This window comes from Scatophagus argus, chromosome 6 (genome assembly GCF_020382885.2).
Source record: "Scatophagus argus isolate fScaArg1 chromosome 6, fScaArg1.pri, whole genome shotgun sequence".
Classification (NCBI taxonomy): Eukaryota; Metazoa; Chordata; class Actinopteri; family Scatophagidae; genus Scatophagus; species Scatophagus argus.
The window spans coordinates 5,445,737-5,734,094 of NC_058498.1; the positions used below are offsets into that span (position 1 = coordinate 5,445,737).

Here is a 288,358-nt window from a genome sequence, read left to right on the forward strand (position 1 = left end):
ACGGCGTTTTTAGGGTGGAAACTTTGTAGCCTGCCGCCAGACGTTTGAAATGTTAAGCCTCTGTCAGCTGCTGCGTGACGCTGTTTCCAAGAACAAGCGGACAGAAGACCGGGCCACAATGCCGAACTCCTGGCGCGGGACCCACGCAAAGGTTTGGGGGAAACCCGTGCGCAACAAAAGCAACTCCCCCTATAAACTCCTGATACCTGCCCCGTCCTGCCCACCTTCGAAGTAGCTCTCATCTTTCACCAGAGATTGGGATCTTGCCAGACCCACATCTCCAAGTGATTCCGGGCGGGAGATCACCGTTTATGTAAAGAAAAGTTAGCAGATGTGCGTTTCTTCATGTGTAAATAACAGCAAAGGGGAGTAGAACCATAACTATTTTAGTAATAATAATAATAATGACAATAATAATAATGATAAGAGCTAAAGAGTGCGTTAAAACATACAGTTAGTGCCCGTGAGGGTTCATGCATATGTGTGAACTGTGTGTTTTACCAAACTGATGCAATATGAGCCGATTATGCAGGCGCAGAGTAGACTGAGGTGGAGTTGAGTGGTGGTGTGGGGACAAAGACAGCTAGAGGGATAATTACATTTTCATATTACCTAGGAATAATCTTCACGCTCATATTTATTCATACTACTGTTAAATAATTCAACAATTTAATGGCTCTCTTGATATTTCTAGTGTCACCATTTCTGGGCCTAAAACAGAATACTTAAAACCATTGAAATACATAAATATTCCCACTCAGTAAAACTTGTTTAGTAAGTGTTGCTGACATCGGTTTACGAAGAGTGACTTATTCTGATTCTCACTTTTTGGGCATTGTTATAATTTTATGCCCACAGGTAATTCATTATGTGATGCAAAGATGGTAGTCATCATTACTAAAACTAATTATGTTTCTTGGTAATACAAGCTAATGGCCATACTTGCCCTTGGATCGTCATGTGCAGAGTGCATTGTGCATATGCAGCACTCAACTCCTCAGCAGCATACACTTAATGCTAATGCAGTGCATTGCAGTGCTGTGTATAAAAAGTTTCCTTGAACCTTCACCATGAAAAGCTGCAACTTGCTGTACCATGGACTGCACTGAGAAGGTATGAAAAGTGTGCACCCTACTGGTTCAATGCTGTAATTACACTCAGGGTAGTTATTGCAGGATATAACCAGACAGGGTTCAATTATTTGCCTTCATCTCATTCAAATATTTTCCATCACAGGAATTTTTGTTAGTCAGATTTCCATAATATAACAACCAGACTAGTTCAGGTAGTTCTTCCCTACCACACCTAAGAGCTTAGCTTATCATTTGTCTCAGTTTCCACCTCGTGGTTCAGGCTAAAAAAGATTGAACTCTTATTTAAATTGCACACGCTTGCTACACACAAAGAAAGTCTTTCAAAAAGTCTGGAACTTTATGAAATATATGTAAATGAGTTGAATTAAATTTTTAAAATAGTTTTAAAAAAGCCTTCCACAAATTCTTGTTGTCTTTTGTATTTGCAGTATTCTGTTGTTGTGAGACTGTGAGTCTATCTGTAAAATGAATTGATGCCCACATTACCATAAAGGCAAATAACCAGACAGTAGATAGACTAGTCAGTGACTGCCACATGATCAGACCAACTGTTCTTTTCTGACAAAGGGTTTTTAGATATATTCATGCCTATATACATATATTATTTTCACACAGCATCTCGCTCTCAAGGGCTCAGATGGCAAAGGCCCAGTCCCTTTTGGTTTTGATCCTATACTTACTCATGGCCAGAAGTGTCCTGCCTGGAGATTTCAGGATGTCAGCTGGTGAAGAGTTAAGCAATCTGGTATCAGAGATGTAAGTGGGAGCCAAAGCCAGCTGAGTCCCAAGATATAATCACCAAAGAGAGACAAACAATTCTTAAACTGACAAAATGCACTGAGATGCAATGCAGCTGCTGTATGTTGTGATCATCCAACACTTTGTCCATTTTCATAATCTGGCAGCAGAATGCTATGTAACCTGGAAGTCTTCCAGCACTTGGCATTGCTGACATGAGCAAAAGGCACTGGAGTAGTCAAGAGACAGAAAATCACTCATCTCTCAGTGTTTGAGAAAAAATCTAATATTTGCAACATTTCCAAAGTGGTATAAAAACACCTGGACTATCTTCAAATCTCTGAATTGATAGGAATGGAATATATATATATATATATTGTTTCAGGTGGGTACAGATATTGCAGTTTTAGAGCAGATCCCAGCATCAGGTTCAACTGTAGCACCTCACCTCACCTCCAGTTCAAAAGGATTCTGCTAAAGATACTGAGAGCATCTGTACACATTGCACTCCTCCCTGTTAGGTGAAAGGCAGCAGCCATCATGATCTCATATGTTTCAAAGGACACACTCAGAGGAAGCAAGGAAGGTCGTATCAAAGGAAGCTTTCCCCAGGGACTTCAGAGCTCAGGGGAATGGAGTGAAAAGACTTTTTACAACAAGTCCAGAATGGAACGAGAGCAAGAACAAGGAGGGAAAAAAACAAGATATAAACAAGATATAATGGAAAAAATAACAATAACAATAAACAACAATACACGAAAGCCATTAGAGTTCCTCTGGATATCCACCAAATAAAGGATGAAGTTCATTGCACTCTTTTTCTGCAGGAAATTTGCACTGGACTCAACAGGTTTTACAGGTTTACGGGCTTCCTGAATCAAAGCCACAGTTATTTTACATCCAATGATTTGTGCAAACCTTTTTTTCAGGGTTATACTGTCGTGCCACTGCTGCTGTTGCTACTGAGAGAAAACACTCATTATTTGCATGACTTCAAGGTGTCACTTGTCAGAGCAAACATAAACACAACCAGTTTCAGATGTTTTAGAAAGCAACAAATGCTTTAAATTTCCTGCTGCGATCAGTCTGCAGATGGGTGAATGACTACTGTGGCTTGCTACATGATGGCAGCAATACGCATGTTGTACAGTGTGTCTATGAAAAGCAGGTAAGTACCCCCCCCCCATTAATACCATCAGCACAGCTGCCTGCAGTGGAGTGCATCTCTCAAAGCCCCTTGACTCGCAGACAAATTGACCATCATCAGCAGTGACATGGCGCTCTGGCATTCCCGTCACACGTCCACCTCTTCCCCTGCACTCTCTTCCACATCCTGCGGTTGTATAGAGAGTTGTGCCCTTCTACTCCTATTTCTGTAGCAGAGATGGAGTTTGACAGACTCCTTGGCTCCCACCGCTCGACCTGCCAGCACGTCCTCCCCCATCGGCCTCTCCCTCTATGACTGACGCCCTCAATCGACTTGTGAAGGAACTCAAACAAAACACAAAAGGCAAACAACCTGTAAGTTACACCCAAGGACAAGAGTGCCTCTCCAACTCTATGTAATGTGCTCAGGTTTAGAGAGGAAAAACAGGAGGGAGGCATGGTGCGTTTTCCACACAAAATCCTGAGCTGAATGTCAATTCACTTCAAAGAGCGCGATAAAAAGACATTGGGCTACGTTTCAGAGTGCCTTTGCACAAAGGCTTTAGCACCTTTATCCACCTACTTCCAAAGAGCAGGAGACACCTTGGCAGTTATCAGCGTAAGGCAGGGGCCATTAAGCTGACAGCTTTTTCAGGGGAGGTTTAACCTGCACCTTAGAGAGTGTTTGAGTTTGTCAAGCCTGTTAAGACGGAACAAACGCTTGCTTAAATAAATGCACTTCTAACCTCATCACATTAGACACAATCAGGTTCTTTTTGGGAATCTTTTTAATATGCCGTGCACAGCATTAAAAGTGCTGCTCTGCACAACAACAAACAGTCTGAGGAGCACTTATATGAGTGGGCAGTCTCTGCTGAGGTTTAAGATTTTAAGGTTTTCATACAAATGTGAAACTTTTACAACAAATGAAGAGCACGTAATCTATGCTTTGGTCTTCACTCTTCATGAGAGCTGCCAAATATCCAGACTGGTTTATCAAGGAGGAGCATATTGAGGCATTTTGCAGGTAGACCATGATGCATCAGGGAGACCTGATTTCACCATCAGACTCACAGCTGTTATTATAGAAGAGCCTTAGATGGTGGTTATGATCAGTCATCAGAACCAGTTGCTGGAGCAGGACTCTCTCTGTCAGGGTTTCTGGGGGGCAGCCGTGGCCTAGAGGTTTGAGAAGTGGCTTGTGACCAGAGGGTCAGGAGAAATGTGGGTGTGGTGGTGTGGTGGAGTGATTGATCAATGATGATGCTGCTGTATGTAAAGCACAGGGTCTACCTGATTTATCCTTTTACAGTATTTCTGTACAAAGGTTGGTGCTGTGAGAGATGTGACATCTCTCTCATGAATTTCCCTCGGGATCAATAAAGTATCTATTTATCAAACAGGCTGATGTAACCAGAAAAAGCAGATGAGGAAAATGTGTCAGGTTAGAGATATTTTTGCTAAAGATGTGACATTTGAATGGGAAGATGAAGACTTGTGCATGGTTGTCCATTAATGATTCTTTCCGCTGATGTTGTGCAGGCATTAGTCAGCCGTTGCTAAGGTTCGTTTAGGAATTGTGGTATCCAGAAAAACGGAAAATAGAGGAGAAAGAGAGGATGGGAGGGGACCAGACGAAGACTAAACTGTGCGTTTAGAATGACTCACGTATGAGGAAAGAACAGAGAAGGGTTTAGGTTGTGTCTGTATATCTTGGTGGGTCTGTGGCTTTAGCTGTGGCCATAGTTACATTTGTGTCTCCATGATGTGATGCTTGATGACCTGAAGAAAATCCCCCAGGAGCCAGAAGTTGCCCCTTCATGGTCCATTTGAGTTGACACTTTGTGCTGTTGGCTTCAACATCTTCTGTCTTCTTTCCTTTCCTTACATCTCCCATCTTTTCTTTTGATTTTTCCTTCTCTCTTAAGTATCTTGAGTAACCACCTTTTTGTCTTTCTTTCCTTCTTGTTGTATTAAACACATATAATCAAAGCATTCTTGTTGAGTTCGAGTTTTGGTTTGTTTGTTTGATCTGATGAGCGCAAATCAAGACCAGTGAGGCACTGTGGAAAAAAACTGACTTAGAGGAAAATATTTGGTTTAAAACTGCATGTGCAATTTGCCCACAAAGCAGGATTCTTCTTTAAGGTCACTTTCCTAACAAACAAAGCCCCTTCAGGACCATCAATGATCAGGGGATGAGTCACATCGCACAAACCCACAGACCCTGATCAATGTTCTCTTTAACACATCTGGTTTCAGGCCAAATCGATGCCAGACAGGTGATCCCTGACCTACATACAGCAGTTTGTTATCTTTCTTGAATGAATTTAACCCCCACTTTGCAGTTATAACTCACCGTGACCCTGAAGTCTGCACGGGGAGCAGTTAGTATAGCACCCTGAAACGCTTTGTGTCTCTCCATTGATATTGATTTTGTCTGTTTCAGGCTCAGGTTAACGAGAGCTTTTAAATAATGCAGACACAGCAGCGCCATGTACACAGAGCATCTTGTTTCTATCCCCTTTCAAGGGCCCCCTTTCTCCTTCATACAACATCAGTATCCACTGAGGTATAGATTGAGGAAGGGTACCTTCACAACAGTCCGTTTCTCTCCAATCTCACCACCTCTGATCCATTGTCTTCCCCACTGCCATGAGATTCAAAGGCACTCCAGATTCCCAGAGATGAGATATGTTTTGCTGTAACAGAAGAACGAAACCGTCTTACTTTAGTCGCTCCCTCTACCTCCCGTATCAGATTAGATTTGTTTCCACAGGTTTACTGACTCTTTTGTCTTTTAGGTTGTCTTAGCATATCTTACTGAAGTTGCGTTTGCATGAATAGTAAGCAATATTCCTTCAGACACAAAGCAAAGCACTTTATATTGTGTAATTATTGTAGCGTAATGAGCCTCCAGATGAATAAGCTCGCCGCGAAACAGCATTTCATGAAACACAATTCTGCAAAGCACAAGCAAAAAATGCACTTGAATAAGTTTCAACTAATTAAAAACAACAACAAGTGTCCCATTTCTCTTGCTTACCTTGCACTTCTCCTGAAGAGATGCGCCCACTTTTCAGGCAGGGAAGATACATTTTCCCAAATGTTTAAATGTTCAACATAATACGTTTTAAATTTAAATATATATATATATATATATATATATATATATATAATATAAAAAAATATAAAAATATATGTATGACAAAGTCTGAAAAGCGGAAAGAAGTATACACTGCTTAAAATAGTAAAAGGCAGATCTGAATTCCTCAGTACTTGTTGTAAGTCATTTGTTAGTCAGGAACTCGGTGGATTTTGCTTATGGTGGAGGTGACGAGGTTCCTGGCAGATTCAGCAGAGGCCTCTAACAGACGCTTTGCAATGCAAATCACATCATTATGACAAAATATGAAATTATTCTTGGATGTCTGCTGGCTCTGGGGAGCTGTATTAAATGGCTTCTAATGTCATTTTATTGTGGTGGGATGCACAAATAACACAAATAAACAAAATCTAATAAAGATAATCACAACTCTGCAGGCTTTTAAAAAAACACTGAGAAACATCAAAGTTATTCACAGACAGATGGCCTTGATATGTCACTTCTCTGAAAGTGTCTTTAGATGCCAATTAGAGAATATTAACTGACATTTGATTTTTAAATTGCTTTTTAACAAGCAGAAAAGCAGGTAGTGGGAAGAGAGAGGCTGTTCAGATGAGTGGATGCTGATTGTGAGCCTGCTCTTTGGATTCATGCGTTTGATCCTGATGTGTGTGTTGGAGGCAGGCAGAGATGGGGTTCCTCCGCACAGGATGTGGCGTCCGCTCCTGCTGCATCTTTCTTTGGAAGTTTAATACGTACTCGTCTCTGCACTCGGCTCTCTGACTGCCTGTGACAGCTGGGGAGAATGTATGTAACAGTCGCTGGGGGTACATTATAGATGTTCTCACGCTTCACTGTTTCTTCCATTAAATCTACTCATGAATCAAATTAGCTTTCTTTCCTCGTCTGTCATTTTTCTCAAAGCCCACCAGAGGCGCTAGCACCGTATTGCGGTCCTCATAAAATGCTATGGCGGAATGAATCAATGGAAATAAATGGAATATATAACAGTGATGGGGGGGGATGCATCCTAATCAGAATCTTCTGTGACTGCTGGAAAACATATTAGCATACAGAAATATGCGTTTCCACATTATTGAGTCCTAATTGTTGAATTGTCTACCTGGATGACTGCTTCCCTCCAGGATAATGATGCCATACCATCCTCCTTATGGGAAGAGTCAGTGAGAGAGAGAGGAAAAGAGAGAAAGAGGGGGAACACAAAGATGTTCATTTAGACCCCACCCCACCCATTTTCTTTCTCTTTCTCTATCCTGGCTCTTGTGCGCGAGCAGGGGAGAAAGAGGAAACTGAATAAACATGGTGTAAGACTTGGACATCACAGGTCTTTCCTTTGAAGACACAACTACACAGAGGACTCATCCAGAGCAGCTAGAATTCTTCTGACTTCAAAAGAAATAAGGTAATAAAAATATGATAGGTGTCAACTGATGCAAAACAACACTGTATGCACTCCCGCTATAGAGAGAGATGCTGGAACTTTAATGTATCTTTTATATGTTTCACTCTAAAGATGCTGTTTACATCAAACCTCGATTCCCTTTCCTTTTCCAGAGATGCTAGTCTAACTGAAATAAGGAATCTGATCCTCTTTTTCATGACAGCAGCATAGACATTTGATTAATTTCTCCTCTCTGCAAGCTGCTTTAGTTTCTCATACATCGGACAAACAAACAAAAACAATATCTTAATTGCAACTATTGCGCAATCATGATTTACATGCAGAGAGTTTTGTATATACTGCAGTAGTTTTATGTGAGCAGCTCAGGAGGTTCTTCTGCACAGGCAACATGACTCACCAGCAAAAGTGAACAGCAAGACCACTGTCCCAGAACACTGACAAGTCACCAAATCCAAATTAAATGGAAAAGTACATTGTTTGTAACTGCCCTGCGGCTTCCCAAACAGTTACACATAATTGTTAAAAAACAAAAATGTTGTGGTGCGTTCTTCATTCAAAAGATCATTGTTTGCATGAGTACTTTGTTGAGACGGTAAACTGTGGGAATTTAAGTCCTACAGCTGCAGGAAGCGAGCAGCATGTGTGTGAACATCATCAGATGAAAGCACTGAAGGAATGAAGGAACGGCTAACCACTAACTGCTTTTACTCCCCACACCCCTGCCTTCCTCTCCAGGTCAAATCCTGGGCCCCTTCTCGGCAGCTGGGGACATCTGATGGATCCTGATTTATAGACATGAAAATCTCGTTCTGAGTGATGAAATAATGCAGGATGTTCCAGATTCCGGCAACAAAAAAGGGCAAATAACGATTTCATCACAATTTCATAATGTTTGAAGTAGTTGAGCTGAGATTTATTGATCTTTCAGGACTCTAAAACTACCTTGAATACTTCAATCAAAAGTAGAGATCAAACACTCCTCACTTATCGTCAGTTTTTGATGCTAGATTTATATTCAGAACTTGCTCAACAGTTACTTCACCCACACTTAAAAATCATCAGGATGCCCATTTCAAACTTACGTCTCCAACACTTGTTTCAACCAGGAGAGATTCACGTTCATCATTTATGCATAATTTAACTGAGTACTTATTCAAAATACAGAATAATTTGACAGTAATACTGGCTCAGATGTTAGGCTTTTAAGAATTAAATGACAGTGCAACCATGCAAGTGCATTTATGCAGACAACAGACTTGTTAATGCACTAAATTCTTGCAAATTTGTATCTGAACCTGACCTCTGACCTCCTCAGCAGTTAAAGGATGGGTTCAATAAGATGCTTTCACAGGCAGTAATAGATCATCACACAACAAATCTAAAGTCGTTTTATTCAAATGAAGTCCCAGACAGCCGAGCTGCTGTTGTGGAGTGAATCTTTAGTGACTGAAATATCCCCACTGTGAGCCGAGTCAAACTGAAAATGTATTGCACCTGCGTATGTCTGCTAATCTCTCAGACATTAGCATTTAAATAAAGTTTTACAGCTCTGTTGAGGGCGATGTTATAGTTGATAGATGTGGCTTATTTTATCAGGAACACAGCGGGAAGGGTGGGCCACTCCTCATCAGGAGAGACGTGGGTAGCTGTTATTAGTGACAGGGAATGTCAGTTTGTGTGTAGGTGCTGGAGAGTTATGTTGTGTGGTAATGCTGACTGTTTAACACTCCATCATCAAGACGGTGCCCTGGTGGAGCAGCCGAGGAGGGTCCAACTCTGTCTCGATAATGCTTCTCTCTCACACACACACACACACACACACACACACACACACACACACACAGAGCAATAACTGGTGAATTGACACCTAATGACCAATGGCAAATCATCGCTCTAATTTCATATAATCCTGTATTAACAAATTCTTAGTTTGTTAGTTTGTTGTGAATACACACGTCATTCACAAGTTGGTTCATACTTCATGTTCATATAAAAGATGGAGTGTTATGTGTTTACAACTGTGTTGTATAATGTTTAATGCAATATTCAATTTTAATTTATATGGGAGATACAGATGTTTCATAAAAGTTATAGTTGTTGACAAATACACTCAAACTTAAATATGTCCTGTCAGTGTTAAAAACCATTTGTCCACCTGACAATGCACATGTTACATGTGTATGTAATAAAGTATTTACGTGTTAATATTGCCCCAATAATAAGATTGGATTAAAAAAACATGTTTGAGTTTTATATTGCAGCCTTTCTGTTTCATCTTTAAATTGCAAAGAAAAAAAGAAGGCATGAAAACAAAGCTATTAAACGGAGAGAGAGTATCAGGGCAGGACTAATCTGTGGGGGACAGAAAATGATAAGAATCGAGGAGATGAGGGGGTCTGAGGCGGAGGCTGATGGTCGAGCTGTTTGAGGAGGAGGCCCTAATGGTCTGCTAAACCTGAACAAGTTGCTGAAACAGGGATGAGACAAGAACTGAAGCCTACTCATAAATAGAAAGATTTGGGAAGGAGGGAACAACAAGATGATGATGATGATGATATGAGGAACGATGAAGAGTAAGAGTGGAGGGTAATTACGTGTGTGTGTGTGTCTAAATTCTGATAAAACTAACTGCAGTGATAAAATTGTGATTACTCAGGCTTGGGTTTGGAGACAACACATTTCAGAGGGCCTGAAAACCTATTTTCTCAATCATATTCTTACTGTGAGCAGTGGGGCACTGGATGAACACTATCATTTCTGAATAAGAGTGCCTTTTGTTTCACAGGAGAGATTTCTGAGATTTTGTTTGGGTTTTTCTCACTGGTTGGAAGTGGGAGGATCTCAGCTGGAAAAGGTTGGTGTCACATACTCCCATGCAGGAATCAGGATTTAGCAACATTTTTTCAAAGTCTGCTGACGGGTGGTGGGCTGTTTGGTCAGTGTCAATTTAATATTGGCAAACATGCGCAAGCACTGCTTTACACACACACACACACACACACACACACACACACACATCTGAAATCATAGTGTTAAACTAAACTGCTGGAAAACCCGTTTAACTGGCTAGAATATATGTTAATCGAACCGAAGAAATAATAATTGAGAATAAAAGTAATCAGTCATGTTACAAGATTGAATTACTGAGAGGATATTCCATTATCAGTCACAACGATGGGCTGAGGAATCATAGTTTGAGGATAGAGAGATGGCAAACAAGGACAAGAGGGAGTGGAGTGTTTGTTTTTGGGTTTCTGCATTTGTGCAAGTCATAAAAGTTTCTGCATAAAAGACTAAATCATTCAAGTTGCAGGGACATCCATGACTCTGCTTGAACAAGGTGACTCATTTTCCACTTCGGTGGTGGGTCATGTCCAACACAGGACCCCTACAGACATGCTCTAACACACACACAAACATTCAGAGACTTCACTCCTAAAAGTCTCAAACAAGTTCAGACAATTTATGAAAAAAAACAAAACAAAAAGATGCAAAGCTGAATGGTAGGGGAGAGGAAAGAAAAATGAGCCGTTCTCAAAAAAGCTATTATTTCAGTGCTGAGCATGAGATTGCCTCCAACTGTGATCTGAGACAAAGTCCTGACTCTCTTACTTTGAGATGAGATTCCCCCTCCGGCATATTTGTGACCAGCATGCTGTCACTAGCACATTACATCACTTGTCGTCTTAATGGCTGAAGGTCCAAAGAAGCCTTCAGTGTATCCGTCTACATATTTATATACATACTGTTTTTGTGGTGAAGACTTGAGAGTCTGGTGCCTTGTGTAGGAATCTGTAACTGTGGCAAAGCCTTGAAAGTGTTTGTGCCTCACACCTGTTTAACCAACGAGCTGGCATGCACAGCTTTTCCTGCGTGTTGTGTGCCATCGACCGGGGAATGAAGGCGACGCTTGTCGTCACAGCAGACAAAGGAGTCATAGTTGTTACAGCGGCAGAACTGGAGAAAAGCACAAATGAACCAGCAGATATACTAAACATCACGAGGCAAAAAACAGACTACCCGTGTCATCTGAAGCAGCGAGCAACGATGAAGACAGTAAGAGATTCAAAGACATCTTTGAGGCACATTCTTCCTTTCAAATATGTTAGTGTGTCCACTCAGTTCAGTTCAGTTTATTTATATAGCGCCAGTTCACAACGAAAGTTATCTCATGACACTTTCCAATTAGAGCAGGTCTAGACCAAACTCTTTAAACTGGAACACAGAGAACCCAAAAATCCCCCTTGAGCAAGCACTTGGCAACAGTGGCGAGGAAAAACTGCCTGCCACTCCTGCTGCTTATTCAAATAAGTGTGCAATATGCCACTCGCTTATGGTGCCAAATCAGGGCCAAAAGTTTCATTTATTTGTTGAAATTTCGATTTTGAACTTTGAAAAACACAACATTGTAGCTGAACTAAAAATCAGTAATTTTTCCTGAGCAGGACACAGGAGTTGCTGTCTGCTGTTGTCTCAATCAGTTAGTTTGTGTTATTGTGAGACTTTCGGTGGTGGGAGACGTATTCTGATCATTTACTCGGGTTAAATTAGTCCCCCTCTCAGTTGCTCCTACAATAAACAAACACAGCTTGAATTATTGGACCGGCTTAATTTAAGTTGACTTAAATCCAGACTCCATTGATAAAAACAGTAATTTAACTGAGCAGACCAGAGGAGCTGGTGATACACTGCTGTCTCGGTGACAGTGACAGTAACATGTGACAGTTTTCAGGATGATAAAATGTTTCTTAATATCCCAATGGTTTGCTGCAGTACTCGTGGCTGGCTCATCTCTCCCCTCCATGTTGACCGGGACCTGAACATCACCCTGCACGAACTATCAGAATCTCAGTGCGTTAAATTACCTGCCTTCCATTTCGACTATACTTTCTCTCACACAGGCATACATTCTTCTCTTACATGCATATACTTTCCTCGGACAAACATACATTTTCTTCTTTTATACATATAATATTTTACTAAAAAACAAAAGGATAAAAACATAAATAAATAAATAAAATTAGCGCAAAGTTGCTGGCATCACATTCAACATAAAACCCACAAAACGGAAGATCAGTTTAATGCAACCAACTCACAACACGAGGTCTCTCAGATTCACACATTAATATTATGTCAACACCATGTAGCAGTTCTCAAGATCACCAAATGAAAACAAAGTTCAGCAACGTAATTAGACAAAAGCAGCAAGAACAAGAGAGAAAGAGTAAAGGACGAGGAAGAAGAACAAAGAAAGGAGGTGAAAGTTAGGAGAAAGGACATAAAAAAAGAAAAAAATTTAAAAGAAGACAAAGGAAGAAGCAGCAAGAACACGAAAGAATGAATAAAAACAAGTAAGAAGAACAAAGAAAGGAGGTGATAAGACAGATAAAATTCAATCCGACATGGCAAACAGCAGTGTTAAAATAGAGAGCAGCAGTGTTCACAGCAGAGCTTAATATTAGCAACATATTCTGAATTCTAAACATTTCATAACCCTTTGTTGTTGTTGTTGTAGATCAAAACCTCACAGCAGAATACAGAATAACTTACTCACACATCACATTCAACATACAGCGTAAAACCCATAGAACAGCTCAGTTTAATGCAACCAACCCACAACACATTAATATTCTTATTTCAACACCATGGAGCAGTATTAAAGGATCACAAGGCACAAGCCAAACACCAAATGAAGAACATGAACACATGGATACACGTAAACCAAACAATTCACCCAATAAGCAGCAGCACGTTACAGCACATCAAAACCTCAGAGGCCATGAAAACACTCATATTTGCATTTCTAATATCAAATTATAAACAATTGCTACAACTTAATGGAAAATATGTACAAAACCAGTAAGGCCAAACCAGGAAAGACCAAACCAGACAACATCATAAGGCCTTCAAGACTCAGACTTTAATATTCATATTTCCACACCACATAGCAGTATTAAAAGACCACAAGACACAAGCCAAACATCAGATGAAAACAAAGTACCAATGCAGGATCAGCAGCATAAGAACATATCAACCAGCAGACACTGTGTTCAGAGCTTTCTGACACAAGAGCACAAACGGACTGAACACCAGACTGACATCAGCTCAGCATGTTAGGAAAACAAAAAGCAGGTACTTAGCTCGTAGAAGTGACGCGGTGATGTTCTGCCCATCAGTGAAACTTGTCTGACTGGGTCCAGGTGGTCCGGAAGACATGAAACTCTTGAAGCTGCAGGCTTGGAGTGTGTGTTTGAGGCCTATGCCTAATATTACCAACAGTTAACAAACAGATGCTGAATCTGAAAAAAGCTTGAAATTTTCACCCTATTTGTGTTTAGCTCAATTATGCATTTCCAACCATAACATTATGGGCTGTCTGCAACCATATTAGAAACTGACAGTCTAACCATATAACTGAGTTGAATGAAAACACACTGCATGATGCCATGATGCTCTGATATGATACTTGGTCCACACTAAAATAACTCAACAACTATTTGATGGATTGCCATAAACATTTGAGCAGATGTTGTAAGTGCCCAGAAAATAAAACCTGTGTTTAGGGTTGGATGTTGTCTAAGAAAGTTACTCTCGTTACTCTCTAGGGTGCTGGATTAAATTAGTTTTTGTCAACGTAGTCTGGTTTTAGGTGAGGTTAAATCATTTAATCAAGCCAGTACAATAATTCAAGCAAAGTTTGTTTATTCTAGGAGCATCTGAAAGGGGGATTAATTTAACCTGTGTAAATGATCTGAATACTTCTCCCACCACTGAATATCTCACGATCAGAATTTATTATTATTTATTATACCTTTATTCTGATCTTTAGTCTCACAATAACACAAACTGAGCAATCAAGACAGAGATACTCTAGCAACTCCTGTGTTCTGCTCAGTAAAATTACTGTTTTTGTTAATGGAGTCTGGTTGCGATTGCCAAGTACCCCTGTTTTCGATCGAAGGTGTGAACATGTTTTATTCGTCACATAAAAACCTATTAATATGGCATGTTTTCCACCAGACATTTTGGCCGTTTGATGTATTCATCTGCCGGACAACAGTGCATGATACTGGCCAGTAGTCACATATACTGGCTAACGTACACAATTCCCCTTAAGTTAGGCCCCATTGTTACAAAAACTACCCATCATTATAACATTTGGGATAATTTTTCAGAGTAACGATGCAAACTGAAAACAGATAATTTATTCAACAGAATTTCAGAACTGAATAAAAAATATATTTAAACTGAAAAAACTTCTCCTACACTTATTTTTAGTTCGAATACAATGTCGTTTGATGTTGGGTTTTTAAAAGTTCGAAGTTGAAATTTCAAGTTAAAATCTTTCTTTTTCAAATTAATAAAACTTTTGTCCCTGGTTTGGCTGCATACTCAGTCATCCATTTTCACCAAGCCACTGAAACTCCAGTCAAGCACTTAATGGACTACCAGCTATACCACCGCATATAAACTGTAAATGAGACACTGATCATACAAATAATAGCTTGATTCTTCTTAGTATGTGTTTGTGTGAACACTTTGTTTTAATTGCTAATTTTACTGGAGACCTGGAGTGAAAGGGGAAAAAAAAAATACTTTCTTTAGGCCAGCTGTGAATGTGCTGAAGGATCTGCCCCTAACCCTCAATCCCCCACAAGTCCATTTAGCTTTTAAATGGTTTGCTATAAAATACATTGTGAAGGTGGATGTGTCACAGTTAGCCATTGCTGGATGTCTAAATAAACAGTTAGACAGTTTGGAGGTCACAAGGGAAGAATGAGGTTATTTGATAGGCAGTCATGGGACTATGGGGAGCGGACGCTTTTGTCGCGGTTGTCAAATCAGCAGAACAGCATAGGGCACATTTGCATCTGCAGGCATCTGTCACACACTTTGACAACAGCAGAGCCACAATACAGAAAGATATGCAAGTGCACACAATCACCCACAGTAAGACTTGTTTAACCACACACACACCTCATGCCCAGCGTCAGTTTGTTCACGTCCTCCTCTGCTTCCTCCTTTCATATTTTTACGTCCTACAACAACAACAACAACAACAACAACAGCTACAACCTAAAATGGGATGTGTTTGAGTCTGTCCAGTATTTAGCCAGTGTAACAACACTCTAATAATGGAGTCCACTCAGGCCTGTATGACAGCATTGTTATTAGCCCCCTCCTTTCAATTACCAGCCACTAGTCACCGGGGTGTATATATTTTGACACACACTGACACACACACATACACACTTGCATATTCACTCATGCGGGCACAAATGCAAACGAGACACAAGAAGATGAGACTATTTCAGAAAGGGAAATTGGGATTGGAGAATAATAGTTGTCCAACGAAGTCAAATGTGACAGCAAAACTGCCGCTTTGGCCTTTGAGGGTTATCCAGTGCAGGCTGCCGGGGTATATGGGAAATTATGCAAATTAGGTTCAGGCAGCATTTCCACATGACTGACAGGCTGTCTAACTGGCAATTAGCATGTGTTGGTATCTCACTGGCCTGATCTGTGTGATTGTCTGGTGACAAGTGAAATGGATATACCCTCCTGACTCTCAGGCATTTAATCACGTGTGTGTTGTGCTCGCACGTGTGTGTGTGCGCATGCATGTGTGTGTATGTGCCCTACCTCTCCACCCTTTTAGTTTTCTGTTTTAAAGGTGCATTTCTCTGGTTGATTTGGGTCAGTGGTGGAGTGTTGTTTTCCCCATAAGACTGCCAAAGGGTGGGTGTAAAGAAAAGTGTTTATCCTGAAGATCCATGTGTGCGCTACCTCATCATTGATATTATACAGCTGTTTGCACAGGCTGGGTCATGGGCTCCATGACTAGCTGACCTGAATGAGTAAAATCTAATACTCTACTACAGTGGCCAGAGAAGTACCGGAAAACATTACTTGGTTGGACTGAGATTGTGGGAGTTGCTGTTTTTATTGTTAGACAACCAGCATTGCTGATGAATGTCTATCACAGACGACTCAGGAAGAAATGTTCTTTTGCCAAAAGTTGTCTTCTGCAACTTTTAGTAATGCAGTGTAATATAACAGCATTAAATCCACCTTTATGAACATTTTAATGTTCAGTTTGTTTGAGAGCTTTGATTCAGTTTTATGGTCATGTAAGGAGGTGCACTTTGTGGCATGGTTTAAGCTGCATTACATTACAACAGGATATCATCCTTATGTTTTGCTCACTCAGTTACTGTTAATTAACATAAACAAAGAAAAACTTACTTGTATCTTTAAGTTTAATGAAGAAAATGCATCTGAATTATTCCTCCACAACGCCTCTGATTATTCTGATTGGCTTAAATCAGGATATTTAAGCACTTTCCTGAAAAATGTATTTTGACTCAGGTAAAGTTTGTGTTATAAGTAAAAAAAAAGATTGTAATAGCATGTAAATACAGGCTTCTGCAGGCCTAAGACATTCACTCAGAGCTTAGAAGGTTAAGCATCATGCATAAGTGATGTTTCCTTATGGAGTCCCATGGTTTAATATCATACACACAATTAAATTATTCATCACAAGTCAGCGCACAGCTGACTTATGTGCTTGTATAAACGGTCAAGAGAAAAGGAGAGAGAGAAACATGAATGAAGGAGGAAAAAGTGTGTGTGAAGAGCAGAAGGGGAAACCGAGAGAACGTCTTGTTTTTAGACCCTTCAAATGTGCTGCTATCTCGGCAGCTAACATATAATCAAGGATTAGCCCTGCCTACGGAACACTGGATTTTATCAATGCCATCTAACAAGCCCAAATCCTGTTTTTAGTGTGCAAGTCTATTAATTCACTTAGAGTGAGTAATCATCGATTGTTGTAGACTTGCTTACAGTAGTTTGTTGGAATTGTACTGCTGTGAGCCAGCGTCTTAATCAGAAGAACAACACGATGTGTTCTGTGGCCACAGTCGTCCTCATCTGTCTTCATGACAATGGAGCAGATCCCATACAGTCACGGCCTCAGGGTGGATTGCAACACGCTGAATCTGCAGCGGTGACTGTTCTCAAGTAGGCGATCTGAATTATCATAATTAGTAATGATCCGAATGAAAGTCACATGCAGGGGAAGCAAAGCACCTCTTATATGTGAGGACCCAGCTACTGAGAGCTTAGTGCATGATTATTAGGATATGGTGTGTTGGACGTGTAAATTGTCTCGTATTTTACTGAGCATACAGCTTATCTGCATGCTCAAGTGTTCACTTTCCATACCAGCATAATGTAAATATTATTGAATAATTCCATTTCATGGGTAATTTAAAATGTATCTTATTGAAAAGTAGAAGAAGGAGCAGGAAAATTAGATGTTTAAAACTCTCTATCTATTCACTCTTTCATTCTTTTTAATCCTAAAATATCTCTCTTTCTCTCTATATATATTTTTTGATCTGCATCTTCCTTCCGGGGGTTAAGAAGCATGAATTTCTCTCCAAAGTATGTGTGCTTAAACTTTTCACTCTTCTCTCCAATCTGCTGAATCTCCTCTGGCACCAAATCCCCTCCCAGCAAGAGCAAACATTTGGGTTTATATGCAGTTCCAAGCTCGCACCACGCCGGATCATTTCGGTGTCACACTCACTTGGAGGAAAAGCCCGACGTTATCACTCCACGGCATTGATCACGTCTGCTGCTGGTGGGAAGAGCCACTGCACAGCAAGTATTTGGTCTGCAATGTTTAGGTAAGAGGTGTGTGTCACATCCACATGATTGCCAGAACCCGAGGTCTCCCTGCAGAACATTTCACTGTGAACAGATGACTAAAGTTATTCACTTCACCTGTCAGTGGTGTTAATGTTGTGGCTGATCGGTGTAAACCATATACCACCACGTTTGTAATAATTATTCATATCTGTGCAGCCTTGAGTTGTAAATCTGATTGTTGACCTGTTTACAATGGATTCTACTAAACCTAAGTGAGAAAACATCTTTTAGTGATTAGGGTCATTTGACCCGTTTAAGTGTGACTTTTGTACATTTTTCAGCGCCAGCGACATATTGTTCTTCATCCTGAATTGCGCTTGAATTTGAATATGTAAGACAAAAATGGAAATTATAGAGGGAGAGAGTGACCAACAGAGAAAGTATTGTGGGCTGTGGTGCACAGATTGCCCAAAGCGTAAGCCGATTTAGGACTTGTCGAGGTTAGAGACAGACCCGCAGCACTGGTGTGTACATATCCGAGAGGGCAGCACCAGAGCAGATGGAGAAATAAAATGAGATAGAGAAAATCAGTCCTATCAGACAGTGATGGTGGTCATGTCATTTCAAATAAGGATCACATAGGGGGCTCTGCAGCTCTGCCCTGAGCCTCTTTCTCATTTTTTTCTAGTCCTACTCTTTCTCTCCCTCATATTCATTCAGATGTATTAAATATGTGGCAATACCCTTGTTCTCTTGGAGATGGAAGCTCTGCAAAGATCATTACATTTTCACTTATCTTTTATCACATTTTATTGTTTTTTTAGTGTCACCACACTGTCCACATTGATTTTACTGCTGAAAGGAGTCTGTGCACTTGAGCACAGTCTGCTCAAAGGGAAATTTTATATGTCTAAAAAGTTTCAGATAACGTTGGTGTATGAAACATACTGCAGCTGCTCCCCTTCTCTCCTCCTCATGTGTTTTTCCTCTTGTTTTGTCTGGCTACGTGTTGGTACTGTCCTTGAAAAAGCAATGCTTGATCTCAGTGAAGCTAAGCAGGACAAAGATCCATTTAAGCTACAAAAACACACACACACACACATCATGAGACCCATACAGTGTAGTGACTGTGAAAACACTTGATATTTCTGTCCTGATGAACAGGAACCATCTTTCCTTTCCCGAGTTTAATATCTCCCTCAGTTGTAAAACGTTATTGAAACGCTAATTTGTGTTTGACAGATTACACTGTAATTTGACTTGATTGCTTTGATATTTGTCATTAATGTAAACATGTTGTTTCTGTCTTTTTTTGCAGCTGGTGTTGTGTATATGACACTGAATGTCATTTTATCATATAAAAGACAGGGTTCTCCTCTTCTCGCTGTCTGTCCATCTATTCTCCATGACCCTGGTATAACACACTACCCTTAATGTGTGAGAAATAAAGAAATAAAAAAGTTTGAAAGAAAGAAAGGAGTAACAATCACTGTATCAAACCTCAGATTCTTGACATGGGTGATGAAAGTCTGTCAGTTTTTATATGAAATCTTTCAGTAGAGTCCTTCAAAGTAAATCTGATCCTCTCCAACTTCACACACTGCATCTGACAGGGGGTTAGCCTTTCATCTTTCCACTTTAATACAATAAATTTAATGCAATCCTTCAGGCAATCACAGACAAATGCCGTAGTGTTTAATTTACGCTGTTTTTCTTCTACTTCAAATACTGGAGATGGATTTTGGGTTTGAAAAAATATGTCTGTTTGGGAGAAGATGTCATGGATAAGTTAACCTTTATTTAATTTTAGCACCTGAAACCTCAGGGGCTCGACTCAAGATTTATATCGGCAAAGTTTTCCTTGCTAAAGCAAAGGCAGTGAAGTCAGTTTTGAACAAATAGATGAAGAGTTTACATCATCTCAGTGTCATGTGTTTTGATTTAGCTTGAGCTGCAGGTTTTGCTCTGTGTGACAATGAATAATACAAAAAAGAATCGGTTAAGACATACTATCTGTTGGGCTGAGTTAGACAGTAGAAAAAATGTCATTTAAAGTAATTTGTAAGAAGGTTAGTAAGTGAGGGACCCCGGCTGGATTAACTGGAACTATTTTTCAAATCATAAAACATGTGAACATTTAAAAAACTGCATGTAGACAGGATTATACTGCTGTTTTAACTGGTTGAATAAAGTGAAAACATCAATGGATCCCTAAAAGATTACATCTTTAAACTTCAATGAACAGTATTGCAGCAATATCAGTGAACGATTTTCATCTGTCAAAAGAATACTGACAGAAGCCTGATTTCTTTCCTAAACTGTACCCGCAATTTGACTAAAAGGATTCTGTTTCTTTTTTTGTGCCAACATTTCTACACATCAGACAGAGAAAAGGTAATAAGAAAAAGAATAAGAATAATAATAAGAAAAAAGAAATTTTGTGAGCGAAGAGCAAAGGACCCAAGACAATAACTGTGAAGCTGCATGCATATGAGAGCACTTTGTGCAGATATCCAGCTCTCGGAATTTCCATAAACTGAGCTTCAGGGCAGTTCTGATGGTAAAAAGACTACAAAAAGAAAGGGTGATAAGGGGCGGCCTTGAGAAAAACATTATTGGTTTATACTAAGCCACTACTATGAGATGAGCAAATTTTTAATGACGGGAAGAAGATCCCTGCCAACAACAAACCAGCCACTGTGGTGTCGCATCTATCTGAGGTTTGAGGCATGTAATTTTAGTGTTCAGGTATTTTTAGATGAAACATGTTTTTCATGTTGCTACACAGTAGAGCACAAATGAGCTTGGAAGTTGTAGCACACAGGAAAACACTACAAGGACAGATGTGATAGGATGAATAGGAAATAGAGTAAAAGACTCATTGTACAGAATTTCATTGCAGTATAACGACAATAATGCTTATTCTGATTCACAAAAAAGAGGAAATAGGTGAGAGTTTGTCAATGTCATACAAAAAAGAGGCGGAGGACGTTGAGGAAGAGAACAGATTAAGACAGAGGATGTTTGTGTCTGCATGTTTGTGTAATTGGTGGTAAAAAGTGTGTGCATGTGAAGTTAGGGGTCATCCCAATCTGTCTGCTGCAGCTCAGTTAAATGTCACTCGCTGACGAGTGTGGACGCTGCCGACGTGTCCTTTGAGGCTGTCACTCTGATGTGACATGCAAAGATCGCAATCTTGTTTACTCATCGACCTACACCTGCCCAGCTGAGTGTATGTGGATGTGGATGTGTTTGTGTTGCTGAAGCGTCTTTTCCCCGACGAGCCCTTCCAAGCGTCTGTGAAGTCACCGGAAAACAGAAATGGAAAAACAGGGAAAAAATCATACTGCTATTATAATTCGGCCTGCTGTCATAGCTTGTTGGCAACGTCTCTGAACGCTTTGTGCAGCATCCCTGCAGCAAACAGAGCGGAATCGCGTTCCCAGTTGTACAGAAAATGACACTGGGACATTTCATATATGGAAACACACACACACAAACAGCATGCCGCAGGGGATAACAAAGATGTGACGAAAGACAAGGTCGTAATGCTGACCTCAGGGTCTAACTGCATATGTCAGTCACACACTCGCGCTGTCAAGAGCAACGCCGTCATTTACTGGCAAAAATGAGGTCACAGAAACTATGCGAAGATGTCAAGATGGACACACGGTTTCTGAAGTAGTCAGTGTGTTCCCTTCTTCAAGTAGCTAGACAGCATTTCATAAAAACTGTGCTTCCAGGTTCTTTACTCACAGCATGACTTTGACCTGTAAGGCACTGCAGACCCTACCAGGTGTTTTCATTTCTTGGGCTGATTAGACTCTGCTCTGTATAACAACTGTGAATGAGAAGAGAAGAAGAAGAGGTCTACATAGACAAAACAAACAACTGTGTTGATGGCCTCAAATTGTGTTTAGTCCAGCAGGAGCTGTACAACACCAGGTCTAAACAGGAGCCAAAGACTGCACATAAAAACGATCTCAAACAGACATAATGCTGTATCCATTATATTTGTACATTATTCTATGAAATCATTGGTCCTACAAATTCATTTCATTTCAACTGCGTGTACTCAGATTCATTACTGGTCTTACCTACCTACTTGGTGGCATCATCACATGCTGCTCCAGCCTGGACTGGACAGTGTTGTGTATCCTTTCCTGTTGCATCTATAAACCAGCCAGCCACTTGTTTAGGAGCCTGATTTCAAATACACATTTTATTTCAAGGAATAGCTGTTCTGAGCCAGAGCCCAGTGTCCCGCTTTGAAATGATAATAAGGCCATGTGGAATAACAGATGCCTGTGAGGAGGTAGGGAGGGAAGGATGGAGGGAGGGATGAGTCAGTGCAGAATAATGTGGGACTATAGAAGCTAGGCTGGTGGATGAAGAATAGGAGGATAAATGTATGTATTGCTTGAAAAGTGACTGACATATTGAGAGAGAGATCAAAAGAGTAGATGGGCAAAAAGACAGAATGAATGACTGAATGAAGACATACACAAATTAATGCACATAAGAAAGAAAAAGATGTTGTAGTTGACTAAACCCAGAGAATCAAGATGGGTAAGGGAAAGGAATAAGCTATGAAATGGAGGGACGGAGATATTGACATAAGACATATTGGGTTTGGTGGATTTGGATTTATTTGCGTCTGCTCTCTCCTCTCTTGCTTTTGGAGATAGTAACCATCGTTGAACCAAAACCTCAAAGGAGAAAAAAATATTTTAGTGAATTAGCATATGTTATCATTTAATGCATTGCAGTGCACTCAATATTTATGAATACAAACATTTTACTAACAAAGTTAGACATGCAACATCCAGTGCTTTCATCTCATAGCCTGGAGCTTTGCCATTGACTAACAAATATTGCACAGACTTTGTGATTCATGCAAACTTTATTTTGACTGTCTCTTACCCAGTTTGGAAGTCTGTAATGCTATAAAATGAGACATGGAAAGTTTTAATACTGAAGATCATGGTGACTGTGGAATTTTAAATTATCAGCCTTAAAACCAACTTCTGTTGGACATGTACAGCACAGTACAAGAGTTAACGCATGATAGTCCAAAAATGTGAAAATATCCAGCGAGCAGCAGGCAAAAATGCCTCGTTGGCTGTGGTCAGAGGAGAATGACCAGACTGGTTCATGCTGAGCAACAGTAGCTAAGTAAAGAACAAGACACTAAAACTACAGCTACATGCTCAACAAAGCTGGATAATGAAAGACGGGAAAAACATCCCCTGCTCTGATGCATCTCGAATTCGTCTGCCACATTCAGATGCTATGGTCATATTTGATTTAAACAGCACTACGCCACCGGTGTCTGAGGGGTATTTTCCTGGCACTCTTGGTACAAATTCAGCCACAAAAAAAATCAAGGTAATGAATGAATGAATTAAATAAAACAGTCATAGCATGTTTGTTTATTGTTTTTTAAAATATTCATCTATAAAACATTAAATTGTGAGAATATCAAGCAACAAACTGTTGACTAATTGCTCAAATGACTAAGACTTCTAGAACTAATTGGAAAACCAGAAAGAGCTTATTGGATATTCAGAGGTTTCAGTTGCACAAAGAAAAAATGAGATCGTGTTTTTAGCCATGACACTTTATCCATTTGAAGCAGCCGCATTACTTTCCCCTCCGCAGTCATACGTACTTCCACAGCTGATTTGCATTGACAAGATGTTCATCGCTACTCCGCATCCATTTTTACCTCTCTCTGCACTCAGAATAGCAGGACTTTTTGCCCCCTAGTTGTGTGTCAGCCCTTAAAATGTGTCTGTGCGATGCAGTCTTAATTATGTCGCATTAGCCGCCATATCACGCGGAAAGGCGTCTGAGTAAAAGGAGTCACTAAACACATTTGGCCTGTAGCTTTAGTCCTGTGGGTGCTCGGAGTCTGGCTCCTATGCATGAGTGTGTCTGTGAGTCAGTGTGTGACTACATGGAGTTTTATGTGAGCAAGTGACAGCTTGGGTGCACTTGAACGTTGCTATGTATGAGTGCTGTAGGTATACTGTATGTGTAGCTTCCATTTGAACTTCATATCCAAGTGTATGCAGGCAGCCATATAAATGCATATTACTTGGCTAGAGGGTCTATTATATATTCCTGTATGTTTGAGTGTGTTTGTGTGTGTGTAGAATATCTGCGAGCAAGTGTATGCATATCGTCAGTCTGTTAGCCCATGATGCCTACCATTTGATCCACATTTCTCAGTCAGATTGATGCAGGCAGTGTCATACAGATGTGTTTTACCCGGGGGTTTCTATCCATCTCCTCCAATGCCCTGCCACTGTGCAGCTCTGTGATGTGTGCACAGATGTAAACCAAACAGGTCATCTGAAATTAATTTTCCCTCTGTCCTCTGAGACTTAGCCAGCAGTTTACAACGTTAACCGATATGGTTTGTTTCAACATGTAATCCGCTCTCCTGTTAAAATTACCTTTCAAACTGCTGTATAATCTTGCAGGGGATTATTCTTGTAAAAACAGCCACCAACTGCCCTCACTGGGACAGAGAGATTATAAGAGACATATTAAAGTAAGAATGTAGCAGCAAGACCAGTGGCTTCTTTTGACATCATTCTGTGTTGCATACTTATGTTACACTTAACAAGCCTACACATCTATCGTACTGATTCATTTGGTTTATTTCCCAGTGTGACGACACGGTACCTTCAAAGGATCCCTGTTGGAAAACATCCAAAGATGTGGCTACCGTTTCACCCAAGGCCCTGAGCACACCTTTCTCCAGGGGCTATTTTGTCCTGTGTGTTATCTTTATGTGACGGGTCTGTTTTTGAGGGAGTAGCTCCCGTTTCTGACGCATGAAGAATTCTTGTGTAAATGTAAACCACAAAGCATCTGTTACCCAAATGAGCTGCAAAGGTTTCTTTGATCTGCATTTAAACCCCAAAAAATATAAACGAAACCCCTCAAAATTAGATTGGAAATATGTCTGCTGAATGACAAACTGATTTAGACACTTGACATGCTGCTTCCCAGAGACTTTGGAAGTGTGACACAAACATAACACGGCTGCTTCCAGGTGGAAATCCGGGGGGTAACATACTGTAACAGACTGACAGTGGTTATTGTGTGTAGAGATAAAGCTGCTGTATGCATATTCAAACTTCATGGAGTACCTAAGATTTGTAGATATATAGTGTGTGCGTGCAAAGCAGTTCTAATTACTAAAATGACTGTGTAATCTCACTGAACATGAAGTGAAATGATGCTTTAATAAGATAGCCACTAGAGTCACAGGGTCAGGCTTCTCCTCTGCAGGCACTGCTAATGAGTCCAGTCTGGAAATCAAGTATAGTCTAATAATCTCTACTTTAGTTCCTTTATTAAATGTGTATTTTGGACCTATTCTGCTCTGCAACAGTGAATCATCTGATGCAGTAAACGCAAAGTTCAAAAGTGTAACACATCCGCAGTTCTCTGATTGATCTCATTTCATAGCTAATACTCGGTTATTGTGGAGGGAATGACGTGGCAGCTCACGATGCAGTAGCGGAACAACTCCTTCCCCGCCTCATATATAATGGACTTTATTGCTCTGTATAAAAAGTCACCTCACTTCCTGCTTCATTGCTGTCATAATTACTGCAGCAGCTTGTGGGTTTTGTCACTTGAATGTAAACATGTGTTCTTCAGGGGCAATTGCTGAAATGATGAATGCTGTCACTCCCCTTGAGCACAGTACACTCTGTGGTGCACTTTTTGTTTTGCAAATGTTAATTGGAGTTTTGGTGTTAAACTGCATTTATGTCCAAGCTAGCAAAACCAATAAAACCGTAATAAAGAGACAAAAGACACCTGAATGCTCCTTGGCAACTCTTTTAATTTTTTCAATTTTCACAAATTAAGCCAAACAAAAATCTGAAAACTGACAAAAAAAACCCCAGCAACAACAACAACAAAAAAAACCCTAAAAACTATAAGCGACTGCAAACGTCCTGCAGTTTAAGCATGGACTGAAGCCTCACATCCACCAGTCAGCTCTCCTTTAGGGCTCAGGGAGAGATTTGTGAAAAATCAGAATGGATGGCTATTCAAAGGCTTTTCTACTGATCATCATCTATTGTGACTGGGCATGAATCAGTCCTACTGCACTGAAATAAACTCTGTTCCAGCTTTCCACATTCTCACTGTCTGTCTCCGTCTTTCTTCTCCTCTCAGGCTGCTAACACGAGTTTTTCTCTGCTTCATTCCCCTTGCAATATTATTTGACTCAGTTTTATCACTTTCTGTTTGCACACAAAGCCCGCTGACTAATTCAAAGTTGAAATTGTAGGCATTTCCATTCATGAATGTTCCCTCATTAGTAGAAAGCCTTGTACAGTTGTCAATGAACTGCTGTAATATTCTGGCAGCTGTTTACTTGGTTTCCTGCAGTTTATGTTGATTAGTCTCTACTGAGAGACAGACAAAACACTCTGGAGGATGTCAATTTATGTTTTTTTTTTTCTCTCCGACAGACTCCTTAATAAAGCACAGTCAGCCTCTTCAGTCTTGATTTACTATAATAAGAAATAAGATCTTTATTCCATGAATCCGGGATGCCATCGAGTACTTCTCAGAAATGACTGCATTTCCGCTTGTCGAAATAAAGGTGTGATTGTTGGCTGTCAAGTACTCTGCTATCTATCTATCTATCTATCTATCTATCTATCTATCTATCTATCTATCTATCTATCTATCTATCCACCTGCTTTGACCTCTCTTCCTGCTACTCTGTCATTCTACTATCATTCATCTCCAAAAGGCATCAACGTCGCCACATTATCTGAGGGCCGTCTGTACACCAGCTGAGTGATGGATGGAGACAGTGTTTGTGCTGGCAGATGAGTGGAGGGCTAAGGTCTTCCTTAGCCCTCCACCACCTGTCATTAATTTCACATCATGGCTTTCATACATTACATCTTTCTTCAGCGCTCTGCCCCTCTCTATCCTCCTTTTCCCCTCCTGACTTGTGTGCTTTCATGATGTTGTGGCAGGGTTAGAAGGTGAGAGTGCTCATCCCCCTCCACATTGTGAGACTTGTTCTGGCTTTTGAAGTGACTCGCAGTCCACCTGTGGGTCTGTAACATTGACATTGAGGAGTCACATGGGACCCGAGAGATATGGTCAGTGTCTGCTAGCTGATGGACTGTCTGAGCGGCAGCGCCCGTCTGTGGGGAACTAAGCAAGTGTGGCAGAGTCGTTTCAGCTTCACAGACATCCCCCATGACACATGCTACTGGAGGAAACCCGTGAAATTATTGCATCTCAATTTATTGTATTTAATTTTCTTTTTAAAGTATTTTTAGAAAGAGATTGGTATTCATAAAAAAATCCAAACAATTCCATTGAACCAAGCTAGCAGACGTGCACTCTCCCTCAGTGTGTGTATTGATCAAGTCAGTGTTTTCAGCAACAAGCGTGGTGACTCCTAATGCTCAAACTCAACACTTTGAAATCACACACTCAAGTGAAATTTGACAGGGAAAACTTAGCGCACTATAGGGGAAAATGGGAAGTGATTTCACACACGGCGTGTGTCTTGTTTTGGCCTGATTATTCTGCTACCAGCAGTTGGCTTTGGTAGGGTCTTCTGTTGCTAGTGGCAACCACTACTGGCACAGTTTGACATCGTTACATCCTGCTTTTTTCAGACATTTTCAGGCAGTCAAGCAAATATTGACAAGCATCTTTTACCTACTCCCTAGATGTTCTTGATGGAGCATCATCTATATTTTAAAGCTGTTTTGTGATTGTTGATTTGACATTTGTTCATTTAGTTTTTTCACGCAGCGAAGTGAGCCATTATGCTAGCTACCAGAAGCTAATGTGTTGTTAATATGACATCCTGGATAACCTAGTTGTCGCTAGTTAAACCAAATTGGCTTTTAATCTTATGGACTTCTTTGTTAAAGGTTCACTGAGCAGTTAACACAGAATAAGTGATGATTTTTTAAAAAGAAATGTAACCACCCATATGTAATGCTGTAGAATTACATCAGGCCAGCAACACAATCAGGGGGACATAAGCAGTTCTTCACCACAAAAAAAGAAAAACGTGATGCAATTTTTTGCAATTTTACATATATATGTTCGGAGAGTTGCGAGGGGGGATTATTCTAAAACTTCACTACATCCGTTTTCCTGGCTGTGAAACTGGGATTGGATATTGGCAACATCAAAAGAGACATCAAAAGCCTGGTGAGCTTCATAACTAGTGTTTCCATGGCTTTATGATTGAGTCTGAAATCAGTTTGTACTCCTTTCGGGTCCTAGTTGTGTGTGTGTGTGTGTGTGTGTGTTTGTGTGACTGAAAACATGTTTTCATATTCATATGTATTTAATGGTAGTACATACATAGCCAAGGACTCATGCTCTATGTACTGTATATATTTGCCCTGGATTAAATGAATACAAATTTTTGAACTTAAGCTTGCACAACCCTGCATCTGAATTCCCTCAAATGCAGATGTGTATTATGTAAGTGATTTATGCTGGATTGTGGATGATTTATGCAAAATGTCATTCTGACTTTAAAACAGATAAATTAGCCTGTGGAGAAAAAAAATATCTTTGCATCGTTAAGGATAATTATTTTACGAAGAAACTATATTCTTATTCTCTCCAGTGCCAGCTGCCTTTATTACTGCAATTTAAGGTTCATGGGCTGCAAGTCAAAAGCATTTAGAACCACAGCTCTAACCAGACTACACTTTAAAGATGTCTTCACACATTTCTGCTACTTGGTTTGAGTCCTTCGCATGTGTTTTTACATGTGTTTTTCTGTCAAAAGAGCCAATGTCACGTAGGCTTTCAGTAGCCTGTCATAGAAAATGTGTAAAGCTTCACTCCCTCTTCCTCTTTCTCTGCTTTTAGAGATTTGTACACAACATCACTACAAATTATTTTGGCTTCAGATAAAGCTCAAATGAACACGGGCACTTTCTCTTAAGTTTCTGAACAAAGTGGGCAGACACTCTGTAGATTATTAAAGCAACTGGCTTGCACTGTGCCTGTACTGCTAATGAGGACTCCAGTGTGTATGTGTGTGTGTGTGTGTGTGTGTGCATGCGTGTATGATGGTCGTGTAGGTTTCCAAACTATGTGTTCAAGTTTGTCAGGGTTGCTCCCGACAATGATTTTGCCTCTCTGAGTATGTGCATGTGACAGAAAATGATCCCAAAGAAAAACAACACACACAAAAAAGTTGACATGTCACCTACCTCTCACAACAAATTCTAAGATGACATAATGATCAGAAAGGGAGAACATTGAAAGGAAATGTAAAAGCGGAGGGCTGTGTGTTTATATGTCCCAGTCTGCTGGATTTCAAGGTGGTTGAACGAGTGTGTTAAGAACAGAAGTCACAATTATTGTGAAAAACTTATTTGCTGTGTGGCTTCTTGGACATTTTGGTCACAAATGTTGACACTGGACATTTATTTAGTCAAGGCACCAATCACAGTTTTGCAGAAATTGCAAAAAGAATTGTGCAAAAAAAAAGCAAAAATGCAAATGACAGTGTGTCAAGTTGAAAAAAAGGTCTGTGTGAAATTTTAAAAACATATTGATTATATGCAGATGACAGTGTAATTTTAGTGCAAAATGAAGCTGTAACCGGTGCACAGCAGTTTCTGCCAGCTGAAGCTATGACTCAGACTGGCAGGTGGTATTTTGGAGCTTCTGTTTAGGAAAAGCTCTCTTTTTAATAGTCTCCACATGTCAAAGAGCTGCATCCTCTGTATCCTCGACAGCATATCTGTCAGAGCATTGGAGCATCTGTGTGTGTGTGTGTGTGTGTGTGTGTGAGCAAACCTGTGTCTGTCAGTGAATTCCTGCGCCTTGTCATTGTGTCAGGATGGTTTCCTCTGTTCCTCACTCTGACCAGCACCTTGTCCAATTACAGCATCTATCAGCCTTGTCTTCTCTGAGCTCTCGATCCACTTCCCTGTGCTGTGTCATTTTATTTCTGTCCTAGATCCACCTTTGTTCTGCGCTCTCCTTTAATCGGCTCTCGGTCACGCTCAGTGTTCCCTTTTTTTTCTCTGTCGCTCAGCTCCTCTCACATATTGTACGTTTCATTCTCCAGTATTTGTGTTGTTCTTATATATTTAATGAATGACCTAAATAAATTAAGCCTGATTAGATATTTATCATATCTTTATAATTATTCATATTATTATTATTTCATTTGTTACAATTCATTATAACTTATCATTCATTCAAACAGGATTATTTGCTCTGTTGCTAAGAATTCAATTCTCATATCTGTATGCTAAATATGAAGCTAAAGCCACTATAGCTTAGCATAATGACTAAAAGCAAGAGGCATTCTTGACTTTGTTCAAAGGTTAAATAAATAAATTTAAAAAATCCAAAAATGTGTTAATTAGAGAACTTCGTAGATGCTGGTAGTCAGAGTATTTTACAACCTTTGGGCAGAGTCAGGATAGCTGTTTCTCTGTGCTGCAGTCTGATCAGCTGCTGGCTGTGGCTTCATGTTTAGCACACAGACATACAGAAAGTTTTATTGAGCTTCTCGTCTAACCCTTAAAAAGTGCATGTGCAAGTGCAATTATAGCCCAGATTTTAAAAAATTAGGCATATTTGTCAATCTGGAACTGTACTGGCTCATCTGTTGTCTACCAGTTGGTTGCAGATTTGTTTTTCTGGACATGATGATATATCATCATCATCATATCAGATGGTCTCCAGCCTTGGCTCATTAAAGTTTTAATTGTCAATTTGACCACTTAAGATAAACAAGTGAATTCTGTTTAACAGCAGAATTTTACATGCAGGTTTGTCATCTTAATCTTGTGAATTTTATTCTCCTCAGAGATTTTGAGTCATGGATTTTAGCTGCGCCTCAGCCTGAACTGACACACAAGGGAAGGAGGGATAAGACATGAACAGATGGTTGGTGTGGGAAGATGCAGATGTATCTGCATGTGCAAAGATTTGTTTGCAGTGTGGCCATGAGTGATGAAATGTTTGGGAACACTTGCACATATGCACCACTGTTTGCATTTGCTGCACAAGTTATTCTGCAAACTCCTTTTCTACTTTATTTTACATATAAGTCTGGTAAAGATTATTGTATCAGGTAATAAAACAACAGAGCAGCAGATACCGTTCACGCTTCATGTCTGCCTTGTGTTTTGCCTCACTTGCTTTTACCTTAGCCTCAAACCAGGATTATTGCTTATAGAATAAAATGAGCTCTTTATGCCTTCACACAGAAGAGTCAGTCTTCAAACATCAATGTGAATAAATTGAGTTGTTTGATTAAATGATGATTAAATAAAATGTAAAGTTAGGGGGAACTTCCACATAAATATAATGTATATATAATATATATTATTCATGTATTGCACATAAAAGCAATGCATTTCAGATGAGTTATGCTGTCTCCTCTACTAAATCACACTCAGGTTACTGACTGACTCGACATGCATCACAGTCTCTTCATGTGATTAGTTCAGTTTCTTTCTTTCATTTTGTGACATAATTCAGCCTTTCTAAATACTGTTGTATGTCAGTCATAAGTTGGTGTCAGCATTCTGCAAAACCTTTACACTGATGACATATTATATGACAGAATCCTCCAAAATCCTATCAATGAATCAATAAATCATGGACATCACTAATAACAAAAAAAGGCAATCTATTCAAAAGGCTTGAAAAGTTTACATTTGAATGATTCAACTTTTGGCAGGGCCTGAATGATTTGGCAGTAGTTGCTGTTCAATTTCCTCTGAGCCCTTATTTTCCCATGAAGATTGGATATCATCAAAAGTCATCGCCTTTCAGTTTCTCAGTCCATCTCTTTTCATCTTACCATCAAATAGGATGGACAGAGGCGGAGTGAAAAGGGAGGAAAAGCAGCTAATTTGCGCTTCTCTATCTAGAATTTAGTAGGCAGGAAAAAGAAAGAATTCAATCATTATAAGGAGATAACCTTTAGACTGCAGCTGTTTGCTTGCAGAGTAATTGTTTCCTTGAAAACTTGTTTCTCTGCTGAAGCTTCTCCCCTTTGGGTTTTATGGAAAACTTATCTGCTCTATCTCCCTGTCCTCCTATCCATCTGTCTCTCCCTTCAGTTTATTTATCTCTCCAACTTTTCTTTCTCCTCTCTTTTCTCTCCCCAAATTCTCACTTTCCCTGCCTCACACCTGCACCCATTGTCTCTGTCTGCTGTTAGAGGATAACAGGGAGTTTTGCATCAGTTTGGTCACACCACATGCAACACACAGCACACATATTTTTTCTTTAACCTCTTAATTACTCTCTTTTTCTCTGTGTTCTCACTCCATGTTTGAGCCTTCAGCCACCTGTCGTTTCCCATCCTCACCCCCCATCTTGTTTGATGATGCTTTTGGAAGTAGAGGAGTTGGAGGTCTAATAGCTGACGGTTCTCTCTTTCCTGTGAATGCAAATAGTTCCATCTGTGAAGATGAAAGAAAAAGATCCAAAACATCACTGTTTTTACACTGATTTGAATACGATGAGTGTCATCTAAACATAAGCTTAGTAAACTGTTTCCCATACACGGAGGCTTGATGGCAATCGGTTATGCGAAAAGTATGTACAACATAAAATGATGTAACATTGGTGCCTCAGTTGAAGTTTGAAATTTGATCAATTTAGACACTTACATTTCATTCCACATAGGAAAATGTGAGGAAGCAGGTGCTGTTGTTTTTCCTTCTCGGCATTTAGGTGAAGTTGTATCATTATCGTCACTTCTGTCTGGTTTTATGATGCAGGTGTAAAATTAATAAATATAATATAAAATAAAAAAAACATTTGAAGACATGTTTGCATCCTACTAATTACAGTTTTGGTTTTGCCTTTTAGTTGCCTAAACATCACAATAAAATCTCATCCATTCAAAAAAGTGCTTCTGCTACTGTTCTGCTGCTTCATTTGGATGTTGGACCTTCACCCTACAGACTGATGTATGCGTAGCGTCTGACACATTCATCCGCCAAAGGGAAAAAGCTGGTCTGTGCTGATTTAAATCTTAGCAACTCTGGGCAATTTGCACAAGTGTGATGTGGACTTGAAGCTGCCAGTGCACATACTCTGAGAAAGGAGACGTCTTGTGAACAGTACGTACTGTAATTTTATATGTCATATGGGAGCTCTCAAAATGCCTTATCCCATATTGTGGGATAAACAGATTAGATCACATGAGCATCATTTTTCAGAGACAGTAATGGGAGACATGACATTGATGTTTTTTTAACTAAACTGGACACTCATTACACTTTGACACATATTTCATCATCCACTGTGATGTCTGTAATGTGACTAATAGAGATCATTTTAAACTAATATGTCAGAATATGTCAGAATATGGCTCTCAATTTTAGCTGTACTGCAGCACTTCAACAGGAAGCAAATGCAAGATTCAAAAGCAGATTGTCTCAGCAAAGCAAGATTACTTTCCAGTCAATTTGTCATGAAAAGAAAAAAAAATACAGAAAACAATCAGACAGACCAGACGAACTGCACTCCAGGCAATTAATCACTGTTATTTCCTTTCTCTCCACACTTGTGGTTATATGGTTATTATGTCCTTCCACCCTAAATCCCTGCCAGCAATATTACTGTATCGCTGGATCGATTTTTCTTAGCTGTCGACGTTTCAGTCAATAATTCCACCACCTGTAGTCAGTGCTTAAAAGTGACACAACCCCCTTTCATGTATGTGATTAGTTACATTCTTATAAAGGGGGCTTTCATTCATCTCCATCGCACATGTTGCTAACAGTTTGGCAAATTCAGATTACTTTTTCATTTAAAAAAAATGAAAACACACACACATAAATTCATGGTAAACATCATTACATCATTAACCCCAACCATGTTTACATATCCACCACAGCACAGAGGAGATGCTGAAGGGAAATATGGGTAAAAATAGATTGGATCCAATGCCACATCATTAAACTCCAAGCTCCTGATGTTGTCACTGGTGGTGTAGTGGTGGGATTGGGGCTTGGAGAGGGCATGAGGGCGGAGGATGCCTGGATCAGTGCCCTGGTGCAGTGCTAAATCTCATCGTTCATCCCTATCAGTATGGCAGAGATGACGGCCAGCCTTTAGCCCGCCCAGAGAAAGATGCAGAGGCAGAGAGAGAATTAAATGTTTAAATGTGAAATGGGCTATTAGTGAACCACCAAAATACAACTGTTTTAAGATGCAAGCTGATTGAAAATGTCTTTGCCAGAAGGGAATGGTTGCCTAGCAATGGCACGCTCCGTACTATAGGGGTGAATATAAGCACCGGTTTGATCTCTGACACCAATCCACACTTCACAGTTTCCTCTTTCCCACCGTTGGAGGGCTGAGAGGGCTTAGTGAGGAGCAGTGGAGCCAAGCCCCAAAATGCTGCTGAGGTTTTAAATAGATGATCGAGGCTATGGATAGCTGTCTGTTATTCTCTCATCCTCCTCCTGTTCGACTCTTTCATTCTTTAAATGTTTATCAGTTTTTAGTCCTTCTGTCTCAGACTGTCTCTCCCTCTTTGTCTCACCACCTCCTTCTCACTCTTCTTTTACTCTCCTCTTGTCACATCTGCCTCATTAGTGGATGTGCAGTGCTTGCCCATAGCAACTTCATCCCATCCTGTGACCCTGTATCTCAGCAGGCCTCCAATCAGCACACTGCAGGTGGCGCCAGGAGAGCAAAATGGAGGACCATCACTTTTTTTGCCCTACCTCCAATTTATCCATCCCCCCTCCCACCTTTCTTAACTGCCCCTTTGGGCTCCTACAGCAGCACTTCAGATCTCCCACCTCAGACCTTTCTCATCAGGCTGCTCTCTTGCAGGTATTATTGACCTCCCGCTGGTCAGAAGATGCATAGAGCACCTCAGACCTTCCTCCTCAGCTCACTCATTGCAGGTGTTACTGGCAACTCTCAGCAGAAAAAATATATGTCTTCCTAAAAGCCTTAAATGTAACGATAATTGGTGTTAAATACATACTCATCTATGTTTAATATCAACCCCAGACATTTATGTAGTTGAAATTGTGCTCCTCTCTTGAAATTGTGCTCCTCTGAAATCTCCTCTCAAAATGTTCATATAATGTGGAGGAAAAAAAAACTGTAGCCTCAAGTTTTTTGTGACGTCATCCTCAACTGGAAAGTAGCCCATATGGTATATTATTGGCCGAAACCATTTAGTTTACCTAATAAGGTGTTGTTAAGATGTATAACCAATACTAAGAATAAAATATGAAGTATGAAGTTTAATGTCATGCAACCTACACACTAAAGCAGCCAGCGTTCACAACATGCTAAAAAAACGGCAGGACTTTTTCATGTACCATAATGAAAATACCAAAGCCGGACATGCAGTAATATGGAGCCGGAGCTATATCTGGGCCATATATCTGTTAAAGCAGCTTTATTTGGTTCAGTTCAGGCAAGTTGAGGCCAAAACAAAGTATGACAGAGACAGATTAACTGCTGCTTTATCAGCCACGTGCAGCAGAGGACTGTGGAAATCCTGATGGTATTATTTTCAGTGATTTCTGACCTGATACCTGAGTCCTGTTTATTTATTTTTTTCTTTGAGGTCTCATTACAGGGTGCAGATGCGTCAAGGTATAAATAGATAAAGCAGGAAGAAGAGATTTAAAGCCACTGATAGAGGGAGCTATTATAGGTCACACTGAACTACAGGTGCCATGTTGCTCCAGGCGTGAGAGACTCGGCTTGGCTCAGAATAATTAGAAAGACTTCACAGCAGTGTTTTCCAGCCTGCTGTCTATTGTCTGCAGTTTGCAAATTAGTTTTATTTTGTTCATGGCTGTCAGCTTAACACTGCTAGTTATCTGCACCGTATGCTACTGGAGTTAATGTATTGGGTTTGGTGAAGACATTTGACTCTCAAGACTATCGCAGACTGTTGCAGAAATTTTCTCTTTCATAAATGTAAATAAGGCTGACAAAATAATGGAAAGATCTTTTGAATTAAGTGACATCCAGAAGAGACCCACTACAAAGGACAACCTACAAAATGAACCATAGTATTGATTTAACACAAAAACATCATAAGTAGCAGTCTCTGCACATTTTCACTAAGCTAACATTTATTGCAGGGATTGCATTGCATTACATCATAATACAAAACAATACTTCAGTGTATCATTTTTGTTTTGTCTGTTTGCTGTATATGTTCATATAACAAAAATGTATCAAGCACCCAGTCCATTGCTGGCATGCACCCAATGACAATGTTTTTTGCCTCGTTAAATGAATGTGTTTTTAACTGAGCCAGGCTGCCAGTGTCTTCATCTTTGCTCCGTATGTCTCCCACTACATCCCTTTCTTTGCACACATACAGTAAGTACAGTTGTTTGAACCAGTGGAAACATCGCCCCACTTCAATCATCTGCATCGTGCTCAGTGGAGATACGCATGCAGGCATGTCTCACAGTTGTGCTGTACATCAAGCATTGAGATTTTCAGGCTGCTATTTATAGACAGTTTTTCTGTACAGAATCTTCTTTCTCTTAATAAGGCCGCTGGCTGTGTAATTCAAATATCAGAACTGAAAGCTCTTTGTCATGGTCTGTCTGCAGCATCCTGTGGTATTAATGTCTTTACTTCATAAAGTTCTGTGGTTTTGTGCTTGGTGCATACTTTTTTGCAAGAAATTTACTGGTGCAAGAATAAAAAGATAAGCTACTCTTTCTTTAGAATCTTGGAAAGGCTGCACATGACTTGATATGTAGATCTGGAAAATTGATGACAAGGATGTTGATGTGCAGTGTCCACAAGGTGGGAGGAGTCATCAACAATCATTCTTGTGAGGACTCTACATCAGTAGGTCCAAGTACACACACACACACAATGGTTGGTTCTTCAGTGGTTTTTCAGCGGTTCTTCAGCTAGCTATACACCACCTCTAGCTATTATTAGCTAGAGGTGGTGTATAGTACTGCTGCCATAAAAAAGGACCTGTTAAACTTCATGTATCGTTTCTGATAGAACCTGGCTGGCTTGCATGCAGCAGGCTGTTATTAACCTGAAGCTGTTGACACCAGGGTGCTGATATCAGCAGCAAGAGGTGTTTATGAAATCAGCTGAATACTTAAGGCATCTAGCTATATTACACAAAAAGCACCATTTCTAGTGCTGCTAAGCACCATTTTTAGTTTGAAACAACCTCTTTGATATGAATTTAAGTAGTGATTATGTTGGCTGGCTTATTTAATTTCGAGGGGAAAAAAACTGAGGCAAAGTAACTTGTTGGAAATGTTTTCAGAAACTCATCATTGCACAGCCACTAAACAGTCTCCAGCTTCTCTCTCACACTGATGCCTATTTACTTGGGAGCTCCAAGCTAAAGACAAAGCTTCTGTCAAGTGGGATTTAGCAGCGACATGGGCAAAGTTGGCTGGAACTGTGAGTGACATCATTTGGAAGCAGCGCCTCTTCTGCATGAACAGGAGTGTTATAAAAGGAGCTGGAGGAGGACAGGGAGCAGTGTGATGTGTTAGACATTTTCATTGTGCGTGTGTGTGTGTGTGAGAGAGAGAGAGGGAGAGAGAGAGATAAAGCGCCACAGTCTGGGTATGTTTATATGCCCCGCTGTGCATGATTCTTGTCTGTCTGTTTGTGAGACTTTAAACACGAGATAAGCCTGATGGATGTCGTTACAGTTGTCTGGCAGGTTTGTAATCATAGTCATTACTGAGAGTGAGAGATACAGAGAGACAGAAAGAGAAGAGACAAAGACATGCACATTCCAGGTTGAACATAAGCAGCAAAGCAATGTCATCCTTGTCAAAGATCTCACTGCGCTCACTTTACCCATTATACCCTTCATTCATGCTCACACCAGGATCATGTTTGATCTGTCAATCAGTTGCTGTGCTGAGCATTGTGTATAGAGTTCTCTGGAAGGATCAAACAATGCTAATATCCTGAGATACAACCATTTAGACAAGGTAATTAATTACAATATCCTGGCCAACATGCAGGGAATGGGATACAATTACAAAAAACCTCAAATCTGCACCTTAAAATGGGAATAACAGCAGCACATGCACTTGTGTTCCAGTCGAGCGTCAAAGCACTCTGCACTAAAACTGTCTTTGCTTTGCTCTATCTGTCATTTGCAATTCCACGGAGCCCTAAAATTGTCACAGTCTTTCTATTAATCTCAGTAAACACTTCCTGGATGCTCACTGAGCTGCTCCATTATGATGACAAAATCAACACAGAACAGTACTGCAGTCCATCAGTCAATATGCACAGCAGCAAATTTGATGAAAACGCAAACAGCTGCAGACTGATAACAAGTCGCTGTGTTTTCTCCAAAGAAAAATGTGTCTCAAACTGTACAAGAGAGGAGGCTTGTAAACATTCTGGAAAACTTCTTTTCATGTTTGGATAATGAACAATGGTTTGTACAGCCATTTTTAAAGTCAGTCTTCTGAATTTTCTGACTGATTCACCGATTGATTAGATGAATGAATTAATAAATGATGGATGCCTCAGCAGATGAGTTGACAAATCACCCTGAGGGCATGGAAGACAACCGGTGGCAGTTTCTGAACAGCCCCATGTGGCATTCATTGTTTTTGGTCCTCATGTGCGCCGTAAACCCACACACAAATGCAAGGTTGCACAACCAAGTATTGATTTCCCAGAATGGAGCTCACAAATATATAGATTAGCTGGAAATGTGCCACAATATAACTGCATAATCACGACAGAACACGCAGTGAGCTGCTGGATTCGACCTAATATTTTTAGGGTGGAGGGAAAGTTAATAAGCTCTCTCAAGTGGAATTCTGATGAAATAATATTGATTTTTGAAGTTAGGTTTTGAAGTTAAAGTAAGCATTTTTCAAGGCACACTCAAGGCTCAGTGCCCTGCAGACACTCTGGTTGGGATTACCTGTTCCAAAGCACCTGGTGTGAAGTTAAGAGGATAATGGAGGTTAGGAGGGCAAAGCCTCTCACATAGAAGGGAACTACCAATTCCAACAGTGTCAAGATCCTGAGATAAACTGGCTAAACATCACTCTAAAGTGTAGGTTGAGGATCTCCAGGTTAGGTTATATTGTGCTTGCATTTCACTGTTTGAACAAGACTCTGGTAGTTTCTGGTTTCTTTCTGTTCTTTTTAGCACAACTGGTTCCTAGTCACTGTTATATTGCTGTTAAACTGAAATCAAATATTTATGCTTCTCCCTCGCAGTTATGATTGATGTCAAAAATGAAGTACTGCTACAGGGAACATGTCTTGTATTGTCTTTGTAAATGCAATTAATATTACAGGACCTGCTTACAATGGAAAGCACAAGCAGGTAGAGCAGCAGCTCTCCCTACATCTTGCCATACTTTGTGTGTTTTTGGATTCTCTGAGCTGTGCAAACACCATATGGTCAGGAATTCTCACACTGAAATAAATTTATTCAGTCATCCTGGGAACCAGTCTAATGAAACAAGCGGCTCTGCTGTCATGTGGGTGACCCGAGAGGAATACACCTCTGACCCATTTTTCGCTCAAGACCATTAGTGTAAGAAACCAGGAAATGCAGTGTTGGTTGGGTGATGCATTTTGTATTTGGGCAGGGAAAAGGGAGCTTGAGTTTAACAATTTTGTTTATAGGCAGATGTGTGTTGTGGTATTATGTTGCCTGCAGCGACGGCTCCCAGAGTAAAATCAGCCAGCCACGATTCTCTCCTATTTCCTCTACAAATTACTGTTATTGCAAGGACAAGTCAGCGTGTGTGATTGCTGCTATTAGCATCATGAAACAGATACTTCTGCTGCTAAAACAAAATATGTTAAATGGAGCACATATTTTCTTTTAAAACCGTGTAAGATTTTTCAGTTGAGTCCAGCATCAAAAGAAAAAGGTTTTGCTGCAGCAAGCAAGTGGATATTTGCTATGTTCTTTGCCCACCAATCTTCCTTCTTTAAGGTATTCAGACTGGGTTTAAGGGTTGACAAAGGCAATCTTGCCAAAGCTTCACTTGACCTATTTTAATCGCCTCTTGTTGGGCTTAGGCACCATGGTGCCAGCATGTGGTGATCTAAACTGACCCCTATCACAGAACGCAGGAGGGACTCAGCAGAAGAACAGACCAGAGCCCCTTTCTCGCTGTCTAAGTCCTTACACTTAATCCCCCAGAGAGGTTGTTTGTGAGCTATATCACAACAAGCGTATAGCAAAACCTCCTGTGGAGAAAACCAACCGCAGTGTGTTGCCAGTGCTTCACTTCCCTCCTCCTTTTTCTCAGTTTCTCTTTCTCCACGTCAACAGAAACCGAGATCTAATCTTCCTCTTCTCACACAGAAACACACACCTCACTTTTCATACCACAAATACATGCCTCGTACATATGCACACTTTCACGCAACCTCCATCAATCTGCCTCCATGTTCCCTTCACGTCTGGTTCATCGCTCCCCTGGAAGAAAACAACACACGCAGAAAGGACGCACATGCATGAAGACACACCTGCCAAACCCGAGGAAATGGCATCACTCACTTTTATATGGTCTGCTGAGTCAGCAGCTCCCTTCTTCACTGTGGAGTGGGTTCGACCAGAGACTGTCAGTGATTTCCTCTCACAGTCAAGCTCTGTATTAATCACCTCTTCTTGTCTTTCTCATTCTTCTCTGCTCAGCCATCTAGGAATGATTCAAACTATACTAAGGGAAAAGTATCAGGTCTGAAAATGTCAGCTTTACAAATGTATTCCGTTATTGATTAAATGTAGGAAAAAAAAAAGTCTTCAAGCCAGTAGACTGCATATATTCAATTGGAGTTCGGAGGTTAGACTCCTCAGGAGGGCAGAGGAACTTTTCACATACCACGACAAACAATTAAGCACTTTCAAGAGTCTAAGGCTCATATGGGAAACTTTGAGTTCCAGCAAGAGAAAGAAAAATCATCAGATTGCAATTACATGCAACAGAGCGAGGATTCATTTCTAGCACCACTTTTTCTTTGATTAGTTTGCTATGGAGAAAAAAAACTAGTACTTCTTGTTTATTGCTCTCCTCCTGATGTTGTTTACTGCTTGGACAAAAGGATTAGGTCTGATCTCAGTTTTCCGTCTTCATCCCCTTGTTCTTAATTCCATTTAAATGCTTGTCTGAACACAAGCCAGGTCGTCCCTATAGCCTACTTTCCATCTCACTTCATTAACGCCGTTGCTGCTCTTCAGTTAAATCCCCACTGAATAGCAAATAATTGGACATCCACTGGTGTTTTAGTGTGCAAAGACACATTACACACTCATGGTGTCATGGCTTCTGACCTTTGCTGCATGGTCACCTGCTCTCTTTTGCATTGAAAGCACAAAGACACAAGGATGTGCAATGGAAAGAACCAGCATGGTGACACAGTTCTGGTTGTGATATTATGCATTAGCGTAGCAGGTCTTACTTGACATGACCTCTTTTTCAACACCAATGTGTTTGTTCATCTTAAGGTACTGCATTTAATGTGACATTTCCAAAGATTTTCTTGATTGTTTGTGCAGTGTTGAAGTTCTCACAGATGGGTGAAACGGTTCAGATGTTTTCAGTACTGTTTTTTTTTTTAATTTTGGATTTTAAAAGATGTTAAAGATACTATCAAGCATTCCTGACCCACTAACTAAAATATCAATAGAAACAGTTTCCACATAATGGAAAAAAGCCTGGGGTGGAAAAAGTGCAAATCTACAAACACATCAACGTACGTCCTATTTTGATTGAACTCAGCAAAGTTTCATTTGCTTCTACATGAAAATTAGACAAACCGTGTTAGTAAAATAATTGGAAATGCCATTTATGATTTGCATTTAGATGAGCAGATTTTCATTTTGTACTGATATTATTATAATCAGGCCCGTGGGAAATAATAATGCAGGGGAGAGAGAGTCAGCAGTGCTGACCGAGCAAAGGTTCAGCGCAACAGAAATAAAGCCCTGTTCATTAATATACACACAGTCATGTTTATAGAGTCTGCAAGCTAATAACAGCTGTGTTTGCCCAAGTCATTGTTGGTTAAAATGGTTGGAAGAAAATAATTCTTTATGAGTACTGCAAATCTGATGGCTGTTGGTTAAGTAGCAATTGAAATATGGCAGGAAATTTGTAAAAGAAAAATCAAAAACATGCTATAACAAAGAAATGTACTGTTGTATTTCTGATTTAGGCATAACATTGAGTTAGATACTAACAGGATGTTGTTGCAGGATGTTCGCACTAATATGGCAGCAATCCCACACAGCATAAGAAATAAAGAAGGAAAGAATATGACAAATTCTTGCCAGGTCAGTGTCAAAGTAATGCCAATGGGTTCTAAGGAACAACTAACAAAATAAGTCGGTCACAAGTCAAATGTGGGTGATCTGAGAGTTTAGTGAGTCATCCAGGCGGTCAGCTGAATTCTGGATTTCTTCCTCTGAACACATGCCTCCTAATCATGCTGTTGTACTTCTAAGATTAAGAGTTTTAAAAGTCCTGTTAGACATGACATGAGGATGTGCAAATCAATATTTGGTAAGCCAGCTCAAGCTGTGAGGACTTTTGACTCATAACTGACACCACTCTTCTCCTCTCCTCTCCTCCCCCTTCCTCTCCTCTCCCCTCCTCTCCCCTCCTCTCCTCTCCTCTCCTCTCCTCTCCACCCCCTTCCTCTCCTCTCCTCTCCTCTCCTCTCCTCTCCTCTCCTCTCCTCTCCCCTCCCCTCCTCTCCTCTCCTCTCCTGTCCTCTCCTCTCCTCTCCCCTCCCCTCCCCTCCCCTCCTCTCCTCTTCTCTGCTGCCCCTGCTGTATCCTCTAACCTCTGTCTGCCTAATGATCTGATGTCTCCTTTTACCTCCCTCCATACCTTCTTTCCATCCATCTCTCTTGTCTCCCAGGGGATCATGGAACTGAGGACTCAGAGGGAACAGGGCAGACTGGGTCTGCCCTTTCCGGCTGCATTGTCTCCTTTCACCTTCACCCCTTGTCTACCCTGTCCAGTCGCTCCCCTTTTCCTCTCGTTCTCTGCCTTCTCCTATCTATCATCACTCTATCTTCTCCTTACTCTTCTCCTTTTTGCTTCCTTCTATCTCCATCCACCAGAGTCCAAACTGAATAAGCAATGCTGCTCACTCTTTACCCTAATGTGTAGGTCGGGGCCCGATGGAGCAGGTTATGTTGGAGGAATACTGATGGCGGGCAGGGGTGGGGGTGGGTGGGGGGGGCTGAGAACTAAACTACTCACATAGAGGCGTCTGGCAGATGGACAATAGAGAAAAAGGAAGCAGCCTGTATTTAATTCAAACAGCCAATAGCCTGAGTGTGAAATTGGTTCAGATGCTGAAAAGATAGAAGAGAACAGGGCTTATTCTCTGTTCTTCTAACAATATTTTTAACATTCATAAGGCTTATTCAATATGCCTCATAAATAAGCCTCATAAATGTGAATTTTTTTATTAATTCCTTTCTTTTTTGGTGTCTTTTTTGAAGCTGCAAATTAAAAGCGGGAGAATTTTACTGGCTTGTCCTCAAACAACCAACCTATGTTTGCATTGCAGCTTGATTGCTCCTGATTAAATTGTCTGCGTCAAAGTCATAGCTCATCCTGGGGGGGTGGAGTAAACAGCCCTATTAGCTGTTAACAAAGCCTCCCAGATATGAAACCATGCCTACGTTTGGTGCTAAAGCCAATGGGAGATTATCCAGACTGCAAATACATGGGCGACTGAGATGCCCTTTGTCCCACACAACAGAGGGCATTTCATGGGCAGAGCACTGATCCCCTTACTGGTGTGCAGTGGAGGCAGTGTAATCCCAAATTATTTAACCAGATTACCAGAGCATGAGAAAAATTTCCTCCTTTGAATTATGCATGGGGGGGGGTTGCGCGGTAAGATATGAGTTCCAGTGTCACTGTGATTATGTCCCTTTAAACCAGACACTGTTCCGCAATAGGATGTGGTCTGCAAATGTTATCAGCGCACAGGTGAAGGACGTGGAAGCACATTCACAGAAAGTTTTTGTCTACATGGGCTGTTGTTGCCCTTAAATACAGGTCTGGCAACCCGAGAACATTATGTAGCCTGACTTTCAGCATAGAAACAAAATAAGGCGTTATTAATTTTTACAGTTTGGAATATGATTGATATGATCAAACGCTGCCCCCCTTCTCCATTAGCCGGCTGATGTGCCCTTGAGCAAGGCACTTAACTACCCAATTTGCTCACCAGGTGCTTGATAGTGGCAGCCCACTGCTCCTGTGTGTTTCACTGCGTGTAATTTGCTGTGTGTTGCACGTGTGTTCAACTAAGGATGGGTTAAATGCAGAAGACAAATTCAGTGTGTGGATGTAAAAATGTATATACTGCCAACAAAGAGATTTATAATTCGTAATTCTTAATTCTTACTTCATTGGCAGATACAAACAAAGAATATTCACAGCAATTTTACTAAAAATCAGAGCTCACACTGCCAGGAAAATAAAGGCTTTTTGGCAACGAGGTTCATTCAGCGCACTCATGTATGAACCATTACAGTCTGTTTGGCAAGAAATGGCACAATTGGGCTGGTCCCAGACTGAATTAGCCTGCCAAATGAAGGCTTCTGCATCCTGAAAAATGCAAGTGAAAACAGGGCTTTATTTGTTAAAGAAAATATAAAGACAAAAATCAACTAAATATGACACAATTGTTCATTCTCAAGTCCTTCCTGATACTGTTGCAGTCGGTTTGAAATACAGCATCACCCGTACTCATATTATGCTTTGTTTACCATTTAGCATTTTGTTCTTTTCTCTCCTGTGTGACCCGATACTGCTGCAGACCCCTCAGCATTTGATTGTAACACTAGTTCTGACAGCTCCACCTGAGACCTAACCCTGACTGGACGGACTCATCCTGGCAGCCTGACCCGTACTGTCACTGTCCTGCCATGTAAATCCAGTGTGAAGAAGAATTAGATCACATGTTGGGAGATGACAGTGATCTGATTCAAAAGAAATCTAAGCGTAAAAGGCCCATGGAATGGTGTGACATCTTTAAATTGGCACATGCATAGTCACATTGCTTTTTCTAGAGTCATAGCCTAAGGTTGAGTCATAAAGTTTCAGTCTCAACCTTAAATGGAAGAAACATTTAGAAACATTAGAAACATTTGTCTGACTACTCTACTCACTTATTTCTAAAATTAGAGTCAGGCAAAATGCTATCCCTCATGTTTATTAGTGAACCTCAGCCCACAATCAATTGTTGGGATCAAAGACAGCTAACATCTTTTTGAAGACACTAGTGATGGCACAACAGTCACAGTTACACATTATTTAATAACAGTAATCTGACTAGAACATGCTGACTGTGACCCGCACACATATGGCACAGATATCAGATGGCGGTTACTTTCTAACGTAGATACTTAACATTTTATTGTGAGCCCATAATCAGGACCATCTTTTTTAATTACTGAATTAGCGAATGTTATTATACTAATTAAATACATTATAAACTTGAATCAGAATCAGAATCAGAATCGTCTTTATTGCCATGTAAGTGAAGAGGTTTCACATTACCAGGAATTTGTCTTGGTGATTGGTGCATACATAGAACGTAAAAACGAGTAACATATTATAGTAGAAAAAAATAAAATAAAATTGAATAAGGTAAAACAAAATAAAATAAGTAAAAAATGATATGCTTTACATTTTTTGAAAGAATATTTGATAGGATAACAAATAAACAAATCTCACTGAGAGAAGACTTTAATTTCATGAAATCAAAAGCAGTTCAAAACTAAAACCACAGAGTAACTGCAAAGTTTGCATTCAATCTGAAATGACTTTGCAATAAGCTTCCTAACCCTGCCTTGTCCCTGAGGCCACGTTGTCTGATGATGCATTGATGTCCAAATCTCTGCCCCACCCTCCCCGCAGCAGGCACCTGGCCAGCCATCGACCAGACCTCACTCATGGTTTTTGGGTCACAAGCTGTGACAGGAAAGCGGATGACTCTCCTGTCCTGTATCCACTAATGTGCCGTGCACACATACACACATACAGCGATGCTCTGCAGGAACGACAGAGGATTTGCTGACCACCGGCTCTGTTGCATTTTTTCGACAGCACTATCTGTCTCAGGCCAGAGAGAGAGAGAGCGAGTGAGAGTAGATGAGTGAGAGGGGCAGAAAGACATAAAGAGGATGGTAGGGATGAGGAAGAAGGGACGCTGAGGGTAAAAGAGACTGAGAGGAGAAAAGGCAGAGATAGAGATTCAAAAAACAAGGGGAAAGGGGGAAACCAACCAGGTTAGAGAAGGCACAGACAAAGAGAGGCAGAGAGCAAGATAAAGAGACAGAAGAGGAGAGTAATCATCTGACAAGTCTGAAGGTCTCAGTCAGACTCACTCACTGTCCTGCGGCAAAGATGAATGCCAGTGTTAGCTCCAGCTGTGTGCGCAGGGATGAAAGATGAACACAGTTTCAGCATTGATCTCAAGGGGTAAAAATCAGTAACAGTTGAATGTGAGTGTAGAAACACGATGACGGTATTGCAACATGAGAGCCCTGCTGCTCAGCCTCGCCTCAGAGACACAAAGGCAGGCCACATTCATGTCCTCCCTGTTGTGTCTTCTCTGTATTTTGTGAAACAGCTATGCTCATATTTCTTAACTGATGAATTCAGCAAAATCTGTCCTATTCATGATTTTTTCCACCTCTGGGAGCTGAGATAAATTAAATTCGTGTTTCAAAGTTTTCAATAAATGATAGCCTAAATTTTCCTCATCATAGCAACACTGGAGTCCTCAAGCTAACCGAACACCACCATGAGTTTATGGACATGGATTTTCAAAAATGGTATCTGATAAATCATGTCTTTTCTGTCAGTTTCATAGGGTGGATGGCTCTATACTGGTCCATGATACCCATGAGCCATTGAGAAGAAGCTGGTCAGAAATGTGATTCAGAGCTGTAGAAAAATTCAGAATACTTTGTTGTGAGCCTTTTTAAATTTATATTAGCAGATGTTTTTTTTGGGGGGGGGTACAAACTGTACAACAACTCTGCACAACATTATTCACAACGCTGAATAAGTTAGTAAACAGTTATCTCCTGATCTCCGTTTAGGACTTCTCTAAGAATTGTCTGGCTCTTTTGTTGCTTTTCCTTATGAAGAAATGTAAAAAATCACAAGCTCTCTGATGTACCTGAAAACAACGCTGATGAGAGCTTCAGAAGTGATCAAAATGGTAAGGTTAGGAGATAATGCTGAACTGTGGAATAATGCTCCACGTGTTCACCTCCATATTTCACCTTTCACATCACATGTAGTCATTTGACCCACATTTTATATAAAAATAGCACTAGCACATTTTTAAACTTTGTGATTTTCTGCCCTCTGTTTGTAGTTGAATTCTTTTTATATAGTTGGTCAAAGAAGCAGATATTTTCTAATAGTCACTCATCATATGCTGATATGCTTACACGTACCTAAAATTGTCTCTGCAGTATATAATCACGACTCCCCCTGCTTGGCAACTCGATGGTAATAATGTGCTGTATGTTAAATGTACTTAAATTGCATTGTAAATTAAGCGGCACCTTTTGCAACCCGTGTACTTTTCTGCTCTTCTAGCACTGCCAACTGCTACTGCTTGCTTGAACTTATGAAAAACTAATTTAGGTCGAATAATTTATATCCAGGAAACCACTAATTTTATGCCTGACTTATGACTTTTTATCCAGTGATACATATTTGGGATATTTTTCAGCAATTTCTCTGCAAATTGCAGCTGGCAGCTGTCTAGCAAGTCTGGGCAGAAAACTTGCTCTTGTTCTTCTGCTCTAATTCATTCCTACAGCAGGGATGCACTGCACTGCACTGTAGATACAACATGGTGCAGTCCTCCAGGCTTGATAGATGAAAGCTGGCATAACATACACATATAGTAGTTGTGCATTCATGAAACATATTGTGCACAGCAACACAGGTCTACAAAAACCCTCAGAGGATGTAACACCAGCTGTGCACAAATTATTTTCTTTTTTGCTGGTCCATCTTACAGATCATGTGATAGTAGAACAGGAAGAATAGAAGAAAGAATAAAAGCAGAAATGCTAGGAGTTACTGAGCCTATCAATTGTATCAACGTAATATATAACTGAATTCACCAGGTAGAACATTTTAACACCAGTAAGACTCAGCTTGGGATAAAGGCAGTCGCAACATCACAGGACTTTTCTTTTGTGCTGTATTTTACCCCTGAGGGAAAACTTCACAACAAACAAAGGTAGCAGTTAATGTGAAAGTGATGCAAAGCCTTATTTTGGCCATTTTCTGCACCTGTGCCAGCATTTTAATGTTTCATTCACACACTTTTTATTGAATAATGTATAAGAGGAAAGAATGATGTTTTTCAACTCTATTTATACAGCAGTTTTATTCATTATTCATGTGTTGATTCATGTGTTAAAGTCATTTCATGCACATGAGCCATTCTGAACTACAGCAAATCAAAACTGAACTCTACCTGCACAGTACAGCAGTACAGAACTGCCTGTTCCCTTCCACTGCACATACTTTTCATTAAATTCAAACTCTAGTCTTCATAGTTTGCAGGTGTTTGGTCACTTCACCGCCTTCAGGTATCTCTTCAGATAGCTTATAAATGTACATACCCTCAGCTCTGTTTCATTTAATGGTAGACATTGATGAAAAACTGCCAGCTTCATGTAGTGGAGAACGTATGACATGTAGCGCGTATGGATTCTTTCATTTAAGGAAAGGCCATTACAGTTACTCAGCTGTTTAATAAGCCTCCTTTAGAAGACACGAACTGAAAATAACCCTCATTAAATACCTTTGAAATAAAAAGAAAGAGCTTCAGCTTAGGGCAGTTGTAAAGTAGAAGTGGATAAAACATTATATAGGCTAACTAATGGTCTCAGATAATTTATGTTGTTTCCCATAGTAAGTGACTCAAATGATTTGGGAAGAGGAGAGTAGCAGTGCTAGTGTTATCATTTGAAGCAATTCTTAATGTTACTGACATTTGAATTAAAATTTATGGAACATATTAGAAGTCGAAAAACAGACAATAAGAAAAAGACAGAAAGCAGGTAGTGCAGCAAGAAACCTAAACAGTTTGAGCCCAGTCCTGTTGCCACCACTAACTGGGCTCTTTAGTAAGAATAGAATTTCAGTTGGATTCAATTTGTAAATAACTTAAAGATTTCACCTCTTTAGATGAGCCTCTGTAGAATGTCGGCAACAGCTAATTTTGCGTCTCACCAAAAATTATTCAAGGTTGTCTTAAAGTAATAGTCTTTGAAAATACACTCATTTACATTACCTTAGCTTAGCATAAATATGGGATTGGTGGAAATGGCTAACCTTGCCCTGTCCAAATTAAAACATTAAATCTTTATTGTAATTAATATCTCAAAATATGTGAATAGTTAGGGTTCTATTGCAGTTATATGTGGGATTAACCTGGTGGAAGTATTGTTGTCACTGTGAAATGACCAGGTAACCAGTAAATTTAGACAACTGTGAGAAACCCTTCAAAACCTCAAGTTGTCATTTATTACAGTACAGTATCACAGTTCATATTATAAGTTGTTCTGACCAAGCAATCAGATTGATAGATTAGCATGAGACCACAGACTTTCAACGGACAGCTTGTCCACTTCCTGTTAATGCCATTGTACCAACATTGGCTGCAATTCACCTAGAGGGCACTCTAGGCTGCTTGGTTGGTTAAGGATTTTTGAACAGCATCGTTACATTATGGTAGACTAACTTCAATTATAATCACATGAAAGCGAGCACAATACATTATATAATACAGTTTTGTTTTTGTGTATTATAGTCCCTTATGTATTTTGCTAACAGTAGCTACAGCAGACGTTAGAAGCAAGGATAAAACATCACAAACACTTACAGAAATGCTACAGAATACTAAATAAAAAGAGCCTAAAATCTAATGGACCTTTATCTATTGTTGCTACCACTCATACCAAAAACATAACGAAAACTGGGAGGACATTTTTTCCCCCCATAAAAGTTACATTTTCAGGTTACAACCTCATAGGCCCCCCATTCATTTTGGACAACCTCGCGATTGCGCCCTACATAACCAGAAGAGATCTGCTATTAGAAATGCTATGATAAAGGCACACCATGCTCATCATCAAACATATTACTCCACCACTTCCCTGGTGTGATGTAGGAAAATAATAAGAACAATTGTCAGTTACTAGTAATAGCTCACCATAAGAATATATTTGGACTATACTGTACATTTTGTGGGTAATTGTTATATAACAGCAATATTACACTCTAAGATGAGCTTTCCCTTCATTATTGGCACCAGTGACGTCAGCACCCAGCTTCCTCTCTTGTATTATGTCATAATTGGTGTTTGCGGATATTAAACAAGCGAAATATGTGTTGGTGTGTTTCCTTTTTGAACTTCGTATAAAGCCACGTTAACTACCCGTTAACTTTCCTGTGCTGAATCTCGCTAACCACCTTCTGGTAGCTTCATATTTAGCTGTTCCCCCAGAAGCTATCTTAACTGACAAAACATCCCATCCAACTCGGTAAAGAAAGTGAAAAATGTCACAAAGTGTTGACCTATTTCTTCAACAAAGCTTCTTTTCATATTGTTTGTAACAGTGGTTTTGTAGGTCCGTGAACGTCTGTATAAAAATATGCCAAACTGGCACGCGGTCTGCTCAGCATGACTCAGCATATGACGACTTCCCTGGTTAACAGCCGTTTTGATGTAGTTTTTCGTCCTACTACATTTAACCGCCGGCACCATCTCTCGCTATCCCGCCCATCAGCGTCACTGATTCAAATTTGCAGCCTCGGCAGCGGGAGAGAAAGCACAGAGCCACGGCTGATCACAGACGCTCACACACTCAGGAGCAGAGGCAGCGAGAGGATCTCACACACACACACACACTCACACACACACTCACAGCGAGTGAGGGCTCGAGGATTCGTCAGTGCTTTCTTTTTCACTTGCATGAACGCAACTGTAGACCCTCCCAGGATCTAAAGATGTGGACAGAGGTCGGAAAGCTTGTGCTGTTACATTTGTTACTCATGGAGCTCCGCTGCGCTGAAGGTAAGACACTTGACTCGGCGAGGTGGTGGTGAATTTGCATCTCATCGCAACATCGGCAACGCTTTGGGGGGGGGGGGTCGCCCCTGCTCGTCTCTCACCGTAGTGCTGCGTTCACACGTACGATCGCGTGCAATGGCTCACACCTGAATCGCCGCTTTTGGCCAGGGGAGTGAATGCGATCACTGCTGAGATGAGATGACAATACGCGGAAGAGGAGATCCGTACGAGCCAACACGTGTGTTAATGCAGCAGGCTGTTGTTTCGCCTGAAAAGAAGGCTGTGATGATGTGAACTCAAAGTGTTGGCTGCGATGGTCTGCTTTTGTGGTGTTTTGTTTTTTAAGCTACAGGAAACAAAAACGTTTCATCAGAACAGCCCAAACAGATCGTTGTGTTTAAGTGCCGGCAGGAGACCGGTGGTGGTCGGCAGTCACCAAAGCGTATTTAAACACAAACAAGGAAGATAGCTCATCGTAAGCGTGTGACAGCAAAAAAGTGTAAGCCGTGCTGTGGGAATGTTGGATTTAAGAAAAATACACGAACTAACTACACTGACCACAACAGTTATTACTGAAGCCATCCATTTAGATATTTACCGCTTTACAACCTCGTGGCTGAAGCAGTTAACTGCGTTATTACAGTGAAAGCCTGAAAGTGATCTATTTGAGGAAAAGTGGAGGTTGTTTCTCTTCATCACCTTTATCTTGTAAGCCGATAATGACTCCAGCATGTATCTTCAGTGCTAAACTGATTTCTTCTTAACTGACTTGAATACACTTAAAGGTACTCTTGAATCACACATTCTGTTCATCTGACTTCTGCATCAATCAGTGTTCACTTTGTGATCAAACTGAGTGATCCATAAGAAATGACTGACACCTTGTTTTGTTTTCTTTATCCTGACAACACAGGAACTCATACGCAGTCGGAGTGTGAAACTGGGCAGTTTCAGTGCAAGAATGGACGGTGCATCCCGACCCTGTGGAGATGTGATGATGATGATGATTGCTCAGACAGCAGCGACGAGGAGAACTGTCGTAAGTAGCCCACAGTCTCTTACGCTGGCGGATAAACAGAGAGATGCTTTTGCTTGGTGCCCGGTGGATCTTGAACATACTTGCCGTCACGTGGAGTCTTAATCTAGAACAAGGACTCCCAGACATTCTCACGTTAAGCATCTCTGAGCCGACAGACCATTGTGTTTTCAGAGGATGGTTTCCGCTCTTTGAGATGAGTTGGTACATAACTGGACAGAAGTAGATAAATGATTAAATCCATCTTGTAGGAATGAATGAAGTTATAGTGAAAATAAGCTCCTTTTCGTTTTGCTCGGGGCCCCTCTGGAATCTCCCGTTCCGTTGTTACTCTGCAGACATCAGTCCTGATCCTGGATCACTGGTCAAGTCACATGACTGCAGGAATTTCACTAATTTCTCAGTGATTTCAATTCCTTAAGCAAACCTCTGACACAAGGACAGCTGTGGCCCCACTGGGTCCGGCCATTTCTTAATATCATCATTATTACTCTTATCTTGCTGTGACCATGTAGAGATAACATCAGTGAGTGAGATAGTTCACCCCATGCTTTTGGTATATAATAGCCTCACAGACTGTGTCATTTCTAAAACAGTCTGATTAAAATGCAGCTCTCACTGTCTTGACATCTCGCCGCTGAGTAATGCAGCATGCTCTAATGCAAATACCGTGCTTCTTAGATATGGCCGATCACAAATTGGCTGCTTCTCTGTTCTCAACGGGACCTCCGCTTCTGTGGGCAGGAGTTTCAAATGTAGAATTGCAAATATAATATCAGGCAATCAAATATTAGATTATTTCTTTCAGGAAAAAAAAGTAAAAAAGACTCGCAGTATGCTCTACTGGTTTAACTGTTCTGCAAATTGCATGGACAACCAGCCGAGTAATCATCACTTATAAATTTGTCATGGTGCTAATTGCTTGAATGGTTACATTAGCAGGCCAATTGATTCATTGGTTATCTTGGGGATGAGCACACCAAACCCATGATTCTCTCATCTCACATGCTCACCACGATGGTGGCTGCTGAAAATCTTGGGGAGTTTCCTGGATGAATGCCGTGACATTTACAAGCGTCTCATTGACTGCAGAGACCACTTGGGATTATTGGACATTTAGTGGGCTGTACTTGATGGAAGCGGAATTAGATTTTAATGATCTAACAGGTGTGCTTTGCTTTGTTGTTTGGCATAAGCACTGCTCAAAGAGAATGTGACAATGGTACTAAGCCACAAGGTTCTTTTAACAGAGTCACTTTGACCGTGGCAGAAATGAGCTCTGCCTCTTTCTTCTCTCTTCACTCTTTTTGCTAGATATCCTAAGGGCACCTCTGTCACTCTCCCAATCTCTTTCCCTACTCTGTCCCTGTCTTTATCCTTTATCTGCCTCTTCCCCTCTTGCTGTGCCTTGCACTTTCTTTTGCTACGTCCATACCTTGCTTCCTCTCTCCTTTCCTTCCTGTTTCGCAATATCTAGTCCTTGAGCGCTTCAGCCCTCGGCCTTGGTGAATTGGATGCTTCTTTCTAAAAAGCTGTCTCACTTCCTCTGCATTGTAGCATCAACTAAGGGGCTTTCCTTCCCCCATTTTTAAATCTCTTACGGGCACCTTGGCAGTGCGAATGCCAAAGAGGCTGTGCCCACTCGTCTTACGCCCACAAAGAGCATCAGCTGACAGGTTGGTTGGAGATAAATCCAACAGCGTGACTCTGGTTGCCGGAGTGATGCTCAGTGTCTGGCAGCGTGCCAGCCCTTCGAACAGATGCCAGCACTGCCACTGTGCCCCCTCCTCAAAACTCAATATCACCAGCAGAGCTCAGCGGAAAGGAGGAGGATATTGAGGAGGAGAAGAAAAGATAGGACAGATTTGATTGAGAGGAACAGGACAGTGTAACGCAGAGCAAACGAGGAAAATACGAGCAAAATATTTTGGGGGGTGGGGGTTGTGGAGACAGTAGAGGAGATACTGTATAATAATGATGGAAATGAAAGGTTGGCCTAGTAAAGCCAACGACTTTACTCATGGCAGTGTGGCAGAGCTAAATTGGCTTGAAACAGGTTTCATCTAAAGTAGGCGGTACACCAAGTGAGTGACATTAGTCACCCTCACTAAGCACCTTTCCAACACCTGATTGGATGAATGCAACCCTCCCTTGGCTGTCGTTGGTCCTTGCCTTTGATAAAATGAATAAAAATGATATCTGTTGTGGAATAGTGCTCTAATGTATCCAATATCTAAACATACCGGTAGCTAAATGGTAAGACCTCAAATCTATCTTGATGAAAAGTCATATTTACTTTATCAGTGATGAATTTTCGTCCTAGGTAATTATAGTTTCATCCATTAAAAATTGTGGACATCTGCAGAAGACTGTGAGATGATTAATTTGTGGTTAAATGCAACTGGTTGTTGTTGGTATTCTCCATTTAGATGTATGGAATTCAGAGTATTAATTTAAAGTTATGATATTTGGAACATTGAGGTAAAAGTAAGTAAAAATAAAAAGTTTTAGCGCCTGCTGTGAATATTTGAGAGAAATCCTCAACTTTCTAAAAACCTGCAGGAACAGTATCCCGTTGTGCCCTGTGTTGAGGCAACAATGTGTTTGTAAACACCAGGTGTGATCACACGCAGACGGGCCAGGTATAATTATTTCCATGTGGATGCATCAGTCTGGGCTATAGTGTTGGTGCATGTGCTTATCAGTCAGTTGTCACATCTCTCATCTCTTTGTCTGCATAAACACACACACACACACACGTCTTTCGTAGCATCACCCCTACAGCTTCCATCCTCCCTCTAGCCGCTGCATCAGAATAGGTCTTGTTAGACTGGGTTGTCTTTTGTGTCTTGTCTCTCCTCTCTTTCTTCTCCTGCTCCTCTCTTCCCCTCTCCGCTGCTTCATTCTCAACATGCCTCTTGGTAGATTTTGCTGTGGTTGCCCTGGGAGACGGTAAAGTGGTAGTGTTGATGATGGTCGGGTTTTCTTGTGTGTGCTTTTATTTGTCGTGAACACAATACTCCTGCACATACGTGTGCGTACGCATGGCGACTCTCCACCGCTGCACTGCTCTGTATGACCTATATTTTCAGCTGTGGTATATACACAAAAAAGGCCTTATCATTTTTTTTATTTATTTATTTTTTTACAGCGGATTTAAGTGGATTTAAACATGCCTAATCCAAAGTGCTGCTGTAAAATCATCTCATATCTGAACATTTTGCTTGCTTTCAATTGTTCTCAGTTTCTTGCACTGCTGTGGAATCTTTTCCTCTAAAAAGCCCTGGTCTGGCTGCACCGTAAACATAACATTTGTGAGAATTTTATACATAACATAGTGAAAGCAGTTGTGATGATTAGTAGAGCAGTAATTACTCAGATAATCAATGATAACTTTGTTTAAGACATGTTTCAAGCAAAAACGCCAAATATTTGCTGGTTACATCTTCCCAAATGGGAGATTTTGGTGCTTTTCTTTGTACTATATCACTGTTCATTGAATATCTTTGAGTGTTTGAGAATACAGAAGGGTGGGAAGAAAGTTTTGTTGAGCTTAGTGTGAGTTAGTGTGTGTATCTGTGTGTGTGTCTGTGTGTCACAGCAGGACAATGAGTCTGAGCAGGTCTGAGAAGGGGAGCGTCTTCTTTGCAGCCTGAGACCAGCTTCCCATAGAGGAGACATCACAACACATTTCACGCCCCTGCTCTGTTGGGTGTGTGTGTGTGTGTGTGTGTGTGTGTGTGGAGGCTCGGCTCTCTATCACACACACACACACACACACTCACACACACATACACACAAGACACTGTAATAAGAGACTGCTTCGGGCATAAAAGGCATTAATCTGAACGGCTCACAAAACACATTTTGGTCACCTGCTGACACACACACACACACACACACACAATGCTCACTCCAGCACAGCTGGGGTCATACTTTTAATGGGAGTATGAGGTCAAAGGGACCAGCAGCTTAATCAATTACATACGAACACACACACACAATGAGTGTGTAGTATAGCAGGACTGTGTGACAAGACGCACACACAGAATAAAATAAGAGAGCCATGCTGCTTCTGAAAAGACAGAACACTCGCGTGTACAGTTGAACTAAGGGGTTCAGTACTAACACTGATCCTCGTTTCTGAGCAGGTGTGCTTTCTCTTCTGTCTTATCTCACGCCATAAAACACACACGTATGTGCACACATGCTTCATCCATTAACAGCTGCACACACAAGCACATTACGACACCCCACTCCATCATTTGCTTTTCTGTGTGTGTGTGTGCTTCTGGTTGGGGAAGCATTTCACAAACAAATAACAACATGCAAGACACAAATGTCAAATTGAAATTGGCTAGTTGAGAAAATTGCTCTTTTTAGGACATCATTTCCTATGCTATTTTTCCCATAGAATCAATGAATTGCTTACAAGATTTCAAATGTGCTCACTTAAATGATGGGAATGTAGACACAAACACCATACGTTTTATTCAGTGTCCCATTCTAACTTTGCTGTATGTTGTATGTCAGGTGGGGGACTTACATTGAAGGAAATGAGAACTTCTGACAGACCACAAGCTAAATTTCGTAGCTGAACGAGGCTACACCTGTCAGTGATGACATTTCAGTCTAGGAGCTTTGAAAAACACTACATAAAATATGCACAACTGTTTTTAATGCCCTATTTTTTCTGCTTCCTAAGAAATGAAACATGGTGGCTAATGATTTTGTCAAATCATCCCCAAACAGGGTCAGAAATGAAACTGGCTTAATTGCATCAGCTATACTGAGGCTTAATTTATGTTTCATTTTTCAGTCGCATTAGTGAATCAATCCACTCACCAGTGAACAACTTGTGATTAATAAAACATCAGGCTTCTTATTTTAGGCGACGCTGGTCTCTGTCCCTCTGCTGCTCTGTTGACGCCTTAAAGGGTAAGACAACCAACTGGCCTCAATTGCAACGTATAAGACTGAATATTAAACGCAATCAAGTAGGCACATGCGGTGCTCTTAGGCTGACAGATGACAAGCCCAAAATGTGCAGGGGCACCACCTTTGTCAGACACTGTATCATGCTCTACAAGCTAACAATACCTGGTGTGCTGAGGTGTTGGGTGCAGCGGTGCAAAACAGCAGCAAGGTAATTTTATCTGAGGTCAGTGCTGGCCTGAGGCATTTGCTCTCTCTCTCCTCTGTGTTTCTCTCCCCCTCCTCCTCCTCCCATCATATGGTGTCTATCTTGCTAATTTTTTGCCAACTTTCTACCTCTTCCTCCCTTTCTGTCTTCTTCTCTCTGCATCTGTTGGCCCCCTCTGTCTTTCTCTAGACCTTTGGAGTCATGGCTTTGTATCGACAGGAGAGTCAGGGGTATGAAAAGCACCAAGGAAGCAGACTGTGAATTGATGTGTGTGTGTGAGAGAGAAAGTGAGACTCCACTGTCCATCTACATCCTTCTAATCCAATTAGTTAGTGTCTCAGTGGGTGAGAATCTGCACTGTGAGAAGTGTGTTTGTGTGTACGTGTCTGTGTGAGTGTGTGTATATGTGTGTGTGTGTGTATCAGAGAAAGCAAAGATAAGAAGAACTAGTGAGTTTGCCTCTGCCTGAGGACTCATTTCTCTTTCTCTTTGTGTGTGTTGATGTTCAAAATGCAAGAAAATGAATTTTTCTCACATTTTCTCTGTCCGTCTTTGTCCGTCTTCCCTCATTGCTTCTTTTTTTGGATCTGACTTCCACTTCGCAAATACTGGGTTATTTTCCAGGGAAACTTGAAGTATCAAACCAGAAAGGCATAATAAAACTATTACACTTTTTTGTGCCTTATTGCTCGAAGTGACATGTCTTATTATACATTTTGTGTAGGTGTTGGATGGTTACCTCTAAGGATGGTTTAGTAGTTTGAAAACACCATATGAAATTCTGCATGTCTCCAGTCATGAGTTGGCACACCGGAATGGTCGGGAAAGTATATTCTTAAATTTTCTTTTTTTTCTTAGAACAGAAATTAAAGCTTGTATCAGATCATCAATAATACTGCTCAGTTCATGTGAGAGGGGTCATGTGTGGTCACACTATGTGGTCAGCTTTAAGAAGCCTTTCAGCTCGGCTTTAAGGAGCCTTTAAGCTCGTTTTAGCACATTGTTTTGGCTTTATGGATACAACTTTAATGCTTGGGTTTACACTTATGGCTCTCACCCACGTCATGTCCAGCCTCAGACACACACAGACAAGCAGCTGTTCAGTAAAACATGCTGATAAAGCCACTGTGCGCCACCTTCTCATGAACAAAAGGCACACGCATAAAGTTAACAAGTAGGATGTGAACATTTTGGAGCTTTCATCTGCTGAAGAGACAAATATTTATATATCAGGCTTGTATTCCTCAGGTGACTATAGAAGCCCAACTCTGAATTCATGCCAGTTTTGCTCCATGTCTGCTGGATGTGTAAATCCCAGTATAAGCAATTGTTTTCCAATGCAGTCACTATAAAAACGTAATAAGGTGATAATATGTCAGTGAGTTTACAGCTGTTGTGCAGCTCTAAAAACGCCAAGAATATACATTGCGGAACCACAGGAATAAGTTTTCCAGTAAGGTTTCCTTTTTAAAGATGTTGATGTTGAAGTATTTTTATGCTCTTTTTTTTTTAGTTTTTGCTGATGTCATTCAGAAAACTTGCTTGTTTGCCCGTCTGCCCAAATTACTGTTGACCAATCTTCAACACTGAGTATGTGTTAAAGTAAATGTGAAAGCCTCAGTGGCTACGTATTGAGCCATATGAGAATGTTGAGTGAGTATAACTTTTAAAGTGCTGGGGGAAACTGCAAACAGCTGCCACATTCGCATCCCCTTTCTCACGAACACAGCAGCGAGTCTGCAGCAGACAGGCGGCCTGCAGCGTAGTCCAGGTGTCGCAGACAGTCAAGGTGTTTTTATAAAGAAGCCATGTTCGTGGCTTCTGCTTTCACCTGAGGAACAGTGTGTCTGACCCTGCACATAAATGCCTCTGGCCTGATGAATAGTGTGGAAAAGTAACAGATGACTGAAACTTATTCAAGGTGAAACCTACTGTGGACACAGTGGGAAGACGCGAGATAGTTGGAGGTAGTTTGTTAATTCTTCTTCTCTTCTCCTGCTCTCTTCGTTTCTCTTCCTCTTTGTAAATGACACCCCCACTGCCTTGTGTTTTTTTTCTGTCAGAATTAGCTCGTTCGTTTTCGACAGATTACCTTGCGTTTGCCTGCTCTGCTGCAAAGTCACTCGTTGTTCAAAGTCAAACTCCGATAACACGACAATCCTGTTTTCCCCACCGTATGTTTGCATGCATCTTTAGTTATGTCTCATTTCCGTGTGTCTCTTTGTGCTCGTGTTGTTGGCTTATGCTGTTGTTACCCCCCCCCCCCCCTTCCCCAAATCCAGCCGTGTCTGACAGGGTATCATAGCATTAATCCCCAGCTCAGATTAACCGAGTATCTTCATGTGCCTCCATTTTTTTATTTACATTTGCTGTAATCCTGTTTTTCACCTTGTGCTCTCTTGCCTGCTATGTGCAGTAAGCGAGCGGTGTGTGAAACAACAACAACTATGAATGCTGATGAATAAAACATGACTGCTAATACCCGTCGGGGTGACACCGAGATAGAGCCTCTGAGTGCTGCACGTCAAAAGTTTTCATGACAAGTTTTACAGGGAAGGTACAAAGTGGAGGAATGAGAGTCCGGTGCAACTTCCCTTTCAGGTGAAATTGGTTTGATTTGTCTCTCAGTCTTTCTCTGTTCTAATTCATTTATTTCTACAGACCAGGCAGCTCAAGCAATTGCCGATATTCTTTTACTTTCTTCTTTTTCGTCTTACTGTCGTGAACTCTGCCTTCCTTTGCACATCAATCCAATCCCATGCCGACCTTCCTCAGCTGGCATTGAGGGCTAATATATCTGATTGTGGTGTTACAGCAAGCATTGAGAATTTGAAACCTTAAAAATTCATAACAAATCAGCTGTACATGCTAGGACTAGCAACTTTAAAGGAAGCCCCAGTTAAGCATAATTTTTCATAGGCTTTGAGATGGAAGGAATTGTGAAGGTTTTTGCTCCTTTGGCCAAACAGTTTTCTAGGTAGCTCAACGTGCCCTCGATGTGCCGTGGATGGTGAAGGATCTGAGTTCAAGACGCGGGTGCTGCAGAATGGGCATCTTAATGTTGGTTAGGTCCGTTCTGCTGATGAGCCCTCCTGTATTTCCTTCCTGCTCTTCCTTTTTAATCTGTTTCTTCTTCAAAATGTCCTGTCCTCAGTGCTACACTCAGTGCTGTGCAGCAGCTGTAATAAACATTTTCATTTATCTATTCTACTTTTAGTTTTCTTAATCTGGAGAACCAGCTGTTTGTGATTTGTTCAGTTCGATTCATTACCTCGAGTGTATTTCCACTCAGCGTGGCAGCAAAGCAGCAAATCAGTTTGATCAAAGCAGGAGTTGGGGAAATTTCATATACGTGTTTGTGTACGTTAGAATTCGTGTGTCTTGGCATGTTCTGTTTCTGTTCAGAGACAGCAGATGGAAAGAGACTTGGACAAGGTCTCGGAAAGATCAACTCATATCTCACTCTCACATTATTTGCATTATTAGGCAGCAGAAAACACTAACTGATGCTAAAATGACATCCTGATAACACAGACTGAGCCGTTTGTGGTTATACAAATCTGATGAGTCAAAGGTTGAAATGTAGAGCTTTTTATATGAAATGTAATAATTACAGCCAGTTAAGTGGTGAATCAAAGCAATCATAAAAATAACAGAGCACTATTCCCGTTCATGTTGTGTTTTGGATTTTCAAAGTGTCAGAGGCCAGTGCTTTCCTCAACAAAGCTAAACAGCAGTTTGAGTGTGAGTTTTTTTTTTTCTCCATCACCCCTTCATAAGATATTTTCAGATATTTTTCATGCATGCGTTTATCATCACAGAACTAACTTTTAGATCAGTTTTGTCAGTCACTCCTGTTTATTGACAAAAGTCAGACATAATGCATGCGGTTAAGTCTCTGTCACTCCTCATGAGGTTTTATACCAACATTTGCAGAAAAACATCACTAGAATACAAAGCTGTTTGCAGTTTTGCATATTATAGCAAACTATAGAAGCTATTGTGGCTAATCTTGGCTGCATCAAAGTTTGCCCCTTTCAGATTTTACACTTGGCAAAAGAGGTAAACAGAAACTGGATCGATAAGATGTGGGTTTGAGGTGAGCACCAAGGTGTTGTATTACAGTACCATCACATAACATTATTCTTGGCTGTGTGTCTTGCATTGTATTACAGTTTATTATTTTGTCCTGATCTTGGATAACCGGAATCATGAAGCGGCTTATCACACGTCTCTGTTAACCCTGCGCTTTCCAGCTGCGAGCGGAAGAGGCGGGTCGTCGACTGCTACCTCACACGCGACGTGATCAGAACAGTTAATGAAGCGACGAGATCAGATGAAACAGTCAGGTGATAGTGGCCGGGAAAATCGGCTACAGCGACAGTTAAAACTGAGCAGTGATATAGTGCTAATTATGTCTTCAACAGAAATTCCATTGAAAAAAGATGTGACATTTCAGGCACAGAAAAGGACCTGAAGGATCACCACTTTGAGAAAGCCAAATTGAAATCCACAATATATTTTTAGGTATTTTCCTCCTCTGTGTTTCTTCCTGCTATAGCCTGCACCTTTCTCACTTTTGTCCGTAGTTTGTGCACTCTTCCTCTTCCTCTCCCTCACCTTGTCCTCTTCCCTACATCTGGTTTTTGAATGAAGCTGTTTACATAGATTACACACACACACACACAACATATCGCCTTCATACACATGCCGTCTCAGCTCCTAAGCTGAGGAACGGGTATTTTACCTTGAGGGGATTTTGCTTGTCATTCGTAGCAGGACGGTGGGGTGAGATGATGGAGGGGGGGAGTCACTCTTTGATGATACAGCTTGTGTTCAGTAATACCAGTTATCAGAAAAAAGGCTGGTGTGAGACGAAATCTCTCTCCCTCACACTCGCACACACAGCCTGTGTTTGGGGGATACACACAAGTCTAATGTAATGCTTTTACCTGCAGCATACTTTATTATCACAACACACTGACACTGTGTCAACATGAAGGGGCTGCAGGGGGGATAAAAGAGTGAGGAAATAGTGAGGGAACCTACGGTCAGGAGCACATTTTCCACTGCTGATTGAGGTGGGAAAAAATAGAATTCCTCCTGGTCTGATTATTCTCTCATACTTCTGATAAAACGTGCTTCCTCTTGGATGTGGGGATACAAGGTGGGGATTATTGTTAGTGTACTTGGAGTGAAAAATAAAAAGCTGATGCGGTCTTGTTGCTAGAGCAGCGTCAGGGGTCTTAGGACTTAATGACGGATATGTGGGACGTTGGCTGCCTTGCAAAGCTCGCAACTTGCAGTTTAAAGATGCTACTTGGTGACGATGAGCCAAATGTAGTGGAGATTCTGGCAGGAGAAATGATTTTTTGTCTGTTGTGATTGTTACGTAGCGAAGGAAACATGTTTTTCATCAGATCTCCTCTCAGGCTGAGTCCTCTCTCTCTCTCCATTGTCACCTTCTTCAAGGTTTCTGTCTGTGTTCCTCTTCTTTCCTGGCATGTGCATTTAACCAGTGATGACTCCCTCTCCCCGTGCCCTCCACCCTCCACCCCCACCCTCTATTATGTGTCATTGGGAGCGGCGCTTGAATGTTTGGAAGCAGAGTGACACCCTCTCAATGGGTCTTGAGAGGCCCCCTCTCTCACACACATACACATACAAAAAAACACACTTAAAAAGATGCATTGATTGATTGGTTTTGTGTGTGTGTGTGAGCATAATGAATAATGCTGTGACACTGCATGCAGCATCTGCATTATCTTGTAGGGTTCAAGAATTTTCATCCACTTTTCCCTTCCTTCTTTCCACAGAGCTTCTCATGTTGTCTTCATCTTCATCTTCATGTTGTTAAGGACGTTTATGGCACGTTTATGCTGATTAAATGAAGCAGCAAGATGATCGGTTCAAACATTTAACACTGGGCTTTAGGAGGACGAAGACAGTGCTGCACACACAGACACACACACGCTCACAAATGACCACCAATAACTGGCATCTGTAGGCTTGTAGATGTGTGTATCTCTTTCGTTCTCTCCCACACACACACACACACACACACACACATACACACACATGCATGCATGCAGTTTGGCGTCATCTTCTTGGCTGCTGTATGAGGTTGAAGAATGACAAGCGTGACCTTTGCGTTGACATACTCATAACAGAATAAGCGTCTTTGTCCAAAAGTGATTTTCCTTGTGTTTGCTTTCAGTTTCTTGATGTCGATTGCATGACCGTAGCTCACTAAAACTGTGCTCTTGTGAGAAATATTGATTTGTATCTGACCTGTGCTTTTCTTCTTGTTTGATGTGCGAAGCTTTTTATGTGTTGGATCACTTTTCAGAAGGTTTTCTTTGGGGAATTTTAGTGCTGTTGTATATGGTGTGACTTTATGTTCTTCATATTAACAGTTACTTTTGCTATGCTATGTAGCATCACGAGTTCTTTTTATTTCTTCTTCCAGTAACTTGCAGATTCTATAGTCGTCAGAAATTTCATGGCCAAGTTTGAGTGGGCAAAATAATGTACACTCGGCAAAGACACGGGGACGACCCTCGGAAGTCTGTTTCGCCAGGCTTAAGAGGGGAGCGTTGACTGTTGCACCATAAAGGCAACCAGAATAGCGAAATAAGTCTGTTTAGCCAGAAAAGCTAGTGAGGGGCTGGATCCCTGGCTGCCATGGCCCATCTGCAAGTTTTCATGCCTTGTTGCCCATGGATTTCCACTTTGCCAGGCCTGTTGTGCTCAGGTGCAGCCACCACTAAATCCCACAACTAAATTTAAAAAAACAACATTTAATGCCCACAAGTCGACATCAACAGTTAATCTTTCTTATTAAATAAAGACATGTGTGAACCAGACGTTCCGCAACGCTCATGTACGCTCGCTGCGCTCTGCATGGAGGAGACCTGTTGACCCAGCTGTGACAGAAGGCCTACTGCCTTAAGGATAATTAGCCTGTGGTGTTGTTGCTGTGATGCTCTTCCTGCCTTTATTGGCTATATTCCACTTCTTCTGGCCCAGATAAGGTGCCTTTGGTCCAGTTTTCTGTGTGTGATGATGCTTTGATAAATGATTGGATAGCTTCATTAAACCCCGACACTATCCTGATTGAGTTCTTTTTGACACATACCTGTACCTCACTCGGCTTGCCCACTTCCTCCGGTAACATTTGAAGGGGAACATCACAGTGCTTGCTCAGTTGTGCTTTGAATGTTAGGTCCTGCTGATTAAGCCAACAACAGGAGCCATGCATTTAAAGTGTGTAAAAAAACTATGTGGCATACATCTAAGACTTAAATTCACGGTTTTACCTTGAGAGTTGATTCTGACTGTGAGCACAGATAATGTGTTTTGTCAGAGTGGACCACCCCTACTCCCCCAAAAAAGCTAAAGTAAAAGGCCATTCTGTGGGTAAAGACAATGTCATTTCTCTGAGAGAAAACGTATCGATCCCTTTGACTGTAAGAGAAAGAGGTGAGTGAAAGTGAGCCGAAATCAAAGCAGGCAGTCCATTGTTTCCTGAGATGCTCACCAGCCTTACTTACTGTTTACTATCACATCTCTTTTCCACAGGCTTGAAGGCGTCCTTTGTTATCACTTGAGAGACTACTTGAGGTGCTAGCTGTGTAATTTATTTAATGCTGAATAGTATAGACAGAACATGATGGTGACATGATTCTGGCATTTGTCTCTTTCAGCAAGAAAATCCTGAAAACATACAGCAAGTCCAGTCCAGTAAAAGTCCAGTAAAATTGTTGTCCATTTGAAATCCTCCTTCCAAAATTTTGACCTGATTTCTTTCTGTCAAGTGCCAACAGTTCAGATCTCACTGTACTGTAAGTGCTGAATAATTGTCCTTTCATTGCTATTTATTTTCTGCCAGCTGGGCTGAGGGAGGAACAGACAGTCTCAGGTCGCCTTCTGTAATTAAGACCCCTCACGGTTTGCCTCATTAATTCTGTTCACCTCGAGCTTCTTCTGAAAGTCATGAATATTGAAATGGAACAATGTCTTCCTGTCAAAAGGCCCAGACCTCACTTAGCCTTAATCCAATTTGTTAGATGCCATAAAATGATGATTCTACCCTGAAGGATGTTTTTTTTGTAGTATAAATAAACACTGTGTTCATGAGAACACTAGTGTGTTTTCCCAAACCTCAAAGAGCCTTAAAATGTTTCCATCTGAGCGCACTTGAGACAAACTGATCTTTTTCTTATCAACAGACTCTTGCACTTGTTCGAGAATCCAGAGGGAAGACAAACACTGTCTTTTTTCTTTTTCATGCTCCAAAGTTGAAAGGTTGAATAGAAATAAAGTTGGACGAGCTATGGTGAATTGGAGCAAGCAAGGGGAAATAAGCAGGAGTTTTGCAGGTGACTGAAGGATAAAATAGAATCTGTCTCTTTTTACACTTGCTTGGGGGATTGATAGATGGATGAAAGAATGAGTGTTTAAGGAGGAGGCACCTCGAGGGATGCAAACTTTAAGAAAGTCCATCAAATGCATACTGTTAGTTCGGGGTAACTGTGTTTCTTACTCAGGAAAACTGACTGGACCTTTTCTCAAATTATTATTTGAAGATCAGAATGTTCAAGTTTTCTCTTGCATGGCTGATTGATAAATCGTCCAGTGGTTTTAGCACTGGTTCTGTGTCTGATATAGCATTAAAACACATGCATGGGCTTTCTTTTCTACGTGAGTTGATTTCATCATTTGGCAGATGTAACTCTGCAATTGGCAGCATTTTGGAAAGGTAATTGGCTGAGGTTGTTGTTGGCCAGTGACAGTCAGAGCTGATCTCAGGACGCTTGGCATAAGCACAACGTGCTGCTATTCTAACAGCCACTTTTATTTGTCATCGGTCTGTTTCGAGCTTTCTTTTTTTCTGTCACAGTCCCTGTGTAATGCTATGCTTACTTGAGGTAAATAATGTAAAAGTGATATCTAGAAGTTGCTAATGCCAAAACCAATTGCAACGAACCCCACGGTTGTGTGTGTGTGTGTGTATGTGCATGCTTTGGGAGTGTGTGCTGTTGAACTTAATTCATCACATTAACACCAAATCTCCAGAGGGTCTATGGAGATGTGTTGCAAGTTAGCAACCCCCGGCTAATTGATTTCAATGAATGGCACGTTTCTACTTCACTTAGTAAATTACACCAACATGCATTTGGAGGCGTTTGGTGTGTGTGTGTGTGTGCGTGTGTGTGTGTGTATGTGTGGGTGTGTGGGTGGGGATGTAATGGCAATCTGTACGGTCAGAGTTTTCTAATGAGATCAATTCTTTCCTTCCTGCATCCCCAGATGGTCACGGTAGTAGAAGGTGTTTGTGTGCTTGTGTGTGTGTGTGTGTATGAGTGTATTTTAACGTGGGTGGAGAGGGAGGGGGCTGCAGGGATCTTGGGCAGATAAATCTTTAATCATACGCTTGCTCTCATGTTTCATTTAATTACCCTCCTAAGTCCATATAAGGATGACGCCATTGTGGTTTAGAAGTGTGTGGGTCAGCGTGCATGTGTGTTTATGTGTGTGTGTGTAGCAGAGGAGATGTGATCATATTCGTTTTATAGTTCATTCAGATCATTTTAAGTGTTCTCTTGTTCATATGGTTTCAAGCATTACATACATTAATCATGTTCTATATTTTTTCATGTGTGTTATGGTTCGGCTTCCTTTTGCAATGTACATTTGTGTTTTTCATTTATTATACATATTTTTTGATGGCAGAAATCTCTTTATATGGCAGAGACATCCTTTATGCTTTCACTACCGATTTATTTTTCCATATTGTGTGTGTGTGTGTGTGTGTATGTATATGCATATTCCTGTTCTGTATGTATGTCAGTATTTCACAGAGGAATCCTGATTTCATGACCTGTTCCATTTTTACTTCCTTTATTTGTCTGTGTTTGCATGTGTGTTGCATCATTTTAGCTTATGCACGTAGAAATACACGTTATATGTATATATTTCCTTCAATTTAAATCCGTCTCTCTGTGGTGTATGCTTTTTAATCAACAGCAAGAACCGCGCAGAGAAGGTAAAGCGGCTCATGTGCCGAAGTGCCGTGAATGTGTTGTTTCCTTGGAGTAAAAGGGGAGAGAGAGCCAGAGACACGGATGTTTAAATTTGTTTGCATAGGCTTGACTTGAAATGTGTATCTGTGTGTGTGTTTGCGCGTGTGTGCTCTCTCGTGTAGTTATACATGACTACCTGAAATCAATGTAACATTTTGTGCAGCCATAGAAGTGGAGCCATTGATTGATTAAACTGATAATGGAGCTGTTTGCCTGGCTCAGTAATGACACAAACTCTAGGTTTGAGAGAGACAATCTCTGTTTTCTCTCTGTTCATCTCATTATCTGCTTTGTTATAGCAGATATAAGAAGAATGAGCAGAGCTTCCATGACGAGTTTTAATTTTGTGATGCAGATGTTCACTTACCACAGGGGAGTCTCTTGAATGAGCTGTGCAGGAAGTGCGAGGTTTTTCAGGGACGCATGAAATGGCCCTCAGAGAGTTTTACGCTTCTGTTAACTGATGTATATCTGTTATAGACAAAATTACCTGAGCAGATGTATTTTCCTTGAACGGGACCGTTGACCTCCTGTGAAAAACATGACTGGAGCAGGTAGCAGGTGACATCTTTAGTCTGTAGTAAGAAGAGGAAGATACGCCTTCTTTGTACAGCTCCTAAATGTTTAGTAAGGCAGACGGAGGAAGGGATCATTGGGAAATTCACTTGGTAGTTTTGCCTGCTGGTAGGCAGGGAATCACACGCATGTGAACACAGGTTCTTGTTCTGTAATATGTACTCAGGGTCTTTGTATGCCTGCCATTTCCTGACTTTCATCTGCATTGTTAACAGGTAACAGCTTTGACCAGGTTATAAACCACATTATTCAAAGTCATGTTAGTTCCTCTCTGGGATTTGAACCAGTGCCATTGAGATATATTTACAGAAGTTGTAATGCTGACTATTAAAAGGACTACAGTTATATGCACAAAGCCAGAGGATAAGTCTGTGTGTTTGCATTTCTTGTGAGTCTCATTCTGAAAATCCTGCCTCCTTTGTATTTGTGTGTTTCTGTGTGTGTGACTCTGGTATGAATGTGTATGTGCGAGTGCCTCCTACTGTTAGTGTCACCGTGATGAAGAGACTATTCAATGGTGTGTCGGTTAATGAGATGTGTGTGCGCCTGCATATGCTTCGGAGGTGTCCCAATGATGAAGAGTGTCCTGCCTTCTGCGTGTGTGTGAGAGAGTGTGCACATTAGAGAGTGTGTTCCCGGAGATGGTCATTAGCTGTGAAGGACTGTAAAGCCAGTGACCCCACACTCGGAAATGGAAGAGCCCGACCGTTCCCTTTCACCCTGCAGACCCCAGACCTCTGTTCTAATGGACTAAAGCAGCCATTGATGAGGGAGGGAGAGACACATGGGGCACACGTACACACACACACACACACACACAACCTAATGTTCACCACCCTGATTCTTGTCTTTGTGTGTGTGGGGGTGTTTTTGAGGGCTAAATAGTAACAAACAGGTGTACATTATTACATACATAAACACGTAATTTGCGTCACCACATGCCCAGAAACCACGTCTTATGTGCAACTGTGCTGAAATATTCACACAGACAAGCTGTCTGATTGTTAATAAAAGAAAGGTCCTGATGGTTGCATTTTGATGATTGTTAGAACTCAGGGTCTTTGCCATCATGGAGTCCCTCAGCGGAGCCTTTGTGCTTAGGTAGCACCAGGGGTAATCTAAAACATTCCAATGGATGGATCACGCTTCGGTAAAAGTTGACCCAGACTCCTCGGGAGTCTTCTCCTAACCAGCCCAACTAACCAAGAAACATAATAATGAGAAAATGATTAGATTTTCTTTTCTGCTGCATAGGTTCTGAAACTCTTTCCATCTCCCTGCCTCCTCCTCCTCCTCCTCATCTTCTCTCTTCCTCTCTCTCTCATGCTCATGGTCGCTGTGGATTTGTTAAACAGTTTGTTTACCTCTTGCTTGGCTTTTCAGTATTCTGCATCTTCACATCTGTTTCTTTTTGCTGTTTCTTTCCCCTCCGACTTTTTTCTGAGAAGTGCAAAGATGTATTTGAGGATGATATTACCATCTATTTCATATAAATCATGTAGCGGCTTCAGCTTCTCTTCTCTTCTTCTGGTTCTAGATTCTCAATGTGAGGATGTTCAAGTTTTCTCTGGTTTATGCCATTTGGGTTCTTACAGTCACCCCAACTCTTTACTTACTTCTGTTTTACTGGGTTGTATGTGGACACTTGCAGATCACAGAAGCAGAGAAGCATGGATGGGAAGGTGAGAGACAGAGATGGCGGAGGGGCAAACAGAATTTTAAAGGATGTTTACCATCTACAATGTCGATTGTAGTTGAAGGTCTCTAGTAAATTGCTTTCATACCACTGCAGGGTGGTATGAAAGCACACACTGTGGCTGTGGAAGAGACCAAGTGTGTGTGTGTATGATGCTGCATGTGTGTGCTCTCAGTGTGGCTGCACCTGCTGCTTTGGAAAAAGGATGGTGCATCCAAGAGACGGATGAACGCCACAGACTGACTCAGCTGTGTGTGTGTGTGTGTGTGTGTGTGTTTGGGCTTGAGGCTAAAGGGACTAGGAGAGCCACAGATCAATTTCCTTTTTATTGTGGCGGAGTGGAGACTTGAGATGCATGGCCTCCTGTGACCCAGATTCATTCCTCCTTTCTCCTTCTGCTCCTACTCATTGGCACAGTGGCATAACATCAGAAGGAGGGAGAGATGAAAGAGGGACAGACAGAGAGAGAGAGAGAGAGAGATGGGAGCTGACAGAGAATGTGAGGGAGAGTGTGTGTTGAATCAGATATGATAATGACTAAAGAGAGGAAGTGGAGAACAATGGAAGTACAGGGTCAGCGTAAGGACATTTTGAGAATTACACCTGAGAACAGAGTTATACATGAAAGCATCACTTGAGATGTCTAACAAATATGGAATGTGTCAGTGAAGGGCACAAGTACACACATGCAGAAAGATGAAATAATTCCAAAATGAATGACAGGAAAGGGCTAAAAAAAGGAGGGGGGTGAGAGATGATAGGAAAGTGATGGAGACTGGGCTACAACACCCAGGAGAGAAGGTCTTTAGCAAGCATACATCTGTTCTGTAATGCTAATTATCATTATAAACAGCCTCTATCTGCTTTGCTTCCTCTCCCGCCGATTCAAAGAGAAGGTTCCTGGCTCACACGTTCCAGGTGGTGATCCAGCATGAGGATCTGTGTGCCCTGAGTGGCTTCTCTCTCTTGTCGTCGTTTAATAGCATTCTGTGCTTCTCTTTGATATTTTTAAAGTGTCCTCACTTCTGAGCCGCAGCTAATTTGGTTTAGCACATTTACTGTGATGGATGTCAGTATGACGCACTGTAAACAGACAATTCGACAGGGAATAAGAAATGGCAGTGTGATGTTTAAAATTAATAAAATATATATTTAATACCAAAGCCAGAAGTACATTTGCATGTAAAAAATAGAGGACAAAACGAAAAGAAACGGGAAGTAACACCGATTGTCAATAATATTAATTGTATCCTCTAATGAAACTAAAGCTCTCCATGTAATCACTTCTCTCAGAGTGATAGATTCAGGGTCATGTTACCCGGTTAGTCAGAGGACATTTTCATTGAATACCAGCAACAATGAGGAGAAACAACATGGCTGAAGTGTAGAAGCTGTGATGTGTAATAGTCTGTGCATGCAGAACGTTTGGAACTTGGATGACTTTAAACTAACAGCGATTAACAGCCAAACTATCATGTTCACAAGCCGTTGAACAGACCTCATCTGCCTCTCTGAAAAACTGAAGCAGTACTCAGCTTCTGGTCATGATGATCACTAATATGTCAGTAATAACTAATGTTTCATTATCAGTAAGCACTGCTGTATTTTTTGTTTCCTTTCTGGGGATAGATATGGGTTAGGGACAAGTTGTAATGTGGTACCCCTCCCTGTTGCTGGCAGCACTGTGGTGCACTGTGCATTAGACAGGGCTTGAGGAAGCCACAGTGCAGCACATTTTGACTGGCGTTTCCAAAATCTGACAAAGACGACTGCCTGGTGGAAGAAGTGAAAGCAGAAACGGCACAGACGAGGGTGTCCATTTGCCCCGTCCCTTACCTTCTGTGGCAGCCATCTGTTTCTCCTTCCTTCGTTTCAGAATTTACAATTCAATTTAGAATTTACATTCATTGTTAATTCTGTGCTTTATAGGTCTGGCAGTTGTGTTTGAAGCCCTATTTACCAAAGCAATTTACATAATATTAAAAAGTAACTGTCTGCACAGGCTTTCGTTCTGATGCTTGGATTCCTTGACCCGCTTTGGCACTGTTTGGTGTTCTCACACCCAGGCTCTTCTCCTGCCAATGCACTTGCACAGATCTTGAGTCTGGCCAGTTCAACAGGAACCCAACACCCCCATCCAAAAAATTGTTGGGAGGTGTGAAGGTTGTCGCATCCAAAAGTGACTTTCAGCCACCCCCATGTGAACTGCCACTATGGGAGCCCATCTGTCGCGTGGAGAGGAAGCGCCGTTTACACACGCAGAGGCTCACGCATGTACACACAACGTCATGCTGAGGTAGGGGAAATGGCTGATTATCACCCGTCCGAGTGCGAGTGTGTACGCAGTGAAGCAATGCAAGGCCAAGGCATGCAGCTGAGACTCCAGCTTTATCTGAATTGAGAAAAAAGAGCGCAGAGCAACTGTCATCAGACACACACAAATGCATGCACACACACACACCACACATGTATATGGAAACCCACACCAATTTGCACACCTAAGCAGTATCCTTCTCACAGAAATGGACAGTAAACAGTAGCACACAAGCAGATTCTATCCACACACTGACACACACACACACACACTTCCTCCGGTTCTTTTTCCTTTCTTTATCTGTGTAAATCTGAGGGTTTTGCTGCTGCTTGGTCTGGTGGTTTGGCTGTAATTGTGTGCTCTTCTTTCAAATTGGACAGGATTTCACTGAGCCTTCTAAGATTTGCCTTCCTAATCAGTCTTACTTTTAATGTGTGTGTGTGTGTGTGTGTGAGAGAGAGAGAGAGAGAGAGAGAGATATGAGATGACCAAATGCACTATGTCAGTAAGGATCCTCACAAATACAGTAAAATCTGAGTGTGAGAAGGTGTGAGTTGGTTTAATAACACTAAATACATTAATCAGTAAAGATATCAAGATTAACTATCCCAAGCATCCACCCGCCTCCGATGTCTCTCTCTCACACACACACACATACACACACACATTAAAACCAGCAGACCGTGGAGCCCATTATTAAAAGTCCAGTGACCTCCATCTAAACAGGCCTAAATCTGAATTGTGCTGCTGATGAGAAAACACTCATCCGTCACTATGTGGTTGTCACCTCATTAAACAAGAAGAGATCCCAATCAGCTCCTCTCATCCTCTCTGAAGCTTTATGCGCCTCTCCGAGTTGGATATTGTGTGGTCAGATGTCATATTACTAAGGAAAAGGGTACGGCTGGAGTCATTTATTTATTTTTTTTTAATTTTTGTGCCTATCCCTAACTGGGCTGATAATTCTTCTACCTTTAAGGTGGCACACACACACACACACACACACACACACACACACACACTTGTCTCTGTATGTTAACTAGGATGTCTGGCTTGCCACTGAGTCACCTCCTTCCTTCACATTCTCACTGTTCACACTCACCCACCAACCATCACCGCCTGTCTTCCTCTCCCACACCTCTCAGCTTGTCAGGTTCCACCTTGGCAGCAAGTATGCACATACCCTGGTGCTGTTGGCGCTACTGTGGGCGCTACAACTCAGCCCTCCAGGTCATTAGATACTGACAGTGTCCGTCAGCAGACAGTGTACACGTTTGTATGCTAAAGCTGAGGTTTTCAAACTTTTTCATTTTCATTATGTGCTCAGTGAAACTGCACGATTTTCACTATTGATTAACCTGCTGATTATTTTCACGATCCACCGATTAATCATTTAGTCAAAAAACGTCCAAAAATTGGGAAAAAAAGCTTGTCCCAATTGCTCAAAACACCTTCAAACTGATTCTTTTGTCCAAACCCTGGTGGATCTTCATTTACATGACAAATAAAAGCAGCAAAGCTAATCACTGCAGCTCTGACCCACAGCCAGGAGATGATTAGCATAGCTGAAAATAAAGATAACGAGCAAGGTGAAACAGCTAGCGTGCTCACTCCAAGGTTCATAAATTTTCTCACCAACACTTCCTAAGGTTCCTAATTCACAGGGAGCTGTGGCTTCATACTAGTGAAGTTCCCATTTAACTCTTGCCAAGTAAGCAAATAAGCATGTATCCCAAAATGCAGACCTGTTTCTGTAGCGTACCAACTTGAGATTGATATGAATTTAGTCAGCTCACTCACGTAAAGAAAGCAAAGTTGATCTGTCAAAATGTTGAACTATTCCTTTAACGGTTCAGCATTTTGAGCTTTAAAGTTTTGAGCTTTGAAGGTTGCTTGTCTTTTGCTAAATTTTCCCAGCTCATTTCTTTGACTTCTCCTCGACCGTCAGTTCCCTCTTGTTGTTCTCCTTCGTCGTTAACCCTTAGCCCCTTTTTTGTTTCACACATGTACACACAAAAACCCTATCTTATGCCCCCCCTCCCCCCGTCCAAGGTTATGGCTAACTTTCTGTCTTCAGATGAGCCTGCCTGTATGACTGCCCTCCCCATCCTTGCCTTGTTATCTCTCCCCCTCTCTCCCTGTCTCTGTCTCTCCTTTTCCCTCTCTCCCTCGTCTGATTTGGTTTTCATTAAGTCTTAATCTACGTCGGGGCTCCAGCGTGTCACACGTTGCTCATTGTGTAGGATTGATGTGTCGCTCGTCTCCTCTCCGGCCGGACCCTTATCAGCGCAGACAAACCACAGGGCCCCTAATGAAGGCCACCCTTCTTTGCTTGCTAATTCAACACCGTCTACGGCCTATTGGAACTCGACTCATTGTCAACCGTCCAACTCAATGAGGTAGTTTCACCCAAAGGGGAAAACACTTTCCTTCAGATAACTCAGGGAAAACAAAAATTCTCCCAAAAGCAGTGGAATCTGACTGGCGCAAATTCAACAGGCTAACACTGACAAAAGATGTACCCTGAAGACATTTTCCTGTATCTTTGACTCAGGACGGTATTTAATAGCTCATAATTGTCTTGCATTAAAGAGCAGATTATGACTGAGGGTAGTTGCCCAAACATGTTTTGAAACATTTTTCAGTTTACATTCTCATTCAGCTGACATTCTCAGTCATCCAACCCCTGTGTTAATCAGTGACTGATGACTGTTTGTCCTGTAGAAACTGGATGTCTTCTAGCAGCTTTCAGCTCCTGGTGCTGACTCATCTTCAGGTTGCCATGTTCTCTGTGATATGTTGTTAGTCTGTTGGGGAAAATGAGGTCGTGTATAGGAAGAATGTTACCTTAAAGTTAAAGAGTTTGGTCTAGACCTGCTCTAATTGGTCATCAGTCATTGGTGCCATATAAATAAATGTGATATGAACTCATTTTCATATGCTGGTCCAATATAGAGAAAGACAGAAAATTATTATTACCCCCACTTTCCTGTGATTTGGTGTTAAGGATTATAAGCATATATGCTATCTTTACATGGAGACATCATGTGTGTACTAGAACTGAAAAATGCTGTGGCTGCACTTTCTTCTGTTCTCTCTGATGTATGGCAGGCGTTACTCATTTGGAAAAAGTAACACATCCAAGTGCACTAATCAGGATTTAGCAACATGTGAATCAAAGCCCCAAAGCCATCATTGTGGGGTTGTCTCGTTGTGATGTCCAATCTGATCAAACCACACTTGCACAGTCCTGATGCTGCAGATTTCGACTGGTGAACCCCTAATGAATAACTGAGAATGTTTTTCATTTTTATTCTAAGGATGTCTAACTTTGATTCTTGCTCATTCAGTAGTGAATGTTCAGTGTAATAGAGATTTTAAATTTTCAGTGAGTGCAAGAAATTGAAAATCAGAGCTTCTGTGCAGCACTTGAAGGCAGCGTACAGTTATGTCTCAAACAAAGGTATTTTCTTTGAATTAACAGGTGGAAAAGGTCCACCGTGTGTGGCTGAGGTCACACCAATACTTAAAGTGGGTACTGAGAGTTATGTGGGGATGGATGAAAGAGACGAGGCATGCGAGGACAGTCGGTTAGAAAAAAATATTAAAGTAGACAAGATGAGAAGATGAGCGGATCGGACAAGACAACGAGGTAGAGCTGCATATTAGATGGAAGATTGTAGTAAGTGTATAGAAGCTAAGAAGCAATTGTGGCAGAGTGAAGGGCACCAGCTGGGTGACAGATTTTATTTTCAGCCTTTGTGCACACAGCACATAGTCGCTGGTCTGTCTATGAATATGAACTACTTCATATATATTCAGGCTGAATTTACAGCCACGCATACGGCTCTTTTTTCGTGGTAATAAATTAAATCTTTGAATCTTGTGTGCGTGGTGTTATTTCAGGACATCGACTTACATAATGAATCCACTGAAGTTGGAGCAGTGTGCTTTTAAATCAAACATTTGGCCCACATTTTTCCACTCAGCTTTATTGTTGCGCTGCTCTTGCTGGGTTTGTAAGATAAAGTAGTTTGGAATATTAGTTACATTCTTACTTGTCCTAACTTTGATGAGTAAGCAGTGTGCTTTACACAAAGCTAAATAATTTGTCTGAATTATGCATTCGCCGAAGTTAAGGAAATGATATGTGATATGTTTTGGGGGAAAACAATGATTTGATGTGACAGTCAAATCATGTCTGTGGAGTCTTTAAGCTTGTTGTTTGCTGACCATTTGAATATTTTTAGTTCACTCTCAGGGCTGTTATCATGTTCAGCTTCAACAAGAGGCTGTTTTCATTGCCAATAAATAAAATTGGTACCTCCCCCCAATAATCAAACGTCCAAAAAATGTCCATCACAGGGTTCCAGAAATCACTTCTGTCCTCATTCAACTAACTAACAAAACCAAAAGAGTTCATTTGACAGTGAAATAACACAGCAAATCCTCATCTTCAAGAAGCTGGAATCAGCCAACTTTTGGCATTTATACTCAATAAAGGGCTTAAAAGCTTAATAGATTCTTTCTCTTTTTGGATTTACCAATCGTTGTGTTACCTGAATATGTGTTGGTACATTTGTTATACACACATATTGCCCTGGGTGAGTACAACCCAGCGAGGAAATGGAAGCAATCCATCAATCGAGGCATTGATCGTACATTAATACGTCTTAGTGGTCTTTTAGATTGATCATGTGTAACGCGGCTGCACAGCCACATGCGAAATAAAAAGTAGAAGTACCTTGCTTAATATTATTACTTTCTCAATTCTGTGCACTTTAGTTACCAAATGATTTAGCTTGCAGTGTGCAATGTCTCAGCTCTAGTCTTATGGAGCCACTTAAACGGCCGTGAATTGAATGACACTCAGAAGGCTGCGTGAGTCATTTTGCTTTGGATCCGTACCAAATGTGCATCAATCTGTCCATTAAAATTTATATGCACGACACTGCAAATTTCCTGCAGTGAAACGGAGTGAGGTGCAGCTCAGGCTCTGAGCAAACAGCTGAACTTTTTGGTGCAATAATAGCAGGCTTTATGCAGAGGATTAATGGACATGTGTTGTGTTAATGATGATTGTTAATCTTCACCTCGCTGCCCCATCCCCTACACATACACACCCACACACAGAGCTGCACATATACTTTATAACCCCCCGTGTAATCATGGGGTATCAGTCTGTAGAGATTAGGTTGGCGCACACACACTAATCATGGGGTGTCAGATGGTCTGCATGGGGTCTCTCCTGCTCCTTCTCTCTATCTTTCACACTCAGTAACCCCGGGATGTCAGTCACTGAACAACTCACTGCTTTTTTTTCAGTAATACTCAAACTCAGGCAACTGTTGATTAAAGCCGCAGATGATCTGTAAAATGATGGGATAAAGAGTTGATCTTGCTGCTCACAACAGCAGCGTGATCATAATCAGCATGATGGAGCTGCCATTGTTTCCTCTTTTCCGTCTGTGTTTTTTTTTCTTCTCTTTCCTGAGGAATCCAGCATAGGACTTGTGTGAGAATATTAAAAGTAAGATTGCTCTGTGTTGCTCTTTGCACCTCCACTGCACATGGCACCCCCCGATGATCCGCTCATCCAGTTAATACATTCTGACCTCTATTATAACGACTGACACACCACTCAGCAACTTTTTTATCCTTTAACCTCAGGGCGGGATCCACCTTTTTCTGTTTCTCTTGCTCTCTCTTTTTTACTGCCATGCAGCCGTCTCTTTATCCGCTTGGTTGTAGTACAGTAGTTGCCGACTTATTGTGCGTCACGTCATAGATACCCCTGCAGGCCTCAGCAGAAAGGTCACACACGCCTGCTCGGTCCTTTTGGTCTGCAGTCCCAGGACACTGTGGTGAAATGATGATGGATTTTGAGGCTGAAGGGTGCATATGTGTGTTAACAGCTAGGAGAAAGAGCGTGCAGCTGACTCTCTGTCTGTTTGTGTGCTTTGTATGAACAAAATACTGCATTTTCAGTGACACAGATGAGGTGAATAGATAAAAATTGTTAACTTGAATTAGCTTTTCATGTTAAGTCATTTCACAGTTATGAGATAACGTTAACAGGAAAAAGATTCTTACAATGTTTATGCTTCATTGTGTATTTGCTGGCTTTCACCTTTGATTTTTTTGTGTTTGTTGTAATGTATGTATCTAATTATCAGCTCCCAGTCAGTCTGGATGAAATCGACCTCAGGTTCTTGCTCTTGCTCCTCTCTGTTCCTTGTATGCCACTGGTTTGTAGTGCTTACTGCTCTGAATCACCAATGAAAGTGATCAGTCTAGAGCAGGCTGTGGTGAGCATTGCAAAAATTAGAAATGCTTTGTTTTTTTCTTTTAGCATAAAATAAATTTCACCAGCTAATACAAATTTGACACCTAGAAATGTTCTCGCACCTGCATGGTCTGCTGTGCTGACTCCTGCAGAACCAGACTGCGCTGTGATCAGTCAAGGTCAGATTGTGAGCCCCTCTACCTCTCATGCATGGATAAACACTGAGGCCCACTCCGGTTGGCTCGTGTTTGTCCTCCGCCTGACCAAAATCCAATTATTCTTATCCTTGATAAATGTGGGCAGGACTTTGGGCATCGGCATCCATTCTAAATTTGTATTCAAATAATTAAGTAAACAAAGAGACAATCATTAAAACATCTGCACAGAAAATTGAATTAAAACTCATTTGGATGTAAACAGCTTAATCAAATGTTTTCATGATAAAGCAAGTTGTCACAATTTTCTCTGTGGCTGTGTTTGCTTTGTGTGTGAACTTCTATGTTAAAAGCTACCACATCCCACTGAGAGCAACTGGCCCGTTAACTTTTTTTTTTCCCTAAATAAATTTTCAGCTCACCTGCCATCTTTTTTTTGTGAGATTGCTCAAGAAAAAAACTTTGAAATGTGATTAAGTGAGAATTTTTGTTTTACAGTTTGGAAAGCAAAAAAAAAAAAAAAAAAACAGCTGCTAAAATGCCACCTGAAGAAAGTGGGAGACAGACAATAGATGGACACACACCATCACACACAGGTGGTGAAACACACACAGGTGGTGAAACACACACGGGTGGTGATACACACACGGGTGGTGATACACACACGGGTAGTGATACACATAGCGGCACTCATAGGCAAGACAGGCCTGTGTGTATCCCAAGAGGCTGCTAATGATGCTACAGGGAGATGTTTATGAAGCTCTCCCTAAGGAGGAAGGCAGAGAGAATGAGTCAGTGTCTTCGAATTTCATGTCTGACAGAGAAGTGAAAGCTTAAGTGTGTAAAGTGAAAATGTGAAAAACTTCAGAGAGAGAGAGAGAGAAACAGAATTGCCTTCCTTCCTCTGCTTTTAAGGTCAAGGCTCATATGACTTGGCCTTGAAGCCTCAAAGACTTCAAATATCTGCAGTGAAGGGATGAAAAAGCAAATTTGAAAAAAAAGAAGAAAAAAGTCTCTCTTAGAAAAGTCAACAAATGCTGACATGAAGTTACTTTTTTCCCTCTGAAGTTTTTTGAGATGAGAAAGTTGTTTCTGAAATTGTTCTGGCTTAGAAAGCAGCATCCTACACAAAAGAAGCAGTTACATTTCAGTGTCTTGAAATCAATATATAAATGCTGAAATACCTTCAAGTAAGAACTCACTCAGGGTCTCGCTCGGTCCTGTATGTTCAGCTCGTAATACCTGAATGAATTGGCAGGGCAAAGGCACCAGTTTAACCCCTCAGGTGCACTCGGCGTTTGTTTGATCAGTGTGTGGTGGAGCTGATGGGAAACCATGTCTCAGAGCTGACCAGCCACAGGTTATGTGTTAGATTTCTTGACCTGCTTGTTTCAGTGAACTGAAGAATATACTGTTTTGACCTCCCACAAAGCTTTGCCCATTAAGAAAAAGGAAAATCAGTATTTCACATCATGTTCAAATTTGTCCAAGTAGTAGATTCTCATTTAGCTTAGGCACTAAGCACTTCCAGAAAGACAGGTGAAGGAAACATGTTTGATAATGGTCAGTGAGTTACAGATCGACTTAAGCGTAATAAGAAACCTGACTTAATCTCTCTATCAAAGTTAGTTGGAACATTACAGGAAGACTGTGCTTGGGTGAGAATAGTTTAAAATTTTTCCATCTTAAAGAGCACCTGCAGGTCCTCTGTTCAACCCCCATGTGGAACTAACATGTGAGTGTTAGTTTGTTAATTGTCTCTTTGTCAGATTGATACAACCACAACAGTTTAACGTCAAAATGCTTAACGGCATCTGCAACAATAAGGAACAGAATTCAGGTGACACACACACTTTATTTCACCAGGATTGGGCACAGGAACTTGGCAAGGGTAAGGCCTCATATTCTGTACAGAGGGTATGATACATCACTGAGGACTGCCCTCCCTTTCCCTTTCCACCACAAGGCCTTCTAGACACACTGACAGCCTTTTTGAGTTTGTTCTCTTTAACTGGAGAAAAATGTGAAAGCAGAAAGCTTAAATACTTTCCATAAATGAACAGAAAAAGAGAATCAGTAAATATCTGCCCACTCGTTGAAATATTACAGTGTAGGTGCTATTCAAGTAGATGATAATAAATACAGCATGTTAAGTGCTATTCTGTTTGCTTAGTCGGGTTCAGGGTAAACTGTTGTGTATCATATATTGGTGTGTATTCTGACACTGTCCATGACAATTGAAGCTTCCCTGAAGACCATTTACACGAATGGCATTCATCTGAGGAGTAAATTATTGGTTTAACAGTACTAAGTCACAGTAAAACAGTTATTTTATTTAATTAGACTCATTTTTGTTTCGATTTTCAAAGTCGGCAGTCCCCATTGACTTCCCTCAGCTGCAAAAACCAAGAAGAGGCAAAAACAAACTGCATAATATTTACTTCTGCTAAAAAGTCCTTCTGTAAATGCGGCATACGTGAACTATAATAATTAGTAGATGCGCTGATTCTTTTCAGAAAGATTTAGTTGCTTTTTCCTGTTTCCTGTTTGTACATCAGTTTGTGGTCTTTGGTCAACCAAAATAAGCCAGCTGAATCACTCTGGACACACTTCGAACCATTATTATTTTAATTGCTAGATTAATCATTCATGTACTTGATAGTTTTTGTGGTGAACACTGTAGCTGCTGCAGAGCTGTGATAAGCCTTAGTGCTGCTGAGCTACTGGCAGTGAATGCAGATATTTTGTAGTAATTTGGCTGACACACGTTATGTGTCAGCTATAGTAGTTTTGATCGATCTTATTATCATATAAATGACTATAATTTGAAAAGACATGTCAATCCTATCTATTTTTCTCTATCTGTTTGCACTTATAATGCACCTGATGATCACAGAGTGAACGAATGCAAAGGTCACATGCCGGTCTCAGATTCTTGGTATTGGATATCCACCATACTCATATCCATCCAGCTCACTGATCCAGCGAGTGCTCTTGATAAGATGCATTGTTATGAATTTAGCCTGACAGCCATTTTATTTTCTTGACTCTGCTTGTCTCAGCCTGCATGGAATCAATTTATACTGCAAGAAATAGAGCGACTGCCTTTTTTTATTTAGCTATCGAACAATAGTTTTTATATTATATTAAATATGTGAATCTGTTACCTGTGCTTGCATCAGACTGGGCTGAATTTAATGGCTTTGTGAGCCTGAAATGTGACCCAGGTGCAGCCAAACACCCATGTGATCTTACTGATGTGGTTAGAGACGGTGGGATGCTAAATCTCAGGGCGCTCATCCATGGCAAAAAGATCACAGGAGAGGCGTCTGCCACAATTCATTCATTCGGTCATTCATTTGTTCATTCTTTCATATTACTGAAAATGTGAGTGAGTGCGTGACATGTTTATTCAGAGAATGAGTGAAGTGTAGGGTAAAGACTGAGCCGATATGTTTTAGCCCTGATTCCCCCGGCAGGACCAGCAAAGTGAAATAAAACTTTCCTCCGTATCACATTTAACACAAATCTCGAACACTTTGCTGATTTATAACACACTGATAATCCTCTCTTTCCCTCCATCTCATTTTGAGTGTTCCGGCCAAATGACCTCTGTTGAGAATATTGATTTGAATGGGAATGCCTGTTTGAGCCTTTCTAAATCTGTGGGCTCGCCATCCGTGCAAGAAAATAACACGCTGTTCTGTCGCCGGCTGTGAAAATGTCATTACACCAGCTGTCTCAGGCCCAGTGCCCACAGCAGCCACTCAGCTGGCTGCTGAAACTTGCAGAAACACACTCCAGCACTCACACACACACACACACACACACACAGAAAGACACAGAGCTGCATCGTGGGAGGATTTCTAATAAGATGTTATGCTGATCTTCCTACCATCTACAGTAAGTGGAGTCATAACGCTAAATAATATGTAATAATGTAATAATATGTATTTGGGCTGCAGTCTTGGTTGGGGAACTCAACATCTGCTGCTCGTAGATAGAGATGTCTGGTCCATATAAACTATCGCATCTGCTTAATATGACTAATGGATTAGATTAAGCCGGGATGATATGCATGAACTGTATGCATGTGAGTGTGTGTGTGTGTGTGTGTGTGTGTGTGTTATGATAGGATGGGGTGGAGTAGAGAGAGAGATTGTGTTTGTAAGCATTTTTATTCCCCCAAGGGTGCGTGTGAGAGTCTGCGTGGATGCATGTGCAATAAATATGCATTAATTAGTCGTGAGAAAAAAAATAATTCAGCAGCCAAAAATTTTGCAGAGAAAATGTGATGTATGCATTACAAGGTTGGAAAATGGCTCAAGTGATTCAGGGCATCTGAGCGGATTTATAACATAATGCACTTTTTTGTACTACAAGGTGTAAGCATCAAAGAACAGAATGACTATTTAAGCTTTTTTTTTGAGATGGGTTTTGCTTGGTCAACAAAGTAGAAAATGGGCTGAATATAAAGAGGATGTGACAGGGAGTTTAGGTGGCAGTGTTTTGCTTGACCAGCTGTTACAATATGATTCATCCACATTATGTCCAACATTCTGAAGATACTTAATGTCACCGCAAAGAAAATCAATCAGCTTTGAATGTGATAACGCTTATGGACAACATGTTTTCAATGAAACTGCTGATCCAGACTGATCCAATTTAGCCTGAAAGTAGGGCTCTCCCAAATGCTTTGAGCCTGGTAATGGACATCCAAAGCAACAACTGAAAAGATGGAGACACTGTGCCAAATCGTAATTACAATAACAGCAAAGTACAGGTTATAGGCTATAATGCCTGTAAGTTTGACAGCTTGTGTTGGGTAATTGTCACTGAAGCCCCATGCTCAAAGCCAAAAAATGGTATTTGGGCCAGTCCTACCAGAACAAACAAAAGTACCTTAGTTTTAAAATCTTGAAATAAAGGGTAATTAAAAGAAACATTCCAGCACATTGGGTTATATAACCGTTTGCCCTCTGATCTGAAGCCAGACGAGAAGATCAGTATGCACTAAAATTCAGTCGTGGTATTGGGCTGTTTTTTGGGGGTTTGCCTCAACCCCTTTTCTCTGCCCCAGTGAGGAGAAATCTTAATGCTTCAGCATACCAAGACATTTTGGACAATGCTATGCTTCCAGCTGTTTGTTGAAGGCCCTTTTCTATTCCAGCATGACTGTGCCCCAGTGCACAAAGCAAAGCTCCATAAAGACATGGTTGCATGAGTTTGTTGTGGAAGAACTTGATTGGCCCACACAGAGTCCTGACCTCAACCCCATCCAACACCTTTGGGATGAACTGGAGTGGAGACTGTGAGCCAGGCCTTTTGGTCCAACATCAGTGTGTGACCTCACAAACACTCTGCTGCATGAACGGACAAAAATTCCCACAGAAACACCCAAAATCTTATGGAAAGCCTTCACAGAACAATGTTATAGCTGTTACAGCTGCAAAGCTGTCTGTGTATTTAGTATACAATGTCATTAAAGTCCCTGTAGATGTAATGGTGAAGTGTTCTATTACCTTTGTCTATATATAATGTGTGTAGACACAATATGTCCGTACAATTTAATTTTTGCCATGTACATGAAACTTGTTTGGCATAACAGGCACAAAGCATACAAAGAAATACAACTTCAGAACTATCTTTTAGGACAACAAACAAGCATAGTTCCCCGAGAAGGTCTTCCTTTAACACGTGAATTTGTGTTGTTTAAAATATGAGTAGCACAGTTTCCATCTACTCCCCCTCAGGGCCGCTCTGATCCGATGATGTCTGATGTTCAAAGTACAGTCTAGATTTTAGATCAGTTTTCACTTTACTTCAGTCACATTACAGGCGGTTGAAGAGTGGAGTGTAACAGAAACTATACAGAGAAATGGAATAGATGAGAGCATAATGGACCATGAACAAGACTTAAAAACTCACAACATCAGGAGCAGATGTAGTATCCATTTGGTCTGCTGAACCTTGAGCTTCCCTCTGGATCTTTTATTTTTCCTTGAGGCAAAGATTCCCAAGGCGATTTAGAAACGTCAGAATCGAGTGGTGAGCAGGGGTTTATGTGTTATGGCCTTCATTAGCTTTTACAGTAGGGCTATGTGTGTGTGTGTGTGTGCGTGTGTGTGTGCGTGTGAGAGAGAGAGAGAGGGATGCCCAGGAGGTGACACATCCTTTAGGCCTGTTTGCTCTCAACCTCTTTCGTCGCTCGCTTGGTCAATGTTGTGCTATCTGAGAAATATCAGAGATCTGTATCTTATTTCTCATAGCTTAGGCCAGCATTTCTATCAAAACCAAGCCGAGCCAAACGGTTGCATTGATCCTGCTTTTCCTCCCCTGTTTCTGCTACCTCAACTCACAGTACCTTCAGATACCAAGCACTGATGCATTTCCAGTCTTCTCCAGCTGGCAGTATGCCCACACTAAAAGCAGAAGTAATTACATTTTTTTCAATGGCATTGCCAAAGAAACTGTAATTGCTGTGGAATCATCATGTCATGATCAGTACTCGATCAGCATAATAATGATCATTATTCATACCGATAATGATCCGGTATATTGGATCTGGTTGATATTTGGTCTGCTGTAGCTGTGCACCTTTTAAGTACAAAAGTTAACAGTTTCACAGACATAAATACTTCATTAAATTATTGCAGAAACAAGACAGTGGTACACATTTGTATGCTGTCTGTTCGCATAGAGTATCCAAACCCCTGAGGAGGCCTTGCTGGGTGGATAACAGTGATTATGTTATGAAATCTCTGCATTTATGAACATCTAAATATAAGTGCAGCAAATACGGCTGCTTACTGTGGCTAATGGGTTTCAAGAGATGGAGAGAAATGCAGGTCACAGCGCTGCTCCTCCCCTCATGCAGTCAGATTCCTCTCCTTTCCTTGCCCCAATTACCCAAGTGTGGTCTGACATAATGACTTATCACCAAGCCTGTAGAGAGGGAGGTTGTATGGAGAAGAGGGGGAGTGACGGAGGGAGAGAGAAAGCGGATGAGAGGGTGATGAGGTGTAAATGATCTCTGTCTCGCTGCAGTGTTGCTTATTCCCCCATCCTATCTCTCACCTACTTTCTTCATCCTATATGCCTGTAGACTCAGTGGGGGGTTTCGTTTGGCGCTTCAGGTCCCTTTTTGCTCTATGAGCTGTAACGCATCCATAGACTTGGTATTAGTTGAATTGCAGGAACTGCCATTACTGCTTCCAAAGATCCAATGTGAAAGCTCATCTCCTGCCTGTCTAGACCCCCCACTCCTTTCCCTCGTTTTTATCCACAGTCTTGTTTCTGCTTCATCTCCACCTACTTCACCTACTCTGGATGCATCTGGCACACATTTTAAATGGGTATCAATGACAGTATTCAGTGTATTTCCCTTTAATTGAAGTAACAGAAATGATTTTGATAGTTTTTTTGGTGTTTAACTGGCCAAGCAAAAGCAGGTCATCAGTCCGGTGAATGAAGTCACTCGCCTGTAAATAACATCTCACTACTAGGTTAAAGACATATGCTTCAAGCCCACACATACGCACACTCACATACCTGCAGGCCATACGTTAACTCCTTGTCTCCAGGGGATTACTGCCATTCTTTGGCTAAGTGCTCCTTTGTTCAGCAGCAATTAATTATGAAAAGGGATCAGTTGACTTGTTCAGCTCCCCTCTGCAGGCAGAGTGATGGCATACCTCTAATTCTCACTACTGTCCAAAGGCTCTGTGGGGAAATTTAACTTCTGTTGTTCTACTGTTTCCTCTTACAGTGTTTTTACAGCATCCTGTGAGTATTAAAATGGCCCAAAGTAGGATTCTATAAAATGTTCTTATTATTTTTAAAATTCATTTTGTACTTTAGTTGATTCACTTTGGAAAGCTTCTTCCAGAGCCCCAGAAGACCTTTGATGGTTGCAGGGAATGCAGTCCCTGTAACTAATAAAATGATTTTGATCTGTTGGATTGGTGGAGTTTCCCTTTAAGATATATTTGCGCTTCAGATTGTGCAGTTTGTGGTAATATGAGGTAGAGCTACAAACATAGTAAACACTTTATAAGGTACACTTTATGTGGTGCTTTAAGCTGTTATTTAAGGATCACAGGCCTGTTAAACTGGCCACTTTGAATCAAATGAAACACTCTACTCTGGCCTGTCAAAGTCACACACTAAATGAATGCTTGTTCATTTGTGTCTGCAACAAAACTGCGTTTCGGAATAAAGACAGTGGGAATTATTAAAGTTGTACTTCATATATCTCTCTATATATACAGATGTATTTTTAACGTTCTGACATACATCACGGTTTCAGCTTTAGAGGTAAGTTTAATGGCTGTGCAGTAGTGCATTTGTTCAGTGTGCTGTGAGGTTGTTCTGTTAGGAGCATTAGTTTACAGATACATTTTCAGTGGCTGTTAAGTGGCTGCTACCTTTCCACTGGCAGTCTTTGAAGATTTGGGGAGTAATATCAGTGTGTTTATAGATGTGACGAGAGTGCTCCTGGCCGCCTAATAGCAGTACTTATTGGGTGTCTGCACATCACCACCTTGGAAGAACAGCTCTTTAGAAATGTGTTAAAGAGAGCTGTCACTCTGAGACGGAGGTGGACAAGATGGAGCTGGACGCGATGTTGCGGTAATAATGATAAACGATGCACCTAAACTGGCCCTTCAGTCTCTATTATTGCACACACCCAACAGCGTCTGGATGTTTCAACACGAGGATCTCACTTAGTCCATGCTATCTGATGTGATGATATTCAGGGTGTCAGTCTGCACTCATCCATGCATGGATTCATTTATTTGCAGAGCGGCTGTGTTGAAACATTAGCATATTTTTCCCCTGCTGTGTGGCCACGAGGAACAGACTTTAGTCACAGTCCGACACAGCGGTGGTCTGTCCTAAAAGTGTCTGTGGGGCTTAAAAGGACCGATCAACAGATCGCTTATCGGCTGATAGGTAAACTGTGTTTTCTTGATATGAAAATTATCACTGAAAGATCTCAGTTATTAGTATGTGCAGTCTAGCAGAGTCTAAACTAAAACAGTTTCTCTTACACGGGATATAATTTTTAATTTTATGTTCTTCCATCATCATCAGTGTGTAAGCAGAAGGTTGGTATTAGCATGACTTCATCTTCCTTTGATGTCTAGTTAATAAAAGTTGATTAATTACTTTTTCAGTGCGCATTCACAGGTGCTGCATCCCCTAACATCATGTCTGAATTATCATATCCGCTGTTATTGTGGTTTATTCGGCATCACTTAACAGCCAGTCCACCTTGGGTTCAAACCTGCTGTGGCCTCTCTGTTGGAATTTTAGAAGTTCTCCCAAGTTCTCACCATTTTCTTTTGTGCATGACTGTCAGTGTGTTTGTCAGGTAGCCCATGTGATGCACTGGTCACCTGTCCAGGGGTCAGTGTCCTCGGCCTTGCAAGTGGAGAAGGGGAAACGGTAACTTGGTTGTGCCCAAAGGTGACAAAATCCACCTACCAGCTCCTCTCAATCTCATTATTTAACACGTTATAACTTGTCATTCTTAATTTGTACGCAAACTTTAGAGTAAAATCGACACTTCATGGTTTGTGTCAGAGTGTTCTTGACACATAAGCCCCCCCAGTGTCTCGCCTCTTGTTTAAATTACAGCAGATAAGTAAAGAAGAAAATCACTTCGCAATTCCTGAAGGTTCCTGCTTTTCTCATTCCCTTACTTACTGGACCACATGTGCGTGTGACCTTTGACAGCAAAAACACTAAATCATCATGCAAATGTGATGCATCATGCAACACACAGAGGCAGCACAAGTCATGAGAAATTAGCCCTGCCAAGCAACCCTCATGGCTCCTATAATTTAACCCTGGCATCTATCAGGGTCTTTTCTGCTTGAGTGGAAGTTGATAAGATTATTATTCCTTCTCCCACCCACATACACCTCAGCCTCAACCATTCCTCTAGGAACTGTGTTGACTCATAGCTTCCTTGCTTTGCTACTGTCTTTGTGATGACAGCTTTTTTAGGTGCACGATTTCAAGCTGAATTCTGAATCTTCCAGGCTTTCGAGCTGAACTTTGGAAACGTCACCCACCTTGTTCATACGCTGCATTTTCATTAAACGGATGCACCTTAAATGTTACGAGCCTGTCACCTGTGAAACCCACGACTCGACGGGGCTAAAAATTAGATTTTTTTAATAACGTTCCTTTTCTTTTTTCGGAAGTCGACTTTTTGGGAAACAGGCTTTCATCTCGTCCTACTAGAAATTCTTCTTAGCTGGTGGCTTTTCCCAGGACTAGCAAGACAAGGATCTGTAAACAGCGTAAGAGCAGTTTGAAGTGGTGGGCAGTCTTGCTGGTCAATGGGCAGACAACAATGACTCTGGCACACAGGATGGTGGAGGTTTTTTTTTCTTTCCCTCTTCTTTGAATGTCTTTCTTGCTTTCTCATTATGTTCCGTCTCTTTTTACTTTTAGCTCCTCTTTCCTCCTCTTTCCTCCCTTTTAACGGGGAATGAAGGCTTATGAAGGCACTGACCCCAATACCAGTTGGCCAGGGAAGAGGAGATGAATGGCAGCAAATGAAACACAAAGAGCTCCCTTCCCTGCTGAAACCACACACTGTAGGGCACAGGATGGACTTCCAGACAATACGCGCTTACTTCTCCAGTACACCTGTGGTCCTCTTTTAAAAGCAGCTGTGTTTGTGCGTGCCTTTGCTCACATTATTTGTTTGTGAGGTTTTGTATGAGGGAATGTGTGTCTCCCACTGCAGTAGTATATGTGTAAAAGGACATTCCTTTGTACCTTTCATATCTAGCCACGGGATGTGCAGTGCATTCTGCTGTCAAAGCCCAGTTGTAGTTTTTGAAAGGTGACCAGATCGCTTCCTGCACAACTCAGTTCTGCAGATACAAATGACACAGAAAAAGCTGTTTTTTCCCCATCACATGGTGCAAACTCAAATCTAAATTCAGCCTGACGTCTCTTCTTCTCTTCTCGTGTTGAGTATCAGAACATAGCAATGTTTGTGTTGAACATAAAAGGTTAATTACACAAAAAATCCGAAACTTTTTCAGATACTAACTTGTATGAACACCAGAGCCCACAGTTCCACACTGTGGCTTTAATCTCACTCCCACATGCAAATTGAGAAAGAGTGTGGGTGGTGGTGTGATTCCTGAAAAGATCAAAGTGTGCTCTGAGAAGTGGAGGAAAAAAACGTGTAATTCTTAATTTAGCTACAGAGGCCCAGGGAATAGCTGCAAAGAGCTCTTGATGTGACCTTTGACTGCACATGGCAGAATGATTAAAAGCAGCTTCTTATTTTTAGTGATGAAGATAATGTTAAAGATAAAATAGCTGACAGATCTGAAAGGAAGGTGCAGGTAAAGAAAAAAGACATTTGGAATTCGGAGTTTAGCTGGTTAAAAATGACTTTTGCACTTTAGAAGCCACTTAAAAATATTATTTCTAATCTTCAGAGTGGATGATGGCCGTCTGTTTGACACACACGCGCACACACACACACACACACACACACACACACACACACACACACCATGAGCTGCTGTAATGAAATCCTTTGCTGTCACAAGGGCTTAGACCTGTTTCAGACGGTTTCCCTTTATATTCCCCTTTAATAAAAACAGGATTACCGCATCCCAGCCACAGCATAGAGCTATGATATAGAGGCATGGCAATGACAGTTACATATGGGGCTGATCCCCTACTCTGTGAGACAAGCCTCCAGAACAGGAGAAGAGCTCTGTGGTATCGATTTGACCATTTGGAATCAGTCCTCAAACGGGCTTCCTTCTTTATCTTCCACTTTCAGTTTTTAGGAGCTTCAAACAAGTCTTTAAATGGTCCCCCACAGCTACCACAGACCCAAAACAGTGCATGTTGAACCTAGATAAAAAGGCAGAGCCTGTCTTGAACATGTAGAGAGTATTTACATGTCAAATGTCAAATTATTAGTCAAGGGCAATACTGTAATGCATTTTTGTGAGGACTGGCCTCGTGAAAGATATGTTGAATTACATTATGGGAAGTGTGGGATCCAAGATTGTTTTGTATTTTTTCGCCATTCTGGGGACTATTGTCAAGATATTTAGACATCTGCTTCCTTATTTAATTTTGTCCCTTTCCTTACCTCATTACAATACTGTTCTAAATCTCTAATATTCATTTTTTTATTATTATTTGAAAGTTACCATGAATGCAATATAACATCCAGGAACAGCAACTAAATGTGATGAATGTTAGTCATCTTGATGTATAGTCTGTCAGGATGAGTGAAGACCTTGACAAACGCATTCAGATTGAATCATTAATATAGACATCCTGAATAATAACTGTACATGTTTGATTTTGTCTTACACATAAATTCACGATCCCTGTAGCCCAATTTACATATGCAGCTTTCCATGTATCATCACAGTGGTGAATTGAGGCCGTTTCCGTGGAGATTTGTGTCATTACACGCGTACCATGCTGTGAAAACATTAGCATTTTAGGCAAACAAACAAGTGAAACGAAACAAGTGAACAGTTTATTTTGTTTTATGAAATTGTAAAAAAAAAAAACAGAAGAAGAACTTCTAGGTTGCTCTCAACCAAGTATCTTTTTTTTAAGTTCTTACCAATAAAAGGCCATCTTGCAATGCATAATTTATCTCAAAACAATACACAGCAGTTATGAAATTCATTGTAATAGCAACTCCAGGTAAATGCATTATTGATGATATTTAATGATGTTGAATTAGCATACAGGAAAGACTTGTGCCATGCCTTGAGCACTCTCCCTTGCATAACGCTGGAATATTTTTTCAGACACCCCCAGTGTTGTAATGAGGAATGTGTTTATGCACTTTCATTTCCACTAGAGTAAAGTGCCCGTAGGCAGAGGCAGAGCACTGAGAGGATGCTCACTTGCATATGCAGGGGCCATCATTGTGTGTGTGTGTGTGTGTGTGTGTGTGCGTTTGTGTGTGTGGTTCACATCAGCAGATGTAGTTTATTAGAGTTCCCACTGTGTCTGCACACTTACGCAGTGTCTCTGCCTATGAAAGTGACGATGGATTTTTTATTTATGTTGTTTAATCAATTATTACATGCTGTGTATTTCAGAATATTAGCGTATTTTCTTACCTCTTACATTAATATATTGGGCTGTTGCATGTCACTGTATATGTTCCATCTACCCGATCTTTCGGCTAGTGTGACCATTTAAATTTTGTCTAACTTTTATTTGTACGCCAGCGTTTGTTCTTGATGGATGCTGATTTAAAAGTTTTTATCCTTTACTATCGGTACAGTGTTTTATTTGTTTGTTTGTTTGTTTGTTTTTTATAAATTCCCGACCTCAGTGTAGCTATTCTTGCCTCCCAAGTCTGATATGTCTGTTATTGGCTGCAATCTTTCCAGGAGGATCAGAGAAAGGGGGATCAGAGACCTCTGCTTGTTTTCCTCTCATCTGTTCACTCATCTTTTCCATTCAGGGCCTTGTAGAGGAGGAAGGGAGACAGTGAGGTTTACAGTAAAAATCTGGCAGAAGGGAAATGAGGAGACGTTATCACCTGCTGATCTTGATACAATACAAATTGGTTTTGCTAGGATACCTGCAGTACACCACCTGTCTCTCTTCTGTCCCCCCTCCCCTGCATGATCTTCTCCCTTTTGTATTGTCTCGCTAATCATCTCCCCCCACCTCATCCCTTTCTCTCTCCTTTCCCTGCATCCACCCCCTTCTCTTCTTCTCCCCTCTCCTCTGAGACACCCATAAATAGAGAGCATATATCGCTGTTGCTGTTCATTTCTTCACCCACCCATAAAGCACGATGACGGGTCATCCGTTTCCCTGTCAGATAACACTGTCTTTGTTCATTTCAACCTGCAAGAGAGACGTATATATTACTGACTCACATTTTTTTTCCAGCGGACTTGATTGCTGAAACAGTGCCACATTATTGTTACAAATGAGGCAAAAGAGACAGGTAGCCTAGGAATTAAGACAGATGAAGAGCCAGAACCAAGCAAAAGAGCGCTACGATGAAAAATGCTTTGTACGTTTACTGTACAGCAGACATTTTGAATAGAGAACACAGCTGCTTCAACCAAAGCTGAAAAAAAAGATGAGCAGAAATTTAACACATCACATGCCCAGCGTCCACTTAGAAAGTTGTTTTAGTTCAAATTTATCTGGGATAAAGCATCTCTATTAGACTCTGTTGGTGTGCTCCAATGCTTCTTTTTGGCTTTAGTTTGCTAAAACCTGCCAGCGGATTTACTCTTTAAATACTAGTCAGTAAAACTAAAGAACAACTCTCAGACACAGCCAACAGTATTGTTAAGTACCACCAATAACTGAAGTGCATTTTCTTTAAACTGGTTTTGGATGCTGAAGACAGAGAAGGTGCAGGCCATAAAACCAAAACAACGAGCTGAAAGGTGACACAAGGCTCCATAAAGCTGAGGGAGACTGTGGAGTCGGGTGATAACGTTGTCTGGGTCCATCCCTACGACGACCCCCTTTTTCATGTTGTACATGGTCAGATATATGGATATGGGCAGCTTTAGTGTAGTCTTTAGAAGTGTTAATGATGGTGTCAGGAGTACAGCACAAAAAGCTGTGAAGCGGTGTTTTTTCACCATGTGGCGAAGGCTCTGCCATTGCCACTGGGCATCTTTCCCCAAAAAATAAAGTGAGAAGAGTTTTGTGGTGACTGTAGTGGACACACACACACACTCACACTGACACTGATCTCTGCTGACGGGCACCACAATGCCAAGGCAAGGTCACAGCAGCTCCCGGTCCTGCCGTCAGCCTCCTGGGCACGCACAGTTCAAGAGCTTATCTGCCTGCCCGTCTCGCTTTTGCTGGTTAGCTTTTGTTGCTCTCTGGTCCAGAAAAGCTTAGATATTATATCAGGATTATATTATGCTGGATCATTTTATTGTAGTGCTAGATGAGTTGGTGATTAAATGCTGACTGGTTCTTTACGGACCTGTAGGAGAGACCAGACTGACTAAGCTCCAACCAGCCTGATTTGGCCACGCAGTCAAAATTATTGCATTGTAAATTCTTCAAGCTGAATCTATTCCAGGTTGTGGTTTTTTTCGGATGACGATGGCTCTCGACAAGTCCTGAGGGACCTAGTGGCCTACTAACGGCTGCCTACGCACACACATATTTAGTTTATTCAAACACACTCTTTCTCTGACACTAGTGTGTCACACAGCTGTTCTGACCTTAATCTGGGTTGCTGCTGGCTGCGGTGTGTCACAACACCCTTTTTTTTTTTTTTGCATGTACTTGCACGACAAGTGTTTGAATTTGTGTGTGGCGGTGAGCACACAGGGCCCTTTTGTGTCACCCTTTTTTTGTGTATACATGTGAAACTGTACATTTCCCTGTGCGTGTAATCATCTGTGTTCTGGCATGCTGCGATGTAAGCTACATGTATTCAGAGCCTCAGAAGTCTTTTCAATATCACTCACATACACCCTCAAACTAAGACCTCCAGTCATATGCAGAGTGCTGTCAAGCTCAAGAACCATCTAAATATCACATAAAGGGAAATAATAGAGGAATTATCCTATAATGTACCTTGTCACAGGAATGGAAAGGGGATTTGCATTTTACATCAAATCTCTTTACCTCTGAAATAATTGGACTTCCACCTTGAGATCATCCTATCAGAGATGTAGGGAGATTGCATACATGAATGGGGAGTGAATAAAGGATCGGAGGGAAAACTGGCAATGTTTTAATAAGGCACATGAATGGACAGAGAGATTAGTTTTTGACTACAGTTACCTTTGAAGACGTTAACCCTTTGCTTTAAATCCAGTTTAAAGGAAAAGCTGCTGAATTTAAGTTAAAATAGGCTTTCGTCACAGAATTTGCCACACCAATAAATGAAATAGATATTTTTTTACATTCTTGAAAGCTATTTCAAAACACAATGTGAATATAGTACAATGAAGATTTTTCTTTTGCGCTGCTTGAGGAGCACACAGTATACAAATCAGGTTTTTGGAAAATCAAAAGTGGACTTTGTGAAGAAAATTTAAAAGATTAGACTTTTTTTCTGAATATTTTCTTTAATAGACACTGGACTGTGTAAAGACCACGCATGGGTTGCAGAACGAGTTTCTCAAGTGCCCTAGACTTTGATGAAATTTGATTGTACACAGGTACATAGTAGTGATGTGTCTCACTTCTGACTGGTCTGAAATTGCCTCTTGATGCTCTCGCTGCCGTTGGCAAAAGCAAGGTACGGGCACCTTTGGACGTCTTTTTAAAAAAGCGTTAAACTTTATTTGTACCTTCATTGCAAATGGCCTTAGGTGGTTTGAGAAGGCAATTTTCTGAAAGGCTCTTCGGTGTACTAAATCCTGGTAAAGTGCAATACAGATGAAATATATTTTCTATCTGCTCCGGGATGTTAGATTCAGGTGACAATGAGGCCTCTGTAATTTGGGAAAATTGTCACCATTTCAAAGGCACAGTTACCACTCTTTCAGTGACGGTTCTGAATCCTAAATGGTGTCTGTAGCAAGCAGCAGTCTCATCCATTCATCAGTGGAATATCACATTATAGTTTAAGGGACAGAAGAACCACATCTATATTTAAGTGTATCTGTTACCTTGGCACAGACCGTTTAGTTTTGTGTCTTAGCATTCCTGGCCAAAAAGATCAAATGTATTTGATGTCCAGTTGGATTGTAATGTCAGTTGTAAATGGACTTGAAATTGCCTTTCAGATCACAGATGATCTTTGTAGCTTATGAGTCAGTCATCAGACAGCAGAATGCTGCCTATTAAATGCTGAAAGATGAAGAGGAACACAGCATTTGGTGATGGGAAGGGAAAGAGAAGGTGGAGGGTAATACATACCCTCCCAGCCACACTCTCTCTCACACACACACGGTACAGAGGGAGAAGCTGTTATGGTGGGCTTCCATCCATCCCCTGCCCGGTACTGGCAAGAACAGAAGGGATCACACACACACACACACACACACACACACACTCATGCCCCCTAATAACCTCTCTTTTCTGTAAATCTGCTCGCACACAGATTGGACTCCTGAGTCTGGTTCCTGGCTTCACTTACTGTGCAAATTGAAGCCTTGAGGAATCCCATTGAAACTGGCCAAAATGACTTGGACACAAAGTGTGTGTGTGTGTGTTTGTGCGCGCGTGCGTGTGTGTGTTTGTGTTTGTATGCGTTTGCATGTGTGTGAGACGCTGCTTCATGTGCAATATGTGGATCGTGTAGGAGGAAGGCATAGGATGCTAACTTGGTTTCTGCTGTCGTGGCCCACACAAACTCAATACAGATACTGAGGTGTGAGTTTGTGCTGCTGCTGTAGCAATGCTGCCAAAAATAAACCTCTTCTATTGTTTATGTTTAGATGAGAAATTCACCATCAGTCTTGATATATGAGTGATATATCATATGGGCAGCACGGTGGTGCAGTGGTTAGCACTGTTGCCTCAAAGCAAGAGGGTTCCAGGTTCGAATCCCTTCTATGTTCTCCCTGTGCCTGTGTGGGTTTCCTCCCACAATACCAAAAACATGCACATTAGGTTGGTTGGCTTCTCTACATTGCCCGTGGGTGTGAGTGTGAGAGTGTGTGGTTGTTTGTCTTTGTGTGTTGGCCCTGCGATTGACTGGCGACCAGTCTAGGGTGTACCCCGCCTCTCGCCCGTAGTCAGCTGGGATAGGCTCCAGCTCCCCCGCGACCCTGACGGATAAGCGGTATAGAAAATGGATGGATGGATATCAGTATATATTGGCTTGAATTTTACCCAACACACAATAAAGATATGTCAGGTAAATGTGATGGCACACTGAGAGATATGATTCAACCTCATCCAGTCGTGAATATCACTACAGTTTAGTTGACTGCCAAACCGTTTTAGGAATGATTCCTCCATTGGTGAGCTCACTCTAATCTCAGTCCTCGGATGAACGAAGCTCACGGTACAACCAAGGACAAGACACTTAACAGTAGCTATTAAATCACCACATAGGAGGTGTATTACTGCAGAGAAGAGCGTACCTGCTGCTGGAGTGTCCCGGTGCCTGAGCAGGTTAAGGCACATGCTGTGTGCTCATTACAGCATGGATTTAAATGATAATGAGATCTAACTCAAGTTCAAACCAATATAGACCTGCTTTAGAAAGGGAAGAGGAGCTTAACCTATCTGTAAATTAAAATATATAAATCAAATTTAAGATTTTATTCATGACAACATTTCAAAAGATGAAAATGCTTCCTCCTGATTTTATAGTTCAGAAGCAGGGACAGCAACGGGAAAAACATTTCATACATCATTTGAAAATACAGCTTGGCATCCAAACCCATTTAGATAAGGATGGCGGGGAGAGACAACCAGTTTGGTGTTTTGAAACAAACGTTTCACTTAAGATAGGATTTTATTTTTATTTATTGGCTTGAGTCCTTGCACACTCTGACTGGACCTTAAGAAAATCATTTTAGCATTTTCAGTAATTTGTATTACCTCCCTCAAGGGCACATCATAAAGTAGGTGTACTGTACTGTACTGTACTGTAATTTCTTTCTTTTTGTTTGGTGTGAGTTTCTTGGTTGTGCTAAAAAGCTATAAAATAAAAAAGCTGTAGAGGGAACTGTTGTTGGTTGACCGGCAGGACTGAGTGGACATTTCTCAGGTTCAGCGCTCCATTCAGTGCTTCGCCTCACCTATGTGGATGGATACAATTTTCATGAAAGAAAGCTGGATTCATTGCCACATAAATCAATAAGCCATTAGAAGCCAAAGAAGCGGATGCTGTCAGCGTTTGTCCCCTCGCCCTCGCCCTCACTCCCTGCCCGTCAGCTTTTCATTGTGTTAACTCTCACACCTCTTTTGTAGACGTGTCCTGGACCCAGACAGGTTGAACTTAGCACCAGCACCTCCCCTGAGCTATGTCAGGGATGTGCCTTCACCGATGTGGTTTTGCAAACATGTCAGTGAGTCGTGAAATGAGATTTCTCTGCTATCATTACTGGGCCGAGAAAGAAAGCCACATCTCACTCTGAGTGAATGCCTCGCTGCTCTTCCTCCTTCGCTTCTTCTCAGCACAGGCATGTCTAACCATCACTAAGACGGATCGATAGAGCTGAGCTCTGTAAGCTGCCTGCCGCCGATACAGGAAATACTGTATGCTGTAATGAGATGGGGATATTAGGCAGTTAAAGAGGATGGTTTTAGCTAAGCAGGAGTAGGACGTGATTAGCGTAATAAAAAAAAGCTTTGTTTGCATAAGTTTTACAACAAGAGAGCCTTTGATCTCCTTAAGGGGCTGGTGGGCAGAATAAAGACACGCAAGACTTTATCTTTCCCTCCTGTGGAAATGTTCTGTGAGCTGAAGGTTCATGAGATTTCTGCTGATCTGGCAGCGCAGCCGGTGAGATATCGAGCTCCATTGTTTCCACACTGTGATTGATTCTTCTTTCTCTTGAAAAAGTAAGTTAAACGAAATCACGGGATTCCCTTTTACAAAGAAATCAATCTATAGCATTGTCTTGAGTGTGTGCACTGTTTTCCAGACCACATTGGTTTTAAATTTTGTGTGATTTTATTGCCCATTCGTTTTAAAGCTTGATTGCAGGGCGATGTTAAGGCGAATGTTTGCTTGACAGTCTGTACTGAAATGTTATAAATTATTCTGTTGGATCCTCACATGAAACAGTAAAAACATTGTTTTTGCTATGGATAGACGTTCTTTTGAACCCAAATCTCAATCAATTGAACATCACATCAGAGCATGAGCAAGGATCTTTGAACCCATCACCCTCACCTTGCTTGTCTTTTGGATGAAAGCGCATGGAAAAAAATTATTTTTTTTTGGATAATTTAGCAGTGTTCCTCGTATAGCCACGTATTTGCCAAAGGGCATGTTTTGACATCAAAGGGCCAGCTGTCAGCCTTGAAGGGTTTATACTGATGGCAGATGACTGTGAATTGAATGACTTCCAAGACCTGATCAAAGATTGACTCTAACGTTCGGAGACAGTTTGGCACTTTTCTGACTGTTTGAGGTCCACAAAGGCCACGCAGTCCGCTTGTTAGAGAGTAGAATTGTTTTTGAAAAACAATGAATTTTTTTTCTTGGATTCAACATGAACATTGAAATGAGCATTTCTACAATCTGTACAGTCTCCAGTGTTTCATATACACTTCTACTGAAAGCCATATTTTGGGCTTGTTTTCCATTTGCTCTTCTCTTTGTTTTATTTGCGAAGTCAGTAGTTAAAAAGAAAAACTGAATGATTTTTTTTTTTTCAAATTCATCCAGCCCCTTCAGGTTTTTGCATTGTGACAGATCTGATACTGTCATGGCTGCTCTCGAGGTCGGTGTAGCCACTGCCAATGTGGTGCCAGACACTTCCTGTTGCTCCTGCAGAAGAACAGGCTGTGGTGCCATGCCAAGCTATGCCATGCTGTTCCCCCTGACCTGGTTAGCTCTCCTGGGCTGCCAGTCTTTTTGCCTGAGGATGATCATCCATGGTGGATCAGTCTTTGTGTAATTAACAGCAGCTTTGGAGCTTTTTGGAGAGGCTGATTCACATGGGTTTTATATGAAATTGGCTTTCAAAGGGTTAGCAGTGAAGAAACAGCTTTTTGTGGGGCTAAATGTCTGTGCCATTTGCCTTAAGCTGTGTCATTTGACTCCATCAAGCTTCATATTTACAAAGGAACAAAAAGAAAAGCATGATGTGTGTTTTCCTTCTCCTGAAACTTATTTATCTAGAAAAGACATGTTTCCTTATTGTATTCTAATCTCAAAAAAAGTCTTCACTTACATATGGAAATCACTAAAATTTTCTTCCAGGGGCGAATCAATCCCTCTCCCTGATTTTAGTTTCGTACCACGTCACAATTTTCACTACTCCAGCATTTGCACGTTGTGGCGGTACCTTCACAACAACAACAACAACATAATCTGTCTGTCTGTCTCAACTTCTCTGCGTTTCTCACTCCAATCTGCCAAAGTCTCACACTGATGAGACACTGTGTCAGTGTCAGCAACCTCCTCCACTCCGAAATATTGTAGCCTCGTTGACAGGAGTTTGACAGCAGTTTAATCCAGTAATTTTCAGGGCAGCTTGAATTGAAGCTATCATCTACGTGATTGAACCAATCAGGTTTGTTTTTATTTCTGTCATTGTTGGATGTGTCAAAGTGTCAGTGTATGTCCGCTTCTTTTAATAAACTAAAAATTAGCATATTGATGTAGCAATAGCAAACTGTTCTATCCCTCTCCTTTATAAATCAATTTTCCACATGAATGTCTGTATATCCATATGGCTAAGTGTGTGTTTATCTCCTGAGTGTTTGCAGAAGGGTTAGTATGTTTACCTTTGTCTCTCATCCTTTGTGTGCCGCGTATCCTGTTTGTGCAAACATTGCTGCTATGCCGTCATACCTTTCACACTCCTCAGCAGACATTTCTGCCTCTCAGTTTGCTCCAGATCAATGTAATTGCAGCACTACATTTACAAAGCAGAACAAGCGATGCAAGCAACTGTACCAAAACAGCTAAAGCACTTAGCAGCTAGCAGCTGGTATTCCATCCGAACGTGCTCCCATTTTATGCTAACATAATGCACAAAAAGGCTGTGAGTCTGTTTGAACAGCAACGCAGGGAGTTACGAGACATCTTAAATCATTATAAACCAGAAAGCACAAAGCAACAGCTGTGTGTGAACAGTGAATTAAAATTGTTGTTTTTATGTTGTGATGTTTTTCAGTAGGAAGTGCGATAAAGTGGCTTTTCTCAAGCATTTCTACCCTTTTACTTCTCACTGTGTCTATTGTAGTCTCTCCCATTTTATTCAATAGGTGAACAGAGATTTTGTTTACAGCGCCCCGTCGGATAGTTCTCACTGACTCCTCTGGATAAACTACTCTCCCCCTAGTTTCAGTCAGGAGTAATGAGACCATTTGTCTCACAGCGTTGCATAAGAACAGAGCTTATTTCTGTGTTTGCCATTAGAGATGCTTATTGCCCGAGAAGAGCTCACTGTCATTAATACCTGTCACACAATTAAACAAAGTTTTAGCAAATGGCTGCCCCCTCTCAGCCACTCTGTCAGCTCTTTTCTTTACATTGGCCAGTTCACTCCCTCCTTGTTAATTTTTGAATCAATATGAGAAGGCTTTCAATATTTTATATAACTCAGAACTTCAGAGGAATATATTGGCACTCCCACCAACCATATCTGGAATTGGTGGTCATGGCTGATCCACTTCACTAGTTCTCTCTTACTCTCATTCAACTTCTTTTTTCCCCCCTCGTTCACTTCTGTCCCTTCCTCTTCTGTCTTTTCTTATCTCCTCTCTAGTCCAGTGGTTGAGATCAGTAGAAAGAAGAGGATGGAGATATTCATTATCTTCTTCTCCTTCTTTGCAAATTGCCCTGTCTCTGTTCACATCTGATCTGTAGATAATTGGGTAGTTCCTTATCTGAGGGTCCTCCTAACTTTTTCCACAGAGAACTTTAGATTTTTGTGCTGCGCTCATCACTACCGTGAAGTCCCACCTTTCTCTCCCCGCTAATCCTTCCCTTGTGCTGACAGCCACCCCTGAGCTTTCCTTAGCTTCACTGACTCGGAGAGTAAACTTCAAGGAATGTGATGCGATAGCTTTGATAGTGCTGTTGGCGACTTTTTTTCTGTTTAAGATTCACACCCAGAGTTTTAGAGGCAGTGATGTAAAAAGAGGCTCTCTTCAGGACTAAGTAATACAGATGCCTTCATGAGGCGCCGGCAGGGGTTGTACACTCGTAACTTCTGCTGCTGGCTTTTGTCTAGCAGTGGCCATTACAGCCCAGTCATGGCTTGTCCAGCATTTGAAGCTACATCCCTTACGCCTTGTTTGTGCTTGCCTGCCAAGGAGTTGTTTGGGGGGGGGGGGATTGTGTGTGTATGTGTGGATGTCGAGTCTAAATGATGGGGAGGAGGCCTTTAAAAAGTCCAGGGCCCATGTTAGGGACAGAGAGGGGGACAGCATTAATCTTAAGAGTTCAAGCCTATAGTTGTCACCCTGTGTGGGGTGGAGGGGGTGAGGGAGGTTGAGACACTGACTTAAAGGCCTTTAGTCTGAACAATGGCTGCTCTGTGTTTTGGAAAAAGGCGAGGAGTTCACCGTTCAGCCCTCCACATCCCTTTCCCATTGTACATTTTGACTCTTATTATTTTTACATTCATCTCTTGCCTTGCATTCAGCATCTCTGCAAGCACAGTTTATCTTTCATAGTGCTTTTTAGCATAATAGTCAATCTTCAGATTAGTATCTAGTCTCAGTAAGAGAGAAGAGTCATTTAAAGACATCTGAGACAAAAGTTACTTTCCCATGCATGCTGTTTTGTGTTTATAGCAGCAGGTTTTAGCTTAGATGTCATGTTTTAATATGTTCCCACAGCATCCAGACAATTTAGTTCTGCCAGTTTGACATGTCAAGATGCCAAAAAATGACAAAGAGAAACAAATAGTAAGCAGATGAATGTGACATCAGCAGCTCAAAGTCAGCCTGGACTAATTTTAGACCATCTGCTTTTACCACGAGATCTAACCAAGTTTCATTTGTGAAAGAGTTTCAGCCATTCTGAAAAATGTTCTTTTAAACACAAAAAGTAAGGTGTTCAGAAGGGATAGCGAAAGTGGGACCATTAAAATAAGAACAAAGGAATCATGCCTATGTCTCTAGGGAGAAACACAAATTCATAAGGCGAAACTGCTCAGGTCTCAACATTAAAGACAGGCTATTAAACTCAATGTTCAGGCAAGGGAAATGCGTCATGCGGTTTTCCTATCGGACAAGAGAAACTTAAATGTGACGTCTAATGTTATCTCAAAGTAAACTGCGCACTTTAGTTGAGTTGGCTACTGTTTTTACCTAGCGTGACATTGTTTCCACTAGTGCAGCCAATGAGAGCACATTTAAAACAATTAAATTCCATTTCTGCTAATATCATATTCTACCTCTAAATCCCTCTAAATCCCACACATTGGACCTTGAGAAAATAAGGTAATATATCTTTAAATGGCCCTACAGTGGATCGACAGGAGGGTTAACTTGTCGGGGGGCCGTGATGAACAGATGCAGACAAGATTTAAAAGAATAAAAAGTCTTTTTTTTCCCATTGTTACTCATAATAAAATTATACCATTCATTGGGCGGTCATGTCAAGCTACTCATTAATAATTCAACAAGTGCATTTCCACTTCCATTTATCACTAATTTTGTTATCGATTTTCCGCTTCAAGAGAGCATAAACATCTCATTGTGGAGGCGTTTTGATATCATTTGCCATTTGCGTCTAACTGTTCAAATTTGGTATCATTTGCATGTTGTTGGTGTGATGGAAATGCAACCTGCGAGAAAGGAAAGACAGTTAGTGAATGAGTGAACGTCATGAAAGGAGGGAAGAAGGGAGAGATAACCTCCAGACTGCCAATGAGGGATTATTCTTCCTTCTGTTAAATCAAAATTCCATTTCTGTTCCGCCTTCACCAGGTTTGGACTCTTCATCTGGCCCCTGACGCCTCCCAGTAATGCAATTAAGATCCGTAAGCTTTTCCAGGGAATAAACGGGCTGAAAGGGGGATTGTTCCATGCTTCACTGAAGTTGGGCAAATCCATGTGTGTGTGTATGTATGTGTGTGTGTGTGTGTGTGTGTGAGAGGGAGAAGATGGACTGATGGAAAGGTGGAGCAATGGAAGATAATGTGTCCCCTCTCTCCTCTTGTCAAACATTTCAAACACACATGAAGAACAAGTTTTTGTTGTATTCGTCTCCCTGCAACACACACACACACACACACACACACACACACACACACACACACACACACACACAGAGTCATTTCTCTCTCACTGCCACCTCCACTCCCACTGAAATGCTATTGTGTTGCCATAGTGTCAGCGTGACTTTTTGAACAAAACTTGATCCCTTCACGTTTCCCTCGAGCCAATTCAAAGCCATCATGGATGCCCTGCACCCGATTGCTTGTCAGTTTTGTTTATTTTTTAAACCATAACGTTGCTGCAGGCCAGTTTTGCACTGTTTGCTTAAGCTTATGTTTTAAGCAAAGTTAGTTGCAGGTTTTAGATTAGTAAAAGTGTGGGGGTGAGGAATATGGCCTTATGAACCGTATGGCCTCAGGTCAAGGAAACGGGGTTGGATATAGCAGAACGAGATGTCTGGATACCCAGCTTGATTTTAGGTCATTCGGATGCACATCTCAGCTGGTCTGTTTATGTGCTGTCTTTGATTTTTGGTGAGATATTTGATAATTTCAGCATTTATTGAAATGAAATAAAGTAGTGTGAAATAGAAATACTCAAGTACCTGCTACATAGTAAAGCACAGATGTATTTAAATTGTATTTAAGTAGTGCGTTTAAGTAAATGTACTTACTTACTTTCCATCACTCATTTTATCACACTTGTATCCGGAGCTGAATGTCGCCTTTGCACAGCAGTTTATTTGCATAACTTGCTTGCTGAAGTGAAGTAGTTCAGTTGATGTGTATTTCCACATTCAGGTGCTGTGGGTGTATTAGCTTTTCTGGTCATAACTGTGCTTACCTTATTTCTGGAGCGGTGTCAGTTTTATTTGCTTTGGCATCTGTTATGTAAGAAAAACATTGTATTTCAAGCTCACTGAAGTGCTAGGCTCTTGAAAGAGCCTCAGACAGACTGTTTCACTGGCTTCTACATGAAATAGGATAGCAGGAAGTGGCAGCAAATAGACATTAAATGTTACCAAACAGGCAGCATCCTCAACCTCTCCATCTCATCCACAGCAACTAGACTCCGCCATGTCTTTGTCCTCATACTCAACCTCACACTACTGCAAGCCAGGAAAAAAATAATAAAAGGAAACAAAGTCTTCTCTTACATAGGTCACAATTTAATGCAGTTCAGGGCTTGTTAAAAATGTGTTGAAAACAGGGTCTCACACAGTACGTGTTGGAAGAGTTTTGATTAGGGATGCAATTGGATTTTCCTCCCTTCTGTCGTCTTTGCATGCTCTGCCCCAGATTTGTCACTTTGCCAGCATTGTTGGTTGTTTTGTGCGTTCAGCAATGGCGTGGGCAGTGCCGAAGCAGTGTTGTGGTGCGATTGAGAAGATAATTGGCTTTTCACTGAAGCAGTTTTATGCTGATGCAATTGAACCAGCGCACAGCGTAAAGGTTAGGGTGATATTAGGCCCCATACAAATGAGAACAGGACAATACACACTGAGGCAGATGTCAAAGCCAATCTCTTCTTTCAGCCTAACTGGAGGGAATGTGTGTGTGAGTGTGTGTGGCACAGAGGTTTGTGTACTCTGCTGAGAGAGTTGGGTCTTTTACGTGGAACAAATGGAAAAAGTCAGTGGGGTGTTGAGTATGTTGGAGCCACCCATTTATGAAACTTCAGTTCACATTAAAAGACATTTGCCTGCAGTCTGCAAACAAAAAAAAAGAAAAGAAAAAAAAATGCATAAAAGCTAATAACCTCAGAACTGAGTATATGTGCACGCAGACATGAATTAATCCAATTAGTTCTAGTCCAATAATAGTTAATTACCCAAAAGAACAACAAAACTCTATGATAATTGAATTGAAGTGAGTGATAGAGCCAAAACTAGCTGGTTCCAGTTTCTCAAATGGAAGAATTTTCTGCTTCTTTTTGTAATTTGGACTGCAGGTGAGAAAAAGAGGCAAAGGGTGGGGGGGCTTTTGGAGCACCACCTTTAGAGGTACAATGTGTTTTACAAGATGTGACAGCCTGGGACTAGCTGGTTAGCATGCTAACTTCAGTGTCGGTCCAAAACAAAGAGGTCTTTGACGTAACAGCATGAGTTTATTTATTTTTTTAATTTATATACACACATTCCTGCGCTATAATGTTAGACAAATTTCATGCCTTCATCATATTATAATAACCATCTAAACCATCTCCATGACAAATTAGTGGACAAAGTGAAGAAGGCCGCCTTCTAATCAACCTTGTGCTAAAATTCTGTTTATTTAGAATTCATTGGAAATCGAAAGCCTTGTGATGTGCGATTACTTTTTTCTCGCTAAAACATTAGAAATCTAACAGTTAGCTGAAGATAAAAATAAAAATAGTCATAACATAACATAGACATGTGAACACACCCTAACTCTGCTATGTGGTTCACACCCTCACATAATACCACAACCTCCATCTCCCACATGAATGTACTGTTTTTCCTCTTTTAATGATAAATGTTCAGTAATTCAGAGCATTGCCTTTCCTCTTCTCTGCCTCTTGGCGCCTTTGTGTATGATTGTATGTTGCTGTGCTCAGCTCTGTGGCAGTGAGCTATGGTGCTATGGCCAGTCTCTGAGTGCCTTTGGTTGTAGTGAGGGAAATCAACTGTGGCAGAGCTGTAAATTATTCCTCTGGCGGGCTAAAGGGGCCCGAGCCCACACACGCTCCTGTCCGCTATACCTTTATCAGGGCCCGGTCGGTTCCTATGGGCCCTTTATCCGTCAGGTCTGAAAGGACCCAGCCAGGCAATATCAATGACATGGACCACAAAGGGAGGTTGTTTAATGTGCAGGGAGAGAGAGAGAGAGAGAGAGGGAGAAGATGGACAGAAGAAGAGAAAGGAGGGTGAGCAGGGATATCCTGTTGGGAATAACAAGAAATCTTTACATTTTTATTCAAACAATGAAATAAAATTGGTTAGCGTTTGTTTTCCGTTTTTGAAAGATTTGAAAATTGTGACAGAAAAATTAGGTTAAGAAAAGTCGCTGATTTATTAATTATTAAGTAATTGATTTATTAATATTAATTAGTTGATTAGTTGATTTATAGAAAATTTGTCAAGAATTTGATTATCAATTAATTTATAAATTATACATCAAGCAAAGGTACCAAAAATGCTCTGTTTACAGCTTCCACAAATGTGACAGAAGACACTTTTTCTGTTGATTATCAGTGTAAATTTAATATCCTTTGACTCCTCATTTGACAAGAAATAATTACACACAGCAGGCTTCAAATCTGTTATTAATCAGTGGTGCTCTGAAACAGTTTCAGTGATGCTTATGTTGCCGCTTACACAGATTTGATGTCTGCTTTTCTTCACTTGTTGCAAAAGCTCACTTTTTCATGACTTAAGATTCAACTGTCAAAACAGTTTCCTCTAGTCTGTTTCGCTCTGTTTGACATGTTCAGATCCAACATTTCACACTTATGATTCTAATAGTAAAAAAAAATAAAAAGAGGGGTTTTCAGTTTGAGGCACATGTTTACTCCGTACTAAAAGGAAGTCCACAAACATTTTGTTTTTTACTCTCCAAAGGCATTACAAAAGATCCTAAACACACCTTGAAGAAATTAAGGGGGGACCTTTTCTTTACTCTGTCCCTTAGTTTTAAGACTGTGCAGCAATGTAAAAGCGATCTTTAAAGCTTTGTTTACATGGTAGACAGGCCTCTGCTGTCTCGTCCCCCTCAGCCGCGCTCCTTCACCGCCTGAAAGAGGACTTCCTTGCATTCTGATGGCAAGCCTGTCAGTTCGTGAGACTCTAAAGAATACTAATCAGCAAGGCCTCCTACGTATGCAGACTCTATTCAGTCAAGGATGGTAGAAAATAACAGGAGACATATGATAAATGGTCGGCCCCATATTGCTCTTACTTATTGTCTAGTGAGAGCCAGACTTAGAAGCCACAGCTTATACTGCAGCTCTTGTGTTAAGTACACAGTCCAGGGGCCACTCCAAAGACCTTTCAGGGTATCCACTGGACAGCCAACAGTTGGATTAAAATGAATTAGTTTTCATCCAACAGTTATGTAACAGACTAACTATACTACACACTATTTTTTTTTGTAAAAATGGAGAGATAAAAAGAGGAAGCTGTTGATGATTAGAGAAGTAAGAACAGAGTCAGAGAGAAAGAACAGAAAGCAGAGAGAAATTAAACCGAAACTGAACTTATTTTTTTTTTATTATTTCAGTCCTGAAATAATTAACAAATAAAGTACATCTTTGCGTTCCAACAGCTCACTGAAATTTAACTAATCTTGATTGCTCTTGTGAAAGAACAGAAACTCAAATTCAAAAGCACTGCAAGCAATTAGATCCTCAGTTACTTCCGTGGAACCATGAGCACCTATGCTGCCACTGGCCACTGAGCTTCTTGTTTCTGTTGCTTGTCCTTTACATTTCTTAAACATAGGCAGTAATGCGGACAAACTTAAACTCCCAAATATAGCATTACCATTAAACAGAGGTCTCCTGATTTAGATTGTGAGTAAAATTGTGCTGATATACAGTGAACAGTGTGTTCAGCAATGGCAAAATTCAGTTTCTGAAATACTGGTAAATGTGACAAATTGTATTTCAAGTTGGCTGTTATTCCACTCACTGGCTCCTTCCTCAGCCCAGGAAGAATCCAAGTGTAAAGCTTAGATCAGCTTACAAGCCAGCCAGGGTTTTGGGTGGTCAAATGGGTTCAACAAATACCCCCCAGTGCCTGGCACAAGCTGTACAGAACACAAACATACTCGCACAAACACACACAGAGGAATTAGAAAACATAATTGCCATCCAGGGAGAACTATCCAAAAATGCTAATGTGGTGTGTGTTTGACCTCTTTGCTCAGCCCACATTTTAAAAGCATCACCAGAATACTGAAAGACAGTCTTGTATAAGGTTAAAAGCTCTGCTGTTATCACACTAAGCCAGAGAGTTCAGGCCGTCTTCCCTTTCAGTAGCTGGCGGTAAAAAAGAGAGGTGAGAAAAAGAGAAGAAAATAACGGAAAATGCACCTGAAATATGAAAGGCAGCTCTTGTACACACACATGTGCACACCTTGGCAAAGGGCAACTCCATGCACAACCCTTTCCTTTCTTTGTGTCTCTTTCCCACACATAGACACAGACACACCCTTCATACTTACCTATATTAACCCTCCAGCAGGGATGTCTTTCATAGCTGTTGCCCAGACTAATTTGGAGCACGGCTCGCTACAAACTTCCCTGTGGGATACTGGATCAAAACAGAGCCAGTGGGAAGAGATCTGGGCCTAGAGGGGTGTGTGTGTGTATGTTACTGCAGATGCACATGCCTAGTATGTGTGCAAATGGATGTGTGTTGTGAGTATTTGAATGGATGTGTGTGCTCACCTTGCATTTTGTCTAAGAACTGTCAGTTACAAACGGTGAAGGCGGACAGAGGATGGGGGTGTTCCTGACAGTTCTAGCCAAGGAGCCAGCATTTCCATTTTGTTCTCTGGAAGCCGAGTGTGAAACTTTGATGAAGAGCAATTTGCATCTCTGGATGGCTATGAAGAGGTCGGCTTTGTCCGCCACCATCGAAAAAGCAGCGCCCGCACACTGCTGGCTCCAAAACCTGCCCACCCCACCACCAACCAGCACCCACCCTCTGCCCTTCACCCACCGCCCTCCTGGCATTGCTTATTGGCTGCTTTCGCCCAGTGGCTATTTCACCATTGTGTTGTATGGCCAAGAGCACCTGCTGAGAGCCCTTTCATCGACCCTCTCTGGGGTTTTTCAAAGCAATCCAAGGGCACCCCCCATGTTCAGCACACAAACACACCTAAAATCAGACATATAGGTGGAGACAGATGTGGAAAACATGCACCGATCTGATATCTGGGCAGTGTCTGGAGACATGTTAAAAAACATCATTAGTCTCCAGCGTAATGAACATGAATGGGAGGAGCAGCCAAAAGGTGAATACCAACCACCTCTTCTTGCTCAAATGCACTAATGCATTCCGTTTTGTAAATTCCACATGATCTTTGAAGAGAAAATGGAAGAAAGGTTCCCCACTGTCCCATGTATTAAAAATGAACAAATAGTCCCCTGTGACTGTCTGTTGAACCAGGGAAACCGTTAATGAAGGGGGATGGTGTGAGAGACTGTCTAACGGGAGAAGACGGTGTGGTTAGGGATTTGTATGTGTGTGTGTGTGTGTGCATGTGTGTTTGTGTGGAAATGGGGCTGAGAGTGTCTGGGTTGTATTTGTATTCCAGTGGCCCGAGGTATCCGTGGATACACCTAGGTTACTGGGAAGCATGCAGAAGGAGGAAGTGGGAAAGCGGTTATTTCACAAACTTGCCCCTGATACCCACGATGATTAAAAAGAACCACACAGTGAAAGGTAACTTCAGGTCACTTGTGTCCAAAACATGCTCATCCTCATAGATTTGTTTTGTGGAACAGTTTTTCTCTTAATTCTGTGCGTCGCCTGAATTAATTAATGAAAACATTGCTGAAAATGTAAGAAGGAAACCACCGTCCTAATTCCCTGTTGTAATTTAAAATAATTATCCACAAGACAGGAACTTGAAAGGAATAAATCTCTCTTGTTTTGTAAATGTCTGAGCTGTTTTCAACCAGCAGATGCCTGCAGATATCAAAGAATCTACTTATAATATTTTACTTTGCCATTATTTTTGAACAAAATTATCATAATGTATCTGTGTGGGTTTTTCAGGTATTATTGACCAGTAATCCTTTGCTCATGTGTGGCTGCTGACATTTCTAGCTTGAATACATAACCGACACAATGTATTTACAGGAAATGCATCCCACTCCAAGTCCCCTGAATTAGAGCAGAGGGAACACTGATGTAGTGGAAAGTAACAAGCAACATTAACCTAGGGCCGTCAACAAGGGATGGAATAAAAATTCAAGTAAATCACAGTGATGTGCTTTGGGTGTTTTTCCTTGATCTGGACAGGTATAACAGCCTGTCAGACAGCAGAAGTAAAGACGACAACAGCCAGTTGTGTGCTGGCTCTCTGCCGCTGCTCTGGTGGTGGTTGTGCTCACACACTGGACAGCTGCTTAGAGCAGATCCCACGGTGGAGATAATGGAACAGACTTTAGGATTTGTTTTACTAGAGTCAATAACAACAATGCTCATTATTCGTAAGTGCAACAAAAGGAGGCGCGTCTGATCAATTTATCAAACACCTGTGGAGTGAGCGCAATACAAACCTGCAGAAATGCGACATCTTTGGTCGCTCTGCCAGCAGTAATTTGCCAGCCCTCTTTATCCACACATGCACACACGGCCTCCTTGCTAAAGTGCTGGAAGTGAACTCGAGTCCTCCTCAACAACCGAAGAAATTGTTGACACAGAAGGTAACACGATGTCAGTAAGACACACAAGTGGTTTGGATATTAAGATGTTCTGCAAGATATCAGTCAGTGCCAACCTAGAAGGGAACCTCTACAGATCCTTTCCCAACACCTGAGTTCGTTAAATGTTTACCTAAGCCTTGTTTGCAGTAGTTGTGCAAACATGTCTTGGTATCTTCAGGCTTCAGTCGTTATTAGGATACACTTTAAACTGGCAACAAATTATATATCATGATAAATATTCATACTGATCAATATAAAAAAAAAGTATTGTGATCATCTTTTCTGCCATGTCGTCCAGCCATACTCTAGAAGCTACTTGCCAAAATGAAAATTCAGTACACAGTAAACAGCATTGATACGATTTGCCACCACTGTTCTGTAGTGTGTTATTTGGTGATCTTGAGGTTTAAAAGTGCCAAAACTTCCATTATACATATTAAATAAAGAAATCACAGGCCCCTCACAGCAGTCCCACTAGATCAGATGTCATGAGATTACAGCAGGCAGACGAGACCATTTTTCCATCTTACAAAGTATGATGATTCATATGCCGCAAGAAAGGCTGTGTCAAACGGTTCCTTTCTTTCTTCCCTCCTAATGTTCCCAAATCAAGCAGCTTTGTGGGTCAATGAAAAGAGCTTAGTCATTGTGTAATTTCATTCATGCAGTCGACGATGATGGGACATGCAGGCCTCAAAGGGATTAGCTGAAAAAACATGATTACGCTGACAGCGTAAACCTGCTTGAAACACCAGTGGTGGAGGGTTAGGGTTCGCGTTACTGACTCACAGCATTGGTCATGTTACCTTTGGCCCTGCTCTGGAAAGGTCACTTTGACTCCTTTTACTCATACTTTGCTTTCAGTTTATGATGCAAAATCTAGCTTGAAACTAACACACGGAAATGGAGTTTTCTGTTTGTATCTGGTGATTTTAGCAAAAGCAGAGAGAAGAAACTCATATTAATAGAATGCAGAATCTGAAATGAAGTATCTGACGGCAGAATCTGAAATGAAGTCTTTGTGTTGGCCACAATAGTTAATCTCACTGTGTGGAATTGCTTTATAATGCTGCCTTGTCAAAGACAGTTGCATTGGCAAATTTGTGGTTAATGCTTCCAGAAACAAAAAAAAAGGAAAGGGACAGTCAAAACCATCATTATTAGCAAAGGCATAACATTCCTACATTAAAATGTTGTATGTAGACAAGACCTTTATCATATGTTTTGTTGAGTTGGCTACTCAGAGAAATCCGTAGTGTCATTTAATGTTATGGTGCATCTCATCTGATCGCCTGTCGGTGGTCCCCTTTGTCCCCTGTGGTTGTTGTAACTTTGGGGGAAACAGGAGACACACCGGATGGCAAATCAGAGAGTGAGGGAGGAAGTCGGTGATCCAGCGAGCTTGTAACTTCATTGTTTATTATTGTTTGAATTGCTCAGTCGTGATGGACCACATTTTCCCGGTTGTTTAAAAGTGGAGACAACCGACATGGTCCCACGCTACATGGTGTCATCAATCTACACCTTTTGTCATTGTTTTGATTGAGAGACCCCAGAAATAACATAGCGTGCGTTTAAAAAGAAGCAGAAATAGTTCTTATCTTTAAAATCAATTTAAGACAAAAACATCTTTTAAACTATTGCGTATTTTGCTGCTGTATACTTTCCATTGCCTTTAATTCGGTCATTTTTCTCATCGATTTGCAACATGCAGACAGATACAAGACTAAACCCTTGTCTTCTGTCATTGTCGAATCAAGTCTATAGACACACATACAACATATTCTATCACAGCGTCACATTCAGATCTTTTTGTCTCCTTTAGGTTCCTCCCAATGGGAGTTTGTGATTTACTCAGAACCCATGCTACGATCTTTTCATCCAATAGGTGTTTTTTTTTTTCATTTATTTTTTTAATCAGCGATCACCAACAAAGCAGACAAAGAAAGGGACAACTGGCTGTTTGCCAAAGGGAAAAGAGGGGGCGGGAGGAAGGGAGGGAAGGCGGGCGGGAGCGAGTGTGCGATGGAGACAGGAGGGGAAGGGTGGAGAGGAACGCAAGAGGTGCAAGAGGAACGCATAAGGAAGGTAGAACGAATGAGCGTGGCAGGAAAGACAAAAGAGGGGTGGATGTGTAACAGAGTTTTGTTTTGCTGAGAGCCGAGCAGCACACAGAGAGAGGCAGGGTCGGGGTGTCACAAAAAATAATCGCATTCCGCCATCACCCGTGTAAGCTCTAAGCAATGCAAAACAGCAGGTTGTGATATTTTTGTCTATGTCACCTTGGCAAATATTTGTCCCCTCTCCTCTACCTTCTTTAAAGCAAAAACAAATAAGTATGCACAAACTGTACGCCGCTGAACAAGTAAACACCCACAGACGCACACATGCTCCAACTCCTGGTGACCTTTGTGGAGCTCTTTGTTGCTTCCAAGCGGCAGCCATTTGTAATTGAAATGAATTTTTTTTTTTGCTTGTCAGCAGCGGGAGAAATTTGTCCCTCGCCTTTGTCTGCGAATGCTCCGCAGGCTTTGTTTGAATCCCTACCGCAACCCCGTCTTCCTCTCCCCAGCCACTCCCTCCAGCGAGTGCTGATTTTTGATAATAAGCCCAGTAGTAATTTGTCATGTGGACCGACCAGCAGCACGCTGCATGTGTGCAGTTTGGGACTTGAATGGCGATGGTGGAAGTGCCGGGCCACGAGGGAGGGGGGGGGTACGAGGCTCACAGCAAGCGTCGATTCATACGGCCAGCAGGACCGTTGTTTGCTTGTGAAAGGCTTTCTCTTTTTGTTGTGGGATTGGGCTGCTGGAACGTCGCGTGTTTCCGCTTGTCGGTCAGTCTGTCACTTGCTGGAAGAATAATTACAGAACAGAGTTTATGAATTTTTATTTCGACGCTTGAGTGCGGCTGCCATGAACACATTAGTTTAAGGGCTTGGGATTTCCACGCGGTTTGTAATTGAAAGTTAAATTGCTGTAATCGTCAACGTAATGAATCATTTAGCAATTATTTGCTGATAAAGAAGAGCTGATAAATGGATTAATCGTTTTAAGATGTATGTTTAGACTGTTATTCAGCATGTCAGCTTACGTTTGAACACAGACCCAATATCTTCTGTCTTCATGCGGTGTTTTGCAAAATAGAGACTCAGAGTGCATATTATGGTGCATTGTGTGCACATTTGTGTGTGTGTGTGTGTGTGTGGCTAGCCACAAAGGGCTCAGACTAACTGAGGTTTCATGCAGTACTGTATATCCCCTCCCCCCATGCATCACACAGGTTTTATGGCCCCAGTGGGAGACTTCAGGCTAGAGTGTGCGAGTGAACGTGTCCCTTCGTGTGTGTGTGTGTGTTTTGTGTGTGTGTGTGTGCTGATACACAGTGCAGTCACCGGACCTGTGGTGGCTGGCTGCCCTCTGAAAAGGATTTTTGACTGTGTTGAGATTTTGCACAGATTCTATTAACCTGCACAATTACAGCATCTTCACAAATGGAAGTGTGAAAGTGGAACTGTTGGTGTTTTGTACATTCCTAACTAATGGGGCCATAGGATCGTTTATTTGTGACACACTTTGGCTGTCAAGTCCAATTTCCAATAAAATCAAAACATATTTATGATGTTACAGTATTCATTCGTTGGAGAGGCCCCTGAAAATATTCCACGGCTGCTTCATGATTTGCCCGTGATGACGGTCGGTCAAACGGCATTGATGGCGCCTGGTAAATGAAGAGCCATATAGGTTTTACACGTGTGGGGAGGAGCGGGCTAAAGGATTGTAAAGCTGATATCATTAAAACGATGACCCTGTCTAGGAAAGTGACCGTCTGATGAGATTGGTGCGTTGGAGTGGGATATGGGGGAGGGGATGGAGTGTGTGTGTGTGTGTGTGTGTGTGCGCGCTCATGTGTGTGAGTAACAGGGCTGGTATCAGTGTCTGAGTGTTTAATAAATCAATGCAGGTCAAGTCTGAGAGCCGGATGTCACTGAGATGGCCTGTTGTTCATTCTGGGCATTTGTAGTGTGTGTGTGTGTGTGTATGTAGCTGTGTGTTTTCTCTCTGTGCATATGTCACGTCTAATGAGAGGTACTGAAGCTGAGGGATATGTCCTCATAGGGTCTCAGGCATCTTGGAAAAGAATACCATTGCATACACACCAACCAGTAAAAATGCCTTTTATTATTATTATTATGGTTATTATTTTTCACTATGTAATTCGATGGTCTAGTCCTCTTTTCCTCCCTTAGGAGGACTTGTATATAGCTGTATATTGTACTGTGTTTACTGTACTTTGTAAATTGTTAATTTATTTTACCTTTATATTTTTTTGTAACTGTTTTTGCACACTTTTGCTTTTTGCACTCTTTTTCTGTTCTTGAGCTGCCGCCACAAGTGAATTTCCCCACTGCAGGATCAATAAAGTTCATCTTATCTTATCTTATCTTATTGCAACCAATTTTATGCAAACGAATATGATAAACAGAATATAAAACTTCTCTTTATTCTGAGACGGCAGTACTTCTAAATGTTTTGCTGCGCTGTCTGTTCTCTATTTTGACATTTAATTAAAAGGAACGTTGTTGAAATAAAGCATATTTCTGTACAGCATTTTCAACTTTGCATAGAGTGTCTACAAATGTAAAAGCTTACATAAACTTTACGTCAGTGATGTTTCATCCATTGTGCAATAGAAGATAAAACAGCAAAAGTTCACACTTATTTCTATGGAAATGTGTATTGTTACTTTAAATTCATCCTGTTCAAAACACGCTATGCCAGCCTCACTTTTGTTTTTTTTAGGAACTTGATTTGATTTTCTGGTGCTAGACAGAATCATCTGCCATCCAAGACTGATAGGCTTGATGTTGTGAAAACAAAAAAACAAGCCTGCCCCCCCTCTTCTCTTGTGTGCCTCGCCGTGTGCTCCCACAGTGGGCCCCTTTTGTGCTGCTACTTAATTAGCAGTCTCTGGAGCTAACGTACAAAGCGCCTGCTCTCTGATCTCACTGACGAGATATCCACTCATCCTCACCATCACAACAACAAATCCATGCACGTTTGTTTGTCTCGAGAGCTAGCAGAAAGCCCTCCAGGCACACGACGTCCAAAACAAGAAGATGGTCAGGAGAGGTGAAAAAAGAGTGAAAGAGAAAGGAATTATGATTTCCGATTATGGCAAAAGGGGAAAATCAGTTTGCGTTTATTAAATCTTTCTATCTTTGAGCTCCATTAATGACAACCAAGTGAGTTTTGGCGACGGGAGTGATCGCTTTTCTTGTAAAGACGTTTCATAAACAAAAGTGTTAGCTTTGCAGAGGACAGTGTTGATGGGGCACAAGGTTTGAAAAAAGAGAAGAAAGAGGAGAGATTAAGAGATAAATTATTCTGTACAGAACTGTAAGACAAAAGAGATTGTGATACTTTTCATCTCCTGACTTCCCATTATATCTGATTTGTTTCTAATTCTAGTCTTTGATCGTCACCGTAGCCCTGCGTCTTTATTTCATTCTCTTCATCTTTTTTTTTTCTTTTGCTATTGTCATGCTTGTTCCACTCCACTTCTAAGCTGCTTTGCCGAGCTGTAATGCCATGCTTATGTAAGGGGGAACGAGGATCAGGGACCCAGGATGTGACAGGATTTGGGAGGTCTTAGGCTTTGGCATGCGGGTGATGCAGACGCTATCGTTCTGGGAGTTCAAATCCAGAGATGTGGGAAAAGCACAGAGCCAAGAGGACAATGGCTTAACATGCCCAGAGTTACCGTTCAGCCGGCCAAAAACGATGGGGGGACACCATAACTGGCTATATTAATGGTAATTTTTGCATCTCAACCTCAAAGTCGCTTTTCAGTAAAGGTCTTTGCTGCCTCTCTGGCAAAATGATCATTCTGGTTTGATGGTGATGCAACTTGGACTCTTTCACTCATTTCAGCTTCATGCCAAACATGTAACAGAAGAAGAAAATGTTCTCTAGCACATGTATTTGTCAAGGTGTCAGGCGTACATTGTTGACTCCTCTTGACTTTGAGAGCAGGCTGCAGGAGCCACAGGGTGTTAGAAACCTGTGGCAGTCGCCTATCACAATACAGCCGTTACAGTCCAATTTACTGCAGTATGTTGTTTCATAGGCCTGTGCTGTTTGCATTCGAGCTAACAATATATGCTTAACTTCTTCCTTTCTCAGTCAGTGTTATTATGTCGGAGGTAAATTTGTTGCCATTAAAATCTGACAGTACAACACTTTGATCTTGCTGTCGGGGGTTTAAACGCAAACACAAAATGAGCCCCTGCTGCAAATCTTTCCATGTAAACTGTTATTTAATGATCTGTCTTTTGTTTTTGAGGATTGATACAGTATCACAAAAGAAAATATTGCAATACTCAAGTGTATTGTTATTTTTTCACCCCCCTAATATTATTCTGCACCACAGCCTCTCTCATCAGCTTCTCCTAATGTTAATCCCCATCACAGACGAGTGACTCATATGAAGGCTCTTCACATTTCTGTGTAAACTTAGAAGGCAGAGAAAGCAGTGCAATCTGTTTTTCTGAAAACGAGTAAACAGATGCAGACTTAAGCAGAAGTACAAACAGATTCGTGAGCACACAGACGCACGCCAGAGATTAACCTCTGTGAAGTAGTTGTTTATGAGCAAGAGCTGACAACTGTTAACTTCCAAAGTGTTTTTAGTTCCCTTGATATTATTTTATCCCATTTTGGAGGCGGCCCTTTTTGAAATCCTTTGGTTATGGCAGCTAGATGATGCGTTTGCTACGCTCCACTTTGTTTTTGCACAATTGCTTTTCATTTGTCAGATTATTTCACTAAAGCACGATGGCACCTGCTTGCCAGAGATTTCTTTAAATGGTTGGAAAGTAGAGGATTTCTCTGCTGACAGACTACTTTATTGGTCCCAGAGAGTAATTGTGTTGTTCCAGGAGTGCAGAATGTACAATAGAATTGATGAATGAATACCAATACTCCATTACTCTGGATTTCCAAACAATTTTTATAGGGCAAATATGATATCAGAAAAACACATTCATGAATATTATATATGGTAATATGAGATACATTTCAGCTGTAAAAGCACTCAATCTACATTTATTTATACTGTAGCATCTTGGCTATATATTCTGCATACTTAAAGTATGAAAAATCACGAAGAACAAACTATATATACACACACATACATACAATGTATATATATATATATGCATATTTCATGCGTGCTGTTAATAGCAAAGTTGCCATTCAGTCCACCACCGACTATCCACAGTCTGTATGGAATAACAACATACAACACTTACCACACTCACCGTGATGAACTCAGGAAAGTAGAAGACTCAAGTGCTTCCCAAAGTAGAGCTATTTCAGTTTCTTACCTCCATCTTTCTCTAACCCTCCAGTTTGCTTTAAGGTCCAAAACACATTGTGTACATGTCAGTGAATATATATGAATGAAATGGATCTTAGTTTTAAAATCACCATCATCTTTGTCACCATCTCTTTCATCTTCATCCCATTAAGCTTCAGGAGTCCTCCTTTAGCACTCGATGGAGCTGCCAGCCAGGCCTCACCCACCCTGTGCCTCCACCACAACCACCACCTCCCCTCCATTTCTGATCCACTTGTTTTTTTGTCTCAACAAACCCAGAGATGTCTTGCCCTCGACTCTCCTGTGTCCAGATAGGGAGATCATAAAATGGTAGCAAGCTTCTTTGAACTGGTAGGTGGTATTTGATGTGCTGTGAGGAGCATAATATATACTGTATTTGATCTAGCCTGCTGTTTGGATTGACGGTCCATGAGTTTTCTTCACATCTCCAGCCTTTGTAGTTTCTGTCGCAACCACACACACATACACACACACACACACACACCTGTGAGCGTGTGCATTCAAATGCAGGTGCAAAGGCACTTTCTTCGATTTTTGCCCCACCCTTTTTCTCTAATTAATGTAACACACACAGTATTTATTCATTCCTCTTTGATGATATTGAACATAAATGCTTAATGCCAGTTTTAGCCTCAGATTTAAGTTACAGTTACGATAGTTCAGCTTTGAAGACTTTGGGAAACTGTAAAGTTGTAAAAAGTTGTAAAAGTTTTGCTGCTGTTCGTGTACTGCTCACTGCCTGCCATAGCTGATATTTAAGTTACACAAATCAAAAAGTCAGACAGGCGAAAGTTATTACAGAAGAACAAAATGCATTCAGTCCCCTCCTGCTGCTCATTGGTTAACAATTAGTGTTGTTTTCACCTGCACTGTGCTCTGCTGTTGTATTCTGGTCTTTTCTACACTATATCTCTGTCTTCGCTGATTATTGGGAAAGTGGACAGGCCTTAAATCTCCTCACAGGACCAATATTATACTTGTCTACTTTACTCCATCCTTTGCTCTCTTTCTCACACATACACAGACATGGACAAAATTCATGGAGTATTCCCCACTGCCTTGCAGTAATGGTTCAACCTCGGCTTACTGATTAACGGACCCTTTCCCTGTGCTGACACGCTACGTTCTTTAGCTCTTTAGCCGATCACAACAATGTGCAGGACCATCTATTTCCTCTCCTCTTTCTTTGTCTATGTCCATTCGCTCTTACTCGGTTTCCTTTCTCGTTCTCCTCTCTTCACTCCTTTTACTCGATCACCCGTTCCCAGATCCTCCTTAGACTTGTTTACAGCCAGACATACTGTGCTGTTTTTTTTCTGCTCCTTTTCTCAGATGTTTGGTGAAAATGTACAGAGTTCTTAAACAAGATGTGTGCACCCCACCCGGTTGTACAGAATGTACAGTCACAGATTTCACATTAACTCTGCCAATTGAAAAGAACCCACAGTCTGGTGCTTCCTTCCTTTTTTAAAAATAAAATAACAAGACCTTAGTGTTGTGTTCCAGACTTTGATTGAATGTCACATAATTCTCTGAGTATTGTGGGAAGTAAATTAAAGTCTTTACAATCATCTTTTCATCTTTACACTTTGGATCCGACTACAGAAATTGTTTCAGGCACGTAGTGGTCAAAGTGTTTCTTCATTTTTGTAACCTGACTTTGGTTGCACTGGCGACTCAGACGGACTGTCTGTTACATGCCTATGGCTCAGTACACTTTGAAGCACTTTCTTGATCATTTTGACCATTGATTTTTCTCTTCTTGGTAGGGGTAGTGAATTCCAACGGGGGTATTTGAAACTAAATTATCTTGCCTGCTGTATGCGCATACCTCGGCTTTGGGTTTGGATCAAAATAGGGTCAGAGTTGGTTTGCTGGGGTTTGGCCTGCTATTATGTGGACGTAGCAAACAAATAGATTTTCCTTACTTTTAGGGATATGTGACATTTCGATAAAGGTCAGAGACATGAACAAAGGTAAACAAATACATTTCAAATCTACATATGCTCAAGCTGAGGTTGTAGCTCTCCATAGGTGGTCAATAAACACAGACTGTAAAATGGTGTGAATACTGCAAAAGCACAATTTCCTTTGCATTTTATCTGAATCCACCCTTTGATTTTAATCAGAGAACCCAAATGGTTCTAAAACCATCATGAAATTCAAAATGTCAAGATCTTTAAAACGGTCTGCTTTTGTCAATTCAAGAGCTAATAAGCAAAAAATTCTTCCTTTGTTCTCTTGCACTTGGGTCTTCAGCAGATTAAAAAGTGTCAATGTCTGACTTAAGGATGGTAAACAATCTCACTACAGCACCTCTTGTCTGTTTTATACTATTGTTGTTGGAGCAACTCAACGTTTCAGTGCCTGCAGTCAACAAATCCTAATTAGAAGCGACACTTTATTCCCGTGACTATTATTGTTTTCTTGGATGTTTTATTTCCATTTCCTTTTCACTGTGTGGGTGTGTGTGTGTGTGTGTAATGAAGTGTGTAAATTGAATGACTTCAAAGAAAACGCTGACCTTCACCTGTTCTCCAGTTGAACAATGGCATCCAAAATCATATCGTCAGGTGTACGTGGCGAAGAATCCTAAGAAGTGTCTAGTGTGTGTGTGTGTGTGTGTGTGCGTGCACAGGTCTGTGTTGTGTGGATGTGGTAGATGGCTATACGAACATGAGTAGGTCAGCTTAGTCCCTCATTGATCATGGGGGTCCTCAGAGTGTAAGCTGAATGTCAGTGGAAAATTAACACAGTCTGTCCGAAAATGAAAAGGTGGACAGCAGCACCCAGTAATCTGGACCTGTTGTGGCTCCACCTGCATGGTCACACACATGCATCTCTTTCTTTGTAATGACCCTATGAAGGTATATATTTATGTAAAGCATCGCTGGTTGGAACGTCCAATTGTCTAAAGTATCAGAAACTATAAAACACAACTTTCAAACACGATTCATCCTACAATCGCTTACATTCACACATTCACTTGGCTGAATGAAGCAGACATGGCAACATACCAAGATACATGTGCTAAAACTGTGGCAGAGTTTATTACAGAGCTTACAAGCTGCAGAGCTTGACACCAACCTGCCCAATTGCACATTGGCTCTGTGGCTAAATGTTTTATGTTTAAATGTTTTTACTTCACTTTGTTACTTCATGTGCATTCTACATGGTAGACAAATGATTAAGTAAATTAGCAAACTCAAATCAGTACAGCATAGCGTGTAAGCATAATAAATAGAAAATAAAGCTGATAATACTGACGCTAAGACTCGGATAAGATACGAGACCGTGATGGTGAAAATCAAAAGTGTACAATGTTAGCGATGACTCAAGGGTCTAGTGAGCAGCTCTCCTGGTGTTATTTCACATAAATATTAATCCCTTTTTCTATCTGAGTACAGAGGGCTAAAATAACATAACGTTGTGCTCGAAATCTGGAGGGGCTGCTTGGTAGATAAGGGTGTGTGTATGTGCACAGGATGTGTGTCCTAGAGCTTGTGCCCTCCACGTTCACTCTCAGCCTAAACCTGCCTCATAAAGCAGGTTTAGGCTGTTCCATATGGATGGTTCTCATATGTGACAGGTCTCGGCGCATCATAATGTAAATGTAGGCGGCTGTTTGTGTGTGCATCAGCAGCTCTTGAGAGGCATGTGAAAATATTTTTGCATGTAAAGACTTTTTACATAGTCCACATATTTTAAGGCTTATGACCACAAAATGTTTGTCCACCCTTTAGAGTGGATGTGCGTGGTGAACAACGTGAACTTTTAGGTTATCGTTGTTCATCTGTTTCTGTTTCTCCACAGTGTTGCTCTGGGTGCAAGCTCCTTTTTCCACTCATGTCAGCTCTCGTGTATGTTGCAGCTGAAAAATGAGTTTTATTTGCATGTTTATTTCATTACATGGGAGCATTCTTTTCAAAAAGTTGCACTGTGTACCCATCTGTGGGAAATCTTTCTTGCACTAATCACTTTTCATTCAGTATTCAAAACCCCAAATGACTCTCATAAACGTAATTTTTGGTTTTCAAGATGGATGATAATAGCTTTCCATAATGTGGTTTCTTGAAACTACTATTTTACTTATAATGTGAATGTCATTGTCAAAGTAAAGTGTTCTCATGTTCTCCAAAAACTGTTGGAGGAAATGGTTGTTTGCATTATTGGGTTTTTTTATTTTTAGTATATCCTTGTCAAGAGCCATGGTTGAATAAATATCAGAATAGTCAGTCATACTGGTCAGTTAGAAGCATATTTTATGTGCTCACAGAGGAAAAGCTGCCACTCAATGTCTTTGCCCCCAGGATAACAAGGGAGCCAAAGTCAAGGTGAATTATTATTTTCCTTTTTGTGCTTTGGATAAGAAGAGATATGAGTTTAGCTTTGCTGGCTCCAGCATTTTAATTAATTCTTTTGAGTCTGATATCTTGTAAGCTGGCCTGTCAGCTGCGCCATTTGGCATCCCCAGCTGAATGAAACAAGCTGAGAGGATTATGATGACCAGTGACAGGAAATGTGACATGAAGTTGAAGGAAAACCCTCATTTGTGCAAGTCTGATATAAGATACTCTGTCTGATAATCTACAATCTTTGCGTGGCTGCAGCTTGCTCTTTTATCAGGCTGTAGGCAGAGATGGAGGGAAATGTGAAAAAAGGGAGGGTGGACAGTAATAGATGGGATTCATGCTAACATGCTTTAAGGAAGGAGGAGGATTTATTCCGACCGTTGTGAAGACAGATGTCATTACACTATCCCCCACATCAACAGTCTCTTTCACTCTTCTCTAACGTTTCACTGCCCCTTATTCCCTGTCCTCTCTCCTCTTTCTATTTACCTTTGTCTCTTGCTCTGACTAGTCTGTGATCCCTTGGGACACAGTTTTCATTTATTCTGGGCCTACACCTTCTTCAGCTCCTTGCTTTTAACACCCCCCTTTTCTTTTCCTCGCTTTACTTGGAGTCAGTACTCTACACTGGTGAATATGTGGCTGTCTCTGTCTTTTCTTCAATCCACCATACATTATTAACCATATAAATACGTTGAGATATCCATATTGAAAGCATCGGTCCCCACAGCCGAGATGCTGTCAAATCCTCGAGTACATACTTTATTATTATGACTCCCACAGGTGCTATCAGTCATAACACCTTTTTACCACACATCTCAGGACATCCGAGGCTACACACATAAACAACGAGCTAATAAGCTGGCTAGCTCTCCCCTTACTAAGTAGAATAGGACTGTATATAACATAGTGCCAGGGTTGGACCAATACCTGTGTAGCTTAGCAGTTTACATCTGTTCTCTAGTGCCATTCTGCTAAGCTCTTGTAAAAGCAAAACATGTGGCATTAATCACAGGGTTCTGATTTCATATTGAACAGCAAATACCCAAGTTTAATTTTCCACTAATTTGCTTCTCATTAACCACTTACAATGAACCTGGAATTAATAGTTGTTTTAGTGGTAAGATTTGTAAATATTTATTTTGAAGTATTGGAAAATTGTATATTTTTGTATTAAACATCAAGTGCAAAGAGCTTGACTTTGTTTTATGGATCAACGGCTTTATTGTGGTGTGCCGTAAGTGCTTATGTAAGAGAAGAATGAATGTTATAGTTTTGTCAGTTATAACCTGAAAAATCTGATAACCAAAACATTGATGCTCTGCGGGCTTATGCTAAGCTAAACTAGCTGTTTGCAGGCTACAGCTTCATATTTATTGCACAGATAATGCATCTCCTTTTTCATCCAAAACTATCAGCAAGAGAGCGAATTAGCATATTTCCCTAAAATATCAACTTGTTCCTTAAGATGTTAATAGGATGTCTTTTCATCTCAGGAAACCCACATAGCAGCCATGTGCTCTAAAAGTTCAAAATCAAAAAAGTGAATGGCACACGCAGCAAAATGATCGTCAGGTTGTTATCGCTGTAAACTAGTTGAGTCTACCTTGTCTTTTTCTTGGTTTCATATTTGTTTGTTTGTAGAGATCCATCTCATACTGTAGTTGAAGCTATGAATGATGCTGAGATGTAATGACAGCTGATTTAAACGACGGGTCGGGGAGTTCAGGTTTCACTTCAGGCTCGCGTGAAAGAAGATGGAACGGTAACAGTCAAAGTTACTCTGGCTACTCTTCCGAAGAAAATCACCCCAACACAAACACCACCACCAAGCACACATACACACACATTTTTGCCATTTGTCAGCCCCTTTCTCTGCACTGTATATTTCATCATGGTGAGGCAAAGGCATTGCTAACCAGGGAAGCGAGTGCTTTCTCATGTTCAACGGCTTTCGCTGTCAAAGAGAGGAATTTTTTTTGGTTTCTTTTCGTGACGGGCTCCAGTGCTTCAGTTTTCTGCTTGCTTGGAGAAAACGAGTGGACAAAAGCCCATAGGCATTCACTTATAATCTGTTTTTTACTGAATTTATTCCTCAGGTGATATTTTAAATCTTTCCCAGGTTGTCAAATGTAATATGCTACCATGACCAGACCAGCTCCGTGCACTAAAAATCACATTTCAGAAGTAAACTTACCTACCCATGATACTGTAATTAAATAACAAATCTGTTTGGTCCTCATGAAAAGAATTTCAGCAATATATTCCAAAATGTCAAACATCAATATGGATACAGCAGGAGGTCGAGGACTGCCATGTTTCTACAGTAGCCCAGAACAGACGAATCAAACCCTGGCTTGCTCCCTTTGTTTGTATCGGCCACCGCAGGGGAAGCTGTTAAGTTGTTTGCAATCTGCAAACACACCACTAGATGCCACTAAACCCTACACACCGGACCTTTAAGTGGATTATTAAAATTCCATACTGTTTCCTGGCTTTTCGCTGCTTTAAACTTGTCAATGCGAAAAAACGAACAACAGCTTCTGCAAGTGTTGTCCTCTTGTCTCTATTCATGCATTAACATTCTGTGTTTCGGATAGTTTGTCAGATTAAATATAAAGTGTAATATCAATGGCTTGCAGATAGTAGCAGCGGATGCTGAGCCACTTGTCCTTTCTTTGAGACATACAGTAATGTTGCACATTACCTTTGTCTCCGCAGCAAAGAAGACATGTGCGACCACAGACTTCACCTGTAAGAATGGGCAGTGTGTTCCTGCTAGGTGGCGCTGTGATGGAGAACCGGAGTGTGCAGACGGTTCAGACGAGGCTGATGCCATCTGCAGTAAGTAGCCACACAGACACACACAAACATTTATGGAGGGAGGTCACACTCCCCTCAAATGTGTTAAGTGTTAAGTGTGTGTCTTTGTGTCAGTCCATGTCCGATTTTTGTTGACTGCACCATTAGACGCAGGACACCCATACATGGTTTGATGATGACAGTGGAGAGCAGAGGAGTAGACAACATACTCTTTCATACTATTTACACAAAACATACTTGGAAATGTGAGAATTAGAAATCCTCGTGTCTGAATCTCACCAAACTGACTGTGGCACAAGAAAAGATTTTCTATAATTTATGTGTTGTGTGCAGGTACTGCCGCTGCCCCTTCTGTAGAACTAACAGGCTTTTTCTGCAAATTCTTAATGTGAATTGACAAATTCGTTTCTGTGGAGGACAATTCAGCCAATAGAGCTAAAATCTACAATGAACTAAGTCTGTTTATCTGTGTCAGGGTATTTCTGAATCTTGAAAAATGCTTGCAAATAGTCTGAGCGATCAATTTGAGATGCCTTTGGAAGCAGGAACTACTGAGCATGAAGTAATGCACGTTAGCAACCATGAGATCATTTGTCAGCATTGAGATACTGGAAAACATCAGCTTAGTTGACTTTAAAGCTTATGTTCTCAGCATACACGGGTGTACGGGTGAGGTCGCATGCTGCTGCAATTGTAAAAACTCTGTGATTGACTGTGATTATTGATTTTTTTTAATCAGCATAGGCAATCTGCTATTCGGAGTCGAGGAACTGGACCACAAAGAACTGTGATGAGTGTGAGGACGGGTGGGGAGGTTTTACACAACGTATGTGTTTTTGTGTGCTTGGTTTAGAGGATGAAAATCAGGAAGAAAGCGATGATGACACTGAAGAAGTGTAGAGTGTAAAGACTGACACTGGAGGTTTAAAAGGATTTGGAAGATGTGAACACTGGGAGTTTATTTGGATGGAGGACTGTTAACTGACTTTTGGAAATGTATGGTGGGAGTTGAATTGATATTCTACATAGAAACGTTGCAACTTCATGAATTTTGGAATTTTTTAATGTAGTTTCATAGTAAGAAAGGGTTGATGTTGAAACTATTAGTTAATGACTGAATGTGAGCAGACTTGGAAAATGATTTTATAATATCTGAAATATTCTGCTCTTCTGCGTCGTCCTATTTAAATCCAAATCCAAATTTCTAAAACCACGTTTTTGAAGACCTTGTTCACATCATCGAAACCAAAACACAGAATCCTCATTCAGATTACTGTGTTGGCACAGTCAAGGAACAACTGAAAAATATCAGGGTTTTCTGGTGGAAAGAAGGCCCCAATTTTACCATGAGAGAAGGTAGAATCAGCCAGCAGTCCATGCAGAACATCAAACTGGCCAACATACCAAAAACTTCACTGGCATTTCACGGGGATTCACATTTTAATCACACACACAACCAGTGTTTCCTCCAAAGGTAAGTCAACGAACAGAGCAGAGCAGAGCTAGAGGTCAGTCTCTCCATTCTCTCTTATCACAAAACTTTCCACATGGCTGTAACTGCAGGCCAGCTCCTATTTGCAATTTTTATTAACATGATTTTCAAAGAGGTGATCAAAGAGGCCTTTGAAGATTCTCTAAGTAATAAGTCTGATTGGGATAGGCTGAGGACGTGTGTTAGAGCGTGTGTGTGTGTGTACGTGCACATGACAATAAATGATATGAGTGTGTGTGCACCCGCATATGTGTGTGTGTCAAGCCAGAGTCAATGCTTGTATTTGGTATTCATCACAAGGTGAATCTGTAAATCATTTGATAAGATTAGTGGACTTGTGGTTAAGTCTCATTATGTCTAATCAAGGTCAAGCACTGTGAGAGCTGCTCTGACTCTCTCAGCTACATTGATCCTCACAGCTGTGTGTGTTTGTGTGCATGCAGCAAAATGTGTTAATGCTTTTGCATGTGCATGCTTTCGTCATATTTTACTTTCCAATTGAAAACATTTTTACTGATAATCCTATAAATTCCTGAAAAGTGAAGTTGCTTCATCAGTTTGATGTTAAAGTCCTGTATGTCCAGTATTGCCAGACTTAATTTAAAGTGGTAAGGTGAATGAGTGCCACAAGCCACCTGAGCAGCTTCGGATCAGCATTTCCCAAGAGATATTCCCTCCTTTGGTGTTTTGATGGGGATGAACAACACTGCGCAATACAAAGATGCTCTACTATTAACTCCTAAAGCCCTGCATGGAAGCATCTGAATTCGTTACGGCGACATGTAGATGGATGACGGTGGAAGTCCTCAGTAAGTGAGGGGAGAAGCATATCACCCAAGCTCTAGGTATCACCACCGCCTTTACTCATTTAATTTAATCTGATCAGGCTTCGTTTTCTTTACTTGTTTTGTGCTTTGTTCCTTGTTATTATCGCGCAGGTCCATCTATCTTTTCACCACTTCGCTATGTCCTTACAGCATCTGAACCAGCTCTCTACCAGCTCACCATCTTGTATCTTGTACCTCCAAGTCTTCCCTGCTGTATGTCCTCCACTTTCTGATCTGAGTTCAGTTTAAGTAATGCCTTTGATTGTATTGATTTCTCTGGGAGGGAATCGATGGGCTGATCCCTGAGACCTCTGGTTGACTGCTGATTAACTATGGAGCTCTGATGACGCCTCTGAAAGTACACACTCACTCAATCACACACACTCACACACACACGCACACACACACACACACACATGCACAGGCTCCTCAGGAACTGTCTGTAATTACACATCTGATAATGAATCCAGGCCTGGAGGGGATTCTGAAGAAAATGTCCAATCAGATGAGTTGAGGTATATGAATTAAAGGAGGTGCGTTTCTGCACACAATGTTCTTCACACATCTAAAGTGCAGGTATCATCTCTCAGTAGAAGTTGCGGCAGCATCATTAATAGTAATATTGAAGTCGACTGGATGTGGTTTACTTATACATGTGAAACATTCTCAGAAAGTTCAGTGAACTTATTACTTTAATGAAAACACCCATATAATTCATGAAATCCTTCTTGCCCCTTTATTCATGTATTTAAGTTATTTGTTGTTGCAAAGTGGGACACGTTAATGATGTAAATCATTTTCTAGCACAGGAATTTGTGTAAGCTGTTTAGAAGGTTACGTTTGAAATTGTAATACGTTACAAATCACTTGTCACCCTATTAAAAATGTAATAAGTAATGCAACGATTACTACAAAGTAATGCAACTGATAGCATATGATTGTCTCACAAATTTCTGAAAACAAAAGCCAACCGGACAGGAATTGAAGAAATGTGAAGCTATTACATTTCAAACACGTAAGTACCAATCAAATCAGTGAGTGAATCACATTTATTTTGATTATCAGATGAAGAGGAGCAAATTCAAACAACAGAACCAACGTTGAAAATGTTAGTACATACTGACCAATGATTAGGGCTTGCTGACCCACGTTGTATGAAAATGTGATAAAAGAAGATATTCCTGCATGGCAAAAATATAACACAGAATATTATGTTCTACATGTAAGCTTTTTACCGAAAAGAGTATACTTAGAACCCATTTGTCAACACCAACTGTTTGATGAGTAACTATGATTCAGTTACACATACTTCTCAGGAAATGTAATAGAATTACGTTTGTTTTGTAATTTAGTTGCACGTAACTAGTTACATGGGACTAGTAACTCCCCAACACTATTAAAAGCAGTAACACACACAAACACAGCAAGAGATTCAACTTAATGTTCTTGATTTACAGTTTATTTCTGGGTGGTTGAGCATCAGTTTTCAATTGCCATCGTTTCATTCTCTTGAACAATAAATATCCTGATCCACATGACAATGGGTGCAAAGCTAATCAATATTTTTTAAAACTATGCTGTTGTTTTCACTACTGAAAAGAAAAAAGGAAAAAAATCATCATTGAAGGTTGTCTTCACTTTAAATGTACATAATGGGCTTCGCTCTCGGGTGCTCGTGTTCATTGACATCAAAGCTTTGACTTGCCAGAAGTCTAGACATAACAAAGTCTGCATCCATTTTCTCTGAGTGCCATCAGCGAGATCCTGCAGTTTGACAATCAGTGCTGATTGGAGTAGCTGCGTAGACTCTCTCAAGTTTTATTTAAACTCAGCTTTATGTGTGTGCACTCTTTCAGCTCTGCCGCTGCATATCTACACTTCAGGGATTAAAGTGACCCCCTATCACCACCCAAGTGTCTCTGTGTAGATAAAGGTTATTGAAGTGCAACATCAGACGCTGAGCCAACCTCACTCAGCCACATACCGGATCAACACGTGGCACTTTACAGTCCCCAGTCGGCCCAAGTGATGCTTCAAATGTCTGGATATTGAGACAAAACTGTTCAAGAGGGCTTAAGCTTTGTATTATTGGAGAATATTTCTTATTCCTAGCATGAGAGTCTTGTGTCATCAGCATAATCTTTACAATCCACTAAGGCATATTTCATACTTGGAGGCATGCTGACAAAAGCTGTTCTGAAAACCCTCGAAACTCATTGTGAAATGTAATTGGGAACAAAGAGACAAACACAAATGATGGAAGTCAAGTAATTTCAAGTCACACATCACGGTAGAGGAGCATGGTCAGATAAAACTGAGAAAACAACAGTTTAACTGTTCCCTCCGGCTCAGATGTTGTGATATGAAAGCAGTTAGATTTTCGTTTATTTCGAAAGACAAAAAGACCATTTGGTTCTTTGAAATGGGGGCCCGTATTTATTTCATTTATACTGACATCTGACTATTCCACAATCTGAACTCTGTTCTCTATCAAATTAGTCAGTAAATGAATGAATTAACATTGTATTATACCTTGCAGATGTTTTAAGCAACTTTTACCCATCGTCTGATTGGATCTTTTCAGCAACTCATCCAGCACCATGGGGCATTAAAACTTTCTGATTTCAAACTTGGCTACTTATTTAATTCCATCTGATGAAACCCGTTTATCAAGACACAAACTGTCAAAGCAGAGCCTTTCATCACAGCATGACTTCTCTCCCACTTTTTCTAGTGTTGATTTATAGAGCTCATATTGACTCACTACTGACATCTTCAATTTCTATTTCGTACGGTGATTAAAGCACCACTGAGGAAAGGACCGTAGAGCAGATTTTGGGCAGTGCGACAGCTGGAGGACATCTGCTACTAGCCTTTGTACTGCTTTGTGAAACAGATATTGCAAATTTTTTAATGCTGAACCTCCTGAATATTAATTTAGGGGAGGAGGAAGGTTATAACTTGTCATTCATGACAGGAGGATGTTAATGATGGTGATACTGTTGATAACAGTGGTTGCTCTTTGACTACATGCTGTAACTTAACCCGCTCAAAGCTAAATGCTGTTGTGTGTTGTGTCTGCTAGTCATGTTTTGGTATGTTTTAATTACGCCTCAGTTATGTTTTTAGATTGTCTGTTCCGTTCTCATGAATGTGATATCTGAAAAAGGGAGGGAATTTCTTAGAATGTGGCACCAGCTGATTATATTTTACATCATAATGTTGCAAAGAACATTTCTGGGCAGTATTTGCTATAACTCAGTAACAGACAGACCACATTTGACAGTTGGTCAGATGCTGAATTAGTGACCGTAATCTTGGATGCCCACCTTGATCCCTGTGGTACTTGGATAGATCATTTGTGCTGCCAGCTTAAAGATGTGTGTGAAGCATCCATGTTTTAGAGTTTGTAGCATCTTCATATTCTATCACAATCAGCTTTATTGCCCACGCTTGTGAACACATACAAGGAATTTGACTCTCTTGTTTTGGCCTCTCTTGTTTTTGTAAAAAAAAACATCTCCAAATAAAATTATTCATTGGCATCAAACAATTTAATATAATATAATATAATAATTCAATTTCTCCTAGAACTATACTTATTGCCTTTTATTAAATTCCTTCAAGTCTCCAGTACATTTATTATGTTAGTTTGAACAGACATGAATGTAAACTGCACTCTGACTGGTGCCGGTAGGCACACAAACCCCAGGCAGTAATTATAGTTTTTACAAGCACTGAAATTCAGTTTGAATTCAAGGCTTGTAGTAATATTGCCATAGTGATATATTTAGCCACGCTAGCGGCATAGCTCTGAGAATGGCAGTATCACACACTCCACCACTTTCATATCTAAGCTAACTATTGGCTGGATTTCCATGAGGGTTTATACAGATATTCATGTTCTCAAAGGAACGATGCCTACTAGTGATTCAATCTTCATTTAGCACCAACAGTCAGAGCTTTGACTTATCCAGTGAAATATCTCAACAGATGGACTTTGGGTCTAGTGCTAATTAGTAAATGTATCCCGTGTTAGCTAGCATGCTAACACGCAAAAACATGTGAAAGAAAGTATAAAAGCGTCTGAAACTTTTATGTGTGGCGAGCAGCTTTTGCGCATGCTAAATGTTAGAGTAAGTCCAATATGTTTTGGTTTTTTTGCGGTTTTTTACATTTACATAAAAAAGCAAGCAATTTGAAATTGTGTAAAAATTGATCACAGATCAATCCAGTGTTTCATTATCCATCACTGGCCCAGTCTGCTACCAGCTGCGACGCCAGCTGTCGTTCTGTGACACCTAAAGTTAAAACTTGAACCTACACAACCCTCCCCCTTCATCTCTCTCTGTCCCCACCGTCATCAGTTCCACCTGCCCCTGTGTACTGAGGTGGGTTTTTCCTTGTCTCTGTCTGCAGAAACAACAGGCAGGTCAGTATATTATAGCATGGAGGCAAGGGGTTGTGCTACTTAATTATTTCGGAATATGAACGGGAAGGATCCAGTGAGTCGCATTGTTGGACGGCTTCAATTTCATGCTTGAGGCAGCGGTAGTGCCAGGCGTAATTTCCCAGGTGGCCTCTCTCTCTCTCTCTCTCTCTCTCTCTCTCTCTCTCTCTCTGTCTTTCTCTCCCACACACGCACGCACACACACGATCAGAAAGGGAAAGACACACACTATGTACGTAAGAGTGTGTGTGGGTGGTGTGTGTGTGTTGGACTGGAGTGTATGAGTGTGCAATCTGAGGTCACTCTTCTCGGTCTAAGTGGTCTAATTTTTCCTTAGTCTTTCACTACATGTTTTCTAAACTGAATGTTGCCCTGAGCTCACACATACCGAACTTCCTCATTTTCCATCGTTCACTTTCTTTTCATCCATCGGAGCATTTGGTGTGGTTCAAACTGTTAAAAAGATCAGGTGACACATACCAGCTTCTCTGCTTGCTGTGCTTAACAGTTTCAGTCAGTTTACTACGATAAGTGAGTGAATGTAGATTTAGAAAAAAAATAAGAAATCAAAATCAACTCAAGACACACAAAAAAAGTAACTTTTATTGTTAGCTCTGGTTGTAAACTAGTGACTCAACCACTGAACCACAAGGCGCTGAATTACTTCTTTGATTGGCGGAGCATTACTGTGACTACATAGACTTGAGAATTTCTCCCACTATATTTTTTTTCATGGGTTGAGTTGTAGTGCACTTCAGGTTGAAATTACACCCTTATCTGTGGAGGCTGTGATAGCTTGTCGTGCATCAGTTTCAAAGAGGGACCCTGCATCCAGTCACCGAGTACATGCACAATAATATGGAAGGATGAACACACAGAATGTGCAGCTGTTTCACTGGACTGTTTAGATTCACAGGGCCAGTCAGATGTATGCAGAGGTATTTACAAGTCCACTTACTAGCTTTTTCCAGGGCTTTCATCTGTATCACATGGTCTTCATCAACAGATGGCATTTGCTCCATTGGTGTGGATGTAGATCTTTCATGATTTCATTAAAGCAAGACTTTATGTCTGTGTTGGCTTTAAAAGCAATGACAACACAAAGACCCTGCAATATGGTTTTGTCACATTTTCCAGGGTCAAAATGACTTGTCATGCTTTGTTTGGTTGAGGTTAGAGAAAAATTGTGGTGAGGCTTAAATAAAATTAAAATCAGGTGTTTGGTAGGACGCACGTGTACAAAGTACACTATGTAGACAACAGTGTTCGGTCACATCTCTTTATTATTAAATTCAGGTGTGGTATTGGGCTGATTTTCATGGGTTGGGCTCGGCTCCTCACTTCCACTGAGGGGAGATCTTAATGCTTCAGCATATGAAAACATTTTGGACAATGCTGTGATTATAAGCTCCATAAAGACATGGTTGGATGAGTTTGGTGTGGAAGAACTTGACCGGTCTGCTGCTGAAACATTAAGATTTCCCTACACTGTAAGTAAGGGGCCCAGCCCAACCCCTGAAAAACAGCCCCATACCACACCTGAATTCAGTAATAAAGTGTGTGCAATAAGTGTGTTGCAATACTGTTGTCTATATAGTGTGGTTAGTTTTAAGCTTTTGAACAAGAAACCAGTGCTGACATTTACCTGGTGAGGACAGTCTACACTGGCTTTGTGTTCTCCATTCCCCATAGTCTCCAGACTCATAGTCTCATTAGTGCATATGGTTTGCTTGTGAAATCTGACTCATAAATAATTGACTCACTGACAGTGAGTTTAATGTCACCCATAGACTTTGTATAGAAAAAAAGGATTAAAGGTTATCTCTCTGTCTCTCTTCTCATATTGTAAGCCCATCATCTCTGGCCCTCGTGTGCATCGTTCTGCTTATCTTGCTGTATCTTGTGACATCTCATTAAGCACAAATGTCTTTACCTTGATTTATATCAGTAATAATTTAACGTGTATTGATCCCTTAAGGAAGATACAGAAAAGCCATCCAACCACAAATACCCCAAACATAACGAAAAAAAAAAGAAAACACATTGCTTTTTAGCTTCTGATATGATGGCAATAGTCAGCGATAATGACATATAGACAGCAGATCCTAAGAAGTCTTGCAAGGAAATATCCAATATATGACAAAACCTAAAAGGGCAATCATGTATTGGAGGCTGTAAATGGTTCTTTGTTGATAGACACTCATAATCTACACAGAGAATATCTCATATGTTCACTTGTACAGTACAGTTTAATGAGCCAGTTTAAAGAAAGTCAGAAAGAAAACTGTAACTTATGTAACTTTGACCTACAGAGCTGTTTATTATCACTCGTGTAAATATTGTATTAATTAAGATCAAATATTGAACATATTTTAAGAGAAAAGTTTTGAATGAATTAAGCAAACCTGTTTGAGCCCATCTGTTTTGTCTGTTACATCTGGATTTTGTGATATCACATGTTGGACTCCTGCACTGTGGCTGTGTGGAGTTGAAATAGCTGTTTACAGCAAACTTGCTTCCTTGTTTACATTGTACATGGCACTCAAACGGAGAAAACCGCCGATGCAGCAACAGCCGCCATGTGATTTTTTCCGTCAATTCCATTCTTCCGTTCAATTAGTGACCCTTGCTCTTGGCTGGTTACGATTGATTGTTGGTCAATATGTTTTTGTTCCCAGAGGACGCCTTGTGGTGCAGGAACATCCTGGTGGGTTTGTTTTTTTGCTAGTGTTTTTGTCATGTTTTTTAAAAAGCCATGCATGATGACATGTAACTTTTCATCTTTTTTTTCCCCATCTGTGTTTAGCCAGGATGGGCTTGAAACGTTGTAGCTCTTTTGTAATTCTTTAATTTTCTCTTCACACTCTAATGGAGCTCCTCCCAGGATGTTTTTGGCCAAATGCTGGAAGAAGTATCATTTAGATCACCGTTCCTCTACAGGTGTTATTATTGGCATAATAAAAACACCATTCAGATGTTGAGTAAATAAACAATTGCACCCTTATCATATTCATTTATATATATGTGGTATTTAATCAGATTTGGGGGGACAGAAATCGTGCTTTGGCGTCTGTTTTTAGGCCAAAAGGCACGCTGACATTAAGCAACACAGAAGCAGTAAACAGAGAAGAAAAGAGATCCAGCAGTAAAAGCAAAATAATAACCAGGCAACAGATGGTCATACTGTAAGAACAGGTAAAGGCAGGGATTAATCACTTGAACTGGAAGAAGGGGAAACAAAATGAATATGCAGCTGTAACCCTGACAAAAGCACATGCATCACCAGTATTCTTCTGGTCTAACAGGTGTTAAGAGATGAATGGCCGCATGGTACACATATATAACAAGTTTTTCTACAGACCAGCTGTATGATACAAAGCTGGACTGAATCGGTGGCAGTGAGCATCGGTGTGAAGTTTCTGTTTTCTCTTTAGCACAGTTGATACATTTAACATTAAAAAAATGACACCCAGGATGATTCCCATTGAGGCAGAGTTGATGTTTTCAAACATTCTCTGTGGGTTTTATCACATTTTCCTGCGACTCAGATCATTTGTGCAGGAAATTGTTTTGCCAATCCGAATCGGAATTCCGATGTTTTTCAGGCCAGTCAACTTGCTTAAGTGTGTGATTTACCTGAGCCCACATTTCTTTGCAGTGACTTTGAAAGGCAGCTTAACACAGCCAGTAGCTGCCTTCTAATATTACGAAAGTCCATTGAGGCGCCTTCAGAAGTCAGCTACACTCTCAACCAAATAATTTCGCTGCCTGTTTAATCTTTACACCCCTGCCTCTGTGCCCCAACCCAGACTTTGAATAAACTGCCACAGAGGAAATAAGCTCAGAGTTCCCCTGTCAAGTTCAGCTCCACACTGTGTGCATCCTGAAATAGTTGCCCAGACTCTCTTTCTCCCTCTCCCTCCTTTTGTCTGCAATCTCTCATTAGCTGAGATGTGATGCTAGCCACTGGCGCTATTTTTAATGCCCAATGTGTCGTCTACTAAACAACCATTAAGAGAGTCCTGTTGGAAGAAAGTGGCAATTTCCTACGAGTGTCCTGGTGTTGCGCTGTTTTTCTTCCCCCCATGGCCCTGACAGACCCACAGTCTAGACCGCACTAATGGTTCCACATTTAACAAGCCCCCGTTCCCCTTCACACAGCCTTGAGACGGAGAGAAGGAAGGAGAGTGAGAGAGACTCCAGTTTCACTTTGCAGCAGCATCCACTTCAAGTTCCCTGCAAACACAAATTGTCCTGGCTAAGAGACACATGAGAAATCTGTGGGTTGAACTCCACCCACGGTTTTCATTTCATCATTAGTTTGTTTCATTTTGCGCATAAAACAATGTGGAGTTTGGAATGCTTAAATGCTTGGTCGTCATGGGTGTATGCAGCTGCAGTGGCAACATAAGTTCTGCCTACTGTGAGTCTTTTTCACTCAGTATTGTCATTGTATTCCCAGTGTATAGCTGTCATTTTCCTGTCCTCTGGTTTTGTTGTCGTACTAATACCTCCTCTTTTCTCTGCACCTGCTCTCCCTGATCATTTTTTTTCCTCTGCTTTCCCTTGACTTTGATCTTCCTCTCATCAGCAACCCCCCCCTCCCCTTCTCCCCTCCCCGCGTCAGTGCTGCAATAATAGGAGATCAGCGTTCCAATGAAAGCCACTAATCAACACTAACCTTCATTTAAAATGTAATCTGATATTAACCACATACGCCCTTTCCGTAAATTGGATTTCACATCTGAAGGACAAGGGGGAGGGGGGTGTAGTTGGCACTAAGGCAACATTTCAAGGCAAGATGTAGCGGGTCGGCCTTGGCCTCCAAATCTAAACTGCTCATTAAATTTGGCGCCAAGGGGTCGACTTACTAAACCCAACGTAAGAGTCAAAAAGTGCGCAGAAACGTGTGACACGGGGGGATGTTATCACCATTCTTTACTTTGGAGACGTCCGTGAATGTGAAAAATCCGATGAATTCCTGTTGGGGGTGATTAAACAGGAATGACAACATTTTGATGATGCTGGCTTCATGTGGCATCTATGCGATGCTGAAAAGAACAGGAGTTAGGGTGAAAATTAAAATTAGATTATGAAACTGGTGTTTTATTAACCGAGTGATTTTCTTTGTTATTCATTCCACACGCTGCTTGCCAAAGTCAGAAAAACAGTTAAAACAACCAACATCTTTTTAAACTCTTTGTGGCCTTTTTCCTCCACCTTCCTCTTCTTCCATGGCCATGAAGCATCATCCTCCTCCTGCTCTCTGTGGGCAGTGTGAGGAAATGCAAAATACACACACTCATGCATTCACACATATATTATGTGCCCACACTTACAAACAACCAAACACACACTCACTCATGCATACACAAATATATGGAATGAGCCTTACGCTTACAGTACATCAACATGCGAACACATATGCACGTTACTCATGCATACCCTTTGCCGTATTCTCTCTCTCTTTCTCTCTCTCTCTCACACACACACACACACACACACACACACACACACACACACACACACACACACACAGACACAGACAAAGTAATTGTGTTCTTGAAGTGAGTGTATGCTAGATAAAGCATTCTTTTCATTCTCGGTGGGAGTGATGCGTTGCTTTGACTTAACACTGTAAATGGAAAGAATTGTCACTGACCTGTGAAGTTGGATTTCTGTCTCCAGTGGGTACATCGACTTGTTTTATCTTCTTAACTTGATGGGTCACAGTAACCCACTTATGAAAGCTTCAGCATGTCAGTCGATGCATTTAATTTCAGAGACAAAAAAAATCCACCTCTTAAAAAACTGTGTTTGAATAGTCTGTTTATAGTCTGTTTTTCCAATTTTCAATTCAGTTCATTTATATAGCACCAAGTCACAACAAAAGTTGTCTCATGACACTTTCCAATTAGATCAGGTCTAGACCAAACTCTTTAATTTAATAACCATTACAACTTTCTAGAAACCAGGGTGACATCTTCAAATGTCTTGTTTTGTCTGCCCAAAAGTGCAAAGCCCAGAGATAATCAGTTTACAACAATATATGACAAAGAAGAGCAGAACGGGAGAATATTTGACATTTCCACTTCTTCTCTTTGAGAAATGTTAGACCAATAGAAATAGACCGTCTAATCAACTGAAGTGTCCTTTAAACTCTTTCTTGACCAGAGGTTAGTTGCAATGAAATCAGCTGCTCCTTGGAATCCTAACCCTGATGCATTTTTGTAAAGGGCACAGACGCATGAAGATAAACACACACACACACACACACACACACACACGCATACTTACGCCCCTAAACTTATATTTTAAAAGCCTGTGAGAATAAGACCACCACTTGGAACAAGGTTAATGAGCGTTACAGTGACGATATGACCCACTGCAACCGTTAAAACCATTAGCCTTGCAAAGTCCTTACAAGCCATATAATTGGCTGATCCATACATCTCAGGTCTTGCATGAATCATTGATGCGTATGAGCACTCTGTGAGCTTAACGTCCCCATGCCTCCTGTCTTACTGTTGATCTACTTTTGTAAAGGTTACATCTCTAAAGGAAAAACATTTCATTCATACTACATGCGGTACAATTCTTGAAAGAGAAGAACTACACACCCACTACAAGCCCTCCACTTATTTGAATGAAATAACAGACACTTAAAATAGAACAATATATTCATTTTAGACTTCTTCTCCACCCGTTTCTTGTGCTGAGATGCAATCCAGCCCGTCCCTAAACGGATTACAGAGTAACCTGGTGAGATTTACAGTACATCATTTTAGGCTTATATGCTTTTCTTTGCTTATTAATGTGCATTTTTATATATCTGTTTATGATGTAGTGCTTGAAGAAATGTTGCTTAAAACATCAGTTACCAAATCAGAATTTCATGTCTTACTGTGTGAGCATTTGTAGGCCCTCAGGGCACAAGAAGCCTCAGTTTGATCAGATTCTAACACATCAACCCCATACCTCTGTCTGAGTGTGTCTCTGTTGTATCTTCCTCTAATTGCCTTGTTCCCAGTTTGTCCCCGCATTAATATTCTCCATTCAGTGGCCAATATCTGACCCCACCCCCCATTCCCGCATCTCGCTCCATTTCCCTTTTCTGCTCTGCTTTGTTCCCTTCGACTTAGGCGTCCATCATCACCCTTAATACATCCATTTCAGTTATTGTCCTGGAATCCAGGTTAATCCAGGTAACTGCTCTAAAAATACAGGCATGAGCCTTGAGACATGTTAATGTTAGTTGCTTGGCATGTATTAAAATTGTCTGAGGTTAAATGGTTGAATTTTTATATGGTCCCTGTAAAGCGGACTCAGTTACCAGAATGGCATGGTGCACAGTTGTATATTGATTCAAGCAATGCCTTGGTCATGTTTTTACTGCAGAGTAGCCAAGCGATAAAAGTTTACTGTTCTCAAGCAGGCACTCACCAATTTATGGTGAAGCTCATGGCTGAAGCTTAAGTTTAATTATCCTGTTTCACAGACAATCAGCTGTTATGGACCTCCTGTTAGATTAGATTTAAACTGATGACGTGTCAAACACATCATCTTTCCGGGTCCGTACTTTATACATTAGACACGTCATTTTTCATTATTGGTGGTCATTTCTGGTTCTCATGTTGTTTATGTTTGCAGAGATTCTCACAAGCTGTCAGTTTCTGTGTATATTTTTCTTAGTAGTACACGCAGAGCTAATTGATATTCACAGCAGTGCAGAGTATTTGGGCATTTATAACATTCCACTGGTGTGATGAGACTATGTGTCTCAGATGCTTGCATAAAAAGATATTAAAGCATGGTACTTCATCAATCAGTGCTGTGCTGTGTGGACTGCAGGGGAATTCGGTGTACCTGACAGCATTTTAAATTCATGCAACCATAATCCCAAGTGCCAGCATAGGGTAAATCATCTATAAGCTTCCGTAACTTCCCATTCAACATGCACCATATTATCACATACGCTCCTCCCATGTGCCTTTGTTTCGACGTGCTGTCTCACTGTGACTCAAAGATGACTTATATTACCTCCCGGCCTCATACACACAGCTCATAATAAATAAATTATCTTAGCATTAGCCTGCAGGGCTATGAGCCGTCTGAATCAATCATCTGGGAGGCTAGCTTTGATGCTAGTCAGGCAGCTGATGAAGAGTGGACATGGAGGCACACCACAATACTTCAATCCACTCCCTCCTTGTGAAGGGAAATTAAGATGGTAGTTAATCACAAGTTGATTAGCATACAGCGCCTTGCTCGGTCCACCTCATACCCTGCTCATAATAGACACTTAGGAAGGCTGTGTGGGGAGAATACCAAGTCTGTACCACTTCTGCTTCTGAACTTGTTTGAATTAAAAGACTGCATCGCCCCAAATGAGTTTTCTGACCCCAGGACCAGCAAGAACATGTTTAGAATCCACTGTACAATTTTAAGTAAACAAGACCTGTTTTGATTTGTGTTTTCCCTCAAAATAAAACCCAATTAAACCTTTTTTTTTTTTTAATTTTTTTGCCACGGCAGCAGACACGTGTGTGGCGGCCAGTAGCCCCTTAGGATTTGCTACATCACTGAAACATATCACCTATGAGGGAAATACACTCAAGGTGCAGCATTTGAATTAAGAGCAGATGATTTTTTGTGGGATGGTAACTGTCCACATTTCCTTTCAAAAAATTCCTCGCGGCCAGCCAGAGAAGGGAGGGTTCTAGTCTAGTCTAGCCCTGCCTAGACTTGGCCCTGGTGAAGCCATGGAAAATCAGAGACTCTTGTGCCTACCACATCCTGACGGAGACGTGTCTCCACCACAACATCTCAGATGAAGCTGCTGCACTCGATGGGTGGAGTGTTTCTCAGCTGACAGAGTGCAAGACTTTGGCAGTATGAGGGGAGTCAGACTTTGTGCATTATATTAATGATACTTAAACACAGCCAAAGTTGACAGTGTTTGCCAGATGTAGAGCTTTTAATGTGAATATGCCAACCATATTGTCATCACCATATCATTGCTGCTGTTTTCATTTGCCCAACCGAAAATTCAAAGGATGCATTACGTAATTTATTTAGCCGTTTGTTTATATAAGTATGTATATAACTGTATATACTGTTCTATTTTGCACCATATTTTGACGACTGTAAGACAAACATATGAGTAAGTCACAGCACAATTAGAAGGACGCAGGGCTGAATCTATGGAGGATTATATGCTTGTATATGTGGCAGAAACAGGAGTTAAGTGAAAAGATCTAATCAGGTCATCCGTCCATCTGTCTTGGTTTATGTGTTTGCTTTACTTTGATGTAACCTGGATACAGTCACTGACTGCACACACTTGTTTTGACCATGTTTCACACCCATTCGATAATGCATTCACCCATCAGGGAGCTCTTATTGCTTGCTGCCAAACATCTCCACTGAAGCATGGCTAGCATCAGTTCCTCAGCTGTCATTCACTTTAGGCCTTGGCACTAAGCGAGCTAGCTGGCTGCTAACAGCCCAGTATTCGTCTGTGCCCCAGGAGTTTTATAACCCATGAAATATTCATTCAACAAGTCCAAAGAATAGTGAATTCAGTTAAAGGCCTATGACTGGCAGCGGGGAAGAGGATTTATAGCTGGAAGTAGTTCTGGTTGTGTCTGTATGTGTGCATGTGCCTGCGTCCGTGAGCCTGTGTATACATTTGTGTTGACAGTGTCTTTATGTGTTGGTACAAAGCTGCACGGTCATCATTTTAGTTTGTTGTTGTATGTATATGCTTTTGTGGTCAGGGTCACTGTCTATATTGCACTTGGAATATGATCATAGTCGGCAGTATCTCTGCAGGCACAGGTGTGTCTCCAGGTTACTGTTGATAAGTCTATCAACACTCTACATGCCTGCTCAGAAGCTGGATACACCTGTCAGCCTCTAGTGAGAGGGGAACTAAGGGACAGGGCAAATCTAAGAGCTGACTTTCAGAAGTCTGGGGAAAGTGGCTTGACTACAACTTCATTATTAACATCATCAGTATTTGGATTGGCTAGGTCAGACAGCATCTGACATCTTTGATTAAAAAAAAAAAAAAACACTTGAAATGATTTTTTTTTTTTTTAGGATTTTGATCACATTGTGGCGATACATTGGTATTGAAGTGGTCTTTGATTGTGCCTGAAAGTGATGTTTTAGTGAGTTTATGTGATCTAGTAGTACAGACGTATTAGATTTTCTGTCTCTATTAGGACTGCTTTTCTTCTGTCTGGTGGCTGTTGTTAGTCATGCTAATTAGCTTCATGTACTACTGCTCGTGTTCATTCCAAACACACTGCAGGCGAAGTAAAAAAAAACATCTTTTAGTCTGCACATGCCAGTTTTCTCTGTGAAAAGTCAGCAACAGACTGGCTGACTGAGGCATCAAATAGAACAATCTTTCTTTATCAAAGGCCAATGGAGAACCAGCATTTTAATTGTTCAATTTCGTTTAGTGAACATTGTTACCCATGGGATGAAGATCAGCCACTTAATTTTGTCATAATCAATTTCAATGGAGTTCTTTCTTGTTTTTGCTCATCTGCATTCAGTCATTTGATTGGCAGCTGATCCATGACTCCGCCCTTCCGGACTCCCAGAGTCTCAAATAGTCAGTTAGACAAATTACATGCTTTTGACTGAGCTGTCAATCAGATATTTGGTGAACTAGGTGTCTGTGGGTGTGTATTTCGGTGTTCAGGTTCATCTTTGGGTGAGCAGATGTTCAACAGCAGCCTTAAGATTCTGCTGCACACCAACATACACAGAGTAGGTAAATAAGATGAAACTTCTGATTATATCATATCGTATATCATACCGTCCATACAACACCTCCAAGACACACACCAACACGCATTTGAAAATAACTGACATAAGCCAGACGACAGTTTACTGGCCTCAACATTAACACACCTGCAGACACTTTCTATTAATATTCACACCATGGCATTAACCAGAAGACCTGCATCAGGCTGTGCTGACATGGTGCGCCCTTGTTCACTCTGTAAAAGGGGATTTGAAGGAGTCATTTATTCTTTAAAGGCCAAAGGAAACCTAATTTAATTTTGAAAAGATCCTCATAAAATAGGCCTAATATTCAATAGAAGGAATATTGCAAGTAACCACTTTTTAATATTGCAAGTCACCACTTTTTGAATAGTGTAGAACCTGGCAACGCAGACTGTACAGTTGGAGAAAATCCTGGCAATCACTACCGGCGGGGCTCCCAGAGTGTCTCCACGAGGGGCAGCCTTTGAATGGCAGCAATTTATTCAGTAACGTTAAAAAGAAAAAAAATGAGAAGGGAAAAGAAAAAGAAAAGAAAAGAAAAAAACAGAAGATAAATAAAATATAGAATGAGACTGAAATGGGCAAATCCCATAGGTACTATTGATCTGTGGCTGTAACCCACACACACACACAAACACACACTCAGGCTGGTTGCCAAGAAGCATTCTGTTGGTCAAACATGTATAATTGATAGAGTTAGCTTTGACACAGTGCTGTAATGTAATGTGGGACCAGAGTCCCTATGGTGTTGGAGTGTGTGTGTATATGTGTGAGAAATTGAAGAGGGAGGAGGGGGTGAGGCAGGGTGAGAGAATGTAGTGGTTTGCAGAGAGAAGGGACAGGGAGGGATTTGCTGTGGGGACTCAGTGTAAATTTGATGTATTGGACGGCTGTAATTTTTCCTCCTCGTACCAACCCCACGGGTTACACATGTAGGGACAATGGCCTTCTCTGCGGTAATGGGCTTTTACCAAGAGGGACCACTTTCTCACCACTCAGACACAGTGTGTGTGTGTGTGTATGTGTGTGTGTGTGTGTGTCGTGTCATTCACTCACACTGATGTACACTCAAAAACAAGTTTATATTGAAATGCAAGTAAATACAGCACTGTATGCAGGCTGTGTTCTAATGTATTTCATTTGTACAGTTATGCAGGCAGGCCTGCATGATATGAGGAAAATCTGTTCAGTATTGCAGTGATGATATGACTTGTGATAAATAAACCAACAAACAGGAAAGTATCCATATTAGCTCTTCAGTCCTTCCTCAGGCATCGTACTTGCTAACCCTTCAGTCACCACCAAATTAACACCAATTAGTCTGAGGGCAGCTGAGGGCTTGTCAAAATCAAATATTTGCTGATATTCTAAGAGTTTTGGCAATGTAACTGGAGAGCCTTTGAGCTGGTGAGAAGGAGGTTTGTCATACAAATCAAATCCCTTTAAAGGGACAGTTCATACATACATATTTATCTTTATATTTACTTATCTCAATCCTCATGTGGATTGTTTTGCTATGGGTTTTAGAGGTATTGGCTGTAGAAATGTCTGCCTTTGCTCCAGTATAATGGAGCTGGATGGCACTGCACTGGTGGTGTTCAAAACCTCAAAAAAAAAACAAACAAAAGAAAACAACAACAACTGAACAACAACGTCTCACGAGCCTCTTGTCCATGATGCTCGCTTTCTTCTGCAGGGTGACATCTCTACAGCCGATTTCGCCTAAACTATGCAACTGTGCAACAAGAGCCAGAGCAGCTCAATTTTAATTTTATCAAACAATTGATACATGAATGAAAATGATAATTGGTCAGTTAAATCTGCAGTAGGAATAAGCAGTTTACAGGGCTAAGAGTCCTTACAGAGTATTGCTTGTGTGTTTCTTGTCTTGATTCGAGTGTATTTTCCTGTCTGTTTGTTTAGTGCGTGTGTGTGTGTTTTGCTGGCTCTGTGTGTGTCTGACAGTGTTGCTGCTTCTTTGTTCCTTTGTCACTGTGTGTCTAGTTTAATTGCAGGCCTTTCAGGGGGAATCGATTTGAGCAACAAGATAACTAAGTTATCAAACTGTTTCATTGACTGTCTGTCTCTTCTCTCTCTCTGTCTTTTGCCTCCTCCCTGTTTCTTCTCTCATTTTGCTCTCTCTGTATTGGTTCGCTATCACTCATCTATTCTCATCTTTTCTGCTCCTGTCTCCCCCTTCTCTCTGGGCCCCGTCTCTCCCCCACCTTGCCGTTTTTCACCTCCAACCCCTCACAACAGGCCGGCAGACCTGTCCACCGGAGAAGTTTGACTGCGGAGGAGCTGTCAGCAAATGTGTCTCATTGTCATGGCGCTGCGACGGGGAGCGGGACTGCGAGAACGGCGCAGACGAGGAGCAGTGCGCTGCAGGTGAGCTTGTGGAGGGGCAGGAAAAACGTGGCTACATCAAGTGTCATTTGGACTAAAATGTAGTTTCTTCTCACTTTTTTTGTTTTGAAGGACTTAATTACCCAGAAATAATTTGAACTCCTCATTCCTGTCACTGCTTGCTGTTGGCAGCAGAGGTGAAAACTGTTTTGCAGTAGGTTTAATGATCATTAGTGAATCTGCATTTGCTGCTTTTTTGTCTACGTGTCTTACGTGTCCTCCTTTTCATTAATATTGAATTTGAATAGTGACGATCTAAAAAACCTTTCCTGCTCAACTGGCACGAGTGTGAGAGGCGAGCAGAAAAAACACAACAAAAAACAATGTAAGAATTGTTGGATGTGAAGAGGGGAGGAAAAATGACTTGAAAAGCTAAAGGTCCCATGTTTGAATATTTCGAGAAATGTGGCATTAAGACACCTCTTGTTTCAGTAATAACTGCCTGCTGTGTTGTGACAGTCCCTGGGGTGATGATCAATCCTAAATACAGATTTAAAAGAATGCTTAAAAAATCAGGATATTTGGCTTTTACCCAACATGAGGCACGCAAAGCAAGCGTCAAAGTTTTTTCGCTTTCTAATCTGTCACCTGGGCCATCACACATTTTAAAATTCAGTTAAAACTTTGCCCAAAGTGCAACCAGGAGTATTTTTAACTCAACGTTATTGCTGGCAAAAAAGAAAAAAGTAAAACGTTTCAGCTCTTCATTTATTTATATATATTTTCTGTGTTATGTGTCTGGAGATGTCAAACATGATCTGTTTTTTCCTCCCTGCAATCTCGTCCTTGTTCTTGGCTGTTGCTCGATGAGCTGGAAATGAGGAGAAAAGCAGGTCACTCTGCAGACTGGGAGAGTTGAGCCAGTGGTTCTGTGCAGAAGACGAAACCAGTTATGCATCTTCAAAGTGTATCTTTAAAGGCGCATCTGATACACCATTTTAAAGCATATGACACCAGAGCAAACAGTCTCACACATGCTGTAGAGTGAGTGTTCCAGTTTTAGTGTGTTAGTGGCACCCACACTGTACACACATAATATTGCAATTAGAAATAATATGACTTATATAAATCACGTGTTGGTGTTTAGGTGCTGGATAGCAGCTGATGATTTGTAGCCAATCACACGTGCCCTTTTCATCCCCTTTAAAAACTGAGCCCACTGTGTACCCACATGAAGGTAGAGGCCGCAGGTTCATTGTTTGACCACACAACGTGTTTCTGTTTGGTTTCAGTCATTATCAAACGATTTGATGTTGACAGTAGTTCAGTGTTTGAATCTCAGATTCTCATTCTTGAGGCTTAACTTGCTTCATAGTAAAGTAATGGAATGCCAGAAAAGCACAGATGCTCACATTGCTTCATTTGCAACACAATCACACTTTTCTGTAGTCATATGCACATCACATCACATTATCAGGCATGCTTCCTCACAGCTGGCGTCAAAGCTGGAAAAAGGACATTGATTTTAATCAGCATAAACATCTGGCCTGCAGCATTATTGATTTTAAACCTGCGACACACACGCGCACAAGTGAATGTGATATTTTCCTGTTACTAATCCAGTCAGAAAGAAAAAGAAACCGGTTTATATGTACAGACACTTTCTGAATTCTGTGTGCACACTGCGATGCGAGTGTCTTTATGAGACCTTTGTCAGAAGTTTGGCTTTCAGCCTGTGATTGCATTTTTGTGGCGTGCAGGTGAAATCATTCTGACCAGATCCTGTCACTGTAGTATCAGTGAGAGAGTGAATGTAGCAGGGGAGAGTCCTCATAAGAATTAAACTATAAGGGTGTGTGTGTGTGTGTGTGTGCGTGCATGCATGATGCATCTCAGCTAACATAATGTTGCCATCCTCCCTCAGGCACTGTGACATTCTTACATTCTGATGTTGAAAGCGATGCACAAAACAACGCACACTGGAAGGCTTTGCACATGCATGTATAATTAAGGACACACACACACACAGACACACGAAAACACACCCTGTAAGATTTCTTCGGGATGCTGTTAAATTCCCTGATTTTTGTCCCTCATGTTGTGTGCGCCACCAAAGATGTGTAAAGGAGAAAGTGAAACTGTTTCTAATGAACTTCATTGATATCAGCTAAAATTATCTAAAATGTTTAATTAATTTTTAATCTCAAGTGGCGAAATCTTCTCACTACGAATACCCTGAGGTTAGCATGGTAATCTAACAGCAAATATCTTTAAAAAACACACATACATGCATGTATTTTAAATACAATTATGAACCTATAGCTATAGTTTCTGGGCACATTGTATTTCCACCTGTGGACCTGGAGCCTGTCCCAGCTGACTATGGGCAAGAGGCAGGGTACACCCTGGACTGGTCGCCATTCACACACTCTCACACTCACACCTAGGGGCAATGTAGCATAGCCAGTTAACCTAATGTGCATGTTTTTGGGACTGTGGGAGGAAGCCAGAGTACCCAGAGGAAAAAAACCCACACAGGCACAGGGAGAACATGCAAACTCCACATAGAAGGGCCCAGCAAATATTTTTAATTTTGAGTAAATATAAGAGGAGCACATGAAATTTAGTTTCACATATGCCAGAATTTAAGTTGATTTAAGTTGAATCAAGACACACAGCAATGAATATAGAAATACATAATGCAGCTTTGGCACAGTTAAGGTTAGTTAAGGTTAAAGTTAAGGTGTCAAAAGCAGTGAAATCTTGTCCCAACTTATGATCAACTTTGCAAGTGTGGAACACCAACCTGTCTTACTGAGCAGCTCACTTACAGCATTTGCTTCTCCCAGCTCATGCAAACACGTGAAATGCACAATTTATCTCGATTTTGCCTCATGTCTTAAAACCTTCTTGCCAGGTGGATAGAACCACATGTCCACCTCTTCGTGTTTTCCGCTCTCCCTCTCCTGTTGTTGCTCACTTGCTCTGATGGTTTTCCTCTTTGTCTCCCCACACGTTCATTCAGCTCCATTCTGTCTCTAAGTTGTTAGAGTGCAGGCAGTTTGTACGCAGAGTCATCACGTTAGGGAGTTTGTGGCCGCGACCTAATGAAAACAACAGCTGCTGTTGATTCAGTTATGTAACCTGAGCTGTCGTTGCATTGCATGTACCATCCTGTCTGTCTTTCTCTCTGAGAGTCTAAAAACAAGAGTGCTCTTCCTCCTCTCCAGTTGTAAAATATCTCATAGGGGTCATGATGATAATTGATTTCCTGCCTGATGCTTCGAGTATATATGTGATATATGTGTGCCTGTGCTATGTGTTGGCGTGATGTCATAACAACCTTTAGACATCATCTTTTGAGCTGGAAATTTTCTTCTTTGTGTCATATTAAGAGTGAAGTTTTAGACCATAAACATGTAAAAAGAAACAGAAAATAACTTTACTGTGTTTCACATTACAGTGGAAAAAATATTTTGTGAGCATGACTTGCATTTGTTGGCTCTGTGTTTACCATCTCAGCTACTGATGCTAGCAGATTTCAGAGAATCAAACATTTTAGTAACAAGCCTGGTAGCTGAATCTGTGTGCTGATATTTTGCAAAGCTGTTATTGAAATGATGGAAATTTAGAAACACAAATAAGTTGTTTTTCTTCCTTCGTCCTTCTCTTCATATGCAATAATGGGGGTGGAGCACGCAAAAGCTGTTTTTCCACGATAATGTGAGTAGCTATTGTTGCAAATGTGGAGGCCAATACGGTATTGAACAGCAAAAGGGTATCAACTGGCTCACACTGATCCTGTGTATTATTTGTTACCTGCGAAGTAACTTTGATTTGGTCAATTTCTATTTTTGTGATAAATTTGTATGGATGCCTAGCTTGTATTATGCTCAGACTCCTCTTTTTGTTGTACACTGGACAAAAAGAGATGACTTTCTTTTCTGAACGCTGCTTTGAATGAAGCCATTTCCCCAAAGCATATTAGATTTGCTGTCATATTACACCACGACGAGAGTCAATCCAAAAACCATCATATTTAGTTTCACACTGAAACCATTTTTGAGCTTCACAGTGGTGAGGGAATAATACAAACATTTGCAAATTAGAAGCTACGTTATAAAAAAGATGAGATTTCAGGTGTATCACTCTACCATCTTCCTCTCTCTGTTTCTTAGCATATTTATTAAAATAGAAGAGGAATAAGACAGACCAACACTCAGTTTGGGCTGCATACAGCCTCATCTGGCCGTTGATATATTATTCCTGTAAAACACTTTATTCTTACAGACACAGAAATACATAGAAACATATGAATATTGTATGCACAGCTAAGTGACAGCGCAGTGTGATCGCAGCTTAGAAATCAAATACTGTATGAATACATCTGCCAGACTGGTCTTCTCGTAATGCCAACCTTTCTGCAACACATGCCACCATCCAGGGTTATCAGTAATAGGCAGACACAGTCATCTGTAAAGGGCAACAAAATTAATTGGTGAAACATACACCTGTGCAGATGCTGTTGGGACTTTGTGTGTCGCATGATAAATTAGTGTAATGGTGCCATGCTGATGAATGTTTTCATTCAATATGAACACTATTATGCTCACTCTGCAGTGTAGAAAAGGTGTATATACAGTGCTATACCACCCACAAAGACACATTTATTCTATAATTTAACCCTGAAACAATATATCTGCATCTGCTGCTTTCACCCCTGCCCCTTTCAGATCCATCCCTTCATCCTCCCCACCAGCCTCCTCCTCCTCCACCACTCTCCTCTCCTCTCTTCCTCTATCTACCACCCCTCTCGCTGTAGCTACAATTGGAGTACAGCTAGCGTTAATTAGCGGTGCTAATTGAGCATATCCAAATGCTGAATAAAACATGGATCCAGGAAGAGAGGTTCTTTATTACATTTAGAAGAGGCCTCTGAAGAAAGTTTATGAGCCTTTAATTTATGTTAATGCGAAATTGCGTTCATTTAGGCGCACAGCCGCCGTGAGCTGTGAGTTTACATGCTCTGGGCTGTGTTTGTAGCTGCAGTTTGTAGGTAAAACATCATTTTTTATGTCGGAGGAAAAGGGTTGCTTACATGATGGACTGCCTCTGTTTTTGTTTGCTGAATACTAATTTAGATTTTTTGTTTTTGTACTTTCTCACCAATCAACTTTTAATTTTAATAAATGGACCATCGAGGTGCTGACTGAACAAGCTCAAGAATGATTGGGTTGACCACCAGAGAGGTTTACATTTTCACAAAACTCAATGAGATGACGCACACCTATAGGAGAACAGACTCTCACTGGATCAAGCGATTTTCCCCCTTACCCCTTAATGCATCATAATTGGTTGTTAATAGAAAGAAAAAGATGTGTGTCAGTGTTACAATTAAGATGCTGAACTAATTAAATTTTGCACAAATGAAGGAAAGAATTTTGTTTGTTTCAACCTGGAGAAAAACAAGGTGGAATTTTTCATTACTGAAACCCTCCTTCTCTTTGTTTTTATCCTTTTATCCTGTTTTTTTACTGCCTTTATTACCAGCTCACTGCGTCCTCTCCTTCGGTCTTATACTTTCATCTACATGTGATGACTCAAGGCCAGCAGCAGCTTAAAATACTGAACATTTTTGTCAGTGTGGATTGCACAGTAATATCTATGATGGAGTTACTTTTATTAGATCTACTGGCACCTACAGCTTTTAACTGTCTGTCTGTCTGTCTGTCTTAATGGGAATGCAACCATTTAAATTCCTCAACAAGCTGCCGTTTGTGGATTTATGTTCCTTTGACAGAAGTATGCTGATTAATGACATTTAAGTCTTACCTCAAATACTCGAGCACAAAATCGGCCACCTTCAGTGAAACGGTTCTGTGTCTGTAACGTGGTTAATAGTTGAACACTTTGCTTAACAGTAAAGACTCAGGATTTATCTGAATCCTTGATCTTGGCCTGTAGCCTTTCTGTGACGTCTTTCAATTTTCCTGCTCTTTCAGTCTTTTATTGCCTTCAAAGGACTAGTCATCTGTCAAGGATTTTTACCTTTGTTTGGCCACTGCATTGCTAACTGCTTCACTTTACCATATCATTACTCACTCTGCAGACACTTTCAGCACCATACTGGCTAGAGAGGAACTGGCAATACAAAAATACAAAGACAGGCCAACACAGAGAGACAGATAGACAGAAAGAGAGGGAGAGAGACAGACAGAGAGGCTCCTACAGGCCCTGGGGACCTGTTGCTCTTTTCACATCAGCCTGTGCTGCTGCGTTACATTACAGCAAGCTGTTGCTGGATCAATGCCCACCAGGGATGCGTTAGTTGGTGTTTTATAGCAGGGAGAGCAGAGAGCAGAGCAGAGAGGGACAGAAAAGAGGGAGACAGACTGTGTGTGTGTGTGTGTGTGTGTGTGTGTGTGTGTGTGTTATTCTGTTCAGACGGAGAGGGATGGGAGTGAATAAAGCTCCCCTTGACTGTTTTTTCGTTTTTGTTTTTTAGTTTTTTACATGAAGATAAAATTTTGCCTGTAATCTAAAGTGCACACAGTGACACACATGAACATGCATACACATAAACATGTAAACCCCACAAATCCCCATCCTCAAGGCATCTACACACATGTAGTATACAGCTCCATTAGTCCAGCTTGCCTTGGACTGCAGTAAATGTAATCTCTGTTCTATTATTTGATAACAGATCAAAGAAAGAAGAGTAAACCTACATATGAAAAAAAATACAGTATGTGGTATGTGAGTGCATATGTGTCAACATTTGTATATATATTTAGTGCTTTTGCCTCTTTCATTTTGCTTCACCCACATTTCCACTAGAAGAGGTGACTGCATAGAGTTTCTTCCCATTAGGCTCTCCCTCATATATAATCCTTTGACTGCTCTCTCTGTGTGCGTAGGTGTCATGTAATGGAACGGGCTCACTGCGCATCCAGAGGCATTTGCACTTGCTTCACACTCAGTCAACGACTCAGACCGTTTTCCTCCAGCGATAGCTTTAAGATTGTTACCCATTCCTGTCTCAATGCCAGTCCTGTCTTTTCTCCTTCACACACACACACACACACACACACACACACACACACACACATGCATGTACTATCAATGAAAAAAACGGTCAAAGGAAGGAAGGTTTCCTGTGACCTACAGTGAGCCGAATGCTGACCCCACTTCATTCTCAAAGCCCTCTCCTATTTTTAGGATGACAAACACATATTGTCTTTCTGTCTACTAACTTGCTTTTAGTTAAGAACTGCTGTGCTAAAGCTAGCCAAAGCGACCAGGTCCCTCCTAAGTGCTCTCTAGTCCAGCCAATGTACGATATTTACTATAAAAATGCAACCACGTTGCCCTTTTAACCTATACGGAAATTATTTCCTCGATAACATGTTCAGTGTTCATAGTCTGCTGTGGTTTAGATGGGTGTCTAGCCAACATAGAACGTTTCCACAGGTTTGTCTCTCAAAATCTTTGTTTCACAATGTTTTTGTACAGAAATTCAGAGCCTCTCTGAATAGATAATTATGTAATGTATGTTATTTTTTTTCCTGTCCATACTGTGACCATAAGGGCTAATAGCTGCTACCGTTACCAACTAAGACTAGCAGCAGTTACCAACCACTGCTACTAGTAAAGCTAATCTACTGCAATGCAACTTCACAGCAACGATTACTTTGTAATAGTCAGAGACACTTCCCATGAGGGATTTTTTCTCAAACTGTGTTGAAGGAGCTGCATGAATTTATATATTTTCAACCAACCCATTTCATTCCCTTTTTTTCCTTTTAAAATCCACTTCCCACTCAGTCTCAAAACACACCCACTTTTGGGAGCTGTAGTTTTAAAAATCATTAACAAAACTGTTGTTTTTATGTCATAATACCTTATGTCTCCAGTGATCAGTTCGTCAGCTATTAGCAACAAGAACAGTACACACCTCATTAGCTGAGATACCATCTAAAATACCTCGAGGAACAGACTCTGACATTAGAGTAATAAATATAGTTTTAGCTGTGCAGTGATCAACATGAAAAACAGCCCCTCTATCAAGATAAGGTCATCTAAAATGGTAATCATATCTTTATCACACACCATGCTCAAATACAGGGTTGTTTATTGTGGAAATGTAATCATCACACTTGATCACACCACCTATTTTTAATATATTCATAGATTTACCACTTAACAATTATCTGAGCGAATGCAATTATTTTACAGACGAACGTGCAGAGTGTGTGTGTCCATGTATGTTTGTTGTGTGTGCTCGTGAGTGGGTGGTTTTTGCTGATAAGATATAAAACTGTGTGCAGCAACAACGATGGGCTCACGGCCACGTCACATTGCACATTCAACATCTAATGAAATATGAAATGTTTTTACCAATGGTTTCCATGGCACATGCATGTATATGGAGCTCCACATTCATTATAGACCACATTCACACACTCATACGCATACACAGACATTCAGTCTTCTGTGATTGCTGGTGAGGCAGTTAACATTCAAGTCTAAGCTGCTGGTAGATGGCATAGTGATTGAGCTATTGAAATATCCTGTTCTATTCAGTGTACTGTGTGTGTGTGTGTGTGTGTGTGTTTGTGTGTGTGTGTAACCCCCACAGTCCCCTCTCATCATGAAGGTGGTTAAGTGAAAGCCTTTCCCTGGTGTATACCAATCAGGTTACACAGAGAGATTCAGTTCTCCCAGTGAATTTTGTGCCATTTTTCTCTTCATCAAAGCTGCCATTTCACTTGGATTCCCCAGGTTCTGCTGCCACACTACACTGAGGTCTCATTTTCATTGGCTTTTCAAACTCTATTTGTCATGTTCTTACTCCAAGCAAAGACAATCTAACCAGCATGGGTGAACAGAAAGTGGTGTCTTTGGAATACTGTGTGCACATTTGTTGTGATTTATTTCGTCTTGATGGACTTGACTGAATTGGACAAGTGTTTGGCTGAATTACTGATGTAGACATCTTTGGTCAGTTTGGGTGCATTTTTAATATGTGAAGCTTTCAACATTTCGAAGTTAGGGTTAGGGCAGATTTCACTCAGGAAAGCCTCATAATTTTGCAGAAGTAATGTAAGTGTGCTGGTATTTGTGTGGCTAATGAATGAATGGCGTATAATAAAGTACACATTATAAGTACTGCATACTGTCTAGCACTAGTGCTGTCTTGTATCATATTTGTTTATTTGTTTGACGTCTTCTAACCAAAAGAGATGACTGACATGTTAGATGCCGCCGTGCCACCGATGTTCCAGACATGTACGTCGGCTCTGTGCCTGGTAAACCCCATTTGGCCAGGCTGTTGGAAAGTGTCTTCTGAAGCTGCCTTCTGTTTGTCAGTCTGTGATAAATCTATTCTGAATCTCATCTCTCTTCACTGTCTATCGTTCTATTCCACAAGGAAAAGAGGATGACTTTTATGTTATAGCAAGTCGAAGAGCTGGAGGCTTAGGGCCTGTCTGTCTGGTGTTCACCACTGCGTATGTATATCTGTGTGTGTGTGTGTGTGTGTGTGTGCCGTTATCCTCCCCTAATGTAGCCAAAGCACTAATAAACACTTTGTAAGAGCCCTTGAGAGAGACTGCATGTCAAGTTGTCCATGTCTCTCTTCACTCACCAGACACAAACACTCAGGGCCCCTCTGGCCCTCCTGCAGAATTTGATGCACCAAAAGTATGATCTAAAACTACCTCTCCTCCCTCTTGTCCTCCCCCTCTTTCTCCCACACAGCCTCTTGGTGTTTAGCCCCCCACTAAATGGCAGTTTAACGTTTCTAGACCTGCGCAACACACAACCATCTTTTTACAGATGCGGGAATGTCAACCCCTCTGGCATTCGTCTTCCTCTGACGGTTTGCTGTTTTAATGATATTAAGGGTAATGGTGCTTGAAACATACCAAATGCTACATTAGCTAACTGTCCTAAAAATATGTTTCAGTACTTGAGGATGTGTCTGAGTGCTGTGGAGCTGCAGAGTGCAAGAAAATGATGTGAAATTCTGAAAATTTATTATGTCTAGTAATTTCAATGCAACTCTCAAGCAATTTGAAAATGGCTCCCTCTAATTTTGTTCATTTATCAAATAACTGCAAGTAGATTTTACCTGAAAAATTGTACTTCCTGTTAGTCTCCAATATGTGCAGAGGTGGTGAAGTGGGTCAGTCATCATTAGAGACCTTGACAGAGAGCTTGGTTGCGGTTTAGGAGACAGTGTTGCATTGCACCATTAGTTTCAATTTGTCAGTTGTCACTGTGCAGACGATTATCCTCTGGTGACCAAACTGACAAAAAGTCATAATAATCTGCACAAATAGGGTGCAGATTATTATCATGATTATTATCATGATACATGCATCACCAATTAATCCTCTGCTGCAGTTCCTCTTTGTACTTTTTAATACAGAAACAAAACGGCATTCAGCTTCTCCACATAAAATAGCAGATTTTAAATTATATGACATTTTGCTTTTGTTTTGATGCTGTGGATCCTGCTGTATCTGTTTTGGTTCTCAGTGGAGAATGGAAGTGATAGGTCATGCAACAACATCGGTCTCAAGTTACCCCCACACCTGCAGAACAACCAGAAGCCCCTCAGTCTGCTGCCCTGCCCAGCTCCATGTGAAATGTTTGGAGACTCTGCAGAGCACTGATGAAAACACTGAAAGCATATTAGATACAGTTTGGGCTGGTATTTTAATGGATAGTGAATAATTGAACAGAAATTTTCCCTCCTTTTTTGGAATTTTTACTTTGTTTTTTTTTGTTTTGTTTTGTTTTTCCCCATCAATCCTCATCAATATAGATGGTGGTTTATTTACAATAACCCTTGTGTGTCTGACAGTACAAGACATGCCTGACTCAACACAGATTTGTTTTTTATTGATGCTCTCATGTGAAATATAAGGCATACATATTGATGTTCCATAGAGTAGATGAACATGTCACTTGTCTGCTGTATGGCCCATTAAGCCTACTCTGTGCTAAAATGCCTTCAGGTGTTAGTGTCTGTGTTCAGGCGATGAAGCGAGTGCGCTTCTGCTCCTGATTTAATGCAACATTTTACACAGTGAAAGTAAATGTTTCACTTCCATTTCTGGTTGTTGGAGCTGATCTGTGATCTTTAGTGTGCTTTTCTACTGGCGCACCTGGTGAAGTAAGGTTTGTGACAAACATACGTATGCGGGCGAAACTTGCGTGTATGCTTGTGCGCACATGCACACGCTCCCGCACCACGGCTCAGTGGCTGACATGTTAGACCAGAGACTGATTGGATTCCACGCTCCAGAAACATTAAACCCACTGACTCATAGAAAAAGGTTGGAGTGTGTATGTGTGTGTGTGCGTGTGTGCAAGTATGTGGTCGTAGTGTCTCTGCGTTACACGTTTGAGTGAATATCCAAACCCAGAAAAGATCATGTTTTAATGTCCACCTGTGTGTGTGTGTCTGCCTCCGTTGAGGTGTGTTCAGTAGAGATTGCATATCTGTTCCTGTGTGTGTGATGCATAGCTGTTTGCTTTAGGCTGTCCCATGCTGGAAGAGAGTTCAATTGTCCTTCAGATCAAGGTCAATGAGCTGTGCCCTATCTCCCACCTCCATCTATTAGCTGTCCAGCAGAAAGCCTGGGGATGGATGGATAGAAAGCTTTGACCCCAAGTTAAACACAATCACCTGCAGGTGGGGAAGGTTGCTGTCAAGATGTAATCAGTTACAGATTACTGATTACCTATTTAAAATTGTAATTGGTAGAATAATCCATTGGATGAATGTGTTTAATTAACAGTCTGATTCCTCTCAAGTTGCATATTTTTTAAAGCTGTCTTCTTGTACTTTATTTAGGTTTAATTTCTGAGTTAATTAAGTGTTTCAAACGAGTATTGTCAGTTGGTTTATTTTGAGTTCCATTGTAACATATTGTATGGATTAGAGTTACAGACTGTAATCCCACCATATCTCTTCTGTCACTTACCACATCTGACCATTTATCCTCTCTGCCTTATCTGCTGTTAAAACTGCCTTCCTGTCAATCCAGGACCGGCTCCCCTTTGGTGAGAAAGGACATTTCTTCTCTCCGATCTATCAGTGGATCTTACCGAGCCCATGTGCTCCTCTGAGCGCCTGTCTCCTCTCCAATCTCACAGTCTCTGTTTCTAAGGATTGGTTCTGGCCTGTGTTAACCAAGGGACTGGCATCACTGACTGATCGACCAAAGTCTTTTTGCCGCGTGTCAGCTTTGACGTGGCCAAGGTGACAGGATCAAGGGATGGAAGTAACAAAGAGCAGCTTGAAAAAAAATCACCCTGGAAAACAGCAAAAATAGGAAGAATATGATGGCGATGTTTAGATGTTTAGTATTGCCTTTTACCAGTAAAACATATCATTTATTTTGAAGCTACTAAGGTAAATGTGACCTTCTTCATGTCTTCTGCACCATGTTTTTTACATTACAGGCTGTTTGATTTGAAGAGAACGGGGAAATTCTTTTATGGCTAAACAGGAAGATCATACTTATAGACATATGTCTATGTGGTATAGTGAAAATGCAGGTAGGAAAGAAAAGGACTAAAATCAGAAGTGGTGCGTTGTAATGTAGCATCACCCTCAGAAACGTGAAGCGTGGGGGTTTTCTTTATTCTTAGTCGTATTAGGAGACACTTCACTTCCGCAACAATTCAGTTTTAACAGTAATTTAACACGATTTACTCATCATATCTGTGGAGATATTGAGTGATTTACTCATCACTTCTTCAGAAATGGCGTTAAACCTGATTTGGTTACAAGTGTTTCCACAGCACTGGAAAAGCAGTTTTTCACCCCAATATTGTATACACACATCAGGAAAAAAGGGTCACTTACCACATTACAGTGTCGTTATTTGATCAAACTTCGAAAGAGGTATCTATATGTGTAGAAGTACTTATACAAATTAAATATTTATGCATGTTTTTCTTTTCCTGATGTATGTATACATTATTTTGGCTGACTCTGTATATACTGTTGTGGTGTTCTATTATAAGTACAACAGAAAGTGAAGTAGCTGAAGTGTTAACGGATCTGGGGAAGGTGGGAACAGAACTAAAGTAGAAAATCAGATGCCATCTCACACTTCTTGTAACTCTTGTAGGATGTTGTGGAGTAATGGGTTCAATACAGCCTGTGTTCCTGTGAGTTTCAAACTCAAGCTTAAGTTTTTTTTTGTTTTGTTTTGTTTTGTTTTGTTATCCACGAGACACAAATTCAATGAACTGCAAGCAACCTGTCTCTTCCTTTAAGCTATTCAGAGCATTTTGTTTATCCAACAAACTGCTTATGATGACCTTGACGTTTATTGCCAACAAAGCTGGTTAATCAAACTTGTCCTGTGAGGAAAGCACACACAAAACAATGGTGTTTAGTCTAACTAGCAACACGTATCACTCTCAGCATCACTCTCTGGGATGAAGCAAAATATGTGTATAATTTTCAGAAGCAAAAACCTCCTGCTGTTTGTACAGAAAGTATTAAAATAATCACTTTATAACTTTGCCCGAGTATTTGTTTGTACAAACACCTTATGTGACCCCCAAACCACCTAAGCTTCTGTCGGGGTGCTGCTGATGTTGTTTATGTGCTTATGTTAATTAAATTACTTAGAACTGAGTGGGGATGATTAGCATGCTAGCAGTAATAGCTAGCAGGAACTCCAATAGCCTATTATCATAATGAGTCCCTTTGGCGCACTGTGTGGGAAGGTAAAAGAGAGAGAGAGAGTCAAGCTGTTATGTCGGTCTCCCAGAGAGAAGAGTAGTCACATCAAAGGACAAGTGTAATATTTTTTATTTTTTTAGCAGACAGTGTGATTCAAATTGATTTGTCCAACCTGGCTGGAATTAGATATCGTCAGTGAAACATAAACAACACATACATAAACCCTCACAGATCAAAGAAAATGTTAAACATTATTCATTTTAGTTTTTATGGTAATGTCTCATCTGTCAAAAGTCTTGGGATGCTGCAGGTGAAGAAATAAAGATGATAAAAAAAAACAGTCATAACAGATAAACATGCACAGGGTCCACAGGTATTTCTGTACAAACACTTCCACACACACACACACACACACACACACACACACACGTGCTTGTGGAGGGGGTTCGGCGCTGTGGCACGCACCTGCAGCTGTGCCAGTACTCCACTCAGAATACACCTGTTCCCACATACTGGACTGCTGCTGCACATATGCTGTCGACCTTGTGCTTAATATGCTAAAACGTTGCGTTTGCCTTGTGTGTTTCAGTGTAATACTGGTTGCATTTATTCATTTAAGGGTTGAGATTGTGTGGTTGCGGTTGAGTCCATGTTTATTTTTACTGAATAGCGCATCATATTTACTTTTCCCATGAGACGAGTTTATCTGTTCTTCTTTCTGGCTCTTTATCCCTTTTTACTTTAACAACTACTGCTCCTCAGCATTGTGCTCAGTCATCCACTTGACTTCAGATCGAACTTGTTCTGTTACTTTCACCAGACACCAAAAGCCCAAGAGCAAAGGAGGAAGATCTGGAATAACCCTTTGCTCAGTAACTCTAAATTTTAATACCAACGCTGTCTTTCCGTTCATCTCCAGAGAAGGAGAGTGAGACACATTGCTGCATATATTCCTACTCCCCCAACTCACATTTACTCATCTACCTCTACATGTGCTAACGTCTGCTTTCAAGAAAAGTTCGAGTTGCTGCATATTTTACTTGACAGATGACAACTTCTTCAATTCACTCTATTTAAAAAGATTCTCTATAATGGTAATGGTTGGATTTATAGGACTATATCCGTATATAACCAATCTACCTGTTCTGTTTGCCCTGTAGATGCCAAGGCTTGCCCCTCCAAAGATTTCCAGTGCCGTAATGGGAAATGTGTGGCACCACTCTTCGTTTGTGATGGCGACGACGACTGTGGGGACGCCAGCGATGAGGATAAATGCTCGGCTCCCACCTGTGGCCAACATGAGTTCCGCTGCAATGACTCCGAGTGCATCCCCGCCCTGTGGAGTTGCGATGGCGACCCGGACTGCAAGGACAAGTCCGATGAATCCATGGAGCGCTGCAGTCGGAGGACGGAGCCCCAGAAACCCCGCTGCCCAGTGGGCGAGTTCCAGTGTGGGAGTGGAGAGTGTGTCCACATGAACTGGAAGTGTGACGGAGACGCAGACTGCAAGGACAAATCGGACGAGGCAAACTGTCGTAAGTTAGCTGTGGATTTATTGTGTTTTGTGGATAAATAAGTGGGTAAATAACTGTGTAAATAAACTGACTTTTAAAGGATGCGGATGCTGCTTTAGTTTAAGTTGTAATCTAGAAACCCGGAACACCCTAACCATAACCTCCCAAGAAGATTTTTCTGCGCAGCTGCAGCATGATTTAGCAGTTTTCCGGTACCATAAAAATCATATAAGTCATTCCACTGACATATAATTTACTTGAACAAACAAGTCCAGTGTAGTAATTCTGCAACAACTTATGACTGTATTTTCAGTCTAGACTAGCCGATTAGAGTTGACTTTACTGCACAGATTCGCCTGTTAATTACACTGCAGGCTTCACTGTAATTAAGGAATATGTCATCCAGTTGCCTTGTCAAAGTTCTTTTATGAAATATATGTTTGCTATGGCACAAAGGCCACACACAGCACTTGTTTTTTTTCTTCAGCTCTTTTTATTTCATGATAATTATAGAAAGTTGACACCAGCTGTAGACTTTAATGAAGGCGATTAATGGATACCAGCAATAATCCACATTGTGTTGAACAGTGGCTTGGTGGGAGGCTCACTGCCGCTGATGTAACATTCTTCAAAGGGGGACGTGCTGTGTATTGTGAACAAAGATTACATGAAAAATCTTGTTGTGCCACTAGAAATGATTGAGAGAAGATCAATGGTAACTTTATCACGATGATCCATGAGTGGGTTGCCAAGCAACCTTGCGACATGTCGAAGCAGAAGGAGAACCACTGAGTGTGTTTCACCATATGTGCCTGGTGTGTGTGCGCGCATGTGTGTGTTCATGCGTGCATGTGTGGGAGGTGAAGGTCCTTCATCAAACGAGACCCCCATCTGGTCTCCTCTTCACACACCCACGCACCACTCTGAGAGATGACAGTAGGCTCGCACATAGGACATGATACAGGCTCAGACACACACACACACACACGCTAAAAAATGTCTGCACGCACACAGGTGTTTGTTCACACACCTGGGAGGGCATCAATCCTGTAAAAATTACTATATCACCACATACACCACAAGACAACAGACAGGTGTATGCAGGGAGGCCACACCTGCACCTGCACTCACACACACAGTCACGGACATACAGACTTTCATGCACATGCAGATACAATCAGAGAAGGTTGGGACATTACATAAAAGTCACCCTAGTCTGATATAATCACTCTAAAAGTGAATAACCATACAAACTGTAGTACAAACAGCTGCTACAGCATCATGATACTATTCAAAGCTTTACCATCTCTCCAGACATAATGTCACGAGGCCAGCAGGTCATTTCCTTTTTGCATTGCATGATGGGATATGTTTTCTTGCATGCATGTGAATTCTTCCAGATTTTTATTGCTACCTGAAATGAACTCAAATATGTTAGCCGCTAATTTTAAATATAATGGGCTGTCATGGTTATTAACTCTTTGTTCTTATTCTGTATTCTATCTTTTGTTGTGTGAAATTGTTGAATTACATTTAAGTGTGTTCTTGAAATAACTGATTTTTGCTCTTACCTACTACCTCTGGCATTATTACCTTTTAGTTTCAGCTATATTAAGCAAATCAAGTAGCTTAGCTTTTTAGCCGCACTTCCAAATTACATGTATTTTAAAACTCTGCAAACAGTTGGCCAGATAGTACGCCAAAACAGATAAATTTAAAATGTCCGGGTCAGTTTTACAGGTTTATGATTAAGGTTTCTGTTTGGGAGTAATGACATGCATGAAATGTACACGACAGGTCTGCATAAACAACAGCGACGACCTCTTACAGACTGGCAGCACGTGAAGTGGGTTTTGTCTTGTCTACACATGGAAACGACAGGGGATGTGTGTGCTGTATGTATTTGATTGGGTCTACGTGCTTGCTCATCACATTGTGACTAAAAGTGGGCGGTTGAAGATTTGTGTCAAACAAGATGTAGTAGTTTTAGATGTCTGTGTAATGTAAATGAGGCTGCAGAGCTCAGCTCAGGGAGGTGCAACATCTCAATGTAAATTAGAAATGGAGGGATCATTTTATATCTACAGTTTGTGCTCTCCTCCCCCTCCTGTTCTGCCAAGCTTTGCTCATTCCTGCAGACCCGTCCCCTGGTTATTATCTCCTGTCTTATTTGAAACATCTGTCTCAATAATCTTACGTTATTTCACAGACATGCTGAGACAGGCCACTGTGAGAACGGTGACAGTAGGTTAATGCACATGAGAAATGGTCAAACTGTATCTGTAGATAGTTCTCTCCTTTACCACCTGCCAACTTTTCAGCAGATGGCAATCCCTTATTATTACTATTCATCCTGGGGATTTATCATAATTAGCTGAGCTCAGATCCCAATCATTCAGCTGAAAGGATCAGCACATTTTGTGATGGCAAAGGATTATGTCTTCCACACTTTGCTGATTTTTGCATTAATATCTGTTTATCTTTATTTTTAGTTTGAGCATTAGAGGTCTGAGTCAGCTTCCCTGTGTGGTCAGCTAAATGTGCACACAGGATTTCTGCTACTGCTACAGGACATTTGTGGATATTTTCTCACTGGTGTGGCTGTGTTTTACTCCATATTGCCCGATACACTGAGTGTGTGCCATGCATTTTTGTGGCCTCCACAGCCATCGATCATGTCTGCCTCCAATCCCTTGGCTGAGCCAGTCAAAAACACAACACATGAATAATTAAACAGCCAGTTAAAAAGACAAATGAGTTAAATAAACCTGCCCTCCGCTGTGAGAGCGAGCACAAACAAATGCGGGCGCACACTCGCATACACACATACTCAATAGGTCACTGCATGTGGGATTTCCTCAGACAGTGAATGAATACCTGCTTGGTTTTCATTTCCACCTGGGCTCGTTCTGTGCAGGTAAGAGTTGTGTATGACTGATTACTGCTGTATTGGAATGCACTGCGAGTTGGTCTGATAAAAGAAGCAAAACACACACGCACATCATCATAGATGCAGTTGTGGAAGAGACATGATGGGTTGAACGTTTAATGTATTTATTTCTGCACCAGTGACTATGTACACTTTTAAAAAATTCTCTCTACGTGTTCATTTCTGTTTTTTGCTATGATAATAATAATAATAATATGTCAGATCAGCTAATTCTAAATTGTGTGCGTGGTTCCTCCCCCCCCCAGCCCTGCTTACATGTCGCCCTGATGAGTTCCAGTGTGGTGATGGATCCTGTATCCACGGCACCAAACAGTGCAACAAAGTTCACGACTGTCCGGACTACAGCGATGAAGCTGGCTGCATCAACGGTAAGCATCAGATGAGTACGAGCCAAATAACAGGCAAACAGCTTAGTCATGTCCATTTGGATAATGCATGTATGGGTTTTTCCCACCTGAATCTAGCAGTCAGATTCATATTCCATATTCTGCTGCTAACGGAAATGGCAATGCAGTTTCTGTTTGCAATTCGTCAGCTTCATGCATTTTTTTAGTCCTTTGTCGTATTTGATTCACCCTAAAATTCCATCCAATTACAAGTTTAATGCAGCTAACGAGATTCACGGGGGACGTTCTACAAAGTAGCACAGATGGCTGCAGTTGGCTGCACTGGTGGAATCAGCCCGTTGAGAGACTGTTTAAAGAAGTTAATTTTGCACTTCTAAAGCAGCAAAGGCAAAAAGGCAATGGGACTGTAGCAGGCCACAGTGTCAAAATATTTAAGGAATCTCAGCAGTCTTAAATCTTCTTTGACACAAACAAGCTGCAGAGATATTTTTACTCAGCCACCAGGTTATATTTATTGTGATGTATGGAAAAGCTCAAGGTCATCGTCAGACGCTCTGTCTGGCAGAACAATTCATCTGGAAGGCAATGTAGTGTAGCTTTGAATCTGAAATTGATTTTTTTTTTTACTCTTCATATTTTCCACAAAGGACACAGTACAGTACATGTGTACATGCATACTGTACCGCAACTCACAAACAGTTGCTGACATGAAAGAGTCTCGGTGACACTTAATTCATGAATGTTCTTCATCTTGTGAAAAGCTTTTACAGCCTCAAAATATGTGAGGTTGAAATCAGAAAAGATGCTGCCATTTGGTCAAATATTTGTGAGAGCTTGCAGTTATTTCCAATCCTTGCTGAGAAAAGGTCACATCACAAGAAATATTTGCAAATCTAGAAAAGAAAAATTCTCACCTTTGTGCTTCTCGGCCTTCTCTGTGTATTGTCCTCAAAAAGCTCCAGAAATTAAATTCTCAATGTCCATGTGTAGCACAAGGTAACTCTGTTTATTAAGCCCTGTCTAATATGTACAAACTACAACCAACTTTTACAGTATTGCATGCAACACTATCAACTCATTTACTATGCCTGTCAAAATCCTTTTATGCACTAAAATGAACAACTTAGCTCCGTCTGGATGCTACAAGTTATGATGTATTAGCAATTTTGCATCATGGTGGGATTGAGTGGGATGCAGACTAATTACTTGGTTCAGCTGTGCTGGGTTTGCTTAAGACATCCAGTTGCACTTAAATCCCTGAACACTGTATGTTTCTAGCTGAAAAGGGACGTAGTTCAGCAAGTAACAACCTGATAACTAACTGTATATTGTGCTGTCTTCACCACAGTTACAAAGTGCGACGGGCCAAGAAGGTTCCGCTGTAAGAACGGGGAGTGTATCGACAGCAGCAAGGTGTGTGACAATGTGAAAGACTGCAAGGACTGGTCTGATGAACCCATGAAGGAGTGCGGTGAGATCATTTCTCTTCACACACCAAAACGCCCACATACCCAGATACTCATTAGGGCTCTTTACCACCTCGGGCATACAGGGATGTACATAACGTGCTAGTGTAATAGCAGTGATGCACTCATGCATATGCAGGAATCATCAACTGATTCTAATGTGGGTGGTCACTTCTCTCAGTAAATGGAGCTTCATTTGATCAAGGAAGGGTGAACCAGGACATTTCTCAACTGCTTGTAACGATCAAAGAGCCAAGCGACTCTGCCCTCCAGTGCGATCTTAGCCAGGAAAACGTGACCTGACTACATTACCCATGAGGAACCACACATATTATCCTCACACCATAGATAATTACGACTTAGCGAACTTCAGTCATGGCTCTCACATCACAAGCAATGCAGTCCAGCTGCAGTTGAGGCAGCTGAGAGAAAGACTCTTGTCAAGTAACTCTTGCTCATGTGACTACAATTGAAGTACCGCAGCTTGTGTTGTATTAGTATAATTGTACCCAAGTACATGTATAAGCAGAAGTCTTGCATATCACTGAAGGAAAGCCCACTTCCTGGACCGTCTTTGAAACAGAGTCAGTCTCAGTCACATGGGTATAAAATGATAGGTAAGCGTTTTCCACGAGCTCTGACCTTGTGGCAGTTAGATATGCACTGTAATGAGATTGCCCTTAAACCATATCATCAATGATAAATACAATGTTCAGTATGTCTCACGGCAAACCTGCACCTCCACTTTGTTTCAGCTGTAACTGACAGCTGCCGTTATCTACAACTCTAACAGTGCGATACTTCCTGAACCAAGGCCAAGCCAATGCAAGACAAAAGATTTCAAAAACAAATTACATTTACATTCAATTTCACTTCCCGACACACATTATGTATATCGCCGAGGTCTAACAAATGTTTTGAATGAATTTGTAACTCAAAAAGCCCTTTGCAAATTGCCCAATTTTTAAGATCTATGCTTACTTGCAGTCTTCTTTACAATTCTTGGTGCATTATCACTACTGGCTGGTATCGGTCAGTGAAATAAACTGAATGCAAAGGCAGGATCTGAAAACAAGCAGGGACCCACTTATTAGAAAGAAACTGCTTCATGACTTTACTAGTGTCAGAAACACCTCAGGGTTACCTCAGATTACACTGTATGGCCAAAAGTATGTGGACATCTGAACATTACATCCACATGTCATTTGTTCATCCCCAAAGCCTTGTTAACACGTTAACCACCTCTGCCCTTCTGGGAAGGCTTTTCACAAGATTTGGAGCTTTGCCACAGGGACTTGCTCCTATTCAGCCACCAGAGCCATAGTGAGGTCTGACACTGATGTTGGGCGACAAGACCAGGCTCAAAATCGACGCTCCAGTTCATCCCATGAATGTTGGTTGGAGTTAAGTTCAGTGCTCTGTGCAGGGCTGTTTTCCACAACAAACTCTGAAAACCTTTTCTTTATGGACCTCACTCTGTGCACTGGGGTTTCCACAAAGGTAGAATAGTCTAAATTGTGTAAAATTTCATTTACACTTTACAAGACTGTCCACATGCATTTGGCCTTTGGTATATACTGTAACTGATGTGTTAGATAAAATTAATTAGGTTTTCACATTTACATTAATATCATGGTGACACTGAGCTGTTTTGTCATTATCTGATAGTCTAGACTAAGAATTACAACCTTAATTTTCATTAAATGTCTTGCTAGTCTTTCAAAGTCTGTACTTCCTTTTTTCTCTCTGTCAGTCTGTCTCAAATTCTGCTCTGGATGTTTCTCTCTCTCTCTCTCTCTCTCTCTTCCTCTCGCTCTCTCTCTCTCTCTCTCTCTCTCTCTCTCTCTCTCTCTCTCTCTCTCTCTCTCTCTCTCTCTCTGTCTCACTGTCTCACAGCAGAACCTGTAGCCTTGAAGCTTAAATCTTTAATGTAAACCGGTAATGAAGTAGCTTTAGCTTTATGCAGGGATCTCTCTCATCTCCCTAGAGGGTAGTTGAAAGACAAAGGAATAAATGGAGGTGCTGAAACTGATACAAAATGGAAGGGACAGGGAGGAAGTCTAATCTGTTCTGCTAAAAAAGATAAAAACAAGAAGAAAACGGAGGGAATGACATGAGAGGATGAAGGACAGCATGTGTAACAATAGGCATCATAGTGAAGTGGCACCTGGTTGATGTGGCCAAGCTCCCTGTTGGAGAATGGATTGTTTCCAGGTGTGTTTGGCTAAGACTCTTGCCTCTGGACCATGAACACACACACACACACACACACACACACATGAACTGGCTCACACACATATGTGTCATTTTTCCTCCCCCTTTTGTGCTCAGTGTCTTTTTTAATGGAAATTTGATGTTTACGCAGACACACTTGACAGGACTAAGTCATAAATTTGATTAATACTATGCACAAACTTTGGGTGTTTTGTCTTTCTGTCCAACTTTTTCTTTGGGTATCCAGGCTGAATTGTTCCTGTCCATAAGCCTGCTGGAGTTATTTCACCAATATTCAACTCCTCTTTACCTCCCTCCCCTCCGTCTTCTCTGTCCTTCCTCTCCACCACCCATCTCTCTGCAGGCCTGAATGAGTGTGCGGACAACAATGGTGGCTGCTCCCACATCTGCAGGGACCGGAGAATTGGTTATGAGTGTGACTGTCCCACTGGATACAAACTCCTTGACAAAAAGACTTGTGGAGGTACAGCAAAAGAGAAGTTGTGCTGCAGAATTACTTTAAGACAGCAGACTGTGGCTAATGTACAATCACACCTTGGCCATGTTGGGCTGCTGCAGTCTGTTTGTTTTCTGCCCTGCTCTGCTTTATTTTGCTCTGTGAGAGGGCATGAGGTCTCCATGAGTGTTTCATAGCAGCACGAAACCAAACTTTTGGCAAAGGTTCTGGTAGAAGGAACATTTTGACATCCAGTATTGGTAAATGTGCTTGTTTTTTAATAAATGTGACATGAAGCAAACGGCTGTAAAAACAAATCTTCTTCCTACTACCCTGAAACAAACTTGTTTACATGTTACATCTCCTTATAAATTATACATAGAATGTGAAATTTCATCTCCTAAACAACTTAAATTGACAAGATACTTTGTACAAAAGGAAGCAGTTTGTCTTGATTTGATTTAAATGCATTGACTGAGTCTCTCTGTTGTGCTGGCAAGGACACCCAAACTAGTAAGGACGATATGTCTGTGCAGTGGACAGGTTGAAATATTGTACAGACAAAATATTCATTCATTTAAAGAATAATCAAACCCAACGAGACACATGACCTAAAAGAGAAATGGTAAAAACTATTTCTTAAAAGCAACAAGTACTGATCTGTGTAAATGCAATTTAACTGGGGTTCTATAATTACTTGACAAACTTTAGCCTTCACATTTCTCCAATCCAAGATCCAATCCTGTGTGTTGAAGCTTTTGGCCAGACAAATATAATCCAGTTGAATAATCAGAGTGTCCTTTTGAGTGAGCATGTATCTGTCTCATTTCTTACTCTTCGTCTCTGTAGGCTTTGTTTTGATCTTTGTGCCTTTGTGACACGTCTCTCTCTGCAGACATAGACGAATGTGAGAACCCCGATGCTTGCAGTCAGATCTGCATCAACTACAAAGGAGATTATAAGTGTGAATGCTACGAAGGCTATGAGATGGACCCTGCCTCTAAGACCTGCAAAGCCGTGGGTGAGTCATTTATCACACACACACACACACACGCCTATTTCACGCCCATTTGTACAGGTAAAGACACACCCAAAGTACAGTCTTGGCCACACATATTTCAAAGGACTCGCACACAGAGACCAACTCCACCAATTACCTTCCTATTTCAGGGCTCCTAGCTGCCAAGTGGCATCCTGCACTGTTCTCACACTGTGGGACTCACAGGTTTGCTTTGTATGCAGGCCTTGCACGCCAATCTGTGCAAAGATAAATATTTGCCACATTTTTCTGCAGTCCTCACTGATGAAAAGTTTGCAGCCAGCTGCCTCTGCTGTCCCTGGAGTGTCAGGGGAAAGATGCTGTGTGGGGAGGGGGGCCTGCCCTCTCACTGCAGCACACAGGCAGGGTCTGTAGCCCTCGTTGGCCTGGGTAAACACTCCAAGCAGTGGTATGAATGAATATAAAACCTTGTCCTCAAAGCTTCACCAAGCAAGGTTGGTATTGAAAAATGGCCTGCCTAAATCCTGAAGTGAAGATGAAATTGTAGCTTGTTAGCTTCATCCAGAACTGCCTTTTGAAAGGCTCCGTATGAATTCGGAGTGTTTTTAATCAGCCCCCCACATTCGTAGTCAGTTACAGCTGGCTTTACCGATAATGACGCTGTCTGTCAACAACCATTTAAACACCTGCTGATAACGTTTCCTGCTACCGCTGACAAACTAGAGCTTCTGATGTGTACTGATGTTATGATAAGAGTTGATATGTATATATATATATATTTTTTACATCTAACAGTGCTGAAAACAGAACTTAAGCTCTGTTGGAAATACAGAAGAGTGTATCTTTTCTATTTAGAAGAATAGAGGGATGCCTGCAGACCTGGAGATTATTAGAAACCATAATCAGGGCATTATCAGTGCTTTATCTACAGGACGGATTGTCTCTTGCTCTCACAGTTTCAGTGCCTTGCAACTACTCCTTTACTTCAATTGGGAATTGAACCCTTAACTGATTGAGTTACACGGCAAATGAACTTTTTTTTGTTTGGAAAAGGAGAGAAAAGAGTGTTATTAGTGATTACTGCCATCGGTCTTAGGTTGAGTCATTATAGGGTGAACTGGTCTGGTAATGAGAGAGCGTAAAGCAGAAAACAGGCCCTCAGTCTCGAGCTAAGTGGCATAAAAACCACCATTGATTGCTTCATGTCTCTCTGTGTGAATCTTTATTGCCGTTAGGCAGAGCAAACAGTCCTTGTCAGGCCAAGACAGTTATTAGAGTAGAGGATGGACAGCAGAGAAGAAGATATGAAGAAAAAACATGGACGCACTGTACGAATATTCCTCTGCTCATTGAAGTAATGCAGAGATGCATCCGCACTGTTGATTGTGTGTGGCACATGTTATAGCGTGTGAAAGGAGACAGAAAAAGGATGAGATAGAGAATGTGACTGGATTATTGTTTATGCTGGGGTTTATTTAGTCAGCAGCGCAAACAGGAATGAGACTATAAAAGCAGAGACGTCTGCTTCGTGAAGCTGACTTAATGTGGACTTAATGAAACTGCAGTTGCCTCATTCCTAGACTCACATATATGTACAACCCAGTCGCACACATGAATGACCACAGGCATTGGCACGCATACACGCTTTGAATTCCGGTCACACAAATGCAGAGTAGTCATTTCGAGGCGTCACGTCAAAGTTCGTACACAGACAGAATTCCCCCGCGACCGACTGGCCTGGAGGAGCGTCACGTTCTGTGATGAGATATGACACGTGCCAATATCATTTGCACATATTGAAGTTCAGGCTGCAAAATACGAGGCTGATATTTGTGTGTGTGTCCCAGAGGCACACAGAAAAGCACAATGTCACCCTCAAGCTGTCATACATAGCTTTCCCTTCCTGCTTTTCTTATTTGTACTGGTTGTTGTTAGTGCAAGGTGAGCCCATGAAGATAACTGTGAAGAGGAAGAAGAAGAAGAGTCACTTACTGAGCTGAGCAACTAGCGCTGCTCCTTGCGAGTGCATTTCATTCTAATCCTAGCATGCGGTTTCAGGCTCTGCAGATATAATATCAGAGTAACATGTAACCGGTATCATGGCAATGTTAATTAAATGAAATCCTGGGAGTCATAATGTGTAATGTCATAATACTTTTTTAAGCTGGTTTTTGTGTGCATTTTTGGTATCAGCTTGAGGCCACTGAAGAAAGTCTTGCTCCATACTAATCGTATTTATTGTTTTTGTGTTTACGCCTTTACTGGTGTGATGCCACTTACTGAATCACCAACTTGGGTGAGAGAGAGTGTGAGAGCAGAAGTGTCGAGGTCACCTTTATGTATGAGGTATGAGAGTAAAAGCCAGAATGCACAGCAGAGCCTGAAGAATTTTTTGACCAGTTAAGTCATATATCATATGTCACTCAGAGCTGAAAATGAAAGATTTTAATCATGCAACTAAAACTTAAATGGCTTCAATTCCACATTGTGCTTTTGTTCATCGTTGACTTATGTTAATAATGAACAATATTTAGAGATGCTAAGAAACACATTATCATTACACTGCAGATTTGAAGTGTCACTCAAAACAATGAACCCTCACTGGCTCTACTAACAAACTTTCACGAGCAACAAAACGGAGGAATACAAAGCAAACCCTGCAGCTGTTAGCCTTGTAGTAGTTGTAGGAACTACCACCCTGCAAAATACAGCAACAGTGGTTTTGGTCTTTAATGAGAGTTGACAACTGTACCCTGTATGACAGTCAAATAAAATACAGGAGTGAGGATAAGAAGAGAAAGATCCGACAGCATGGAATACATTACAGGTGCACACGCAAGCTGTTTAACAAAGGCAGGACACACTGTCACAACAACGCAGAGGAAACTTACAAATCGCCTGTGGACCAAAGTCTTGCTTTTCTGATTATTTTTATATATATTTATTTTATTTATTTATTTTCTCTTGTTCCTTGTTCTCTCTCACTCCTTCAGTGTACTGCAGGCTTAACCACAGTGCCAAGAGCAGTTTGTGCCACACTTGACAGTTTGAGCACACACTTTTCAAAATGGGTTTAAAGCAGTGGTCAGATTTTCCCCATTGTCAGAAGATTTTGCCATGGGACCCAAACATGTTGTGGAACACTGTCAAACCTCATCTCAGAACTTTTTTCTGCAGTCTTAGTCTTTTTATGGACTCCACATAACATTTCATTCTGTTTACACACAGATATTTCTCATCTACTTCCTGTCTTTCCTTTTTTTCAATGACCTATCAAGCTCTGTACATGGTCATGGTCAACTTTCCTCTTTGATTAGAAGAAAATGTAGCAATTTCTCATAGAAACTCTGGATTTTCAGCACTGAAATAATGAGGGTTTACATAGCTTGCTTTGTCGGGAGGACTGCAAGTTGGATGACTTTATGACATTTGACACAAACTGTTGACAGAAAGTTTGTTTCTGTTCTTTCTGCTGCAGCATCTTTTCATCATGATATACCGTGGTCTTAATAAGCGCGGCTGATCTATGTGTGTACGAGCAGACATAACATCATCCTAATAACCTCATACAGTGTGGCTGCATTCACACTGGCTGAAGCAATACATCCCTGCCATCCTGCAGAATTTCATACCTTTATGTCTGACCTTTCTGTCTGTCTATATGTTGGACATTTTACTTTGCATATCTCCCCAACATAAACATTGTGCTTTGGTGTGAATCAAATCAATGCTCCTGCAGTCCCTGACAGCATTTCCCCTGTTCGTATTTATCTTTTCACTGCATTATCTTAATTGGCTAACGGGGAAGAACAGCCCCAAACTGGCAGCGCAGATTAAAATATATCTAGGGGACTCTATTCTTGTTAAGAAATTCGGTTGTTGCTCTGCAGGAATCCATTGAGGAGAGATGATATTGCACTTTTTGATGACATCTATAGTGCCATAGCCTGAAGAAAACAGTGACTCAGCTTTTCTTTGCCTTGAGGAGGACATTTTCCTGCGAAAACAGTGATGAGGGATAAGAGATGTTGTCTTGAAAAAGTGAGTGGATTGATGGAAGATAAGTTAGATCTGTCTCTGTCCTTTTTAGACATGCCTCAAAATGTTCTTACTCCTCTTTTTCTCATCCGGTCTTTCACACTTTTCTCTCTCACTCTTTCACTCTCTGCCCATGTGACTTTCTTCCACCTCCCGTCACTTGAACGGTTGATGTCTTTTCCTTCTTGCTTCCTCCCATAATTACATCCTCTTACTCTTCATCTCTCCATGACTGTACCTGCATCCATCACATTTGCTTGTGCCTGTCTCTTTTCTACTTTATCCCTTTCTCTCTCTCTCTCTCTCTCTCTCCCTCCCTTTCTCTGTCTGTCTCTCTCTCAGCAGGTGAAATTGATGGTTACAAACCTAGTAGTCAGGGGAAAATGATTGGATCCAAACAGTAGTAGAGATGTAATATTTTCTCCCTGTGCAGTAGCCCGTATTAAACCAGGGCTGAGGAATGCGATTGAGAGATGGTTGACTCTGTGTGAAAGTATGAGTTTTTGTGTGTGAGTGTGTGTGTGCGAGCATCAGTAAGTGTGACTGTTGCCCAGCTTTGTCTCTTTGCGTGGTATTTCTGCTTTACTGGACAGTGGATAGAAGAGTAACATGACAGGTAGAAGAGAGAAATGAGGATGAAGGAAAGAAAAGGAAAGAAAAGAATGAGTTGAGGGGATATTTGTGCAAAAGTGAACAAACGATAGAGAGGGACAGACAGAAATTCAGGGAAAATCAGTACTGAGGAAAAAAAATAAAGACTAAAAGGGAAATTACTGGAGCGCAGTGTGATGACAACATTAACACACTGACAGGTGAAGCAAATAACATTAGTCATCTGTTTACCATGCAGTGTTCTGCAGGGAAACCTTGGGTTCCGGCAATCATGTGGATGTTCTTTAACACACACCAACAACCTGAACATTGCAGACATAATTATCCCCCCTCACATTTTGAAAACAGCACAACACAACCCCGGCCTGCAGATACCCCAGATCCCAACCTGATCGAGAATCTGTGGGATGTCCCAGAATAAGCCGGATCCATGGAGGCCCCACGCTCAATGCACGGGACCCAAAGGATCCGACGGTCCGATGTCGGTGACCACAAAATACCCCCAGAGGTCCTGTGTGCTTTCCCCAACACATCAGAGCTGTTTTGGCAGCACAAGGGGGACCTACGAAATATTAAGCAGGTGGATTTAATATTGCGGCTGATCGTTGTAGATTGTAAGGTAAATTTCAATAAATTCAAATTATTTGTGAGTGTGTTAGGATGAAAATACTCAATGCAGGCATGTGCACAAACAGCATTTTTTGTCTGTGTGTAGTAAAGGTAAAGTTCACCTTGTCAACTGCTTGGGAATCATTCAAATGCTTGAGTCATGCTCACCTTCAGCCTGCTACAAAATGTGCCCCCGGTAACTAATGTGCCAGTGAACATCACACACCTGAGGAAGACAACCCAAACACAATTTTGACATGGTGTTGCACTAAAAATAGAACAGTATGTCATGTCCAGTTTTTGAGCTACTTTATCCACCTGGCACATGTGTTTCATTGCTTCTCCCAGCAGCAGGACACACACTCATGAGTCCATATTCAAAGACAGTACTCTCTAAATGGACGTGTCCTTTTTATACCACTTCACAGACATGTATGTGTTTTCTGCAGAGCATAAGTGTGCCTTTGTGTGTGTGTGTCTGTACAGAATATATTTTTTCTTTTAAATGGTTTATTCTGATGATTTATTTATGCTCACGTCATCAAAAATGCATGCTATGAGGTCTTGAATGGTACAAATGCAAAACAAGACCTCTTATATTATTTTCACCTCTCGGGAATAAGAATGAACGACTCAGCACCACCCGCGGTGTCTTTGTAGACTCCCGTATGTGTATGTTTTTAACAGTACTGCTGTCAAAATGTCATAGGAAAAAGAAAGGACTGGGGCACATTGACTGATTTGTTGCTAGTACAAACAAAACTACTGTGATCATTCTGCTGCAACTTCATGACAGCCAAAGCTGACAAAAACATTAGGGAAATACACATAAATAGAAATACATACATATAGAACCAGCGTAAAATAGATGTAAAGTTGTCGTTGATTAGCTGGCAGAACAGGATTTCAGATTAATAGGATAATCATCCAGTTTTTACATGTCATGTTGCTTGATCATCAACATCTCTTACTTTATCAGCAGCAGATTTTCAGCTCTTGTTGACATGGCAACACACAACAGAACATAATTACATCGAACTGTTCTGCTAGTGAGCAGCAGCGGCACAAAGTCAATGTGACCTTGTCTGTCTTAGGAAAAGTGTGAATTGCACTTTAGCAAAAATGCAGATATGCTGGTCCACCATTTAAACACAGGTTTGGGACGTGTGCTGCAGCTGATGTATTATTGTCAAGGTCAGCAAATGACTCCTTGTCACAAAGACGCAAGCACACGTATGACTGACAGTGTTCAAAGGGCCTGTGTCTCTTAAGAGCGGGTTGAGGATGATAAATGTACTCTTTTGGGGTTAGAGTAGTAGGTTAATGTCTGTCAAGGGTCTCCACCCACCTCCTGAGCATTGTGGCCTCTCTGTGCAATTTCTCCAATATCAAGTAATAAATAAATTGCAGAAAATGTTCTCCAAGAGACATCCTCATACATGATTTAACATGAATGTCTCGCACCTGTCCATCAGGAAAGAGTCCGTACCTGATGTTCACCAACCGCCATGAGATCCGTCGCATTGACCTGCTGAAGAGTGAATACGCGCAGGTTGTTCCCACACTGAAGAACGCTGTGGCCCTGGATGTGGACGTGTCCACCAACAAGATGTTCTGGTGTGACCTGTATCATCGGAAAATATACAGGTATACACACACGTGTCAGAAGTGACTGACAAGGAAGTTTTTATGAAACAATGAATGACTTGAGTGGTTTGGATAACGCTGATACGTCATTTTTTACCCAGTCTGTCACTTTGTTTCTTGTGTATCCATCCATCTTGTCTGTTTCAACCTGTCGCACCTTCTGGTAGCTGGGATATACACACCTGGGGGCTGTGTGTGTGTGTGTGTGTGTGTGTCAGTCACACCTGGAGGGCTGTGTCATCTGTCTTTCAGTAAAAGGTGGAGTTGTTTGCCCTTCACACACAATGGCAGTATGTGAACACACAATTACACACACTGTAGGTATATCATTACTCGGATCCTGTGCGTGTGTGTATGTGTGTGTGTCACCCGGATGGCTGGCAGGTAGTGGGAGGGGCCCTTCTGTCATCTCAGCTGAGCCATATGCTCCGTCTAATTTCACTGCCTCGATAATCACCACCATTACTCATCTGCATACACACACACGCAAATACACGTTCTTCCACACAAACTCTGTGATACATTTAAGGACAGGGTTAACTAGTTTGTCACGATGAACTTGCCTTAGGAACCAACAATGAACACACACATGCATTTGAAATGGCCAGCAACAAGTAAATTTATGCAGTTAAATCTATTTGAGTTGGCTGTGTTTGACTCCTTCTTATCCTTTAAAAACTGTGTATTTTATACACCCAAACCATAAAAGGATACCATCAGCTTAGTGCTTTTATGCTGAAAATTTTGTATTGAATGATAAGACAAGTACTGTAGCCTATTTCTCCATTCACTTCGACTGGGTACTTCAATTGGGTATTTCAATTGATGCCCACATTTCCAATTTCAATCAGCAATCTACGCAGGTTTGGTGATTGTTTCCCCCAGCTTTTACTAGTATGAGCTTAGTGGGCAGTTTTAAGAATGAATTTTTCCCCGTTCATGCAGTAAAGCATTTGTGAGGTCAGGCAGTGATGCTGTATGAAAAGACCTGGCTCACAATCTCCGTTCCAGTACATCCCAAACGTGTTGGATGGGGTTGAGGTCAGGACTCTTTGTGGGCCAGACAAGTTCAAACTCATCCAATCATGTCTCTATGGACCTTCCTTTGTGCGCTGGGGCTCAGCCATGCTGGAATAGAAAGGAGCCACAAAGTTGGAAGCATAGCATTGTCCAAAATGTCTTGGTATGCTGAAGCATTAAGATTTCCCTTCACTGGAAGTAAGTGGCTGAGCCCCTGAAAAACAGCCCCATAAAGAGGTGTGTCTGGATACTTTTGTCTAAATAGTGTTGCTAACTTGCTACCAAGCTACATCCATGAAACACAGAGACAGAGAAATCTCCACAGAAAAGGTGACAGGTGTAGATGACAACCACGCATCCCCAGAAACTTCTGTGCTCACTGTAAATGACTTTGGCACGTACAGCACTCACTACTGATTGTTGAGGACAATCACCTTTTACCCAAGCATCTTACTTTCTTTTCTTCTGATAAGGAGCATTTTTCCAACAAATGGAACGAATGTAATGGAATCACCTATTTGTATTTAGAAGTGATTCCTCCTCATTGTCCTTCACTGTGACTGTGTGGTTTTCTAGGCTAATTAATAGTTATTAGCAAGCTACGGGTCGATGACTTGTTAACTTCTCCCCGTGATGGAGATGTCTATTGCAAACAATAATACAGCCAATTAAAGATGCAATCTGCTCAGCAGTCTTAGTCTCATCTGTCTCTGTCGTGTTTCTTATTCCAGGCTGCCCTCTGCTTATCCCTCCAACATGTTCATCGCAGTCTGGCTGCATATTTCACACTAAAAATAAGAATGTAATTAATAATATCAATACTCAGTGAAAGTATATTTTCACCTTACAAACTAAAGTATGCAAAGAGAAATTATGATAAATTTAAAAAGAAATTATGATAGGATTGGACAAGGGATATCCTAGTGTGATATGTTGCACAATGAATCTGTGAAAACTTTATTTTTTATCCCACTGCCGTCTGTAATCTACAGTTCCTAATTAGACCAGTGTACCACTAATAACCCAAGGGATTTTGTCCAAGTCGTCTTTGCTCCAGCCCTCCTTTTAATTTGCTCCCCGAGTGAGAGACAGGTGTTGGATCCAAGCTATAAAGCCTGGGAGACGAGAGATAGAGAACCCTCCCATGATCCATCACAAGACAGCAGCAGGTTAACTTTGCTCCAATAAATGGAGATGTCTGCAGTGACAAACAGTAACACAGCCAATTAAAAACACAATCTGTTACCAAATCCCTGAGTCATCCATCTCTACCTCATCTCTCCCTCCAACTACCTCAAAAGCCTTCTCCTTTAGTTCAGTTGCTCCACTCGCCTGTACTTCATTCTTTTACGCTTTGCCAACACGTGGCAACGAGATGTAAAGTGTCACATTGCGTTTCCCAACCTTTTCACAAGCTTGTCTGTATTGTCTTGTTTTATAGCCATCGTGAAGTGAAGTGTGCTTCATCTAAAGATGTTGAGGAAGGAACAGAAAAGACAAAAAAAGCAAAATGGGCAGACGGCAATTGGCAAGCAAAGGGGGAATGGAGAGAGATGGAGAGGACAAGAGACAGAGTGACAAAAATAGAGAAGCAGGCTGGCTGTTCTGCAGGCTGCTCATAGATAAAGACAAACTCTCCCTGGGAGATACTGTTTGGTGAGAGGCCTGAAATTGTTATAGAAGTGTCAGGTTTGGGTGCCCCTGACATAGCAATACCTGTTTTCCACTATGTGCAACTAGGTATCCAGAGCATGTATTAGACTCACACCCGTCTTCACAACAAAAGGAGACCAGAACTGAGAGCAACAAGCACAATTTTTGTGATGGATTTGTATTATGTCTCCCTCTTTTGGCCTGTTCCCACATAATTGGCTATATCATAATTTCATAAACACTGACTCACGCAACTGCTCTCTACCTTCTACCAGTGCTTACATCAACAAGGCCAGTGACTCGTCACAGCAAGTGACTCTCATCGACTCGCTCCACTCCCCTGAGGGCCTGGCCGTGGACTGGGTCCACAAGAACATCTACTGGACTGACTCGGGCAACAAGAGCATCTCCGTCGCCACGGGAGACGGCAGGAAGAGGAAAGTGCTGATAGCCACCGACCTGAGCGAGCCACGGGCCATTGCTGTGGATCCTCACCAAGGGTGAGTGGAAGAAGTTGGGGGGTGAGATAAGATGGTTAATGAGTTGAACAAAATGGTAGGGAAGGATGGAGGCAGGAAGTTGGAAGTGGGAAAGTTGCTGGACAAGCCTGTTGGCATCATTGTGAATCGGGGAAAAGCAGATCTTTTTGTAGGAAGATGAATTGTGTGGCAAAGTAGACACAGACAACGAAGCAATTATTTGGAGATACAGCGAGACTCTTGCCTTTTCTATCTGCATCTTTCTCTCAGATGTCTTCAGTTCCCCAACGGACTCACAAATCACAAATCTACAAAGCAACAAAGCATGAAAAACATGTAAATGAAGCCCAGCTCTAATGGACACACACGTAGTCCAAGTTTCCACTACCTGCTGTCTGGAACAGTATCTGCCTTCCTCTGGTGTCTCCAAGGCCTTCAGAAGTAAAACAATTTGATTATGAAGAGAAAATAAGGTAGAGACAGGGTCAGTGAGACAGGAACATTGTGTTATGTAGTACAACCGATTCATCCGCGTTTTTAGTGTCAGCTAAAATTGACTACTTGGCACATGAAAACCACTTTTTCACTGAATTGTACGTCAATGTCTAACTGGTCGATGTATATCTTCCATAGGTTTATGTATTGGTCAGACTGGGGAGGTCAGGCCAAAATTGAGAAGTCTGGGTTGAATGGAGTGGACCGACAAGTTCTGGTGTCTGAACACATCGAGTGGCCCAATGGAATCACTCTGGGTAAGGAACGATGCAACTTTGAACATACAAGGCTCTCTGAAGAGAGCAGAGAAAACTATAAGACAACCAGATCAACCAGATCTGAGGGCAATTTTATCAACAAAGTTATAATGCTAACTACTGCTTCTGGAAAGAGAAAAAACAAAATGGTTTCAGTAAAGTGAACCCCAAAAAGGAGACAATAACAGACGAAACAGAGGGAACGAAACAAAACAGCAAGAGCTGTGAGGAGTAAAACAGTCTGGGGGTGCTGAGTGGCTCTTGTTGTTATAGCTCAGTTTGTGTCAGACTCTCATCAATCAGCGAACACAGGGCCTCCGAATTAATAAGCCAGACGCTCTGTGCCGTCGATACCTCCCATCATCCCTTTCAACTCCCTCCGCAGCAATGGCCAATTTTTCACTGCTGCCCTTGCCTGAGGAGAAAGAGAGGCGCACCGTCGCCACACTCTGTGGAATTGAGTTGTCACTACATCTGTATGAAAACAAATTATTTTTTAGAGTAAGGCGAATGAGAGAGTTGCACTATGCTGCTTTGGAAGAATGAGTGGATTATTTTCCCGTGCTCATTGATTTCATACAGAGCAGGTTATTGTCTGAGTCAGGAGGGATGAAGTTAAAATAAATAAATTCCTCAGTTCCTTTTGAAGCTTACTCAGCCGACTTAACTATTGCATACAAGAGCATATGATTAAAGTCCTGATTTTTGAAAGTCCGGAGTTTTTTAGAGCTTCTTATGAAATCAAAAGGGAAGGCACAGTGTTGTTGCTGACATTATTGTGTCAGTCTGGAATTTTTGAACAAAATCTTTCAAATTTGACCAATATCATTCAAGAAAATAAATACATTTTACTAGAAGTTCATGTCTGCTCAAGTCTTACAAAAACTAGTAATTAATCTTAAGAAAAAACATTAAATAAGGTTTTCACTTCATATTCTTTTATTATTATTATTATCATTTTTATGCAGCCTTTTATTTTTAGTTTTCCACTTGTATTTCACTTTGTATGAAAATGTATGTGGTAAAGTGTTAAAAATGTACAGTTTGACATTGAAGATGTATAAAGTCTCCTGCAATTCTTTATTCCTTTACAACTAGTAAAAGCAAAGACATACTTGGAGTGTACCCTTTGCTCTCTGGTTTGATGGAATCTGTAAATTTTCAAATTAACCACAAAATTACTTTGAGGCCCTTAGCCAGAGCACGACAATGGGGTAAACTGTATTGGGGACTGTTACGGTCACGGTGATAGAATTGTAAAACAGCAGCATGTTTCTTTAACAGAAGTCCAGCAAGACCAATCAGTTTGCCCAAGGTCACATATATTTTCCCCAGCAAAGAAGTCAACCGGCAATATTACAATCACATCAGTGTTTTCTCAGTGCAGGGCCTCAGCCGTCACGTCAAAGAAGATTGATGGTGTGGCTACTGGGCCATTGCATTCATACACCTCTCACCCTAATCCTTTTCTCTTGGAGTGACCTCTCTCCCTCGCTCTCTCTCTGTTTGTCTCCTTCTCCCTCCTTCCTTTCACTCCTTGGTTTTGTCCCTTCTGCCTTCCTCCACCCTCCTTCTCCTCAGACTTGTCTAACAGGCGTCTCTACTGGGTGGATTCCAAGCTGCACCTGCTGTCCAGTGTTGATCTGAATGGAGGCAACCGCAAAGTGCTGCTGTCCTCCCATGACCACCTGGGACACCCCTTCGCCCTCACTGTTTTCGAGGTACAAAAGCACTGACGTTAAAATACCGGAACGGTATCAGTCCACCTGATGGTACTGAAGAGCGTCAAAGCTCTCACTGTGCTGGCTATGGAGAGATTTAAAGTCCCACTCTTTCAAAGTATAATCAGATTTTTCCTTTATTAGTAAGAACTCTCTTAAGCAGCAAAATATTCAATCCTGGGTATCAGAGCTCCCACCAGCAGTCAAACTTGAAATAGTTTTTTGCCTCAGAAGTATTTTTTAAGTTTGCCTTTTTTAGGTAAATATAACAAATAATTAGCCAAGAAAATGCAAGGCTAACCAAAGTACAACATGGATACAACTAATTATAGCATGAGGGGGGAAAACATAGCTTTCAAATCAGCTTTCTTGAATGGCATCAGTGAAGCTGAGAAATATATTAAAAGAAAACAGGAGAATTACCTGGAAATTAAGCAGATTTTTATTTTCATTTTCCCACTTTGGGACTTGGCGTGGATCACCTGCAAATACTTGCCAGGGTTTGTAGGAGGTTTGTACCTGAAAGGCAAACAAGATGCTAATGTTGTTATACAAAGGTGTACGCACAGAAAAACAGATCTATCCTCACGTCTCTCTGCCTCCTGACACTCTCATATCTTGTTCGATTCCCATCTTGACAGTGTATTTTTGGATTTTTGTTGAGCCCAATTTAAACATTGGACATGAGTTTTTAGCCGTTGTAGTGTTATTGTATGATTAGAAACGCTGGCTAAGTTCCTTACTAGAGACTGAGGTTTACAAATACAGCAGGATGAATGCATGTATATTCTTGTTGAATAGAACATGTTATTAAGGAACACCTGTTGTGTTGTCGTCTGTTGCTTGTTTAAAAACGCATCATTTCATTTTCAGAGAATAAGATAAGAGACAAGAGCTTAAGAAGTTGACAAAGAGAAACAAGTGAAAGGAGGAGTGCTGTGGAACTGAGTGAAGGCCTTATCTTTTCAAGGGCTGGCAAGTGTAGAGTCACAGTAAAGTACAGCAATCGAGGAAACTAATTGGAGTGTATTTATTGATGCAGGAGCGAGTCAGTCTGTTAAAGCCTGTCGAGTATAGATGATATGGAATTTGAAAACGAGGACCGAAGGAGAGCAGAGCGAGGATGAGGGGGAGAAAGAAGGGAGGTGAAATGTGAGCGATAGGAAGCACTTTCTCCATTTCTTCTCTTTGCTGCACACACTGTGATGATGAGAAGCGATGGAAAGCAGGGACATCCATCATGTCCAGCTGAGTGTGCCTGTGTGTGTGTGTAAAACAAGAGGAAGAAAATGTTTCAGGCGGCCACTGAAAGTTCATCCCTCGAGATTAATAGCCCTCAGCTCTTCTGCTCTTTGTTCTGCTGGTTATGATACAGATCAAATTAAAAATCCTTTAGCAGTGCAGCAGATTGTCCTGGTCCCAGCAGACCGATAATGGGAAGTTTGTTTCTTTGGAGTTGGCTGTTTTTGACTTGTGAACTGAAGCCGTTTTGTCCATTTAATTTAGTGTCTTGGAGCCTTGTGGTGCCTTTTTAAATGTGAGGATTTGTTTTGTTTCGTCATTGGCATATCTCTGAGTCTTGGACTTTTGGTAGGAAAAAAGCAAGCTACATGGGTACTACACCTCTTGTTGTAACAGGCGTCATTCTCTATTTTCTGACGTTTTATAGACCAAATAAAACGAGAAAACAATCTGGAGATTAATTAATATAAGCATACAAGAGCTTTGTTGAGCATGTTAGAGATATGAGGTGTCATAAATGCGAGCTTTGAAGCAAGTGTTGTGAATTTGTGTGAATTTGTGTGTCGGGGTTCACCAAAGTTAATTTTGCCTCGCCACTCCTCTGAGCAGTTCCATTAGAGCTTATTTCACTTTTGATGCAAGCCATTAAATTATGTTGATATTTGTTTTCAATCCAACAAAATTTCCCAAAATAAAATGCAAAGTTAAAAGTCTGACTGAGGTAGTAAAGAAATATTGACAGGAATATTACCAAGGCAGCGACTCTACCAACTGGGCTCGCTGACCAGATGAGAAATCTGGTGGAATCCAGAGCTTCTGCTGCCTGAGGGGATGTTAGCCTCAATAAGGATGTTAGTTCTGCTGTAGCAAGTAAAATATTTTTATACCAAGTTGGCAAAGTGTTATCTCCAGCGTTGTTCACTACTATCAAGGTGTAGATTTGTCCTTTATGGGGGAGGATGGGGAAGAGGGAGACAGGCAGAGGAAGAGGCTAACTGAGCCCCCCATTACTTATTGGCTACAATAGTGTTGTTTGTTTGTTTGTTTGCTATTTACAAAGCCAGTGTTAGTCAGTGTACTAGGGGGATAGCGAGTAGATATTTGAATCACCGACTGCACCTTGAAATGAGAGTTGAAGTGAATATTGAGACTGTAGCATGTGTGACCACAGCTTTAACTTAACAGTGAGGAAAAATGCCAGTCAAGCCTTATCTGTCTACACACCCACAGTCCAGATTAGAGGTCTAATTATCTAAAATAACTGGAAACACACGTGCGGGTGTAACAGGATTTCATTCTCTTCTACAGCTTAGTGGAGATTAACACAAGATGTCTCCAAACAACATTTGATTTCTATGCAGATTGAACACCAAGCCTACATTATTTTTTCATAAATTGCACTGATACAACAAAGAATACAAATCAAACCACAGAAAATCAAAGGCTTCATAAGTTCAGTGGGTTGACTTTGTTTGAGCTTTCTCTTGTAGTATTCTGGCAGGACATCTAAGTATGCAGGAGGCACCGAAGGCTCATCAGGCAGTTGTGTCAATCAGAAGGGCCCAGCATTTGTCAGGAGGCCCTTCTGGGACAAAATCATGACAAAATCATCAAGGGCTGTTCTGCCCTTGACCCTTGAAAGACTTCATGTCCATGTAGATGTAGTCTCATCCCCCTTAGCAACTGCAGCTCTGTCTGAAGTGATGCAATGCCATGTGTTCAGGAGAGCTTGTGCGTGTGCCTCTACACGTGAAAGGTTCACCTTGATTCCACAATGAAGAGCGTCGACCTTCTCAGGTCTGCATCGCAGTTTGAAGCTTTCAAGGTGAGGAAACATGAACACATCCAGAGATTGTCACTGAAATTGATAGAGAAAAACTGAGGCTGACGCAGACCAAGAAAGACATCCGGAGAGACGCAAAGGCAAAGGGAGAGATGGATTGATAGATTTGAGTAATGTTTTATCACCATGTCTGATATTTGTCTTCCATTGTTTCAGCACTACTGTCATATGAGTAAAGGTTATCTGAATCTGAGTGGAGGCGAGACAGAATGATAGAGAGCTCAGTGAAAGATGGGAAAGGAGGAGCTAAGAGAAAGGTTAAGTTCGCTGATAGTCCAGCACAAATGGAGAGTGTGGATTACCGCTGTGACCGAACCACACAGAGACACACAAATGCATACATGCATACACATACACATCTTACAAATCTGTGGTTGGACGCCTACAGGTGCTTGCCCTTTAAATAACCCATACAACTGTCAACACAACCGCAGCCGAACAGAGGAAAAAACGCCTCCTGTTTCATCTCTCTGTCTCGAACCAACCTCCTGAAATGTCTTTTCATACTCTTTTCTTAACCTTCCCGTGATCCTAGCGTCTCTGCGTTCTTTTCTTTAATTGATGCATATCTGCGTAGATGAAGAAGTCTGCGGTTGCCACGGAAACCAAGTGCTGTCGCCACTTGTGCAGTTTGTGTTGTTGTTCTTTATTATCACTAAAGAGCGCGGTGAGGATTGTGTTGGAAAGAGGAAGAGAAATCAAGAACGAAGCTGAAGTGAAAAGGGAGAGAATGATCTCACAGGTCAAGGCTGACAGTATTTATTCCGGTATTTCTGAAAAAGAAAGAAAGAAAAAGGAAAAAAATAATTTTAACAAGTGATACCATCCCAGTATATGTATAGAGGCTGCTCTTCATGGTGACTGGGACCTTCTCACCTTCTCACCTTCTCACTGTGTTCCATCTGATCCAATAGCACTGTCAAGTCCACAAGAGACGTATGATAAAATAAGTATATTATTGGTTATCCCCTGTGCACTGAGTAGGTAACTTTAACTACTCTTTAAACTCCCAAAAGACACCAAACCACATCTGTCTCATTGGGTTTGTTGAATAGAAAAAATAATTAAAAGACCTAAAAAAAACAAACAGCAGAGAATACCGCCCCCCCCACACACACTTTTCTCATTAGCTGAAATGCCACATCAGTGTTTTAAAGTGTGCCTGTTACTTTATCAGGGAAAATGTTTGTTAGCATGAGTGAATAACTTTACTATCTGTTCTTTTGAGATTTGACATAATGCAAGGAGTACTACTTATTCACAAAAAATGTTGGAATGTTTCTTTGCTGAGCAGTAATTAATTGTCAGGACTGTGAGTGTTTGAAGTTTGAAATGTCAGAGGACATAATTGAAACAGCACACTCCTCATTACAATCTAACTTATTCAGTCTGTTTAAACTGCTCCTTGATTAAAATGCAATTTGTTTAACCTTTCTTCAGTAAATAATGTTTTGGCCTTCAAACCTGTCATCCCTCGTATGTCTTCAATTAAAAATTTAATTAATCAAACCCCAGACGTGAATCATCTCCTAAAAATGTGCCTCTCCTGTCAAATAAATTGCAAGCAGAAATTTGACCAAAATCAATCAAATTTCATGCCAGCCTGCCATGGCAACCGGAAACTAGTGTGCATGCTGCTTTATCAGGTGATAAACTGTCAGTTGTTTATTACATCCGTCTTTCTTTTCCAAAAAAAAAAAAAAAACTTCATCCTTTATTCTTTCATGTTTATGGTTTAATGCAGATGAAGGGTTTGGCAGCTAAAATGCATTTACATGTTTTCTGTTTTTTGTTGTTTTTTTTTTTATTTCTATCCAGGATCGCATATATTGGACAGACTTGGAGGATGAAGCGATTTACAGTGCCAACCGACTGACAGGAAACGATGTGGCAAAGGTGGCAGAGCACCTCAACAACCCCCTGGACCTGGTGGTGTTTCACGAGCAGAAGCAGCCCAAGGGTAAGGCCTGCATGGAAAACACTGGGAAACTCCGTAACTATGGCATGACATGGATTTTCTTTGGTGCTTGTTTCATTTCTAGGGCAATATGGTGAAAGACGGGGCAGCCACAGCAGGCTAGCACCCCCCCCCCCAAAAAAAAACATGACTAGAACCAGAAAACAACATTGTACTTCCTCATAACAAAATTTTTAATGATCAATCTATAGACCAAAGGACTCACTTGTTAAAACGGTCTGAAACGTGAAACATGAAGGAACTTTATTGTCATACCAGCTCACATTTACTCAGGTGCACTCAGGTCCCGGGAGCAATAAGTAGTATAAGAAATATGAAATGAAAAAAAATGAAAAATTGAATAAAATAGAAATATAAGCTAAGTAAAAAATAGAATATATAAGCTAATTACAATACAATATAAAAACTAAACATTTGAGAAAAGAAATGAATAAATAAACAAGCCAGTTTTAGCATGTGCAGCATAAATATGCATGTGCAAGTGTGTGCTAGTATGAGGTAGTCCAGGAAGTAGTCTGTAATATTGCATTTGTGGTATTGCACTTGTAAATTTAAAGTGTGGTTAGATGGATGTGTGCGCTGGGTATGTCAAATGATTTGTTGTTATAGGACATGTTTTCCAGGAAAGATGCCTTCCCAGGTGTGGGAACAAATCTGTGTGTGTGTGTGTGTTTGTGTGTGTGCGCATGTGTGCGTGTGCGTGCATATCTGTGCATTTGCCTTTGACGGTGTATATAAGCAGTCTGCTTGTGCGATTCTGTGTTTTCATGCTTTGTTTTCTCCCCTCACTCAGAGCTCAAAGCAGTCTTGTCTGAGAGCCAGTAGGGAGTTAATTGCATTCTCTCATTAATAAATCAAGAGTTCTGCTCAAAGAGATATCACAGATTTAAGCATGTTTTCTCCAAAATACCAACAAAAGCAAGACTTAAAACAAGCAGGCCTAACTGGGCTAAATGAAGACGTGCTGAATGAACAGCCCTGTAAACATGCTGATTAAAATGTGACTTTAAGTGAGGCGTTTTGCAAGGTCATCACTCTCTTCCTTTTGTCTTACTGTTCTCTACTCTCTCTCTCTCTCTTGTGTTTCATATCATGTGTTTTTTCCATCTGAAAGCCACGAACCCCAAAGGGAGGATCAACACTTGTTGGTTGTGTCTTCATTTTTGCACATTTCCTCAAATGAACTTTTCTTCCTATCTTTTTTGTGTTGTGCCTTTTTTTTAATATTTATCTGTTTGTTTATTTATTTATTTCTAAATACTTTTATTTATTTTATTTATTTAGGCCTATGAGGCAGTGCAGAGGAGATAAGAGGATACTGGAGCTATTGCAACTTTGGAACAACATAATTTTGCAGAATTTTATCTCAGTTTCTCTCCTGGCTTCTACTTTCATTTCCTCTCATGTGTGTCCTTATATCTTCCCTTGTCCTTTTATTTCTCTCCCTTCCCTTCTGTACTCTTCTGCTCTCTTCTTGAGCCCTTCTCCTCCCTTCTTCCCCCAGCATAGAGTTCAAATGTGCTATCATAATGTGTCGTGGCATTTCAAAGACCTTCTTTTACCCAAAAAGCTTCATTTCTGCTTAATATAGAAAGCAGTATAGAAGATATCTGCAGCTTTGAAGAATTTCATTTAGACAGCTGTTCATGTTACATACGCCAAGCACAAATGTATTCCCAGCCTGTGGTGGGTGATGTTGCTGCCTCCCCTGGCGGCTGATGATTCCTCTGATGTGCTGCTCTGTAAAACTACGCACAAGTCAGGAGGCAGAATCGACCGCGAAATGACCCAATTCTGAGGCTTCCCCACATGACAAGAGTAGCAAAAATTTTCCCTGAGTCTGACTCTTGGGTTGGGAAACTACATATGAATTTTTCATTTAAGTGCAGAAATTAAGGGAAAAAAATGTACACACCCCAGTCTTAACTGAAGCATCTCTTCACTGGACAGGAAAAAGTAGTAGTGAGATGAAGATAAATTCCCAAACAAGATAAACAAAAAAACAAAACGTTGGTCTCAGGATCCTGGATCTCTTTGATCCTGGGTAAAGAAAAAACTGTTAAGCACCCTGGTCTTTTCATCTTTCTAAATTTGGGGTCCAGCAGACTCCTCCTCCACCTGCACCAGCTCACTACATTAACGTCACATACCACCACTTGAAAATGGTCAGTTTAGATTATACAAGTAATATCCTGAAACAAAATGGTTAAAAATGTTAGAGCCATGCAAGCTGCATACATGTTTCTGTGTTTATACTTACATTGCGTCACTGTTATGCATTGGGCTTAGATTTTTCTTACCACCAGCTTGAGCTCGGTTCACAATTACTTCGATGCTTTTGATTCTGACCGAGACTGAAAACTGGGGCTCTGTTTTCAATTCTTAATAACCTTTTCCCTCTTAAGTATTCTGGTCTACAGTGCATGTAAACCTCTGTGCTTGTTTGTAAAAGTCATCACAGAAAGTTCATGAATTGTTGTTTTGTACTGTAAACTATACGGTTTTCAGTGGAAATACAGGAATTTGTATTATATAAAGCAAAAGAACCATCAGTTCGTAAGGGAAAATGTAATTCTCTTTTTATTTCTGCTTCTGTCCTTAAAGCCCCCGACACCTGCAACATGGGAAGTCTGCCTAACGGCGGCTGTGAGTACCTCTGTTTGAAGGCCCCACAGATCACAGACCACTCCCCAAAGTACACCTGTGCCTGTCCGGATGGCATGGAGCTGGGACCAGACATGAGGCGCTGTGCGATAGGTAAGCCGGTCACCTCACAGAGGCCGGGAGCACGGAATGAAAGGGGTTGGGCTAAGGGATGTCTCATGAAGTGTACATCGCTGTAATAACAGTGACATGATGGAGTGCGAGGCCATAAGGGTATTAAACTGGTTTCACCCTCCGGTTTCAACTCCACTAAAGGAAGTCCACCTCATAATTAAGTATTTATTCATATCTTTAAATACATGTCCTGCTTTAAACTATTCAGCTTTAAACTATTGTGTTCTTGCTGGGTGGGAATTTCTCTGTTGGTATACACAAAAAAGCTTTTAGAGTAACACCCATTCATATTCAAACTTCAAACAGTCTCAGATCATTACAAAATAGCCTATTGACTGCTGCAGCTTTTATTCACCAGTATCAGCCTTCAGCAGAGCAAAATGTTCAGATCTTGTCGTATTAATTGTGATTGATTCAAAAGCCAGCTTCTCCAGATATCTGTGCTTACTGTAACACATCTTGGGAAGAAGTGGGTCAGGGATTCTCCCAGCCTACCTGTGTTCCCAGCAACCCCATCGTTATTTATCTGACCTGACTTCACTGCCGAGCCAGTCCCCAGCCTCCACAGTCGCCACATTTTGCATTTGTTAGGTTGTTATCCTTAATGAACCTGTTCAGTGTAGCATTTCTGATCAGAGCTGGAGATGATAAAACGATAATCCAGTTACCTTGAGATCGAAAACTAGAACAGAGCAATGATGACGGCAACCAGATGACAATTGGTTGCTTTGAACATCAGTTGAATTACCTTACAGTATATATGATTTAGCCTACATTTGCCATACTGTGAACTTAATTAATTAAAAATCTGGAAGATTTGGAGCATGTCATAATCTCTTCATTTCCCTTTACGTGCTGTATATTGTTGACATGCTAGCCAGCGGCATGTTCGAGTGAAATCCAAGTGCTGATGATTACTGTCCTGTTTATCTCGTGCAGTTCGACCAAGAACAACTACAGCTGCTCCAACCACCACCACCACCACCACCACTACCACTACCACTACAACAAGCACCACACCAACCACCACCATTATTAGCACCACCACGACTCCACCCACCACCACAACTGCAAGCACCACTGCCAGCTCTGCTGCCCCAACACTCAGGCCCTGGAACAGACGCGTGACGACGCCGGCCAGTCCACAGGCCCCCAGGAGCACCTCTACGGAGCAGCCTCACACCCCCGCTGCCACGAGTACAGAGACAACCAGCTTCAGCAGCACAAGTCAGACGTCCACGTCCACACATACACCCCTGTTGGCCCCGCTGGCCCCCAACACCATTCAAAGAGAGAGCAACGGCAACCTCTCACACAGAGGTAATGATCGTGGTGAGAAGGGTTTGGGCACAGGAATGTGAGTTCATGTGAAGTGACGTGAAGTGACTGTGTGCATACTGTGTGTGTGTGTGTCCTTTTGTGAGTGTAATGCTGCACTGCCATCAGCAGCACTACCACCTGTCTTTAGAGCTGCAGGGAGTTGAAAACCACTACTTACATCCCTCGTCTTTCTGGCTTCTCTTTTCCTTCATCTCTTTGTCTGACCATCTGCGTATCTGCTGTGCGTCCTCTTCCCCACTCTGATTTTACACACACACACACACACACACACTCACTAGTGTATCTCTCGGTCTGCTCGTTGTGGCTCCCTCATGAACAGCGTGTAACAGAGCTGTCAGAGCTAACAAACGACAGTCCCCTCCATTCTCACCTGCCGCCTCTCATCACTCATCCTCACTTTCTGACAGCCTCTCTCACTGTCTTTGTCTTTCCCTCTCCTCATCTCTTTTCACTCTCGCTCTCCAAAATTGGCAGCATTTTTTTCTCGTTCTCGCACCGATCAAGCTTTAGAGGCGCACCAGAAGAAGAGCGCTTTGCAGTTTGTTGCCCAGACAAACAATGACAGCAGAACATAAGAGCACTAACAATGGTTTACAAAGCCACATTAAGACTTTCATTGTATTTGGAAGTGGAGAAGAATCCTTGATGGCACCACAAAGCAAAATTGATAAATCACTGCGCTGCACACCACATGCTACGGTGTGATTTTGTTTCATAAATCATCGGTTTCTTTGTGGCCTTTGCCACATAGAGACGTTAACTTGAGATAGCAGTGACTGTCAAACTGCCAAGGCAGCTATTTGTCCTCAAGAAACTTATTCCTGCGGAGAGTAGGAAAGATGGCAAAAATCCTCCACATAAGATGCTTTTTTAAGTACTGATTTTTTGTATGTTCTGTGCAGTACCATTGCATCACCCTTTTCAGGCCCAAACAGTAAAACTGGACTGACATAGCTTCCTATTCATTAAATGATAAAAGATGGAGCAGCATAAGTGAAATTAATCAAAAAAAAGTGTTTGGCAAGGGAGAAAGGATGTAAGCTACTGTACTGTGTTTGAACACTGAAGATTTTTATGATATTGCATTTTCAACAGAGACATTTCTTGAGAAACTTGAGAAACCAGCGGGAGAGGAAGGAGTGAGGTTGACAAAGCTATGCAGAGGGACAGAAGAAAGGAAAGATGATGAAAGAGAGTCAGAGGAAAAGGAAGAATTAGAGACGCGGGGAGGACAGGGAATTCAAAAAAGAGCAAGGAGTAAAACTAAAGATTGTTAAATGAAAAGATACAGTGAGACACAATAAAGAGGCCAAGGAGGAAGAAATGAACAGAGAACAAAAAGGAACATGGCAGTCCTGGGCTTGAACAGGGAAGATGGGAATTATAAATTGACGTACTTTTGTGAGGAAAAAACAGCATTTACACGGATAAGAAAAGATGGGATGGAAAAGAAGAAGAGAAAGTGCGTTTCTGGGAATTAAAGAGAATGGCTGCTACAGCAAGTCTCATCACTTCAGGGCCCTGGGTTTTTCAGAGTTACTAAGAAGCAAGAACATGTTTCCTCTTCGTCTCTGAAGTCGTCAGCCTCCTCACCACAACACAAGCGCTCCAGATGAGAGGTGGAGCAGACATGGATGAGAAAATGGGGCATGAACAAGATGTGTCTCCAAACCCACCGGCCATGTGTTACAGTTTTCAACTCAGTGCACACTGTCGAGTTTGTTGGCTTCAGCTGTTAGGCTCTGTGGCTGGCACGCTGGAGTGAGGAGGAACCAGGAGTTTCACCAATAAAAGATAAACCACAGCTGGTACACAAAGCTCTTCCAAATTTTAACCTTCACTGTTGATGCCTGCAATTATTCATCAATCGTTCTGTAAAATTGGATTAGAAAATACTGCTGTGGCTGTTAAAAGGATAGGTTTGCAGTTTTTTAAGTGCATCCTAAAACATTAGCCAGGTGCCCTTATGAACAGCAGAACAGATTTTGCTTGCTGTAATCATTCCTCCTGTTCATGCATGCCCAAAAGAGATCCATTCCTAATAGGCTTTCAGGGTAAGTGATGGGGGACAAAATTCACAAAAATCATGCATCCCAAACTTTATCTGAACTCAATATGAGGCCTCAGCAGTCTGAGTTGGACAAATCATGGTGTCCTTCTGTTCTTTAAATACCATTTTCCCTGTTTGATGCTATCCCTCCACTGCAGGTCTGTAGAAACAAATGGATGGAAATGTGAACTTCGGTACCCATGATTAAAGCCTCATGTTAGTTTCAGGTAAACTTCAGATAAATAATATGAACAGGAGGAATAACTGCAGCAAGCAGAAACCCTTTCAGTGTATGTATGGATGTGAAAATATTGTTTTAAGACAGACTTGAGGAAATGTTAACCTAATAATGGCCACCATAACTGTAAAGAAAGCTTTCACACTGATTTTCTCCTTTGATGGTTATCTTTTTAACTTTAAATCCCTCCAGTAATAATAGTCTGAAGGAAATTGAGGCTCTCTTTTTTTTCCTTCTTGTTTCTCACTTTTTCTCTTTCTCTTTCTTTCTTTGCCTTCACATTCCAGGATTGCTTTTTTCATAACTGCTGCTTTAATAAGATTCTATTAATCCGCAGTTTAGAGTCTTAGGACTCATTGGACATCATTCATACTTTAAGAAAAGCCAGATTCACTTCTGCTGAATCAGTGCTCAGATGCTTCACTGCTGAGTCTGAAGTCATATCACCTGCTGTGTCTCTGTCTCTGTGTGTGTGTGTGTGTGTGTGTCTGTGTGTCTGTGTGTCTGTGCGTGTGTGTGCATTCATCAAAAGGCAGTTTATCCTTTATATGACTGCATTTATGAGAGAAAATATGTCTCAATTGTACATCCCATCCGTCACCGCCCATCTGTGCCTTTCTTGTGCATAAAACTGCACTGGGTGTCTTTCTAGAACGAGCCAATCAGTATGCAGGGCCAGCGCTGTGATCTCTTCTGTTAATCTTCCTCACTAGACTTCATTATAGCCATCTGATCACACTTTGGCTAATGGCTAGCCTGCTGCTAATAGGAGGGCTGGGAGCAGGATTAATGTCACGGTCCACACCGACCTGTTGGGGTGAGAGTTGAAGGGGAGTTAGGATTCAAAGCATGTGCAGAATAAATGTGGCCTGTTTTTCATTGTGATACGATATGGATGCTGTAGAAAAAGAAAAACTTGCGGCACAGTGTATTTAAGTTCATCGTCACAGTGACCTGGAGTATCCACCATGTTTCAAACCACCACTGAAGGATGTTGTGTATCATAATCCAGATTTGCTTTTGAATCGTATTAGTAAAGTTTTTGATGCATCACCCCCCCAGGAATTGCATTTGTCTCCAGCTGTATTAAAATGCATCTCAGTGCATTCATATGACATCCTCCATTCGTCCCACATTCATTTACATATGCTGTTAAGAAAAACTCAGCAGTCCAAAGTGAAATCGGATGGATTCTCTGCCCGTATATTATGCAAATAAGTTATTTCCAGCGTGATACTTCAAACTGTTTCTCTCTAGCAAGACCTTCGGGAAGACTTTTTGGAACAGACTTTTTTTTTTTTTTTTCATTTTTCTTTCTTTCTTTTTGTTCCCCTCAGCTGCGAGTGATCACTACCTCATAGGTAACAACATCACAGTAGCTGTTCTGGGGATAGTCATTCCTATCGGTGAGTACGCTTGACTTTCTCGCTGTGTTGCATTTGCTTCCTGCCCGCCTGCTTCTTCCTCCTTGCTTCTCTGTCTGTGCTTGTCACTGAAGTCCCGCATGCTGTGTGTGGATGTGTTAATTTATGTGTCTGGCTGTGCATGCGTGTGTGTGTGGGTGTGTGTGTGTGTGTGTACATTCCTGTGTGAGTGTTAAGGAACATTTGCACTCCCACCAGACTGATTAAAATGAGTTTATTTTATATTTAACATTTCCAAATTGTGTCTTTTGAACGTGCAAGTTTGTTGTCAGCTTCAGCAATGATTAGCACAAAATAATAGTTTAGTAATTGAGAAAATATACTGAGCTGCGGAGTTTTCTGACAGTCGTCTCCTGGCCTACGGCTAGAAAAAGCCATTATGGTTCAGTGCGCTCATCAGTCAGCGATGGCCAGGCCTTTGCAGTGTGCACATTATGTCATTATTAATGAGATTTGAGCAAAAGGGAAATTCAGTTCATGTTTTGTCATCACTTTTGACCAGCTGTTGTTACATTAAGGCTCATGTTCTCAATCTGATCATACAGTATTGCTCAATCGAATCAGTCCAAGTCTCTGACCTGTTTCTCTGACCCAGTGGACTGAGAGGGGCTAACACAGTTGCTGGAATTGGTTTTTGAATGAGTGGAAATATCAAATGACTGAAAGGGGACCTAATGAGATAAAATGTTATTTCCCAGGTCAAAATTTCCACTGCTCCAAGACAAAAACATAATTTCCCAAGTCAAATAACAGACAGCCCGTACACAGTCTAAGAAACACCCATAGGTCCCATTATGGCCACATAACTAATATGAGGTAGGCACACAAAGATAATGTAACTTCTTACAATCAAGCCAGCCAGTTAAGTTAATATATTCTATTAACTTTCATTAAAATGAAAATCAGATTTTATGGAAATATGTAACACTTCCATGCATAACCCAACTGAGAAATCAGCTGAATGTGCAAATGACCTTATAGTAGCAGCATATGTCACTAATTAAGATCTCTTTCATCCCTAATATTGAATACTTTGATAAATTATGGGAGCTCTAAAACGACGTAAAGCGATTTTTTTTTTTAAATCTGTTATCATTTTCGACAATGGGGATATCAGCTCATTAAAACAACCCCCGAGACTGTTAACCCATTCCACACCACACCTCGTATTGTCCTTCTGCCACTCATTACTGCCATAAATCCCCATTCTGTATTTTTCAGGCAGCTTTGAAACATTAATTATTATTGGAGGTCCACAGGGGCCGGATTTATGCACCCCAGTTCTCTGCTCGCATCCACTAATGTACCACGCCCACCCACGGCTCCACGACGGGAAACAGCCCAGCCATGATTATCAGTATTTAGCCAAAGTCAGGCTGTCTAATTGGAGTGAAATTTTCTAAATGAGACAAAAGCTGATTTTTTTTGTTCTTTTTTTTTTTTTAATCAGTAAGCATTTAGAGGAGAACAAAGGAGGATCTGGGGTTTCCAGCCCAGTCACACAGGGACCTCAAGTGCCTCTCCAACAAAAGAGCAATTAGATGGGGCTTCAAGAGGGGATGCAGACACATCCACAGACGTGGGGATACACACAAAAACACACCCCCACACACACTGGTTTTATCTCTCCTCACTGACACACCTCCGGTTTGGCTGCTGGTCTTTACACACCCACACACACACAGACTCAGACGTGCACTCTATGCACACACAGGTCCTACAGGGCAGTTAGGCAGTCATGCTGATATGGTAATGAAAGGAGAGAGACAGAGCTTATCTCAAACCCTTCAGTCCCCTGTTCTCTCTCTCTCTCTCAGTCTCTCCTCCTTCTTCTTCCCATGCCCATTCTTCTCTCTTAACCCCCATCCAAAGCACCAGAGTCAGACAGTCTGCTCTCTTTTATTCCTGGGCAAAAAAAACCTTACTGGGCTTTTACTCAAAAGAAAAAAGAAAACATACAACATCCTAATCACTGGCTTCAGGATCTGAATGTTACAAGATTTAATAGAAAAGTCTGTGTGGTTCAGTCTTTATGGGTGCAAGTGTTTGTGCTGGAATGTGTGTGTTTATGTGGTTAAAGAGGTTTTAGTATGTGTGTGATGGTGCATGCGTGTATGCATTCACTGTTGCAAATTTTGCATGTTCATTCATGTCTGTGGGTTTTGATTACTGTGTGGACTGAGTTGGAATGTAATACAATACATACATATACATGATGAAGGCTCATTATTTTCAGTTTTTTCAGTTTTTACTGAAACATCCCCCACCCCAATCCAGACTCGTGATCAGTTCAGTTTATTAGGTGAATGCCTAAACAATAGCTATACCTATTAAATACACTATATAAACAAAAGTTTTGGGACACACCTCTGTATTAATTGAATTCAGGTATGTATGGGACTGTTTTTCAGTGGTTGCACTCGGCCCCTGACTTCCAGTGAAGGGACATCTTAATGCTTCAGCATCCAAGACATTTTGGACAATGCTGTGCATCCAACTTTGTGGCAACAGTTTGTTGAAGGCCCTTTTCTATTCCAGCATGACTGTGTCCCAGTGCACAAAGCAAAGCTCCATAAAGACATGGTTGCATGAGTCTGGTGTGGAAGAACAGAGTCCTGACCTCAACCCCATCCAACACCTTTGCGATGAACTGGAACAGAGATTGTGAGCCAGGCCTTTTGGTCCAACATCAGTGTCTGACCTCACAAATGCTCTGCTGCATGAATCACAAAAACACTTCAAAATCTTGTGGAAAGCATCCGTTCTATGTATTTAGAATGTGATGTCATTAAAGTCCCAATACTTTTGTCTACATAGTGTATATTACATCTGTTCTCTGGCTTCTTTTTAGTCCTCACAAGGCATTTTAAAATCATATTTTCAAATGTTTTAAACAACAAACTTAGTACTCCTGAATTCCCAAGTTTTTTTTGTTACCAGAACATCACAAAATGCTGCTTCTTCCACCACAAACCTTTCAGGTGTAGATACGATTTTGAGAAATAAAGACAGAAAATAAGGAGCCCTGTGTGAAGCGTGTTTGTGTATGTGAGAGTGCTTAAAGCGCCGCTCTGTGTCCCCTGGGCTGTGTTAACGCTCCCGCCGTGTGTTGTTGTGTGTGTGTGTGTGTTAAACACATGCAGTCCCTATCCTTGCCACAGTGGTCATCGGATTACTCTGCACCGGTGGATACCTGGTTTGGCGCAATTGGCGACGCAAGAACACCAAGAGCATGAACTTCGACAACCCTGTTTACCGCAAAACCACAGAGGACGACGACGATGAAATCCACATCGGGCGACACAGCGAATCCATCGGTCACGTGTACCCACCAGTGAGTGGTAACCACAGTCAGCCATTCATAGCACTTCCTCTAGGGGGCGGCATCACAGACAGCAACTCCCACTGGTACTCAGGGGCACCGATGCTCTCCAGCGGCAAATGAGAAGAGCTGCGGAAAATAAAGAAAGGAGTTTGGAATATTTGAGATGTGGGAGTATGCGCAGGGATTTGGAAAAGCCCGTTGGTTGTACATGTAGGCCTGGAAAGAAAGAACAGGCTTGCACACGGCCACATTCTCACACATCATTTTTGCAGTTATCACTTAAAACACCAGTCATACACACACACACACAAAAGCCCTTCACAAGTACATGGTGTTCACGTTTATTTCACCCTCATGACCATAATCATACAGTACATTTGTTTTATCAACATCCTTGTTGCCAACCTGCCGTCCCATTTATTTGTTCATCGTGTTAGTTTTCCTGGTTGTCGAAGTGTTTGTTCTGTTACTGGGAGGTTTCTGTGTTGTGTTTCTTACGACGCTCCCGGTTCTCCATACACAGACACATATCGTCTCAGAAGCAGCTGATGCACGTTTTGTCAGTATGGTCATTAGACAGTACTTGAAAGTCCTACTAGAAGTGCTAGAAATGAAAGGAAACATCCTTGATCAGAGAAGAATTTTGTCAGTGTTTCTTTGTAATGTTTGCTGCTAAAATGATAGCAAAAGGGTCATCCAGACATTAGAGGGGCTCTGAGGCTGCTGTTTTGAGGAAGAGGAAGAGGAAGAGCTTTATTGTGCACTCACAAAGCTGGCTGAAAGGACGGCAGAGCACAGGACCACTCAGAAGATAAAAACTGGATTTTCAGAGTGCGTAGTAGCATCATGACATTGTTCTTATGTGATTTTTATGTTTTCATTACGGTGTAAATAAGACATGAAGGATAAAGTACAGATAAAGGACAGTTCGAGACAGAATATCTGCAGTTGTGGAAGCAATGAATCCACATTTCATGAGTTGCAGACCACATTGTTGATTTCCTGTCGATGCAGATGAATTTTTAAGACTCATGAAGGCATGAAGGGGCATTTTCTTCAAACTTTGGAAACAGTGCCAGCTGTGATTTACAATCTTATACACTTAAACGTATAGAAAGCGTAATTTGAGGACACTTATGGCATTTCTTGAATATATTTATTGTTAAAGCAAGCAGGGAAGGGCAGCCAAAAAGGATTACGGGGGGCATTGGGGGGGTCTAGTGCTTTGATCGGTTGGCATGGAAACACAGATTTCTTTCTGCTGCTCCAGAGAGAAAGGAGGACAGGAATTCTGGGTATCGCTGGCATGATGACAGACACACACACACACACACACACACACACAAAACAGGTGCACCACTGAGTCATATTAAGATTCAAGGTCGAAACAACCACCCTCAGTGAAGGGCTGAACCGAGGGAACTATGCACTCCCCACCTCTCTCTCTCTCTCTCTTTTTCTCTTTTCTCCCACTTTTATTAGACATTCTGTTTTATTGTCTTTTAATTTTTTTTTTTTTTTGCTTGTTTTCTTCCTCTTCATTCCTCTCCTTCCTTTGTGGCAATGTGGCAACTCAGACAGCCAGAGAAAGCAGGTTGGCATTATGTGGGGCAGACATTTGCAGCCGTAGGCAAGCATCCTGCATTCCTCACATAGGAGCAGCCAGAGAAGGAGGGAATGAACAAGGGGGGTTGGGCTTTGGAAAGAGGAGAAGAAGAAGGTCAATAGGGAGAAGTGGGAACTGCAAGAGTTGGGGAATGGATTCTAGGTGAACCTACCATTTCTTTATTGGGTGCCATCTAGACTTGCATCTCTCTTTTTCCTCCCTCCTTTGTTCTCTGTCCATCATGGTGCCTTTTTTCATTTTCTGCTTTTACCTCTCCCACTCTGTCCCTCTCCAGCCTCCTGTGGTAACAGTCTTTTTATCTGCCGTTTGCAGCGCGTGGCTCTCAGTCTGGAGGATGATGGCTATCCCTGAGGGGGGGGAAGGCGTCCTGCCCCCCTCCTCCCCATGGCCCCTCCATCACCACAGCCTCTGCACACTACAATGAGGCCAGTACAACGCAGACGAGAGAGAGAGAAGGAGTCCTCATTTTGCCTCCACTTTTAAGGAGCGGGGATGACATGTACATCCCTCCTACTGTCTCCACTGGAGTAACATTACTACCACTACTAGCCACTACTACTTCCCTTTGTGCTAGTCTAATTGTAGTCTCTGCTCCACTCCTCTCTTCTCTCCGCCTCTTGTTAGCTGTAGTGGTGTGTAAAATGCTGCTTGATGACTTCATTCAGACTAACCTCATTTGGCTGTCTCAGTGCACATTGTAAATAGGAGGCTGTCTGGCCACTGTACAAGGGGAAAAAGCTGGCATGTGTTATTTTTAATTCCTCACATTATGACTTTTTATTTATTTGCTGTTGTAAATATGTAATCAGCGTCTCTCAGTGCACAGCACTAAAGGCAGTTTTGTTCACGAGGATAAACAGTAGTAGGCAAGGATGTTATTTTTCTTCATAATTCCCTTTACATCTTGAGTAGACATGACTGATTTTTTTTGGTGGGGGGTGTTGTCCTTTCTCTCTGCCAGGCTCTCAGATTTGCCCTCTTGGCATACTGTATGTAGGCAGGCAAAACTAAATATAGCCAAGGGGAAAGCAGACGGAAAAAATGATGGGTTGTCTGCATGTTTGGAGGTGATTTTGGGGTGAAAGAGAGTAAGAGAATATCTTTTTTTCCTTTGGAGTAGAATAGGAGGATTTGTGCCACCAGGGGGTAGCGCCTCAAGGCAAAAATCAGCAGGGCAGAAAAGTCAAAAGATTATGAGTAATCCTCTCTCCTAGTATCAGAGGTGTGCCTGCAGTCGATAATGAACTTGGGATTGTTTGTTTATCTGCGTGTGTTCCTGACTTTTTGTTTGTCTTTGAGTATACAGCCATGAAAATTTTGGAGATAAATCTTCATAATCAGGCAGCAGAGTGTTACAAAACACCTCCCTGGGAGATACAAAAACTGTGCTGTCAATTTTAACTGCTACCAAACACAGATATTAGTCATTTTGAACTGTGGCACCCCATGAGCGTTGATCCCAGAGGGTCAGTGGCTTCACACCACTGTTTTTGGTCTTTGTGAGCATGACAGCTTCTCCGTCTTTAGTCCCCCTTTTAACAGTCTGTGGCTGTGCTTTTTTCTAGATTAGATGGTGTAGAAAAAGAGCCCCCGTTTAGAGGGAATTACTCTCTGCTGTCACTGACTGTTCAAAGTGGTTGTTAGTGGCCCTGTTTTGTATGAGCAGATGAGAATAATACGCTGAGGCTGACTGAGCTGAGCACTGATTTGATTTGAAAGCTGGTTAGAGAAGAAACGTGTAAACCCGCGTAAAGAGCTGATCTTCCATTGGCTTGCCACAGACATGCTTCCAGCTAATTGAATCAGATGGAATTTTTGCTCACTGACTATCAAAATAATTGCTCACAAGCAGTTGTAATGGTGAATTAGAAGAAACAAGCAGTTATGACCGATTATTCCTTTTCTGGATGTCATGAAGTCTCAATAGAGGTTTTTTTGAAGGTGTTAAGCACACTTATAATGCATTACATCAGGTACAGAGGTGTTTTACGTTATCTGAACTATACATACAACACTGGTCTTCCATTCTTAGAATAACAAATTTGAACAATGTTGCATTTCAGCTCAGAGGCGGTCACATCCAGTCTTTTCATAAACTTCATAAATGGCTGAATAACAAAAAGAAGGATGCAAACATTAAAAGTCTTCCCGTATAGGCTCAGCATATGTATTCATCCAACTATACAGACAGCATGTGCATACAAACAAACAGTTGATTAATGGTAGTCATTATTCATAGTTTTTGCTGTTTCCTGCAAAGATTTGTGCATTGTAGATGCTTGGGCAGCCACAAGGAGGGAGGAAAGAAACACATAAAAACAATGGTAGGTAGGAAGTGACTGCCAGAATTTAAAGTAAACTGCAAGCGAACAGGTTTGTGCTCCGAAGATGAATGGTGGGTCATTTATTTTAGCTGGATTTCTGCTGATGGTGTGTCGCAGTACTCTGAAACTCACTCTGCTCGCCTCCCTCAGACGAGTGCCACTCTGCTCTCAGCTTCCGATGCACAGTGGGGGCTTTGCATGTGCTGTATGTGGAGAATGGCATGCAAGACAGGTAAATTATAGTCATCTGCAATACCGCGCTACCCAGCGTCTACCTAATGAAGGAGGCTTGAGCACAGGGGGGCAGGCCATCTTTCTTCACCTTAACCTCGTACAGACGAGGTAAAAGAAAATACATTACACTGTGGGGGAGACTGTGTCGGCTCAGCTTGATCCTGTGGCTGATTTCGTTTTCTTTTTTTATATATATATATAGGTATATTTTTTTTTTGACAGAACTTAAGACTGACATGTATGAAACAGTTTAAATGAATAAAGATGCATTTGATATTAAACTGTGGTCTGAGGGTATGTTGGCTGTGGGAATTGTTCAGAATTCTCACAGTTACATACTTCTTAATTAAAAGTTACTCATAAGTCCTAGAGGAAAGATTACGATGTTGTAAGGTGACATGAAAGATGCCAAAGGTGGGATATCTTTGTGACTTTTACATTAAATAAATCCCAGACCTGCTAGACTGAACCCTGGGCTCACACAGCTCTGCCCTCCACATAGTTTCCTTCGTGTCCATTTATGCTGCAGGCCCAGTGGAGTTCCATACTGACGGTTTGCAGTTGGGAGTATAAATTGCTTATTTGTTGAGGTGACTGAGCATGGCATTGTGGAAAATCTATTATTGCTACAGTGTGAAGACAGATTGGCTGTTCCTCTTTGTGGCCACCTTGAGAATAGCCGTCTCCACCAAAGGACACTGAGAAAGTCTAGAAAGAGACTTTTGTCATTCATCATATAGCAGATAGTTGTTATAGCGGTTGTAGAGGACATGCTTCAACAGTGTTTTCTGGACATTCTTGATTTACATTTACAGGAATCGCTTAGGAGCTAATCAATGCTCAAATGGTCCCATAACCCATAAAAGTTTTGCCGTTAAACAACTCCATAAACAACAGCCACATGCTGAAGAAGTCGAAGAATAGTTAATTGTGTGTTTATGTACATGTTTAGTTATTCAGCTATATAATACAGGTATGATGTTGTATAAGTATACATGTTTCTCACTCCAGGTCAGTTTTTTTGTTATTTACTTGAGGTCTTTCTGTGTTATTGCTGACATGAAGTTATTTAACACTAAACACAGAGATTCATTGTTCAAGTGCAGCATGTATAGCTTGTTGGGCTATGTTGTGTGGCAGTCTTAAGTTTTGGTGCACTCATGTTGAGTGCTGATACACTGAGGGGCTTCATTTGTAAAACAGAAGTAGTAGTAGTTATTTATAAAACCTTGGTTTGATGTAGAAATGATCTTATGTATAAGCCCAGTCAAGAGGTGGCACAAGTGATTTTCCTGCTGGTTAAGTAGGCACTATTTCTGACCAAACCTTTGTTTGTGCTGGCATTATATAAGGGGAGATCAGAGGCCAGGTACTGTCAGTTTGAGTTGATTTGTGGATCACAGGTGCGTAAGATAACAAATGGGATTCACAGAACCTGCTTAAGCAACGTTTTTTATTCTCAGCATCTTTTTATGAATCGAATGTAAGAACACTGTTGGAAATGATCTTTAGGCTGAGTTGAAGTATAAATCTTTATTAACATTTTCATAATTGAGGCCCCTGAAGCTGCCTTCATCAGTTGTTTGTAAGTTTAAAATGTAAATGTAAGGAGCTGACTGAACCACCTGAGAAAGGTGGGATAAGCGCTTTAATCCCTTGAGGTTGAAGGACAGCTAATGACATGGTTTTCAAAATACATCTAACTGAGATGAGAATGCTGTTTAATGGTGTGCAGTTAAGTGGGAAATTTTTAAATTACATTTCACAACAAAAGTCTTATTCCAGTATACTGATGACATGATTAACTGATTAACCATATAATGTCAAGTTACTGTAATCAGATATTCTAAATTGTACAACTACTTCTAAATCTAATTCCTCTCATATGCATTTGCATTGCATTCGCTTGGACAACAGTACTGGTGTTTACCCTGACAGTTGATTTACATATAACTGAAGAATTTACAAGCTGAGATATTCCTCAAGTTTTAATGCCAAAACCCAGTTCAATAAATAAGAAGTTTGATTCCATCGTGGTTAGTTGTTACTAAGAACTTACAAACAGCTGGTGAGAGACAATTCTGGTTCTAGATACAAACATACACTTTGGATACAAATATTTGCATTCACTAAAATATTTTGGTGGCATATTCATGAATAGATTTAAACTCCTAAATTCATGAAGTGTACCTAACCAATCCTAATGCATCACAATAGTTCAAACTGAATTATGTCAGACCGTCCATGACCCAGTTGCATCTGGTTTATTTTATGGGAAAGATTTCTAACCATTAGCTCTCCATAACAAATTCTCACAGGCCATAATAGCCCTGTAATCCAATATGACCGTATGTCATCATTATAGCCTTCCTGATTTGTGATCCCTGTCCTGAACTGTCCTGTCTCTCGCCTTTCCCTTCCTCTCCGCTTTCTTCTGATGGCTGCTTCCAGTCTTTTCTGAGCAGACGATGCTGCTTTACACAGGATGTACTCACTGCTGTCTAACATCACTCACATCCCTCCACCTCTTCACTTCCTTGAGCTCTGCATCAAAAGTAACATCAGCTTTGAGGCTTCTGTGGATACACCCCTGAATGTTAGCTCAAACAGCAGAGTCAGCTCTGCTGTCTCTGTGCGCTCTCATTGTCTCGCCCTCCCATCTTCATCTTAGCCATCGACATCTTTCCTTTGGCAAGGGCTATCAGTCTTCGGGTAGACAGACACACACACATACACTGAAAGCATGGAAGAGACACTGGAGGAAATAACTTGGAATCCCAAAAATAACAAGGAAACCTCCAGAGCCCTCCCTATCGTGAACCAACCAACAGGCACGCCCAGGAGAAGCAGCCCCACCACCACCACCCCAACCGGCTACAGTTTTGGACTGCAGAAGGAGCCCTCATTGACTCTACTTGGCTGGCAATTAGCTCTTGTTGACCCAGTGACTTTCCTTCACCAACAGGCTCCTCTTATTGTCATCATGTGTTTTTTGGGACTCTTAGTCTGTGTAGTTGTTGTTCTCTTTCTCTCTCCTTGCCGAGCTGTTCTCAGTTTCATATTTGATCTTCTTGATGTTTGATTACTTGAAGGGCAGGGCTTAGTTGCCTACATTATTTTCTACCAGGCAGTATAAAATGAAAGTTGGGGACAGAAGACAGCAAAGGGGAAACTGAAAATCTGTGAAATCCTTGTGTGTGTGTGCGTGCGTGCGTGTGTGTGCATGTTTTTAGTTGGGGTGATGATACACAAGGGCAGCATTTTATTAAATGGTGGGACAAGATCACTGCAAGTATAAGAAACTATCGGCTCCAGTTTTTCAAAATTGTCCACCTGCATTTTCCTGAAATGTTGCTGATGTGTCATTGCCTGCAAGGAAAAACAAACAAACATTTGGGGCTCTGTCCATTCCACAGCCATACAACAGGCATTTTTTTACGCTGTTTGTTGCACAAAACTTTTCAAGAAGCCTTCTGCACTGTGTAAAGAGGTAACGTTCTTAGGAGGGGAGGAAATAAAAAAGGGGGGGGGGGGGGGTGTGGTCCAGTGGTACAGTCCAATGGTTTTGAATCGTGACTTGTAAATACATTTTCATACAGCAAAAACTTTTTGATAATGTTTTAAATGTATCTGTAAAAAAAGATGTACATAAACCTCTGGGGTTAAAAGGAGTGTAGACTATATATGAATTTATTTGTACACAAGAGCACTGGATTTATTTACTACTTGATTGTAACTAAAAATTAATAATCTGCCAAAGTGTTTTTGTTTTACTTTTTCTCCCGTCTGTTCTGTTTGTTTTTGTTTTGCTTTTTAACAGCATTGCAGATTTTTAGTGTTCATACGGTATTTAATTCTGTTGAATAGATTTTGTTGTCGTGTGTTTAAAAAAAAAAAAAAAGATGGGTTATAATTTTAATTTATTGGTGCCTTGTTTTGTGCTCCTGTATACTTTTAATTTTTTTCTGTGTTATGTGTCTGCAGGGGGTGGGAGGTGGTTGGGGAGGAGGGGGGGTTAACTGGCAGTTTGGTGAGGGGTGGGGTGGGGGGAGTTAAATACTTAGCAGCTTCTGTACTTACATGGAATATCTGTACTGTATGCCAAAATGGTCTCACTCACGTTTCTATGAAATCAAGCTGTTGATAAATATCTCTATATATTGATATATTAAATTTATAAAAACTGTCCAACCTTCAGCGTTTGGTGTTACTTTATCTCCCATATCTGTCTGGTGTTACAAACAGGAAGCTTTTGTTTGGTCCTAACCCTAACCCTAACCCTAACTCTGAACTTTTGATTCTTGTTTTTTTTTTGTCTTCATCGCTTGCCAACAAGACCTAACGTTCAGTCAGAAACAACAATTTTTATTTTAAGATTTTGAGCCCAGAAAAGGTTTTGCTGAAATTACATTCGAAAGAAAAATAGCAGAGCATTGCTGTATAGCACATAGATACAGACAGAGTAGCTGAGTCACAGGGTTGGAGGTTTGATCCTTGGCCCCTATGCTGGGCAAGACCCTGAATCTTCTGTGCAAACTTTATTTAAAGATTATCTTTCTGCTATTTGAATTTTATGTGCTGACATTACATGAAATAGTTGGCTAATGAGGTAAATAAATTGCAACTTTGTAACATAGCAAAGGTCCCCAATGTGTTTCTGGCTGTTTATCTCATAGGATTTTACAATCTGTAGAATATACTAAACCTTCAGCTCCTTGAAATTATTTTAGGTGAGCAGCCTTCAAAGTTACTAATTTGACTGTCCAACACTTCAAATACGATACTATAAGCAAACATAAGGGGCAGTCCTTCATGGCATGTTTGCTAAAATCTGTCCTCATGAGAAATAAAGTGTTAAACTGAAGCCATAATTGAAATGTTTTACCTTTTCAGCTCCATTGATTTTGGTAAATGTATGCATATTCCGAATGTGATACCAGCAACACATTTCAAACACATTGGGACAGGGGCAACAAAAGACTGGGAAGGTTGTGGAAGGCTCAAGCTCACCTGTTTGGAACTTTCCACAGGTAAACAGGTTGATTGGTAACAGGTGACGTGATTGGGTGTGAAAGTGGCATCCTCCAAAGGGTCGATCCTTAACCAGCAAGCACATTATTGTAGAAAGGACTTGGGCTCGGAAACACTTCATAAAACCGTTGTTGGTAAATAAAGTTTATCTCCAAATGATGAGCTTAGTATAGGTGACAAGTTCACCTGACGGACACTGGTCGTTGTGACTTGTGTGTGTGTCCCAAACAAATCTTTTTGTGTGTTTGTTTGATGATGGATGAAAATGTCACCAGTTCGTTTTCCCTTTCTCCACAACACTCAACTCTCTGGAAAGAAAAGACAAGTTACAGTAAAGTGAAGGAGAAGCAGAACTGAACTCTGAGGGGAGACGGGATGTGTGCAGTCCCTGAAGAGTTGAGAGGAGTGACAGCTCACTGGGGGTTTGATGGATGAGCCGGCAGGGAGCGGTGGCTGAGGATATGGGCGCTCTTTGGCCTGCCCATTGTTTCAGGGTTGCTGTTGCTCTTCATTGAAGATTCAACCCTGCCAGCGCTCCGCTCTGTCATCTCCCCGAGCATCACAGAAACCAAGGCAGCTCAATGGTTTCATTGAAGAATCATGACAACTGAAGGACTCGTGGTGGATCAAAGGGTTATGGTGTTATGGGCTACACTCTGTACTTCAGTGTCTGAGCAGACTGCAGCACATTTCAAGATATCCCTTTGAATTTCATCTTGCTTGTCTCTCGTCACCACGTACATTCAAAACACATATTAATATAATTTTTTTCACATGATAATATGTAGTAATGGCATTTATGAAAATGTCACATGCATATTCATGAAACATGCAGTTTTACTGTTTTACATCCATCCACATTTCTGTTTAGGTTGTAGATTTGACAGGTTAATATGTGAGGAATGTGAAGCATTACATTTTCTTGTCTGATTGTTCAAACAGAATTGATTATTTCTAGCGAAAGTAAATGAATCCATCACATTAAATCATAGACATTTAGGTAAGACCTACTTAAGACCTACTTTAAAAGGTACAGTGCATTCAATCCAGAACAAAAAAAATATGCTTATTTTGTGATAATGTTCCACTGTTGCTGTACAAAGAGTGAATGTGGTCATTTTCAGGTTAGTTTGCTGCACTTGATTCTATTCTGTAGCATCTGTACTATTTTTAATTTGTACATGACAGAATCACCCTAAGCACACCTTAATATTGGAAATGTAGAGTCAATCAGTGGAGGAATTAATTTTGTTTAACTCTGAATATATTTTTCTGAGCCTTATTGTTAGAATCAGTATAAAAAAGAAGTTTGTAAAATATGAAAATACTTCTTAACTATAAAAAAAACAGAGGTCAAAAGGTTAGGTGTGTGTTTAAGTTTTTTGAATTTGAATTTCTCATAACCATTTTGTCTGATTTATTTCTGCCTCCATCTCATCTCCATTATAGACTAAATGAATGTATAAACTGATACTGTTGTGTTGTGCTGCTGGCAGTTGCTACTCCGAGGAAATCAGAACATGGTGCATTTGTAACAGTTGTACCAACAATAGTAGCCTAAAACTAAGAAAACTCAACAAGAAATTACAAATTCAGCTGTCACCTCCTTTATAATCAGGGACAGGTGTTTCAAATTGTAGTACTCAGGGCAAGCAACCCAAACATAGAAACAGAGCTTATAGAGAGGCCGTTCATAGCCAAGAAGGTCTGCCCACATCAGCATGGCCACATGTCCACACACCAGCCAGCACCTAGAGGCAGTTAATGGCCTCTCTGTGGCCTCAGTTTCTGTGTTCAGGTTGATTGGTTGCCTTGAGAACTCGGATTTGAAACACCTGTCTTTGACACTATATATATATGGCACTTAGCTCATGGTTGGTATTTGTTCTGAAGGAAAGCGGTGTGCTACAGTCACTGCTTTGAATTTGATTTTGGGGTCATTTTTGTGTCAGTGTTCTTCCATCTTAAGTGGTTTTTCTCCTTGAACTGAAAATGGTCAGCAGTACCCTTAAATTAAAATATTAATTGGTCTTGCAAAACTGATTCAGCAAGTCTGCTTGTGGGGAAAAGCAGCCAAGCCAAGCACTGTCACAACATTGAACAAGGTGTTCTCTGGCTGTGTTTTCCGCAGCTGCTCCTGATTTTGCACAGGGTATTATATCAATTTTCAGTGATGCCTTCTTTAACTCAACAACTGTGTGTAATTAGTTATATCGATATTTAGAAAACTTCTCCCTCGCTCTTGCTCACTGTTTTCCTATACTCTGCTAAATGGAGCTAATGTCGGACTACATAAGTTAACATTTGGAGTTAGTGGGGCATCCAGGTGGCTGAGTGCAGAAAATCTCCCCTCTCCACCTGTCACTTAGACATGAATAAAATATTTGGGGAGCCTGGAATGACTCTACTCATGAAAATTATTTCAGAATAGCAGAGTTGACCTCAGTGTGCTTACCTCCTCCTCCCCAGAGAATACTTCTGCTAAAAGTTGTGGCACAATTTTAGGTGCATGTTACAATATGTTCTGTAGAAAGAGTATCGAAACTACTATCAAAATCTATTTTACAGTAACAGTGTCCAGTGTGTCTGTCCAAAATTGTTTGCTAACACAGGTGACTGACCAGATTATTTTGTTTTGTGAAATACTTCTGGTACTGTTTCACCAATATCTGCTGTCTCTTGGGAGGCATTTCATTTCAGTTTTAAGATGTGAGTTTACTTCCTGTGTATTACACTGTGGGATGGTATGGAGTACATCAACAGTGCACTTTCATATCAGAAGAATTTATTCGAATGATGTGTGAATGTGCCTCGTTTTCCTTTGTGTTAAGACACATACACCCGCGTGTCTATGTTAGTGTAACACTTTGCTGCCCCTGCTGACCGGAGGCCCCCACTACACTCATGTTATTAAGATTAAAACTTGAGTTCAGCATCACACTGAGAACCAAACAGGCTGTCAATCTGCTTGGCTTGCATCTGTTTGCCTTGTTCATCGAAGAAAACTTAATCTGTCATTTTGTTTTCAGGGTACAGCACTTTGTGTAAACCACAATGACATAAAGTAGAGTGTGTGCTTATGTTTGCTGAAGTGATTATTTTGGTCGTTCTGCATTATTGTCTCCTCTCTTTCCCCTTTTCATTATTTCTTCTTCTCTCTCATTACTTTCGTCTCTGCCTTTTGTGTTGACTCTAAGAGCTTTGCAGAGGAGACGCAGGTTTATAGCACTCATGTGTACGAATAATCTCACAGAATGAACAGCCAAAGTGTTTCACAGCCGTTTCAATAAAATGTGATTGTTAAAAGCAAATTAACATTCACTCTGCCTCCACCTTTTTTCAGTCTTTTCCATTTGCATCAGCTCTTTCTCTACATCCCCCCTCTCTCCTTCTGTCTCTCTTGGTCCATTTCATTTTGCATTTATCAGCAGTTTTGCTCCTCCCTCTGTAGCACTTTGTGACACCTTTTGTTGCAGTGATAAGGTGTTTCAACTTTGTGAAAGGAGCCAGAGCGGCTAATTTCCCACATCTGGCCTCATAAAGTCATTGCAGTAAAGTCTTTTTCTGTTTAAAAATGCCTTCAACACATGGCCACCCCTCTGACACTCTCTCTCTCTCTCCCTTTCTCCCTCTGTCTCCCTCCTTTCTCTGCCTCATGGATGACAGTTCCTATTATCTCCTGGATAATAAGTTGCACAGATTAGCCATGTGGGCAGACAGAGGAGCAGGGATATGGTGCACTCTGTGTGTGTCTGTGTTTATGCGTTTGTTTGTGTGTGCCTGTCTGTGTTTGGCAGCATGTATGTTTTCTGTGTTTGTGTGTATCTGCTCCAGTTTATGGATTTCTGTTTAGCTGTGTGTGTGTGTGTGTGTGTGTGTGCACGCGTGCGCAGCTATTAATATTTGCCTGTTTGTGTGTGCGTGCGCACATTTGTCTGAGTGTACTTCTCTTTGTCGGCATTCAAGGATTTCTGTCCAGTGTGTGGTCATGTGTGTCTGTCAGTCTCTGTTTGTGTATGTCTGCATAGCCTTATGCCAGCATGTGTGTTTGTGCCTGAATATGTGTGTGTGTGTGTGTGTCCATTCAGTGGAACACACTAGAGGAGGAGTTGATGGGCTAAGTGCCATTACCAGATAATTACAGCTAAAAGTCTCAATGCTAACGAGGACGGCTCATCATCCTGGTGTTGGCAGACAGAGAGGCCACAGAAAACATCTGCAATGCAGATTAGCACTTTTGTGCATGCAACTGTTTGTGTGTGTGTGTGTGTCCCTTCTATATTCCCCTCGGTCCCCTCTTCCTATCTTTCTGTATGTGCATGTGTGTGTATGTGTGTTTACTTTCTTGTATGATGAGGAGATTAATGTTAAGCACAGAGATTCACATTCTGAATAAGAATCTCAATGTGTGCTTGCATGCATGAACGTGTACATGCGCAAATATGAGCACTGTATATCAGTGTAATTGGCTGGCACAGGAGCCCAGGGTGAGTTGAGTGCGAGGGCATCCATACATACACCACATAAAGCGGATGCCTGTAATGGGCTTATTCCCCCCATGAACGAGGTCTGTGGCACACAGAGGCAGTCAGCAGCAGCAATATAAACATGTGGAAGATGCAGTTAGCCAAAACACAAATATTTTACCCTTTTTTGCTGTAGATGTTATTTTGGCATCTGTGTAAGAAATGAATTTAATTAAACTTTCCACCTGCTGGGACAGTTGAGGGTGTTGCAGACCCAGAAGAAGCACAAATGTGATTTGCAAAGCCTTCATCTTTAGAGTCCCCTGGCTTCCAGACAGCAGTTGATGAGGAGAGAACAACATCATTTTTACTCATTATCCTCTCCTCTACTATCCTCAGTGTATGGGAATACTTGAAGGCAAGGGAAATTCAAAATTGCCTCACTCTGTGTGTGTGTGTGTGTGTGTGTCCACATGTTTATGTGTGTACAGCACAGCAGTGTGTATCGTGTAGATGTAATTACTGCACCGGGAACAACTCAAAAACAGCACTAACACATCATCCACTTCAGTTAAGAGCAAATCACTCTCTGCCTCTCTGTTTGTGATTAACGGCCATCTGTTTCCTGTAAAAATGAATTTCCAGCCTGATTTAATCAATCAAATCATTCCAATAAAGTTTTTTTTCTTTTCCTTTTTTTTACATCACTGTAAATGTTTTATTTGTGTGGATATTGTGTTTGGTATAAATAATAGTACTAAACTTGATGTAAAATCATCAATCATGTACATGCTTTTGTTTTTAAATAATAGTGATGTACACTTCCTGGTCCAGTTCAGTTCCACTGACGCACAGTGTCATTGTGTGTTTTAAACCAGGTGTCTCACAGTTGAATATAGCATGTTCACACTTTGGTATGAATGATAAAGGTTAAGGTTAGCTTGAAAATTATATCACTTTAGAATTGTCTTCAATACTAAGCATTTTTATGTCCATGTTAAGACGTGCACCTAAAGTCTTGATCTTTGTTTCCTATGATAGCTACAAAACTGAAAAGGTACAGTCTTCATAATAATAAATAAATAAATCTTTTGTTTTTTGTGCCTTAATGTCTGACAAAACTGTAACAGTCACTAACCAAACCAAGGGCAACTCTGAAAATGTGGCTAAAAATTGATAAACCGAGTCCTCAATGTTGACAGACAACAGCGAGAGCAAAGAAAATACTCGGCGTGTTCTTGTCCCAGATCATCAGATGCTAACGCCTTGACTGCACCCCTCACGTCTCTTCCAGATGTGTGTGTCCGTCTTTGCAAGTGATGCTGATACGCAAAGCATTCATGCAAGTCTTTCCAATGTGTGTGTGTGTGTCACCTTTCTTGGGACTTTCTTCCTTTGTGAACTACTTTGCATTGTGTACTTGCTCTAATTGTCAGCTACTGTTGATGTGTTGTGCACTGGACTTACATTAAAACCAGGTGCGTCTCATCCAAGCACTTGTGGGTACCTTCTGTTTCTTCTAACAAAACACCCCAGGATGCTCTTGCAATGACACCGGGCTCAAAAATTTGAAAAAGAGAGATACAAAATCTACTGATAGCAGGTGTTTCCTGCAGACTTGCTCCCAAAGGAAATCAAGCATTTAACATGGTGCAGCGATCAAGGTTATCTAATAACTGGCCCTTAATTGTCCATTATGCAGACTACCATGACTGAAAGTAGAGAGGACTGACTTTGTTTTTGCTCCTGTATGTTCATTCAGAAACCCTGGTACCGCCATGTTTGAAAAATGTGAGGAAGTAGCTCTCCTGTGAGGGCACTTATGGACTCTAGGGTACATTTCCAAAAAACCCCAAGGGACCCTAATGCGCAAAGGGGAGCCTTAAATGGAGAAAGTCCAATCCAGTGAAGGGTGCCCTTCCAGTGGACAAAACGTAATTAAGTGCCACGTAGGCTAGAAAATTTGTCTGCTGTGTATTTTGACGGCCAACACCTGATCTTAACATTCCCAGTCACAGTCTGACAGAACTAAAGAAGCCTTTTGTAGGAAAGATGAAATGTCTGTAAGAAATACTCACCAAGGCCAAATGTATTTGACTTAGCATGTCTAGATATTTAGAGGTTGAAAGACAGTGTTCTTCTACCTCCTTTAGTGTTCTTACTGCACAGTGATACCACCATCTACTGGGCAATGTTTTTCATTACACCAGATAAACTGAGCTGAGTGGGGTCTGTTGGAAATATAGCTGTTCATTCATATTGTTCCACAATCCACACAGGTATGTGAAGACTTGATTTGAAAGAATTTGGGGTTCATTAAATTCGGGCTGCTTTAACGCTGCCATCATGGCTCTTGGTGCATGAAGAGCTGTTTTCTCTCCTAGCCTGCTCTACGCAGCACAAATGTCTTCACACTAACATCCCTCAGGTGTGACATTGAAAACAGCAAACAGCAAATAAAAGTGAGAAATAAAATATACTAGCTGAAGTAAATTTAGCTACATTCTGCTCTAATCATCACAATGCACTGTGATTTGTTTCTCAATGTTGCTCATTTAGGTTCATATATGAAATACTGTGTATCAAGCTGAATGGTCTGACATGTAGTTTTTCTACTTTTCTCTATACACTGGTCATAACCAGTTATAACCAGTTATAAATAAAGGCCTGTGTTACTGACATCATTGACATAACTAAGCAACAAGTCATCTTGTCATCTTGCCATTGTTTTCTGTTGGACATTATCAAATGAGAACATACTCAGAAGGGTATATCATTTTTAAATCTTCATATTTATTTATTTAGAAGTAGATCTCTGGTTTGTAACATATAAGCCTGTTGTACATGGAATACTTTAGAGAGGTACAGGTTTTTACATTTGACTCTGTCGTGTACATACGCTTCATTTTCCAGATGAAACATCGCCCTTGTAGCTTAGGCCAGTGTCAGATCTGCTTCTTTTCCCCCTAACAAATGTCAAAGGTAGCATTAAAGTTCACATAACACAGTCCAAAACCTTGTCAAGTCACACGTGTACTATACCATCCAACCAATCAAAGATAAGCTGAATAATCACATTATCAGGGAACACTCGTCAGCGTAATTTCCAATCATCCAAATTCCCCTTTAACAGAATCACTGGAATATTTGTCCATGCATACATAAGTATACTATATATGGTAAAAAATATAGCATTTGGAATAAATACTTAATATACTTTTTGATCAAACTGTCAGACAATACTTGTTAGATATTTTGCACAATACTGTATTTACATGTATTTGACCGAATTTACAGGAACAGATAAAACTCTATACTTAACCCCATGTGAAACAGATTTGATTTCAGTTCTTTGGTGTTGAGCCAGTTATGAAACCTTATTAGATCTGGGTCACACTGGATTAAACATGTGAATACTATTTGCTTTAAGACTTAATACACAGGCACGGAAGACCAGGTGTACCAGATATTTCACAAAGCCGCAGATCGGATCATCCTTTAGCTGTCTGAAATGTGGGAATCTGCAAAGACTCCAATTTTCGTCAGTTAATATACAGACAAGCAATAATGATCAGATGTGCCGCATAGGGTTAGAATCCAGATTTTCTGATCCGGTGTAAATGCAGCCTGGTTGTCCGGAAAATCTGTGCTACTTTTTGACTCAACGGATGACTATGACCTGATTATCAAGCCAGTTTTGAGAAAGTTCCCATTGTGGCTGAGCAAATACAGTCATTGTATGTACTACTATATAATCAAGATACTTTATATAATAGGTCTATCTTCATGTCAGTCTATATAGCCCGTTGTTAGCACCCACATTAATAAAGTGTCTGGGAATGAGAGAGTACTGGTGCAGCGTCAGTGGTCAGATCACGCTGCATCTCAGAAAAAAGGTGTTAAATTCAGCTCAGAGGTCAGCATTAAATACTGTAGGCATAGCAGTAGATGCTAGATTCATCATGACTAAAAGCACACAGAATCCAGCTTTGTAAAAGCAATAATAAGAGCTGAGTTATTTGTTTTGTCAGTAAGAAACAAATGCTGGAGACTCTCCAGTCTTGGACTTGCCTCTGGAGGATGTGATTTAAATGCAGACTGGACTGTCACAGACCACAGATAACGGCAGTTGTTAAAATGAGTGGTATTCCCCTTTAATTCCTCCACCTTCAGTGACCCCATTGAATCCCAGTCACCATTTAAAGAGGCACTACACCAAATTTACACATATAGGTCGGTTTGCTCGCCATGAGGAGCAGTACTGAGCTTGGGAAAACAGCTGTATAATGCGTTCTCCAGAGGAGCTTTCCACTGAAAATAACCCACATGGTGCCATAAAGGTTGTCTTTGAGACTAAACATTTAAAACATACCCTGCATTACAAATTGGGGTGTAGAAATTAAAGATGCACACATTAACCAGGCAAAATGATTCCATTGGTTGCATTATGTGAATTAGAGCATCCAGTTTTGGCTCATACTAAGGCCTGAAAATCGGGATTTCATGGCCTCTGCTGATCCCATTATGACCATTCCTTCGTTTTTCTTGTGAACTGGTGACTGATGATTTCTGCAGGGGCTACTGAAGGGGATTTATTAAGCTGTAAACATTTTATCAAACCAGTACTTCTTTTTTTAAGATACTTTAGGAATATGGGTGTAGGTTTGTGGAAAACAGAAGACAAAGACAACAGTCCCTGAAACACATCTCCCCTCTAAAATGCAGGATGGCCATCTGATTAAGGCTAGACCGAAGCCACTCGTTCTACCTTTCTGATTGAAAAGGTAGTATTTTTGTTCATATTGCTTCTCTTAGGACTGAAAGCCGTAAACAACCCTCTGTTTTCAGTTGCAGTTGCATTTTGAAATAGGAACGCCATCAGGCAGGAACAACGTGGTTTAGAGTTAGTGACTTGAAAACAGGCAGATCCAATCTTTGTTATCAAGATTTTCTTAGTTATTAAATATTTTCAGTCACACGTGGTAAAAATGTCCAGACTCATTCCTGTGTCTGCCGTAAGCACCGACAGCCTCTGTCTCAGTTAGTCCCGTGATCCATGCCAGTATAGTTGGATTTGCTACATCTATTTCTTGGAATGTATCACAGCCAGCCTGACATTCATTGTGCATTTTGTAGCAGTTGCATACATGACTTGATTCTGAGACGAGCAGGCGAACAAGACATACATTATATTTGAGGGATGAACAAAGAGAGATGCTAGGACAGACAGTATTACAACATACTGTTGTTTAGTACTAGTAGACAGCCAGTAGGGGGAGTAACTATGTATTGGCATGCAGCACTTTCTGAATGATACAATCTTCTTATTAGAAGACCTTCATCTTTCTTTTAATCTGGTTATATTGTGGTTTATAAAAGCCACTTTCTTTGTGTCCAACAGAAACATTTCATCTCCAGCTAAACCTTTTGTTTCTCAGTAATTCACAGATGAAAAACATCATTACTATGGCAAAAAGTGTTACAATAAACAATTTCAAATATCCAATGAATTATGGGAAATTTGACCAGAAGTCTTTTTTTGTTTGTTTGTTTGTTTTTTTTATTTAATTGTCTGATGGAGATATATAGGTTCTTCTGGACATCAATATTAGAGAAAACTATTTACTGTACACAAACACAATAAAAAAGTGCAGTAGAAAATACAGTTTCTGTGTTTATATATGATTATAATCTGTTAGAATAACATTCTACATATACTATGTTCTCAGTAATGGCTTATGTCCAAATCTGAATAGAACGATGTCAATGCCATAAAAGGAAAAAAATAGAAATTATGTCATATTTATTATCATATATTTGAAAGGTAGATCATGTGCTTAGTATTTTGCTTGAAGAGCTAGTTGATGATAAGAAGCAGCACTTCATCAGTTTCTCTTCATCCACTTGCCAGTCCATCAATCCCTGATCTCTCTTTATATTCTCACTCCGTTGCCTAAGTAATATCCTGTCAATTACACTTGTCGCTATGGCAATGTCTTATCATCAATCCGACCAGCGCCCTTTGTTTTCTGTCCACTGAGTGGTTGATGCAGCATATCCATAAACAGCCACAGGGCATGTTGGCAAAAATATGGAAGAAAAATGTGGGCGTACGTTGCTGGACACTCCAGTCTTAGAGGTTTAAATGTAGTTCCACAGTAAACAGAGCTTATCCTCTTTTCCCGCTGGTCATACAGGGTCTGGTGTGGTGCTTCACCTTGTTCCCTCTTTGTCAATGGGCAGAAGGTCTTGCAATTTGAAGGATTGGGACACGGCCACTTGGAGTGGTCTGGAGAAGTAAACAGGGTCGGCCTGGCTCAGAGGAGGTCTGTGGTAGAAGATGGTTCAGAGGTTCGGGTCTCAGCGTGGGCCTTCAGAAGGTCAACTATGTCTTGGTGGGAGGCTGCCTCTGCCACCAACTGTGCTGTGTGTCCATTCTGAGGGAAAGCAGAGAGAAAATGTCACAGCTTCATATTAAAGAGGTTGCAGTGAATATTCTTATCCTGACGGAGGCGCTGTTGTGTCGTGCTATCGCTAGGCGTCACATACAAATGTATTGCACCTGCCCGGATGCAAGCAAATCTGCTATAAGAGTCGAGTCCAGTACTCGTAACTGAAATTCTGATCTAATAGTCTTATTCCAAATTTAAAGATCAAAATGTGCATCACAGATTAAAGTAATGTCCACAGTTAAGCTTCTTTGCATCACTCATAAATAGCGTCAGCGTCAGATAATAAGCCTGGTTAGGTTTTGTAGGGCAAGAGCATCAACAAGACCGATAAAAATCTGATAATATGTAATTTATGCTTATACTGTTCTATTCATCAACAGCTCAAATACTTGTAGCTGTCTTTCAACTATTACACTACACTACTATTATACCGCTAATTATTGCTCATTACTTATGGAAGTCATGGTCTGTTAAGCACTTATCAAAAATGTAAGGACTTAATCTATAGTTGGATCCTTGTGGATGTCGCTGGAGGAACAAATGTATCTAAAACACAAGCTCTTTCAAGTCCATAAAGTTTGAGATGGGTTCCAGCTCTAAACGTTCCTGGATGCCTGAATGCCATGTAATGCATTGCTTGTAACAATGCTTGTAACTTCCCGCATTCTTCTCTTAGTATGTTGCTGTCACCTTTTTATTCTTCTAATCAAAGGCTAAATACAAGATATTACAGCAAACTCGAACAGACAAGGCTGCATACTGAGAGAGACCTCTCGTCTCAGAACAGCGTGACACACTCTGTACTACACTTTATGTAAATTTCACAAACCTGTTAAAGCAATCTGCTCGACTTAATTCCTGGCCAGAGCTGCTACTCAGTTTTGAGTAAGTTCTGTTTGTTGCCCTGCCAACACTAAATATCGTTTGTGTTGTCATGGATTTACACAACAAATGATGTACTGCACTAGAGGCACATGGTTATGGAGTTATAGAATGATTGCAGGATACATCAGTTAAGATTCATCCATGTGACACAGTCAAATCCAAGCTAAACCATCTAATGAACTCTTAAGCTTAAGACTTTATAATATTTAGGGCAATTATTAAGAAGCTGAAGTGTCCTCTGAAGTCCCACCCCCAGTGTACATGGCCGTTCTCTGGGCACCTCAGACTGCAGAGGGGAATCATCAGTCTAGGGTGATCGATAACGTACTACATTCAACAATCAGTCCATATGCATGAACCAGGCAGCAGCAGATACTTGGCACCTAACCCTGAAACGGGCACTGGCAGCCATGTAATCATTCACTGAGTATAAGCATCAATAACTAGCTGTTTATGCTAAAGCAGTGATCCCAGGCTTCGCAGTAAAGAATGAGCCCATATGGAAGAACCACTGTATTCCAAATTGAGCTTCAGAGAGCACAGGCAGAGCACAGGCAGCAGCTCCAGACTTTTGCCTTGAGCTCCCCCCCCACTCAGTATGGATCAGTGTCTTTCTTGGCACTTGCTCTATTAGCTACTGTGGGGGCAAGAGGTGAACCACTTTTGAAGCCATGAATTTGCCTACAGAGAACTTCTTTTTGTCTCTGTATTTCGTATCTGTATTATTTCAACATGTCTGTCAGCGAATACATCTGGTCTAGTAAGTGCTGGATTCTGTTATTTATACAGCACTGTGACACATTTTAAACCTGGCAGCACATGAAGGCAACAGTTCACCCATGGGACTGCATGCTTTAACATCAATGGGGTGCAGGGAGGGAGCAGAGAATAGATCTGTAGATTGGTGAAACCAACAAATACCTCAATTTACTTCCAGTTACAAGAAAGAAAAACAAACAATTTGAACAACATACAGCCATAAAGCATCTCACCTTTGATACCTTCTATACCATCATAGAAGAAGGGTGAAAGAGCTTCAGTTTTACCACACTGCAGCAGAATATGACAGCATACCTTATCTGTGAGGCTGAGGTCACAGCGACCAGTCTCCAGCAACAGACGAACGATGTGTGTGTGTCCATGTTCGCTGGCGCACATCAGGGCCGTGGAGCCCTCGCAGTCCTGGGCATTTACATCCGCGCAGCAGCTCAGGAGCAGCTTCACCATGGCAACACGGCCATGGCTCACCGCAAGCATGAGTGCCGTCTGGCCCGCCTAGAGGAGAGTGAGAATTACAGCGGTTTAGAATTAGACACTGAGAGGGCAAGTATGAGAGGGGAGGTAGAGGATACACTATATGGACAAAAGTATTGGGACACCTCTTGGCCTCTTTAATATTGAATTCAGGTATGGAAGGGGCTGTTTTTCAGGGGTTGGGCTCGGCCCCTTACTTCCAGTGAAGGGAAATCTTAATGCTTCAGCATACCAAGACATTTTGGGCAATGTTATGCTTCCAACTTTGTGGAAACAGTTCCACAAAGACATGGTTGGATGAGTTTGGTGTGGAAGAACTTGACTGACCCAAACAGAGCCCTGACCTCAGCACCTTTGGGATGAACTGGAACGGAGATGAGCCACACCTTCTGGTCCAACATCAGTGTCTGACCTCACAGATGCTCTACTGCATGAATGGACAAAAATCCCACACAAACACTCCAAAAACTTGTGTAAAGCCTTCCCAGAAGAGTGGAAGCTGTTATAGGTGCAAAGCTGTCTGTGTATTTAAAATGTAATGTCATTAAAGTCCCTATCAATGTAAGGGTTCAGGTGTCCCAATACTTTCGTCTATAAGGTGTAAATGAAGAGAGATGCTGGGCTGGGGTTGAGGGAAGAAAAGCAGGATGGAGAAATGTTTTGAAACTAAGCCTTTTTAAAAAGCAAACTTCTGTGAGACGATGAGTATAGTCCAAAGTGCTGCATGAAGATACTTCTCTACTGTATCAAGAATGTGTTTATTAAATGGTTCCAGGGACTTAAATATGCTTTCCAGGCTTCCTTTCCTTCTCATTTATACATTTTGTTTGGTTTGCACTATAAACAGCCTTGCTGTCAAAAGAAAATAGCTGAAGTTATGGTGTATTTCTACAAAGGGACCTTCTTGTAAAAATGTCCTAACATGTTCTGATTTCCCCAGAGGATTTATTAAATTCCCAGCTTTACTGTGCCTGAAATACAACTTCCATTACAGCAATATAACACAACTCTGTATATTCCGAGGAACCTATGTATCATGAAGGTATATCTTCACACAGGGTGTGTTACCTGTCTGGAGCATGCATTGACGTCACCCAGTTTCAGCAGTTGTTGTGCCACCTCCAGATCATCAGGGCTCTCAGCAGCTGTCAGTGCAGCGAGCATCACTGGGGTGTAACCTGCCTTGTTCACGTTGTCTGTCTCACAGAGACCTGAGCACAGAAGGCCAAAATCAAAGACGGCATTTTGTTCAAGTTTGTGCAGGGTTTAACTGTTTTATATAGTCACTATCTTCAGTCAAAATTGTGTTTCAGCATTTGCTCGCTGTTGTGTGTGTTTGCATCTCACCAGTATCCAGCAGCAGTCTGACCACGGGGAAGTTTGAATGTGACACACTGTAGTGGAGGGCCATATTCCCATTACCGTCTGTCAAGTTCACTACATACGGCAGGAGAGTGGGCGTGGTCAAGCCCACTTGTCGCAGGTATTGTCTGACTGTATCAGCCTGCGAGTCTTTCTGACTGGAGATCCTGAACCACTCCTGGTAAAGCACCACTAAAACCTGACGCTGAGGTGAGAGGACAAAAAGAAAAGATATAAATGGAAAAAACACTTGTGGTAGAAAGAACCTGACACAGTTTCCCTACAGAATTTGTCAAGTATGGCATGATTTTAGCAGCATTAGACAACCATGAACATTACTTTTATGTTCAGTCATTTTTCACAGCTGTGAAAAAGTAAAAGAACAGCCAAAAGAAATTCTTACCATTTCTTTGTCTGGGGATGAAACCTCTTCCATGCGGTCTTTTACATAGAGGCAGGCGTCTATAAACCTTTTGTCAACTTTCTCCCTGGAACAATAACAAATGACAGTAATGTTTTTTTCTTTTTTCTTTATTTTTTGACCCATCCTACATGATTTCTTGAATATCTTTTCAGTCAAGTAGACCAGGAGCACATGGAAGTGAAACATCAAAATAAATCCCATTTCACTCCGCATTTATTCTTTCCTTTGTTTTCTTTACTGCTGTTTCAGGTGTAATGTGGAAATACCATCAGGTCTGCTCACATATGAGAGGAGGCTACTTTGGTTCTCGTGTTATTTCTGTCTGGTATGAAAACAAAAGATAAAAGAAGTCTGGCAGGCCTCTGCGAAGAATACACACACATCAGTCAGCACCCTGACACATTGATGGCACATGAAAACTTCGATGGCAGTGTACACTGATTTCTCGCCCAATAATGTTCACCAAGTGCTCATATTGCTCATCTATCATGCACAGTCAAACTGTACATCTCAAACAGCAATAATCTTGAGGGGATGACACCTTCACTGCGTTGAAGCCATTTCTTTTCTTCCGGGGGGAGGGGGGTTGTTCGTGTGTGTGCGTGTGTGTGTGTGTGTGTGTAAGAGAGGCCCACAGTATATTGAAGTGTCATTCAGCACCTGTCTCAGACAAATTATATGCTGTCGTCTTTATGGATGTATTGTATGTAATATGGCCATATTTTGTTTTAATTATAGTCCTTGCATTAACCGTGTTCATGTTCTTTTACTCATTTTATGATGTGAGCTCCATGGTAGCTCACATTAAGGTACATTAAACTATTATGTGCAGCTGCCATGTTTATGTTCTTCCATCCACTGTGATGGAGAGCGTGGATCACACTGAGCAGGGGGTTTGCAGTTGAGATGACTTTGCTGGAAGACGACTGAGCCTTTGCATCTCAACCATACTGATGTGACCAATTGCAGGTCGTTGAACTTCACAGTCTACAGAGGCTCTGCGCTCTATAGTTAGGGCATGATCCCCAACAACCGCAACAATAAATAAAGTTTTGCTGTCTGTCTCACCCTTCTTCCAGGAGCTCCAGGTGGTCCTCGGGATCCAACAGGCCTCTCTCAGCCTCCTTCTCTGCAGCCACAGCACCCTCGCCTGAGACCTCTGCGTCTTTCTGCTGGGTCTCTGCACCCTCCTTGGGTTCCTCCTCTGGCTGAGGCTCCGTCTCCTTTTCCTTCTCTACCTCTGGCTCTGAGCTGTCTTCCTCCTCCTCGTTCACTTTCGGCTTCTCATCTCCGCTGGACTCTTCGCTGGATGTCGTCTCATAGCTGACAGAAGCAAACAAGTGAACATAAGCACAATTTTCACACCTTATACAGTATATACCCACATCATACCGTCTATAATAAAGCTTTTGCATACTCTCAACTGTTTTGTATGGCTGACAGTCCTTTACTACTTCCTAGCTCAGCAGAAATCCATTTTTGAATTATTCAAGACAGAAAACATTTTGTGGGCTTTGGAACATTTGACTCGCGTTTCTTCACTAACAGTAGGCGTGTATAAGTAAAGAGCAGCCACATGAATGAAATACCTGAGTAAAAACTAACATGAAAGCCATTAAGTCAACACAGGTCAAGATTAGATAAATAAGAAGCAGGTCATTCCCCTCTATACCTCAAGCGTGAAATGAAAAAGATGCCTGTCTAATAGAACCTTGGCACAAATATCCAAAACATCCTTCACACAGTTAAACATGCACATGAAAATCCATAGGAATGTTTGCACACTCACATATGCAACCTTGGACAAAGCACAACCTTGTTCAGTGAGGACAAGCTGATTGTATATGATGTGTGTGATCACTGGGGTGTGTCATGAAGGAACCTCTGTGAGGCCACTGATTCATGCTTATTTGTAGACACACACACACACACACACATACATGCACACACACCAAGACACCACACCACAAGAGGCATTCAGGGACCACACAGCATTCCCTGGATTCCAGAGGAGCTCAAGGGAGAACAAAGATAAGTTAGAACATCCAAAGAAAAGAAGTACAAACAGCAGCCCACTTCCTGGTGTGGCCATAAACTTTAAGAGTCAGGGAAAATATTATTGTCTGACATGTTTGTCAGATTATAAATAGCATCTGCTCAATGTTGTTTAAAAATCAGGCAATGTAACATAGAAATGGAGACTATTCATTGTCCAGAAGAAGGGTTAAAACCCAGAAGAGGCAGAAAGAGACAGAGCTTCATAATAGTTCTTACAATTCATTATTTGTTCTGGGAATGGCTGTTCAGCCTGGTTTACAGGTCATTCAGTTCACAGTTCACCTCAAAATTAAATATACTTTTTTTTCTCTTATCTGTAGTGCTATTTATTTCTCTAGATTGTTTTGGTACGGACTGCCAAGTTTTTCAGGTGTCGTGAGATATAGCTTTGGGAACCACAAGCAAAGTGTCAACTAGTTCCATAATATTAGAGAGAAGGCCGACATCTTCACAAGCCCAAGTTCTCGTATGAGAAAAACCAAGGCTTACAAATGTCTGCTGTGGCTTTGACAGAGAATTAAACTGCAGTCATGTGTTGTGTGCAAAGCTGAGATAATTACTATATGAAAATGCAGATGTGTGTGTGTAGCTCCATAGGTATGGATGTGGTCATGAATGTGCACATTGTGAGGACAAATCTTGGTCTGCATCCATCTGGGGACAAAATCTAGTCCCGACAAGTTTAACCAATTTTTATTTTAGGACTAGTCCTGACTTTGGTCTTGCTTTTTTAGGCAAAGGGTTCAGATTGTAGATGTAGCAGTTATGGTTAAGGTCACAGTAAGCATTATGTCATTATGTCTTATAAAGTATGAGCGTGCGTTTGTGCTTAGAGATTCTTCCTGTTACAGCACCAGAAAGCTAACTGAATCAGACAAGCTAGAAAGAGATCTCAGTGCCTCGAAACACACTTTTGATCTTCCAAACACCAGCACCTGCTTGCTTAAAATTCATCATCTCACATGAGCAGACACAAACTCACACACTGCATCAGTAAACGCTGACATAAGCACACTTACACAAAGCACTGAGGTATCATCAGTACCAACACACACACATCACATAATGTGCAGCTCACATCCACACACACACACACACACACACACACACACACACATGTTCACACGCACAATAGCAGCATTGAGGTCAAATTCAGGCCAGTGTGTCTTCAAATGAGCCTTGATGACTAAGAGCATGAGGCAGATGTGTGAGACACAGCTGGACTTTGTTCACAGTCATTGTGGTTAGACTCTGGTGAACACTGGGAAAGCTGTCACACTCAGCTAACTGCAAAAGTCTGCAAATGGACAGTTTATCCTCTATCCTGAACTGTTGATATGAAAAGACAATAACACTGGTGTAACCAGTAAAGCTGTGACCATCATCCATCATTTACCTTACAGCTAATTTGTACTTTTGTATTAGATTACACTGGGATTGGAAATATTGCTGCATGATATCTAACTCGCCACTAATAGAGCTTTCTCTTTCTCTAACCTCTCTTTGTGTCACACTGATGTACTCAACCTCTAGAGTTTACATGGAGTCATTTAATTGGCTAACTGGCTAACCCCATGGAAACTATTTTGTAGAGAGTACACCTTAAACCTGACAACTCTGAACAAACATAATACCTGTTTTTGAAGAATTTCTTATATGAAATCAGTACATAATAGAACAATACACTGAGATATTCTGCAGTAATGTTCATAAAGGATAGCGCAGGGGTAATTTTCCTATGAGAAATAAAAGGTAGCAAATCATGCATGATTATACACAATCAGAAATGCACAAAAACACACTGCAGGCCACATAAAGATATTAATGTCATGTTTGGAGTGTGATTAAAAAGAAGATTTTACCCTCCATTCACCCCAACAAACTTCAGGTTTTTCTTGGCTCCCTTGTTCCCCTGCTTGTCAGCAGCACCATTTTTCTTCATAATAGATTTGAGACCTGGTGAAGAGGAGGACAGAGGGAGTGGGAGAAAACAAGATGAAAAAAGAAGAGGGAGGGTGGAAAAAATCATTAGGCTTTTGAGTGTGCTTTGTGTGTCTGTGTGTGTATGGACAATGCAATAAAATTCATACCCCTTCACTTTCTCGTACCTACCACGAAATGCAGCAATTACACATTGAGTCATTGTTAGATGCATGACATGAAACTCACTGTAACCATACATGGACTTCCTGTTGATGATCTGTATGGGTACAATGAGAAACTTGCTGACAGAAAAAATGAATGAATGAGTAGAGAAGGGGATTATAGTAAATGCAATTGTAAACCTATGGGAGATTTTGGGAGCTCCCAAGACCTCCTGCTCTATAACTGTTACTGTCATGACAATTTCCATAATTGAATAGCATTGTAGTAGTAGTAGTTAAGCCTAAAAAACACCCCTACAAAGGTGCAGCCACTGTTGCTGCATTTTCTGTAAATTGAACTACCTCTCAGAGTCATATACAACATTTCCTTGAGCAAAGATTTTTGAAGAATCAGTTCAGGACCACCCAGATTAGTTCCAATACACACACATCAAGATTATAGGCCTTATTGACAAATACAACCTTGACATTGTCAGGCCTACTTATGTATGTAACTGCCCTATATTGATTCTACATGGGCTCCTTTGCTGACTCCCCTTGGCTTTGTGCCCAGAATGGCTGTCTTAGTTGCGCTTGACAGCAGACATGGTGCAGAAGCTCTGTAATGTTTTATGCAAGGACATAAGGATGCGGCTTTCAGCCAAAAACCAGCAGCTGAAAAGATTCCAGCGACCGCCATCTAAGAATGATCCAGTATATCTCTCATGCGACAAGGAGAGGATAAGTTTAGAACATATTTGGCATTTTAATACAACCGCTTGCTGTCTTCTAATAAATACAACAATGATGAAATTTAACCTTCCCTCACTGTGTCAGAGACACTCATTCCACTCATCCAAACAAATCTGTGAAGCTCAACTCAAGTGTCTGATGACTGGGACGAGTGAGAGGTTAAGGAAGTCTAGCTGAGAATCTGAAATGTCAAAAAGGTAGAAGGCAACTACAAAAAATAGTGGCAATCTTGAATGAACACATACTGTGTATATATACTGTATCCAGGCACACGCGCATACAAAACACATAACATCACTCTTGTATTCAGCACTCCCTACACTGAACTTAAACTGAACTCTGACATAAAATATGCGTGTGATAGCAGACTGACTCTGTATTCTATATTATAAACTACAGAAAACAGGGTGTGCAAACTGATATGAAAATATTATCTAGTGCAGATGGGACCTTAACCTGTGAAATGAGAGAAACTACAGGAGAAAATATTACAAATACTACTACAGAGCAGACTGGTGGAAATAAGAGAAACGTGAGAAACAATAAACTAGAAGGCATTTGCCTTCTGTGACTCTGAATGGTGGATTATATGACTTACAGTCATTTGACAAACAATCTATCAGGGAACACTTTTATCATAATGCTGAGATACAAATGATCATATGAATGGCTCTGCAGTTGTATTTTGCACTGAAGACTGATTAAGTCCAATGAAGTATCCTGGAAAGAATTCAAGCAATACACCGTGTCAGGTACACAATAATCCTTGTGTTGATGTAGTACTATTGATAGAAGTGCCAGAAGACATGATTTGACAGTACATCAGTACAGCATTTCTAAATAATTGAATAGGAACAATGTGGTTTCAGGTTGCAGTGAAAAGAAAATACAGCCACTAGGAAGCAGACCAGCTTACTGTAAATACAGCACTTTCTTGTCAGTTTGATAATAATAGTGAGTGTCCTGTATCTGCTGTGTGCTGAATGCATTTATGCATTTTACCTGAACCACTACAAAGCTCTATACAAGTGTCACTACAGAACCCAAACAATTCTAGCAACATTTGTCTGCTCCTGTAGGCAAGGAAGAGGAATAAGCATGGGAAAATTAATAGTCAATCTACTGACTAGTGCACGGACACATTAATCATGAGAGTAACTGGCAGAGATAATAAGGGACATGTAATAAAGTGGCATGAAGAATAGCAGTTGTAAAAGGATAATTTCACTGAATATTAAAAGTGTAAATGTATTAAGCTCATTGAGTCAATTACAGACATGTGAGCAAGTAGAGTTGACACAGATGCACAAATGTGTACAGTATAAACCATGGGTTCCTGATGGAACCACAGGCAGGCCTACCTTGTTCTTGCTGTTTGCCAGCAGCAGCAGCTTTCTGGCCTGGTGAGTAAAAGGCAGAGAGGACACTGAGGGAGCTGACCAGTTGACTTTGAATAGAGCTCATTTTGGACGGACCAGGCTTCCCTGCTGGTTTCCCTGTTGTTGCCACAGGGACCGCTTTCCCCGCAGCCTTGGCTGATGCTCCTTTGCCAGCCTCTGTTCTTTTCCATGCCGTCTGTTTCTGTGTACTGGGGCTCTCCTGCTGGCTGGCCGTCTGTGGAGTTCCAGAGCTGCTCCCCAGCTGTGCCCACTGCTCGCCCAGAAGGCCTGTTAACCGAGTTACGACTTGGCCCAATGCCGCAGGTGATGTTGGTGACTCGCTGGAGCCTCTGCGAGGGGGCTGGGCTTCGCCAGTGTCCCGACGTGAGGCTAGGGCTTCACTTGATCCACGACGCTGAGCTGTTTCACTGGAGCCTCTTCGCAGAGACTGCGTCTCGCTGCCATCTTTGTGAGGAGGTTTAGTCTCACTGGAGCTTCTACGAGAGCCCTGAGACTGAGGCTGGGTGTCACATGACCCCTGGCGAGTTGTGCGGGCCTGGAGTTCTCCTGATCCACGAGTAAGAGGTTGTGTTACACTGGATCCCTTCTGGGGTGCTTTAAGCTCTTTGGAGTCCCGTCGAGATACAGCGGTTTGAGACTGAGACTGGGCTTGAATTGATTTGGGCCGAGTTTGGATTTCACTGGAGCTTGGAGATGGGCCCTGAGTCTGAGGCTGTGACTGAAATTGTTTCTCACTAGACTCCCCAGGATGCTTCTTTGTGAGGGTGTTGTCCTCAACCTGAGATGGAGATGTGGCAGGATGTTTTTTCTGTGGTTCAGAGGTCTTTTTTGGGGTTTGGACCTCAAGCTTGCCTGGAGCCTGGTCCTGCACCGGGGGCTGGGTTTTTGTCTGGGGCTGGGACTGCTGGGCTTGGCTTTCACTGGATCCCCTACGTGGTCGCACAGGTGCAGCCTGCAGTTGAGGAGGTGATGGCTGTGCCTGCTCTGGTGAGAGCTTTCGGCCTCTCTGAGGTCGTACAGGAGCGACTGTTTTAACAGCTTCATTCTCTGCCGTTACTACAACTGTGTCAGTTACTACAACTGTGTCAGTTACTACAACTGTGTCAGTTACTACAGTTTCTTTGATTGTTGCATCTTCTAGAGTTTGTTTCTTCTCTACAGCCTCCAGTGCAATCTGTTGTGTTTCAACAGTTCCTGTTACTTCAGTCTTTGGGAGTAAAATTTCTTTAGTTTCTGAGTCTTTCTTTTCCATTACCATTTCAGTCTTAGATCTTTCATTTTCCCCTGCTGCAGGTCTGGTGCGGCTTTCATCCTGGCTTATGATATCTGAATCTATAGTCTCAGTGACAACTTCCACAATCATGCTTTCACTGTCTTCACTGTCTCTTTGGATTCTTTCTCTTGGTTCCTTATCTTCCACTCTTTCACTGACCACAACACCCACATCTTCTGTTCTTTCATAGCTTGCACTTACTATCACTTGACTCTCTGCTTCTTCACCTCGGGCTGGATTGTTATCCAGACGTCTGTTTATCTCAGTTTCAGTTTGCTGGTCTGTCCTCTGTGCTTCCTCTGTCTCTGTCACCCTGTCTACAGTGTCCACTCTCTCTGTCTCTGTCTCCCGGTGTACACTGCTTGCCCTCGGCCTCTGTGGATGATCTGTTACTGTCTCTCCCTCTGTTTCTGTGACTTGGTTTACCCTATCTGCTACAGGCGTCTCGGTCATCTGATCCTGAGTAGTAATTCTCTCAGTGATGGTGCCCCGTTCCATACTGTTGGCTCTGGGTCTTGGTGGGCTCATAGCAGCTACTTCTGCATCCATGTCTGTCACCTGTTTATGTGTGTCATCTTTGTTACTGTCCGTTCCTTGATCTATACCTTCAGTCCTTGCCTTGGGTACACACACTTCAATACAGATTCTATCTGTATCTGTTCCCTTATCTATTGTACCAGGTAATTCTGTCTCTGTCTCTTGGTTGGTAAAATCTACCCTCTCTGTCTCTGTCCCTGTGTCAATGCTCTCTCTTCTTGGCCTGTTGAGTGCTTCTGTATCACACACCTCCACTCTCATTCCCTCACTCAGTTGCATTATTCTGTCCTCTTTCACCTTGTTCTCCTCTAATTGTTCTTTCAAAAGAGTATTAGTTCTATCCAGCTCTTGACTAGCTTGACTAAGTTTAGTCTCTAGTGTAATAAGCTTCTCCTGGAGCTTTTGCATACTCTCTTGGTCCACAAGATTTGTTTCTGTTCCTGCATTAACACCTTGAATACTGCTAGCATCTTTTATAGCCACCATAAGTGATGTTAATTCTTTTCCCGCAATGTTTGGAGATAGCTTTTGGGCTGCATGCTCCAAAGGACTGTCTAATGTCTCTTTTTGTTTATCTGATTTTTCTGACAGCTGTGTTTGTCTGTGTGATTGTTGCTCTGACAACCCACCTGCTTCTTTACCTGCTGAGGACCTCTTGACAGATTCCTGATTTATTTCCCTCTCTTTTTGTAACACTCTGCTTTTCTCTATCACACCTTCTTTCTCTTTTTCTGCTGCCATCGTTGCTGGCATACTCTCTGACTCTTCTAAACCTCCAGTGGGTTGAGTCATCAGAGCTAAGTTGAGTCCTTCTGAAGGTCTGTGTCCTTGTAGCTGACTGTATGTCCCAGAATGAGAACCTGGGGCTATAGTAGAGGATGATGTGGAAACCTGGGCTTGGAGCTGGAGCAGTAGCTGCTCCCTCTCCTCCTTTAGTGAGCAGATCTGAGCTTTTAATTCTGGAATGGTTTTGACCTGCTCTTCCAGCTCTCTGACACGTTTCAGTGCCACTGTTATCTGTTGGTGAAGCCCTGTCCGATCCTGGGGAACACATCGTCTCTCTGTTATGTCCGGTGAAGCGCGGAACATGTTTTCTGTCGACCCACTCTCTGGTGTTCCCACATTACGGTCTGGACTGCTTGAATCAGAACCTTTCCTCTGCTGTAGGGTAATGGGCATGCTGGATGCTCGGAGAAGGTTTGGTCGACTTTGAATCCCTACAGTTTTCTCCTCACCATGCAGAGCCCCGGGTCCAACTTCATCTCTAGGCTTTGCACAAATGTAGCCAGTTCCCAGACTTGCTGCTCCTCTGGTGGTGCTCTGGCTTGAAGTTCCCCCTTCATTTGCCCTGAAGTCAAAGATCTGCTGAACCTCTGTCACCCGTGATTTAGGCTTGGGCCCCAGGGTGGATGTCCCAGACCATGTGCTGTCCTTGTCCTTAGGAACAGGCCTGACTCCATGCCCAGGAAGGCTGAAATTTCTGGGCAGAGTGCTGAATTTGGGTGGGCCCTTGACCCTGCGCTGAATGTGGACCCTTTTGATGGTATTGCCCTTTTCAATATCATCAACATACTTGAGGAAGTCAAGGTCCAGGTGAAAGCCATAGGGAGTTTCCACTGAGTAGGGCAGCTGCTTCCTCTGAACACCACCCTCACTGGCCTTGGTCTGAAAGCCGTTGGCTATAAAATCATGTACATGAAAATCAATCAATAAATGCTTCTCCTCCCACTACTACAAATAATAACAATGACAACAATAATTGCTGAGATTACAAAACTAACATGTATTTACATGTGCATTTGCTTGACAAAATGAACATGAAACAAATCACAGATTATCATCAGCATTATTATTCCGTTTCACCCCCTTCTACAGACAGACTGCACTGTGCTGCACACATGGTGCTTCATTATGTAAAACCATATCACTTACTGGGAAGTAATTATCATGCAGTGATTGCGCCAAAACAAACTAATCAGCATGCAAGATGCTGCTCATGCTGTGTCAACTTGTGAGACACGGGGAGGTTATCACCTGAGGGAAATTAACCTTTCACTGTTTTGGGCAGTATACAGGGACAGGAAGCTAAACCTTTTACCCCTTACGTCAGATGTTGTATGATTTTTTTGCATTTATGTTTTACTTTTGAAAAACTCAGATTTGTGGTAAAAGTCAGAAGCAAGAGGATTATTTGTTCAATGTAGGCCGAGTGGCACTCACCACTTTTCTTGTCCATCATGGGAGGCGGAGTTCTCAGTCATCGACTTGTGCTTTCTACAGTTGGAGCTGGCAGCCTGGATGAAACAGAAATGAGAGAGACAACATGAGATACTGAAATATTATAATGCATAATATATCACTTTCTGAAGAGAACTGGACTCTGCACAATACATATATTATGATACCATATATAATGAAGCCACTGAAATAGTACATACATAATATTTTAATGGCACAAGAAAACAGAAAAAAATATTTATAGCACAATGAGAAGAGAAGCAGAGCTGTTGTCCATTAACTTAAGTCCAATAACTTAATTTCATTCGCGCTGCTTAGCCAGAAGAAGCTATTTAAAAACACAGGCCAAGACAGGCCCATAGAAGGAAACACATCGCAGTTGGTGCCACTTAGTATCATTTGTTCCAGTTGGAGAAGCCAGGAAACCTAAACCACTTGCCTATTTCTTTTTACAATGAGCTTACCGAGGACTAGAGCTAAGTGACATGGAAAACAATTCAGCAAATGGAGTCAAAACTTTTAAGGGCTTATTTAAAGCCTCCTAATAAAATATCCAATACTGCTAATGAAGCCCAGGCAATTCGTCCAGATTTGACTGAGCTGCACAGTTCAAATCCATTAAATGAACACTTAAGCCCTTACATCCAAATATCAACTTTAGAACTATTTAGCAAATAGGCACACATTATTCATGCAATTTCCATGCAAATTTGTGTCACTGGAGAACATATCTGCTATGTAGGAGAAATAGCATGCAAGTGCCTGAAGCTCTGGTTTAATAAGAGCTGAAATTCAAACTTCCATATGTGAGTCAGTTTCAGAGGTGTAAATTAGCATTTTCATTATTTTTAGTAGGTGGTCTACCACAGTATTGGAGCAGACACTACATATTGAGACTTTTCACATCAGGCTTTTATGCACTGTATTTTGTTATATTCCTGGGCAACAAGTTACTGCAGATGTTATCACTGATGCCATATTTTAATACAAATAGTTAATAATGCAATAGTTTGGACCCTTGAGCTTAAATGGTGCTTTCTCTGTCATATGTCATTTCTTTTCCTATTTTGATACCATTTTATGTAATAAAATAAAGGTCTTGTGAGAATATACCGACACTGTCTCCAAAGAGGCCATTTCCTCATTTTAAATTTTTATGTCTCAAAAGAATGGGAACATGCACACTGTGTCAAGAAGTCTCACCATCTAATGCATGAAGACCATCAACAAACCAGATGGTTTTTTTCCCCTCCGTAGACAATATTCTAATTTCTAATCTAATTTTCAACTCAACTTGTACTGACAGGTATTAGAGTTACCCACACTCTATTGCAAATTAACGAGCAACTACTGTAATTGATTGTACTTGTAAAATTGAATTAATTTAAAATGTGATAAGTTTGTGTGCTCGTACAGCAAAGTACTTAGCTGATATGCAGTAGTTTGGAGTAAGTGCTTTGTCATGGCCACAGGGTAAGCTGTGTGTTATGCAGTGCTGAGCACGGATGTATTGCAAAGTAAGCATTACATGAACTGGCAATGTAATCAATCAAAATGACAGCTGGTCCACCCAGGGACACAAACAGTTCCTGTGACAAGCTCTGTTTGGCCCTTCTATCATAGACTGAGCCTTAATAATGAAAACAAGTGGTGACCTGCAGCAAAATGGTTGTCTCTGTTACAGATGAACAGATACGCACACACACACACATGCACTATGAGAAAGACACACAGATCAACAGACTGACAGCCTCTGCACAGGATCTGACACCATATGATTGCTGCCATGGCAACCATGCTTCAATCCACTGCTTCTTCATGTCCCGGGAGTGAGGAGAGCACAGACATCCCCGGCTCATCCTGATGCTTAGTGCAACTACAATCGGCTCGCTGTCCTTAAGGCTTAATTAGCCGATTTGGGGGCAGAAGAATGCTGCTGGTAATTGCTGAGTGAAGTACAGGCAGACCTCATTGGCAATTATATACAGTGGACATGCAACAAAACCCTTCTTAATTAGATCATTACCGACACTGAGAGATCGAGGTATAGTGGGAGAGAATAAAGAAGGGACAGAAAGAAAGGGGGGTTCAATAAAAAGGAGGGAGGAGAAAATAAAGAAGAGAGAGAGGGCTTTGGCAGATGAGTATAACAGAAATATGAAAAAATGGCAGACAGAATTGACAGAAAACATGATGCTGTGAAAAAATCAAGTGACTTGAAAGAGCTACAAGGAATTTCCTTAATGAGAAAGAGTCAATCTGATGTTCAACATGGAGAAGCTGTGAGGATTTAGTTCAAGTTTGTACTCTTAATTAAACCTGCAGTGCAGGGCTTATAAATGAATGTCTGCTGTGCTCAAGCCCTTATTATGCCCACCACCATCAGATAAATATGATGTGGATATATATATTTTTGCAGTAGCCTGTATCACAATGTTGTCAACTCTTTTCCAATAAAAGTACTTGGAACTACACTGAAAAAAATGATACTTTGGATTAACTTAAAAAAATTGATGTAATTTGTTACACCTAAATGTATTAGTTTCTCTCAAATTAAATTTATGACTTGGTTGACACCAAATGTTTGATTTAATATAAAGCAAAAATATAAATTCTACCAAAGCAAAAATTTACATTCAGTCAAAGTGAAATATTAGTTATTCTAACGACCACAAAGCACTTTTTCACTTTGCTCTGACTCAATATTTTTACTTTGGTTAAACTTAATATTTACTACTACATCAAAGTATATTTTTACTTTGGATAAAACTAATTAAATTGCTGTAATTTTGTTACATGCAATTTCATTAAGTTCTCTCAAGTTAAAATCTTTCATTCAGTACTGTAAACTATTATTTTACTTCCACATTAATCAATATGTTTTCTTTAGTCACAAGTCAAAATGTCACTTAATGCAGGTCATTACATTCCATTAGATAATGTTTTTGTTTAGTTTTACTTTGGTTAACTTACAATAAGTTAAGACAGAAAATATCTTCAAAAGAACTTTATTGTGATATTGTAAAACATGCATCACATATAAAATAAAAATAAATATTGTAAAATAAAATAAAAGCATCCAATTACTGACTTTTTATTGTTTACTTTTCCTTCTGTAACAGCTTTTTGTAACCTTAACCACATGTGAAACAAATCACAGTACTTTTTTACATAAAGACCTTGTGTACAAATAGAATTTTTGTACAACCTCTTATAAAAGTATGTACAGCTCTCACTTAAAACCTGAGACATGGACAGTAATAGCCATTAACTATATAATATACTTTATAACTGTTAATATGTGGCTATCCCTTGATAAAACCACCAGAATGTAAACCATTACAAATGTGGGAACATCTTTTGTATTAAAGCTGGTGTCTCTCTTACTTACATTTAACAACTCCTTCCATTCTCCTGAAATGTACCTGAATACAAGCTATAATAGAACAAAGAACATGCCGTATTCAAATCCCATTCTTTCTTCATCAATCTTATATCTTGAGCTTGGAACTCAGACTGAATACTCTGCGTGTCATTGTCTTTGGTTCTATCTCCATGAATATTTTCTGCAGTGCATCAAAAGTGTGCTTTAACTCACGTGGATAGCTCAGGTTTAGAGCATAGATGAGGCCAAATAACATGGCACAACCATGTGTGAGCGACGGCAACTCACTGAGGACTTCAACACCATCGATAACAATCCCAACGTCACATGGGGGATGGAGAGGATCCTCCACCTCTGCCATGGTACACCTCTCCAGCTCTTGTTCATCCTTCTGACCAACCTGATAAAAGAGATGGCAGATCAGCATCTGAGTTAACAATTTAAAAACCTAGACAGACTATTCTCCCAATCAAATCTAATAATAAAAAAAAAAACACACCCACACAAACATGTTCATTATAAGACCACTGCAGGACAGAGTACTCCACAAAAAACAGGAACAGGCAAATGTATATGAATGTACTGTAAGCCTTTTTATAGTCTGACACCATGAGTATGAGCTACTTACCAGATACTCCTTGAAGAGTTTGTCCACGTCTTCCCCAAGGAATACAATAAGGGCCTTCAAGAGACACTGTCGTTTCAAAATCACCTCGTGGCTCTGTAGGTAAGAGAACACATCTAATTTTGCAACTTAAACAATGAACATTAATTACACCATGCACACTAATTGTGAGTTACAAAAGCTTTCAGAAAACCAGCTAAATGGGCTGTCAAACACACAAAACTACAACTACAAAACCATGTGTTAACAATAACAATAAAAACACAGCTTCTATTGCCATTTATGTGATATAAACTCAAATGATGTATTCCGTTACCTGATCAAGAACTTTTAGTATGTCCTGAATCTTCTCTCTGACAGCTCCTCCCTTGTTTCTGATGATCTCAATCAGCTTACAGTACTGGTTGTCCAAGGAAGCCATGAATTGTGGTTGAAGTGGAGCAGTTGTTCTCATGAATTCTGCATTGATCTTCAAAAAAAAAAATCAAAGGAGTAAAAGAAAATGTTATTGCATTACTTATGGCACAACTACAGGGTGTATACAATCTTATATTTGACATCAGGGGCCATTATATGCACTTTGACTGCTCAATTTATGCTCAATAGGCTCAATTTCTTAGTAGATAGGACCAACAGCCCACAATCAGTTCTGCTGGTCAAAGCCTGGAACTACACTTTAAGAAATGAACCATAAATATTGTATCAACACTCCTGAAAAACACAAACAATTGTTTCACTGTTTTTCAGATGCTGTGCTATATGTTGAAAATAGTGCTTTAAATTTGAATGCTGAGTGCTATTTCATACAAAACATTTCAATGTGGCCACTACCCTTTGTGAGGATGGCTGATGAAATCTTGACAAGTGGGTCAAAGGTGCCTTCCAAGTCTTCCAAGGTACAAGAACAGTTTAAGTCTTTGCAATTCCACATTCATTGAAGGACTAGGAAAGAAAGAAAAAGAACAACTTACCCATTTACCACTTAATTCAATTGACAAAATGCTGCATGGAAATTTGCATTTATTTTATAGAAACAGTTGTTTGCTGTCAGTTAAGTCTTCAGCAGGAGTTTCTTTTAAAGGGAGTATTTATCCATTTCAATTTCAATAATTGAATTTCAATTATTAAAATTACATTTACATACTAGTCTAGTAAGTATGCTTCTGTGCTTAAGCTCAAAGCTATTGTTTAAATAATGTATTTCTATTTTGGGTTCGGGTCTTATTTCAACATAGATTAAATAAACTTAACAGTTTATTTCAGGACTTACCAAATTCAGCAATGTGGCTAAAACAGCCAAAAGACCCAGGCTCGACAAACCTAAACACAAAGGAAAACGTGAGATTTCACATCTATCTTGGTTGGACAGTGTGCACTATCCGTAACCGTCACTACAGACTGAAAATAATACGTTAGAACGTAGAACTTAATTAGAATGCGTTCTGCTCTCTGTAGCGCGCACACTGCAAACCACGGCAACATGCGCGCGCACACACGCACTGACTACACTACGCCAAGCTAGCGGTGGCGCTAGCTAGCTAGCGATAGCGCTAGTAATAGCGCTAGCTAGCAATGCCGACAATGCATGCAGTAATGGGCGTTTTGGTCGATAAACGGAGTTTTACCATGTTCTCCTCCCAGCACCTGCAGTCACTGCGACTGCAAACTCCGTCCTGCTTCCATAGAAAATGTGCCGACACCAACCAGAACATGCCCCAATTTGCTAGCTCAAGCATTACAGAAATACAAGGTGTATCATACTAAATCATCCTACTTTTTACTTATGAGACAGAAAAATAATATCAGCAACAATATTGTCGTTGCAATACCAATCGTTGAGTGATAAATTATATTACAAATAACCCTGTCCAGCTACAGGCGGGAAAAATACATTGTCATCTGTAAACCATATACAGACACTAAAACTGCTGTCCGACCAGACACTAACGACAAACATGTATATAAAACACACTTTGTGTTTAGAAGCAGCACAAATTCAAATTCTTACCTTGTTCACAATCACAGTAGCTCTGTAAGATGGCAGGAGGTAGCAGCCTTTCAAAAGACGGTTCATGAAATGCACCAGCGGGCAAGTGATGTGACGATTTGTCATGTGACACAAAAACCTCTGGTTTGAAGTAAAATAACTACTTTAATCCAAATGTTATTTTCAGTTTACTGCAAATGGTGTACTATTTGCATTGAACAAAATTGAAAAAAACAATTTTTGAAAAAGAAACCACAATTTTAGATTACTCCACTATAAAAATGTGATTTAAACCAATGAGACAGTAGTTGCACTTTTTTCAGTGTAGTTCCAAAAGTTGATAAAAGTCACCAGATGACATCATACACTTATTTTCATATTGATTATATCACCAGATATTAATCAATATAGTTTAAAGTGTCAGTAAAATCATCTTAAGTCATCTAGTAGTTAGAGAGAGTAGTAAATAGAGAATTGTAGTAAACAGTAAAAATAGTAAATTCGTCATGTTTTGGAAATAAAGTTGCTAAAAGAGTCTGAAAAGTTGCTAAATCTAGGGAGAAAATCATCAGGTTGGCACCTCTAGTATACCGGAGTTTTAAATTCTGGTGTCTGAAGCGACTTCCCCTTGCTGGCGCACAGGTAGCAATGTGGTTTCCATCAACAAACACAGACAGTTTTGCCAGAGCTGAAGGGGGAGCAAATGGGAGCACAGTGGAGCCTGTGGCACAAAAGCCCGTGACAGTTTCTGTAATTACTGTCTCTGCCAGAAGGGGGGAAAACACAGGTTCCACACTACAGGTTTAAAGTCACTCTTAATTCTTGTGTGGCTAATGAAGCCCTCGGAGCAACAGGAGGGTTATATGCATGATTATTAAACATGAGGAGCCATAATATCAGTCTATTATCATCCACTGGGAATGCACAAGTTTGCATATGCTGTCAGTGCAATTGCTGCATTGTAACTAATATCCGAGTTAGGTTAGTGATTAAATAGCCCCTGATGACACTGCTGATGCACGATCCACACTGGATTACAGTTATAATGACTGTGAGCTGAAAGCCCATAAAGGCTTTGCTAATCCAAATTGATAGTATTTGCTACAGGCTACACAGAGCTAAAAGGATGCCACGGGAATGTGTGTCCAAAACTGTGTGTGCGTGTGTCAGCGTCAGTTCAGTCACTCTCTTTGTAAGAGTTTGTTTATATGAGTGTGCGCTTACACTGCTTACAGTGTGTAGGTTGTTTATGTGCGTCTGGTTGAGTCACTGCTGAACATTCACACACATGCACATAACCCCCTACAGGACCTGCAATAATCTCTCAACACCAATCCAATAAGTGCGACAGCTGGTCGTGAGGTCGCGACAGTGGTAATGGGAAGCCCGGAAGACAGGAATAATGAGAGCATAGTAAATAAGCTCATACTGACAGCCAGGGGTTTTCATGTGTCATCAGTGTGGAAACCTCAGCCACAATAATATAGTTGTTTGTTAAGGGTGTTTTGGACCAGAGATACTCAGTGCTGTCCTGTAAAATGTCAAAAAAAACACACAGCATTCAATAGGGAGACTTCTATTTTAATTTTAAGTGATGATATAAATTAAGGTTGCACTAACTGCCAAGCTTTTCAAATCATATATTCACACGCCAGCCAAACACACATGCACAGAAAATTACTGCTGACCCAACTTACCAAGAAGGGGAAAAGCATTAATCGAATGTCATGGGTCATTACATTGGAGTGCCTGTGTACTGAAGATTGAATTAGTCTGATATACTGACACAGAGCAGGCTTAGATAGAAGACAGGCTTGCAGGAAATAAGATTGGAGAGTGCGAGCAGGGGACAGGAGGTGGGCGGCTGGGAGAGAAGAAGAGGGTGAGAATGTGAAAAAGAGGCAGAGAGGGGAGTGGCAGCTGTTCATGCTCATATCTCAGACCTGCAGAGCTTTTCCGTTATGTTTACCTCTCTTCCAGTTCTCCTTCTGTGATCTTCTGTCTCCTACTCTGTCTCGTTTAAAAAAAAACGTACGCATGAATGCATTACAATCTCTTCTACACACACACACACACACAGGACACACACTTTACATCAGCTGCAGCTCAAGTGTTCATCAGCTATGTGAAAGCAGCAGCAGGGAACTGCAAGCTACAGCAGAGGAGAGAGAAACAGGCAGGACAGCAGCAGCAATAACACAGGTCCCAAGTCCTTATCACAACCCTGACATGGGAGCAGCTATCTCTGTTTACCCTTGTACTGCCCTGAGAATGAAGCCAGGACTGTCCAGCGTTAAATGCAAACTCTGGGCCTGAGATAGACATGAGCAAATTCAAGCAAGAGCACATGTGCAGACAAGCACAGGGCCTCGGATAAAGACGTATGTATGCAAATTAGCGAATACTTTGGTTAAATTCTGCAACACAGTCGTACAAAAGTGCAACTAAGCAGTAAAAGGTGGTATCTCACAGGGCACCACAGTCAAAGATTACCGTACTCTGCAACCTCAAAGGTACACTATGAACATTTAGAGCCCTTTAAAGACATTTTTAAGTTTAAAGTTAACAGAATTCAGAAAAAATCTTGTAGTGATTATAGCTTTTTCTACCTTTTAGCTGCTGCATTACTCCTACACTTGGTTGTCAGGATTTAAAAGCTTTCACTAAGCAGGTTTGTTCAAAGCTGAAGAGTTACTGTTGAAAGCCAATCAGGAGCTCTTTGACTGTTCTGTCTGCCTTTACACAGCTACCACAGAGTGGATGACTTTTAGGTACTTTGGTACTGGGTTATTCTTTTTATTTGCTTGTTTGCTTGTTTATTGATTCTGCCTTTGTGTTACTCTGGTCACTTGCTATGACTGTGACTGCATTTGAACGGGAGAAAAGAAAAAAATAATAATAACAAACAATCGGTATGTACAATTCTGGTGTGGATGGATGGATAACAAGGACTTGTGCCGCCTGTGAACACCTGCTCAAAGTCACACAATTCAAAGAGCAGTCGGGTCTGGACTTCAGGTCTTTAAAGTGAAACCACACAGTATTGCTCTGACAAATAAATGAGTTTTTGCAGCTGCAGACACATGAGCATAAGCAGTAGCTTATGGTAGCTACTGTTGGCTAATGTCCTTACAGACTCCTTTCTACTTGTGACTGTAACACTGTTTTTGCATTTAACATGAGCCATCATTCAGCAAAAGTCTCTCTCAAAATAAATTTAATATGTCACATTACAAAAGCTACATTTTGTACTCATCTGCGTCCCATTACAAAGACATTCCCTTTGATTCAAGTGTGAGTGCAGGACACAGCTGATGGTGCAATTAGTTCAGTCTAGTGAGTTGCAGGTGTGGATGACAATTTTACATAATGACACACTACAGGATGGAGATGCTCCAGAGCAACGAGCTGAGAAAATTGAGGAAATTCACTGACGAGACCACTGGGAACAGGAACGTTTTTGATTGCTGAACCAGAGTAAATGAAGGACGATGTTCACATCCACATCGTGAACACAAAACTAGAAGACATTTATCTGAAATCTCAGTGCTTAGTCTGTGTGTGTGCTCCACAGGAACAGATCAATCCCTCTGCTCTACAGGAGCTATTTCAGAACAGTCTGGCCCACCCTATTCCAGTCAGAGATTATTAGCTATGTATAGTACATTAAAAACAATACTGACGACTGGCGTACATCTTCTGGGCCAACTTGCCTTTAATCTTCTTCACTTCAGTCCATCCAGACCTCTGGTTTTCAGTCCTGATGCAGTATGATCTAAACTAGTCCAGTATGAGACTGTCCATATACAGAAGGGGCCAGATTGTTCCCTTTGTGACACACAACATCTGGCTCTAAACCCCAGAGAGAAAATGACAGACAAAACTTCTGTCTATGAGCTTCATCAAACAATAGCAAAATCATCCTGCAGAGTTGTGGTGTGTAGGCTACTGTTTTATTATAGATCAGTTCAAAGTGCTTTCCTTCTGTAAGGAACTGCAAATTAAGATTATGAATTGTGATGGACATTTTAATAGAGGAGCCGCCTGTGAATGGAACATGAATTTCATTGTTACTAGTGAGAAAATGTGGTCTTTTAAAGTATAAAAACATGAGGGAAAAAAGAAGCTAAAAAGCTTGTTAGCTCCAATTGTCTGCTGGTTATCAGCGATTTGTAGAGTCCTAAAGAGACAAGGAAAGTGTCCCTGTGTGGAGAAAATCTGGTATTGCTGCCTTAGTTTAGCTTACATTAAACAATATGTTCTGTCTCTGACTGCTAAATTGAAATTATTTTCTCTCTAAGCTCAGGGCAAACAACAGAAATAAATGCTTATACAGTAAAACAAAGAAACCAAAAGGCGCAAACTGATGGCTTTTAAGCCTATCTTTCTATTATTCAGTTGCAAGTTTTCTTCGCTTCCACATAAGGAAATTAGTTGGGAGGAAATCAAACACTACAGAGCCCCAGGATTCCACTAACATTCAGGAAGACAACTAAGAATGTGCAGAATGCATGTGGAGGATGACCTTCAAAGTATTTTTCTGTTCAACTTGGAATGTTTAAACATCACTGTGTTGCTTTGCAACATGTGATCTGTACATTGAAAGAAATGTAAAGCTGGAGGACGTCTTCTGCATGCACCTGATCCCCTGATTTCCACTGACTGACTGTTCAGTGAGAGCGTGAGTGTAACACTAGTAATCTAGAAAGTGTTAGAGAAGCGAGTGCAGGACCCCTTGCTGGTTGTTATTTACCAAAAGTTGTCAAATTTGGCTTCGAACAAGAGCCCACAAAGTTGTGAAGGAAGAAGGAGAAAAACTACAGGTATGCATGACATGAATTATGTCAGACTTTTCACACTCACCCCAAGCACAAGCACGTGGACTGTATGTGCAGACTGCAGACGTCTGTCTCTATGCAAACACTGAAATGTTGAGTCATGTTTACAACAGGCCTTCACATGTCACCAGCACAGTCACTTTACACCGTGATGCTCAACCTTTCAGCAAGACTGTGCTGGACATTGAACATCACTCAGATTCACACCACAGTACAGAGCTGCAGCTTAAAAAGAGCTTAAAAAGTGAGACTCCTCTGGAATCTTGCAATGCATGAAAAGGCATAGCATGTCAGGTCAACAACCAGACAGAGCTGCAAGTTTGGTTTGCCATTCTGCAACAAATGCTAAAGGTTTCTGTTGTGGGTTTCAGTTTAAATCTCATTTTCTCCCTTTTTGGTTAAATGAATCTGCTGGGTGAACAGACATTCAGCTCAGTCTCACTGCTGTCACCTCTTTCTGTGATCATTTATTCTGTATTTCAATATGCTGTAGCTGAATACACACTGAAAGTGCTCCCATTCAGAGTATGCATCCTTCTCTTACTGTGCAAGAGTATAAAACACTGATTTAACTACGGTTCGCAAGTAGCGCTTGCTAACCTAGATGGTAATTCAGACTTGAACAGTATGATGAGCTATTTTCTGATACAGAATGAGTGACCACAGGATGCAAGCTGGAAGTAATCTCTCCGTCCACACTGTGGGATTTTAAATTTGCCAAAAATGGTAGAAAACAGAGTGAATGGAAGTCAAAAAATCTGCATTAGTGTGGACTTGACCTTAGCATTACCAACCCTGTCCTTCTTGTGTCTCATCTGTCAAAGAACAGATAACCCTTCAGCCGTGCCCTCCTTGCAACTGTTTTCTTATCAGTCTATCGCTTGATGTCTTTATCCCTCCAAAAAGAGAATCCACCTTCCTTTTTCAGATGGTTCTCCTCACGTCTTAAGCCGGGCTCAGACTACAGGTGTTTTAAACTCCTAACAGACTTTAAAATCAGATTGTGTCATGCACATAAGGAGGAATTTCATTACTGACCAAGGTCTCTTCCAATTGTAGGGAAGGGATAGAGTAGTCTGAGCCCAGGGAGAGGAGCAACTGCCTGCTTTCATTAATGATAAAGGAGGTGACACACCATCTATTATTCATAGGAGCACACAGCCAACCCCATCTATCGGGAGCTACGTTAGCATTATGGCAACTTACACTCGCCATCGCTAATTAGCATCTGACTATTCCAACGTCAACATTAGCAGATGTTAAAGGGGATCGAAAAGGATGGTGACAAGAGATAAAATGAACAGAGACAGGGTGGGAGGCAGAGTGGGAGGTGGCAGGAGGATTGGCAGACAGAGGAGAATGTGGTTTATGGAAAGTGGTGGGGAAAAAAAAACAGGAAGGGGCAGAGGCAGACACGCAGACAGGGATTGCAGGAATGAAGGAAAAAGCAAAAGGAAGGAGAGATGTGACACAGGGCAGAGGAAGGAGAAGGTATGCTGTACATTGCCATAGAGGAGTAGATCACTTACAGCACTGCCATGTCACATTACATCCCCTTCCACTCACTCTGACAGGTAAAAACAACTCGCACACACGCACAAACACCAAACATGTATAAAATATTCAAAGCAAGTTTTAGCTGATGTGTTAACAAGCTCTCACAGAAACATGGGTTATAAATAAATTTGGGTCCCCTTGCTCATTAATTACTGCTTTCTACTGACACAGCCAAAACAGAGGAGACAGACGCTCGCATGCAATCAGGAAATTCGAACAAGGTCAGGCAAACATGAAATAAGACGCTGTTGTGCATGCAAGTACACATAAACATGCAAACACAATTTATTCCTCCCCACGCATTCACACACCTCCTGGTTATAAAAAGCCAGCCTGACACCAACTGAGTGTGAAGCCAGGAAGGCGACGGCGGTGCAGCAGGCTGCAGAGCAGGCAGGGATGACTCTGGGAAGAAATCAGCACCTATAAATTCACACTCTACTGATCTTAGCATGATGACAGCCTTCCAGCTCAGCATCTGCTTACACACACAGCCACACACACACACACACATACCATATAGAACACGGATCACACATATGTCACACAAATTCATATCGCCTAGGAAAAAGGAGTTGGCTGTTTGCTAGTAGTTCAGTGCTCATTTCACTGTGTTGCATGTGTGTGTGTTGTGTGTGTGAATGGATGAATATGGATGAATGCATGCATGTGTGTTGCCTGCTTGTTGGCCTGCCCACTTACTCCTCCCGCATTGTGTCAGCTGCCAAAACTGTGTGAGGAGCGCTAACATTCTGCGAACAGAAAAACATCCCACTGCCCCCCCACCCCCACCACCACCACCACTCTCACACACATGTACACACATATTTCTACAAACACATACACAATCTTTATTCCTCCTTTTCACACGCTTTCTCACACATCCCCAGCAGAAACATGTGACCCGTGTACCACCCTGCAGAAATAGACTCGGAAAGAATGGGTGAGAAAAAAATGAGAGGTGAGGTGTAGCAGATTACAGAAGAGAAAATGAGCAATGTGAGATAAACAAAATGGAATTATGGCAGATGACAGCAGCAAATTAAGAAAGCAACTGGCTTGTGAGAGAGAAAACAGTCAAAGAAATAAAATGAGCAGAGGACACAAGTAAACAAGACAAAAATGGGAGGATTCTTATTGGGTGGTTTGCTTCTCACCTGCCATGCAGCTCCTTTCACCTCCTGTCCTTTCTGTTTCTGTGAGTGCTAGTGACCCTGTCTGTTTTAACCTCAGCAATGAAAGAAAGAAAAAAAATGAGGGAGGAAGGGTGGGAGAGGGGTGGGAGAGGGGTGGAGGCGTTGGCAGAGATGGTGCTGAGGGGTGGAGGGAAGACAAGAGAAGAGAGGAGAAGGGGAGCTGGCTGGTCTCTCAGTACGACAGATTAACCAGCCTGCCCACTGCATCCAAGTAGCCCAGAAAAAATAACACTATGGAGTATATACACACAAAAACATCAAGCCTCTCCATGTGTTGATAGTGCAGCAACTTTAAGTGTGTGTAAATGTGAGTGTGTTTGTGACTAAAGATTTCTTAAAGTGCAAACAACCACAAGGGAGATACGAAGCAGAGCAGTCCTGTGTGTGTTTGTGTGTATGCAAACTTTTTGTGTACGTTTCCTTGTTCATTCAAGCATACACCGCTTTGTGCACGCATGTGTGTTTCTGAGGTGTGTGTGTGTGTGTGTTCGGCCTGCGGCACAAGGCCTGCCCTACAGTGAACTCCCACTATGCACCAGCCTAATTATTACTGGAGGACTTTAAGTCAACCCCTGCCGCGCTGCCACAGGGCCACATGATTCCTGCTTTGACCAGGTTGAGCTCCACATGGGATCAAAAATAAAAGAAACATCAGACTCGCCTTGCTGATGTACTGTCTCTGAAATCTAACGAGTAAGCCCCCCATCCATACCCCCCCAGTTAGCTCTGCCCATCTCAGTAACAGAAAGCAGTCTAATGAGTAAACCCTGGCTAGCCAAGATGGCTCTGTAGTGTAAATGAGGTAAATAATTAACGTCCTTTAAATAGGCTAACTGCCCAGGCTAATGGTTCTTATCTCTTATCTCGCTCCTGCACGATCCCTCAGACCACCAATGCTAATTCCCCTCTTGAACATCGCGTAGAACACATTTTAAAAGCAAACATCTACCTTAAAGCAGCCCAACTGAAAGCACACTACATCTGTAAAACACAGCCTCTACACTCTGGCTTGATGTGCAACGTGAGTGCACGGACATATCGAGCACATGAAATATTTATATGAATATGTGGCATAGGTGCAGCAATGCCAAGCCTCTGAATCAAATCAGTCTGCACAGATGTTTCCTGGGGTTTATTCAAGAAGGGAGGGAGAAAAGTTGACACCCACACTGCTGATAGTCTAACTGCTAATTTGTGCTTTGACTGTATCATAAATCACTGTTAACGCTGATGATGGAGTTTTTCTTTTGTAATTGCTAAAAATGTCTAAGGGAAGCAAAACACGTGATGAAGTCTTTGAGTGAGTGGGAGAGACAAACTGTAATGCTGATGAGCTCGGGTTTAAGAGGGTCATTTGTGATTATGAACAGCTACTAGAACAGAAATAGAAAAGATAAGCTAGTGCATGTTGAATGAACCTGGTTGGTCCATTGACTCTTTTAAATTAAAGTAGGATTGGACAGTTGCTGAACTGCTGAACCAATTTGCAAGCTGGAGTTGGCTCACTTTGCCTGTGCGACCACCTAACGTTAGCTTGCTCATCAGACAGGATCAGGCTAAGGAGAAGGACCCCAGTCAAAGAGCCGACTCTTTTAAGTGGCTATTAATATGAGATCCTTCTTTCTTAACCCAACTTCTTATTAATTCCCTCGGTTCGACAAGTATATTTGGTCATAATTTTAGAACAAAGGACATTCCAGTATGCTTGCTTGCTCATGTTTTGTATTTTACAACTGATAACATAAGACATGATTTTCTTTTACTTGCACAGAGAACATAAACTGAGACAATGTTCACATCTTCGACACTAAATCCTCCTCTCTCCCTACAGGTCCAGCACACTGCATGGAATCAGCTCACATCCTTTCATCTAAAGCAGCGGACTGAAAGAGGGTGCAATGCGGCCTAGAGGGTTAAGCTTCCCTCTTGCCGATCACATGAACCGTCTCCTGTCAGGAGGAATCAGATCCCACCTCAGACCCCTAGGACTTGTAGAGTCTCACCCCTCTCTCGTCTTTTCCCTGTGTGTCGAAGTTAGACATAGTCTGTCCGTCTCGCTTGCTCTTATGCTGAAAGAAATGAATGCAATGCCAAAATGGTCTGCACTGAAACAACAGCAATGGTTGGGAAGTTGACAAGTGAGGATAACAGGGAGGATGAAATCAAATAATAATGCAGGGTATTAGACTGACCCTCTCGGTCATGGTGAAGGGATTCCCGTGACCACATGATTCACCCAAGGGAACGGTCCCAAGAGGCAAAAAGGTTGAGTGAGGCTTAAAAACTAGATTGTCTTTTAATATGAGAACAATAGTTTAAATATGGGAATAACAACTCACATTTCCAGACAATCTTTTCTGAAGGCATGCGTAAGTGTTGCGCTGTAATTGTGTAAAGAATAATGAAATTATTCAAACGAAAAATGTACAGCCATCTACGGTGTCACAGTCCAATTTTTTGTTGATCCTTCCAGCTCCACTGTACATGGACCATGTTGCTCAGTAATAACGCCACCTGATCACTTCCATCATAATTACTACAGCTGCTGGAGGGCTTTTCACTTTAAAGTTAACGTGTTATTTTGGAGTATTTGCTGAAACAACTGAATCTGTTTTTCTTGGGGAGGACAGTCCTTTTCCTCCCCACGTGGCCTCACAAGAAAAGGTGTAAGAGTACGGCTTGAGGACAGTCAGATGGCTGCTGAAGGCTGAGACCTTGGTGGACTGAACCCTGGCTCCAAAGAGCTCCACGTCTGAAATAGAACTTTAATTCTAGCAGGCCAACATTCCTGCGTGGTACATACACAGTATGTTACAAAGTGTATTGTTGTGTATCAGCAGTCTCCTCGCACCAGCGTGGGCAAAAACACACAGTTAAAATGTTAAAATAACAACATGCATCATTATGCAAACGTCTGGCACCCCAGGATTCTGCAAATGTATGTGTCTGAATGTGTCTGGCTGTGCGCTCAAGTGTGAAAGCCTAAAAATGTTTTAACTGCTGCACTTCACAGCTCATAAACATAAACTTCAGCATAACAGCTCATAGGCAGAGTGTTTGTCCAACCGTGGGAGTTATAAAGAAACACTCAAAATGACGCAAAATAAAGTTATTACTAATATGTAGCATGTGATTATAATAAATGATGAGCACAGCAGGCACTGTAGTCATCACTCACTATAAGTCTGATTAATTCTTCAAATCACCTCAAATCAGGTTACATTGTCAGATATTTTGCAAATGATCTCAGTTCTGGGAATATCTCATTTTTCATTGTACTGAAAGGAATACACTCCTGATAATCATTTTAAATGCCTGTTGTGTCCGCTAACATAATTTTACAGTTTTGGAACACTGGTAGCTTGTGACTTCTGCCAAGTCTTACAACACGCAATTATGTGTGTGAGTATATTATGTGTGTATGTGTCTGAGTGGGTGCAAGTGCGAAAATATAAAAACTGCTTTTATTGGCAAAACTCACAGTTCTCAAATAACATCAGATCTAACAGCTTGAAGCCTTCTGGGGGGAAAAAAAGTTTTCCTTCCTCTCAGAGTAAAATAAATACACAAAAGCAAAAAAGGTATAAAATGTAATTAACTCATAAATGTCAAATTTTCACTTGGATACCTTTTAGCCTGATGGATGGATCCCTTTAAGGAGCACATCCAGACATGGAACTTATTCTGATTTGCATATTTATTCTGAACCAACACGACACTAATATTCTCTTCAAAATCATTATAAAGCAATGAGAGCTGCAACTGTAGTCATGTTTTCAGACAAAGTTGAAAGTCATGTTTTAAAATATAAAAGGTGAGCTGAAAAAGCTGTGAACTGATAAATCATGTGTGTGTGTGTGTGTGTTTTAGCAATGTACAGCATGATGATCCAAATTCAGAGACATATCTTTTTGGAAACTTCTTCATCCACTTCCAGTAAAATGTATTTATTCATAACTGACACCATGTTTTGCTTGGGGATACGTAGCGTTTCAGTTCATTTTTGTTTGGAAATACATGTATGGTTAGGCTTGCCAGTTTTTCATGGTTTTAGAGTGTTCCTCGTTTATCAAGCAAAAGCACTATATACATTTTTAACAGAGATGCTTTTTAAGATTTACAATATTTAGCAAATATGTTGGCTTGCTACATCTGTCAAGCTGATTTCAATTTATACTGGTATCATTTTTGAAATGTTTGAAATGGATCTGTTGTGTGTATGTATAATGGAAGCCATAAATCAGTGTTCGCATACACACACAGTATCAACTATCTCCTCTTGGAAGTACAAAATTCCAGCTGAAGACCATATATAGCCTACACTAATCCCGCAGCACTGACAGGCGATATCATTGGCCATCACCCCTGACAAAAAGAATGTGGTGCATTTTTTCCTCATTGCTCTGTTTTCTCATTCCTTCAAGGGAGATGCATACGCAGACAAAGAGACAAGTATACACCTTGACGAGGTGCTGCCTGCACATACTCCTCTGAATAAACATCCTGTCTCGGGTCATGTTTCATGTCTAGGTGAGTGTGGGTTACTCTGTGTGTCCCATAGTGGGGATGGAGGAAGCGGTAACATCCCACGGCATTGTCACTAAAGAGGATACAAAGGATTGCAAAGAGGCTGTAAGTGGTAAGCTGTAGGGCCTGCTCGGTCGATACGTGTGCGTCTGTGGCAAACACGTTACTGGAGGTTCGCTAACGATGTTGCATGACAAACATGCCCTTCAGAGGAGAGATGACTTGAGCTTTAAAGCGAGACTATGTGATGTTTTTAGATAAGAAATATACATAATAAATTTGTAGTTTGACACGGTTGTGGTGGGTGGTGCTTAGGCAGTGGTCAGCACTGTGGTCTCACAGCAAGAGGGTTGTAGGTTCAAATCCCAGTCTGGGTCCTTGTGTACAGAGTTCACATGTTCTTCCTGTGCCCGTGTGGGTTTTCTCTGGGTACTCCTGCCACAGTCCCCAAAAACATGCACATTAGGTTAACTGGCTACTCCCGTTCCCGTCTCTCGCCTGATGTCAGCCGGGATAGGATCCAGCCCCGCCACGACCCTGATGGATAAGCGGTATAGATGGATGGATACTGTTGAATAACTTACATTACTGATTGTGCTCACTGAATTGATCTACTTTTAAATCATGTTTTAGCTTAACTTATCCATGATTATCTTCTAACTGTCACTTGTAGCCATTGGCTGAACATCTGCCATATCGCCTTTTGTCACAGTTCAGATTAAATAAATCAAATACAAGTAATACTTTTCTGAATTAGGAGAAATGTTGCCTCTCTATGAGGCCCCTTAAATTACCAAGTATCAGAGTTTTGGTGCATTTGCGTTAGAAATGGCAGCTGACTGAGTTAAGCTTTTCTGTTTCGTGTCACATTCGTGGTGCTCCCACCTCTGATATTTGTGTGGGATGTCCTTGTGGCCCAGTGCTTTGGGATGCTGGCTGTGTAATTGAAAGGTTCCTGGTTCCTGGCTGGGGTTATTTGTTTCATGTGAGAAAGGCAGCCCTCCAACCCACCATGTTCACATCTTGAGCATGTTAATTAGCACAACACATAAAGTCCACCTGAGTCATAAATTGTCAACAGGTGTCAACAACCACGAACTAATAAACCACGTAACCCAGGCAGGCCACAACAGGGGCCTTGTATCTCCCAGAAATCAATATAGAAAATTGTGTGCTCAAGTGGAAATGACCTGTTATGCGGTGAGCTGTGTGTGTGTGTGTGTGTGTGTGTGTGTGTGCATGAGAAACACGTGACCTTAGTGATAAAGTTCTAATGTCTGTTTCTGATTCTCCATCTCTTTCTTGACCCTACATGTACAGTAGGGGCAGTAACTGTGTAAATGTGCAGGCTGACAGAGAGGCCTAATGACTGCGAGGAGCTAAGGCCTCCTTATCGGCTCACAAGAAAAGCAGCTTGGAAGGACAACAGTGAAAGAGACAGTGGACACAATAAAGACAGAGAGACATAATTCTGGTTTTGGCTGCATTCCTCCTCTGTATGCTTCTCTTGTTTATTCTTACGCAGTCTGACTTACCCAGATGCTTTCCTTTGTGTTTCATAATGTCATATTTCTCTGTTTGTCCTGTCATTTCAGACTCCCTTCAGAGTCACAATAACCCACAAATTCTGCTAAACATGACAGTGTGTCATTCTAACTGCCACAGAGCGAATTGTTTTGAAAGAGGAGCAGGAGGGAAATGCATCTGTGCTATAGCTAATAGTGTGCATAACAACAGCTTTGGTGCTTCCCCACTGTGTTCAAAACATAAACAAGAGCTGAGCTCCAAGAAACTGCAATACAGTAGCAAACTACAGCCAGGCACTCAAAATAATTTGCTTTTGGGAAAGGAGTTTGTGAGTCTAGAAGCACTGAAGGCCTGCCTTTAAGTGAATATGATAGATTATGTGGATTTCCATTCATTTTATGACTTTTTTCATTTGAGTCAATAAACCATAAAACAACTCAGTCGATTTTATTCCTTGTTGGTTCAGTGCACTTGATGGAGATGAAAATGTGCATCGGCCGTCAGAAATTTAATCTGGGCAGTTTCTGAGTTTGCATGTTTTCCTTCAGGTATGAACCTTGCATCCGAAACTCAGCTTTCATTGATTTTTGGAGGAAGCACATTACCAGTGGCTGATGGCAGGAGTTGAACTTCAGCCTTAGGATTTTATTGTCTTTCTTCCTTCTTAAATATGACCTGTTTTTATTTATCAGCCAGTGTTGCTCAATCCACAATTTAAATTTTTCTGAGCTGGTGATCTGGTTTGACAGATGGAGACAAACTGTAGAAACAAAAAGAATGCAGAAGAAAAAGATTTAAAGAAAGACAGAGGACAAGAAGCACAGACAGAGTTTTATCATTAAGAGTGGGTGACGCATGGCTTAGCAATAACCTGATTGTGGCTTTGGTCTGCTCTCTCCCACAGACAGCCTCTTCCTGTAGGGCTAACCTCTGCTGACCTGTGGGGGCGAGCAACAAAACAGACTACAGGCTGGCTACTAATATCACTAATAATCACTACAGCCAAGAAACCACAGCTAGAAAGCAAGAAGGCAGTGGAACAAAGTACCAAGATAGTAATCACGGGTCTGTTATTTTACTGTCTTTGCCGAAGCACAGAGCATCTCGTATTTCTCTCTTTGTTGTCATATCTTCCTGTGTTTATTCCTGACCATGAATCAGCCCTGAAGCCACTGGAGCCTAAACAATGACCAGAGCAGACGGCCAAGTGCGTCTCACCCTGCAGTCTATATGGTGAGAACTGTAAGCTTTGCACGTAAACAAATGCAGTGATATACAGGCAACAATGTGAAACTGCGCCCTTATAGTGAAGATCAAAACAGCCCTGCTGGAGACGTCACCACATGATGACAGTATAACTCAGACAAAAAACAACAAAGCTGACTATGGACCCTATTTATATGATCTATAGCTCATGGTCACGCAAGTCCACAGTGCATTTCGGGCATGTCTAACTCCCTTTTGCTATGAACGGCACATAACAGAGACGAAAAGTAAGGCACAAGGCACAAAAGGGTTGTATTTAGTCAATTGATTAATCTATTTTGGACGTAACATGAATTTAACCGGTTAAAATAACAACTCCCATTCCCTGGGAGCATCTTAGAGCCAGATGCGCCTGACATGTTGCAATTTAAACAGTAGTTTTAACAGTATAAAACACTTAAAATAACACGTATGGTACTCCCTGACCAATAGTAATAATGGATACAATAACATCAAAGAAAATTCTTTTCAAATCATAAAAAAAAGGGAAATAAAGACAAAGGTGCTGTGTTAAGCCCAAATGGGAGGGTCGAGTTGTTTCATGTTGCCTGCTGGGTTTCCTTTACTTTTGTTCAACTATTTCCAGACACATCTGAGCTCAGTCTGTGCCACACTGTACAAGAGGAAAAGAGTAGGGTTGACCTGAAGGCCGGCTGGGCTCTCCCAGCACAGGCTGTTTGTTGAGTCTGACGGGAAGCTACATGGGGTCGCAACCTTGTCTGAACAATTCCCAGGAATCTCCTCTTACATAAATGAAAATCAGCATCATCAGAATCAGAATTCCTTTATTTATCCCCGAGGGGAAATTCTTCTTTCTTACAGACATTGCGATGAGAAAGTCAAATGAAAATGAGGGTGGAAATGATGTGTTGTGGGCTCAGAGGTGTGTTACTGCTAAAAGGGTTCAATCTACTCAGTTGGTCTTCATTCTGGAAGAGTAATGTATTATATGTGACAAAATTAGGTACAACAACAAAATCTTACGATAACCGCACAGAAATCAGATGTGAGCTCTTATCAAAGAGTAAAGGCGCTCAAAGATCACAGAGCAAAAGCATAATTTCATACAATATGTACTTATCTCGCAGTGTGCATTACTCCTACTCTGGACCACTGAGCACTGCTCACACAAAGCAGAGCCATCTTTATCTGCCCTAAGGGTGCCCTTTGTGTGAGTGCAATGTTTTCTCAAGATAGCATGTACACAAGTCTTTATAATTCAAACAAAATGCTTGAATTTTCAAAAATTGGGGCCACATGTTAGTAATGGCTTTGGGGATTTGCATAATTGCTGATAACAATGGAAATAATTTCTTTGGGTAAATAAACTTTCTTTCTTTTGTGGGAACTGGTTTTTGGTCTTGATCCAGTTACGTGCAAACAAAATTAATGTGGACTGAGACTTTTTTGCTCCTACTCAGTGTTTTTATTGTCAGGAGGAGAGAAGATATTTTCAGGAACGATGGGGAAAATCTGCAGAAAAGAAGAAGGTCATGTCAAAGGAGGCAGAGCTGGTGACTCAGCTTGCTGAGCTTCTACCATGTGCTTGTGAAATCAAGGGTTCAAGTTTGGCTCACAGCCCTTTTCTGGTGTCACACTCACTCTCTTATCTTTCCTGACACTCTCCATGGTTGCCTGTTTTAAAAAGCGAGGGTGTCAAATTAATCTAGAAGATGAAGTGCAACCAAAGGGGAGAGGTTTGTTTATTGGCATTGTAGAGAAACAGCAGCCTATGCCTATAAAAAACCGAGTCATTCTTGAACCCTTTCATTTCTTCAGCCTCTTCCTCTCTCTCACCACCTGTATTTCTTTATGTGCTTTTCTCCTCTTTTTCCATTATCTGTCCCACCACACTAGGAAGCACACTAAATACAGCTGAAGTGCTGCCGGCAGAGGGGCTGCACAAAGAGCAGAAGCAGGATATTGGACAGGCATGAGGAACGAGGCCCGCCGGGTTCACTGCAATAGATGTGGTGATGACAGTGATGCTGATTGGACGATCTTTATGTGTGGAGCTATTCCAGTGCTGCAAAAAGAGAAATGGGTGGGGAAGAAGGAGCATCAGAGGGAAGAAAGTGTAAAATAAAGAGAGTAAGAGGGTAGTGGAGGTAAGAGCATCTAGGACAGGATGAAAAAAAACCCCAAAAGGATCCAGGATTACATGGCAGCTGAAGCACAGAAAGAAAAAGGGGAAACACAATGGAGCTGAGGACTCCAAAATGCAGGGGCTATTGTTGCTTATTAACAGTGTTGTATAATCCACTTTTCTTTAACCATTTCTTTGAATAAACTGCTAGACAAAATAGGACCGATTCATAGACAACAAAGAGGAAAAATAAGACAAAACTGACTATTTCATTTGCAACCAAGCACGTTTGCTAACTTTCTCTGAGACTCTTTCATCCTGTCAGTAAGTCAGGATTGAGTGAAACTGTGTACAGTCCTGTGAACAAAATGTTAGGAGTGAGTAAAGCCAGTAGTAAAAGCGTTACCCAAAAAGTCTTGTCATCCTCTGACTTTTAATTGAGAGTCAAAGCTATAGTGGATTTCTGACAGCAACAATATCTCCCACTTGGCAAAAATAAGTGTCACAGTATAGATAAGTCACAGGCAATATGGCTAATCCATACACTGTTTGGATCTGATTTCCTATGTTAACAAACTGCCAACATATAAGCAACACAACAAAAGGAACTAATTAGGATACTTATATGGTGTAATCACATGGGGCTTGCCATTTGGTTAAGCATCTTAGAATAATGTGTGGACACTTTCAGGTTTTTTTTTCTGTTCTTCCCATTCTGCCAATATTGCATGAGTCCAGCACAACTAACCCAAAATACATGCAAGATACTCCATACATTGTCTCCAACACTGCCTATTTCACCAAGAGCTTCCAATTAGAGCATGCCTTTAATTGTAGTGACGAAGGAGGATGTTGGGAAACTAGAGAGGGCAAGCAATTAGGACATTTTTAGAAAAGACAAAATAATAATCAAGAGAACGAGAAAAGGAAACACAAGGAGCTTTAGGAGAAGTCAAATGAATCAACGTGAAGCGAGCAGATGAAACCCCATACTGAAGAGCGACAGGAAGGAGACAAGATGGGGATGAGGGCATGTTGATTATTGGAGGTGCCTGTAGTACACAGCCTGTACTCGTTTTGACAACAGGGCTTTTAATTTTCCTCCCCTCTCGCTGCCAGCTGAGATAAATCATTAGCTGGGAGGGGGTCAGTGTGGTATATTCTGTATTTTCCAGAACATTTGAAAAGGGCTTTTGAACACTTTTGAATTTCCATTCATTTCTGTAGGGCGAAGTGCTGCTTCCCTGCACCATTTTGTCTTTCTGATCACGTCCATTCAATCGTTTTAATTAACCAAAGTTTTTTAAAGTGCTTTTGATCGTGCTCTGTAAGCATTTTCCATTGGGTCCTGTGGACTCTAAAATGTAGCCGCTTGATTTTCATATTGACAGCACTTTGGTCTGTTTGCCCCTGAGATAATGGAGAGATGCTGTGACTGTTGCATCTGTCTGTCTGTCAACTGCCGAGTATGTGTGGGTGGATGCAGAAACAAGGAGGCCCACAAATAGCACATGTAACCCACATATAATGCAGCTTGAGTGCATGTTGTACTTGCACACTGAGAGGAACACACACACACACACACACACATAGATGTTGAGGATGTGGGACATGTTTAGTCGAGCATCAGTTCAAATCCCCACCCCCGTTTCACTGTAGCTGAATCCCAAAATATCATCAACCCCAAATCTATCAACACAATATGTCTCATGGAGAATGGTGGGGGGGTTCCCTGCTTCTGTGCAGCTAAACCCCGATTCGACTCACCTCATTCTGTCTGTCTAACAGAAGCCATCTATCTCTGCAGTAACCACGGGGCGAGGAGGGAATAAGTAACTCAAAATTCCTAGCAGAGAACAGACCGGAAGCTTTACTGCTTCTTAAGGACACACACAGAGAAAAGAAGTGGTAGAAAGGTAGAGGCAACATTCAAGTCCCGTGCATGTTTATACGGGAAACTCTGATGCCAAAGCAAATATTTCACAGCGGTGACGAGGGTCTGAGACAATGGCTCATGGTTTGTGTGGCCACGATAATGCTAAGCTATCTCTGCCAAGCATGCCTGATATGCACACATATCCAAAGACTGAGTGCTTGAAGCATGCTGACCATTGCCAGTCGTGTGTTAAAGCCAAATGGAATGCAGTTGATATCCCATTTTAAATGTTTGCTCTTACAATACGATATGGTAAAAATCCACATTCATACACTGATATAATTATATATAGTTATAGTAGAAGGAAATGATTGCTGTGGGGGAATTGAGTCATTGAAGTTGAACGAAAAAGCAAACAAGCATACAGAGTTGTGAAGTGGGAGGAGCCTCTGGTTCTGGATGCTAATTGTTTTTAATAATTGTAAATTTCCATTTGAAAAACGTAATTTAAATTACATGCTCAGTACTATATTTATATTATACTATATTATAGTCATCATTTATTTGGTGACCAGCTATAGTAGTGAAACAAAAAGGTGTGCCCAGGATGGAAGGTAGACATTTAATGACAAACAGTACAAACTGTATCGTTCTCTGGCATGTTGACACAGTTATATTTCCGTTGAAAGGAACATGCATTCATCTAATCTTAAGAGTGAATGTTAAGTTTTCATACTTGCCCAGGAATTCTTTGCAAAAAACATAAAAAGTACACATATTCTTAACCACAACTGTAAATTAGTGATCATATCCATCATCTGATAGGCAGCCTTAGAAAAACAAGGTTATTTGTGGATTTTGGCATTCATCCATAACGACTCCACTGACAGTCAATTTGTATTTTCATTTTGGGCCAATTTATTTTCTGTTACTGACTCATTTTCTAAATGTGTTTCTGGTATTTACAAGGTAAGATTTTTTTTATTATTATTATTTTTTTCTGAACGGATTGAATCTGGGAGTTTGTGCATCTCCTCTGAGAGAGAAAGGTAAACAGATTTCAGACCAGCACCGCTTTTGTAACTTAAAATTTAATTGTGTAGTGTACGTGTAAACACATTTTACTCCTCTGCTGTTCCCATTCTCTCTTACATAATCAGCTGTTTGGGTACAAACTCTTCCCCGACTCTGTACCACCCGGTTGGGGCTTTGAAGTGCTGTTTTTCCTCACCTCGTTAACCAGCCACTTTTTTAATCATCAGCCCGTTTCTGTTTTGCCGTGAGCAAGATCGAAAGCCTGAAAATATAACATCTCAATATGTGTCATGTAGCGTGAAATATGATAATGTATGTAAGAAAAACGTTTTTTCAGGGGAAAATTGATTTTCCACTTGCTTGCAGCTGTGGCATAATCCATCATTTTTGCGTCTTGCAGGCCTGAGAGGAGTAAAGCATTGGTCAGAGGGCTGTAGCTGCATTAAAAGCACCTCATATTTACAGTTCTTGTTAATAATGTTTCTGTTCAGTAGGTATGCTGAGCAGACTAAACGCTTATTTCCACTGTAATTTCCAGAATAAAATAGGAGGTGTATTCAGTCATTAGTTGTCACCGTGTCTTCTGGCACATGGGTATGAGTTCAGGACAACAGGAGATGATAAATGGACAGCCTGTGCGTAAATACACTCCCTCATTGTTGATGACAGCCTGAGGGGCAGGTGTAGATGGGAGCCTGGAAAAACAACTATTAAACACTGGGCCAATGACAGAATGATTTACATATTATGAAAACAGAGTCTGGATTAAAGTCAGGATGATTGATGAGGTTATCAGATTGAAGCTATCAAACAAGGTTTTTTTTTGTTTGTTTTTTTGGGTTGTATTTTTTTTTTTTTTTTTTTTTTAAAAGGTGTATAAACACCAATCCAAAGTTTGTCAGTGAGTGTGTGTCCATGTGAGACAGTTGTTTCATTGGGATGGACTGTCTCATATTATTCTCGAGGGACTCACACGATGCTGAGGTCATTTTTCAACCGATCCAAAGAAGGCAAACTTCTAATACTCTTACACATCAGAAAGTAAAATCATTTATACCTTTGGCTTTCCTTGTGCTGCCTGAAGTTAGATATGCTGCCACCACTTGCTACCATATCTGACTTGTACTTTAGAATTTTTTTCTGAGAAATAAGTAATTAAAAGAGTTTTAAATGATTTTAAACAGACAGACCACACATATAGAATACATACTGTATGTGGTTTGGCATAGAAGTTAAAATACATTTGTTATCACTCAGATTTAAGCTATATAGACGAAAGTATTGGGACACCCTACCATTACACCAACAGGGACTTTAATGACATCGCATTCAAAATAAATAGACACTAATATGGAGTTGGTCTCCTCCTTTATAGCTATAACAGCTCTCACTCTTCTGGGAAGGCTTTCTACAAGATTTTAGAGTGTTTCTGTAGGATTTATTTGCCCATTCATACAGTAGAGCATTTGTGAGGTCACTGATGTTGGACCAAAAGGCCTGGCTCACAATCTCTGTTCCAGTTCATCTCAAAGGTGTTGGATGGGGTTGAGGTCAGGACTCTGTGTGGGCCAGTCAAGTTCTTCCACACCAAACTCATCCAACCATGTCTTTATGGAGCTTTGCTTTGTGCACTGGGACACAGTCATGCTGCAATAGAAAAGGGCCTTCAACAAACTGTTGCCACAAAGTTGGAAGCATAGCATTGTCCAAAATGTCTTGGTATGCTGAAGTATTAAGATTTCCCATCACTCGAAGTCAGGGGCCGAGTCCAACCCCTGAAAAACAGCCCCATACCACACCTGAATTCAATAATGAAGAGGTTTTCCCCAATACCTTTGTCCATATAGTTCACATAATCTCTTAAATAAATGTATTTCGCACACTACTGGAGCCTCATAAAACACTGTATTTAAAAGCATGAGAAAATATCTACAGTGTGACATTACACACAGCCATGTTGCACCACACAGGTGTTTTCACTGATTTTGCCTGACTGGACCTCCTGAGGACAGTTGGGGTGTGTACAGATGCTGCTTGATTGACAACTTCACCCAAGTGTTTGTTTTGCTGCACCTGTCGGGCAGGACAAATTACATCTTTGTCATATTTTATTACAGCGCAGTCTGGCTAAAATTTACTGACATGGTGTGGCTAAATGCAGGCGGGACAGCAAAAGCGTGGGCAGGGTTGTAAATATAAACTGCTGTACCGACCAGTGTTATCAGGCTTACAACAACATTTCATAATTTATGAAGAGACAGTCATTAATCTCTGTCTTTGTCCTTGCAGTCCAGTCACATTAGTCTGTAATGTAATTCTAGAAATAAGAATATTACAAACAAATCGTATGTGTCAAACTGGCTGGACAGCGAGGAACCTCATAAGGTCAGTTTGTGAACAGAAACACAGGCTGAAATTTGCTTTGTGTTGATTGGCAGATTGAAATCACTCAGAGGGGCATGCTGACACCTAATGTATCGGAATGAGTGGATTCATAGTGTTAAATCACCTGAGCAGCAACTAGTTAAAAGAAAAAAGAAAAAATAATCCTGTCTTGTCTCAACCCCCAACCCTCTCTGAGTTTCCTGGATCCTTGACCTGTTTTTCGATGATGCTTTTAAACTCTAGCAATCCTGCTCCGCCTCTCGTGCCGAGCGTCTCACTCACTGAGTTATATTTACTACAGCGCATAATAACACCGCTGACAAAGGTTTGCAAGATTCTGAATCCCATCTGATGTCTGGACTGCACCTTTACGCTCTCACCTTCATCCATCCATCCATTTTCTATACCGCTTATCCATCAGGGTTGCGGGGGAGCTGGAGCCTATCCCAGATGACTACGACGTACGCTCTCACCTTCTTTTTTCTAAATCAAGTGATACTCTGATCACCCAGAATACATGAAAACACCAAGTAGGGCTGCGGAGACCATAAGTGGGTCACACTCTGGTCCGGTTGGTACTTGTTGAACTAATTTGCTGGTTCAGATTTAAAAAAACAGAGGGACAAAATGGCAAGATACCAGTTTTAAAAAACGTCTGTCAGCAAACAAATACAAGACAACATATGTCTCTTCTGATCCACAGCTCGCAGGCTCTGTCAGCTCACTCACACTGTAGTCCAATACTGTTGTCTCCTCTCTGTTTGACTGTCTGCCTCTGTGCCTCCTGCTATCTTCCCTCTCTGATCTTTTATTTTCGTCAGGACTCCTCCTCTCTTTTCTTGTCCTGTTGAAACTCTCCATCCAGTGCAGAGTGTCTTCCTTTCTATATCGTCCACAACACTTGTTTAATCTTATAAGTGTTTTTTGGGTGTTTCTAACTAATTTAATAGCGCAGAGGCACAGAGCATTATGAGTACATGGTGCAGTGGTACCACTGAGAAGCCCAACTTATTTGTGTTCAGGCTGGCTTATAGCTTAGTACAACAAAAGAAGGGGGGAGAAATTTATTGGTGCTTTCTTAACATCAGTGAATGAGAAGTTTATTTTTGTCATGCCTGGTGTTTTTTGCTTATGCTTTGTCTTTTGATTTCTGTCTATGTGCCATGTTCCATGTTTGTCTTGTGCTTCCATGTATTATGTTCAAGGTTTTTGTCATGTCCTGTTTTATTTTGAAAGTGTCTCTTCCTCTGTGTGTCCTGTTTTCATGTAGCTTTGCTTTAGTTTTCCTGATTGCTTTTTCCCTCCTGATGTGTGTCACCTGTGTCTCGTTGTCTTGTCTATTTAGTCCTTGTCTTCCCAGTCACCTTTGTCCAAGCGTTGAATGTCTTATGTCATGCCAGGAGCTTTTTGCTTTAACTTGCCATGCCATGCCAGGAGATTTTTCCCATAGTTTGTCTGGGATTCACAGTGTGAGTTTGTTTTAGTTAGGTTTTGTTTTCTTTAATAAAGACAATTGTTTTTTGGACCTCCACCACGCCTGTCAGCTCCTTTTTGACTCTGCATCCGGGGTCAGCTAATTTCTGCGTCAGCGACGCCGACTAATTCTTGACAATTTTGTGTTAGTGGAAAGCTGCTCTTAACAGGCCACATAAACCATTACAGTTTGTATACTGATATCATTTTAGAACCTGATTCTAATTCAAGGTTTCACAGAGGTCAGACAGTCCAGCACTAAGTCCCATAAAATCCATCCATGATCCCTGAGCAGATCATGTGTGAATTCCATGTTAATGGAGACGAAGACCCAAGTCATTAATTCCAAGGGCAGCTTTTATTCTGCTGTAAACCAAAGAGAGACAAACAGATAGCTGGACTAAGAGAGGAAAGAGGATGTATTCCCTGAGTGCCTGAGTATCAAATGAAATACGTCTCCCACTCTTCTCCTTACTGCTTCCTCCTCCTCCTCCTCCTCCCTTCAAGGAAAAATAAGACAGAGGAAAAGAAAGGGTTGGCAAGGTCACTTTCGTTCTCTCTTTCTCTTCCCCTGCTACGTGTTCACACACACACACACACACACATACAATCACCACAAATGAATATTCTCAGAGGACAGAAGATAGACATCATTTCCGCCGATGATGGGAGCCCTGCTTAATTATTCACTGCAGCGGTCATGTGACTAATCTCTGGGTTGCTACGTGCACACTCACACAAGCACCATAAAGATACCTGTGAGGATACTGATGTATGATGTGACATAGTGGATATTGTGATTACAATATAAATAAGGAAAGTTTGCAGTATCAGAATGATGGTGTGCAATGGCACATATAAATAGTCGACTTAAAACTTCTTTCACTGATGACGCTTTGCTCCTTCCTCATCTGTGGGGCAATAGTTTATACTTTTGTAAATCCAGTTGTTGGTGTACTTTGTCATTGAATTTGTTGTCCAATGCTTGTATCATCACAAGACGATTAGGTGAAAATGAGTGACAATACTGTTAACAAATAATTGTGCACACAGAAATGGTGTGCTGAAAGAGAGAGGTAGTAAGGTCTTCAAATAAAATGAAGCTCAGTACTGCTGGAATATGAACACACAAATGAATCACCTGACTCGCACACAAAGCAACAATTAACTTCAGATGGTTGCAGATGATCAGAATTGCAGACTGTATGCACACTCACAGGCATATTTGAAGGTTATGGTAAAAGCCTGTGTCCTTTTTTTTAGGAAATATGAATAGTTAAAAAATGGCATACACTGCTACTGTGGAGCTTAAAAAGTTGAATAAATCTCACACTGTTCCTCACAACTGAGTTCTCTCTCCATCTGAGGAACAAAACGGAGAGCTGCATCCCGCAGTGCCTCCTCCCTCACCTCAGCTGTACAGATATCCACATCAACCAGTGTGAACCACAGAGTGACAGACAGAGCACACAGACTGTGTGAAAAGACGGCTCGCCCAGCATCATTTTGTTTTCAAAGCTTCCCAAATTACCAGCTTCTTGAAATAGGTTTGTACAACTCTCTGGTGAGATGAAATGAGTGTATTTAGGTTGACTGTGGGACAAAGGGGGGATGATTCCATAGTGACACAGACAAACTCTTTGTGTCTCTGGTCTCATATTGTTGCACATGTCAAAACAAAGAGACGCACAGGCGAAGAACTCCTGCTTCGCTCAGTGAGACTATTATGGGCATTTGAAACAAAATAACTGGTTTTGATTTAATTGCATCTAAAAATAAACAAACAATTAAGCAACTTTAATTGCAACTAAAAACACCCTAAGCAAACACTACATCATTTCCCAAGAAGGACTGCTTCAACCCTGACAAAAACATTGAGGTAACCATCATGATGTCCTTAATAGATTCCTGAAGGGATGTTTTGAAGCCCTGAGTTCAATGTGCCACTACCTGTCATACCTGTCACCTTCGGTTGTTAGGCGTGACTGACTGGGTCAGACTGGGATGTCTGTGAAACAAGCAAGCGTTTCTCAAAGAAAATATCTGAGTTGAGAGAGAAGGTGGAGGTTTCCCCTTCACTTCAAGTACAAGTAGGAGTTTAATTTGAGCGAGAATCTAGAGGCCATCAGAGGAACTGCAGCTTAAACTACTTCTGCTTCAGCCACATTGAGTGTTTGTGACTTCAGCTTAGTATAAAAAAGCCACAGTCAGACCAGGACACAGGCACTGGGTCAGTGAACTACACATTCACACACAATGACAGAAAATCCAAATGGAAAGAACACATTATGGTTTGGCCTGCAGGGAGCTAATTTAAAAACACAGACTTTGTTTGTGGGAGCAGAAACAAAAGGCTGGCTGGCTGAGCAGAGGCAGACACACCACTTTGAGGGGGTTTGGATGTTTACAATAGATGTAGATAAAAGAAGTGGGAAATTGAATTGACGAAAAACATTTCATAATTTGATACCCTTACACTTAAGTAAATATAGAGCTAATTAAGACACAATGTAAACTTAAAACACAGCTTTTACATGTGCATGTAGCCAAGGAGAAAACTGATGAAGTCTTACTGCACTCCAAAAGGAGGCAGTTGCACAAGGCGCTCAAATGGGAAAAGAACAAGCCATGGTCTGTGAAAACTTGGCTGAGTCCAGGCAACCCTTCGTTCTGGCTCGGAGCATTTGCTCATGCATGTGCCTCCTGATTTGAATGTCATTTGCGCCGTGATATTTCATATTAGCCAGAATCAAGATTATTCAGATGAGCAAAATTTCCTTTCTATCTCACTGACTGATTGTGATTTCAGTAATAGCATTCTTATTCCACGAAAAGGTTTTGCTGAGAATATGGGCTTTTATCCACAGTGGACAGTTGAGCATTCACACACTTTCACACATATAGACCTTGATGCTGCCCAGTACAACCACAGCACTCTACTTCTTGGTCAATACTGGTGCGACTGGAATTTAAGTTCCCAGCTCAGTGAAGTTAGTGGCATTTGTAGAGGCCAGGCAGAGCTTTATTTATTTCTTCAACGAGTAATTCTTTCCCGCTGAGACCACAGAAGTGTATTCTGAATGTTTTTCCATTTGTCAAAGCAGTAAGGTCATGATCATAAGGTTTAGGGAAGAAGAACCACAAACAGGAAACTGGAAGAACAAGGGTTCCTGGGAGCCGGTCGCCTCACTGGGATTCCCCTTGTCTTCACAGGACCGTAACTGTGCCCCTCTCTTCAGTAGGTGGAATAAAGAAATGCTTGTTTCCTGCCTCTCTTATTTTAGCTCTTGGATTGAGTGTACACTTGGCCTATTCCCTAACCTGTATCTGCTTCATATCTCGTCCCTCTTTCACCGACCTCTTCTCTCCCTCTCACCACTGTAGCCACAACACCATGACAGCTTCCCGCTGTTCTTCTCTCGTTCCCTTTCTGAGTGGAATACTAACTTGGGAAATAACATGGTTTGGCTGACAGCCGGCAGAGTTGTAAAAGTCAATTTCAAATTACATCTTTGGAAGCTAGCAAAAATTAGGCTGCTCCCTACAGCTGTGAGGGCTGGACACGGTGCTGAGCGTCTTTGCTGGACCTCCACACTTGTTGAGATGAAGAGAACAAGTGAACGGGGCCATGGAGTCAACAGAGATTGCATCTCAAAACATGAGGGTCAGCAATATAACTTAAATAAAAGGATGAAGACTTTAAACATCCTCTTTCTCTTACAGCCAAAACACCAGTTCAGAGTGACACTACATTAAACAAATTTTAATCAAGCTGCACAGCAAGGAATTAATTGTTTTAATCATTTAGCTAATAAAACGTCAAACTACCATGAGTGCTCATTCCATCCACATAGCCCAGAGTGATGTCTTCCAATTATTTTGCGCAACCGTGAAAAAACCCTCTAGGCGTTTAATTGACGACGATATGAAACAGTTTGCCTGACTCGATCTAACCTTAAAAGATCAAATACCTCTTAATGTTTACTGTTAAAGTTTGCATGTTCGTTTAATCTGTAGACCATCAGAAATGTGAAGGACAACTAGGAAGTTACAACAGGTTATCCATCTGTCCAGCACTTGGACAACATCTCCGGTTCCAGTGTCTCTGAGCACACGATTCCAGGAGGTCGACTGAGCTGTTGTTCCCTGTGAGAGTGGTTATCGACCTTCTAACACTCATAACAAAGGTAAATTAGCATATTTCCCAAAAGTCTTGACCTTTACCTTAAGTGAAAGTGCCCAACAACATGCCACCCCCAAAAGTGATGGAGAACACGCAAACGAAATGTTACAGTGTCAGAAAACTTGTCTTGCACTGACAATAAAAGGGCACAGCAATGTGACTCATCCATCCATCCATACCCCCTCATGCTGGTTCAGGTCTTGGGGTGATTATAGCCCAGGATGCAACAGATTATCATACCAATAACAAACCCTGCACTGTATGTTTTAGAAAACATCTTTCACCTTGAGGGAAATGCCCTTCAAATCAAACTAACCACTCTTTTCGTGATGCTGCGGTGAGAAAACCATCTGTTACTTTATAGCCTGTTACTACCACACACTGTGTGTCACGTGGGGGGGACACAAAGTCAAAAAGTTTAATCTGCTCGCCTCTCCAACGAAAGCACCGAGTAACGTTTGAGGTTGAGAGAGCAGATGGCCGGAGACGGACACTACAGATGGCTTAAGATGAGATACTGTATGTGTGTGAGGCCAGTGGGTGTGAACGAGGGATAAAGAGAGATTCAGCAAATGATGAATGAGAGAGAGACAAGAGGAAAACCTGAAAGGCAATTATGTAGAAAAAGTGTTAAACAGCTGAAAGAGAGAGCGAAAGGCAGGGATGCTGGAAGTCAGTGATAGCTGAGGGTGCTGAGAGGTCAAGCTGTATAATGACATCTCACTAAGCGATGCACACATTTATGTATTTGTATTTGAATGGCCATTAAGATGAAATTTGACAGCATGAGCTGATTTCACTAAATTTCTGAAAGAAGAAAACATTTCGTTGATGAAAACATGCCAGATTTTACAAATACAGTAAAGAGTAACCAATATAGGCTTCTTCTTTGTCCCTTATTGAGAAATTCCCCAGACTCCATTAAACAAACTCTAAATTTTGTGAGCTGTTGAGTTAGAAAAAACTTTTTCAAATTCATGCATTGCTTTCTGTGACAAATTGTTCATTATTTGGACCTTTCTGTTAATTCAGCCAATGTTTTTGTTATACAATGTTATTATTATTATTATTACTTCTCTCTCTCAGAGAGAGGGGAAGACATGCAGCAAAGAAGGCACAGGTGGGAGTCGAACCTGTGGTCACTTCAGAGGACAGACAGTCTTGATACATGTATATGAAGTGCAATATGTTTGGTAACCTAATGGAAGACATGAACTGATGTACTTCAAGCTGTCCACTTGGATCACCCCAGACGCATGTTAATGTCAGGTGTAAGCAGTCTCACAGTTTTTAATAATGCAGTGAGGATACAGACATATCACAGAAGAGACAGGAGTAGGATATAACTCAGCTGTCTGTGTCTCACTGTTAACAGAAACTCCAACTCCAAACTCTACTGTATAGTTCATACGCTTGACTGATAAAGCATTCGCACCTCTACTTCCTGCGTCCATGGCGAAAGGCTCAAACCTCACAGGCCTACTTTATTTCTGTGTGTTCATCAAAATTAAAACATAATGTCACCAGTACACATGCTGACAAGCCTCTACATGCTACCAATGCCAAATATGGTCCAGAGAGGACTTTTTATTCTTTTTTTTCTCTCCATGCTGAGCGGAGAATAGCAGCAGAAATCGGGATCAACCACATCTCTGCCGCTTCATCTCGACACACACCAGCATGCATCATCTCATATCTTGGCAGTAAATTATTCTCTCAAAATTGATTTCCTTTTCTGTCAGCTGCTTTGTCTGCCAGGATAAGATGTCACCACTTGAGTTGTTATTATGAAATCCATGAGCAAAAAGAAAGAGAGGAGAGAGAAACATAAGGCATGAGACAGAAACGAATAAAAAGAGATATTATGGTGAATGACTGCAAAATCACCCTTTAGGTTTTGTTTTGGTTGTGTGAAGCTTAAGAATTTTCTCTCCTGCCTGTAACAGACTGTAACAATGTTCTCATACTAAAAGCTAAGCACGCGGTCACCATAAAACCCACCATAACCACAATTCAATCTTCCACAGAACACGACCAATGCATTACAGCTGAATTTCTCCAGACTGTGGTTGTGTTATAGGAATCTAAGATAAATATCCTTCTTCCTCTTTTGGACTGCAGGCCAGTTCCCATACCCAGGCTATCACACCGAAACTCTGTAGAGCTCTGATAGCTGACCTCAGTTCCATATTGTGAGTGCCCTTCATGCACATTGTTCCCATTGATCACACATATGGGAGAAGAAGCATGGAAACCTGCATGGACACAACTCACTGTGTAAATTTATGAGGAAAATGATTACCGAGAACAAATTGAGTGAAAAGCAGGGGTGTATGAAAAAGATGGACACACTTGAGAATTTGCTCTTATGGTAAAATCTAATTGTAAAATGCCCTGGGGTGACTGACCTCAAACGTTCCCACAGTGGAGTGAAAAATGAGGTCGTCATAGCGTCTATGACTTTTTGCTGAAAATGCCACAGTGCTTTGCCTTTCCTTTAGTAAATCTATAAATTACAGATGTGCACCGGTCAATGATGGTACAAAATGCTGATGATTGGTGACTCTCTAGAATAAAAAAGTTGCTGCCAAGTGCAGAGTAAACTCTTGCATGTTCATGATGTGGTGATTGAGGGAAGGAGGGAGTGATTCTGGACATAAGATAGTCCTTTATTGGTCCTGCAGCGGAGAAATTCTCTCTCAAAGTCTCTCTGAGTGACTGACGACATGACAGCTTGGGTGTTCATTTCCCATCTTTTTCATCTCTTCTGCATTCCTCTTGACCTTTTCGAAAGAGTAACAGTCAGGGAACGACGTCATAAGAGGTGGAAAAGGGAGCGTGAGTGTGTCTGAAGATGCTGTTTGTGTGCGTTAGACAGCGATGGGGTGGGGTGGGGGGTTGCTGTGTGGGGGTGCTGGCCACACATGTCACATCAGGAGGCATGATTATCCACCAGGATTACACTTTAATCAATCTAAAGTACTAGTCCCTGTCTGCCACTGTGTTAATCCCATCAAAGGAGGGCTCTTTCTGCCTGTCAGCTTATCCTCCTCCCATTCACCACCATGTTTAACACCCCCACAAAGCTGTATGTCAAGAGTCAACTGGGCTTCGGCGTGGAGACGTCGGGAACCCACTCAGCAGCAATGCACTCAATCCACCAACAATTCATTCAGTTTCAAGGCGCTGCAGAGAGGATTTTCTCAGTGACGAGGCAAATTAATTGTGACAATGCATTTTAATCCTAACAGTAAGAAGAAAAATATCATTTGCGTATTTTGTCCATTCTTGGTGATTGGATTCGTACTTTCAATTGGTGATTAGATTTGTACTTGTACTTAGAAATTCATAAAAGGCCATTTAACTAAAGAAAAGAACCATTTAAAGAGTTTTTAAAACCGTTAGTTGACTTTTCAATTAGGTGATTGACAAAACACGTCAAATCTGTGGTTGCAACTTCTCAAGTATAAAAAAATGCTGTAATGTTAAGATGTTCCATTGGGCTCAGGAAAGTTGTGATGACGCATTTTCACAAATTACACACAGTTTATAGAATAAACAATAACCGAATGAATGAGGAAAACAACAGACAGTTATGAGTAATAAAGAGGCCGTAACTCATTCGAGTGTGTTTGGTTACAGAAAGTGTGGGTCTGTACATGTGCTGACAAAAACATGAAAAATGTGTATTCATGCTCTTGCTCGTATCCTATAATGCGCATGCAACCACCTACCCGCACACACACACACACAGACACACACGCTCTTTGTGAAATCCAAAATGGACTGTCACAGTTTCTTGGTAACAGACTTATTCTGGTTATATTTAAGGCACACGCACACACCCACACACCCACACACACACACACACACATTGACAGAATTGGTTCTAAATTTGATCTTTTACATTTAGAAATTCTTCCGATTTAGGCAAGTTCAAAGCACAATAATCCTTTCATTTTCAGAATTTCATCAGTTGGAACGCGCGAATTGCTAATAACACCATCAGAATGCAAGAAAAACACACAGGAGCATGTGTATTCAGTTCAATACACACACTGTTAGGAGTAGTGTGTGTATGTGTGTGTAGTGTACATGTGCATCTATGATGAAAACCACACTCTGGAGTCTTTCATCTCTTCTCTCCCAGCCTCACTCTTGCACAGCCCCGATGAATGGATGGGAGGAAAGAGTGGAGAGAGAGAGAAGCAGAAAGAGAAAGATTTGAAAGGAAGAGAGGGGAGAAGAGAAGTCACTGGGGGACAGAGGTACATAAAAAGGAAGACACATAACTTACAAGCATCCAGGATAAAAATAAACTAAGAGCCAGGAAGAGAGATAGAAAATCTTTGGTTTTTTTCTGCAGACCTCTGTTCACCCATTTGTGCTTGCATGTGTGCACGGTTTTAAAGGGAGGAGAATCATGATTTCAGCATCAACACAACACACACACACACACACACACACACACCTTATTCAGAGGATACAAACTAAGCATAAATCGACCGGCAGATAAAATGCGCAAGTTCTCTAGAAAGCCTGCATCTTCTCACAGTAAACAGATGGCCACCTACAATGACATTCCAGAAAAGTGTGCAAAACATCAAGACGATCAGATAAAGAGACGACGGGGCTGAAGAGAACAGACATACTAAATGCATCTGCTTGATCCTGATGACAAATTGGGTTTGTTACTCAGGCTAGTTGTTTGTCTCCGCATTAAACCACAGCCGGCAGAGCCGTCCTAACTGAAATGGTTTAGGACAAATCTGGGGCTCTGGGTTGTGGCCAAATCGCCGCATTGCATACAGAGGTCTGAAGCGGCTTAGTCAGCTGCACACAATGCACAGTGGTGGCATCGTGACACAGAAAAACAAAGCGTCAGTGGGTCACTGTTGGTTAGTGTTTGTGCCATGATGCAGTCTGGCAAAGCATGTGTTGGCTTTAGCTATCTACTGGGAGACAACATGACCACACAGCAGGAACAACGGTGACGTACTCAGGCCTGATGGTTGCTTGTTTTTAACATTTTTTTTCAGTTTTTCCGTTAACGAGTGCGATATGTGCCATCTGTTAGTGGCATTTTGATCATTCTGGCTCTGCAGTCAATGGATTCCTGAGGGAGGAATGGCTTTCCTTTCAGTTGTAATGGGTGTAATGGTGTTTAGAGAAGCCCTTGTAGACTTTTTTTTAATCCATTTATATATCCTAAGGGTGACATCTGGGGAAACTGATGAAATGACATAAAAACCACAAATGCAAAACTCATGGTGGCATTAGAGGAAAAGTCAAGGGATCACCAAAGTCAGTACATCTGGGAACCATGAACTTAAATTCATTTTAAAATTGTGTTTTAATTCATCAAGCAGAGGTTGAGGTATTTCACCAAGGAAGTGAAATCTTTGGCCCGCTAATGGAACAAGAAAAAACATCGTAAAATTACAAAAGTCTCAAAGGTTCATCTCCTGAGGAAGGAGAATATCTGTATGACTGCTCAGAAATCCAGCCCAAAAGTGATAACTTTGTAATTACATTCCCTTGACACATTGAGATATAAATTCATATGTATATAAATATATCATAAACATGTTCAGTAGACCTGATTCTGTACTGCTGTTTACTTACTGCACGTTCCTGCAGGGCCGCAACAGAACGGCATTCAGAGTTTGCGGCACTGACTATTCTGGTATACGTCATGCTCTGCACTGCTCTGCTCCTGTTGTATGGATCCCACATACACTAAGAAACAGCAAGTTGTCGGTATGTCAGCACCCTTCCCACAAAAATCCGAAACATTTTTCGCACTAAAATAATTCACCCTGACAGCTGACCAGGCAGGCTAATTTGAACAGGAAAACCTTCTCTGTCCATTGTAAATGTGCGGTACAACCAGAGATTGCAGCGGAGAGGAAACTAATTTGCTCTGAGGCTTGGTCTGGACTCAGGCGAGAGTTTCATTATGACACTAATGTTGCCAAGGAAATATGACTGCGGTGCAATGAAATACACTCCAAAGGGTGAGTACGCAACCCTCATTTAAGATTCCAAATATATCAGATTCTGCTCGCTCTCATTCGCTCACCTCTCGCCGATCACTGCTGCCTCCTCAATCTTTCTTTCTTTCTCCCTCCATCTTTCTGCATCTGATTTGCTGGATGGAAAAAGAGGTGCCTCAGTGTTTCAGGAACCCACTGCTGACTGATAGAAATATCTGATTGGGAGGCAGACATACAGGCAGAAAGATAGATAGTGAGGAAAACGTGGCAGCTGGAATGCTTTGCTGACATTCTCTCTCTCTTTTTCTTACTCATTCATTCCTTTAATGTCTCTCTACCAGGCCTCCCTATAGCTGACATGAGAGGTGACCTGAAAGAAGGTTTCTGTCTCCCTTCTCCCCCGTAATCCCTCCCTCCTTCAGTCCTACTCAGTACTTGCTTTTTATTTGTCTTCCAACATCCTCGCTTTTATCTATTCATCCCCCCAACTCACTCTATTCCCCCTCTCTTCCTTCATTTCTTCATCCTTAAAATCAAGCACAAGATCATCCCTCTGTTTCTCCTTCCCATGCTTTGTCATGATGCCCATTCTTTAAATGTTGCATACAGTAAACGCTCTGTGGGATCCTATCTGCCTGGCAAAATGCTTTCTAGCAGCAGGATGAAAGGCGTGCAGCCCTGACTCGAAATCAGGGGCTATCTGTTATCTGATTGGCCGACATGGAGAGCTGTCTGTGGATTTTAGTTACCGGGGAGAACAGGGAGATAATGGCACCGTGTCAGCAACTTCTGAATCTGCAGGGGCCAGACGAAGATAGAAGTAGATCTGATGGCCGGTCCTGCAAAAGTGCGTTTTGCCACAGTTGTTCCAGAAAAATGCATGAAAGGGCAAATCTCAGAAGTGCTTATTATAATCTAATGAGTTTTTCGCATCACTCAGCAAGTTAAACACATGGATTTTAAAACCAACGTTGTTTAGAGGGTTCTATGCTAAATGTGTTGTAGGAGCTACAGAACAAGAGAGTCACAGGAAAATACTCAGAAGAAGCCGTGTGGTGCTTGACTGAGTCCTGACATTCAAATCAGCCCACTTCACCAAATTGACTGATTCTGATAGACTAGTTATGTCACACAATTGTGTCTTAATATAGTTTAACTACTCAATCAGTCCAAAACGCATTCATTTTTCTGCAATGAATTTAAATGCACCACTCTTTCCCTTTTCATTGATTAGTTATTAATTGATTATTTAAAAGCAGGTCTAAGATACACAAGAGGGAGGAATGGCTTCAAACACTGGGCCTTGATTGACAGTCGGAAGAGGCCTCCCTGATGATACAGTCCCGCTGATTGGAGTCATTCATGGTGGGTGTGCCAGTTCAAGTGCTGCAATCTAGTCTGATTGTGTCACAGTGACACCTGCGCCTTCCCGCTCTCCCTCCTCTTATGCCTCTGACTCTCTTTGTGGAGGCTGTGCAGCTGAGTACCAAGTAGTCAGGGGGTCCATCCTTCAGAGGGTGCACAGTGGATTTGGGGATACCGGCGGCTGCAAAGGATGCGTCAGACCACACGACTCTCAAAGTGCACAGCCTCGTCAACCCGTTCTGATGAATTAATTCTTGAAATGCACACTTCAGTGGCAGCAGCTCCTGACACAGTTACCGTAAAGATGGTTTTTCAGGTATTACCCCTCGAATATGCCAAACGTTCGCGATTTAAAGCGATTTCTCCTCTTTTGGCTGCCTCTCACCTGACGCCTGCCAGCTGTAGTGTTCTGCCTGCCAACTCTGCTGTGTTTATTCGCCTGATCCCGCCTGCCTGTCACCAAAGGAAAGTGTTACCCTCCATAAACGGCCTTTTCACTAACATGTGGATCCTATTACCAGTTTCCAACAAAACCCAGTGGTCAGCCAATGTCACACTGCCTTTGTACCTGAAGGCACCCATAATGTATACGTTTCATTCACAGAGAGACATTTAAGCCACAAAATGTATTCAACACGTTTTTCATAGATGCACCTGTTACAAGCAAACATACTGTACTGATGGCTTTATTTTTTAAGTTTCTGTTTTTTAGGCATAGTGTTGTTGTCGCGCAAACTCTTACCTTGCAGACGTGCATCAATATTGCTTTACTTGGAACAGTATTGACCATAACTGTGTTTGTATATAGCAAAAGAAAACACTGGCAAACACTCTGAAACACAGAAGTGTCCGCCCTGGTCCCTGGTGGGGAAACAAGTGTGTTAGCAGCTCCAACGAGAAGCCATGAGAAACAGAAATGCACACACACACACACACACAGGTGGAGGAGCAGACAGGCTTCAGGGCTCATTAAATCCCAGTCGGGCAGCAGCTCCACGGAGGCAAAACACTCAGCAACTCACATGAGAAAGGTTCGCAGTAATTTCACTCTCTTACACCACAGTCAGAGAGACAGACGTATGCAGCAGCGAGGCATTCATCTGTTGATTTACATTCCTGAGCTTCATGCAAACCATTAGTGCAAGCTATCTCACCACAGCTAGTTTGAAAGATGGGGAGGAACTTCAAACAAGCTCCATGCACACTCACACACACACACACACACGCTATCTCTTACACTAAAAAAAATCTTCTCTCTCCCCTCTACTCAGTCTCAGTCATCTCGTCATTTTTTTCTCCCTTTTCATCTTTGTTTCATCTATGCTTCTCTTGTGCTCATCTTTTCCTCCATCACCTCAAATGTGTGTGTGCTTTAACCTCTGGGAAAGCGATAACTACCTTAGAAACAACAGAGATGTTTGTGTGTGTGTGTGTGTGTGTGTGTGAGAGAGAGAGAGAGAGAGAGAGAGAGAGTGAAATGCCCCATAAAGCTGATTTTCTCTTTGGCTTGCAGATGGGAGATATAAAACTTTCATCAGAAAAAGAGCCATTGGATACACAAAGCACATGTTGACTTTGTGCTCAGAATGTGGTTGGGGGGTTTTGGAGTAAGAGACGGACAGAAAAACCTTCAGTCAACACTCACGGGTGCACAGAGACCCACAAACAAGCACGCCTGGATGGAACAATACTGGAATACAACTTGAGCAACTGAGAAAAATGAATATAACAAAATCTTCAGCACCAGCAACTCACGCAATCACAAATGACCATTAAAGCACATTCTGGGAGGAAGAAAACTAAATTTTAGATGTAAAGCAGCTTGTGAATCATTCACAGGTTTGAAATGTTAAACGTGAAATCCTCACAACAAGCCTACACCTGCAGCTCCATACTGCGGCCTCTGCTTCTCTTTTGGCCGATAGGAAGCACAAGTGTGCTGGTGCTGCAGCTCTGACACCGGATGATACTGGTTGTGCCCAGTTTGGAGTGCTGGGAGAGACAAGTCTGTTTCTGTGTTCTGTTTGTTTGGTTTTCATCCAACATTTTTAGAGCTCGCGCGCCTGTGAAATGTCTTCAGACATCTCCGACTTGCTCTGCCAGCCTCTTAAAGAATATCACTTGTTCCTCTCACTAGTTCGTCCATGCAATTTTCATGTAGCACTTAAGATGCTTAGCACTGGTTAAGTGCCACAAGCAAACACTGGAATACAACAGAAATGGGTCAGAGGGCCCGTTAGCTCTCTTAGGACTGCAGCTTTTGAAAATGATCTGCTTAACTGATTGATTGTTAGAAAAATGCTCTTCACAATTTCCCACAAACTCAAAATGATTAGTTGTTTTAGTCCATCCAGCAGTTGAAATCCAAATAGATTCAGTTAACACTGGAAAAAAAACAAAGAAAAGCAACAAATCTGCTCATTTGAGAGGCTGGAATCATCAAATATTTGTCATTTTGCTTGGCCACATTTAAAACAGTTTTAACTTTGTGACTGGACTACAGAAAAAGATAGTGACACTCTATTATGTTGGAAGGCAGAAAAGAAACCCAGGATCTATTTTCGACACCAACCAAGCTTTTGCAAGCCACCGACTCGGTTTGATGTAACCATTAGATCCCTCAGACTTCCGACTATTGTCCAGCAGCCACACTGACAATCACAGTCCTCTGTACTCACACATAGTTGTGGTTTACCCACAATCTCTTCTTGTCACTATTGCTGTCCGCGGGAGCAGCAGGGGGCAATGCAAACAGTAGACCACATTCACTTGGTGTGTAAGTGTAGGTGTGTATGAGCTTTTGTGAGTTCAGTGAGTTCACATGGATCAGACTCCTCGTGCGTGTTGATAATTGAGAACTTTGCTCTGGTCGTAAGCAGTACAGTGCAGCCGAGTGAAGACTGCAGAGTGACGATAATAAAACTCCTGGGAAAACTTGTAATCAGACCCTGCAGGTGGACGCTGAGGTCAAAGTGGGACTGGTGATATGGACCGGCAGTACGGCAGCATGAGCAAAGGTCACAGCAAAAAAATAACAAAATAAAACTAAGAGCATAAATAACAGAACTTCTGCAAATTTTACAAAGCAATAAAAGTGCATTTGATATGTTTCAGTGAGTTCAGTATGTCATGTTGAGTTTAGAAGTGGAACACAAATTGTCTGCCAACAAGACCACACACCCACAACCTTAACAAGAAGAACATCACGCTGTATCCACAGTCAGCATATTTAAACACCCACAAACATCTTCAGCATCCAAATATACACTCAGAAAACCAAAGGTTATTTCAGGCTCAAAACACACATTCTCTCACAAACACACACACGCACTCAATAAGTATTTGAGTTTTCGCAGGGAGTGGTCACTTCCAAAAACACTCAGGCAGGAAGTTCCTGCCTCCCACAGCCAGCCAATTACGACACGGTATTTAACGATGAAGGTTCCATTAAGGAAGTCACATGTTGTCCCCTGCACTCTCGACTCCTCTTACGACAGGCTCTGTTTTTTCCTGCCTGTCAATGCCAGGAACCCATTATGGAGCAATGGTGGGGATCCAACATGGGGAAACAATGTAAGGATGGACCCAGCCATTGTTCCTCGTGTGGCTCCTTGAGAAATGTCCGGTTGCGGTACTTTCTTTTAAGAAAGAACCTTGCTTTAAATTTCTCCTGTAAGGCTGGTTATATAAATCATGGCTCCCATTCTACCTCAATGGAAACTGCATCCTGACCCTTATCCTCTAAGGGTCATACTCTGGTTTAACATGTTTTAGTTCACTGGCTACAAATTACACATATAATCTCTGACTGTGAATATTTACTTATGTTGTGCAATTCTGGAAATGTCTAGAAGCGTCTTATTTTTTGGTATATTTACGGCAAAGTCTGAGCTTTGAGAGTTTGCTGCCAACAGTAATTAATTTTGTCCCTCTATTTTTTTCTGTTAACATTTAAACCTTTCCACAAAGGACACCATCACAACAGTCCCTGTTGAGTGAAAGGTTTTGTTAGAAAGTAAAAAGCAGGTTGATGTCCCCCCACCCAACCAGAAGCCAAAGAACAATCGAAAGTCTTACAGCTTTTGTATTGTTCCTCCATAGTTTCCCTCAGCGATGACCTGCAGCCCACCTCACTGACCCTCGGCCAGCTAAACTCACCCACTCACGCATGCCCAGTGGAAATTCCACAGAAACACACATACCATTGTTGACATCAAAAACAATACAAAGCTATGCACCTCATAACCCGCTGTTTTTCAAAGACTGTACTGTCTTCCAGAGGTATGTGCCACAAGAAGATATCACAGGCTGTTAATCTTTGAGGTGGTCAATGCCTTGTCTATGTAGATTTTTTTAAAAGTGTTTTAAACTTACAGATATCTGCAGTGCGACATACTCGCCGTGATCTGACAAAGACGTGAAAGAATAATCAGAAATAGACGTCTCGCGAGAAATACAAGCATGATCTTCCAACACACAATATATAGAGAAAAGTAGGAGAAATTTTGTTTCGAAGTGTTTCAAGTGATACACCTCTGTTGTTGTGCTTAAATATACTGTAATCCAGTTCCTCAAAAAGGTGATCGATCGGAAGATATTTTTCACTGCATCCCAACACAACTACACCTGCTAAACAGTGCAGCTCATTGCCTCACTGCCACTCAAACAGACTGCAGGTTGAGAGAAGAAACTGTCATCATCAGCAGTCAGCTACTTTTGTCCTGCTCTTTTCCGGCAACTAAATTAAACAGCAGTGCGGTGGTTTCAACCGAATGGACAGCGTCCGTCAAGAATGACAGGAAATCAATCGGTTGACAGATAAGGTTGGCCCCCAATGTGTCAGTCGCTCACATGAATGACATGAAATGACTCAAACTGGTTTGTCAACAATACCAAACTGATAGTTCAAAGGGATTCAGAGTCTGTGGCGAGACTGTGCTGTGTACAGATCTGAGCCACCTAACGTTCATTTAAACAAAAAAAAACAGGTTCAGAAAGAAGTCTTCCTACCTTGGCACTGACTTCAGTACTGGCTGGCTATTGTCCAAAAACTGGGCTGGATCAGCCTCAGCCACAACAAACCTGTGAATCATCAGCAGCCATAGTGCTGATGTCTACAGACTCTTCGTCTTGTCAGAGCTAACGAAGTCAAACATTTTCTCTGAATCCGTACGGTTACATTGTCATACTTTAATCTTTCTTTGCTATGGACTGTGTCTGAAATAAAGTAAATTTCTGGATTTAGTGAAATATATTCTGAATGTATTCACTAGTGATAGATAATCCAATGAATCAGGTTGATTTCTTTTCCTCTCACTTCTCCCCACCACTAAGTATCCCTCCAAGGACCGCAGAGCCACTTTGTCTGAACTTCTGCAAAGTCCCACTGTTTTCTAAAGTTATGCAGTCTGTGGGAAGCTGTGGCTTCCAGAGCAGATGTGGTGCGGGCACATAAGTATATGTGCACCTCTGGCCCAGTGTGAACTCACCATTCTGCTGACACTGATGGGAAGGAAAACACCTCCAGCTTTAGGATACCATCATGGTGAGAGAGAGAGAGCTGTGAAAGCATGGCACATCTGAGGAACAGTGTGTCAACAGAGAATGAGATTAGTAGTGCTATCCCTAGGCGTTCACTCAGCTGGTGTGTGTGTGTCTGTGAGTGTGTGAGCGTGCTGACTCCCGGCTCTCATGTATCTGTGTGTGTTCTCAGCGAGGGGTTTTTGGCTTCTTTGACTGACACAGACAGAGAGTTTAGGGAGTCCCTCTCCCTCCCACAGCATAGCTAAGAAGCCCTAAAGCTCCTTAGCCCAGGCTCTGCCACTTGTTCGATGAAAGACTCCATCCGTGGAGATAAAACAGTAAAATAAAAATCCAACCTGTATCACCCTGCATGGCTCAATCTCGAGCACGCATGCAAGGAAGTGTTTTTAAAAAAGCTCCCACACAATCTCGCCGATTCTTTCTTTTTCTAAGCTTTGTTTTGTCTTTGGAGTGGATTATTTGGTTTAGTAAGAATCTGCACACCTTTATGCCTTAAAGCAACCAACTTACCTCACACATTTGTGCACAAACACACTCACGCTGTGTGGGCCAACAAAGGCATTTACAGGTTCAGAGGAGCCTCAGGAGGAGTCAGTGCATGTGAAAGTCTGGAGAATATGAACCACATGGGCTCACCGGGCATTCGGCCAGTCGACACAGAGCCCAGACTGGCATCAACTGGCATCGGCCAACTTCACACACACACACACACACACACACACACCAGGCACATTACTGCTTCGTGAGAAAACAACCTGCCAGACACGCACATCACTACGATGTTTGTGTGAAGGAATCGTGTCGTGTGCCGTGTGGTTTGCGCTGCATTGTTTCTTAGCTGACAGCTATCTATAGGACAACAAATTAAAATAACTGCCATCAGGACCATCACACGAAGTCAGAAAACACAGTTAGAGCTCTGTGTGTTGTATTTCAGTGTGTGTGCATAGTGTGTTTAGTATTTCAGAAGGAGGGAAGTGTTGCTCTGTTCAACAGCAGCCATCCCAAGATGCTCACTGGAGTGGCTACAGATTCAGGGTGGGTCCAGTGTGTGTGTGTGTGTGTATATGTGTGTGTGTTTCCGTGCTTCAATACACTTTCCATCAGATTAAGCTGCTAAGCCTTTCCTATACAGTTCTACCTAAGGCTTTATCCCTAATGGTCTGGTTTCCACTTTAGGACCAGACTGCTTGTCCTGACATTTGGTTTACCTCTGAAAATATTGTTCACGGTTGTTTTTTATTCTTCTGTAGGTATTTTGAACAAAGATGCATAAGTATTGGACAGATGCAAACTGGAGGATCACCAGTCAGCAGGACCAAATTTTATGGCGCTCCATCAGTAGCTGATGAGATCTTTCATTCTGGGCCAAAGTGGTGGACTAACGTTGGATTACAAACTATTCTGTGTGTTTAGCAAATTCCATGATGATTCTCAGATTGCTCTGGAAATTCATGGGTAGTAAGTTGAAGTGATTTTGACTGTTTTCATTTCCTGAAAAGACACACAAACAAACACACACACACGCCCACACACACCAGGAGACTGTGGAGTGATGCAGCTCAGCCATATCTCGGAGGACAGTGTGTGTGTTTGTGTGAATAACAATGTGCCCTTTAACCTGAGCATAGATGGAGAGCTCTTAATGTCAGCGAATGCAGCATAAAACACACGCGCACACAATGTGATGCCCTGCAAACATGCCCCACGTAACCAGAACACTTTGCTTTTCTTTTAATGTTGTGTAGCTGCGGTTAGCCAACCAACCATGGCCGATGCTCTGTGGCAGGCAAACACAGCAGTGACCAAGACTAACCGTGAATACATGCAGACCATAGAAGAGCAGAGACAGAGAGACTGGGAGCTTTTGCATTAAAGAGAGAGGCAGAAAAGGAGGGACAGCAAGCGAAGCGAAGATGCAGAGTTAATGCATGCAGATCGCTAAGAAGCAACAATGCAAAAGCTGAACACACGATCACCCCAAACAACAGCTTGTATCGCTTTGCTGTTTCGTTTCTGCTCCATCCACTGCTTGGTCAGCTCACTTTCTGTAGCATGTGTGTATTGTAACTGCCTGCATATGTGTCAGGCTCCAGCTGAAAGACATTAGTTAGACCAGAGGGGAATTTTACTGAAACCTGGCTCAGCTTTGGAGAAGAAATCAGCTGGTGTAGAGCGACGTAAAAAAACACAAACAGTCAGAAAGAGAGAGAGAGAGAAAAGTGCACAGATATGTACATGCAGGCCTTGATTTTAACATCTGATTAGCCCACCACCGCAGAAGGTGCAGAAGAGCCCGAAGCTTGGAGCAAATAAATAAATAAACAAACATCAGTACAAAGATGGAGAATGATGATTAAAAACTGAAGTCACAAAGTATATTAATGCGTGTTGGTTTACAGTGTAAACTCGGTTCTGAAAATGACATTAAAATGAGTTGCACTGGGAGAGAAAAAGAAAAGGAAAGAAAAAGACAGGAAAGAAAAGAGCTCACCAGATAGTAGTAAATTAACAGTACAGAAAATATAAATGAAAAAAGAACAAAAAGAATGAATGAATGAATGAATGAATGTGATAAATCAAAAACTCAACAGGAGATAACTCCAGAAAACAGAGCAGGAGAGCAGAGGATGACAAAGGAGGCACATAAGAAATGATGATGAACAAACACATTTAGACATTTGCCTCAAAAGGAAGTAAGATAAAGAAAAAGAACAAAGTGCAGACAACATCTACCCTCCCCTTACCTCTGCAGCTGTGTGTTTGCTATCCTTTGGGACACAAAAACTTCGGCCACAGCAGCACTGCAACAGATCCTCACTTCTGAACTCTCTCCAAGGTAATGCAGATATTTCTGTCTATCAGCCCATACGCAAACCCTTCAGTCCACCAGGGCAGAATTCTGTCCACCTGTGTGGGTAAATGTATCCTAGCCGGTGATGAATAGCAGCGAGTGAAAGGAGAATACTACGGCTAGAGGGCAGACAGACTGACTGAAACAGGAGAGCAGACTGAGTAGGATGGAAGAACTGCAGCTTCCTCACATCAGAGCGGCTGGGCTGGGATACACCCACCTCCTCATGCATGCATCAAATGGGAGTCGCTCACATGCTCTAAAGTATGCAGGGAAATCCTATGTGCAGCCAGAGATCTGATGTGATCTGATCTGATATACGCACATATGCATGCAAAGTTATGCACACATGCATACACTCATAAAGGATCTCATTAACCCCCTTTTACTCACACACACATGCACACACACACACACACACATGTTCACGCACAAAGTTCTCTTGACTGAGAAGAGCCTGTGTGAGATGTCTGCCAGGGCTTTCAGTGAAAATAAATAAACTAGCTGATGGGCGAGCAGCCCTGAATGAGTTGAATTTAGTGCTCACATTAACCTTTCCTTAAAGAAGAGTCGGAAAAATTAGTTCTTTTATCCAGAGGCTCCCAACCTGTGGGTCTGGACCCTCAAAGGGGTCACAGGATAAATCTGAGGGGTCAAATGATGATTAAAGTGCTGAAGAAACACATAAACAAAGCAAGATTGTTTCTCTTCTCCTTTTTTGTTGTCAGGATTTTTCACCTCAACACAATCAAAAACAATCTGAGAGTCAGTGTCTGCCTCATTTTATTTCTATTAACTGGGAGATTAACAGACGATATCTCAACAATTTTGGTCACCAATGAAGCATTTAGACTTATTCCTCAAGCTGAAAAGACTTCCTGCTTCTCTGTGTTTTAACTCCTTGTAAATGAAATACTGTTCAGTGTGGGACTGTGAGAGATTAAATGATTAAAGGAAAACTCCAACATTTGTGTGAAACGACTTGACAAGACTGATGCCACTCTCATATCCAACACGTAAGCTTCCCTGGCAGCCAGCTAACTTACTGAGCACAAAGGCTGGAAACAGGAGGAAGCTGTCATCCTGGCGCTGTCCAAAGATAACAAACTCTGTCTGTTGATGTTAGATGATTTTATCGCCTTTTGGGCAAAGCCAGATTAGAGTTTCCACCCATGTTGTTAGTGTTAGCATCGTATTTATTGTGCAGGTATGAAAGTGATATCAGTGTTCTCATCAATCCATAAGAATAGCTCCAAAAACATTGAACTTTTCCTTTAATATGTTAACAAATAATAATAATAATGATAACAACTGATAATGAAAATAACTGACTGTTATTGCTCATTAATTGTTATAAATAATTTGACTGGTCTTCTTTAATATACACGTCTGCATGTGAACTACAGCTGGCGTGGAGCCAGAGGGACAGACTGTGGGAATTAGCATGGTTATAAAGGTAATAGTGTGGCCTGTAGTGTATCCAGCCGGCCTGTTGAGAGGTAAACTGAAGTAGACCTCAGGACATGCCTCTCATTCTTGGAGTGCACCATAGCCTGTCGCTCAGCATGCTTTAATTTGCCCTCCAGTGTTCCCCTCCCGGAGGGGAGGTGGATGGAGACTAGGGGGTGGTCATGTCATGGGCCACAGGTCCAACCTCCTGGGACAAAGCCTGCCTTGATAAAGACCGGTTCCAGCACTTGGTGATGTAGAATAGACCTAATTACCACAACAGGTTAGGGGTTAAATTCTTGTGGGATCATGCAATATCTCTGAAAGGTTTGCATTTACAGTAGAAGGGCCAGCTTGTCCTTGTTTTTCCTTTAATCAGTGCTTTAAGGTCTTCCGTGTCTTCCGAAAAGGGAGAAAGTCTCCTGTAAGTGTAGGAACACATTTTCTGGGGGAGTGAATGTTTGCCACCGTTTAAATGATCCAGTGACCTTCTTCAGTGCCTGACAATCATGTTGCATCCAGTGTGTAATGCAATAACCAAGCAAAAACAAGGCCTTGTGTTAATTTCACTGTGTAGTATACAGTTTAGGACACGGGTCACAGGATCTGCCTCATTCAGTGTTAAGTTCTCCCCTTGAGAAAATGATGTTATCAGGAAGTGATGAGGGAAGTGAAATACATTAATCCCCCTTCAATGCATCTCCTGGTTAGACTTTAGATGAGATGTGAGAGAAGGTAACACCTCCCCAACAGCCATGCTTGTAAAATCTACATAAATCACCCGCCGGTTATTACATCTCTAATGAAATCTGTGTCACTGGGCAATTATTAAACATCATACGTGGGGTTTAAAGGCAATTTCAACCCAATTTAAATGAGAGAAGAAGTTCTGAAAGACTGAAGAAAGGCTTAACCATCCAGTACTGGAGATTGCAAAACATAGCCTAACATATTCTGAGGATGGTGATGGTGAGTGCATGTTGTAAGTACATCGCTACCACAAAAAGGGAGGCTACAGCCCCACAGGAAGTGCTGTACCTCCAAACTACTCCCATCCACTACTGTATCAGCATCCTTGCTGCAACATCACTTGATCACCAAGCCAGAAAAAAAAGGACAGAGTGGATTCTGGTAGCTGGGGCACAGGAGCTCATGTCCATCGATACATCTTTGCTGCTGACCAAGCAGCCACTCTGCAGCAGCTGCAGCAGCAGCAGCGCTTCGTCCTGCATACATACAAACGTATTAACAAATGCCGACACTTAGTGTACGCGAGGGGCAAACGACACACCTGTCATTTCTTATTTTTGCGCTGCTTTCAGGCAGGATTTTCCTCTCTGTGTAGTAAAAACGCACGCCAGCAACAACAGTCTGTATCCCCATTAAAATCAACACACTATAACTGATCCGGATAAGCCGAAACAGAGATTAAATGAACTACGCCCGCATTCAACCTTTCAAGCATACTTCGGTTTGTCCCTTCAAGCAGAAACGTGAGAAATCGTAAATTGTATCTTACCGTTAAATTCGTGGAAGGATAGCCTCTGCTGACTGTCAGATGAGGAGATGCTCCAGTGGAAGTGAGAATGATGCTGGACAGTTTAACCGCCGTCTTCATGGACAATGTTGCCCCCTGCTGGTCGCAGGTGGACACTGCCCTGACGGTGACGACCTGTTTTGGTTCTTGTATTTATGTCTAGGAACTGTCTACTTAAACTATATTAAAGAGTAAATTTTACAGAACTTGTCTAATTAATATAATATATACGTCAATATTTTGTTTTAGGTTGAATTCAGCAAAAGGGACACTCACCAAATCAGATTAAATACAACAATATTTCCGTTTACCAATTTCAAAATAAAGGCGCGAGAATAGCCGCTATCATGTTTGTATGAAAATATTTATAAAAATATTATTTAAAAAATATAATATAAATGTGTCATGTTATGTTATGTTATGATTTGATGTTGTACGTTGAATATGCCTATTTATTAACGTGCTACTTTGTCTGTAAATAGACGGAATTTATCAGAATCAGAATCAGCTTTATTTGCCAGGTACGTGTGACCTGTGCACCATACAAACACACAAACACACACACACACAAAAAAAATAGAAAATAATAACAATAAAAGCAAAGTATTTACAAAAAGAAAAAACAAGATATAAATATATGTATATGTAGTGCAAACAGTGCGATGGTTCTTGCAGTGGCAGGTGGATGATTACGGGGAGATCAGGGAGACAATCTGGGGGTCTGGGGTCTGTCTGACAGTCTGTTTTTGTGTCTGGTAGTGTTGGCATACGGAGCTCTGTAACGCCTACCAGAGGGAAGCAGATCAAACAGTTTGTGTGCAGGGTGTGAGGGGGTCTACAGTGATGCTTCCTGCCCGTTTTTTGACCCTGGACTGGTTTAAGTCCTGAATGGAGGGCAGGTCGGCCCTGATGATTTTTCCTGCAGACCTGATTATCTGTTGCAGTCTGTTCCTGTCCAGTTTGGTGGTGGATCCTGGTCACTGCTACTCGTGAATCAGAATTACAGAAGAGGTCAGAGTATCACATTAAGTGTGGAAACGATTAGGCCTAGTTTATGAAGTGTTTTAAGGTAAATAGTGTACCGTTAGGCCTAAGTAACACATCACTCTTGATGAAAGCTGTGATAGTACAGTTGATCAGTTCCTAGGTTGTCTTGAATTGAAATGAAATTTACATTTACAATTGACTACAAATTATCACGTTTTTATCTGCATATGCAGGATTCACTTTGCCCAATTCTTCACCTTTGCATCAAAGAAAAGATCTTAACTTTCGTGTTAATGTAATTCAATCTAACTTGACGCAGATTTATAAAGGACTACAAAAATGGCTTCTGGGAACGGGGCATATGGGCCTGAATCAAATAGGTGGCTTAACGTAAGCCTGACATCTGAGTGCAAGCCTTTGTGGTTGTATGGTTTTACAAAACTCTGCAAACATTTACACTTTTTACGCATGTGACTGAAATACGTTTAATGTCAGGGGTGGGTGTTATTCAGGAGATTTCTGCCTTGTGTGTTGATTTCGTTTCGGTTTTGCACCGGCGATGTAGCAGTCAGTGGGCCTTCGAGCAGGAAAAAGCGCCAACTTCTGTCGCACCGTCCGACTCGTCTGTTACTCTGTAAATTTCATTAAGACTGAATATTCAGTGAAATATTTTGAACTTCAGTTTGGAATGAGTCATTCAGGTAAGAATGAAAGCGCTGCAGACACAATTTAGGATTTGGTTCTCATGGTAGATTAGGTTTAGTTTAGGTGAACTGTAAGAAACGGCGTGTTGCCTGTTTTCTCCTCCCACTTCTTCGCCGCTTCGTTTTGACCCATTTTTGTCGCTGTGTTGTCCGTCAACCGCTCACAAACACCAGTTTACGGTGCGCTGTTTGCTAAGCCGTAGCTCTTTCGCTGTGCTTTAAAATAGCGGTTGCTAATGTGCAGTTTTGTTGTTCAAAAGTTGGGAGGGACGATGAAATCAAGAGGAGCACCAGTAAGTTAGCGTTAGCCAGCTAACGTGTTATGTAATGTGTAGTTCTGTGGGTAACTGGGTTGGATTTAGCTAACCAGAGCTGTTTACGTTAACTTAAACGGGCTGCTTTGGCTGTAGCTACGAAGCTACGCAGTATTAATTTTGTGCGCAGTTACTTTCGTTCTCGCTGAACTCCGATGGCGCCCAGTGAACTCAAATCCTGCTTTTCCGTTTCTTGCCAGTGAGGTTCGCTGTTGCATTTCTGTAGAAGGGGAAAAAATATCACCCTCGAGGTATCGGGATAAAAGATGCCAGGCCTGCAGGGTGACAGTGTTGTGGCGGCGCTGGGGAGCCCCATCAAGAGGAGTAAACTGTCTCTGAAGTTCCTCCACAAGAAAGAAACTAAACGGGCTCTGGATTTCTCTGAACCGCAAGCAGATGAACCCAGGACGGTTGAACCAGAGGAGCCCGAGGCAAGGTAGGTCTGAGCAGTCGAGTTGTGATTTATTTGGGGTCACACAAAGTTCAGAACATGGGTTTTATTACCTCGTCTGGCTGACATGTTTTCTCTTTCTGAAGGAGTAACGTTGACCCACAGTATTACCGCTCCTTTGCTCACATTTCACACTGTTTCACTCACTGCAGTGTGCTAACTTCACGGCCCTTTGTGATTTATATTTTGATAATTTGTTTGAAATGCATCCCTATTTTCCTTGAAACATCTTCTTTTGAATATTAGAGAGTGTTTTTATCATTTATAGTAAAATTTGTCACTTAGCTCAGTACTGAAGTTGATCAGATTGTTCAGCATTGTAATGTGCAACACTTGATGATAATGATTACAACCATATTGTCCAGACCGGTGAAACAACAAGACTAAGACTTGGCTGAAGATGTTTTTTTCCTTCTTCACTGTTCAGCAGCTGTGATCAGGTGGTCCCTGGTCCTTCTCCTTGCTCAGCCTCTCCCGGTCTTCTCCTGCCATGTGAGAGGAGAGAGAACTTGGTACCATTCGTGGGCCTCAACAACTTGGGCAACACCTGCTATTTGAACAGTGTCTTACAGGTGGGTCTTCACCACAGATGGAATGGATATTCAACTTTAATGGCATTTTGGCTTGAACAAACATGTATATACAATAGCAACATGTATGTAACATGCTGCATTCGTGCATATATGTAACATGTATAGGAAAGGTAATGCTTAACAGATTATGACTCAACAATTCTGAAATAAATACATGAAACCATGACCATAACCTGTGTTTGAAAAGGGTCTGTGCCAATCTGTGCAGGTCTTTCATTAAAACACGAACATTATAAATTGTGATTGACTTCTTACTGACCTTCATTGTAGATTTAACTTTATTTTCACATTGTGTGTTTTTATACATTTTCTGTAAAACACGAAAAGCAAATTTTTTATCAGATCCTGGGTCAAAATCAGAAGGGGTTGTTGGTCTAATTTGAATAACATTAAGGACTTTGACATGTTAACGTTTGAGAGCTGCTGTTCTAGCCCACCACAAACCTTGGCATTACTCATCAGATGTGTTTTCATGTGACTATGTGAGAATTAGTTGCAGTTGATTATTTGTTGTGCTAAGTTCATCCATTT

The 288,358-nt window shown here is 41.3% G+C and overlaps 4 protein-coding genes across 14 annotated transcripts in view; 2 read left to right on the plus strand and 2 right to left on the minus strand.

Annotated features, from left to right (window-relative positions):
* dmrt2b (doublesex and mab-3 related transcription factor 2b) overlaps positions 1-213 on the minus strand; it is a 4,494-nt gene extending 4,281 nt beyond the window's left edge. The window contains exon 1 of the mRNA XM_046392739.1: positions 1-213. This exon is cut by the window's left edge and continues 859 nt beyond it. The gene's annotated coding sequence lies outside the window, so the exon portion shown is untranslated.
* Positions 214-50,887: 50,674 nt separating this feature from the next.
* lrp8 (low density lipoprotein receptor-related protein 8, apolipoprotein e receptor) lies at positions 50,888-205,851 on the plus strand. 4 transcript variants are annotated; one of them, XM_046390968.1, is made up of 19 exons: positions 50,890-51,310; positions 52,221-52,346; positions 125,251-125,373; positions 145,187-145,315; positions 160,148-160,522; positions 163,697-163,819; positions 165,147-165,269; positions 167,843-167,962; positions 168,831-168,956; positions 175,670-175,841; positions 178,790-179,014; positions 179,627-179,745; positions 181,327-181,466; positions 186,370-186,511; positions 189,134-189,286; positions 190,247-190,627; positions 194,274-194,342; positions 197,504-197,694; positions 199,625-205,851. In XM_046390968.1, the coding sequence occupies exons 1-19, from the start codon at positions 51,244-51,246 to the stop codon at positions 199,661-199,663; spliced, it is 2,943 nt and encodes a 980-aa protein (XP_046246924.1). In that variant the 5' UTR covers positions 50,890-51,243; the 3' UTR covers positions 199,664-205,851. The 4 variants fall into 4 exon arrangements, with proteins under 4 accessions (XP_046246922.1, XP_046246923.1, XP_046246924.1 ...); XM_046390969.1 differs by having other exon boundaries at positions 197,522-197,694; XM_046390966.1 differs by lacking the exon at positions 199,625-205,851 and having other exon boundaries at positions 50,888-51,310; positions 197,504-198,575.
* Positions 205,852-214,140: 8,289 nt separating this feature from the next.
* kank4 (KN motif and ankyrin repeat domains 4) lies at positions 214,141-284,852 on the minus strand. 6 transcript variants are annotated; one of them, XM_046391162.1, is made up of 11 exons: positions 281,686-281,966; positions 232,070-232,143; positions 229,138-231,528; positions 228,001-229,101; positions 225,665-225,758; positions 222,813-223,067; positions 221,724-221,808; positions 221,306-221,525; positions 221,027-221,169; positions 219,779-219,979; positions 214,141-217,804 (listed from the first exon to the last, which is right to left on the minus strand). In XM_046391162.1, exons 2-11 carry the CDS (start codon positions 232,086-232,088, stop codon positions 217,685-217,687), a joined length of 4,629 nt encoding a protein of 1,542 aa, XP_046247118.1. In that variant the 5' UTR covers positions 232,089-232,143; positions 281,686-281,966; the 3' UTR covers positions 214,141-217,684. The 6 variants fall into 6 exon arrangements, with proteins under 6 accessions (XP_046247118.1, XP_046247115.1, XP_046247113.1 ...); XM_046391159.1 differs by lacking the exon at positions 281,686-281,966 and adding an exon at positions 284,761-284,852 and having other exon boundaries at positions 228,001-231,528; XM_046391157.1 differs by having other exon boundaries at positions 228,001-231,528.
* A 1,363-nt stretch (positions 284,853-286,215) lies between these two features.
* usp1 (ubiquitin specific peptidase 1) overlaps positions 286,216-288,358 on the plus strand; it is a 7,950-nt gene continuing 5,807 nt past the window's right edge. Inside the window, exons 1-3 of one of the 3 annotated variants that reach the window (XM_046392932.1) lie at positions 286,216-286,466; positions 286,984-287,219; positions 287,665-287,806. In XM_046392932.1, the coding sequence (XP_046248888.1) occupies positions 287,050-287,219; positions 287,665-287,806 (312 nt within the window). In that variant the 5' untranslated portion in view covers positions 286,216-286,466; positions 286,984-287,049. The other 2 variants (XM_046392930.1, XM_046392931.1) reach the window with 2 other exon arrangements.

Bases quoted from the DNA above. Each gene is read 5' to 3' on its own strand.
- lrp8 (XM_046390966.1), top strand. From the start codon at position 51,244: ATGTGGACAGAGGTCGGAAAGCTTGTGCTGTTACATTTGTTACTCATG. The intron at 52,347-125,250 runs GTAAGTAGCCCA...TTGTCTCCGCAG, and splicing joins CAGCGACGAGGAGAACTGTC to CAAAGAAGACATGTGCGACC. The intron at 125,374-145,186 runs GTAAGTAGCCAC...CCCTCACAACAG, and splicing joins CGAGGCTGATGCCATCTGCA to GCCGGCAGACCTGTCCACCG.
- kank4 (XM_046391159.1), bottom strand. The intron at 225,759-228,000 runs GTAGGCCTGCCT...CCTCTTCACCAG, and splicing joins TGGCAAACAGCAAGAACAAG to GTCTCAAATCTATTATGAAG. The intron at 217,805-219,778 runs GTATGCTGTCAT...GCTTTCCCTCAG, and splicing joins ACCTCAGCCTCACAGATAAG to AATGGACACACAGCACAGTT.